Genomic DNA, 203,142 nt, shown 5'->3' with positions numbered 1-203,142 from the left:
TTCCACCTGCTTCAGACCTGCATGTGTCCTCCCGGCCCTAACAACGTGCCCAAGGTGAAGGTAACACTAGAGCAAACAGCCCTTGGGCTGGGGTCAAATCAAGCTAAGTCCTTTTCCTATGTGATCCTTCTTTACTAAGAGATTTTATGTAAATTTGAACACTATCTCACTCCTCAGATTTAACAGAATTCCAGGGCTGTGTAGGGCAAATTTAAAGCAACAGCCCTCCAGTTTCCAGGTATTAGGATATTCCTGGGGGCATGAGGTGTGGAGAGGATTTCATAGTGCCAACAAGATTACTAAGCTTCTCATCTCAGTGTATCCTTCAATGGACAGGATGGAAACAACAACAACAAAATAGAGATCTAGATCTCCTTTGAAAGAAGAAAAAGCTGCAACTCAAGACAGGAAGTGACCTGTCTAAGGCAATGGATATGGGAAGGAAAACATCCCAGGGTCACAGATGTAGAAGTGGAAGGGACCTCACAGCCATTTAATCTGATCTCCTCATTTTAAAGATGAGGAGACTGAGGCCCAGAGAGGTAAGTGACTTGCTGAAGGCCACATAGAGTGTCCTTAGACTCCAGAACCGATGTTCTTTCCATTATACCATACAGATTCCCTAGAATCCTTTGAGTAGTTCCTCCCTTGCCCCATTTTCAGGGTTGTGTTGAGTATCAAATATGACTGTGAAGGTAAAAAAAAAGTACTTTTTTATTTTCATCCTAATAATCTCAATGAATATATAAGCCAACAGCCCATCATAATAAAGGGGAAACCCTTAATGTAGCAATATAATCAGAACTATTGACATTAGAATGCACAATTTAACAAAATAATAATAGTTTGCTTTGCATCTCCTCTCGAAGTCTGTGAACTCTATAGATTTGTTTTTATGTAATAGCTCATGTATATGTTGTTCTGATTCTGTTTTCTTCCCTCTGCCTCATTTGGCATGTCTTTCCAGCTTTCTTTATAGTACTCAGTTTGAATGGACAAATATTCCATTACATGGAACATTATCTCTTCAATGAAATCCACAACCTTCAAAAGACATTGGCCTAGTCATACAAACTACAAAAAAAGAAGAGAATGAAGAATGTTATAAGACTGCCTCTTGTCCCAACTGTGATATGCAGTTGGATAGTTGAGTTAGTACTTTGGGACACATATCTTGGATATCCTGTAGATGGGCAAGAAACTGAGGGCCATCTCCAGTTGTCCTGATCTATATCTGGCCACTGGACCCAGATGGCTCCAGAAGAGAAAGTAAGGCTAGTGACTTTGCACAGCCCTCCCTCACTTAAATCCAATTCACCTGCATGTCATGCCATTACCTCCCTGATGTCATAGTTCTTTTCTAGAAAGGACAAACAAGAAGAAGAAACTAAACTCTGATTTGAATAGGAGGAGGAAGCAGTGGGATATAATAAAAAACAAAACAAAACCCTGGATTGATGCAGGGTGTGTGTGTGTTGGTGGGGGAGGGTCAGAGGATCTGGGTTCAAATTCTTCTTTTGACTTTTCCTATCTGTGTGACTACCTTGTACAGGTCACTTAACTTCCTTGGGCTTCAGTTCCTTATTTGTGTAATGAGGTAGAGTTGGACAAATGGAGCTAAGTAATGTACCAAGATAACAAAAAGGTGGGGTTCTTTACCTTTCTGTGTGTATGTCATGGAATTCTTTGGCAGTCTGGGGAAGCCTATGGACTCCTCAGAATAATGCTTTATTTGCCTACATGTATAACAGAAGGAAATATTTAAGTTGAATTAGAGGTTAGCAAAAACAAAGATGTAATTTTCCCCCCATCTAATTACACCGATCCCCTGAAATCTCTTTATAGATATCTTGGAGGTCTGAAAAGCCTAGGTTAACAACCCTTGATCTAGATTGAGTGATAACAGGTAAGACAACCTGAGTATTGGATTAGTATGCTCAAAATCTGAAAAGGGCAGAGAGAAGCCCTTCAAGGCTTTAGAAGGGACATGGACAGAAACTGCAGAGGACAAGAAGGCAGGCATGGTTATAACTGCCAGAGGAGACAGCGCCTATATCAGGGATATCAAAGATCTAAAAAAGGATTGAATATACTGCAATTTGTTCAGCCCTTCCCCAATCTTTATTTATTTATTTATTTATTATTGCTTCGGCAATCAGGGTTAAGTGACTAGTAAGCTAGTAAGTTTCTGAGACTGGATTTGAACTCAGGTCCTCCTGACTCCAAGGCTGGAACTCTATCCACTGCACCACCGACCTATCCCCCCACCCCAATTTTTAGACATTTAGAGGTAGCCTGCTAGTGGAAGGTGTTGGATTGAGAATCAGGAGCCTTGAGTTCAAGTTCCTATTCTGACACTTAGGAGTTTGGTGACTGGACAAGTTGTTTTGCATTTCTGAATCTCAGTTTCTTCATCTGTAAAATGGGAACAAAAACACCTGCACTGCTTTCTCTGTAGGGATAAAGCAGTAAGGAAAGCCTTTTATAAACCCACTATGGAAATCTAAGTTGTTACAAGGGCTCTATAAAGACTTGCGAATTGAGTAACCATGGATTTTCTCCTTTATTTTAATGCCTTAGCTCCTATTTTTCTGGGTAGTAACTGTAGTCCTTCACTCTTGTGCATAAAAGCAGAAGTTAGGGAAGCCTAATGAAGCCTAGTTTTTCTTTTTCCCTTGCTGGTGAAATCTGTTCTCCTGGGGCCTAGTGGGATGAGTAGGAGAACAAGAGATACACATGAAAGAAAGAGAAGGGACAGCTGTTGTTCTCCTACTGACATCATGGCAACTTCTGATTTCTCCCAGACACCTGTGAGCAGCCGAGTTTTCTTAACAAAATGAATCCCTGTGCTGGAATGGTTGGCCCTGGCGCCAGTCTGGTGGCCAGAGCAGGTGGTATTTTAAGAGCACGTCATCCCTCAGAAGTGACACTATTTTTCTATCCAAGGCTTTGGATCAGGAGAGAGCCCTATTCCAGTATTTGAAAGTCATTGCTCCATTTGCATGAACTTGGCACTGAGGATAGGCAGCAGGTGGCTGAAGACCAGAATCCCCTCATCATACCACAAACCCCTCCCTGGAAGCCTTTGTTACCTTTTCTTTAATCATATCTGATTGGCTAAGTTACCTAAGATTCCTGGTTATAGAAGCAAAGGGCAATACCACCAAAAAGACCTCCTATTATAGGAATGATAGTTTACACAGTACTTCCTATGCTTTATTTCACTTGATCCTTACAATAACTCTGGGAAGAGGGGCTATTTTTATCTTCCATTTTACAGAAGAGGAACCTGAGGCTGAGAGAGGTTAAGTAACTTTTCCAGGGTCATATAATTAGTAAGTGACTGAGGCAGGAGTTCAACTCAGGGCTTCCTTACTCCAAGTCAAATGTTCTATCCATTACAGCATGTGGCTGCCTTTAAGTCCTAGAATGATGGAGCAGGAAGAAACTTTACACTGAAAATCACAGAAAGTCAGCTCTAGAAGGGACCTTATTAGGGGAAAGGAAGGGGAAAAAGAGAATAAGCACTTATATAGTACCTACTATGTGCCTGGCACTTTAAAATATTATCTCATTTGATCCTCACACCGACCCTTGGAGGTAGGTGCTGTTATTATCTCCATTTTACAATTGAGGAAACCAAGGCAAACAAATTCAATGACTTGCCCAGGGTCACACAACTAGTGTCTGAGGCTGGATTTGAACTCAGATCTTTCTGACTCCAAGTCCAGCATGATATTCACTGTGCCACCTGGCTGCTTCTTTAAATCACATTCTTTCCAAAGGTGCACAGGAAGCCCCTCTGGGGCTCAGTCTCCCAACCTACACTCAGACTACCAGGCTGGACCTCAGAGCACTGCTGTTACTACCTTCGGATTAACCCTAAGTGGTTGAGGTGGTTTTGTAGTCTTATAGCTCATGAGTCCTCATCTGGTATGGGTTCTCCAGTATCAATAATCAATTGATAGCTCCCTATTACCAGTTTTAATAAATTGATATCCAAGTAGCTTTTACAAAGGGAAGTTATAGCAAGGACTAATATATGAAAACATTCCAAACTGGGAGCCCACTCTCCCTTCTGTATACCTCAGGCCCTGGGAGGAGTAGGCTCAAACTTTAAGTCGTTTTTACAGAGCATCCCACCTCCTACTCTGAGGGGAGTATTTCCAGTCCTTTCCTCCCTTCTTAGAGCCCCCACCAATTTTAGTTTTGGGTAACATATAGTCTTGCTTGTAAGCCATAAAGTCATGACTGCCGAGTTAATTCACTTCTGGGCTGGGGCAAACAGCTTGTTCCCCAGGGCTGGCTCCTTATTGAGCTTGACTACCGCTGGTGCACTTCCACCGGGGCTGGCAGACTCAGCTAGCTTTTGGATCTCCGAGGGTTCTTCTATTCCATCTCAGATATTCAGTCACTGAAGATCGGTAAAGAATAAACAGTGGAGGCAGAAGCAACAGAACCACCATGTGTTCACAGACATATGGTCAGGCTGCTTTATCTGCCAAGTGTGATCATGACTGCCATAACTTTAGGTGGGTTGGTACCAGCCAGGAGATATTGCGAAAGTTCTGAGGACCAGACTCTCATTGACCAGTCTGCCTGTTACACAAAACTATTCCTTCCCTTTCTCTAATCATCCCTTGAAAGAAAGTAAAAAGGAAAGAGGGAGGAATAAAGCAGTTCAGCAAAACTAAATAACACCTAAAACACCTAAAAACTTAAATGACAAAAAATAGCAAATGAAGCTGACAGTGTAATATAATGTTCCCTACTAAACTCCTCCAACTTCCCAAAGAAGGGAAGGAAATACATTTTCTTATATTTTCTACAAGGTCAGTCTTGGTCATTATAGTTACACAGTTGTCACGGATTTTGTTTGTTGTTGTTTTTTCCATTTGCGTTATAATCTTGGAGCAGAACCTCAGAGAGTTGAGCTTGTGTGTAATTCATCTGCCGAAGTTGAATTTATACTGCTTTACTGTGGGTCCCTTTCTTTCTGCAAGTGTCAGTCTGATAGCAATGCTTCCTGGGGATGCTAGTATCTGTGTTGATAGGTACAGGCAGGTGCTTATGGTGATGTATGTTCTGTTCTATTCTAGGTCCTTTTTACCTTCTGCCTGGATTCTTGTAATAGCCTTCTAATTGGTTTCACTTCATTTGGTATCTCTTTTCTCACCTATAGAGCATGTTAACACAAGTCTTCTTAACATCCCTGTCATCATTTCCCTCCCCTGCTTTGAAAATCTTCCTTTTTATTATTATTATTTTTTTTAATCTTCCTATTTTTTATAGGATAAAGCACAAACTCCTAAGCATTCAATGCTTTCTAAGATCTGGCCACATTCCATTAGCCAACCTTACTTTCCCTTCCTTTTTTCTAACACAAGCTACTTACCTATCAAGAGCAATCCCCTCATGGGTCCCTAAAAATTCCACCTTTATTCTGTTTGTAAGTTTTGTGTCATGTCATCCCTGCCTGATGTGCCCTATCTCTTACCTTTCACTTATTCAAAGCCTGCTCATCTTTATTTTTCTTTTTTTTTCAATGAACAAAAATCTATTTTTGCTCCTTTCCTCCCTTCTTCTCCCCACAATACAGAGAATGAGGGGGAAGGGAGAGAGGAGAAAAAAACCCAAACCTTTATAAACAAATATACGTAGTCAAGCAAAACAAATTTCTACATTGGTTATGTCAAAAAAGTAGATGTCTCATTCTTCTTACTGAGTCCATCACTTCTCTGTTAGGAGAATGTTTCATTATCAGTCCGCTGGAAAATGGTTGTTACATTGACCAGAATTCTGAAGCCATTCAAAGCCATTTTTATAGTGTTGTTATTGTTGTATAAATTCTCCTGGTTCTGCTCACCTCACTTTACATCAGTTTATATAAATTTTCCCAGTTTTTTTTAACGGCACAATAATGTTTTATTATATGTCATATACCATAATATATTTAGCCATTGCCAAATACATGGCCATCCCTTTAGTTTCTGATTGCTACTACAAAAAGTTGCTGTAAATATTTTTATACATTTTTTTTGTCTTTCTCTTATGTCTTTGGGGTATAGGCCTATGGGTACCTTGTCTTTAAGGCTGCTCACATCTCATCTCTTCCAGTAACACTTTGTAAATCACTCGAGCCAGAAGTTTACAAAATGCTTTTCTTACCAAAATGCAGTAGGGTAGGTAGTGTAGGGATTACTATCCTCATTTTCTTTAATACTTCGAAAAGTCCATGGTCTCATCAGTCTAGATATTCCCTCTCTTTGGGTATGTAGATGCTTTAGTAAGTGGTTTCACAGGATCATAGAAATATTGGATCTTATGTTGGAAGGAACTTCAACACTTGGAGCTAAATATTCATCACCGGATGGCCAATATCCAGGAGGGGGGAGGGGTAAGGTTCTCTGCCTTTTGATTGGCTAAATAGACAGTCTGAGAGAGCGCGCGCGCGCGTGCACACACACACACATATACACACACACACCCAGATTGTCAGTTCATACTGGCCTTTTTAGCTTGGTTGGACTTGCCAGAGCTTGAAATCTGTTGGCAAAACCTTCAAGAACTCAGTTATTTCTTTACTTCAATGAGAAATAGAAGGGAGATTTGAGTGGAGAAGCCCTATTTTATAGATCAGGAGACTGAGGTTCAAAAAGATAAATAGGATACCCAATGTCACACAGTTAATAAATGTCAATGCTGAGAATTGGATCCAGGGCTTTTTGATTCCAATCCCTATCAGACACTGTAATGTAGCACAAGTGGACAAAGGTAGGGACACTGAGACCTCTGTAGAAGACGTATAACAGAGGTAGGTCAGAATTATTAGGGTGTACTTCTATAGATTTTCATTTCAGAATTGCATATTTTTGCCCAGATTCATTCAATAAACTTTCCTTATATGCTTCCTGTTGCAGGGCAGTGAGCTAGGCCTTCAAGACTAGGTGATGTAGTAGCTAGAGTGGTAGACTTTGAGTGAGAAAGATCGGAGTTTGAATCTTCCCCTAAACACCCTGGGAGTGATCCTGGACAGGTCATTTAATCTCTCTCAGCCTCAGTTTCCTCTTCTATAAAATAAGGATGATAATAGCATCTATCTCATAGCATTGGTGTGAGGATAAAATGAAATAATAGCTATAAAGCGCTTTGCAAACTTTAAAGCATCATATAAATATTAGCTATTATGAAATGACAATCTCTGCTTTCAGTTGTTTTTCAAATCTTGCTGTTTCTACTTTCAACATCTTCTGACTTCTTTTGGCTCACAGAGCCACCCCTTAGTTCAAACCCTCATCACTTCTTTCTGTACTATGGCAATTAATTGCTCTCCCTAAGTCTTCTCTCCTATTCCAGTCCAGCCCACATAACTGCTGCCAAACTGATTTTCCTGAGTGCAAATCTGGTAGTCTTACTCCCCTGTTCCATCACTCCAGCAGCTATAACAATTAAATATAAACTTTCTTTGCTTTTTAATGCCCTTCACAACCTGGCCCTAACCTTTCTTTACAGTCTCCTTGGTCATTACTCCCTTTCTCACTTTTCTTTTCTTTTCTTTTCTTTTCTTTTCTTTTCTTTTCTTTTCTTTTCTTTTCTTTTCTTTTCTTTTCTTTTCTTTTCTTTTCTTTTCTTTTCTTTTCTTTTTTTGGTGAGGCAATTGGGGTTAAGTGAGCTAGTGAGTGTTATGTGTCTGAGGCTGGATTTGAACTGAGGTCCTCTTGACTCCAGGGCTCATGCTCTATCCACTTTGTCACCTAGCTGCCCCATGTCTCACACTTTTAAATCCAGATAAAATGGTCTTTCTGTTCCTCACAAATGACACTCATCTCTCTTGCTTTTGCACTAGCCACACACACACACACCTCTCTCCTTCTCTGCCTCATACAGTCCCTATCTTCCTTTGAGATGCAGTTTAGGCACCATCTTCTGCTTGAGGCCTGTCCTCATTCCCTCAACTGCTATGGCCATCCCTTCCAAATTTGGTGCCCAGTCATTCAGTCCTGTTCAACTCTTTGTGACCCCATGGACCAACTCTCTAGTTTTATACAGGCAGGGGTTAAGTGACTTGTCCAGGATCACACAACTAGTAAGTTTCTGAGGTCACATTTGAACTCTGGTCTTTCTGACTCCAGGCCCAGTGATCTATCCACTGAGTCACTTAGCTGCCCAGACATTTATATGTAAATATTTGTTGTTCAATCTTGTCCAATTCTTTGTGACCCTGTGAACCATAATAGCATGCCAATACAGTCCAATACTGTCCATATTGTCCTTGGCAAAAACACTGGAATGGTTTGCCATTTCCTTCTCCAGTGGATTAAGGCAAACAGAGGTTAAGTGACTTGCCCAGCTATTAAGTGTCCAAGTCCAAATTTGAACTCAGGTTTTGCTCACCCCAATGTTCTACCCACTGAGCTACTTAGCTACCTCTTTCCCTTCCAAATTACCTTATATTTAACTACTTTGTATATATTTATTCATTTTATATTTATGCTGTATAGATGTACTGCATGCATGTATAATACACATACATGTATATGTGTATGTTTAAACACATTGTATATCTACATACACTTTTGTTTCCCCTATCAGCTTGTAAGGTCCTTTTGAGTAGGGAATATTCCATTCTTTGTACTTTCATTCCCAGATTGGCTCAGAGTAGGCAATCAATATAAATCTTGATTGATTTAAGGAATTAAAAGTCTAGTTACAATCTAGGACAGCAACACTGCTAACTATATTACACAATATTGCATGCTAAGTGCCTGAGAAAAGCATAGTATGCAACATGGGGTCCAAATGTAAAGAAAGTTTTTGAGACTGGAGTGTTTCTTGCCCTGTTTAATTCTAAGAGCAGCCTACCAAAGTGATAAAGCCTGGGAAAACATCTCTCTCTTTCCTCAGCAAGCCTGTTAATGCTGATGCTGACAGCAACAAATAAAGATGACCAAATTTCCTGGAGGTCATTGACATTTGTTGAGCAAGCCTGGCTTGTACTATGGGAAGCCTCCAGAAATGCAGTGAGCATAGTGTCACTGGTCTGGAGAGCAAAGAGAGGCTGAGTCCATAGAATGTCATTAGAACAGGAAGGGCCTTTAGAATACAGACCACAGAATGCTAGAATTGACAGGAACTTTAGAAAATGTGTGTAGGAAGGAAGTTAAGACACAGAATATCAGGGCTGGACTGGTCCTTAGGATACAGAACATTAAACCTGAAATGAACCTTAGAACAATGAATGCCAGAGTTGGAAGAGCCCTTAATGATAATTTAATACGACATTCTCCTATTATAGATAGGGAAACTAATCCAGGTTCAGATAGAAAGTTTCTTGTGTAAGATGACTCAATGAGGCAATGACAATTAGAATTTCCAATTACACCACACTGTCCCTTCTGTCCTTCTGATGTTTCTCCTCTGACTAAGTTATTCCACTGCCTGGGAGGCCAAGTGGTTCAGGGAAACTGTTCCCTATCAGATCACAGTAGTTTCATTTTAGTTTATTCATCTGTCAAGTAAGCATAATAATACCTGCCTTACCTGCTTCTCAGGGTCGTTTTAAGGATCTAATAAGATTATGAACATGAAAGTGTTTTGAGAAAATATAAAGTACTTTATAGTAATGGTGCCTCTCATTTGTATGGCATTTTGAACTTACAAAGTGCTTTTTTGTACATTATCTCATGTTACCTACACAACATGACCTGAGGAAAATGTTGAATTATCTTTCCTCATTTTATAGGTAAAGCAGTGATGATGAAGTAACTTGCCCAAGACCCTGGTAGCTAGTAAAGTGACTTGGAAGTCAGCCCTGGACTTCTGCCTTACAAAACAATGCTCTAGTGCCTTCCCTCTGTTTCATTTCCACTTGATCTTGCATATAGCTTATTTGTACAGTTATTTTCACGTTTCTGCCTCCCATTAGACTGTGAGCTCCTTGATAGCTGAGATTGTCTTTTACACAAAAGACGAGTGTCTTTTACACTTGGCACATAGTAGTTGCTTAATAAATACTTATTGATTGACCTTTGAACGTTTTCTATTTATAATCTGATTTTTCAAGTGGGGTCATTAACCTATTATGGAATGAACAAATGTGTTTGAAAACATCTAGGGCATTGGTTATCGGCACATTTTAAACAACATGGATTGCAAAAGTTATAATTTAAAACCATGCTTATCATGAAACTCTGCTATTCATTGTAGTTAAAGAAAACGGCTAATAGCCTTCAATAAATACTTTTTCATTGGTAGCCATTATCGGTCTTTCCCTTCCTGATAGCTCACTGCACTGTTTAATCCAGCTCTACATTTGAGTCTATGCTTCTACTTTATGGTTCTATACTGTCACGCTTTGGTCGGGAGGTATTGTCATCCCAGATAAATTGTAAGCTCCGTGAGGGCTTAGCTGGAGCCAGCGGGACCACACTTTAGGCGGGCAGAGTAGGGTCGTCAGGATCTGGTAATTTGGTGACGTTCCCTGACTGCTCACCAGCGCCCCCCCCCCCCCCCCCCGCCCAAGACAGCGCAAAGGGAAGAGGTAGTGGGAAAGACCCGGGGAAGATTCATAATAAGCTTACAGCTTTTCAGTCACTTTCTGGTTAGAAGACCCCATCTCCCGCCACTTCCACCCCACCACCCCCAGGTCTCCGGGCTCAGAGAATGGGCACTGAAGGAAACCTCCGTGGGTTAGGCTGGGAGGCCAACTCGCCCCTAGCCCCGTGTGCCGCAGTGGACGAGGAGCAGGAATGAACTTTGCAGACGGCCCCTTGGTTGCGGGGTGGGGTGGGGGGCGCCCAGCTCTAGAAGAGCGTTTGAGCGACACTCCCTGGATCCCGACGGTGGGGTGGAGGGGGTTAGGAGGAAGGAGGGGGAAGGAGGAGGAGTGGAGGAGGAGGAGAGGAGGAGGAGGGAGTGGAGGGCCGGAAGGGAGGGTGAGTAATCGCCAGGGACGGCCCCTGCGTGCCGCAGTCGGGGGTTTGAGCCGGAGAAGAGGCGAAGGGGAATTTGGTGACAGTGCCTCCGGGGACCTGCCCCCGGCCCGCCCCAGCCCCGCCCTCGCCACTGCGCTCGCTCCGGGGCGGCTCGGGCCCCCGCCCCGTTCATGTGGCCCGGCCCGCGGCGGCCGGCGGCGGGGGCACGGAGCGGCCAGGAGGCGGCGGCGGCGGCTGAGGCGGCGGCTGAGGCGGAGGGAGCGGAGGCGGCCCCGATGTGAGCAGCGGCGCGGTCGGTCCGCCCTCACCCGCCGTCCGGCTCGGCCCCGGCCCCTGCCCCCCTCAGGCCGGCTGCACCATGCGGAGCCGGCGGGGGCTGCGGCTCCCGCGCCGCTCGCTGCTGGCCGCGCTCTTCTTCTTCTCGCTGTCTACAACCTTCCTCTACTTCGTGTATGTGGCGCCCGGTATAGGTAAGGCCCAGAGGCGGCTCCGCGCGTCTCCTTGGTAACCCCCCCCCCAAGCCGCGGCCCCTGCGCACCTCCTCCGCCGGCCGGCCCTCCGGGGCTGACGCGCCAAAGGGCTCCCTCCCACCCAGCGCTCGAACCCCGCACTCCGCGTGGGTCCCCACTCTCCGCCTCGCTCGGCCCCCCACATCCAATCTCCCACTCGTCTTTTCTAAAGCCCTCTTCTCTGACCCCCCATCTCTTCCCTCTGCTTTTCTCACTCCCCCTCTGTCCCCCTTCTCCTTTTCCGACCCCTGCAATCTTTTCTGTCTCCTGACTCCCCATCCCTTCCCTCCTTTTCTGACCCCTTCATCTTTTCCCTCTCCTTTTCTGACCCCCCTTCTTTTCCGTCTCCTGATCTATCCTTTCCCTCTCTTCTTATGAACCCCCATTCCTTTCCTCTTTTTTCTGACTCCCCTCATCTCTTTTCTCTTCTGAACCTCCATTTTCCCTCTTCCTGACCCCCCCATCCCTTGCCTCTTTTCTCTTACACTCGTCCTCCTCTCTTATTCTCCCTCTTCTGAGTCTCCCATTCTAACGCAATCCTGCTACTTCATTCTCCCCCAGTCCTTTCCTCCTTACACTCCAGTCTTCTTAGCTCCCTTCTTCCCTGATCACTCCTTTCCTTTTTCCTCATCTCCCAACTCTCCTGTCTCTTTCTCTCTCTTTCTCTTTCTTCTCCCCCCCCCTTTTCAACCGTCATTTCCTTTGCTGTGGTCCCTTTTCTCACCTGCATCCCTTTTTCTCCTTTCTTCCAACCATTACCTTGCCTAAGGCTGGCTCTTTTCCTGAACCCCTAGCAATTACCACCTCCTACCAACCTCCTCTATTTTCTTAACCTCATTCTCCCACTTCTCTTCTATCACTCCCTCCTTTCCTATCTGTTTTGAGCCTTCTTTCATTTCTTTTCCTCTTATGGCTTCCTTATTATCCCTTTCTACTTCTGACCTCTTCTTTCTAACAGACTATTACCTAGCTTCTGCCTGGTCCGCTCTCCTCCCCACATTTCTCTATCCATGCGCATTTGACTATCCTGCAAACACACGGAGGGATGCTGGGTCTTGGCCGGACTCCAAAATCCTTTCTTCCACTTTTGGAATACCCCAGGCACCTTGCCTTGGATTTCCCGCTTGTCTTTTCGCTTCCATCCTGTGTCTACTGCCCTATATTTCTTAGTGCTGTCAGTTCTGCCCTCCCACAAGGGCACACATTTTTCCCCACCCTCGCTTCCCCTTCCTTTCCGCAGAGGCCTTGGCTTGTCCAGTTTCCTCTTGGGGAGTCATACTTCCAGCCACATGGAGAGATGACTGGTTCTGGGCAATAATATCTTCCTATAATCTATAGTCCCCCTATTGCTTACCCTTGAGACTAAGTTTAGGGGTGCTGCATCAGTATCTGCTAGGGTAGTGGAGGTGGGGCCTGGACATATGAGATGAGTTTGCTCTTGGGCTTGGAGAAAAGCCTAGGGTGAACTGAAGGTGAGAAGGGTATTCATTTTGTCCTGCTGGTTTTTGGAAATTTTTCTAGGCAGAAAACTTTAATTGTGTTTAAGTAGGGTTAGGTAGATCTGGACAGACTTTTTAAGTCATGCCCCTTAAGCCAGAAGCAAATTTACTAGAAAAGAATGAGAGCCTTTTGTTGGAAGCAAAACTTGTCCTTGAGAAAAGACTTAGACTCTCTCCTCCCCCCAAATAGGCACTTTTTAGGAGGAGTAGTGAACTTGGAGGCACTGAGAGATTAATTTGTGAACTCTGAGGAAAGGTTAGATCTGACTTTCTTAACTACTGATTGAAAGCTACTGTGGAAGCTTTAAGATAATTTGGTTTAGGGTGGGAGGAAAGTAGTGTTTGGGGCAAAGGAAGGGGACCAGGGACTGGTTGGGAATTAAGATGGGCAAACCTTTTAGCTATAGAGACATGCTTTTTTAGTACTATGGTATTTGGTACTATCCTCTGTTGAATTATCAAACACTGAACTAGCTGAATAGAGACATTTCCAGCAAAGCAGGAGGTTCTCCCCTACTCACTTTTGAATAAAATAAGCATATTTCACCTTATGGTTAATATTAGTGTTTCATATTATCAACTGGGGATTATGTAAGGGGTGTGTGTGTGTGTGTGTGTGTGTGTGTGTGTGTGTGTTGTGTGTGTATGTGTATGTGTGTGTGTGTGTGTGTGTTTAAGCTCTTGTGCTTTTAGAGAACCCTTTGATGATGTTCTAGAGGAATGGATGACATTAATTTGCTTTAGCAGGATCAAAAATGCTTTTTTTTAATGGAAAAGTACCCCACTTTGTGTGTTTGGGAAGAGGGAGGGAGGGAAAGGAAAAAGTGATAAGAATGTTTGCTGAACAGAAATTGCTGAGTAATTAGTGATACTACTTGAGAGTAGGTATCAGTCAGTATCCTGTTTGACACCATTCACTAATAATCATTTGAAATTTATTACAAAGGGAAATATGCAGCACTTCATTCCTTCAACTTTTGTGTACAATGTGACATGTATTTCAGGTTGTGGTATTTGGATCAACCATATTAAAAAAAGTTGATTGGAATCCCTATTTTATTTTAAAAGGTTGGAAACTAAATTCTTTGACAGAAATGTGACTTAAAATTTACTTAAATTCCTTAACACCACATTTTTGAGTTAGGAGAATTAGAGTGGTTCTTTTTATAAAGCTATGCATTTTAAAATTGTTCCTGAATTTTCCTATATTGCTTTTAACTGAGAAAAGATGCAAGTGTTGGATTCTTAAAAAAATCTTAACCTTAGAAGACAGAATTTTAATTTTGTTCAGAAGGGAACACTAAAAAAGGTATGCAAAGGCCTTTTTGTTTAAATCTAGTTAAATTTAGTTACTACATTGGGATTTCTCATCAAGGACTTAAGGCCTCAAATGTCCATTTTTAGCATTATTGAGCTGCTCTCTAGTAATAAGAGACATATTTTTTAAAAAAGGATAAGATAACCTTATCCTTTGGGATTGAAAGGAGAGAATGGTAAACATTTTGGAGGTAAATGCCTTAATTGAACTGCCCTTTAAAATGGATTTATGATGTATTAAATTTACAAGTAATTATAATTGAGTTTTGTGGTATGGAAGAAAGTGTCAAACTTATAGATTTATTTTTTTACTGGATTTTTGTTTTGCTGTTTCTTGTTTTTTCTTCCATTAACACTTTTTTGGTTTTGTAGCCAATTCAAATATGTTTAAGGGATAAAGACTATTTATCTTTTCAGATGTGTGGTTCACGTGTTCAGAATGGGCAAACAAAGAATCATGTCAAACTATTGATGCTGATGCCTTCGTGTAGGAATATGGTTGGTAAGCAGTACACCGTTAACATGGAAGCTCTGAGGTCTAATGCCAACACTGTTAGATGTGGCGCTGGGTCATACAGTCATTAGAGACTTTCTGGGAATAAGGAGATCTGCTCCCCTCCCAAACTTTTGTTGGGATGTAACCTATTAAACGTGATCATGAAACACCAGGTTTATGATGGTGCCCAGCACAGCATATTCAGGCATTTTTAGTCCTAAATCTAGTTGAGTGTGATTTCATTAGTCAGCATGGTCTCATTGGAAGTTAAGGATATTTTTGGTTATTAAAAAAGAACTCATGTATAATGGTTTCAGACTGGTCAATGTGACTCTGAAAGAAGATAATGCTTAGAATATGGAAGCTAAGTGGGGAGTATGTTCCTCTTATATACAGTGAGATAAAAGGAGTGCTATAGTTGCACATTTTTTCTATATGGATATTTGACTATTTTAAAAGGTTAAACATTTTTGTGTTTATAGACAGTAGATCATGAACAAGGGGGTTTTTGGAGGGAAAAGGGGAGTTTTTGGTTTAAAATTTTTTTTTAACTGGGCTGGGAGCCATACACATTGATATTTAAATAGCACTTTTTGCCTCACTTAGTTTGACTCTTGGGCCCCCTGAGACCTAAGGAAGTATTGCGTATGTATAGTAAAGATACTTTGCACTTTTAAAATGAGACCTACCCTTAACAGAAATTTTGCTGGAGTCAAAATTCCTTACTCCTGTTTGGCAGTGCCTTTTAAAAGGTTATAATTCCTAGGAAGAAAACTTTTTTATAGCAATATGTGGTCTAATAGAGTGAAAGCTTCTTAATCCAAGTGTTGGGACATAATATTGTGTGATGTTGTGTGTTGAGGTTACAGATTTTGAAAACTGCTAAAAGCAGAAAATCACATTTTAAAATCACTTGCAGTGCTGCAATTCAGTGAACAGTTTAGTTTAACAAACATTTAAGTGCTTACTACGTACAAGGCACATAGTATCCATCTGAGATACTGATATTATGATACAAATACAAAACAGAATACAGTAGGAGATAAGATGTGTACAAGTAACTACTATGTAAAGTCTGAGAGAGATATTTAAGAAGGCTCTGTGTGGTAATGAAGGAGTAATATAGATGGACTATTCAGCTAATAGGAATTCTGCATATGGTCTGTTAGGAAGCTGAAAATTCCTTGGGTTGAACTTGGCCTGCTGTTTGGACAAAGGTGAAATCAATGAACTTGAGAGTCATGATTCTATAATTCACTGGGTCTTCCTGGTACAGATTCAAAATATGAATAATAAAGTGCATTGGAAAAGATTAGGAGAGAGTTAGTTGGGGCATGGATCCTATGGGATCAGTAATACTATGTGTCCCATAGTTTTGGAGTTTTAAGCTATTAAGGTATAGTTCCAAAATGAGATCTATCTAGACTAACCCTTCCTTCCCCCTCCACTCCATATAATTTACTCTTATGTCATCTGCTTGAAAGAAAGAAAAGTTAAATGGTTTTCCTCTAGAGAAAGGTTATCTTTTGAGAATATAGTGGTTGGAAAGAAGGCAGTGTTAATTGGAGTCTTGCTTCCTCCAACTCACTGTGACTGGATGATTTTGAGCCGGTCTTTTGACTTTGTTGTGTCTCCTCATTTGAGGCAAAAAGCCTCTAGAATAGTTGGACTTTCCACCTTCGGTAAACTTTTCCAGTGAAATATAGTCAGTTATGAAATGTATATCTTATATTTTTAAATAATTCTAGATAAGGTATAATATATACATGTATGACTGTCTGTAGACATTTAACTTAATCATGTAACAGCGTCTGATAGCTAGCCAGACTGTAAGACTTCATTAACTGTAAAGTATGGAAACAGAAAAAAAAATTTTGGGGGGAGGTGAAAAAATATGACCTTGAAAGCCTCAGTGGTTTAGTTTATAAACTTTTTTTTTTGGTGGGGGGAGAAGAATGAATTTTTGCATCAAAAATTTTTTCCCTGCCAACTTTATTTCAGTCATGCCTATGCAGAATCACTTTAGGTTGTAAAATCAAGTTGATGCTTTTTGTTTTACCGGGAGATGTTACCTATTTCATGAATAGCTATTTTCAAAATGATGTGCTTGGGTTTGGGGTTGAAATTCCTTTCCTAGTCAAATTGTGCTAGAGTTGGATGATCTGTAAAAGTAGGTTTCCAAATAGTATATCAATTTCAGTTCTGGACTTCATGGATTAGTTAGTATAGCATTTGCTCCAGTTCTCATCTTAAAATTTGGAGGTGGGATTAAATAGCTGATCTCTGAAGTCTCTTCTAGCTCTAAATCTGTGAATTTAGATTTTGTTCATAAGTATGAGGGTGGTGAGGGAATTAGGAAGAAAGGTTCCTTCCTTTCTAGGCTCTGTGCTAATTTCTGGGAGAGTGGAAATTCCTTAGAGGTCTCAAGACAAATTGCTAAATTCCTGATTACTTGCTTATGAAAAGCTTTTTTTATTTTTATACTAAGAAAAGTGGGTTGGACACACCTTGCCCCAAGGGATAAACACTCTATAACTGAAAATTAGTAAGGGAGGCAAATCTATGAGGGTAGGTCAAGGAAGCACTTAAAAGTGGTTGATAAGGTTGGAGCAAAGTTAAAGCATGATTTGAAGCCAACACGTAAGGTGTTTGCTTTAGGGAAGTTAATAACACTTACAGCTACCCTGTGAACAAGGCATGCTTGCAGATGACCACAAACCTTATGTAGACTGTGTGGTTCAATGGGCAGAGTTATCCATTGCTAAGTGATGATGCTTCCATACATGGCAGGTGTGTCTTGATGTATGGGGGGCAGCTAGGTCCCTGGAAAGTTATAGGTGAATCATTTAGATAAATAAAAGTAGGTGAGCTTTTTCTGTAAAGGAATTCTAGAGTAGGTGCCTGTTCCTTGCCTTGCTAATTGCTGCCAGGGATATAAGAAGCACCTAACCTTATTACAGCTGGAACAAATAGTGGATTTGTTACTTCTTCTTTTCTTTACTTAAGAATAAGAAAATTGAAGTCTGAAGGACTTAAGTAACTTGCTCAGAATAGAGAAGTATAAATACTTATAATCAAGTTGGGGAAACAAGATTTACCTCAGGAAAATTAATGATACAAACTTAAATACTAAATTGTGTCATAGATTGTAATGGCCGTGGGATTTGAGAAAAGAAAAAAAAAAGATGGCACCTAGAGTAGGCTTCCTAAAGGAGAGTGGGAGCTAGGTCTTGAGGGATACAAAACATGGGTGATTCCTTTTGTAAAACAATTATCTCATAATTTTTTGGTAAATTTAGATTTTTCATATATTAAGTTTGCTTAAATTGGTTGGCATGCCTGTGACATCAGCAGCGGCAGCATATTCAAACTCTGGACATAATCATTTGGACTTAGCAGCCTTTCTTTGAGATGAATGGAAAAATTACACTTAGCCATATAATTTTTCCTGTTTTAGACCTTTGAGGTGAGATGTCAAAACTGCAAGCTATTTCTGCTCTAAAGTGCATCTTTTTGATCATGTGAGCTAGAAATTGAAAAGAAATCTGTTTTGGCTACTGCCAAGAAAGAACACCTTAAGTCTTTGGAATGTCCACCCTTTGAGCTTTGGGTGGGTGGATCCCTTTAGTTTTGCCAGAGCAACTCTTTTCACTTCTGTTCTTCCTTTTTGCTCAGCCTTAGAGAGATTGTACTTTAACTCATGCCTTACCCTCAGTCCTTCAGCTAAAGCTGTATGTTAAAATCAAATTAATTTTACCTTTTGACCTGAATACTGCTTTGTACAACAGTGCTTTTATTCCAGAAAGCCTGAGGAGCTGGAAAGAACTTTTGTTTATAGTCTAACCCCCTGCTGATCCTGTGAATTCATTGTTTGCCCAAGCCTGGGAATCACATTGAATAATTTAGAGTGCTGCCTCTTCTTGGATTTCCCTTTCTATTCCTTTATTGTTAGCTTGGGTAAGCAGTTATTAGAGACAGGGTGCTGCCACCATCTTCTCACCTGGTTACTAGAGCTAACAGGTAATTTCAAGAGGCTAAAAGACTGTCTGGTCATTGTTTGGGAGGAGATCCCTGAAACACATTTCTCAATTATGAAGAAAACTACTATCAGACTATTAATGGCCCAATTGTCATCTTCAGCCTTACCTAGCGGCACTTTTTTATACGTTTTGCAGAAATGAGTGCCTTTTCATTCTAATACTTCCCTCTGTTGATAATTTCTTATCGTACGTATAGCTTGTTGGTACATAGTTGTTTATATTACTATTTTACCTTTCTTTGTTATCTCTGGCACTTAGCATAGTGCCTGGCACATAGTTGTGGTGTTTTTGTCCTTTTTTTTGAAGAGGACCAGTGACATCACAGGGTCATGTCTCGATGCCTGAGTAAATTGAATTTAAGTGAGACAGAGTTGCACAAAGTCATCAGCCTCACTCTGTCTTCTAGAGTCATTGAAGTCCAGTGGCAAGACAACAGTCAGGACAACTGTCAGTGGATGACCTTGGCATCTTTGATGTCTGACCAAATTATAAGCATGCTACAGTGCCCGATTCAGCCTCCTTCATGGCCTTTAGAACAAAATGTTCTCATCCACCCATTCCGTGGGGGTGGGGGAGTAGAGAAGTCTTCACATGCTTGGGGTAGACATCCCCCTAAATCAGTGACAGATTTGATGCCTGTCATTTACCCTCAATGTGGTTTAGCCTGTCTGCCAAGACAGAGGTGTGGCTGATATGAGTGCTACAGCTTCTTGGGGCCACAGGTGAGAATTGAGTGCTAGTAGACACTAATGTTGGATGAACAGCCCTGAAGAGACCTTGGCTAATGTGGTGGTCCACCTTGAACACCCCATACACCCTGGCACTTAGTAAACATGTGATAAAAGATTACATATTGCCTAATATAGTTACAGTTTATAAAGTGGTTTTCTCACAGTAACTCTATGATCTAAGTAGGATAAATGTCATCCTCATTTGACAGATGGGGAAGTTAAGGTCCCTCCACGTGAAGTGTTACTGAGCTAAACTAACAAGTAGTATTGTTCTACCTCACCTCCCCCATTTTCACAGCACTTTCCCTTACCTCACTCTTGCCTTAAGGCAAGCAAGCAAAAATGGTAAGATAACTTTCTCATTAATCAGCAAGTAGTAGTAGAAGAGGAGGCTTGGTTAAATTTTCAAATCATCCTCATTTTTTTCCCTTTGGCTGTGGTTGAGAAATGGGTTTTCCTGGTCCTGTTCAAGAATTAAAGACATTTATTTAAAATAGATCAAGAATGACGTATAAGACTATAAAATGACATACATTTTGGGTCTGATAGTTTGACCTTTTTGAGTTGAGAGAGCTACTACGCTCCCCTCCCAATGATTTTTTAAAATTCCTTTTTTTTAAACAAAAGATAAAACATAGGTACAATCATTTTTGAAAATTCTTTGTACCACACTTCAGTTAAATTCATTGAACATATAACACACATTGGTTAAATGCTTGTATGCTCTGTGCTTTTTGTGGTACCTCAGTTTTATTGTGAAGAATCGTAGGATCATAAATTTATAGCTGGAAGGGACCTTAGAAAGCATGGAGTCCAATCTCACTCATTTTACAGAGGAGAAAACTGAAGCACAGAGAGGTTAAATTAAATTACTTGCCCTGGGTCACACAGCTAGGAAGTATTAGAGATGGGATTTCTGTCTTCATGAGTTCAGTGCTCTATATAAGCAATATAGAAACTGCAAAACAGCATGTAAACGTGAGTTGCTTTTATTATGTAACTCATGCTCCTTTCAGTACAATTTGTAAAAAACTGTTGGTCAAAGTTGCTACAACAGGAACCTATTACCAGTAGTGTGGAAAGAGTTCCAGACTTGGAGCCATAAGGCAGAAATTCACGGCTTAACTTTGATGCTGAGTGAACCTAGCTAACTAAGCAAGTCGCTTAACAGTAAGTACCTCAGTTTCCTTTTCTGTCAAATGGAAATATTAATAATTGGGCTACCTACCTCACACAGTTATTGTGAGGATAGTACTTTGCAAAATCTTAAGTACTGTGTATCAGTTGTTATTTCCTAGAGTGGGGATTCTTAACCTAGGGTCCATGGACTCTAAAGAAATCTGTGAATTTAAGTGGGGGAAAACATTATGTCTTTATTTTCACTAATCTCTAACTGAAATTTAGCATTTTTTAAAAAGTTTGAATGTAGACAACAAAAATGAGGGGGCGTAGTGGATAGAGCACTGGCCCTGGAGTTATGGAGGATCGGAGTTCAAGTCCTGCCTCAGACACTTGACACTTAGTAGCTATGTGACCCTGGGCAAGTCACTTAAACCCCATTTGCCTCACCAAAAAGCAAAAAAAAGGGAAAAAAAAAGAAGGGATCCGTAGGCTTCACCAGACTTCCAAAGGGGTCCATGATTTAAAAAAAAATCCTCTATTTTACAGTATCCTGTAATGAAGAAGCAGATAGGAATACAAATTTTAAAGTTTTAAAACTTTAAAATAATTTTAATTCCAGTTTCCTGGTAATGACTACAGGTGTGCCTAATATTAATAATAAAATGCCACTGTCACTTATTTTTAAAAATGTAAGTTTAATTGATATCTTTTGTTTTTACATTGCAGTTATTTCTGGGAATACCTTCTCCCTCAATCCCTAGTGTTCAAGTTGAACCCTCCCTTGTAATAAAGAAAAACAGTTAAAAGAAAACACCTCAGCAGTGACCTGACAGTCTAGATGGCATTCTGCCGTAGTAGTCCATGGCTTCTCTTCTTAGAGGAGAGAGAGGTAGGTTTCTTTATCCAATTCTTGGAGTTAGTGATTTTTCATTTGCCCAGAGTTCCCTTTTACTTGCTTCTTGTAGTGATCCTTCCATTTATATGGTTGTATTCTTTCAGTGCGTTCTTCTGGTTCAGATTATTGCACTTCACATCAGTCATACAGATCTTCCCATGTTTCTCCAACTTCCTATTATTTATTTCTTACTACTCAATAATATTTTAGTACATTTATATACTACAGTTTTTTTTCAGCCATTCTTTAATTGATAATCACCTTCCCCCCCCCCCGGTTTTTTTGCTGCCATAAAAAAGCGCTGCTGTGATGTATTTGATATATTTGACCTTTACTTGCCGTCAGCTGCCTTGGAGTATATGCACAGGATGGAATTGCTGGGTCAAAGGGTGACAATTTAGTCACTTTTCTTTCTTTCATAATGCTGTCTCCTGAACTATTTCACAGCCCACTCACTGTGTATAGTGCCCCCTTTCTCCGCGTAATACCCAACATTGACAGTTTTCAGTTTTTGTCATTTTTACTAGATTGTAACTATTAATGATTTGGAACATATTTTCATATGGTCATTTCCAGTTTGTAATTATTTTGAAATCCATTTTTTTTCATATCCTTTGACCACATCTACTGGGGAAAGGCTTATAGTTGTGTTTCTTTTTATTCTGTATAATATCAATAAACATGCATTTATTGAGCTCTTACTGAGTTCTGCGTGCTGTGCTTTGTGCTGGAATGCAAAGAGAAAAATGGAACAGTCTCTTCTACTACAAACTTTACATTCTGTTGAGGGAAGCACTGGATACATAAATGAGTACAGAATATATGCACAATAATTTTGGAAGGGCCTGGTGGCTGGGATTGATCTGGAAATGCCTTTTATAAGCAGTAGCATGTGAGTTGAGCTTTGATGGAAGCTAGGGATTCTCAGAGGCAAAGGGGAGTTGAGCCTGTTCTAAGTGTATCCTAAGCGTGGGGAGCAGACAATGCAAAGCCCTGTGTGGGAGGTAAATAGGCCAGCTTACTTGGACCATGTGAGGGAGAGTTATGTGTAAGTAAGTCAGGAAGATAATCTGGAGATACACTGTTTTAGATTGATCTTACATATCAGTCTTTTTTTAGTGATCCCTGTTAAAATTTGATTCTGTTTGCTGAAGTCTTAGTTAAAAGCTCTTAGCTTGGTATCCTGATGCCCCAGCAAGGTCTTTTTCTCTAAACATGTCTTTGTATATAGAGGTTAGCTAATACTACCTTTAAAAAAGTGACAACTTATTCTATTTTCTACTTAAATTATTGATCTCATTTTGAGGCAATGTGCTTTAGTTGGAACAAGGGATTACTTTTAGTTTTTTTTTTTTTGCTTTTCTTCCAAATGCTTGAATAAGTTTCATTGCTGATGTATGTTTCTCTACCTTTCAAATGGTAACTATATTTGCTATTTAAAAATACCTTCCTTATAGAGCCAGTGAATACTATGAATGCTTTAAAGGAATGGTTCCAGTATCACCAACTGAAAGGTGTTAGTGAAACCCATGGCTTTTCTACACAACACATTGGTTGATGATGTTCATTTTGTTCAGCATGACTGATAGAATAGCAACCAAAGTCTTAATGTTTTCTGTTTCCAAATGTGCATCTTTGTGCTTTGACATCTACGTGAAAGCTGGAGAGAAGTGTTGGAAAATCAGATTGCAAGTGTGGATGAAAGTGCTTCCTAGTTGATTATGACTTACAAGAGTAATTTGGGAAAGGTTATTTTAGCTAAGTAAGTTGGAGGCTGCCTGGTATAATAGATTTGGACTCAGAAGACCTGGGTTTGAGCTGCTTTCTACCTTCTGGTAGCTTTGTGACAATAATAGACAAGACGCTTAACTTTTGGAGGCTGTTTTGTCTTATGTCAAACAAGGATAATATTGCACTATTATTACTAATAGTAGAAGTACCTCCTCAAGGTATGGAAGTGACCTTGGATTTTCAAATTAGTAATGTATGGGTGAAAGCTCTGGCACATCTTGATAGGTTGGAAAGGTCTTTGCATATAATCTGTCTGGGGAATCAGAGTGAGTAAGTGTGGAAGATTCATCAATAACCAGAAGTCTTGATACCAGATGATAATTTTTTGGAGGTACAGAAGCTTAGGAAAGCTATGTGTAAGGGGGTGGAGGTGGTTTTAGTTTTCATGGGGAGAGGTCAACATTCATGAAACTAGGATTTTGTGAAGTGTTGAAAAACTTCCTTTATGAAAGGAAGGGAGACCCAATGAGGCTGAATGGGAGGTGTTGGGAGGGGAGAAGAATAAAGTTTTAACTGAGATCTGTCAATCAGAAAGCTCTATTAACTAACACTTCTAAGTTTTATCATACCCTGAATGATGATCTGAAACATGATCCTGAATTTTAGTATTAAATATATTCTATTCTCATTACTTGAAAAGATGGTAATCCATGTAGGATATGGTAATTCTTTGTTAACTAAGAATATTTAACAGATCTTTCTGTTACCTTCCCTTACCTCTGCACAGTTCCCCTGTGACAAAGACAGACTCGTTTTTAGATGATAAGTAAAGGCAGGCTGTGGGCCTAGCCTTGGGAGACCTGGAGGATCAAGGAGGGTATTGGTTTTTGATTGTGACAAATTTTTTAGTTGATATTGTCTTCAGGAAATGAAAAGAGAGCTAAAGAATGAGGAAATATAAATGATAGAGCATGTAAAACCTGTTAAGCTTTTACTCAGACATGGTGAATTATAGCCCTTTGCCTCTTTTTGGGAGGGAAGGACTGTACTGTCTTGACTGCAAATTCACTTAATCTGATTTATCTGTATGTGTGGATGACACTGAATTTTTATTTATTTTTTTATTGTACAGTCATCTTTGGTAGAGAGGGACCTGTGATTGTTAGACAACTGGCATTCACAAGGTTTTATATTGTAGAATCTCTTGTAAAGAAAAAAGAAACCTGTCTTATTTACCTGATTTTACTTTTCTTTCAATGGGAAATTGAAACTTTCTAACTCAGTTTAGGGAAACTAAAATCATTTTAGGAAACTTTTTGTTATGGACTAGGAAAACTTATAAGCCTGGATACCTTCATTGATTTTGTCTCTAATCATGACCGAAGTTAGTGGTTGTGGTTAGTTATATAAATCTGAAGCTGAGGATAATCACTTAAAAAATAAATTAAACACGTACTGTGTGCAGTCACTTGGTAATCCTAGGGCCTATTCTTAGATAAGGCGCAATCTCTGGTCTCCTCTTCTGCAATGCAGGCTTTAATTAGGAAGGTAAATCACAAACAAGCTGTAATCTAAGATTACAGGAGAGAGGTGTGGAACAAAGAGCTGTGTGAGTTGGGGGAGGGAGGAAGAGTCATTCATTACCACCTGGGAATCAGGCAACTCCTTCATGTCGAATTGAAGTTGGCATTTGTTAGGCTTTAGAGGGTGGACTTGAGCTGATGAAGAGGTATAATAAGGAGAACATTTCAGGCCTAGGGAATAGGGTAATGTGAGCAAAGGTTGAAAGTTGGTAAAACCCAGGGCTTGTTTGGAGAACTGAGAGAAGTTTGGCTGGAGGGTAGAGTATGAAGAGGACAATAAGAAAGAATAGAAGTTAGAGATTCTCCTCTTGAAATCTCTCTTGGAAGAGATTCCACTTACTACTTGTGTGACCCTGAGCAAATTACTTGTCCTCTCCTAGCTTAGTTTCTTATGTAAAATGAAGGGGTTGGACTGATCTCTCCAGTCTGTTCTAGGTCTAAAGCTGTATCCAGCTCAAGTGTAATTTCTTCTTCTTAAATATTTCTCTAACCACTTATTAATTCAGAAATTCCTTTCTCCAGCCTCACATAGATTATTTTATACCTTTTTAATGTTCTCATTCTGCTCTGCAGGATGGCAATTGAGTTTGTTGTATAGTAGTTTGTGTTGTTTATGTCTTGTCTTCTTTTGTTAAGTTTAAACATCTGGGACATCTCCTGGAACATTGAATGTCTTATACACGTAGATACTTGTTAAATGAGTGAATGAGGTGAGGTCTAAGAAAGAAAGGTGGGATGGGGGTGGGAGTGGGGAGAGTAACTTTTGTCTGGGCCTTTCCAGGCTAACTTGTATAGAGTAGAGGGTGCCTTTACCCTGCATGTCTTAGGATCTTTTAGCTACGGTGAGCACTACCATTGATACTCTGCTGTAAGATGAGGGAAAGGATGACTATGGTTATCTATTGGCCATATAAGGAGGAAGGAGGGTTTATAGATTTCAAGGCCATCTCTCCTTCCCCTTTACACTTCATTCAGTGGAGGGCTTTTACTTGAGAACCTGTCCCTTCAACATTTCATTTCAGTTCAGCAAGCCAGTACTAAGCTCATCTGTGCTAGGCACTAGAAATAACAAAGATGAAAAATGACAGACTTTTTTCAAGTTGCTTATGCTCTATTGGGGTTGATGAAATGTGTCTATCACTAAGTATGATACAAAGTAGACTGATAAGTACAAAGATGAATGTGATAAGTGCTGTGCTGTATATGAAGCTGTGAGAAATCAGCTAGCAGGGTTCAGAGCAGGCTTTATGGAAGAAGTGCCACGGTACCTGTGCTCTGAAGGTGGACAAGGTTCTTAAGGAGTGTTCCTGGCTTAAGGCTCCTGCTGGGACAGAGAAATAGGAGAGATCAGCACCAGGATCAGAGAACGATATGGAAGGAGCAGTGGTCCTGAATGTGACAGCCAATTCCCAGCTTATTTGCATGTTTTAAAGTTCTGTGCAAATCATTATGGATTCATAGGATTAGTACCTGCCAGGAGGATATAAAGTCAACCCTGAAAAGCTATGTGAATATACAAATGCTAATTAAAATTGAAGGATGACTTATAGTACTGCCAGGTCACTAATGCCCAATGCAGTTATATGAATGATTCCTTTGACACTGGAATAAGGGATAGATCTTAAGTGTTTTGAGAGTTGGTGGAAGTGTGGGTGAATGAAGCATAAGTTTGCGGCATGTTTCTCTGGGTGTGCATTGATAGACTTTTCTCCTGCCCATCTCATGGTCACAAGTAAAATTTTAGTACCAAATGCAAGTTCTTTTGGGCAAAAAACTTGATGCAATCAAGAGTATTATACTTTCTGAGGGAGAATGGGAGGTGTGGCATTTTTTTCATATTTTAGGAAACTTTCTTTTAGACTTTTCATTAGAGAAGTCTCTAGGTTAGTAGAACAGCCTCTGACATTATCATTTTGAATTTTTAATAGGGTTTTGTGAGCCTTTTGATTTTTAGTATGTCTGGTGACTTCTATCTAGGCCATTACAAAAGAAGTTTTCTTGGCCTTTTATATCTTCCAAGTAAAGATGAGGAAAGGGAGCTTCTTGAACCTCAGAATCCACCTGGGTGTAATGTGGGAGGTACATACATACCTTGTTAATAAAGAGCTAAATTTCTCTCTTTTAAAAATGAATTTATTTTGGTTTATCAACAATCACTTCCATATGCTTTTGAGTTTAAAAATTTTCTCCCCCTTCCTGCCCACCACCCTCCCCAAGATGGTGCACAATCTGATATAGGCTATACATACACATTCCTCTTAAACATATTTTCACATTAGTGATCTTGTAAGTAAGAATTAGAACCAATAGCAGGAACCACCAGAAAGAGAAAACAAAACTCAACAGAAGAAAAAAAATAGCAAATAGTATGCTTCGATCTGCATTCAGACTCCATAGTTCTTTCTTTGGATGTGGATAGCATTTTCCATCATGAGGCCTTTGGAGATGTCTTAGATGCTTGTAATGCTGGGAAGGGTCAAGTCTGTTAATATTAGTCATGTACAGTGTGGCTGTTATCGTGTACAACGTTCTCTTGGTTCTGCGCACTTCACTCACCAACAGACCATACAAGTCTTTTCAGGTTTTTCTGAAGTCAGCCTGTTCATTGTTTCTTACAGCACAACAGTATTCCATTACATTCATATACCACAACTTGCTCAGCCATTCCCCAATTGATGGGCATCCTCTCAATTTCCAATTCTTTGCCACCACAAAAAGAGCTGCTATATTTTGGTACATGTGGGTCCTTTTCCCATTTGTATGATCTCTTTGGGATGTAGCTCTGGAAGTGCTATTGCTGGGTCAAAGGGTATGCACATTTTATAGCCCTTTGGGCATAGTTCCGAATGGCTCTCCAGAATGGTTGGATCATTTTGCAACTCCAGCAACAATGCGTTAGTGTTCCAATTTTCCCACATCTTCTCCAACATTTATCATTTTCTTGTTTTGTCATCATGGCCAATCTGATAGGTGTGATGTCGTACCTCAGAGTTGTTTTGATTTGCACTAAATTTCTCTTTTTAAGCTTTCAGTAGAGGGGATGAGACAATTTCATTTTAATTATTTTTCTTTTCCCACCAAAGATCAGCTTTGTTGTAAAAACTTTTATCAGAAAGAAAGGAATGCTGGCTGCTGTTGTGGCAGTATTCATCAGTTTCACGGTCTTCGAGGGGCTTACAGGATTTTCCTTCATTTTGCAAATTTTTTCTTGTGGGAATAGGAGGAAGTGGTATGATTTTGTTACGGGTTTGCTTTCTTATTTCATTGTTTGGTGGCTGGCTTGAAATTCCGGGGTTTTTAGGCTTGGTGGTATTAACAGTATTCAGAGGCACAGTGATTTGGGTGTGTGTACTTAAAATTGGTTCTGTCATCTCTTACAAAGATGAGTGCAGATGTTTTGACTCCCAGAATCAAAGATTCCATGTTCATCATTTCTATCTCTAATTTCCTACTAGACTCATCCCACCAAAATTTTGGCCTCTCAGCCTGTCATTTGTGACTGCATGAATTTAGATTGTTAGTTGGATGTTGTACCTATTTTCTGTAGTCTTCCCTCATCATCTTTTCCCAGGACATCTTTAATATATTTCCAATTTGACCACTGACTTTGGGTATCATAGAGATAATTGGACTTTTTTTCCCCCCTTGAAGTGCATTTAGATTCCAGATACACTTGGTATCAACAGCAAGCCTCAATCTCTGGGGGACCCAGGGGTTCTAAGAAGTGGAGGTAAAGAGGAGGAACATTTTAGGCATGAGGAGCCAGACCAGCATGTTCTAAAGCATGGAGGCTGGAAATGGAACATTGTCTATCGGCACCAAATAGACCAGTTTGGCTGTAACAGAGTTTGTGAGAGGGAGTAATGTGTAATCAGCTTGGGAATATAGTCTGGAGCCAAATTGTAAAGGGCCAAATAGATTTTTTTCTTAAAGGCAATGAAGAGCCACTGAAGGGGTCAGGGTAGTAAAATGGTCAGATCTGCACTTTAGGAACATTAGTTTGACTACTTTGTGGAGGGTGGATTGGAGGAGGAGGAGATTCTGTTGGGATACTATTGCAGTAGATCAGGTGAATGGTGATCAAATGAGGGCCTGAACTAGGGGTGATTGTGGTATAAACAGAAAAGGGAGTAGACAGGAGAAATATTGGTGGAATTAACAAGATTTGGTGACTAGATGTGGAGGGGTGAGTGAGAGTGAAGGGTTGAGGAAGATGCCAAGGTTTGGAATCTGGGTAACTGGAAGAATGGTGATATCCTTGACAAAAATAGGAAAGTTAGGAGAAGGGGATAGCCTTGAGAGTAAGGTAATGAGTTAGTTCTGTTTTGTATGTATTGAGTTTGAGATGTGCTTGGGATATCAAAGTGGAAATGTCAGCAAGCAGTTGGAAATATGGAGTCAGTGCTTAGAGTTATTTGATCCCATAGAAACTAGGTGAGATAAAGTGGGAAAGGGAGGGAGAATGCAAACACCTTTGTATTTTCAGCTCCTCCTATCTAGCCAGGTCCATAGTAGGTATTTTGATGAATTCTTGATTAATAGAGCAGAGAAGAGCCCGGAATAGAGCACAAATAGGAATAGGGGAGCATAGTTACAAAGGAATTTGGGGGAATGAGTTCTGGATAATAGATTGCCACTTTTTAGGTTGGCTTCATGGTCAGTAGTTCTGTTGTGATGGGTATATCTATCTGAATTAATGCAAGCACTGGCCTACCAATTGTTAGCCACCAAGCAACACCAAGTTATATCAAGTCTTGCTGTAACCCTTTAGCTAACTTGAAAATTATATGACCGGTTCTTGGGTAATTGAAAGTTGATTGTAGATCAGTTTATGTCTATGCAAGTTTCCTGCTGATCTCTAGGATAATTTTCTTACTCAAGGAAACCTCTTATCAGAGAATAAGCAGGGGAAAGGAAAGGTAGAAATATTTTATTAACAATTTTTATGAAAAAATAGAATGGGAGAGGAAGTTGAAATAAAAGAAGAAAAGCAATTTTTTTAAAAAAACAAAATTTATAAAGGATTTTAGCTATCCTTGTCACTTCTACTCTTAATTAGAATCCTGAGCTTTTAGACCTGGAAGACTGGATAAGAATGGGAAGAGGGGATTCCTCTGGGGACTTCTGCTCTGGACTTTTGGTGTTTTCTAGCAGCAGGGCCAGCACTGATGAGTCAGAGGCCACAGGTGCTTATGGCTTCCGTATACTCAAATCTCTAGACACTCAAAGAGTGGGCTCTTGTGTCCCTGAGCTGTGACTTAGTTTTACAGTTGTTTTCATTAGCCGAAGCTGAGACAATTCCAAACCCAAATGCCACCTTTGAGAACTGAGAACCTGTGTCAACCTCTGATGACGTGGTTTGTTTATAACAATGTTTCTCAACAATAATAAATAGCAAACCTCTAAACAGAGACATATAGCTGATCTAATCTGAGATATTGTTTATTTGCTTGTGATTGGGTTTGTGTATATCCAGAATATATATTTTTGTATATTGTGTGAGTTTACAACAATCTTTATTAGTATAATATTTATGCAGGCTTTGTAGTGGAAAGCATTTCAGAATTAGTCACCGTCAGTAAGGACAGAAAAATGTTAACTAGTCTTACTCTGTGGACACTTCTGCTTCGAACCACATAGAATGAGGGAAGTGACTTTCCTGAGATAGGAGCAGTTTGTTAAGTGGTTTGTGTATATGCTAGAATAATCTGGTGATCAATATGCTGTAAAATCTTTACATGGGGGTCCTCTCCTCATTGTCAGTAAATACAGTGGTTTATTGTGGGGATTATTCTTGGCAATGTTTCTCTTGTCCTTGGAATGAGAGTTTTGAGGCGTGCAAACATGACAACTTTTACTAATGTGTAGACAACTCAGGTGGGACCTGCCAGGGCTTAGAGTGTTAAGTCTTTACTCGCATGCCTGAAAATTATTAATTAAAATCAAGTATCTGAAGTTTTTATTAAATAACACTATGTAACAGTTGTCTTAATTTGGTTATGAACATCTTCCCTGTGATTGGAAAAGCCCTTATCTTTGTCATATCAGACCCTGGCATACCATCCTATTTTCTGGCCATCTCCAAGTTATGTTCCTGGCTTCTTCCTTGGTATATTCCCAATCCTGAAACCCTAGGTATTGTTCGGGAAACTTTTGCCTTATCTTACTCCCAGGTCCTGCCGTGTCACGTCAGGCCATGCTGCCTCGCTCTCCTCACTGCCATCTCTTGCCCCCCTATTTATGTTGCTTTCCCCATTAGAATCTAGGTTCCTGTCTTTTGGGACCAAACAGAACAAAGCTATTTCCCTTTCATTGTAAGCTTTAAAAGCTTGCAAGGTCTCTCTTCTGCAGGCTAAACATCTCCAGTTCCTTCAGTGTATCCTCCTTTGGCATAATTTTTTAAAAATTAATTTTATTTTTCAATGAACAAAAATCTATTTTCTCTCCCACCCCTCTCCTTTATTATAGGGGGAGGCAGCAGAAAAATAAAATCCTTGTAGCAGATGCATAGTCCGGAAAAACATTCCTGCATTAGTCATATAAAAAAAATCTTTCTCATTCTGCATCCTGAGTCCATCATCTTTTTGTTTGGAGGTCCTTAGCAGGCTTCATCGTTTTTCAGTGTGTAATTGTGGTTGGTTGTTGCATTGATCAGAGTTAAGTCTTTCAAAATTGTCGTTACAATGTTGTTGTATAAGCAGTCACAATGTATTCACAATTATAAATTGTACTGACTAGATAAAATATAGTTCTCCTTTTCCTCCAAAGAAGAATACTGCTTCAGTACTGTTTTGCTGTATATCCCAATCAATATCTCCCTTCATAGAAGGCTCAGAATTTTCTAGCCTACTTTTCCATTTCCCTAATAGCCTTTCCCAGGTACCCTCTGTTCCATCCTCTTCAGCTTTCTCTTGTGTATTGTCTTCCCCAATTAGACTAAGTTGAGGGTAGGGACTGCCTTTTTCTTATTTGTATCCTTATCATTAAGCACCATGGCTGGCATATAGTAGTCTTAATAAATGTTTATTGAGTGTCTTGAATATTTACACTTTCCTTGTTACTACTTGTCTTATTCAACTTCATCTTTCAAGGGTCAGCATAATCTGTTGTCATTTGGGCACACCTTACCATCAGCTAATTGGCCTCAAGCTGGCTCCCCAATTCACCTCAGTGATTTTAAAAATTACATTGTTGTTTTCAATGAACAAAAATCTCTTTTCTCTTCCATCCTTCCCCAATTTTAAAAAAGAAAGAAAAACCATACCATTGTAACAAAATAGGAATGATCAAGTGAAAAAATGAATTGTTCTTCTCTAAAAATATCTGCATTCTGTCAGGAAGTAGGGCAGCATACTTCATCATTGATATTCTGGACTTGTGGCAGAGTTCCCAAGTCTTTCAAAAATTGTTTTGTCTTAATGGTGTTATTCTTTAAATTGTTCTCCTGGTTTTGCTCTCTTCATTATGTATCAGTTCATATAAGTCTTTCTGAAGCCATTCCTTTTGTAATTTTTTTAATAGCACAATAGCATTCCATTTCATTCATATACCATATTTTGTTCAATCATTCCCCAATTAATGAGGAATTTCTTAATTTCCTGGTGTTTTTTTGTTTGGCCAAGGTTATACAGCCTTGAACTGCTATGTCTATGTATCTATGTATCTATCTATCTATCTATCTATCTATCTATCTATCTATCTATCTATCTATCTATCTAGTTTTACATATGGGTCGTTTCACATGACTTTGAGACACCTCTCTATCCTGGTCAGCCTTCTGGATTTCAAGCCCAAATCTGTTTACTTAGCCAAATTGTGGGATGATTCGGAAGGTTTGCAGATTTTTTACCCTGCATACCTCCCAGAGTTGCTGTAAGAATCAAATGAGAATGTTTTGTGTGTGGAAGCTTTGTAAAAGATAAAAAAAAATAATAAATTTAAGCTATTAAAAAACAAAACAGAGGGTGGATTGGGTTGATCTGGCTATGTCTCTTATAGCTATTGCTACTGTCATCTCCTTTGTTTTTTCAACCATAGAAATATGACACACCTTGCTTTACCCTTTATACATTTAGATTAAAAACAAAAAAGATGCTTCCCTGCTCATCAGAGTGCTCTACCAGGAGCCTGTAGTGAGATCTCACTGCATGTCTCTTTGCTTCTAACTTAACAGACAGTGTTCAAGTCAAGAAAACAGGATTCAAGTTTCAGATCTGCCCCTCACTAGCTGTATGACCTTAGCAAGTCATTTCCACCCTCTGGACCTCTTTTTTCCTCTTTATAAAATGAAGGGTTGGATTAAATGGTTGATCTCTTCTTTGGTTCTAAAACATGATTTGGATTAGGAAATTGTGCAGTGTTTTTTTTTTTAAATCCCATTTTTGTTTTGAGAAATCCATAAGAAAATTGTTTTCATTGAAAGCTGTTTCCTGTGTTTCTGGATCATATGCAAGTTATTTCTTGATTTTTCCTGTTTTCTGAGCAGTTTCCCAGTGACCTTACCCCACAGAAAAACAGAATTAAAAACTTGGCCCCTGGATGTGTTTGAAGAACTGGGACTAAGGAAAGGAACTCCCAAGTTTTGATCTTGGCTTTGATAATTTAAAAAGTTTTCCCAGTCTTAAGGGGAATACATTCAAATAACCTTATTCATTAAAGGTTTTGATTAAACTCTTTGAGATTTGTATGGACAGTTGATATGATGTTTATTGTTACCTATTTTTTGAACCCCTTTCATTTCATCTTTCGTAATGCTGCCATATTAGTACTTTCCCTCACGAATAGATCTGGTTATGTCACTGCCATTGAAATTTTCGCCCATTAAATAGTTCTCTGTTATGTGCAAAGTTAAAACTTTTTAGTGTATGATTCAAGGCCTTGTATAATCTGATGCCACTGTACCTTTCCAGTCCATTATCATACTGCTAATCTCCCCAAATTTTCCACTATTTTTTTTTTGCACTCTAATGCCCTAGCTCAAGTTATATCTTAGATTGAAGCACTAATGCATTGTTGGGGGAGTTGTGAACTGATCCAACCATTCTGGAGAGAAATTTGGAACTCTGTCCAAAGGGCTATAAAATTGTACATACCCTCTGACCCAGCAATACCACTACTAGGTCTGTATCCCAAAGAGATCATAAAAAAGGGAAAGGGACCCAGATGTACAAAAATATTTATACCAGCTCTTCTTGTGATGACAAAGAATTAGAAATTGAGCAGATGCCCATCAGTTGGAGGATGGCTGAACAAATTCTGGTATATGAATTATATTTATTTGTGTGTGTATGTATGTGTGTATATATATATGTATGTGTGTATATATATATGTATGTGTGTATATATATATGTATGTGTGTGTATATATATATATATATATATATATAGAGAGAGAGAGAGAGAGAGAGAGAGAGAGAGAGAGAGAGAGAGAGAGAGAGAGAGAGAGAGAGATTATGTGCAGGTGGATTTCAGAAAAACCTGGACTTACATGAACTGATGCTGAGTGAAATGAGTGAACTAGAACATTGTACACAGTAACAGCAATGTTGTGCAGTGACCAGCTTTGATAGACTTAGCTCTTCCTAGTGATGCAATGATCTAAGACAATTCTAAAGGACTTATGATGGAAAATGCTATCCACATCCTGAGAAAGAACTGTAGAGTGTGAAGGCAGATAGAAGCATACTATTTGCTTTCTTTTATTCCCCTCTTTCTGTGATTTTTCCCTTTTGTTCTGATTCTTCTTTCACAACATGACTAATGTAGAAATATGTTTAATATGATTGTACATGTATAATGTAAACATGTACATGAATACAGATTGCATGCTGTCTTGGGGAGGGGAAAACTCAATCTTATGAAAGTGAATGTTGAAAACTAAAAATAAACAATTAAAAAAAAGTTATACCTTAGATCTGAAGTATACCCCTTTGATTCCTGTTTGATTCCAGCTCTGCTGTCAGTCACTTCCTTCAGAATCCTTCTTTGATTTCCTCTCTCCCCCGTATAGTGCCTTTCTTACACTTCTCTCATGCAGTTAATATGTTATTTTGTATTACAGTAATGTGTTTGTGTTTACCCAAGTTCCCCCTATTTGATTGTTTGCTTGAAGAAGGCAGGGACAGTGTTTAGTAATTGTATCTCCTTGAGAGACTGGTATAATCTAAGTGCTTCGCAGATGTTTGTTGAATGTACTTTGTTACCTGGGTCTCATTATCTCATCCCTCTTGGTTAAGCTTAATTGGACTAGATATCCTCTAAAGTACCTTTGCAGCTCAAAATCTTAATGAGCCTTTATGATCTGTTAGTCTCCCCATTTTGATTGCAAGCTTCTTATGGAAAGGAACTGTTGTCTTCAGTAATATTTTGATTTTCCATAGTACTAGGCACAGTAGTACTTAGGAATTTAAGTACTTGATTTGTCATACACTATGTTGTCCCTAGAAAACTTTAAGTTTCTTATGTTTTCAGGGAATGGCTTAATGAACTTCTAAAATACTTTTGAGAGTGGTAATTGGGAAAAAGGAAAGTAAAATGTCATTTCCCATTAGAGATGTCCCCAGAGACATTGCCACATGTATTATTATATTACTGGAACTGTGTCTGAAGCATTATAACTCACCTGGGTAACACAGACCTAGAAGAAAATATCTGGGCTTGGGGAGCAATTATCATTTTTTATATATAGCAATATAGGACTTCACATGAAGAACCATTGTCTGCCTTCTCTGAAAATTTGCATTGAAAACTTTTTTAGATAAATGTGAAATCCAAAAGGTACCACTTATAAAATTTTGGTTCTGAAGGAACCTTAGACTTAGAGAGCAGGTGGCTTGCCATCCAGGGAGTCATAAAAAGGGTTTTGGAACTCAGGTGTTCTGACTGCTAGTCCACCCACACAAGCAGTGTACCACACTGTACCTCAGCTGCCTTCCTTCCAATGTGCTCAAGGTCCTTACTTATTACAAAGCTTTTAGTGATGTTTTGCTTCCAAAGGAAGGGAGTGACTTTAATTTATGCTCATTAACACTTGGTAGAATGGGAAAGATTTAAGGATGAGCTAGGACTTTTGACTGATGAGAGCTTTTGAATGGGGTAGAAAGTATGGTTTCCTTGTGAAAAGGACCCATTATACCCAAAATTCTTTATAGCTTTGGATTTTTTTTTTAAGGGAAGGGGTTCCTAATGCTTGACTTTTTGAGGCAGCGCTGTGGATGGACTATTCTTTTTTAATGTGACTAATGAATCAAGCCATCAAATTAAAACTAATTTGACTACAGAATACTTTTGAACATGAAAAACATAGTTAGAAACCTATATATTGGTTTTGGTTTGGTGGTATGCAGTACCCTTTTACCTCAGAGGAGGGGTTTATGAAATTTTGGAGCAGAATAGGCCTCTTTTCATTTTGGAAAATTACAGCCCATAAGTGGTTTTCATAACCCTAAGTGATAGTCTGGGGGTATAGAATCTACCCTAGATAAAGGGTGGTGGCTATTTTTTTTTTCAAAAATAGAGGAATAAGCATATCGTGTTGTAATAGCCATCATTAGTATTTTGGATATATACATAATCTCATTTTAGAGGTAAAGTCTTAATAGCACATGAATTTTCTCACAATTATGAATTCTATAGAAAACCGTTTAGGAAATCCTAGGTTAGGCTAACGATATAGGCCTCATGTAGGAGGCCTTCCTGATTCCTCCAGTTTTTAGCACTCTTTCACCCTTGAAATTACTTTATATATACTTTATGCTTATGAATGTAAGATCATTGGGGGTAGGGACTATTTTTTTTTAAATCTTTCAGCATCTAGCACAGTGCCTTGCTTAATACATGGTTTTGTTACATTGATTTTTGAGGAGTGTTAGAAGCTTCCATAGCTGAAACAAATTGACTAATGATGGCTAAAAACAGTAGGCTTTATTTGGTATTATAACTCACACAATGGAAGCTTTCCTCAGAAACTTAAGAGCATGAGTTAAAAGATAAGGATCCCAGTGATACAACCATGTATAGCAGTGGCAAGATAGCAGGAGCACCAGGATAGTAGCCTGAAGGATCGATAATTCTTTGAGAAGTGATTGATCCACATTGTGATTTAGTGCCCATATTATGCCAGATCCTTATAGGTCCCAGTTCAGTGCAGGCACACTTAGGAAGGCTCACAGATTTGGGCTGCTCAGGAATGTGGAGGGCTAGTAGTTTTATGTGAAAGAGAAGGGCTTCCTTCACCCATGCCAATCTGATTGGCAATCACAGGTAGATAGGTGCCAATTATCAAGGCTGGAAGTTTTTTTTAATCATGAAAATATCCTTATGGTGAGGATTCTAGGAAAAGGGAAGGTACCAGGCAGGAGGAGGTAATGTGTCTAGAACTGCCTTCCCTATAATAGTTTCATCTCAGAAAAACCATAGGTCTTTGGATTACCACACTGAGTTTCTGACTCCTAAGGTCAGTGTTCCTGCCAGAAAAAACGCACTGCTTCTCTCCCATAAAGGTTACTGATTGTACTATGTTCTTGTGACTAAGGATCAAAAACATTGCTTGGGAGATGCCTGTCAAGGCTTAGGGAATTCTGAGTGTTTTTATTTCTTTATTCGAAGTTTCTGGTCCATATTGTAATCAAATGTACACTTTCACCCTTTCACCTTAGTAGTATTTAGTTGAACAAGCCTTTCTTGGTCATTAAATTAAGTATAGGTCAGTAGCTGTGCCTTTATAAAAGAAGACTGGCTAAGTCAGTCAGCACTAAGTAATATTGACTACTAATTACAAATGATACTGTGCTAGGTGCTGTGAAGTAAAAAAAGAATGAGTTGACATTTATATAGTGCTTTATGTATATGTTGTTTCCTTTGAGTCTTAAAATGACACCAGATGACCCTTTTAGAGAAGCAGTGTCTTATCCTCATTTTCCATATGGGGAAACTATGCCTCAGAATGGGGCAGTGATTTAGCCAGGATAACATAGCTAGTATAATGATCGTTAGGTGTGTGTTAGAGAGGATTCTTTCTTGTTCAAGCATGGGTTGGATTGATAGCCTCTGAGGACCCTTCTGACTTTAGTTCTGGGACATGGCTTTGCATTTTGTGCTCTCTCCATTATGCCACAGCTGTTATTATTAAATTTTTTTTAGCAAAAGGGTTTGGTCTTCTTTTCCATTAGCACCATTTTGTAAGAGATTTCTCAGTCTCCTTTAAGTTCACAGGTAGCGTAATAATAGAAGCAAATATGATCTTATGGCCCCTCCCTAACTTAGCCAGATGACTATATAATGCTGAACTAGTATGCAAAAAACTCCTAGGATTTGAGATGAAAGTGATCAGATAACAAGGTCATTGCTTTTACATTCTAGGATACTTTTCAGTCAAATTTTAGTTGAAGGTAGTTTGAAAAGATCTGTCTTGTTAGTATGTTAAAATTGTTCATGAGACCTACTATGTAATTTATTGTGCTCGTGGCCTTTACCTCTCTACAGCAAAGTAGAGGAAAAATAAAAAGTTAATCCAGTTTTACTACAGGATGTATACAAGTTTATGCAAGTAGTATAAATGATTTGGATTTAACATATAGAGCCCCATATGGTAAATAATTTAAAGCATTTATTAAGCACTTAATTTCACATGGCATTGTACTACTATTTACAAGGAGACCAGTATTTGACAATTGTATAATAGAATATTATTGACCTGAAAGAAATGATGAATCGGAGAAATGAAAAGAAGGATGAGAAGGAAGACTTTATGAACTTATACAAAGTGAAGCAGGCAGAACCGGGAAAAAAATATTTACAATGGGAAAAATAATAACAAAACAGTCTCTATGGAACTCTCTGCAATTATAGTGTTTGGAGATATGAATATATATCTCCCTTTTTTCAGAGATGAAGTACTTTAGGTGTGGAACACTATAAGGATTGGCTTTTTCTGAGGGAGCCATGTTGGAAACTGTAGGCAATTCAAAAACAAAAGTTATCAATACAAAATTTAAAAATAGTTGACCTTTATAGAATAGTTAAGATAAGTTTATTTTTTTTTCTTAAAACATTCTTGTAAGGTAGATACTATAAATATTATCTGCATTTTACAGATAAGGAAACTGAAACTCAGAAGTTTAAGTGATGCATCAAGGTCACATAGCTAATAGTTATGACTAGCTATTCTTGGGAAGATTTTGATTCCATGTAAAATGTTTTTGGTTAGACAGGCTTTGCTTTCATGGACTAGTTACATTTCAGGAAAGTCTAGTACAAAATGAATTCCAGTCATCTAAATCCCAATTTCATACTGTCTTCCATTATGAAATTGGAGGTATTTTTCTTTTTCTTTTTTTAAAGCTAGTATGTGTCCCTGGATGTATTAAGGTCATAATAATGGCAATAAAACAAAACTTTTAAAATTACATTTTAAAAGAAAAAGTAATACTGTGAATAAGACAAAACATTGACATTTTATAATATGTTGTACTTCCATAACCATATCAAATGAAACATTTATGAAATATCTCATCTGTGTAAGTTATCTGTGTTGGAATACTGAGGTGAGCAGCAGTCCTTTGTTTGAAGAGTTGGAAATCTAGTAAGGAAGATTTATATACAAGTGTGGTGATACAAAGTAGAACAGTGCACAGGGCAAGAAACCTGAGTTTGGAGAAGAGAGATCACTTCTGGTGAGGGAAAATTTTAAAGAAAAGTCAGCGAAACAGGAATGTTCAGGAATGGATAAGATTGTACCCACTGTGGTTTGTTTGACTCACATTGAATTGCAAAGGTTCAGCATATTAGAGTCAGAAGAGAGGAGGGGGAAGTATCTTAGACATCACCTGTTTCAGTGAATGAATTTTATAGATAAGGAAACCAGCTCAGACATTTGATTGAAAGGACTTGCCAAAGGTCACATAGTGAGTTAGTGGTAGAGCCAGGTTTCCTGATACCAAGTACATCATTCTTTTTCTGACACCCTTGTCTCCTGACTATTTAAATAACAATCCCTAAAATCTTACAAGTATTCTCAAAACACTTTAATGTTTCTAATGTAATAATAATAATGGCTGTCACTTATATAGTTCTTTAGGATTTGCAAAGAAGTTTTCAAATATTATCTCATTTTATCCTTGCAACAACCCTAGGAGGAAAATGCTATTATTATCCTCTTTTTACAGATGAGGAACCTGAAGGAGATTGGGGGTTAAATGATTGCCTAGGTTCATACAGTTAGTAAATGTCTGAAATCAAATTTGTACTCAGATCTTCCTCACTTCAGACTCAGCACTTTATCTACTGTGTCCCCTACCTTCCTCCTTCCCTTCTCCCCCTTTTCCTCCTTTCCCATGCTTCTCTTCCTTCCTCTTATATATAAGGCTACCTTTATATCCAAGGTAATTAATTCTGTTTTGGTTCCCAGCCCCTCACCACCTGCAAAAAACCCCACACAGCCAAAAATCCTTTTTCCATCACTTGAAATGTAACAAAAAAAAATTTTTTTTGCAAGCTTAAGAAATATTTTGCTATTTCTCTGTAAGACCTTTACCTGATGAAGATTTCTGTTAGCTAAATAAACTGTTAAATTAGGAATAGAACATAGGGACAATCCACTTGTTTCCTGATAAGCCTTTGAAGTTATCTGATAGATAATGCTACAGATAATGGTGACCCAGTTGTTAGCCAAATTTGGAAGTTTCAGTAGAGTTACACAATGCCAAATATTATTACAAGTGACAGTAACAGTAGTGACAGGATGACTGCACAAGATCCCTTTTTCTCTAACCAAAAGGATGTTCTTCTATAGGGTAAATTGGTGATTTTATAAATTCTTTAAGTTTTATGAAACAAATTTTTATAAAATTCCTGAATTATGAAGACTATCTAATTTTAAACATCAAAATTTCCAGTGTTACAAAATTTGATTTCATTGGGAAAAAATGGCATACATTGCTGTCAGATGCTATAGTTTTCAATCATTTTAAGACATGATAATTTTTGCATCTGTAATTTTTTTTCTAAAAAAAACATATTTGATATAACAATTTCAGGTATGTACTTTAAAGATTGTGGAACAAAGTAATTCTCTTATCAATAGTAATATTCAAAGGTTGTCTTTTCACCAAAGTCCCCGTGATTGCCGAAAATACTGGCTGTGCAGATTGTAGGTTAGAAAATGGTATGTTTCCTGTTGGGCAAAAAATGTCTCAAAGGAGATATTTCAAAGCCCCAGATGATATAATGAAAAAATGGAGCAGTGTATGTCTGACCACAGCTTTGTTCATTGTTCATTTTTGTTTTGAAATCGAAAGTGTGTGTGTGGGAAACATTATTGAGTGTTGTTTCTTAAAATGTCTTTCAGTGAACCTGAAGATAAAATAAGCCCAATCCTGTAAGTGATCAAATAACCTGTCTTTGTATGAGGCTTGTAAGGAACAATGCCTTTATTTCTGTAGCAGTAGGGGCCCATATTGTTTTTTATGCCTTGGTTGATCATGTAATAGGAATATCTTACATGTATCTTCTTGTGTTTCTTGGGATGGTAGTTTTAGCCTGCCTACTATTTAGCAAGAAGCAAATTTGAAAACCAGATCTGCTTTTAAAAGTGAACTGGTTAATATAAATTTTTATACTTTTGCTTTTATTGAGGATTTCATATTTTTATATGTGTGTGTATATGTATATAAATATCCCAAATATGCAGAGATTTTCACCGATGTTCCCCAAAGTCACAGGAAGAATTTTCTGAATTTAATTTATAACTAGAATATGGAGTTGAATTCTGAGATTTCAGCTCATCCATCATTTGGATCACATTTTATGCTTTATCTTTGTCCAGTGACTCTTGGCCTTAGAGGCAGCCAGAGGTTTCCAACACTGTCATTTTACAGATGAGAAAATGGAGACCCAGATGGGGGGAACGTGACTTGCCAACTAGAGACTAACATTCAGGTCTCTTCTTAAGCCATAATTGCAGAGTCAGAAAGGACTTCAGAGGCCATCTATGCAGTCCATTTCTTCCATAAATGAGAATTCTCTCTCATATTCAATATGTGTTCCTTCAGACTTGCTTAAAGAATCCCAGTGAAGAGCATTCCTTGAGGCAGCCCAGTTGCTATAATGGTAAGAAAGTTAAGCCTAAATATGTCTCTGCATTTTTTACCCATTGCTCCTAGTTCTGCCCTCTGGGGCCATGCAGAACAAGGCTAATACCCCTTTAAAGGAGGTTTGCCTTTGAATTACTTCAGAGATGCCCAAAATTATTTGGCCTACTGCCCCCTTAAAAAAAAATTACTCAGCACCTCCCTGGAAATCTTTTTTTCTTTGTTTTTGTTTGTTTGTTTTGAAATTTGCATCGTTTCAGAAAATATTTTCGTAATGATCTTAATTTAATAATTTATTGTAAATTTGTGGGGGAGGGGGAGTTTCCTGCATTGAAATTTTGGTTGGCAGTAGTGTGTCATGTAACTTTATAGTATCATATTGTAAACAACTCGTCATTACAAGTACTTATTCCTACTGATGTATGCTGGACTTATGGACAGTGTGCAACACACTTGCTTGTTAGACCTGGCAGACTTGACCACTGATTGGTTATAACTTGCATTTTGTGTGTGTATTTGGCAAATAATGTAATTGCTATGGCTCTAACTCTGTTACAAAACAGATGAAACATGTATGAATGGTTTTTCAAAATTTTTTTGTCTTCTTTCTTTATGCTTCCATCACCCCTTTATTTTTATTCATTGTGCCTCTCCCCCAATTGCACCCATGGCTACTACCGTCCCTCCCTCCCATCTGTCCACCGCCTTCCCTAGGGGAACCTGTAAACTACTTGAAGAAAGCCTGTACAGCAATCCTCTCCTCCCTGCAGTGATCTTTTCTTCTGGCTAAACGTTTTTAGTTCCTTCACCAGTTAATCATGTGGCATGATGAAGCTTAGGCCCATCATTTTCAAGGTTGCTGTCCTTAGAACACTCCAGATTATTAATGTCCTTTCTATGATATGGTTTCTAGAATTGAACTTATTGTTCCAATATGCCATGTTTAAGCATGAGGATTAAAAAATAGTTTTTGCTTATAGAGAGGTATAATATATATATAGCAAGGTATAATGGATGGGAAGCTGGCCAGAAGCCGGGCTCAGAGTCAGGAAGACCTGGTTTCAAGTGCTGCCATTGAAACATACTGGCTGTGTGACCCTGGGCAAGTCACTCAATGTCTTAGTGCTCTAGGCACTCCAATACTGCAAGTTACAGAGAAAGTACCCAACTGTCTTTTGGACAAGAAAATTTCCTCACCTATACTGTAATGAAATCACAAGTCCAGTCCTTGTAGGTAAGCTAGTCAGATCATTATAACACAAAGCAAGTGTAAAGAACTAGTGGTGAGTAGAAGGAAACAACTGAAATAGAAAAATAAATGAAAAAGGATTGAAAAAGATAGGCTGGATTAAAGAGGCAAAAGGGAAGTAGAAGAAAAATGGTTCTGGGTAAGAGTTTTGGGACTGTGTAATTATTTAAGCTGCCATTCTTCTACGCTGCAGACATTTTTTTTTTACTGTTTTCCAACTCATGTTGCTTCAGTGCCAGAGTTCTTATTAATAATGCACGACTTTTCCTTTTTTTTTTTTAATGTGATACTTCCCTTCCCATCATTCCTCTTAGGTGCTGAGTCAGAGAAGGTTGTTACAGCTGCAGCCTCAGAAGCAGCAAAGTGGAGAAATCCTCTGCAGTGCTCAAGTGCTAGCATTCATCATCCACAGCAAGCCCCTCCCCTGAAGTAATTTGGCGGCAGCTGCAAATTCAAAAGGATGCTTGCTTTCCCCTTAACCTTATTCTTTAAAGGATCTTTGATTAGCTGGAAAAGTCCTTTTAAAATTTAGCATTTGGTTATTGACATCAAATTTTATTAGATCTTGAATTTCTCTTGAAATTTGTGAGGCTTGCTTTTGGAATGACAGCTGTCAGGTATCCCAGGGCAAGCCTAAGGCCCTAATACTTCTGTAGATGCTTTACAAATGTTGATGGCATTGAATTAAATCTTTTCACCTTTTTCTGCCAGTTGTTCTGCCTGACTTTCAGTTCTGATTTTGATCTTTTGGAGTTTAGTGATGTTTTCCCTTTTTATAGGAAGTTGGGAGGGGAATCAGTCTGGGATTTGCTCATTGAATACTGGCATTCTAGCCCAGTCCTCATGATGTCTCATCTTTATCTTTCCTTGGTCAATATGATGTAGTTCACAGCATTGACTCTGGAATGAAGAGTCAGACTCTTACATGTTAAACTGAGCCCACATGTAGTAACATTTCACAGACTCACAGGATTTATAGCCAGGTGAGAGCTCAGATATTTCTAGATTAATACTCTAATTTTATACTTCATTCCATAACCATTTCAACCATTTATTAAGTGCTGTGTTTCAGGTACGGGGGTGTGGGGGGGAAGGATATGAAGATAAGTAAGAGAATCTGTAGGAACTTCCTGTTTTGGAAGGGGATGTGACATACATAACATTACCTTCCGTAATGAAGAATAGAATGTGATGAATGGTGCAAAGGATAGTCTTGTAGAAAGAAACTTAGTCAAAACTCAGGTCTTCTGCCGTACTCCTTGTGGAAACAACTGTCCACCAGAGCTCATTTGTAAAACAAAGGGGTTGAACTAGGGTTACTTCTAAGGAACCTGCCAGCTCTAAGTCTATAAGTTATGTAAATATTATTTCTAATAGATCATTAAACACAGTGCTGAATGATTCAGTTTATTTGTTTCAACATTATCTTTGTTACCTTAAGAAAGTCAGCTCCCCTCCCTGGATTGTGTGCTCCTGTAAAATAAAGGGGCTGGACTAGAGAATCTAGATTGTTCCTCAGATCCATTTCAGTTTTAAATCCTTTGAGCCTCCATGTAGATACTAGAAAGAGAAAAAATCACTTCTTTCTGAGCTCAGTTTCCTCATTTGTGAAATGAGTTAAGCATCTCCTTCATGATTCCTAATGTTCCCTTCCGGTGATAACATTTTGGAAGCCCAGCTAATAATGAGTTCTGCTGCTGCTACAACTGGGTTTCCAGTCAAGACAACAGAGAGAGAGCTTGCAAGCAAACCAGGCTCCTTACATTTCCTACAAGGGAAAAAAAACGGGGGGGGGGGAGAAAAACCCCAAGGAGCACAAGGGCTTTAAAAAACAGGCAAGAAATATACTATACCAGATAATGAGCAAAGTAAAGAGGAGAATTGATAAGATACTAAAAGAAAAAACCAAACCACTTATATAGGCCCATAGATGCACTGCTGAAAGGGACCTCAGAGGCCCTGTAGTCCAATGTCCTCATTTTGCAGTGGAGGGTACTGAGGTCCAGGGAGATAAGTTGACCTCCTCAAGGTTACAGAGGTAATTAGTATCAAGAGGTATAATTTGAATCCAGGCCACCCAATTCCGGAGCCAGGGTTCCTTAGGAGCAATGTAAATGAAATAAGAAATAAACACAATATAATGCAAATTTTTTGGGAGAGTGTTCTGAGGCGTAGAGATATCAGACACACACCAACAAAACTCTTGAGTGTAGCTGAAACCAAATTAAAATGTAGTTCCTCTCTGATGTTGATATGTTGATGTATTAATTGGAATATACATATATATATGGAGATAGATAGGTAGATACATACATACATACATACATACATGCATGCATGCATGCATACACACACACACACACACACACACACACACGCACACATATATATACAATGGCCCCAGTTTCTGTTTGCATTTGACACCCCTGACCTAATGGGAAGAGTGCTGGCCTCAAAGTCAGTAGAGACTTGGGTTAGAATCCTGCTGACTCTTGGCACTCATTTTCTCCCATGCCTGGAATGTTCCATCTCCTTACTTTCACCTCTTAGCTTCCCTGTATTTCTTCAAGGCTCAGCTAAAATCCCACCTTCTGCAAGAAGGAAAATGATGATTCCTTCCCCTCCCGCCATTCCCAGAGCTCAGCATAATGTATGACAGTTAGTACCCAATAAATGCTTTTTGACTGACTGTTGACATTATGTTAACCTTGCAATGAAAAGAACTCTGAAGTCAGAGGACCTGGGTTCACATCCTATCTCTGATGCTTACTAGTTCTGTGACCTTGGATAAGTTGCCCTCCCTGGGCTTCAGTTTCCTTATATTACAGAATTGGGTGGTGGGTGGAATGGTTGTGCTAGATGACATTTGAGGTCTCTTGCAACTCTAGATGTATGATCTGATGCTTCATCTTCAAAGAGTATAGATGCTCTAAGATGAGTTTGCCATGGCCAGAAATATTCATTAACTGGTGGCCAACCTTCTGATGACGAGCCTCTCCTAATTTAGCTAGGCTCTTAGACGTGCAGTTCAGCAAAAGTCTTAACAGCGTGGGAAGACTAGAAAGGAATGTGTATTTCTCTGGTATAGATTGCAATAATTTACAATGATGAAGTCATAGTTCATAGATTTAGAGTCCAAAGGAACCTACCTTAGTGTTGATCTAGTCCAACCTTCTCATTTTACCAACTGAGGCCCAGAAAGGTTGAGCATGGTGGTAGGGCTTTAGTGGAGAATCTAGAACATAGATTCGGAAAACTCTGTAAATGATCAAATTATAACTATGAAAGATGTACTAAGGTTTTGAAAAAATGCATATATAATTTCTACACTTTGAGTCAAAATTAATTTCATGTCTTTTGATCTTTGCTTTTTATTGTTCACTACTCCATAGTTGGCTTTATTTCACTTATAGATTGCTGCTTAATGCCAAAATTATATTTGTCTAAATGCAATGCAGATATCCAAATGCAAATTGCCTATGACCTTATTTGACCACTTTTGTAAGAACTCAGCATACCATTTTAGCCTTTCAGATTTCCTTGATGTTCTCTATGGGGTCTAGAGTCTTCATCTTTTTCTTCATCTATGGCTTTTCTCAACTGATATAAAAGCACAGTGTTTGGTATTTTTTCTAAGAAACTCCATTGTTTGGGAGAGAGGTTTAGGGGTTTCAGACCTTTGATTTCATTAGTGTAGTGACCTCCTCTGGTGTGTTGCATCTGGGCAACTGTAGCTTATAGTCTTGGAGAATTACCTGAGCAATTAAATGACTTGCTGTGGTCACACAGTATGTGCTAGAGGCAGGGCTTGAATCTGGGTATTGTTGATTTTAGCACTAGGCCTTTATCCACTAACCCATGATACCTCTCTCCATTGTTCCATATGATAACAGTATCTCACGTGTATATAGTGTTTTACAGTTTACATTTTATCTTTGTTAGAACAGGGCAGTTAGATATGTTGCCAGCTTATACCTCACCTTAGTTCAGTACTCCAAAATAAGAGATGCTCTCAAATTATGGCCAAGTTATTTCAGCGAGTTCTTTGGGGAGGGTGAAATATTCAGTATTTTAAAGTGGCACACTATACTGATAACCTGCAAGAGATTTATTTCTAAATTGGTTCCCTTGTGATCTTCCTTTTTAAAAAATTATTTTTGTTTTTGCATTTGTTTAGGAGTCAAGAGATTTAGGTACTAAATACTTTTCTGTCATTAGCTGTGTGATCTTGGGCACATCATTTAACTTCTGGTTTTCATTTTCCTCAATTGTAAAATGAATGACCCCCAAGACCTTTCTACCCCTTACATTCTAGGTTTCAAGGTCATATTCCTTCCACTGTTGTATTGTGTAGTATCCACTTTTTTACTGAGAACTTTTGAGATTCTCTCGGTACTTAAGCTCAGAATTTATTTCTCTGCTTCCTTTAGAGCAACATTTATGTCTTTCTTGTCTTTGTTATTCTCAATGCCTAACCACATAGTAGGTGTTAAATGTTTGTTGAATTGAATATGGTGCTTTTAGATTTTTCAAATCCTGGGTTGCACAATAGATAGTGTGCTCAGCATGATATTAGGAAAAAAAGAGTTCAAATCCTGCCTCAGACCCTTACTGCCTGTGAGACCTGGGAAAGTCACTTCCTCATCTATATAAAATGGGGATAATAAAATAGTATCTACCCTACAGGTAGTTGTAAGGATCAAATTTATATCTGTATCTACTTATCTGTGGATATAGATGTGTGTGTGTGTGTGTGTATTTATCCTTTTGCAGACCTGAAAGTGCTATATAAAAATTAATTATTACTATTTTCATAGTAAATGTCTCATTTTTAAAAGCTTCCCTGTAAAGTAGGCATATGAAAGGACTTTGTATGTACCCCTCCCACCCATTTTTTTTGAAAATTTGAAGAGTAATCATAAGTTGTATTTGTGGTAACTACTTTATAAAGGGACACTGTTATTTCTCAATTTTGGTATCTATATAGCCATTTCTTGGAAACTAAGAGAATACGATCGCATAAGTTGAAGAAATGAGAATCCAAACAGTCTTTAAATAGTCATCCCTTACTTTCATCCTTTAGCTAGCTTTTTTTCAGTTGTCTTCAGTAACTATTTTCTACTTTTTTGGTCATGTTTTTAAAAAACTTGTCCTTTCTATAGACTTTTTTTACTTTTAAAGAAGATGATTCTCTGACGGTGTGGTAGAATGGAGAAGGCAAGGACTAGGATTCAGGAGGCCTTTATTCAAGTCCTGACTCTCTTGCCTATTCTCTGTATGATCTTAGGAAAATTGTTTCATCTTCCTGAACTTCAGTTTCTTCATCTGTCAGTTGGGTATATTTGCATTACCTACTTCAGAGGATTATTGTGAAGAAAGCATTGTTAAACCATAAAGCACTGTATAGATATGATCCTTTTTCTTTATTTTAGCCAAGTTCTTATTTCTCTTTCTCTGTTCCAGCAATCATGACCCTAACCGTTTCTCTATATGATTCATTTAGTCTAGCCCTTTCATCTTACAGAGGAGGAAACAAGCCCAGAGAGATTGTCTTGTCTATGGGATACAAATAGTAAAATTCTCCTTTTGCTTTTTTTTTTTTTAGTCCGTTAGGCAACTTTATTTCTCTTTTGCTAATGAAAGAAAGCACCATTGATAGTAAATAGTTAAATGGTTTGCTTCCCAGCTAACAAGATTTTCATGGATTATATGATGCTAAAGGATGTGTTTAATCAAGGGATAAGCTTATTGCCTAATTTAAAATGGATAGATAGGAATGCTAAGCTAGCTGTCTAATCAGAATAGAGCCTTCCAGAAAAGAGGTAAAGTGCTGTGTATAGGGAGAGGCATTTTAGTGAAAATTATTACAGCCTGCACATTTAATGAGCATCTTTGCATGTTGTAATTCTGCTGATCACTTCTAGGCAAGTGTGGTAGAAGATTTTTTTTTAAACTGGGTGGTACAGTGGATAGAGTTCTGACCTCAGACCAGGGCTCAAATCATACCTCATATACTTAGTAGCTGTGGGAACCTAGGTGAGTCAGTTGACTTATCTTAGCTTCAGCTTCCTCATTTGTAAAATGAGGATAATAATAGAACCAATTTTACTCTGTTTTCGGTGAGGATCAAATGAGATAGCACATGTAAGGCATTTTGCAAACCTTAAAGGAATATATGAATGTTGTTTTTTATTATTAATAAATGCTATCTTCATTTTTTTAGGTATGGTAATGAGCTAGAGCAATAATGTGCTTTGGGTGAAGTCATCTAATAGGTCACAAGGTTTAGAACTTAAATCTTGTACAGTAAAGGTGAAAGTGAAGTCTCAGATGGTGGATAAAATAACTTCCAGACATAACTAAATTCCTTTGGCTGTTGAGGTGACAGGCTCTGAACTTAGTGCTGGCTTTTCTTTCAGCTCTCAGAATGGAGGATTGATATTACAATGGTAAATAAATTTAACTGGTGAACATAAGATAGCTCTTGTAGAAGTAGCTAGTTGCCCTCTCAAAAAAAAGATTTTTGGGTGAAAACATTGAGGCAAAAAGGTTATCTGTTATCAAGATAGAGCCCCTGTATTTAAATAGAATAACTACCATAGCCTTTATCCATTGTACATGGAATAGTGCTGAAAATAACCCCTGTGGAATAAAACTATTGACTCCATTTTAATACAAGTTGAAAAAGGAAGACTAGAAACGATGTACTGCTGTTGTCATATCCCAGGCTACTGATAATGGGAACCCCAGAAATACGGATCAGTAAGCAGAAAGAATAGATTTGTGTGTGTGTGTATGTGCAGTAATGGTGATGGTGGTGATTTCAAAAAGGAAGCATATTTTAGTAGTAAAAATCTGATAGATTGTCAAAAGAGTTTCTCTTTTCCTATGATAGTTTGTGAACTCATTGTTGGGAAGCATTGAGATACACATCTGCTCTAAAGAATAAGCAGTAAATGAAGATTATGATATGTGAAATAGTTGAAAAAGACTGTTTAAATTAGGTGTCAGTATTCTGCATTGTACTTTGCCTGTAGAAGGTACTTAAAGCTCGTATGCATGAATGGAATTCATCTGTACAAGATGTCCCAAGAGCCATAGTGTAGTTTTAAGCTATTAAAACTCCATGAAGATAAGAAACATATATACAGTTTCCATTGTTAGGTCTTTGAAGCACAGAAATTGGAAATATATTAAATTGAAGCAAATTCTCCATTTTTACATTTGTTATTAATGACTTTGGAACATGCCTTTAATCACCATCAGTCATCATTTGAGTAACTGCTATATGTCATGTGATTGGGAATGCAAAAAGGCGAGCTTTACAATGGAGATAGAACCTATGTAAAAAGAGAAGTAACAATGCCAAGTACTACAAGGAATAAATGCTGGGTAGTCCTTAGAATGTTAGGTCCTTTTCAACTCCAAGGTGAAAAGAAGAGGAGGAACTGTTCATTATAGATGAGAGAAGATGATAAAGGATTTTTGTTGGATTTATTTGTTTTGGCTAGGCAATGGGGTTAAGTGACTTGCCCAGGGTCGCACAGCTAGTAAGTGGTATGTGTCTGAGGCTAGATTTGAACTCAGGTCCTCTGAAATCCAGGGCTGGTGCTCTATCCACTGCGCCACCTAGTTGCCCCCAGCTAATAATTGTAATAGAATAATTGTAATAGAATGATCTGTCATGTTCATAGCAGGAAATTCATGTTGTTGTAACCAGTGCTGCAGTTGTTTATTTCATCAAACTTTTAAATTAGGGCTACAAAGATGCTAGGACTACAGAGAGAGATGACAGACCCTTTTCTCCAAGTACTTTAGTTGAATCCTGTAACCTATTTAATATTTCATAGCTATCAGTGTGACACTTGGGCTGTCCATCTGTTTTCCTGTACTTTCAAAACTATATAACCTGCCACGCTGTTCATGTGTGTCCTTTCATGCTATTTCTCTTGTATAAAACTTAACATGTCTTTGAAAGATGTCTCATTACATAAATAACTTGTTTAAGGGAGGTTGTAAGCGATGCAAAGAAGCAGATGTTTAGGTTAGATTCTGTGCTGTGATGTATTTGGGGAGGGATACTTTTGTTGTAAATTTCATTCTCTTTTGGCAAAGTCTAAGTTGCCCTACAGTGTTAACCAAAGTAAAGCACATTATTTGCAGTATAGCAGGCATTTAATTGTTTCCTTGCTTGTTTGCTTCCTTCCTTCCAACCTGCCCTGAAAAGGCAAAGCAAACCAGTGCTGATTTAATTTATTTTAGTTCTTTTTCTTATTGCCACATTGACAGGAAAATGACCCACTTCAGTGAAATGGGCAGACCAGCGCATTATTAAAAGTAGAAGAGCACTGGAACCAGTAAAATTAGCAATACGTCACAGAGGCTGTTTTCATTCTTCCAGACCAACCATCTTTATTAATTTAGATAGATTTACAGAATGTCAGAGCTAGGAGGAATCTGCTGAAAATAAAGTCCTTTCATTTTACAGATCAGAGAATTAGGGCCTAGAAAAAAAGGGGGAATCACAGTAACAAGCATTTGTTAACTATGTGCGCAGCAAAAATTAAAAACAGCTCCTGCCCTCAAAAAACTTGTGTTCTAATGGGGAAAGACAATATATAAAAGGGGTTTGAAAAGGTAGAAGACAGGGTACTCTCAAAGGGGTATAGTGTTGAAGTCCAGAGAATGAATGATTGTTGGACTCAGCCCTTCCTCATTAAGAATTTCAGGGAACTCATCAATGGAAGAGGCCAAAGGGATACAGGAAGAAGGTAGCTGTTACAGGTGATGTCCTGTGGATATAGATCAGAGAATGAAGGATATCTGGCCTGAGCCTTCTGGAGGCCTGGCCCTTCCGAAGGCCCTACCCTTCTGCTGGACATGGTGGTAAAGATGGAAAGGGACTTGCACATGGCTACAAAGTGAATTTGTGCCAAACTAGGACTAGAATTCAGGGCTTCTTCAAAGCCCTTCTGAGGCTTGGGTCCTTGTGGCAGCCTAGTGAACTATGGACACCCTTCTCAGAAGAACAGGTTTAAATGCGTAAAACCAAATGGTTAGATTTGCAAAGGAAACTAATTATTTGAAAATAAAGTTGTCAGGATATTTCTTTAAAGTTTGAAGACCCATATTAAGAATTCCTGTTCTCTATCTTGCTGTGGCCACTTAAAAAGCTTTTTCTCCCCTTTTTTTTTTCAAAAGAAGAATCATGAAAATTGCTCTCATTTTATAACTTTTTTTTCCCTCTTTCAAAGGGTTTGGTTTCAGGGAAAGAGTAGGAAATTGAACATATGCTGCCTTCTATCCTGATTGTAGCCTATCCTGTAATTTAAGTATTTATCGAACTTCTCCTGTGTTCCTGGCTCTCTTTTGAACATGGTATATACAAAGGCCAAGATACCACCTGATACTCTGGAAAGAACACTGGATTTGGAGTCAACTGACCTGGGTTCAAATGTAGCTTTATTTCTTAATCTCTTTGTGACCACACTTGAACATGTCATAGAACCTTCCCTTGAGCCTATTTAGGGGTTGAGGCAATCATATATACAATGATTGCAGCAGAAAGAAAAGAACCAGAAAAGGAAAGTGAATTCTGTTTAATGACTAAGGTAGGCCCTGGAGAAATGTTGAGAAAATGCACCTCCAGAGCACATAGGACCTAAGAAATCCTTGTTGATTGACCCCATGGCAAAAGTAGAGGACTGTGGATATGAAGTGTTGTATGTATTCTCAGACTTGGTGGATAAGTTAGTTGGTTTTACTGAGCTGTTTTTAATATATACTATAAGGGAAGGCCTACTAGATAGACATCAGTAAAACAAATCCATTTTTTTAATTGATAAAATGAGGTTAGACTAGATTTTTTTTTTGTTTTTAGAACATTTATTGATAAATTTTGTTTTAAAACATTTTATAAACTTCTAGTATATTTCTTATTGGATCTTCTACAATGCACAAATTTATGAGATCACATAATTAAGTGAGAATATATACTGGGTGGAGGTGGGGTGGAGGCCCAAGACAGAGCTTTAGGAGACGTCCCAGTTATTGGGTGTGATGAGTGAAGGAAGAACTAGCCAACAAGCAGTTAGACAGATAGGAAAACTGAGAGAACAGTGTCAAGAAAGCCCACAAAGGCGAGTATCCAAGAGGAGAAGGTGCCCAGTGCTGTGGAGAGATCCACAAAGACAGGATTGAGAAAATACCATTAGATTTGGCAATTAAGAGACTTTCTTTCAGTTTACCAAATAACTGAGCACACAGTGTATTTCCTGGTGTGGTTTTTTTTTTTTGCTATTACAAATAATGCTGCTATGAATATTTTTTTGTACATTTTGGTCATGTTACCTTTTTAGGGTATAGCTTAGTAATTGCATTGCTGAGTCAAAGGGCATGAACATTTTTGGTACCCTTTTTTGGAGTGGGGGGCATAATTTCAAATTTTTTTCCATGATAGTTGGACCACAGAACTACTCATCAGCAACTTTCCTAAGTGCCACTGACATTGAATTTTTCCACTTCTTTATTTTCTTTGATAGTATAATGATGCACATACACATGGACTTGAAGGTAGAAGGTTCTGGCTTGGTCACATTATTAGCTTTGTGTTCTTTAAGGCAAATCATTTACCCTTTCAGAGCTTCAGTAGCTTCATCTAGGATTAATAATAGTTGATGTTGCTGTAAGGAAAAGCATTATATATGTGAGCTGATGATCATTATTTATTATTATTACTGTCATCATCCTCATTATTCTGGTAAGCATTTCAGTAGAGATATTTGTTGTTGTATCTTCAGAGTCACATAGCAACAGAACTTGGGAGTAGGAGACTTCTGGGCATAGCAGTAGGCAGTTAATTGGACTCCAGGCGGACCAGAAGGTACAGCTAGGATTTGTATCCCTTGATAAACTTACTCCCTCTGGCAACCTTGTTAATAATTTAAAATAAAATGCTAAATCTATTAGCATATTGTAATTAAATTCTCATTACATATCTTTGCACATAACTGCCAGTTCTAAATCAGTAGCATGGTATTTTTGGCTTAACTGCATATTTTGGTTCTTAGCCCTGTGGGGTCAGGCTATATGGTAACCAGGGGAATTGATTGTTTCCTGGAGTGACTCTTAGCCTAGAACATTATAACTTTTCCCCTTTGGTGAGCCAATTAGGGATGTCACAACTCGAACCAATTCTAAGGTTCTAGTTGGAAAAGGATCAGGATAAGAACTAGATCTGTGATTTCATTGGCATTGGGAATTCCCTGCTGGGGAAACTCTCATTTAGCCATTATACTAGGCTGCCCCTAGATAGGAAGTAAAGTGTAGAAATTTGAGTTTGGGCTCAAGTGAATTTAAGTTTAAGGCCTTTCAGCTCCATTTAGTAATAACTGGTTTAGAGTAAATGCAATCTCTCTCTTTTTTTTTTTCTTAGTTCCTAGCACTGCTTTGCCATAAGTTATTATTGATTACATTCACAGTTTATTGTGAAGATTAAGACAGTTATTCTTCTGTAACAATTGTCAGTTGACAAAGATAATTCTGATGACTAGAAGATATCTTCATCAAACAATTCGGTCTCTTTGGGACTGAGTTTTCCCTATGTGAATAACAAAGGGGTTGAACTAGATGTTCTATAAAGGAACTCCCAGTCAAAATCCTCTGGTACTAATAAGATCTATCATTTACTCAATTCAGGTTTTCCGTCAACTGATATATATTTGAAGCCTTTCATGCCTTAGTGTAGATATCTTGGTGTAGAGGAAAAAACACAGGATTTGGAATCAGAGGACTTCAGGTCGAAGCCTAGTTTTGCTGCTCATGGTCAAGTCATGCCTTTGGTCAAGTGGTTTTCCCGCTGGATCTGGGTCAAATGAAGGTCCTTTCCCTCAAATCTGTGATCATAGGATCCTTTGAGTTACTGTGGCCCAAAGAATTTATCTCAGTGGCCAACTTTGTGATGACAGATCTCTCCATGTTTAGCTAGGCTGGTCCTCAAATTATAGACAGTCTCTATACCCAGGCCTCTATCTGAAGCCTGGTAAGGACTTTCAAGGATTTGAGACTTCACTGGCATAGCTCTTAAAACCCAGTGCCATAAGGAAGCTTTGGAGAAGTCAGTGGATCCACTAGAGATACTTTGCTTTTATCTTTTGGTTAAAGTTTTGTCCAACAGTTCATTAACTAGATCTCACAAAATGTGTAAAAAGTAAACTGGTAATTAATGTTCCATACATAGCATAGGCTGTTCAGCCTGATCAGTCTTTGCATCTTTTAGACATTTCCTTTCAGAACATTTTGGCTTTCTTATTTTTCTGTACTAGAAATGTGGACCTATATTACTTGAATATTTACATCTCATTTGGCCAAATAATTTAATCAAACTTGGATCCTGTCTCAGTGGCAGGAAGCAAAATAATAGTCCAGTGTTTTTTGTGGTGCAATTGACCTATCTCTGGACATTAATTTGACTTTTCTTTAGATTGAATCTACCTGTGCACTTCTAAAGCTGAGCATCAGAGCCATTTGTAGGCAATGAGAGGGAAGGCTTTTCTAGGAAGTACTCTAGATAGTGAAGGCATTGGGTGTAATTGCCAGAGGAGTTTTAGGTGGCCCGCTGTAGGGGAATCCTAGATTTTAGAGTGTTACATTTTGGAGGCAGGGGATTTTGGTTTAGATAATTTTAGAGCCATTAAGTCCTTGTGTTGGGCAAATCACTTCACTTCTCTGGGCTTCAGTTCCCCCATCTGTAAAACTAAGGGGTCAGAACAGATGGTTCCTTATATGTATTTTAATTCTGTACTTAAACACCAACTGAGCACTTCATTGTACACAATTGAACATAAAAGAAGATTGTATATGAAACTTCCAATTCCATTATATGCATCTTGCTTTTTCATTAAAATGAATTCAACATGTGATTTTCAAAGCTATCTTGCTTACCGTGATTCCTTGTGGCTTTTTTTTATCTTCTGTGAATTTTCAAAAACCAACCAAAGTTTTAATGACCTTCCTTCCCCTTCTCTTCTTTCTTTTGGGGAGAGGAGCAACCTTTTTCCTATCTCCTGTCCTTCACATCTGTTCCCATTGAAAAAAAAAGAAAAACAAAATGCTTGTAACAAGTATGCATAGTTAAGCAAAACAAATTTCTGTTTTGCCTGTATTTTAAAAATGTGCCTGATTCAATAACTTGAATCCATCTGTTAGGAGATTGGTAGCATGCTTCATCATTGGTCCTTTGAAATCAGTCCTCAAGAATTGTAGTTGGTCATTGCATTGATCTGATCTGAGTTCTTAAATCATTCTTCCTACGTATCTCTGAAACCATCTCTTTTAACATTTTTTACAGTGCAGTACTCTATTACATTCATATACTTTAATTTGTCCAACTGTTCCCCAGTTGATGAACACTCCTTTTGTTAAAAAAAAAACTTTTTTTTTTGCTATTAAAAATGCTGCTATAAATGTTTTAGTATATATGGGAATCTTTTCTCTTTGATCTCTTTGGGGTATAGAGGACTAATAGTGGTGTCTCTGGGTCAAATTTAATTTTATTTCATAATTTGGTAAGGGGGGCAGTTTCAAATTGCTTTCCAGAATGGCCCTCCTAACAGTGCATTAGAATATAAAAGGAATGGAGTCAAATTTATAAGAATAAGAGCCACTTGCTAATTGATAAAATGGTTAAAAGATATAAATAGGCAAATTTTCAGAAGAAACCCAACCCATCAATAGTCACATAAAAAAATGCATTAAATTACTAATCAGATTAAAACAACATTAAGGTACTACTTTAAACCCGTCAGATTGGCTACTTTGACAGAAAAGGAAAATGACAAATGCTAGAGGTGTTGTGGGTAGACAGGTACAGTAATACAGTATTGGTGGAGTTGTGAACTGCTCTAGTCATTCTGGAATGAAATTTGGAACTGTGCCCAAAAAGCTATTAAACCATGATCTTTGATCCAGCAATATCTCTACTAGGTCTATACACCAAAGAAAACAAAGAGGAAAAGCAGTCATAGGTACAAAAATATTTATGGCATCTTTTTTTGTGGTAGCAAAGAATTGGAAACTGAAGGGATGCCTATCAGGGAATGGCTGAACAAGTTATGGTATATGAATGTGATAGAATATTATTGTGCTGTAAGAAATGATGATGGTTGATTTCAGAAAACTTTGAGAAGACTTGTGAACTGATCCAAAGTGAAGTGAGCAGAACCAGGAGAACAATTTATACAACAACAATATGGTAAAGCTGAGCAAGTCTTAGTAACTGATCATCACAGTGATCAACTTCAATTCCAGAAGACTTCTGATGACGCATGCTATCTACTTCCAGAAAGAGAAATGATATGCTCAGAATGCAGATGGAAGTATATCTTCCTTCCTTCATTGCAGGAATTTGCTTGGCATGACTATATACATTTCTTTTTCTTGCCTTTTCAGTGAGTGGGGGCGGGGAGATGGAGAGACTTTGGAACTAAAATAAAATTGAATTTTAAAAGATTGCATTGGTGGTCCAGTTTTACTGAAGCCTCTCTAAAAATTGTCATTTTCCTTTTTTGTCGTCTTTGCTACTAGGATAGGTGCGGTAAAATCTCAAGGTTGTTATAATTTGCATTTCTCTAATCATTAGTGATTTGGAAAATTTTTTCAGTATTGGTAGCTTAGATTTTTTTTCCTTTGAAAACTGCCTGTTTCTGTATCCTTTGACTTTATGTACTGGCAAATGGCTCTTTTTATTAATTTGAATGAGTTCCTTATATATTAATAGAGTGGAATTTCATGGCATTTAAGATTATGTACTTTAATAAGGATCCTTCCCTGTGCATTTTTCCCTAGATTGTTGACCCATAGTCCTAGAAGGGACCATCTCAGAGATCGTAGTCCATACTCCTCATATTATAGATGAGGCGTGGTGAGCCAAAGTGACTTTGAATCCTTCTATTACTGTGATTTCTGCTAGGTCCACAATGTAGGTATTAATGTCAAGAAGCTGGTATTTGGTCTTTTGGAGACTTTAATTCCTACAAACTAGATAAATTAATCTCTTAAAATCTTGTAGACTAAGAGCTGATCATGTGTAATCTGCTCTTCTTTTCCATTAGGTATTAACAACTAGACTGAAGTAAATGCTGAAGTAAGTGCCTAGAGTATTTTATTGGGATTTCAGGCTGGGTAGGAGAAACTTCAAATGTCAGTACTCAAGGAAACAATGAAGATTACAATGTCTTCTACCTTTTGGGCATTATATTAAGACTGACCAAATGCCAGAGTTTTGGAATTAAATTCCTTGACACCTTTTTTTGGAGGATGGGATGACTGTGGGGGTGTGAAGGGAGTAGCTACCTGGAAGAATGTGTTTGAAGGTATGGAGAAGATGGGGAAGAAGGGAGTACATTAGGGTTTTAATTCCTTTACATTTTAGAGAGATAAATTTAGCATTTCTTGAAGTCTTGCATATACATAAGAAAGAGGGACAAAAGTGGCTGGGTGGCAATTCGCAGTATAACCCACCCATTGAAATTGCATGTGGTTACATCCTTAATGTGACAGATCAGAAAGAAGGCATATTTATACTACTTGGGAGAAAAGAAAGAGGCAAAACTTGTCAGATATTCTCCGATTTGACTGTGTATGATAGGGAGAAGGAGATATGTATATATGCTTATCTAATTCAAATATACACCAAAAAAGTCTCATGGGGAAACGGCCTCTCTCTGTTGTTTTGAACAAGAAAGCTACTATGTGCTTGTGGCTCAGGGTGGTGGAGTTCCTCAGAGACAGGAGAAAACCAAGAAGGAATACTTGAATTTGAAGTCTGAGCAGGCCAATTTCTTCTAAACTGAAAGTAAAAAAGGAGAATGTTGGAACTGGAAAAGCACTTAGAGTTCATTTAGTGCAAAAGAGAATTGATAATTAATGTATGAAGTTATGAAATGGGGCAGACATGCCTGCTTCTTTGGGTACTGGTTGGAAAAGACCTTGATGGCAGGGAGAAGTGAAGTGGCAGTCATACTTTAATAAAGCCCAGAGGGTATAGAGACAATACAGACACAAGGGATGAAAAGGGGTACAGAGGCAGATGGCCTGGGGACAGGGGATGGAGTGGTGAAGGAAGGCAGGCAGTGGTGGGGGAAGAGGCACAGAATATCACTTATGTAACCATGGATTAGCATTGAGAGCATTCATTGGCCAGTAAAGATATTAGTGATTGATTTTTTTTCTTGGAAGGCTGCTCATTCTTAGGCCTTAAGAACTTTTGCTATGGATACCAAAGATACTGTGCATTTGAAGGGATCTCATCTAGCATCAGTAATTCTTCTAGATGGTATGTTGATATCAGTCAATAAGCATTACTTACATGCATACTACTATGTGCCAGGCATTGGAGATATAAAGACAAAAATGAAACACCACTTCCCTGTCCTTTCAAGGACCTTTTATACTCTAGGAAGAACTATAGAGAGAGCAACTAGGTATGGTAGCCATTATGCTTAGGCTTTTTGCTCCCCTCAATGCAGGAAAGCAAAAGGACTTGGGAGAAAATTTGGGAGATTTTTCTTAACAGTGTAGAAAATAGCATATTGGGTAAACCCCAGATGGCTGTCAGAATCTTTGTCTCATGAGTTAACAGAAACATCCAACATATCTCTCAAATGAAACCGAAGAAGCACTGCATAAGTGAATTAGAAGGGGGCAGCACAGTTCAGTGGATGAAAAGAACTCGAAATCCCCCCATTGTTTCATTCATTTAAAAAATGTTGCTCTCATTTTTCAGTGACCCCTTCTTCCCTAATGTCATGCCTACACAAAGAAGTGTAATTAATAAAGCAAACCTACCTACACTGCTTATGTCTCATGCTGCACCTATAATCTGCTTAGAGGAAGAAGGTATGTTTCACCACTGGTAGTCTGAAGTTAAGATTCATCACTGCATTAATCAAAGTTCTGATGTTTTTCAATGTTTGTTTTTTCCTTGTAAGCATTGTTTAAATTCTCTCGGTTCTGCTTACTTCACTCTACCTCAGTTTATAATGTCTCGAATTCTTTATTTTCATAGTTTTTTATGGTGCAGTAATATTGCATTTTATTCAGCCACTCCCCAAACCACTACAAATAGTGGTATATTTTTGTATATGTGGGACATTTCCCTTTGTCCTTGACTTTCTCTGCATTATATTCCTGGTTGGGGCATCATTGGGTCAAAAGATTTGTACAATTTAGTAACTTTTCTAACATTTCCAAATTGTTTTCCAGGAAAGCAGGATCAGTTCACAGCTGTACCAGTAGTACATCAGTGGGTCATTGACTATCTGCATAAACTTGGACAAGTCACTTTTCTACTCTTCATTTTTTCATCTGTGAAATAGGGGAAACAGGTTGGATTAGACATGGGGCCTACAGCTCTCTGAACTCTATCCTTAGGATGCAGGTTCCTAGAGGATCAGCAAGTCTTGTGTTTTTGATGCAGTACTTGGGCAGTTGAGTCTATGAAAGCATATAACATCACGAAAGCAGCTTAAGGTTTTTGGTAACTGACCAGGTCTGTGACTTAGTTGCCTAGTGTGATAAAATGTGTGAATCAGCAGTTGCTGCCAGTTGGGACACAGTGGGTATGGGTGTTCAGCCTTTCCAAAGGAGAGGAAGCATTGACACACAAGGAGATTGGCTTTTCAGTATCTGGAATAGCCCCAGCAAATGGAGGCCCAGAGAAGTAGAAGTGTATGTGGGGCCCCTGTAGCTATTTATTTTTATCCCATATTTGATTTCTAAACAGATCAGTCAAGAATAACAAGTTGAGGGAGTTAGGATGTAATCATATGTAAGATAGTTTTGGTTACCTTTGTGAATATAAAAACAGGTGAGATCTAAAAAACTGATGGCTTGACAGATGATTTTCTTTCCCCAAGAACTTCTTAGAATTTTTTGAGAATCGTGAACTGTCTTCTCTTGTAACTCACCCCCTTGATTATTCCTTCTTCCTCATCTTCAGTATTTCCTAATATACTGGGTCCATCATGGTCTATAAACATACCCAGTATTCCTCTCCTTAGAACAAACAACAGCCCCCCCTCCATAACTTTCACTTGACCCCTAACATTTCCTCATATATCCTCATGTAGTTATCCTCTTTTTCACAGCCAAAACCCTAGAAAGCATTACCTCTACTTGTTGTCCCTCATACACTTCTTTGTGCCTTGCAGTCCTGTTTCAACCACACCATTGCACTGAAACTACTGTAGACTACTCCTTGAGCTCTGATGAGTGAGCTTTTGCCTTATCTTGTGCAGCATTAGACCTCTACCTCACTTCTTATCCACTATTTCCAAACCATAACGTTGCAGGTGTAGTACCCTTTCTAGCTTCACTTATTTATTTTCTTCCTTCTATTAGAAAGTAAGCTCCTTGAGGGCAAGAATTGTGTTGCTTGCATTTGTATCCTCAAAGCTTAACAGTGCTTCTCACAAGTAAATGCTTAATGAATGGTTTATCTGTCTATCTGCCTGTCATTTCTGTTTTTCAGCTCCCCAGGGCTTTCTAGAAATGGTTGTGATATAGATGCTAATCAAACTTCATAAAAGTGATATCAAGATTGGTAGCATTTGCTGGGTTGTTGTACAGGGGATTACTACCTAGGTACAATTGGACTAGATGATCTCAGCAGTCCCTTCTATCTTTTGAGATTCTTTGTTGTTTGAATCCTAGAAACTTAGACTTGGAAAAGCAATGGGAAGAGCCTCAACTCTTTCGACATCTCAGAATCTGAGTTTAGGTTCTGCCACTAAAGATAGAATCTTTTAATTTCCTTTCCCTGAGCCTCAGTTTTTTCCCTTTTCTTCACAAGGAGGTTGAACCAAATGATCTCAAAACATGCTTATTATACTAAAATGTCTTTGAATTTATTTGAACTATGAATATCTTACTTGATGTTGTGACAACATAATCTCTTGACTGTTAAAAATTTAACTAGTTTAGTTTTTGTTCACTCATTCATCAAATACTCTGCACCTACTATGTATCAGATACTGCCAGATACAAAGACAAAAATGAAATAATTCTTTCCTTCAGTGCACATACATTCTAGTAGGGGAGGGGAAGGGAGAAACCACATGTATATAGAAAGTAAAATATAACACAAATACAAAAGAGACATCACTGAATTTCTGTGAAGAGAGCACTAGTAAATAAGGTTGGTTACGATAGGAAACTCCTGCAGGAGATGTCATGTTTATGCTGCAGAATTGAAGAGTGTGCATTCCAGGCATGAGTGAGACAGCCTGTGCAAGGCATCCATATAGGAGATGGAATATTGGGTATTGGCAACAGTTTGGCTAATGTGGGGAATCTGAAGGGGAGTAATGTATGTAATAAGCCTGAAAAGATAGTCTTGAACATTTAACCTGCAGGAAACCACTTGAGGTTTTTGAATGAGAGAGTCAGAACTGTACCATATGGAGGATAGATTGGAGATAGCAGATACTTAAGATAGGGATACCAGTTAGGAGACTACTGCTGAAGTAAGTCCAAGTGAGGGGTTATAAGAACGTGAACTAGAGGGGCAATTGTATGAATGAATGGAAAGCGGTGGACATAAGAGATGCTATGAAAGTAGAATCCATGAGACTTAGCCACAGGTTGGACATATGGAATGAATGAGAGATTGAGTGTGACCCGAAGGTTATGAACCTGGGTAACTAGAGGGATGATAGTGCCCTCAAAAGAAACAGGGACATAAGGGAGAGGGCTAGTTTTGGGATAAAGATAATAAATTATATTTTGGATATATCAAGATTGAGATACCTGTGGGACATCTAGTTGGGAATGTCCAGTGGATAGTTGGAGGTCCTTGGTTGGAGATAGAGAGACTAGGGCTTAGATGTAAATTGTGAGTCGTTGGCATAGGGATGATAGTTGAACCCATAGGAGCTGATGAGATTGGCAAGCAAGAATGTAGGGAGAGAAGAGTATCCACTACTGAGCCTTGGGGTACTTCCATCCACAGTTAGGGGGGCAGGACATGAATGATCAATGAATAAAGGAAACTGAGTAGCAGAAGCCAGATAGTTAGAACAAGGTCCAAGTGAAAGAAATGTGATTAAAACTCAGAGAAAAGAGAGTATCTAGAAGAAGGTGAGCAGGAGACTCCTACAGAGAAGTCAAAAAGGATGATACCTGATAAAAGGTTGTTCATTGGATTTGGTAACTTTGGAAAGAGTAGTTTCAGTTGCTGGTTAATTTGTTGATTGGAAACTATGTTGCATTATGTGTTAACAGCTCTTTCTAGGTTGTTTGGTGATGATAGGGAGGAAAGATAATAGGAAGATCTCTTGAGATGGTTAGATCAAGAGAAGGTTTTAAAGAATGGGGACGTGGGTGTATGTATGTAGGCAAGAGTGAAATAGAAACAGTTCTTAAAACATGTATATGGCCAAAATTATAGAGCTTAAAATTGTCCCAGAATGTAGTATTGGTACATTATGTTTTAAGTAAAAGATACCAGAAGCATTTATTTTGTATAACTTGTAGCCTCAATCATAGTTTCAGGTGGGTGCTAAACATGTGTTGGATATTGGCACCAGTGGTGAAGCATGATGTATCGGACTTTATAAAATATTTGAAATACACAAACACTAAGAAAAGTTCTTAGAGATGAAAACATAGAACCATGAGCTTTTAGAGATGGGAGGGATGATTTTGATCTGAGTGGAGAGTACATAGAGAAGGAAGAAGTTCTAGTCAGGAAACTTCTGCACAGCATTGTATTTTAACCTTTTTCTGATCTGAACCCAAGCCAGGCTTATGCAGGTTTGGTAGTTCAGTCTCAGGTTTGGAATGAAATGAGATATTCTTAACCATATGACATTTTTAACAGAAGGAAATTTACTCAGCGACAGCATGGAAAAGATATGCTACAAACATGGAGCCTTGGCAGATGCAGATGGGTAAAGCTTCTTGCTTCTATATTTTGTCTGCTTTTTTTTTTTTGGTGAGGCAGTCAGGGTGAAGTGACTTGCCCAGGGTCACATAGCTAGTAAGCGTCAAGTGTCTGACGCCAGATGTGAACTCAGGTCCTCCTGATTCCAAGGCCAGAGCTCTATCCATTGCACCACCTAGCTGCTCCCTTGCTTGTATATTTGCCACAGTGTTGAGCTGGTCAGAAGGGTATGTGTGTGGGACCCTGAGAAGACTATCAAGGCTGAAGTCACCACACACCATCTGTACCTAAGCCCCTGAAGATTCATGCTTTAAGTGACCCAGAAGCTAGTTGGGATAGGAGGGCAGAAGGAATGAGACGGTGGCAAAGACCTTCCAATTTCTTCGTCCATCCATAGCTGGTGAATTTCTAGTTCCACAACAGGGGCCTACTGCTAACAATATTAGTAAATATTGCTCCTATCACACTAGTCAAGAGTTTACAATTCAGTATTTATCTGTTTTTTCCCCCTGTGCGAACTTGTCTTTGGTTTTGTAATTGCATTTGCTTTACAGCCATCTTTAGTGTAAGAAATCTGTTTTGTAAAGTGAGCACTAGCCCTAGTACATATATATGTTTCCTGGGTAGAGCTCCTGTGTCATGGTTTGGTTATTTTTCAGAGCTCAGATTATTCCTAAAAAGACTTGTCTCACAAAGAGCAAAGACTATAAATTTTATGGCATAGTAAAATTCTTCTCTGGGGTAGACTATGGGCCTAAAACTAGTGTACATTTTCAGATGAGGTCACTACTTTGTTTTTGTTTTTTTCTTAATGGTTTTGCTTTATTACAAGGGAAGATGGGGGTAAGAAGAGATATTAAAAGATGACTGATGTGAAATAAAAAAGCATCAATAAATGGTGTGTTTAGAGCAAAGATTTTGGTGTGATGTGACTAAATTTCAAGAATATGAACTTTAACAAAAGGGCCTCTCTCACCAATTTTGCTATGTTAATTACACACCTTTCCTCTGGCACTTTCTGGATGTTTTAAAGTAATTTTTTAGTCTCTTGGTGTAGCCAATCTGTCATTTACTAACTCCTTCAGGTGCTTGGGAGACTGAAGATCCTTCTCAGTCTTTCCTGTTTTCTTTCTGTTAAGACCTTTATGTAACTGCTGGGTTGAGATTGTCCTACATTTTGTATTGTGTTGACGAACATTCAGAAACCTCATTTAAATCAGATGAATTGCTATCTTGTTTACTAGGTATGGATAGAAAAATAGTATAGAAAAATATTTATCTTTTGTCTTGAAATAGCAATCTCATGATGAGCTCTTTTTGATTTCATTTCATCCCCAGAGCCTTATAATTGTCAGAGGGAATGGAGATGGCGGCTGCCTAAGTTATGAAGCAGGAGGATGAGTGCTTACTGGGTCCATCTTGCTTAGACCTCCCCTTGTGTTATGATGCCAGTGGTGCCCAGGATTTGATCAAAATTTGTAAATTGTGAACTTGTGGCCTACCCATCATCTAAAAGGATAGTATACCAAGAATGTGGTCATTCTGTCCAGTATATGGAAAATTGGTTATGTTGGATGCAATTTTAAGATTTTAGGATTTAGAACTTAAAGGGACCTTAGAACTCATCTAATCCAACCCACTCATGTCACATAAGTAGTAAGAAGCAGAGCTGGAATTTAAACCTAGGTTGTTTGACTCATAAATTCAATGTTCTTTCCACTTTACCATGTCTTGCTTTGTTCAACAGTTCACCATTTCTCAGAAGTTCTGTGGAAACTTAGTATTCTATGTGACAGAAATAAGGGTGTGTGAGACGATTCTGAACTAGCATTATTTTTCTTTAAGAAAGATAAATATGGGGGCAGCTAGGTGGTGCAGTGGATAGAGCTCTGGCCTTGGAGTCAAGGAGGACCTGAGTTCAAATGTGGCCTTCAGACACTTGACACTTACTAGCTGGGCAAGTCACTTAACCCCAATTGCCTCACCAAAAAAAAAAGGGGAGGGGGTCTGCTAGGTGGCACAGTGGATAGAGAACTAGCCCTGGAGCTAGGAGGACCTGAGTTCAAATGAGGCCTCAGACACATAACACTTACTAGCTATGTGACTCTGGGCAAGTCACTTAACCCCAATTGGCTAGCCAAAAACAAACCAACCAACCAAAAAGGAAAAAAAAAAAGATAAATATGCCCAAAACACTTAGTATGGGTGGCAATTTTGGGGGTATTAAAAATAGGCTTAGTTTTCTTTGTCAAACTTTGTACAGGTCACTGTAGAACTTAATTTTAAAGTAGTGATCAGAAATCGGCCTTTTAGGTGGTATATGGCTTCCTATGTTAGTAAGATTATATTGGGGAGAGAGATGGTTCTTTTCAGTTCTTTGGATTCTGCAGAATAACTTTTCTGCTTTGATTTCTGTGATGGTGCTATTGCAAGTACGACTTATTATGTATTATATTTTTCTGTTAACCAAAACTTAAAAGTTGTTTACATATACTAAGTGGGTGCTTACTACTGATATACCTTAAAGTAGGCCCTATTTTGGGTTATTTCTTCAAGAGTGAGTTTTAATAGAAAGAGCTCAAGATTTAGAAATGGGTTTAAGTTCTGGTTCTAACATTTCCCAATTGTGTGGCCATAAACAATATATTTAACTTCTCTGTGAAGCTGTTTCCTCATCTGTAAAATAGGAAGTCATACTCTTAATGTATCCATCACAAAGTTGTTTTGAGAAAAGCAGTTTATAAACTAGCTGAGCATTATACAGATGTTAGCATTATTATTAGAGGCAGCTGATGATCCAGTGGATAGAGTGCTGGGCGTGGAGTCAGGGAGACCCAAGTTAAAATCTGACGTTAGACATTTAGTAGTTATGTGATCCTGGGTAAGTCATTCCCCCTTTTCATGCCTCAGTTTTCTCAACTGTAAAATAGGCATAATAATAGTACCTATTTCCCAGGTTTGTTATGAAGATACAGAAAGATAATATTTGTACTTAAAAATTTAAGGGTTGTACTTTGCAACCCTTAAAGCACTACATAAATGTTAGTTACTGTTGTCATCATCATTGTTTACCATGGCCACACTGATTTAAACCTGAATTAATTATTCAAATGCCTTAAACCATATTGATCTGAATATAGATCACTCCCCACAATAATTTGTACCCCTAAAATATCTTTGAAAGGAAAAAATGTACATATAGACATATGCTAGAAAATAATATTAATTATAGGCCCCACTCAAGTTGTATGCAAACTAGTTTTGGGGAAACAGCTTAAATATGTGTTTATCATGGGCCAAGTTCAATCTGCATTATTAATATTTTCTCTATCACTTTCTTAAATCTAAATAATCAACAAAACAATACATCAAGACCTCATTTGTAGCATTTGCCAATTTCTGAGGCACAAGTGCTCACACTGAAAATTTTAACAGTTGCCTCTGGAGTCAGTGTAATCTGACTCCAGCACCCCTGGCGGGAGTGAATAGAGGACTGAAATATTTTCATGGACTTTACCTTGAGTCTTTTCTCAGAGCTCTAATATGTGTCTCAAAGTATTCATGGCCAATTTTATGGAATGACTTGCTGAATCAGTGCAAGGACTTATAAAACTTTTTTTTGAAATAGGTTAGCACTGTTAGGTATCTGGTTAGGTTATATTGTAGGTTTTTTGAGGAAAAGTGGGGACCAACACAATACTCCCATCTCTTTTTGAATTAAAGAGAAAAAGCTGTATAATCTTGGTCAAGTTTTCTGCTTTCTGTGCCTCAATTTCTCCATCTCTAAAATGAGGTTGAACTAGATGATCTTGAAGTTTCCTTCTAAAGTCTAGTCTAATCTAACTTTCTATGATCCTGTGAAACTAATTCTAAGGTAATAATTAATGCAGTGCCTACTTTTAACATTTCTTGGGCCTCAAAACTGAGCTTAAAGGAAACTGTTTTACCTCTGACCTAGCAGAGTCTTAGCATATCCTACTTCCTATTTATCAACAACCCTTGATTACTTTCCAGATAGCTTATAAATATAACTAATGTTAGTGACATGCATTTGTACTTTTTTCCTTTGGTTTCAATTTTTTTCCACTTAATAGCATTTCCCCCACCCCCCAATTTCATGTACAGATAGTTTTCAACATTCACTTTTATAAGATTTTGAGTTAAAATTTTTTCTCCCTCCCCTCTCCCCAAGATAGCAAGCAATCTGATATAGGTTATACATATACAATCATATTAATCACATTTTCAGATTAGTCATGTTGTGAAGAAGAATCAGAACCAAAGGGAAAAACCACAAGAAAGAAAAAATAAAAGTGAAAGTGGTATTCTTCCATCTGCATTTAGCCTCTATAGTTCTTTCTCTGGATGTGGATGGCATTTTCTGTTGTGGGTCTTTTGAAGTTGTCTTATTAAGATCCTTGCACTGCTGAAAAGAGCCAAGTCTATCAAAGTCAGTCATTGCACAGTGTGGCTGTTACTGTGTACAGTGTTCTGGTTCTGTTCATTTCACTCAGCATCAGTTCATACAAATCTTTGTAGATTTTTATGAAGTCTTTCTGCTCATCATTTCTTATGGAACAGTAATATTCCATTACATTCATATACTACAACTTGTTCAGCCATTCTCCAATTGATGGACATCCCCTCAACCTCTAATTCTTTGCTATTTGGTTTCAATTCAAAGATCGTTTTCCTCCTTATACTAAATACCAGATTTTGTCATCTGTATTTAGATTTTTGAAGAATTCTTATGGTGTTTTTTTTTAGATGAGGCAGTTGGGGTTAAGTGACTTGCCCAGGGCCACAAAGCTAGTAAGTGTCAAGTATCTGGTCTGAGGCCAGATTTGAAGTCAGGTCCTCCTGACTCCAGTGTTCTATCCACTGTACCACCCTAGCTGGCCCCTAAAGAATTCTTATGAGTCATAAGTATTTGTTGATGTATTCCAGTGAAAGTTGTATCACCTAATTGTGCAGAGACACAGGACTCTTCGAATGGAAAAGGAGTGTGTACTTGCGGATGAAGCCCAATATAAGGGGGTGTGTTGTTAGTGTTGCCAGGGAATACCTGAAGGGATTGTCCTTAGGCTCAGTGCCCTGCTCCAGGAAGCATTCCAGGCTTGGACACATTCCCTAAGACCACCTACATTTGGCCACGGGATGGAACTTTTCTGTTTATGAAAGTGTGAACCTGTGTCTGTATTGTTCTCATTTGATTTATAGTGGTAAATGACAACCTTCAAACTAGATATTGGATTTGTGAAAAATAATTTCATGTTTCTTAGGAAAATATTAAAGTGCAGGTCTATTATAAAATGGCTAACATGCTTTGATGTTTATGGCACTGAACCTCACAAGTGTGGATCATTCAGAAGTTCTTAAATATCTTAATTGACTTTTCCGAGTTTTGGCATTATCCTGAAAGTGTTTTTTTTTTTAAACGCTCAGTTTCAGATGACTATTTCTGGCTTATGCAAAAATCTTTTTACGTCTTTAATTCTTTTTTTAATTAAACAATTTATTTATTAATTTTTAGTTTTCAGCATCTACTTCTATAAGATTTTGAGTTTCAAATTTTTCCTTCTCCCTCTCGTTCCCCCTCCCTATGATGGCGTGCAATCTGATATAGGCTCTACTTATATGTTCATATTAAGCATATTTTCACATTAGTCATGATGAATTAGAACCAATGGGAGGAACCACGAGAAAGAAGAATGAAAACAACAAAAGAAAAGTAGAGCAAATTGTATGCTTCCATTTCCATTCAAATTCCATAGTTCTTTCTCTGGATTGGATAGCTTTCTATCATGAGTCTTTTGGAGTTGTCTTAGATCCTTGTGTTGCTGAGAAGAGCTAAGTCTGTCAAAGTCAGTCATCCCATGATATGGGTGTTACTGTGTACGATGTTCTCATGGTTCTGCTCACTTCACTCAGCATCAGTTCATACAAGTCTTTCCAGGTTTTTCTGAAATCTGCCAGCTATCATTTTTTATAGCACAATAGTATTCCATTACATTTATATACCACAGCTTTTTCAGTCATTCCCCAGTTGATGGGAATCCCCTCAATTTCCAGTTCTTTACCACCACAAAAAGAGCTTCTATAAATATTTTTGTACATATGGGTCCTTTTTCTGTTTTTATGATCTCTTTGGGACACAGACCTAGAAATGCTGTTGCTGGGTCAAAGGGTATGCACAGTTTTATAGCCCTTTGGGCATAGTTCCAAATTGGTCTCTAGAATGGTTGGATCAGTTCACAACTCCACCAGCAATGCATTAGTGTTCCAATTTTCCCACATCTTCTCCAACATACATTTTAAACTCTTTTTTAAAAATTTATTTTAGTTTTCAACATTCACTTCCACAAGATTTTGAGTTCCAAATTTTCTCCCCCATCTCATCCCTCCCCCCACCCCAAGATGGCATATATTCTGTCTAATCTGTCCTCCCTTCTATCTCCCCCCCCATCCCCCTTTTGTTTTCCTGTAGGGCATACATTTCCTGTGTTTCTTATTTCCCAGTTGTATGTGAAAACAATTTTTCTTTAACATGTATTTTTAAAACTTTGGGTTACAGATTTTCTCCCTTCCTCCCTCCCCACCCACTGTCATTGAAAAGGCAAGCATACATTTTTAATTCTTAAAAGAGTCATAGAGTGGCAGAACCAGAAGAGACCTTAGAGACAAATCCATTTTAAAATTAATTTATTTTTAGTTTTCAACAATCACTTCCAAACATTTTTGAGTTTTAGATTTTTCTCCCCTCCCTCCCCATTAAACATTTTCACATTAGTCATGTTGTAAGGAAGAATCAGAACCAATAGGAGGAACCACAAGGAAGAGGAAACAAAACCATTTAAGATACTATTATCTGTCTGTGTAGGACCCAGATCCAAATCCTACCTCAGATACTTATCTTTTGGATATTCCAAACTAAATGTCCCAGAGACATTGAATTCATCATGTCCAGACATTTCTTCCCCAATCCAGCCCTCTCACAAACTTCTTTATTCTGTACCACCATTTTGTACCATGTGTTTATAACCTCAGCATTCTTTCTCAACTCCACTCTTCTCTTGTCTCCCCCTCCCCCCCAATATCTAGTCAGTTGCCACATCTTTCCATTACTACTGTCATAAGCGTCTGTTGCCTCAGGCCAGCTATTGCTTTAGTTCAGGTCCTTATTGCTTCTCACCTAAATTATTGTAAGGACCTCCTGATTGTTCTCCCTGCATCAGGTCTCTCTCCCCATTCCGGCTTATCCTGTCTGTCATACAGCTGCCAAAGTGATTTTTCTTAAGTTTAGCACTGACTATGTGGCATTCCAGTGGCTTCTATTGCCACTAAAATATTCAACTACTGTTTGCCTTTTTAAGACTTTCACAACCTTGCCTCAAACTATATTTTATATCCTTATTGAAAATTACTCCCCTTCTTACACTGTGTTCCAGGCAAACCAGCCTTTTATATGCTCATTACATCAGATCCAGAACAACCTCCCTTCTCTGTTAACTTTGCACTGACTGCCTGAAATACACTCCCTTCCCACATCTGCCTTATTCAATTCTTCTCTTCCTTCAATATGCAGCTCAGAAATCTACATGAAGGCTTTCTGCCTCCCCTTTTCCCCCAGCTAGTTCCTTCTTTCCCAAGCTACCTTGTATTTAATAACTATTTTGTATTTGTTTGCACATTTTTTATTACATTGTTTTGTGTATGTTTATGTGTACTTGTTTCCCCTTTTAGAGTATTAGCTCCTTGACAGTATGGATTGTTTCATTCTTTGTCTTTGTATCACACACATGCCAGACACTTAAATTAAATATGTCAAATCAGTCAACAAAATCATTTATTATGTGACCTTGGGCAAGTCATATAACCTCTCCAAGCCTCCATTTCTTCATCTACAAAATGAGATTATATTTGATGACCTCTAATGTATTATCTGCTTCCTCCAAAGTTGTCCAGTCATTACATTGATCAAAGTTCTGATATCTTTTATCATCATTTTCCTTTATGTTATTGCAGTTATGCTATACATTTCCTTAGTTCTACTTAACTTTGCATCTGTTCATATTAATCTTCGCAAGTTCTCTGAATTCTTCATATTCACAGCTCCTTATGGTACAATAATATTCTCTTTCATTTACACACTCTAATTGTCTGGTACTTACCCACTTTGCTTCCTGCTCTTTCCTACCACAGAAACTGCTGCTATAATTTTGCATATCTGAGGCCTTTCATACCTCTTTGACCTCCTTGAGTGTACCCAGTTATGGTATTGTGAGGATCAAAGGATATGTACAGTTTAATGTTGTTGTTTTGTTTTCAAAAAATAGTTCTCACATTGCTATTGGGAATGTTTGGACCAACAGTGTATTAGTGTGTCTGTCTTCCTTCTCATAATCCCTTTAACATTTACCACATTTGTCTTTTATTATCCTTCCAATTTGATGTAAAGTGAAACTTCAGAGTTGTTTTAATTTGCTTCTCTTTTGAAAACTGGTAATATTTACATCTTTGACCACTTCTGCATTAGGTAAATCATATCAATCTTAACATTCTCCTTAACATTCCTTAACCAGAAGGAAAAAGGAAGCAATGTAAATGTGAAGAATGGTATACAAGTTCTCCAAGGAGAAGCAAATGAAGGCGTTTGGGAAGTTGCTTTTATTATGTATCCAAAACCAACAACATAATTTCATGGCATCATTGTTAATTTTGTGTTGCAGTGATTGTGATTATATGTAAAATGGTCACCAGTTAGATTGACGTATATGTGCCAACATCTATTGCAGAATATGAAGGGATATACAAGTTCAATGAAGAACTACCAGGGCCCTCCAAAATAAAGTAATATATCCTTTAATACTTGGTAACATTAGTGCAAAGGGAGGAAACATTTTTGGGGAGTAAGAAATGAGACACAGTCTAGTAGAAAGATAGGGCATGGTCTTGGTTGTCTGTTAGACCTGAACTCAAATCCTTCCTCTGACTTTTACTGGTTTTATGACCACTAGCAAGACATTCAACCACTCTGAATCTTAGGCACTTCTTTCTAGACTTGTAAGTTTATAGATGAGTTGTTATTTATATGGAGAGAGGGAGTTCCTCCCCAGCTATAAAGGCTTATAGACCATGTAGAAGCCTCATAACTATACATCTTGAATACTTCTCAGGAAGAGAGTTAAAGCACTGGACATGGTGAGCATCGTGTAGCATCACACACACACACAAAATGAAGACATTACTTGTATCTATGTGGGAATTATTTGCAGATCAGCTGCCTGTCAGCTGTTAGTCAGATCACCAACTTCTTAGAACAAAGATCAAAATCAGTACCACATTAAAGAAAGGATAAAAATGAGAAAGCTATGCTATGTAGCTGAGGCAGTTTGAGCCTGAATTATTTAAAAAAGCTGATGATTCTCCCAAATGGGAAATGAATTTGAGTACAACTATGGATCATCATAACCATGTTCTGAGAGAGTTTAACTGCTATAAACTGTCATTAGAGTGAGACCAAAAGATTCCCCCAAACCACCTTAAGCTAGCAAACATTTGATTTTCTTACTAAGTAGATGGCAGCAAAGGGGAGTGTTCAGACCTGAATTCAAATCTTAGAGACTGGCTATGTGACTCTGGACAAGTCACTTGACCTCTATTTGCCCCAGTTTCCTCATCTATAAAATGAGATAATAAAACCATCTACCTCGAAGGGTTGTTGTGAGGACCAAATGAAATAATAATTGTAAAGGGCTTGGTATAGTGCCCGGCACATTAGTAAATGCTATGCAAATGTTAATACTGTTATTGTTTTAAAATTGCCTATAAAGCCTTTTGGCAGTGGATGAAAAATAATCATTTATCCCCTTATGAGGCAGTATTGTATAGTGATTAGAGAGTTTACCCCAAAGCTAGGAACCTTTCACGTATAGTGGCACTGTGATACTGGGTAGGTTACTTAACTTCTCAGTGCCCTAGGCAACTCTCCCTGTGTATATCTGATTACTGTAATCTAAACTCTTTGACATGTAGGTGTTTTCTTGTAATAGTTATAGTCAGCTTCTTGGAACCTCTATATGCCAGGCATTGTGCAATTGGAACAGACTATTAGCAACCAGGGTACTTTTATAATCTAGGCAGAAATGGAGAAAATCCAATGATTGTTGCTGTTCCTCTTGCTTAAAGACATATTTTCTTCATTTCCTCCTATGTTCTTTCAGGGCAAGTCATCCTTCCTTTCTGGCACTGCTGCTATAGCCACTATATTAGCTGTATGACTATATGGCAAGTCATTTCCATTCTCTTCACCTCAGTTTCTTTGTCTATAAAAATCAGAAGGTTGGACTAGTGCATTTTTGCGGTTCCTTCTACTGGCATTTCTTTGAGTCTTTTGAAAGCTCTTTGCATTTGAAAGATCTCATTCTTTTCAATTCAGCAAATATTTATTAATCATCTACTATGGGCAAGGCAACTTACTGGGTCCCTGAAACAGCAGCCTAGGTATAGAATGAGGTAGACATTTTTTGGATATAGTCAATGTGGATTTTTTTGCTTGACTATTCATATTTGTTGTGTGGGCTTTAAAAAAAATTACGTGGGAGAGGGATTGGGAGGAAAGAGGAATTAGCAATAGTATTGTAAAAAGGAAGAAAAGGGTTGTTGAAGAACTTTTTATGATTATACTTTATTTTTCTTAATCAGGCCATATCTAATTAGACTCCCTCTATGACCCCTAATGATGATAGAGTTCAGAGGGGACACACATATATAAAATCTCCCCATATTTGAATAAGCAGTTGTACTTGCTTAGTCTTTTTATCATTTTTACATTTTTATTTTTCTCTTTACTTCTGTGTTTGAAAATTAGGTTTTCTTCACAGCTCCAGTCTTTTCATCAGGAATACGTGAAAGTCTTGTATTTCATTAATGGTCTGTTTTTCCCCTGGTGGTAGTATACTCAGTTTACTAAGTGTTATTCTTGGTTGTAAGCCCATATCCTTTGCCTTCTGGGATATTGTATTCCAAGATCTCTGCTCTTTTATGGTGCTGGCTGCTAAATCATCTATGATCATGACTGTGGCCCATGCCTGTAGTGTTTTTTCCTCTGACCTAGAAGCTCTGGATTTTGGCTATAATGTTCCTGAGAGTTTTAAGAGATTCAAGTAGTTTTCTTTTATGATTTCTTAAACTATGATAATTCAGATAGTCTATCTAGTTAGTGATTCTTAAGGTTTTTCTCCTCAGTCTGTTTTCCAGATCGGTGTTTTTGCTATGAGATATCATACATTTTCTTCTTTTTTTTAGTCTTTTGATATTTCTTGTTTTCTCATGGAGTCATTGTTTTCTGTTTGTTCTATTCTAATTTCTAGGGACTGGGGACAAAGTTTTGTACATGTTGTGCCAAGCTGTTGATGCCCTTTCCAGTTCTTTCTTCTGTATTTCTTATTTCTTTTCTGATTTTTTCCTCAAGCTTTCTCATTTTGTTACTAAAAATAATTTTAACTTTTTATTTTAAAATTCTTGCTTTATGTTGGGAATGCTAGTTGAGTTTGTGCCTAAGCTCTGAGGCTTTGCTTGTTATTTTCTAGTCATTCTAAATCTTTTTGTGAGTTTTTGCCTTGAGTGTCCCTGTCACCATAAGAGCTTTTTATGATAGTATTTTGTTTTGGTTTCTCCTTCTTCCAACCTACTTTCTGACTTCAGACTTGATGTCCAAGGCTGAACTCTGTAGTATTTCCAGAGTGAAGGTCTGGGTTGTTCCTCCTACTTTCTCCAGGATCTTAGGGGACAGGCTGAAGACTTGCAAACTTTAGTGCTCCCAAGGTGGTCTGATCCAGGGCAAAGTGATTGCTGGTTCCCTGGTCTGAGCTCAGAAATGTCTGACCTAGTTTTCTGTTTGAATGGCAATAAACCACTGCTGAACGTAGCCCCTATCAATAAGCTGGAAAACTCTGCTGACTCAGTGACAGAATTGTAGGCTTACCTTTGGTCTGGAATTCTTGCTCTGCTTATTGCTGTGCAGGCTGGACTTGCTGCTGGAACTGACCCTGCTGCCGTCCTGAGGGCTGAGCGATGTTGCTCTGCTTACTTCTGAACTTTCTTTCTTGCTATACCACTCCAAGCCTCCCAAACACAACTACCACCCCTCCCTCCTCCTTCTCAGTCTACTCTGGATCTATGACCTAGAGCTCAGTAGTGGGCAACAAAGCTGCCAGTTAGCACCTCTCCCCATTTTGGCGTCCCAGTGTGTGTTTGGGGGGGGTGGAGTGCTCTGGGGTGGGTCTGAGATCACCTCTTGCCTTTCTGCACAGTATCTCCCTGGTAAATGGAGTACTCCGAGGGTGATGTGCTCCTGACCTAACCTGACCTGACCCATCCCTGATTTCCACAGAGGCTGACCTGGGCTGAACAAATGACTCACTGATTTTTTTTTTCTGGATTCCTTCATCAGGATTTGGTCTGGTACATTTTCTAGGTTTGTTTGGAGGAACTTTGTGGGGGCAGGGAGCTCAGTTGTGCTGCTTCCTACCACTTCTGCTGTCTTGGCTCTGCCCTGTTAAAGCATTTTTTGAAATGCATAGAAGCAAATAGCAAGTTGGATATAACAAAGAATTGCAGTTAACAATCTGTGTTATCTATTTTACTTTGAAGAGTGGAAATGCTTGTTTTAAGTTGAATACATTTTTCAACTATTAAAAAAAAGAAATACATTGACATATATTTTGAACAGATAGAACTGTAATGCCTAGGGGACAGCAGAAGTGGAGGTGTTCAGCAGGCAGTTGGTAATGTAGGGCCAGAATTTAGGAGAGAGGTTAGGTCTTTTTATAATGTGTATGATAATTAAATCCATGGGAGCTGGTAAGATTCCTACAGAGCACAGTGTAAAGAGAAAAGAGCTCAAGGCAAAATCTTTGGAGATATGTCCATAGTAGTAGTAATAGTCAAGAGAAGGATGATGGTCCAGTAAAGAAGCTTGAGAAGATTATATAGGGAGAAGGAAAAAAATCATTTGAAATTGTGATTGATAAAGAAAGAGCCTAGCAGTCTAAAATGTCATGAATAATTAAATTGGCTCAGACTAAGAAAAAAGTTTGGTAATCAAATATTAATATATGGGATGTGGTACTTCAGAACATTGTATGTGATCTTCTGGTTGATCAAGATTTAGAAAAATAGGATATTTGATTGCTTTACTAAAGAAGAGCAATTCTTTGAATCAGTCAACAAGTATCATACGCCTAGCACTCTGTCTACACTAGAGAACAGGGCCAGAGCAGGATGGTGAATACAAAAACAAAAATGAGCCCATCCTTGCCTTGTGGGAAAGACATATACACATGTGTGTGTGCACACAATAGAAATACAAATATTATCTATACTGTAAATACAAAGTAACTTTGGGAAGGTGCGAACTAGCCCCTGGGTAGAATTGGGACAGGCTTCAGGTAAAAGGTAGCTGGTGCTTGAGCTGATTCTTGAAGGAAATGAAGTAAAGAGGCAGAGATGAAGAGAGAGTACAGTACATTCCTGGTGTGGAGGACAGTCTGGGTAGAGACTAGATACTAGAAATGAAATATTCTTTGTGAGGAACAGTAAGAAAGCCAGTTTAGCTGGACCATAGAAGGCAAGAAAGGAGAATCTCTCTCTCTCTCTCTCTCTCTCTCTCTCTCTCTCTCACTCTCTCTCTCTCTCTCTCACACACACACACACACACACACACACACACACGTCTTAATGATGTACTGGATTTTGAAGTGCTCTAAATGCCAACAAACTATTTCTATTATGTGTAAGGCTCTGTGTTCAAGTTCAGTCAAGCCAACAAATTTATTAAGCATGTACTGTGTGCTAAGCACTGCGAATACAGAGAAAAGCAAAAGTCAATTCCTACTGTTATGGAGCTCGCTGTCTAATGGGGAAGATAGTGTGCAAACAACTATGTATGAACAAAATACAGACAGGATGAATTGGAGCTAAATCTCAGAGAGAAGGCACTAAGATTATGGAGGACTGGGAAAGCCCTTTTGCAAAAGGTTGACTTTAGCTGAGACTTGAAGAAATCCACGGAAGCCAGGAGGTGTTGATGAGGGAGACAGAGAATTCCAAGCTGAGGAATAGCCAGTGAACACTGTTTGGAGTCTGGAGAATCAAGACCCACGTATAGGAAAGAGTCAAGTCAAGTCAAAAAGCATTTATTTAGTGCCTACTACTTGTGTGACATTGTGCTAAGCCCTGGGAATACAAAGAAAGATAAAAAACCATCCCTGCTTTTAAGAAACATGCAGCCATTAGGCTGCATTAGTGGGAGACAACATGCCTGCAACTTTGTACAAACAAAATGTATATAGGATTAATTATACATAATCAAGAGAGAGAAGACATTAAGTTGTTAAGGAGGACTGGACTGGGCTCCTTGCAGAAGATGAGACTTTAGGGAAGTCAGGAGACAGATGAAGAGGGAGCAAGTTCCAGACACTGGGAACAGCTGGTGAAAATGGCCACTCATGACATAATGTTATGATGTGTGAAGAACAGAAAGGAAGCCACTAACATCACAGAGTTATGTAGAGGGTAGGGGAATAAGATGTGAGAAAATTGGAAAAGTGGTGAAGGGCCAGATTATGAAGGATTTAAAAAGGCTGAATAGAAGATTTTCTGTTTGATCCTGAAGGTAATGAGAAGCCACTAGAGTTTAATAACTGGGAGGTTGGGAGGAATGGTGATATGGTCAGCAGATCTGTGATTTAGGACATCACTTTAATATTTGAGTGGAAGATGCGCTGGAATGGAGACAGACTTGAGCAGGGATTCCAACCAGCAGGCTATTACAATAGTCCGGATGTGAAACGGTGATGGCCTTTACCGAAATGGTGCAAATGTCAGCAAAGGGAAAGAGTCATGAACTACAAAGGTTGAAATGACAGGACTTGACAACCTGGAAAGTGAAGAGTCAAGGATGATACCTAGTTCAGAAGCCTGAGTAACTGGGAGGGTGGTGGTGCCCTTGACATATTTGGGAAGTTTGGGAGAGGGGAGGGCATAGGGGAAAGATAATGTTATAAAAACCCCAGACTCAATTCAGAATTCAACCCGAGACTGGGCTCAGCGAACTCCCTGAACAAGAGTTAGCTGGGTTATAACAAAATCACAGTAGTGGAGAGAGAGAAGATATACCTTTATTATCAATTCTTGAGAGAATTGGGTGTGTTCCCTCACAGGAATCACATACCTATACAGGAGCAGAGTAAGTGTTTATATAGGATTACTTGGCTTTAACCCCCAATTTGTCCCAACATTCCTGCATGTCCCATTTAACATAGGTGTTTGCAGTGCAATATCTATTGTTTCTATAGAGTCTGTAAAAACCAATCTCCCCCTCATCTTGTTTACATATTTGTGTAAACCAGTAGATTACTGCCCCCCCCAATTTTCTTATCAATTCTTTGGGAACCAAACCGTTAGCATTTCTCACAATAATGAGTTCAGTTTTGGACAAGTTGTGTTCAATACGTATGAGACAATCCAGCTCAAGATGTCCAGAAAGCAGTTGGAGCTGTGAGACTGGAGTTCAGGAGAGAGGTGAGGGCTGGACAAGTAGATTTGTGAGTCATCTGCATAGAATAATAGAAACCGTGGGAGATAAAAAAAACACCAAAAAACATCACCAACTGAAGTAGGGTGCCCAGGACAGAGCTTTGGGGGGCCCTACTGTTAATGTCCTGGATGAAGATACAGCGAAGGAGACATAGAACGGGCTATCAGGTAGATGAAAAACCAGGAGAGCGCACTGTCATGAACACATAGAGAAGAGCGTTTCAAGAAAGGTGTATTGACAGTGTCAAAGGCTGCAGAGAGGTCACAGCAGATGAGGATTAGATTTGGTCATTGAGATACCATTGGTAACTTTACAGAGAGCAGTTTCAGTTAAAATGAGCTTGTAAGCCAGAGTATAGAGAATTAAGAAGAGAGAGAGAGAGGAAAGGAGGTGGAGGCACTGATTATAGCTGCTATTCTATACTACAGAACAGAAGAGAACTCAATTGGGTATAGAAATGAAGGGGATAAGAGAGGGGGGGATAATAGAAGGGAGGGCAGATTGGGGGAGGGGGTGGGCTAATCAGAAGCAAACACTTTTGAGGAGGGATAAGGTCAAAGGAGGGAATAGAGTAAATGGTGTGCAGGGTAGGATGGAGGGAAATATAGTTAGTCTTTCACAACATGACTATTATGGAAGCGTTTTGCATGACTACACATGTATAACCTATATCGAATTGCTTGCCTTCTCAGTGAAGGTGGATGGGGAGGGAGAAAGGGAGAGAATTTGAAACTCAAAGTTTAAAAAAAAAAGAATGTTAAAATTTGATTTTACGTGCAACTAGGAAATAAGATATATAGCCAAAGGGGTATAGAAACCTATTCTGCCCTACAGGAAAATGGAAGGGGAAGTGGATCATAGAAGGGGTCCGGTGATAGAAGGGAGAGCAAATTGGAGGAAAGGGTATTCAGAATGCATACCATCTTGGGGTGGGGGAGGGGAGAGATGGGGAGAAAATTTGGAACTCAAAATCTTGTGGAAGAGAATGTTGAAAACTAAAAATAAATTAAGAAAAAGAAAGAAAGAAAAATAAAGAAGCTGAAACAATTTGTCAGAAAAGTCCCCTCACCACAAAGATTGCCACAAGATACAGTGGATCCAAGAGGGCAGATGAAAGAGATGTAAAGAAAGTTAAGTGGTGTTTAAAAATGGCTATGCTTCTTTTGAAAGTAGCCAAGAATTGGAAATAAAGTAGATGACCAACAACTGGAGAACAGCTAAACAGATTGTAATTCAAGAAGGCAATGGAATATTATTGCTTTAAGAGACAATGAATATAGAGAATATGTGAGGAGGTAAAGGAAGCTTTCTATGGATTGATGAAGAGTGAAGTAAGCCTAATGAGGAAAACAATGCAATGACACAAAGATGTTAATGGAAAGAGAAAAATAAAACTCAACTAAATACTATGTAACTATAATGATCAATTGCTTGTTGTCATACAGCCATTTTTCAATCATGTGCAACTTTTTGTGACACCATTTGGGATTTTCTTGGCAAAGATACTGGAGTGGTTTGCTGTTTCCTTCTCCAGCGCATTTTTTACAGATGAGGAAACTGAGGCAAACACGGTTAAGTGACTTGCCTAGGATCACACAGCTAGTAAGTGTCTGAGGTCAGATTTGAACTCAGAAAGGAAAGAAGAGAGATTTTGAAAATGAAAGTGATATAAAAAGAAAAGGTATCAATAAAGTTTTTAAAAACAGCAACAAAAAGAACAGAAGAGAAGAGGGAGGTTGTGGTGAATGGCCTCCTTTTTTTTTTTTTTTCAGTGATTCCATATATGGGCTTGCCCTGTTGCTGAATTGTCCCATGAAAGCTCCTGGAAACTGGTCTTATGCTCCCTCAACAGGTGACACAGAGATGGCTGGGTGTGGAGATGGAACTCAATGTACATGTGTGTTGAATGAGAAAACTACAATGTTATCAGTGTTAGACTACCCTGAAATATAGGTTACTTGTCTAATATGAGATATCTCTGAAAAGGTGGGGATGGTAAGAGCTATATATGTGAAAATTAGACCAATTATATGTTACATTTAAGTTTTATATAAGTCAGAATGGAGGCAAGGGAGGAGTAATATAGGATATACCAGTATGGTAACTATAAACATTTGGCCCTCTCTCAGTCCCTGTAACACAAGCAGCAGTCTGATAACCTTGAGAAGCAAGTCCTTGAACTAGTCTTCAAACCTCCTTCCTCTGTGAAACTTCCCCATCTTTTTGTTTCCCCAACACTGCTGCTCCCACTAATCATTTTCAAGGTTAATGCACTTTAAAAACCTGTGCTGACATGCTATTAGCAACGGGACATTCTAGGCTTATGTGCAGATTTTAGATTTATTATGAAAGGCAGGAACATCAGCTTAAGAAATCAAAGCACAGTCATTTCCGATAAGCTGTGCCTGAGAATCCTTTCATGTTGAAAGCAATCTCCCCTCTTGCCCCCCCCCAAAAGAAACCCCAAACCACTCCCAAACCAAAAACTACCCAAGCCATGATAAAAGCTGGGATGAATCTGTAAATGCTGAAAATCTAAAACTAAATATGGTGATTTTACTGTTACTTAGCCCTGGAGGGCTGCAGAGGATAGAAGAAAAGAATGAATCTCGAAGACTTACGGCTAGAAAAAAAACTGAAATTTTTTTCGATTTGCCATGTGTATCTGAAGGGCACGTGTAGTAGGCAAAAGTGTCTGAGAGACAGATTTCTCCTCTAACTCTGTAAGGTCCTTGAGGGCAAAAACCTAGTCATGTATCTCTTTGTATTTCTGGTATCAGCTATTTCCCTAATGCCTACAAACAAGCCCATGTTTCCCTCACTCTCAGAAAACTCTTACTGGATTCGTTCATTCTTGGTAGAGATCATCCTGGCTAAAATCTTTGGGAAGGTCTCTGTAACTGGTGCCTCCACTTCCTTTCCTCTCATTCCCTACTGAATTCTGCAGTCTGACATCCTATCTCTTTGTTCCACTGAAACTGTTATCTCCAAAGCTACCTAGAATCTCTTAATTACCAAATCTAATGAATGATTTCTTCACCTCTCTGCAGCCTGCGGCATTGTCAATTATCCTCTGTAGATCACCTTATAACTCCAAATACTCTTCTTTGTCATCACATCAACCTCCAGTCCCTCCACCCCTCAGCTCTTTTCCAGGCCATCAGCCCTACAATGGCTAGTGTCTCTTCCTTTTCCATCTTGACTCCTTGGTAAGTAAGTTCAACTCCGGCTGCGCTCTTTCCACGAGTCCTTTGCCTCTCTATCTGATCAAGATTTGCCCTGTCAAACCCCATCCTTGGATTATTCCCACCATTCTCTGCCTTCACTCCCACTCACGTGCTTCTGGAAAAAGCTGGAGAAAATCCCAAGTAGGGTTGACTGAGTCCACTACAAATTTATGTTACAGAATTTCAGCTAGACCTAAGGCAGTCTTTTTACGTCTCCCTAATCAATTTACTATCCCATTCCAGTATAACTGATCAATATAGCAAAAAAAGTCTGAAAATTTGTATAATGTGCAACACTTGTAGTCTTTTTGAATTTGCAAAAGAGATGGGATGGAAGTGATTTTTCCTGTCTCTTTTAAGACATGCTTATTCTTCATAATTTTGCAACATTGACTTTTATAGTTGTTCTTTCCATTCTCATTGTTGTAATCATTATATTTATATATGTATATTTTGTTTTCTTAGTTCTGCTTCTTTTATTCTACATCAGTTCAGATAGCTCTTTCCACGTTTGTCTGTCATCACATTGGTTATTTCTTACAAGGCAGTAATATACCATGGTATTCTACTCGTTGCTGTCTGTTCTGCCTTCTGAAGCCAAGATAATCCCTCTTCATGTGAAAACTCATGTGAATACTTGGCAAGAATTATCAGGTCTTCCCTAAGTCTTCTCTTTCTGCTTTATCATACTGTTGTTGACCCATTTAGCTTGTAGGCCATTAGAAATACCCTATCTTTTTCAGATGAGCTACTTTTTATGTGTATCTTCTACATTTTATGCTTTTGGAATTCTTGAACCTATGTGATTTTGCTTTTATCTGTGTTAGATTTCATCTTATTAGATTCAGCCAGGTGTTCAAATATTTTTGGATCCTGTTTCTGTTCTGTTAGCTGTCCATCCTAGATTTGTGTCATCTAAAAGATAGGTAGGATGAACCTCAAGAGAAAGCAGGTTCATGAAAACCCAGAAAGGAGACAGTGCCTAGGAGAGATTGGTTAGCTGCGTCAGATGCTGCAGAGGGGTCAACAATAAGGATTGAGAAAAGGTCATCAGAGTTGGTGATTAAGACTTCATTATTAATTTTGGAGGGAGTAGTTTCAGTTGAGTGAGGTCAAAGAACTGAGAAGTGAATGAGACAAGAGGAAGTAGAGGCAGTAGTTGCCTTTTTTAGGAGTTGAACATGTGGTATGATGAAGGAATAGTTTTTTTTAGAAAGGGGGAGATATGAGATATGTGGCAGCAGGAGGCAGTGAATGAGCCGTTGAAAGGGGGAGGTTAACCATACTTTCTTCTAGATTTTCACGAATTATTCCTTTAATTATATATTCTTGAATTTTTCCATTAATTGAATGCAAGCTTAATGGCTGATAATTTGCAGATTCCAACACTATTCCCTTTTTTGAACATAGGGATATTTGTTCTTCTCTGATCCTGTGGCACCTCCTTCATTATCCACAGTTCTCACAGAGCTTGCTCACTTGACGGTGACTCTCAGCAGTCACATCTGCCTATTCTTCCAGAACCTGAGGATGCAGTTCATCTGAGCCTGTTGACGCTAACTGGGTGTTCTTTTACTCTTATGTACTTGGGGTATCAACTCCCCATTAGCCATTTTCTCCTTAGTCTTTCCAAAAAACAAAAGTGAAATGAAAGTTGAGATCTCTGCATCTTTAGATATCATCATCCTGTCTAGCAACTGTTAAAAATTGTTTTTTGTCTTTCATTGTCTCTTCTCTCCCCACCCCCCCAACTACCCAAATCCCTTTTGTTTTCCTTACCTTCCATTCAGTTCAACATTTATTTAAGTATCTGTGTGTTCAAAGTACCGTGCTAAGTATACAAAGGCAAAACCAAAATAGTTCCCACCCTTAAGAAGCTTATGTTTTGCTAGGGAGGGGTGGGTAGGAGTGGAGATTCAAGATGTACACACACGTATTACAAATTAACTTCCGCAGGATTGAATGCCAGCAGTTGTGAGGGCCATTGGCAAAGTCTATAAATAGCTCTGGCACGCCAGAGTTGAGTGTTGCATGAAGCTAGGGATTCACTGAGGCAGAAGTTAGGAAGGAGTGTATTCCAGGCATGGAGGACAGCGTGTGAAAATTCACAGAGACAGGAGGTGGATGCTGAGGTCAGGGAACAGCTCGTTGGCCAGTTTGACCAGAATATAGAGTGTGCGAATGAAAGTAACATGAAATAAATCTGGATAAATAGGTGGGAGCCACATTGTGGAGAGATTTAAAAATCAGGCTAAGGTTTGATATTGTTTCTCTGTTTGTTTTGTTTTTGTTTTTTCTTGGTTGTTTCTTGAAGAGGATTTTTTTTGGGGGGGGAACAATAGGGAGCCAAGAATGTTTGGAGCAAAGGAGTAATGAGGTTAGATGCCAAGCATCTTTATACTTAGAAGGCATATACAGAGTAGATCTAAAGTAATCTTGCAAGGCAAGAGATATAAAGTGTTTCAACTAAGTTATTAGTAGTTACATGAATAGAAGGAAGGGGCCAGATGTCAGATATGTGAAAGTAGGATTGCTGAGACTTTAAACTTGAGACTTGAACAGCCCTTTGGATATGGGGCATTAGGGAGAGGAAAGAGTCGAAAACTTGTTTGCAGACCTGGGTTACTGGAAGGATGGTGGCATGATGCCCTCAGTAGTAACGCAAACATTTAGAGAAGACATTCAGTTTGGAGGTTGCTATGGCCAAAAAAATGAAAAATCCCACAGTCACCCTGATCAAGAGCTTCCTTCAGCAGCCTCAGCTCATTCCAAACTTTGTGTCATTGCTTACTCAGATCATCAAAATGTTAAAATCAGACATAGTGGACATAGTTATTTTAAAGGCAGAATGGAACATATTTTCAGAGATCTGTGGTTTTCAGATATTTTCAGAACTTCCTCAGAACCCAGACAGCAGCCCAGTGATGGCTGATATCCTATAAACCTTGGCCCCAGCACACAGACTCAGAATTTTAGAGAGGTGGAAAAGGAACTTATTGCTTATTGAAATGAAACTAAAAGTGAAGTTTTAGTGTCTGCCCTTGAACTAACTTCTTTTTTTCTTTATTTTTCTCTGTTTTCTACAGTGAACACCTACCTCTTCATGATGCAAGCGCAAGGTATCCTGATCCGAGATAACATGAGAACAATAGGTGCTCAGGTGTATGAGCAGGTGGTTCGGAGTGCGTATGCCAGGAGGAATAGCAGTGTAAATGACTCAGGTACATTTTCAGTAAGAAGCTCATATGTTTAGAAATTCTCTTCCTAGCAAAGGTAAATTTGGTTTAAATAATTAACCTTTGCAGGAAAAAGGCATAGGGTGAAGAGGAGGATTTGGAAGAACTTATAATAAAAGTGGCTCTTGAAGGGAGCTTGTGATTTGCCTGCAATCCTGCAGTAGTGCTAGATGGCCCCACAGGCATCATCCCATTTCCAGGGATATGAGGGGTGTCTTTTAAGACCATTGCAAGGATGGTTTCCTAAGCACTGAGGGGCTCTTGATGCCTATGGGTGACTAATTGAACATATTTCCTGAAATGTTCTCCTTTCTCTCTCCGGTGCCTCTTGCAATCTCTAACACCCTTTCAGGCCTCAACTCAAGTACAGCCTCCAAGACAAGGCCTGTCCTAACATCCTCAGTTGTTAGGTATTCCCCCCTACCCTACCCAATTACTTGGTTTTTACTTTAGATTTAGATCTATTTTGTATTACTTCTCTATGTACAAGTTGTCCCTTTTTTTGCAGAAACTGTTTTTTTGTCTTTGTATTTCCAACAGTTAGTTCAGTAGAGAGAGAGAGAGAGAGAGAGAGTGTGTGTGTGTGTGTGTGTGTGTGTGTGTGTGTGGAATGAGAGGGAGACAGACTGTGTATTTAATAAATGCTTGGGGTAGCTAAATGGCACAGCGGATAGAGTGCCAGGCCTAGAGTCAGAAAGACTCATCTGTCTGAGTTCAAATCTGGTCTCATGTCAGACACTTACTAGCTGTGCGATCCTAGGCAAGTCACTTAACTCTATTTGCCTCAGTTTCCTCATCTGTAAGAAATGAGCTGGAGAAGGAAATGGCAAACCACTCTAGTATTTCTGCCAAGAGAACCCCAAATGAGGTCACAGAGAGTCAGACAGGCCTGGAAAACAACTGAACAGCAAATAAATGCTTGTTGAATTGAATGTTTATTCTGGACTGTTTACCCTTGTGCCCATGAAGGTTGCAGCTGAGCTTCTTGGCAGTTTCGATAGCCTTGTAATCTCGAGACAGTATCCTCAATCAGTATCCTAAATACTTCTTGGGGAGAAACCTTCTATCTGGAGTCCACATTCCCCCCTCATATGTGAGATTTCCCCCTATGGTTCAGGTTCAGTTAATCAAAACAGTCCTTTACTAATACTTTGCTGAGTTTGGTACTTGTCGTCACTGTCTTGAAAAGCCTTTTCTGACTTTCCAGCCAAACAGCCGTGTCCAACATTTCTGTCTCATACCTTAAAACCTTTGTGTTGTTCGTTCTCTTAGAAACACTTCAGAAACTAATGCAAAGAGACATTAAATATTAGTCATTGTAAGTCAGTGATGAAACCTATGAGGCTTGTCTTCCAGGTTTCCTATATAGTAAATATAGTGAAACAGGCTGTTTTCTCGGGGAATATTATAAACTGAAGTGTGTAGCTTTGGGGACCAGTGCATATGGGGACATGGTGAATGATAATCTAGAGGGTTTGCAGGGCAGCCACATGTTATTTGCAGATATCGTTGTTACCACCAAGTGGAGGAGACTAGGAACAAAGAGGCCGGCAGTGTAAGGGATGAACCTAGAGTTACTGGGAGCCAAAATATATACCACTTAACATAATGAGGTGTTGGGCACATTATAGGTGCTCGATAAATAATTGTTCATTTATTGAATTGGTCTGAAGTTCTAGGAACAGCAAAAACAACAACAATAACAACAACAAAAACCCATGTGTTAGAAATAGGAACCGTTGAACAAGAAAACTCCATTCACGCCGGACACATTGCTTACTGAGTCTCTGAAGTGTCTCTACTCTGGCTTTTGGCTGTGGTAAAGTGTGGAGCATGGAAAGAATGCTGCTCTTGTGGATTGTCCCCATTGTTGTTCCTACTCTTTCTTTCTCTAATCTTTAATCTTTCCCTACTTACTGGCTTCCTTCTCTGCTACCTACATATATATCCTCATCCTCAAAAATTTCACTTGATGTTATCTTCCCTGCTAGCTGTTGTGCTATATCTCTCCTTTCCTGTTCTGCCAGACTCCTTAAAAAAGTCATCTTTACTCAGTGTCCTCCACTTTATTTCTTCTCACCCTTTTCGAAGACCCTCTTATTCTAGCATCCCGTCTCATCATTCAACTGAAATTGCTCCTTCCAAAGTTATTTATATCTTTGGTGGTGATGGTGGGTTTTTTTGGAGGCAGTTGTGGTTAAGTAACTAGCCCAGGGTCACACAGCTAGTAAGTGTCTGAGGCCAAATTTGAACCCGTGTCTTCCTGACTCCTGGTGTGTTATCCACTGGGCCACCTAGGTGCCTCAGTGCTACCTTAATTGTTAACCTAATGGCATTTTCCCAGTCCTCATGCTTTTTGACTTCTCTTCTTATGTCATTTGATACTCTTGATTACCTTCCTCTTTTAGATACTTTCTCCTCTCTGGGTTTTTGTGATGCTCCTCTCTTTTCCAACTTGTTTTGACTTTTTTTTTCCTCATTCATCTTTATCCTTATCTCTCTCCCTAAGTATCCCCCAAAGCTGTGTCACAGCCTCTTTTTTGTTTTTCTTGTTCCATATACTATCTCCCTCAGTGATCTCATGGGTTCAGTTAACATCTCTATGGCAGTGATTCTCAGATCTATATAGGCAGTCCTATTTTCCCTTCTGAGCATATCCAGTTGCCTACTAGACATCTGAACTGGATATCATGTCAGTATCTCAAACTCGCCATGTCCAAAACAGTCCTTATTATATTTCCCTTAAAACTTTCCCCTCTTTTGAACTTCTGTTGTAGAAGACACCACCATCCTCCTAATATCCCAGGTTTACGGTCTGTGTCCTCCTTGACACTTCTCTTTCACTTGCCCTCAGTTGCGAAATCTTCTCATTTATGCTTTTCTGATATCTTGTTACTGTAAATATCTTTGCCCTACTCAGATAGCTACTACCTCCTGCCTCAGACAGCCTTTATCATTTTCTGCCTAGACTATTACGATAGCCTTATAAGTGGTCTCCCTGTTTCAAGTTTCTTCATTCCAATGTATCCCTCATGCATAGGTTTAATCATATTACTCCCTTGCTCTATAAACTTCAGTGGCTCCCTAATATCTTTGGAATAAAATATAAAGTCACTGCTGTAAGACTTTGTACAACTTGTCCCTTCCTACCTTTCCAGTCTTCTAGCACTCTACTATCCTTCACTTCTATAGTCGAACAATCTTGGATCACTTGCTGTAATGACACATCTCTGACGTGTCTCTGGTCTCTATGGCTTTTGTATTGGCCATACCCCAAGCATACAGTGCTCTTTCTCTTTGTCTCTTCCTCTTGATACTGCCAAGTTCTTTCAAGTTTCAGTTCAGTGGTACCTATTGGGGGGTCCCCTAGCCACTGGGGCCTTCCTCTGTAAGGTTACCTTTCTATTCTGTATGTGTCATGTATGTATTTATTTACATATGGTCTCCTCCTGTTAGGTGAGGGACTGTTTTTGTGCTTTTTACTTTCTTTGTGTCCTCAACACTTGGCACAGTACCTGGCATCTAGTAGAGCTTGAATAAATACTTGTCTATTAATTGATTGGCTCGTGTCCTAGCTCTGCCCTTAGTAGCTGTATAACTTCCTTAATATCCTCTTCTGTAAAATGGGGATGATAATCCTTGCCTTGTTTCCTTCAAAGAATGTCAGAAGGTTCAGAAAAGAAATAGTGATGCCAGAGTGCTCTGAGCAGTGTTAAAAGTGCCACAGAATATAAGAGATTAGTAGGAATAGGAAACATCAATAAAAGAAATAACAATAAAAGAAACATCCAGTTTTTTCTCATGATAATCTTAAGTGAAAGGACCTCTTATCGGTATGACCTATAGTTTTTTGGGGAAAAAAAACCAAATATTATCCAACTAAAAGTTGGGTTTCTTGTGTTTCACAAGCATCAAGAATGTTGGTTTCAAAAGTGTATCCATTTAGGGACAGGTAGGTGGCGCAGTGGATAGAGCACTGGCCCTGAAGTCAGGAGGACCTGAGTTCAAATCTAGCCTCAGACCAAACACTTGATACTTACTAGCTGTGTGACCCTGGGCAAGTCACTTAGCCCCAATTGCCTTTTAAAAAAAAAGTGTATTCATTTGCTAAACATTCTTACCAAGAAAAAAATGTGTCATATTAACTTGCCTACTATTTTTGGGTTTGGGAATAGGGTGAATAGAATCAGTGAATTAGGGTTCAGTAAATTCAGCTGGCCCTGAAAGCAAATAAGCAAATCAGTTATTGAGCACTTGAGAGCATTCTCTCTCTCTCTCTCTCTCTCTCTCTCTCTCTCTCTCCCTCCCTCTCCCTCCCTCTCCCTCTCTCTCTCTCTCTCTCTCTCTCTCTCTCTCTCTCTCTCTCTCTCTCTCTCTCTCTCTCTCTCTCTCTGTCTCTGTCTCTGTCTCTGTCTCTCTCTCTCTCTCACACACACACACACACACACACACAGAGACTCACAGATATATACACACATTTTGTCCTTTGTATAATTTTTCTTTTCATCATGTAGTTGAAATAACAATATAGCCAATAATAATAGCATTTATATAGTGGTTTAAGGTTGTAAAGTGTTGTGCATGTTTTCTAATTTAAGAAATTTTAAGTTATTCAGCAGTCAGAATCTGATAATCTTACAAGATTTGAGGAGAATGGGGGGGGTGTTGGGTGTGGTGGTGCAGTTGGATATACTTAAAACAACAAATCAAAATTCTAAGCTCTTATAAAACCGATGCAGGTTATTAAGAAGGTACTTCTTCCATTAAGCACTCTTAAAAGATGATCTGCAAGTCCAGGCTATCACACAAAAATGAAAATAAGGAGGCAGCTGAAGACATTTAACCTGACTACTTATACATACATATAGGATGTGGGAAAGTCCTAGTTCTGAAAGTTGAGCCTTTTGTTTTTAGATGCTCTGAGTAACCTATTATTACTACAATTTTCCTGGTTTACTAGATTTAGAGATCCTGATATGAAAGGTACCTTTCATTCCAAATTGTTGAAAACCAATGTTAGGGGGTCTCTTTGTTTAGAAAACTTATAGTTCATTCCATGCCTACATAATAAGCTACATTAAATAGAGCTTTTTTAATATTTCCTTGCCAAACATTTCTCAGAGATTAATGGTCTTCTGTTAATAGACGCAGAGTAGGAAGCCAAGGGATATAACATTTTATAACTATGATTGCTAGTATCCCTTCTCAGTATCCACCACCCTTTTTCCTCTTGCTACAACAACTCACTGAATGCTGGGTGCCATTAGGCAGACAGGGAACCTTGGACATAGGATAGCCCTGGAAAGGAGCAAGTAGGAGTGAAGTTACAGCCAATGGATGGTCTTGACTTTCTCGGTAAAGTAGAAGGAGAAAAGTGAGTGCAGGTCCAGGGTTAGGGGCTTGAGAATAGAAGAGGTTTGAAATAGCTCTTGTGGGGCCTGAGAAGAGCTGAGCAACAGTGAAGTGTCCAGCTGAGGGGAGATAGCATATATTAAATTTGGAACAATCACCATGGTTTTGTATCTTTCCCCAGCCGTACTTGCTTATGTGGATAATAGTTTTCTTCTGCTGACATTAAGAAAATGAAATTTCAAGCATATTCTTCTTGTTGTCTTTACTTACCAATTGCTTTTTATTGTTCCTAATAATTTTTTATTGTCTTCCATTAACTTATTTTTAGATTATCAGGCTGTCTTTTTTAAAGGTCATTAGGGAAGTTAAATATCTGCTAATGGAAAGAGCAGTGAATTAAGGATCAGGAGCCCTGGGTTCTAGGTGCAGTTCTGGAGGCACTAATGGACTACTTAACCTTGGCCAAGTCACTTTCCCCACTTTCTATGGCTAAATTTCCTCATTTTTCCCTTTGAAAATAAGGGATTTGAGCTAGATGCTCTCAAGTTCCTGCCAGCTCTGACATTTTATGATTCTTAATCTTTTGGCATTTTATTCTGAAATGAAATCATTTGCTTTTGGATGAAGAGGTTCTTTGAATGAATTAATTAATAAATTGGTAATTTGTTAAGCACTTACAAGTGTGAAGTACTGTGCTAAATACTGAGGATACAGAAAGGGAAATCGCACACACCCAAAAGACATCCGAATAGGGGAGACAGTACATCCAGAAGGTTTGAGCTGCAAGTTAAACAGAAAGGATCTATGTTCCATAGGATACAGCAGCAAAGCAGATGTTAATGCTTCTATAATGTCATTTCCTCTGATAAAATCATAACACTTTATGATGGTGGACCATTTGACAGTGCCAAGGACTTTGGTGGTGTGAACTTTCTCTTCTGGGTCTTCAGTAGATGTGGCTATAGCAGCTACCTGTAGGAGCAATTACCAGGTTGCATTTCCATAGGGATTGCATCCCAAGATGATGGCTGCAGACACTGGGCTGGAAGCATTGCCTTTCCAAAGTCTTTTGGGTACAGGATCTTGGGTTATCTCCATCATAGTCCAAAGGGAGATTGGTGGTTAAGATGTTGGTGGTAGTTGGACTTGCCTGGCACATGCTGCCTCCTCTCTGTCCCTCCAGATGCCTTCCTAGCTTCAGATGGTTTGCCAGCCTGTGAAGGACAGCTGGTTGGAAGTTGGTGAGAATGACTGGTCTCTTCTTCACAGGAGTTGCTTTCCCAAATTATGGCTGTGGGTATAGATCTGGAAGCAGGACCAGTGGTCTGAGGGGAAGGGGTGCTACTATACCTAGGGCTCTTGTGCCTATCTGTTTGTTGATGGCAGTTGGTCATCAGTTGGTGGTGGTGGTGGTGGTGGTTATAAGAAAGGTAGGCTCCTCCACAATGATTTCTTTCCTCAGTGATGGCAAGTAAATCTGATAGTTTAGGGGACAGTGCTATTCTCAAGGCTCTTGGGTCAGGGCCTTGGTCTCTCTCTGTTGGGGTCCGAGGAGTGGTGGTGGTCTTTGAATCATCATTTGCCATAAGCCATTGATCTCTGTCTCTTGTTTTAAGTAAGATACTAGAAGGAATAGTTGCCGAAGCAGATTTATTTCATGGTATCCTGGGAGGAAGTAAATTCGAGAAAGGCAGAGTCTTTGACGTATAATGGGGTTGAATATTAGCCACATGGTGTTAATATCTGTGTGGTTCTTTAGGTAAGGATTCATCTTACGCATCTTCTCAATACTTTATAAGTTCAGAAACAACTACCTTTTGCCTTTCTAGGGGGGATTCATGTCATGTTTTGAAAGGAGTTAGATTTGGTGGAAAAAGAAGAACCCAGCCTAGAAATTCAGATATCTTATCCTCTTTCAGAAGGTTGCCCATGTAGTAAATTCAAGATGCTTCCAAAGAGAAGTAGAGAGCAGATTTAAAAAAGTCATCCTCAGATAATTTATTAAGGTCTTACTGTGTTCCAGGTAACATGCTGGGCCTGCAAATACAAAGATAAGTGCTACTTTGTTTGAGGATATGCAACTGAATTCTCATTTTTAATTCCCTGACACTTTTTTGCTGCTGGAGTGGGAGGTGTGTAGGCCTGCCACCGATTAACTATGTACTTTACTGTGCAATCAATGAACACTTAATTCTTCCTCCCCCTCAATCCTTTAGAAAAGTTGAGTAGCCCGTGGGAAGGATTCATATGGAGGATTTAGATGAGAGTGAAGTTAGCCTTGTTCTTCTTTGTCTTAGTGAGGTGAGCCTTGGACCAGTAAGGGTTTCAGGAAGGCAGATGTTACCTCAACATAAGGACCTTCTTAGCTATTAGTGCCGCTTACCAATTCACATGCCACTTCGGGGAGAGAGTCTGCAACTGGTGGGCTTGAAGCAGAGCCCGGACAGCTGTCTAAGGATGCAGCTGCACAGTAGAAGGGCTTCGTGGATTAGCTGTCCTCAAAGGGCTCCTTCCAACACGAAAGTAGACTTTTAATGCAGGGGTTTTTATCTAAAACCCACCCCCAAAGCTGTAGGTGCATTAACTGCTGGTAAGTTCTTGAGAAAAATTGTGGCAGTTTTTCTACTTCCTGTAGGTTATAGCTCTAAAGCTTAGAAACCACTGTCTTCTCTTGATTAATTTGTTCAATGGGAATGTTCGCCACTTTGGTTTTTAGTGTTAGATGTTTTGTTTGTCTAATATAAGCAAAATGTACTTATAGCAATTTTATTTCCTTCTGAATAAAACTACCTCTGAAGTGTATTAAATCCATAAAGACTTCTCTGTTCACTCTGATCTCTCCCGCACATGGTTGCCTTGCACTTTGTACTCTTCTCACTTACCATATTTGTATTCTCTTTATCTTTGTTTTGTTTTCCCTAATTTTTTTTGGCTAAGCAGTCAGTAAACATTAAGCTCCTACTGTGTGCCAGGTACTGTGCTGAGTGCTGGGGGGAAAAACACAAAAAAGGAAAACAGTCTCTGCCCTCAAGGAACTCACCTTGAAACTGGGGAAGACAGCACACCAAAGGAAGGCTGGGGTGTGTGTGTGTGTGTGTGTGTGTGTGTGTGTGTGTGTGTGTGTGTGTGTGTGTGTGTGTGTGTGTGTGTGTGTGTGTCTGTCTGTGTGTGTCTGTGTGTGTCTGTGTGTGTCTGTGTACACGTACTTTAGTTACTGATGAGGCTGATGCAATCCTGTAGGCCTGAGGCCCACACCTGTGGCCTCATCTTTTGTTGTAGACAACTCCCCAGTGAGGAAATTTGCCCTATCGAAGCACATCCAGACCTGTTGTGCAATATTTTATAGTTTTGGGGAGTTGCCTGGGGCACTGAGAGGTTCTGGCTTGCCCTGAGCTAAATAGTCAATGTGGATAGGAGCAGTCGCCCTGATTCCTGAGGCTGACTCTCTTTCTCCCCTGTCTTGCTGCACATCACCTCACTCCCTGCTCAGTTGGGAGGCAGTATTACGGTGTAGTGAAGTCAGGAGAGACCTGGGCTAGGATTCCAACTGGGCGGCCTTAGCCAAGTCACTTCACCTTTCTCTGAGTTAGTTTCTGCTCAGTAAAATAGGGATGACAATAATAATAACTTATACTATATACTTTACTGAGATAAGTAGGAAGAAAGGAAACTCTGATAGAAATGTGAATTATTTTACGGTCCTTGGAGGAAGAGATTAAGGATCTTTATTTTTTTTCCTCTCTTAATTTAAGAGCTTAATGTTTGAATAGAATAGAATTTTAAAAAATAAATGTTTTGAGCATGAATCACAAAATCAATTAACGCGTCTGTTTTTGCTTATTCTTTTATCTAATCTATTGAAGTAGTAGTTGCGGTTGGGAGTTTATTATGTGGACTGTGAACTTTATGACCTAGGACTCTAGAATATGATGACTAAAGATTGTTGAGAGGATGGTGTGCAAGCAGTCCTTCCTTCCCTTTCAGTCTTGCTTGCTACTTTGTATGGTAATTATCTGTTAGATTTGGAATGAATGCTTATCTCTGAGCCAGGTGCTGCTTTGCTGTCCCAGGAAAGTTTGTTGAATGTAATAAGGGGTGTAGAGTTCTAACTTGTCCCTACTAAAATTCTCCACAAGTAGGTTCTCCTTTAAATTTCCCCATCCCAGGTCGCTGGCGTTTGGTGGTGGCCAGGCCAGGGAGCAACACAGGGGCAAAGATGCCGAGGGCGCTCCTGTGGGGCCCTGAGCTCAGGCCCCAGCCTTGGCCTGAGGGCCGTCGGCCAGAATAACCGTGGGGCCTCTGTGCACCCTGTGACCTCCGGGAAATGGCTTCCTCCTCCTGGCAGCCTGAGCCAATGCAGATAAGAAACCAGTGACCCAGTCCAGCCAGATGGATGACCTGCCTTCCTCCATGCTGCTGAAAGATTACTAAAACATCCCAGGAATTGACAGGGTCGATGATGTTGTGAAAAGACTCTTGTTTCTGGAAATGGCCAGCCAGAAGGAGAAAATGAGGATAAAGACAGAGCAGTTGCTAACCCAGATCACCCTAAACCCAGAAGATACCACATCCCTGGAAGCTCAAATTATAAAACTGACAGTCAAGATCTGAAACTATGAAGAACACGTGAAGAAGTGTCGCAAGGACAAGGCTCACAAGCGATCCCTGCTTATGGCCATTGACCAGAGAAAGAAGCTACTGAAAAAACTTCAGCAGAACAACTTTGAGGTGTTTGAGAAGATATGTAAAGAGCTAGACATTGAATACACGTTTCCCTCTCTGTATTACCAACCTGCGCACAGTCGTTGGGTGGCTAAAAAGGCTTTTTTATGTTAAGGTTTCCAGGAGGCACAGAAGCTGAAGTAGCAAAGAGGCCAAAGAGTCAGGACACACTTCACTCTCCTAGCCCAGGCTCCACCAATCCTGTAGCCCTTTGTCTAATAGAAAAAATGAATTAAGCTAACCCCCCCCCCCAACAAACAAAGAAATAAGTAAATTTCCCCTTCCCCCCTCAGCAGTTGTGAAGTAGCTAGTGGTGAGTTGAAATAAACTGGTACCCTTTTGTCGGAATTAACAAATGCTTTTAAAGCGCCTCACTGTTCAGGCCCTGTGCTGGAGCTGGCCAGGGAGTACCGGGATAAGTAAGACACAGTATATAACCTAGCGAGAGAACTGTACCTTAAACCTATATCTGTAATGCAAAATAAGAAGTAAGAATTTAAGAGAGAAACCAAAGAATGTCATGCAAAGAGGGAAAAAAGGTATTTCTGCTGGAGACTGTCAGTGTAGGCTTCACAAAGAAGGTAGCCTTTAGGCCTAGTGAGTGAGTGAATGAATGAATCAAAATTTATTACAGGCTTATCACATGTGAAGTACTTTGCTGAATGCTGGGGATACAAATAGAAAAAAACAAGACAGTGCCTATTCTCAAGGAGCTCCCAGTCAGATTGGGTAACACAGCACATTTATTGGGGTGGGAGTGGGAGTTGCAGGTCAGATGCTTAATGGTGAGGCTTTCTTCCTTGCACTTCTCATCACATCTATGTTGTATTGTAAGTATGGTACTAGAATTATAGGACTAAAAGGAAAGTCAGGCAGCCATTTATTTTTCACGTAATGATACGGTTCAGAATTCCAAAGAAATTAAGCTGAATCTTCAAAAACAAAACAAAATAACAGCCTGTGGGCAAGAGACACTTTAAGAAATAAATGGAAAATAGTGGCTGGCAGGATTGGTGTTATCCTGTCCTATAGGTGACTGGCATTTGTTGCTATACAAGTGGTGAGTATGTTTAAAACTGCTTCAAGCATTACTAGCTAACTAACAGCTTGCTTTTGGTTGGTATGAAAAAGCCACAAGATAACTAATGTTTCTCATCTGAATTTGCTTTTTTTTTCCCCCAATCCTCCTTCCCCCCACAGATTATCCTCTTGACTTGAATCATAGTGAAACCTTCCTGCAAACCACAACTTTTCTTCCTGAAGACTTTACATATTTTGCAAACCATACCTGCCCTGAAAGACTCCCTTCTATGAGTGAGTAATGCCCCGTCTCATCTTCCTTGCTTCTGCAAGTGATAGTCTTCCTTACACTTGATTTCTTTAAACAAACTTCTTGGGAAAAAAAAGTCATATCAATTCCTTTTTTTTTTTTTACATCACAGTTAATTCCCAATACCCACTTATGTCTATAGAACGCTCTGTTGTAGCAAAGAAAAGTGGTTGAGCAAAACCAATTGATTGAGTGACTGACAGATGTTATGATGATCTGCACTTGTCCCCTCTCTTTCTGATAGAATGAAAGTACATTTCCTGATGAATCCCAGAACCAAGATTGTTCATGATATTTAATCTATATGTAGCTGTTAGTATTGTTTTCATTTACATGTTTTAGTTATTGTACATATTGTTCCCTAGGTTTTAAGCTCTCCATCCTCCAAAGCTCCTCATATAAAATTCCTTCTCTAAAGTCTTTATGGCATGAAGGTGTCTCTAGATTATTCAGGATTATTCAGGGTTATGCTGGCAGAGCACAGTCTAGGTGGAAGTACTGAAAAAGATGAAATAGTAAATTGGTGTTTTGGTTTTGGGTTTTTTTTGGGCCTTAGTAGATGGTTACATGAGTTACTTGGGTTAGAAAAGAAATCTCATGATGACTGCCTGAATGATGATTAACCTTTCATAGGCTTACTCTAAGCCTTTCTACTTTGGTTGAAACTGCCAGAGCCTACACTATGCCTCTGAAAAATCAAGATTTACTTCTCTGCCATAATGAAGCATTGCCCTGTAGTGGAAGATTTATATGGGTGGTTAAGCAAAGTGTGGGTGTTTATGATCTTGGCATTATTAGGGATAGAGACTTAGGTAAAGCATTATTTGAATGCGCTTTTTAGCCTTTCAGCATGGATACACATGAGGTTTCAGGATATTCCCTTTTGATTTTTGGGATTTGTCCCTTTTGTGGCTTGTCCAGGTGAGTAAAACAAAGAGGCTAGGCAGTTTTGTCTAAAAACTGCTACCAGAATTTGTTTGCCATCTTAATTATTTTCAGCCTAAGCCTCACAAGTGTCATTCACTGGACTCCACACCTGTGTCAACCACCAGGTTATTCCTTTCTTCTAGGCAGGGTATTAGGTTGGGTTGTTTCTTATTTTTGGCGGGGGGGAGGTGCACCAACGGGGGGGGGGGGGGTTGGTGGTATTATTTATATCATGAATTCTATAAAGCCATTGTTGAATCAGGAAGAAGCTTTATTAACGACTTGGGAACCCCACATGTGTGAGAGTATGCATGTGAAAGCACATGTGTCAACAGATGCACACCTTTTTATTCCCTATTCTCCATTCGAATTTCTTTCCCCTGTTTCCCCTTTGGCTGGGTATTATAGAGGTCACAGCCTATCCAAAGTACCTAATTTTACCACGTGAGTCTCCACGTCTAATTACATCTTCCACTCTCTACAATTCAGGGACCCTGGCCCATACTTAGGAACACTCCTTTTGATGTTAATCTATACCTCACCTCAGAACTGGTTTTCCCCCTATTGGTCTATTCACCTACCAACAGTGTTTTCTTGTGCTAATTTATGGCTTCCCTTATTCAGCTTCCACCTAGCCCCTAGACTGCACTTTTGCATTCCCTCCCCGTTTAAACTGACTCCAAAGCTGTCATAGGGTTTAACCCCTGATTAAGTGATGTGCAGAAGCACCATCCCCAACCACATTTTCCACAGTGGGGAGATTCATGATTTCATAGCCAGCTTAAGTGCTAGAATCATATTGTAGTCTTCATTCTTCTTCCCGTTTGCCAGATAACCCTGCTTTTTCACAGAAAAAACTAATATAGTGAGCCCAGATGTGAGTCTTGGTGCCTTGAGCTCAGGACTCACTGGAGCATGACACCAGAAACTCTGCACCTACACTTTCTTTTGGAGTATAACTTTGTCTTCATTAGATAGGCAGGACTTTTGTTTCAACTGTTAAGAGTACTGTTTTATTTCTCACTACCTTTTGAGCTGATAGTCTTAATTGGATGATTCTGTGTCGGGTTCCTAGCAATTCTCCATGAATGAGAAAAGTTGGTTGCCTGGTTGTAGGAAAAAGAGAACTGAGCAATCATTTTCAGCTGCTGCATTCGTTTGTCTCAGTCATGACCCTGTGGGAGATGTAGCCAGAGGTTAAGCTGACACATGATGAGCTGAAAATGAGAGGATGGGATTTCCAGCACTTTCTAAGCTATTGGAAAACTTTTGGACCTCTGCAGAGTAGCAAACTAGTATGTGGATTTTCTGGATTCTCAGTTTTTTCTTTTTCTATATTCAGAGGGCCCGGTAGATATAAACATGAGTGAAATCAGAATGGATGACATCCACGAATTCTTCTCTAGAGACTCTACCATCAAACTTGGAGGTCATTGGAAGCCCAGTGATTGCATGCCTCGTTGGAAGGTAAACTAGAGTCCAGTTTACCAGAAGGTAAACCAGTCCAGGGGACTCACTTATATTATGAGTACTCCTGATAGTAGTAATACATTTCTCATTTCTTGGTGCTTTAAAGTTATATTTTCCTTGCAATAACCATTTGAAGTAGGTACTGAGTATTATTATCCCCATTTTTTAGGTAAAGAAACTGACTCAGAGATGTTCACACGGTTGATACATGTCAGAGATGGATTTTGAACTCAGTTTTCCCAAGTCCAACACTTCCTGCCACACCAAACTACAACTACTTTTGTTAATTCACTTAATTGCAAATGATCAGGAACAAACATTTAGTGGTTTTGTTAGGATAGTTAGTTCTAGGGCAAGGAGTTTTTGACCAGTGACCTTGGTCACAAAGAAATTTGACTTACTTAGACTTTGCCTCACTTTTGGTGTAAGACAAGTATCAGGATTCCTATGAAGACATTACCTTATGGTCATAGGGTAATATACCTTATATAATAGACCTTATTATAAGGTAATAGACCTTATGCCCTAAGCTCAGTAGTCTTTTGGCTTCTTCCCAGAGATTCAGGAAGTGTTATGATGATCGCTTCTTTCAAACAGGATACTAGTAATGGGAAAGCTATAGGTAGTCTGAAGAACAGTAAGTGGATGTGTCTTGTTCACAAACAGAAATTTGTTTGGTGACTTTGCACTAAAATTTTGGGATTTTTTTCCCCATCATTTTTAAAAAGGATAATTGTCAGTGGGACTCTGTGTTCCAGTCCTAGTCATAGGTTGCAAGACAGGTGCCAGAGAAAAATTAGTATATTGTTTCAACCTAGACAAAGAAATGGCCGGTGGAGAGTCCTAGAAACTTAAAGGACAAGATTGTACTAAGCTGGGTTATATCAAACTGAGTGAAACCAGTTTAAGGTCTAGAGCTGATTTACCAGTATTGAAATTTACTTAAAAGTCTAGAAAAGGTTCAAGTCCTTATCTCAGGGATTATTACCTCTTTTTCTCTTCTTTCTCCTGCATTTCACCAGATAAAAATTATCCTTTCCCTTCTGCCATAAATTTTATAAAATACCTTGGATCCTCCCTTTATACCTAGGCCAATTTCCCCTTGCCTTTCAGCAGATAAAAATTAGCCTTTCTGGACAGCTAGGTGGTGCAGTGGATAGAGCACAGGCCCTGGAGTCAGGAGGACCTGAGATCAAATGTGGCCTCAGACACTTGATACATACTAGCTGTGTGACCCTGGGCAAATCACTTAACCCCAATTGCCTCACCAAAAACAAAACAAAAAAAATTAGCCTTTCTTTCTCCTTTATATTTTATAAAACACTTTGGATGTTTATGCTTGTCACCATGCACTTTGCATCATACTTATTTGTATACCTGTAATTCCTTCTCTCCACCCCCCCGCCCATCTTTTTTTTTTTTAAAGTTTATCAGCTTTATAGAGTCAGGAACTTGTTTTATTTCCACTTTCATATCTCTAGCACCAAGTGTGGAGGAGACCCTTTGTAAGTGTTTGAACTGAGTTAAGCCTACTATGGGCAGGTCACTGATTCCCACCCTTTTTCTAAGCAGAGCTGGCAAATGAGTTGTGGATTAACTGTGTGGGATCCTATCTTGGTCTCTTTACAGGTGGCAATCCTTATTCCATTCCGAAACCGTTATGAGCATCTGCCTGTTCTTTTCCGCCACTTGATTCCTATGTTACAACGCCAGCGTTTGCAGTTTGCATTCTATGTTATTGAACAAGTAAGTGGGTTCTGCTTTTGTCAGTGGACTGTGCCACTCTCTTCCCCCAGGTGAAGACGCAAGAGAACCTGAGCCTTACCAGTGAACAGTCGCAGGAGTGCTGGGGGAAGCAAGGACTTCCATGGCTCTAACTGGTTTCTGTTGCTCGTTGGTGATTGTAAATCTCTGAGTAGGAGACAGATGCCTTGTTTGCCTAGTTTGCCTAGCATCATGAAACTATGACCCAGGAACAAAGGCTCCTTGTGTGATGTTTGGGCTAAGGACTGTGTGTCTAAATACATATTTCTGGGAGCTGCTTTAAGATGATGGGAGTGTGCTCAGAGCCAGGTCAGCTGGTTCTAGATGTAGCTTTGGGACCTTTGTTTAAGTCTCTTCATTCTGGGCCTCATTTTTCTTCATCTGTAAAATGAAGCCTTTAGACAACATCTCTAAAGTAATTTAGTGTTCTGGAATCTGTAAATGGAATGAAAGGTTTGCATGTATCTTAGGAGATGTTCAAGGTCTATGTAATAATAAACCACTGGGAGCCTGGGGGTTCAGATAAACACTTACTTGACTAAGCAGAGATATAAATGAGGACAGCTCCCCTCTGTCTTCCATAAAACATACTCAGTGACCCCCAGGTTGGTCCCAAAAGGAGGTTCCCTGGGACTAGGAAACCTCCTGCTTCCTTGTACATATTTTCCTTGTTCAGATGTTACTCAGCTGAGTTTCAGGTCAGTCTGTTTAATGGCAAAGTGACCTCAACCTACCCTGGCTCTGCATTTTTGCTCCCCGACTCATAATGGGTGGTGCTAACATTAGAGACATCTTGAAGAAAGAAGCAGTCAGAAGGAAATTCATGCCTTCGCTATTAACCATTTATTAATTAAAACTGCCTTCCCCTATTCAGTTAAGGCTCTGTCTCTGTGCTGTTGAGGCATAAAACTTACCATTTTTATTGATGACATTCACAGGTTTTCTTGTGAAAAAGGATGAAGCAAACTCTTGCAGGGCTGCCATTTGTAGTGTACTCTGCCCTCTTATATCCATCCTCCCCCATTAGACTTATCCTGAAGAGAATGAATGCTAAGTGCCATATGATAATTAGGGGATAAAGTGGAAGCAGGACCCACGTGGAGCATAAATAATAGTTGTAATTTATATTTGTATAGTATTCTGTACTTTTCAAAATATTTGCCCATCACATCATTTGATTTTTGCAGTAGACTTGTGAGGTAGGTAGAACAGGTACTGTTATCCTTAATTTGTGCCTTAGAAAATTGAGAAACTTAAGTCAAGTGACTTGTCCTAGGTGACCCAGTGAATAAGTTGGGGAGCAACAAGACCAGAGCCAGACCTTATGCTGTGGCATGCTTTTCCTTGTGCAAAACTGAGGCAGCAGTGTGTGTTTTGAGAGTCTACTGAAAACTAAAACTTTATTTCGCAGGCTGGTACTCAGCCCTTCAATCGTGCCATGCTTTTTAATGTTGGCTTTCGTGAAGCGATGAGAGACTTGAATTGGGATTGTTTGATTTTTCACGATGTGGATCATATACCAGAAAATGATCGTAACTATTATGGATGTGGGCAAATGCCAAGGCACTTTGCAACCAAGCTGGATAAATATATGTATCTGTGAGTATCCGTTTAAATACACCTACTGTGCTTTAGCAGTGAAGGGAGGGGAGAATTCCACAAATGATAATTCGGATCTGATTCCTGCCCTAATGGAGGTCACAGTTAGGCACAAATACATATGACTGTAACATACAACAACACATAGAAAATGCATTAGAAAGACCACATTATTTGTTAGGTCCAAGGCTAAAGGTTGTTACCAGTGGAGGATGAGAAAAGGTTTCATGAAGGAGTTGGCATTTGAGTCAGTCTTCAAAGGATGGAATTTAAGATACGTGGAGAGGGCATTCTAAACACGGGAACAGTGTGAGCAGAGGGTGTAGGATATATTCACAGGAAAAGAGAGTAGTCTGATTTGGCTGGCATGTAGAGTGCTTTTGAGGTAGTTATATGAAAATAAGGCTGGTGCTTTTATTATAGAAGCTTTTGAATGCCAAGAAAGGCCCTTTTACTTTACTCTAGAGGTGAGAGGTTTTTGAGCAGTGGAGTGATGACCCTGTTGGCAGCAGTGTGAGGGATGGTTTGGAAGTAGGATGATACATTTGGAGGCTTTTGCAATAATCTAGGCAGGTGGTAATGAGAGCTTAGGTTAGAGTGGTGGCAGCGGCATTGAGAATGGAGAAGAGAGAGAATAAGTATGAACAGTATTGTGGAGATGGGATCACTAGGAACTTGGTTACTGGCTGTGGGGCAGGATTGGGGAAGAAACCTAGGGTCAACAGTAACCACATGGCATCAAACTTTCTCTTAGTTTAATAGGAAAAGTTCAGGGGAAGAAAGGAGGTAACAGGTGGCATAAGAGAAAAATTGACATGGCCCCTCACTATGTAGCTCAAGAGAGCACAGCCCAAGAAATATTGTTGTAGTTAGAACCAGAGGGATACCTGAGAACATTCCTGCTCTGGAAAAAAGTAACTGATTAAATAAAAATGCATATGATTAATGATATGATTTCTCTTTTAGGCTTCCTTATAATGAGTTTTTTGGTGGAGTAAGCGGCTTAACAGTAGAGCAGTTTCAGAAAATTAATGGCTTTCCTAATGCATTCTGGGGCTGGGGAGGAGAAGATGATGACCTCTGGAACAGGTATTGTTTTTTTGGTGACTGTCAAAGATCCCTATCTTGTTCAGTTATATGGTCCTTGAAGCCTAGCTCCCTGTCTCTGGCTAAATGATTATTTACCTCTTTGGATACAAGCTTTGGAAATATTTTGTTTTTACCAAAAAGTAGCAAATGTATATCATTAGACACCTGCTTTTATTTCTCTTGCTCTCAGTACTGGGAGAAGTATAAAGTGTAAATAATGTACCTGCCCTCATGGAGCTCACAGTGTGGACCTAAACATAGATATCTGTAATATAGAATGCTATATGGAAAATGCATGAGAGATGTAAAATGAAAAACATTTATTTCATAAGATGAACTTATTCATAGACAGTAAGCTTTTGTGGCAATCTAGGGCTTTATATAAATCAGCTCAGATGGCTATTCCAGAGAAGATTAAATGTTTACCTTAAGCATCCTTACATTATACCTAATGACCCAGAGGAGACAGTGTGGTGTGAAGAGAATGCTGGACATCAAGAGACCTGGGTTCAAATACTGGCTTTAATTTTTTTATTCCTTTCTGTATATATCCCTGGGCAAGTCATTTAATCTCTCTAAGCTTGGTTTCCTTATCTGTATACAAATAAATATATTATTTCATTAGCTTAGGGAGCTCTCTAAAGTGAAAACACAAAGCAATAGCCTTGCAGATCTTTCTTGGGAAAGTACCTGAGGTATATTGGAGGTTAACTTGCCCAGGCTGATAGAACTATTAAGAGAGAGAATTTGAACCCAGGTCTTCCTGTCTGCAACTCAGAACTATATCCCCTGTGTCACACTACCTCTTCCTTACTTGTAAAATGAGTAATTCATGTTAAGCTTATTAATAAACTTGTTAATTAGCTCAAAGGACTATTAGGAATTCACTTTGTAAATTGTAAAACCCCATATAAACATAAGCTGCTAGTGTTATCTGCTAGATCATTTATCTTGTGAGTGTGTGAATGGCTGTTTATGTTTGATTCTGCAACTCCGAATCAGGCTGACTCAGGCCAGGGAAGTTTATCATCTAAGATTAAGAGGTCCCTTCCAACTCTAAATCCTAGGAAACTGTGCAATGCCATAAATGTTGATTGATTCATCCCAGCAAAAGAGTAAAAGTCTTCATGTTACCAAGATCCTTAGAAATAGACACCCAAAGGGGAAAGACCAGTCACTCTCTAGGGAGTTCTGGAGGCATGGCCTCTGGCTGGGAGCTGGATGTCATAAAAATCATTGGGAAATCTTTGTGTTAGCCTAATCAATACATCAAGGATGAGATGTGCTGTGTTACTTATTATAGATATGCATTATTGTTCCTTTCATGCTGATGAGTGGTCTTTAACCATGAATTAAAGTTTAGTGCCAGGGATTTTGAGTTTCTTTGGGATTTACAGAACCTTAAACCTTGAATTGGTCAAAGTTGAAATAGGCAGTGGGACTTTTTTATCCACTTAACTATGATTTGAACTCTGTTAAAAGCTCTCTCTTCTCTTTCTTTGTGTCTCTTCCCCTCTTCCTCTCCCTCTTTCTTTTCTATCCTCTCTTTCCACATTCTCTCCAAAATCTCTATTGTAATCTAAAATCCAGTCCTCTTTGTCTTTCAGAGTACAGAATGCAGGCTACTCAGTGAGCCGGCCAGAAGGTGACACTGGGAAGTATAAATCTATCCCTCACCACCATCGAGGAGAAGTGCAGTTTCTAGGGAGGTTAGTGTAATTTCTTTGTTCATCACAAAGCTATCCTCAATACTATCCAACTCTAAGGGCCTCAATTCACTTCTGCATCTAAGATCTGTTTGATGACAGCTGCCCCACAATGCTCTAATTCTACCTGCATTTTTTTAAGTAGATGGCTGCTGGAAACGCATGAATCATATGATTCATGGTTCAAATTCTCTCTCTTACTAGTTGTATCAGCCTGGGCAAGTCAACCTCTAATGTACCTCAGGTACTTTCCCAAAACAAACTGAAATGGTGCCCTCATTTGTATCCCTTTCCTGAGTCTTCTGTTACATGTTCTACTGTCTTCTCCATTCCCCTTCTGCAGTGACATATGCATATGTAGAGAGAGGTATCAGACCTAACTCTAGAGCTGAGCATGTTGGTGTTTTGTCCTTGAACAGGTATGCGTTACTGAGGAAGTCAAAGGAAAGACAAGCTCTGGATGGTCTCAATAACTTGAACTACTTTGCAAACATCACATATGACGCCTTGTATAAAAATATAACTGTAAACTTGACACCAGAGCTGGCTCAGGTGAATGAATATTAAGAGGAGAGAAGATAGGTTTGCTTTACCCATCACCAAGACAACCTGGTGAGATATTTTGTGAATCTGCACGGGAAGAGAACAGGAATACATGGGCTAATGAAGGATCACAGGGTTTGAAGAATACTATTGCAAATGCACGCACAAAATGTCTTCGCTCTCCAGGCCCAGTTTGATTGTGTAGCAAGTTTGGGAGCCTCACTCATCAGGACTTGCTTTCTCTTTTCCAATGATGGCGGTCTGTCCTGCTGCTCTCCTCTCCACCTCTCCAGTCCCTGTGTCCTGTCTCAGCCACAGTCTCCAGGACCAGAACTGTGACCAGACATGGCCGACGTCCTGCCACGGAGCTTGTTCTTCTGAATGACATCTTCATCTTCTTTGCTTTTGGAGGTGAAGAACCAATCCCACTACAAGGGCAGCTGCCTTTATGGAAGAGCAAATGAACCACTCCTCATCCATCCTGCTACATTTGTGGTGTTTTTGTTTTGTTTTTTAATTACTTGGGGGGGGAGGGTACATAGAGATATATAACTATCGCTTCTTGAAGAAGCGAAAGTGTAAATAAGCCATGTAAATTGCTTCTTTTTTTTTAATTTAATTTTACTGTTGACTCAGATTCAAGAAGAGAGTTTACATATTCAGTCACTTATTTAGTTGACAGGTGCCAGGCTTAGTTTCAATGTAGTTGCAGTGTATCTTTTATCACTGAAATTCTGGCTCTTTGGGGAGACATTTCGAAAAGGAACAAAATATCTGATTTGTCTGTTTCATATCTTTTGTAGCTGATGTCTCCTCTGTTTCCCCTTCCAGGCCCTGACTTTTGATGTTGACTCTTATTCTGGCCCCTTTTTCTTAATCACTTCTCCCGCCCCTGGAGGGTGTGAAACATGACTGTGCCTGCCCAGAGCCAGATTCCTCACAAAAACTTGTGCACGTGCCCCAGACTCTCTTTGACCCAATTCCCCATATTTGCTCTATCAGGGAATTTGGGGTCTCCAGAAATCAACTAGTCATCCAAATTTATTCCTAAATTACCAGTGGCTTCAGTGGTTCCTCTTCACTTTGCTCTTTTTTCTTTTCAGAAGAGTTGCTTTGGTTATTTTATCATTAACAAAGATTTGAAGTCTTTAAAATTCAGCCAGGGAGTGGATGACACAGATATGTGAGTGAACAAAGCACAGCTAAAAGGAGGATATTGACCAACAGTCAGAGAAAGCTTTTACAGTATGAGAATGAAAGTACTCTCTTCATATCTCCTGTTTTTTGAGACCTGATTCCAAATTGCATTTTGGTTGATGCTGCTTAAATGTTCTTTGTGTACGACTCACTGATTTCTATAGGACCTGAAAAGAATCTCCCAAAATGTCTGTTCTGGAAAGCATCAGATTTATTATTTTTTTTAACATAAAGTATATTTATATATTGTGATTGGGAATCCTCTCTGAAGAGTACTTCATGTTTTCCTTTTTCTTCATTTGCCTTAGTTTGCTTTCTATTTCCATAGCTTTCATGGTTTACCTAAGTATGTATGTATGTATGTATGTATGTATGTATGTATGTATGTATGTGGGAATTCTTTTTTTCCATTGTTGCATGTGTTTGGTTCCATGGACAGATGATCCCCACACCTGTGGGCTGTGGGTGTGATTGGCCAAGTTTGGTTGTTTTTGTTTCTTTGTCTCTTGGGGACTCAATTGGTATCTAGAAAATGTGGTATTATAGCTTGTCATACTTATCAGCTCGTATGAGAGTGCAGGAAACTGTTCTTGACAAAGCTGGTAAGTTGTCATGTTTTTTAAAAGTATTTTGAACACACGTGCTTTACAACAACTTTATGAGGGAACGTTATACACAGGATTTTTGTTCGTAGAGCATATAGCAATAAAGATTTGATTTTGTTCCCTTCCCTTCCACCCCTCCCCCTCAAGAAATTCAAAGACCCCTTTCAGTTTGACTCTACTTCTCCCTTTTTAGGATTGGAAGTGTAAGCACTGTATCTGATGTGATGGTCAGGATATTTTGGATTGATTTGCTCTTCAGCTTTTTAACTTAAATATCCTCTGTGTGGTGGGTGATGTATGTGTATATGCCAAGATTTTAAACTAATTTCTTTAGTAACAAAGCTCTTTTTTGAGAATATTTATCATCTGGGAAAGATAGCACTGGCCCAAAAGTTTCACCTGATTGAGGGGAGGGGTTGAAGGAAAAGATTGAAACACAACCTGAAAAGGTCCGTTTCATTGCATAAAACAGAATCACTTGTATTCATTTGCAGTCACGGATTTCTTTCTTTTCCTTTTTGTAAAGGTGGAATCTCTTAATGTTGCACTGTTTAGTCGTTTATCCCATAAGTCAAATGTTAGTAAGAATGAATGTGATTGTTAAAAACAAACAAACAAAAACATACAGGCAAATGCATGTTTTGTTAATGGTGTAAAAGAAAGGCTCATTTTAAAAATGCAGATAGCCAACCAACACCATCTCATAGAGGTTTTGGCAGCTGGAATTCTACCTGGTCAATGCTGAGCCCCTCTTTCAGGAGACTGGAGAGGAGGGGATAGATGAAAAATGGAAGTCACTTCTCTACCCCAACCTACCTAAGCTTTGCCCCATTACAGATTTATATGGGGATTCAATTGGCTAAAAACTATTTGGTTCTGAGTTGGTTTAGAATCCTTGCCAAAGGTTCTTCCACTGATTGCAGCTGAGCAAGAGCTCCAAATGTGGCTTATCTGTAGTCACATTTCATATGGCATCAAAATGTAGGTCACTTTTGTCCATCACTAGGATTTTTGAACTTGTCCTTTATGTTTTTAAGAGGTGCCAGGGGTACATTTTTGCACTGAACTATAAAGATGTTTTAAAAAAAAAACAGCAGACCACACACTTTTCACAAAAGTAGTCCTTTGTCATTATCTTATTTACTCATGTGTTTGTACATTTTTGTATGTTATTAATTTATGAATGATTTTTTCAGTAAAAAAATACATATTCAAGAATGAGACTTTGGTGTCATCACTTTCTGTTCAGCTCTGGCTGTTTGTCTAGTATCATTTTCTTTGCAGATTTCCATCTCACTCTGCTCTTTGGGGTCCCTGAAACCAGTTTTGTCTCCATTGTGCAGTCCACACAACATTCATCCTGTCTCCTGTTGTTGGAGCTGGTACCACGGCATCCAGAACACAATTAAGATGGAGTGAGAAGTACACCTGACTAGTACAGTCGCCATACATTTTAGTGCTTATTATGAAGCGGGCACTGATCTGCATGGGGACAGTACTAGAATCAGGCTGCTTCCTAGTCAGGGGCAAGATGGAAGTCCATGAGAGAGGTGGGCCGTTTGCTGACTACAGAGGCAGCCTGCTGTAGTGGAAAGAAACCTGAACTGGAAGGCTGGAGACTCTTTTCCTAGCCCTGGTGTTGCCACTGACGGACAGGTATCATCTTGGGAAAGTTCCTTTCTCTGGGTCTGCATTCTGTTTTCTGAAAAATGAGAGGAATTGAACAAAATGGTCTTCAAAAGTTTCTTCTAGAGAATCAACAGATTCAAGGCGCAGAATGAGAAGCATTTTTTTAATGCATACAGCCAGTTTGTTTTGCATGTTTGCCACTAGGATTTTGGTTTTCCTTTTTTCATTTGGGGAGGTTAGGAGAGAGAAGGGGAACTAGCTGATTTAGGGTTGACTAACAAGAAGAATTCTTATATTTGGGGGCTTTATAATAATAAAAACAGAAAAATAGCATTTTATGTAATGCTTTATGTATGTTGTTTCATCTGATCCTCACAACAGCCTGTTGTCTCCACTTTATAAATGGGGAAGTTGAGGTTGAGAGAGGCTAAGGGAATTTGCTCAGGGCCACACAGCTGTGTCTGAGGCAGGATTTGAACTCTGGTCTTCCAAACTCCAGGTTCTGTACTCTTTCCACCTAGATGTCTGACATTGTTAGTGGGATGATCTGTCCTAGGGTAGGGTATTTGCATTTTCTTTTCTGGGTCAATCAGGAGATTTTAATCAGCCCTAAGAAGCTTGCTCCTGTGTAGATAACAGAACCACTGGTTCAAATATAACAGGACTTGTTTTCAGAGCTGAAGGGGTATGATATTATTGTTTGCCAGTGAGAGAAAGATGGTTTAGAATAAAGGAACTGGGAATTCCAGTCTTCCTGCATTGGGAGTCGGGAGACTTGGATACTAGTCTGGGCTCTCTTATTAATTTGCTGGGTGGCCTTGGGCCTGTTGTTCCCTTCTACTTCCCCTGAAGTTTCCTTCTCTACAAAATAAGGAGAAAGGACTAAGATTTCATCCAGCCCAGTTGTTATGTAATTAATTTAATCTTTTTAGAATTTCTCTTAGTTTTTGGCACAGTTAGTTAAGTTTTAAGAAATTCAGTTCTGCCATTCCTCCACACATAGTGAAAAAATATTTTCACAAATATTAACTTAGTATTTAGGGCCTTGAAGTGATTTTTGCTTTCCAGTTGGCCTATCTCATAGAAAGATTCGTCTGCCCGTGGATTTTTGTCAATCCCCTCTATTTGCAGACTCAGAAACTGAGTAAACTGAGGCTGGCTGGTGGGTAGGGGAGAGGGAGGTGATAGCTTGCCCAAAGTCACACATGCAGCAATGGTAGACCAGCTGACTCTGGAACTTGGGGCTTATACCAGTAAAACACATTATCTCTGCCTGACTGTAAAATCTGTGCTTCTTGGAGAGCCCTGCCCTTCTCCCTTCCTTCTCCTTTGGCCACCTGGTAATTCTGCTGCTGCCTCATTTTTGTAAGGCCACCTACACTCTTCCCTTGGCAGAAGCCCAAGCTTTACTGTAGGAATGAGGAGGCGGAAAGAGGAAAGACCTTTCTGCCTTAGGGCTACAGGAAATAAATTTGAGGGTGTGATTCAAGAAAGAATTAAAGAATGCTAGAGAAAGCAGTCTGCCCTTAGCTGCTCCAAGAAATTGCGCAAATGGTATAACCTTTCCTTTATGGTTTGCCCTTGCTTCTGGCACTCCCTGTGAAGATAAATAGGAGGCAAATATGAATCATAAAATGTGTTTTGGTTTAGGAAGGGAACTTAACCACCTGCCCTTCCTCCATAGGATAGGAGAAAGAAACACTATAATACTAGAAAACAGGAGACTTGGATCTTGCCCAACTGCTCAATCTGTGCAACCTTGGGCAAGTGGAACACTCTGTTGTGTGACCTTGGACAGGTCACTTCACCTCTCTCATTCCTCAGTTTCCTTATCTATATTTCCTTATCCAATACTGATCATCTGGACCATGGAGATAGAGAGTTAGAGATGTATCATAGGAGACAATAGTCATGAAATGGCAGAAGTACAAAGGGATGTCTAGCATGACTCTTTAAAAAGTTTTAATTATTTCCATTGTCTTCATCTGCTTCTGTAGACCTAACTCTTTAAAGTATACAGGGTTGAACAAAATACCAAGATTTTTTGGCTCCTTTGTATTGTTCTTTTTATTTTTTTTGTCTTTTTTTTAATTCTAAACTTAATAAACCCAAAACCAGATTGTTTCTATATGCAAAGCAGAACAGAAAGAAAGTATTTCTAAGTATACCACGTTTTGTTTGCTTCTCCATCTAAGTATAAAATAAATTCAACATGTTATTTTCAAAGTTGTCCTTCTTGGCTGTTTCCTACTGACCTTCTTTCTCTTTTGTGCCTTTATTTTAAATGTTTCAGTTTCCTTTTTTCTTTAACTTTTCACAAACACATATGTATAGTCAAGCAAAACCAACTCCCACTATAATCACATCGAAAACCAAAAATGTCTCAATTGGCATTCTGTGTCCATCCTATCTGTCTCTGGAGACTGGCATGTTTCATCACAGGTCCTCCAGAATTGTGGTTAGTCATTGTGCTGATCAGTTCCTAAGTCTTTCAAAGTTGTCTTTACAAGATTGTTGTTACTGTATGGATTGTTCTACTTACTTCACTTTACATCACTTCATACAAGTTTTCCCAGATTTCTTTGAAATCATCCCCTTCACAATGGTATACCGTCACATTTATATACCACAGCTTTTCACCCATACACCAATTTATGACTATCCCCTTAGTTTTCAACCCCTTGCTATCGCAAAAAGGACCAAATAGCTCTCTTTTCTTACTAGCTTTTTTTCCCCCCATTTGGTAAGCTTCTTTCTAGACCCTCTCCTCCCTGAGTCATCCCCCTTCACCACAATTAGAAAAAAGAATAAAACAAAACTCTTATGTTAGCTATGCATTGGTCATGTCCAAAATGGTACATATCTTACGCTGCATGTTGATTTTATCATCTCATTATCAGGAAGTGGTTAGGGGGCTTCATTCTTGGTAGTCTGGAAATTGTGGCTAGCCTAATCATTGGTTACAATTTTTAAGTCTTTCTTGGTTGTTTTTCTTTACAATGTTGTTATTACATCGTCTTTTGGATTCTGTGGTTCTTCTCACTTTGTTCTGTCTCAGTACATATGTCTTCCCAGGTTTGTCTGAAGCTGCCCCTCATCATTTCTTAGGGTGCAGTATCAACTCAACATGCCCTAATTTGTTCAGCCATTCCTCTAAGGATGGTCACAGCCGCTTAATTTCTAGTTCCTTGTCACTACAAAAAGAGCTGCTATGAATATTTTTTGTATGTATGAGCTCCTCCTATCTCTGGGGAACAGACCCAGTAGCGGTGTCACCGGGGCACAGGTTCCTTACGTTTTTTGAGTATAATTCTAAATTACTTTCCAGAATGACTGGACCAGTTCGTAGCACCACTACCATCCTTGTACAATTCTTAAGCCTCTATCACTTAGGTTGTAGAAATGATTTATATTGGAGTTAAGCGACAAATTGCATTTCTTTTCTCTGGAGTAATGGAGGTTAGTTTGGTCAGATTTGGGAACAGTCAACCTTCTTGCCTAAGGTAGACTTTTGTTGTCGTCATTATCAGATGATCTAAAAAAAAGCTAATGTTATTTGTAATGGAGTTGTCCAAATTAATTTGTTTCCAAATACCATTTGCTGATTGTTTATTTCTCTGTAGCTACAATATTAGCTATTAGCACTTGGGGAAATGCCAGATATTAACAGAGCTTACAAATTCACAAATAACTCAAATATACAGGGTATCCCAGAAGTTTTGATGGAGGTTTAAGCTTTAATGTATGAAGATACAAGGTATCCCAAAAATCCCAGTGCAGGTTTAAGCTATTAAAGCACTGATAATGAAGCACTTTAAGTTTTTATATACTTTTTACTTTAAGGTTTTTAAAATGGCTTTTCTCACAATTCTGTGAAGTAGATTATACAAGCATTATTGTTCCCATTTCACATATCAGAAAACAGAGGCTCAGGCAGGTTTAATGACTTGCCCATTGCATAGCTGGTGTGAGTCAGGATTTAAAACTCCCCTTTCATCATTCTTCCTCCTGCTCCAAATAAGAACAGGGAGAGATAATTTTGCTAAAGTGTACAACACAGTGGCCTGGGAGTCAAGAGGCCTGGCTTTTACTCCGAGCTCCACTACTGGCCACTTGTGTGATCTTGGTTATCATTTCTCATGGCTGGGCCTCAGTTTCATCAACAGTAAAATGAGTTTGGGCTAGATGATCTCAAAAGTGAGTTACTGTGAAAGTAGGGAGTGTCCTCCCCACTGTACAGATGAGGGAACTGAGACTGAGAGGTGAAGTGATCCAAGTCAGAGTTGTCTCCACCATTCTGCCTCCCCTCTCAGGTGGCATAGGCTTTGGAGGAATTTCTGTGCTTATGGGGCTCTCCAGGTCTGTACTCCTCATGCTTTCAAATAGGAGGACTTGTCTGTACCATCCCAGAGGAGCAGCCGCCCACTAGCGTGGTAATCAGGCAATGAGCAAGCTTTTATTAAGCCCCTGCTGTACTTTGCTCTGTGACAGATGTTGGGGATTCAGAAAGAAAAATGAAGCAATCCCTGTTCTTAAGGCGCTTGCATTCTGTAGGTAGCTGGGGCTGGGATTCGGGAGAAGCTGCTTTGGTGACAGCTGTACCACGTGCTAGCTCAGTGCCATGGGGGTAGGTCCTTTGAGCCTCAGTTTCCTTTCTCAGTAGAGGCGGGAATAACAAAATCTTTGCCTATCTCGTGAGGGTATCAAAGAATAGAGGGTGAAATAATATATAAGCACTTTGAATTTTTGAAGTGCTATCCAAATGTGAGTGAATAATAATGATAATAGCTTTTATAGCATTTTTATAGTGCTTGCTGTGTTCTAGGAACTGTGCTAAGAGCTTTACAAATATCTCATTTGATCTTCACAACAACCCCGTGAGGTAGGTGCTATGATTATCCCCATTTTACAGATGAGGAAACTGAGGCAAACAGGTTAAGTGACTTGCCCGGGGTTACACAGGTAATAGGTACCTGAGGCCAAATTTGAACTCAGGTCTTCCTGACTCCAGGGCAGGTGATTTATTCACTGTGCCACCTAGCTGCCCCTCTGTTCTCATGATCTTGGAGGCATGGTAGTTCCTCCATCTACTACCAGCGGTTCCTACCTGGCTTCTAAATTCAAGCTTTTTTCAGGCAATTACCAGCCAACTGTCCCTTAATCATTGATTCAATCATTTATTAGTGTCCTATTGGATGCAGAGTACTCACAGCTCTCTATGCAACATGTTTGACTGAAAAAGACTCAGAGAAGGTGTCTGTGGCATTTACTGAAGCACAGTAAGCAGATGCCTGGACAGCTAGGTGGCTCAATGGATGGAGTGCTGAGCCTAGAGCCAGGAAGACCTGAATTCAAATCCAGCCTCAGACACTGGCTGTGTGATCCTGGGCAAGTTCCTTAACCCTGTTTGCCTCAGTTTCTTCATCTGTAAATGAGCTGGAGAAGGAAATGGCAAACCACTCCAGCATCTTTGCCAAGAAAACCCCAAATGGAGTCACAAAGAGTCAGATACGAGTTAAATGATAACAACAAGAAAGGAGATGCTACTGACCTAATTTAGTAAGATCTACTTGAAACTCTCCATGCTGTGGTATAAGCCACATTGTCTCCACACTTTCATTTATAGTCAGATAGACCTTTCATGGGGCAGCCTGCTGTATTAGAGAAGTGAATTTAAAGTCTTCCTTTGAATCCCTTCTCTGCTATTTACTGGCTATTGAACTTAGGCCAGTCTCTTGATCCTTTCTGGAGCACTACAAAATGAGAGGGAGGGCTGGACTCAGTGATCTCTCAGATCTCTTCCAGCTCTGAATCCTAGAGTCCCGTGATTCCTTTGAGGGCTATTGGCAAGTTCAGAGCTGTGGAAAGTGTCAAAGAACCTAGGTTCAAATCCCAGTTCTGCCACTGACTTACCCGTGAGAGCTTGGCATCTCTGGGTTTCTGTTTCTTCATCTGTAAAATGAGGATGTTTGGGCTGGGTTAAAATCCCTTTTAGCTCTAAATTTCCGTGGAATTTCTTCAGCATCTTGTCTACTTGCTGAAGCAAGATGGTATGTTGCAGGGGGTGGGACTGGTAGAGCCCTGAACTTGGATTTGTCAATTATTAGCTATGCAACTGAGTCATTGTCTAAGCCTGAGTGCCCTTGTCTATAAAATAAGGATAAAAATAAGCTACGTAATTTATAGAGTTGTGAAGAAAAGTGCTTTGTAAGTTATCAAGTGCTATAGGAAGGTGAGCTGCTGCTCACTTATCATGGGGAGTTGTACCAGTTCTTGCCTGCCCCTGCCCAACTGATGTAAAGCTCTGTGGTGTGAGGCCCAAGTCTTGATGTTCTCTACCTCCTGTGCCCCTGGCTGGAAGTGGGCCTCTCTGGAGGTTTACGATACTTTCTTATCAGTAAAGTCTAAAAGCCCTTGGTGACAATGGTCCTTGGGTCTCTTCCCAGGCAGTATTAATCAGAGCTCAATACTTTGAATGTCCTACATGGTTACCATTCGGTATTGAGTCAGGATCTTTGCTGGAATGGAGAATCAACAGAAGCAGGGTGGGGGCCTGGTGGGTTGATCCAAACCACGGAAGTATTAAGTCTAATACTTGGTGATTGACATTTAAATCATGGGAGTTGAGTCTCATTTAGCAAGTAGGGATGTGTCTTGGGGCCCAGCCCAGAAGTTTTCTCTTTGGGTCAATTAGAACTTATTGAGAACTGGCTAGAGGCTTAGTTCCCAGGCACAGTTGGTGAATATAACCACCAGTAAGATCTTGCTTAAAGCACCACAGCTACTGTAGTTGTGATCCAGTCAAAACAGTGTGAGAGTGAATACGATTTCAATTCTTTAAGGAATCAGGTTGGAAGGACATTTGGTCTATATTATACAGTAGCTTGTGATCAGGCAAGCATTCATGAAGCACTTACTATGTGCCAAGCCCCCTGAGAAGGATACTAAGACAAAAAAAAAATCTGCCCTCTAGAATTTTGTCCAACCAGAGTTGAGTCACGAAGAATGAGTAAAAATAATGGTGACTCATAAATCAATCCACGGTACCACAATGTTTACAGAGCAACTCCTTGGGTATGGTCACTTTCTTACGGAGTTTAAGAGAAGGGCTAAGTATTAGGTGAAATCTGAAGAGCAAAGAGGGTGTGGAAATCAAAGAAGGTTTCTTGGAAGAGGATTGGACTTTAAAGGATGCATAGACATTCAAACAGAAAGGGTTGGGGAGGACATGGTAGGGAGAGAGAATAGCTAATGCTTGGCTAGCCCAATAAGATTGGTAACTTATAAGCCTGATCATCCTTCTTTTTCAGATGATTAAACAGGCTCAGAAAGGAAGACTTGACTTGTCTAAAGTCACACTAGATCAAGATCTGAACCTATGCCTAATACTCTGCATTCTGCTCTGCTGCTTCTCCAAGTACTGCCCAAGAGATCATAGGATTCCCATAGTTAACTAAGGATTAAGAAGCCACTGAGCCTGAGACGCCCCCACCCTTACCCCCTTTAGTGTCTGCCTCCTGGGAGTTTATATTTTACTAAGCAGATTAATATTCATTTTAGGTAGTCTTTTAGTTACACAGTGATACACATACACACACTTTTTTTCTCACAATAGTCCTAAGATGTAAGTGGGGCAAATATAATTATACCCATTTTATAGATGATAACACAAGTTCGAAGAGATTATGATTTACCTGAGTTTGCACAGCTAGTTAGGGTAAGAGCTAGACCCCAAATTCAGGCCTCTGACTACAATGTAGAAATGACAGCTCTATTAATAAGAATTAAGGTTTGGTGAAGAGAGGAGGGAAGAAGGGAATGTGGATCCTGTGGCCACTGGGTGCGGACTTCCTGGTCAAAATGATGTTCACTGAAGGCTGGTGTCCCCACCCTAGACTCCATGCCATCCCTCTTCTAGTAACCCAGGAAACCAGTCCTTTTGTGGTTTCCACCCCTCAGTAACAAATAAGCTAGGTGTGCCTGCGTATACAGGGGGCTGGGGCTTGTATTCAAACTTGCAGTTTTGGCTCAGGGCCAAAGGTGGTTTCATCTTTCCTTCAGAGCCCTGGTGCCAGGTCTCATTGCTTCCCTGTTAACCTCACCTAGGTGTGACAACTTGCTTTTCATTTCCCGCATCTGGAACTGTTGTCATTGAACTCAGTGGAATAAAATCCCTTTTGCTGCACTCATTTCCTCCATCCCTCTTTAGCATCCTCCCTCCACCTCCTTGTGACTTTTTTTTTTGCAAGAAAACAGTGCAATAGAACCAAAGATAGCTGTTAAATCCAAGCCCTAGGTGCTTGTTGATAAGCAATAATTAGAAAAGGGACTGCAGAGCAGAAACACAATGGACCAGGTAATAGGAACTTGAGAGGGGCCTGAGGAGCGTGACTGGGAGAGACTTGGAGCTCTTACAAGGTGTGGGACCATGTCTTATCAAACTTTATTATCTCTCCAAATAGGTCTAATACAGTGCCCTGCACATCCCAAGCACCTGATGACCCATGAACTTCTAAGTGCTGAATTGATTATGATATCAGTGAATCTCCTGTCGCCATGCCCCCCATGGCATAGAATGTTCTCCCTCCTCCCCTCAGCCCCTTGAAATCTCTGGCTCCCTTCCAGATGCAAGTAAAATGCCCCATTCCACAGGTTTTCCTTGATCTTTCAGAAACAGGTATCTTCCCATGCAAGATTACTTGAGTCTGCTATGTTTGTATCTTTTATATACATATATGTACATGTTGTCTCCCCCAGTAAAATGTAAGCTACTAGAGGACAGATTTCATTTTTGCCTTTGACTCCCTATCCCTGCTAGCCTATAATACAATGCTGGGTACACAGTATATGCTTAACACATGCCTATTGATTGATTCATTCTGAGGCGTATTATTCTTTCCCCTACTTTCCTCTGCTTTATGAGATTCCTCATTGTTCTTAAGCAGCCAACATTCTTTGTAAGTTTTTGCAAGTGAGTTGAGTTTATATTGTGAACGAGGGTTGCCTTCATCTCCTGCCATTCGGGGCAAGCCAGTTGTATTTGCTGACTAAGGTGTTTTTTGGTCTCCTTGTTGTATCAATTAATTTACATCAGTTCCACTTTTGTATAAAATTACTATAATTGGTGTTGATACTGTTTCTGCAGTCCATTCATCACCCATTTAAATTTTTTCAATAATTTGCTTAATTAGTTCAGAATTGGTTGTTTCAATAATATCTTTTCCAGTTGTCGTATCTTTTCTATTGTTCTTTGGGGTTTTCATTATTTCTATTCTTTGCTCCAGTAAGGTGGTGTGAGTCCCACATCAAAAATTAGTCTCTTTCTATATCTTTAAGTAGAAGCAATTTCATTTTCTTTATTGTTATTTGATGCTCACAATGCCCTTGACTTACCAACTCTTTTCTTAAAGAAAGTGTTTTTTAGGTTGGTATTATAGCATCTATTAAAATAATGCTATAGGTTAATAGAAACATCAAAGAACCAAATAATTAAAATGCAAGCTATGTAAAATCCCAACTAAAACCCAAATGTATCTAATGTATTCATTCAGTAGCTAACTAAAAGCGCAAGAAAATCAACACTCTCAATATAATAACATATTGCAAAACAGTTGCAATTTTCTATTATCAAAATTGTGGGTTTTGCATTTTGTATCCTTTTCTCAATCAGGAGAAAAATTCTTTTTGAATAGAAAGTATTTCTGATACCTCTACGAAGTCCTTCTCAGATGCCTCATCGTGGCTCAAAGGTGATCCTGAATTCTTGGACACCCCAACAGCAGAACATATACTTTGCCAGGTTTTACAATACTAGAAAAGGCTTTGAGTGTGACCCCAGCAATAGTCAGTGTGCTTTCTGAGGACGGTCAGAGCTAAGTAGGGAGAGACTCATCACCACTATAGACTAGCCAGTTAGGGGTGAATTCTTTGACCACCAGGGCCCATGAAACATAGAAAACTATAAAATGACTCTTAGTCCTATGCAGCCCCTTCCATTTCCATAGTGATGGTTGCAGACTAGTGGGAAAGAGGGCACAAGATGCTCAGAGTCACACCATTTTTAGACTATAAAGCTTTATTTTGAAAATATAAATTGTATTGAATATCTTTTTTTTTTTACATTACCTAAATTTTCCCCTGGATCCTTTCCCTTCCCCTTCCCAGAGAACTATTCTATATGACAGATTTTTTTTAAGTTAAAAAAAAGGAAAAAAAAGTGGCAGAACTGATCATTAAATTTAAAAAATCTAAAAATATATATGCAGTATCCCATCCGTAATACATCTTGGTTTGACTTTGGGTACTCTAAAATGTCCAGTGACCATGGAGGGGCCATCCTTCTGCAAGACTTGAATCATTTCAGTCTTGAAATTAGAGGTAAAAAATCTCAGCTAAATGCAAAGATGGCTTACAATTACTACTTGGACAGGCAAAGAAATTAGTTAACAAGAGTTGGGTTTATTGCGTGCCTAAAGGTAACAAAAAACATTATTTCATGGGACGTTTGGTCGTTGACATATTGTAGTGCTTGTGACAAACATTTGCAAAAAGACCACCCTGAAAAAAATTGCAGCTTAAGCACCCACATTGGTTGGGGAGGGTGGAGAGGTAGAGAAATTCCACAAAGAACTCAATAAGACCCTCAAAATTAAAGCCACATAACATTTTGACAATCAATGGATTCATGGCTTCACAATGAAGAATTATGTAATGAAATTCACAAGAGAGTTTACATCTTTTGATTCAATGACATTAATAGCCTTTTACCTAAGGAAGTTGTTTTTTTTTTTACAAGAAGATCTATGTATACAAAACTAGTATTTTAAAATAACAGTAGTAATAATAGTAACAATAATAAATTTTATGTAGCGTTTCAAAATTAGAAAGGTGCCTTACATTTATTGTCCCAGAAAGTTTGGGGTGGGGAGGATTATGAGCACACTATAAACCCTTGGAGGGCTGAGATTGTTTTATTTTTGTCTGTGTATCCCCGGTGATGAATCAATCACCCCAAAGAAGGTGATTAATCAATATCTGTTGACCTGAACTGAGCTGATTGTGGAGTGATGGGACAAGCTGTAGTCTTTAAATATAATGGAATATTGTTGCACCATAAAAAACAATCAATACAAAATAAATTTTTTAAAAAGCATGGAAAGACGGTTAAGAAAGCCAAGTCAAAGAACATTTCCACTCACCACCCCCACATACATGAAATCAACATGAAACAGCAACAAAACTTAGGTTAAATACTTGGTCATGAGTAGCACCACTTTTTAAAAGCTAATACAAATAGCCTTTCTTTGCCCAACCACATCCAGAGGCGCCCCTTTATGTAATTTTATTGGACTGTATTTGACTTTTGTCCTGCTGCTGGACTCCAGTGACCCTGGAGGAGACAGTGAGGCTGATGAGTCTGCACAGCTCTGCCTCATTTAAATCTAATTCATTTGTATGTCAAGACATCATGCTGCTAATGTCATTGATCCTCTTTGAGAATGAAGGACAAACAACAACAAAAGGGTTTTTTTTCTTTGTTAAAACAGAATTTACCAATAAAAAAGAAAAATTTGCTTCAATTATGAAAAGGAAGAATATTTTTATCAAATAAATGAAAAAGTGTCAGAGACAAAATTGTTGAGTTTATCAGATAAAATTAATTTGCACAGCAAAAAACAGTACCTCTAAAATTAAAAGAAACAGATTGGGAAAATATTTTTGGTAAATCTGTTAGATAAAATATCTAATATCCAGAGGAGGGAGTGTGAAGTAGTAAAGTGCTGCACTTGAAGTAAGGAAAACTTGGATTCAAATTCTGTCTTAGACACTAGCTATGGAAGCCTTAGCAAGTCTCTTGGTCCTTATGTGCCCAGTTCTAAGTATAGGCAATGCAGCAGTCCTGCCCCCTGGTGCCAGCAAAGGGACCCCTGTAAATCTCCTTCTGATCCACAGTTTGATCCCATTACAATCTGTGGGCTGGGATGTCTGGAAACCACCACAGCTGCCACTGATTCAGTCACTGCAAAACCTGTTCCCGGTTTGCTGGGGCCCGGTCTGAGCTGCGCTGCCTGCGCTGGACTGTGCTTCTCTCTCACCCTAGTGCAACAGACTTTTCCTGCTGACCTTCTAAGTTGTCTTCGGCTGGAAAATTGTTTTATTCCATCTTGTTGTGTGTTCTGCCACTCTAGAATTTGTTTAGAGTCATTATTTAAAGGTATTTGGAGGGGTTTAGAGGGAGAGCTCAGATGAGTCCTTACCTTTATTCTTCCATCTTGGCTCTGCCTCTTAACATTCATTTTTTTAAAAAAAATTTTGAGTTTCAAATTTTCTCCCTCCCCCCCTCCCTAGGATGGTAAGCAATTTGCTACAGGTTATATATGTGCAATCATGTAAAACCTATTTCCATTTTAGTCATGTTGTGAAAAAAGAAACAGTTTGCAAAAAAATTATAGTTTGCAAAGGGAAAAGGGCACCAAAAAGGTGAAAATAGTATGCTTTCATCTGCATTATGAACAAGCAATTTTTGAAGGAGAAAATACAAAAATATAATAACCACATAAAAGTGCTCAAATTCCCTAAAACTCTGAGAAATTTGAACTAAGGTAACTTTAAGATACTACCTTATTCATGCCAGAATGGTAGGAATAGCAAAAAAAAAAAAAAGGTAAAATTCAATGTTGGCAGAATTGTGGAGGAAAAGAAACATTGTTGGGGAAGAGGTGGAAGGAGACAGTGACTGCAGCCTGATGGTGCAGTCAGTTTGTAGAGCAATATATAATAAGTGACAAAACTGATTATACCATTTGACCTGGGGATTTCTTTGCTACAACTTTATCCTAAAAACATCTCTAAAAGGATTTATCTGTTGAAAAATATGAATATGTGCTTTATTTGTAATAGTTAACTGCTAGAAATTCTGGACTCAACTTATGTCTTATGACTGGAAAATGGCTGAATGTTGTTGTTAAGTCATTTTTTAGTTATGTCCAACTTTTCATGACCCCGTTTGGGATTTTCTTGGTAGAGATACTGGAGTGGTTTGCCATTTTCCTTCTCCAGCTCATTTTTTATAGAGGAGGAAACTGAGGCAAACAGGGTTAAGTGACTTGCCCAGGGTCACACAGTTAGTAGGTGTCTGAGGCTAGATTTGAGCTCAAGAAGATGAGTCTTTCTGGTTCCAAGCCCAGTGCTCTATCCATACCGTGCCACCTAACTGCCCTAAATGGCTGAATAAATTATAAATAATAATTGTTAATAATATATTAATATACTGTATTTTGGTGCCATAAAACAAATATCAAAATTACAAGGAAATATGAAAAGACCAATTTAGCCACCAATTGGCCCCAAGATCCTATCCAACAGAGACCCTGAAGCCAAGTGGCCCAGAGGGAGTGCTGAACGCTCTATGATTCCCAGGGCAGCTAGGTGGCGCCATAGTGCATAGAGTGCCAGGCTTGGAGTCAGGAAGACTTCCCGAGTTCAAATCTGCGCTCAGACACTAGCTGAGTGACCCTGGGCAAGTCACTTAACTTTTGCCTCACTTACCTCATCTGTAAAATGAGCTGGAGAAGGAAATGACAAACCGCTCCAGTAGATTTGCCAAGAAAATGGGGTCACACAGAGTCAGAGATGACTGAAAACTACTGAACACTAACAAATGATTCTCAGAAAGATAGAGACTTTCTATCCTCCACTTCTTTCAGGGAGTACTAATGAACTATCTAGGGGATTTAATCTATCAGAATCTAACTCTTGCACTCCTACCTCTTCCCTGAATTTGGCTTTGTTCCCTGAGCTTTAATCATAAAACCTTGGCATAATGGAGTCAACTGCCCATTGGAACAGATAAAACATGCTTAATTGTATATAACATTTCACCTTTGTTATTGAATCAATAAACGTAAATAAAAACAACATAATGTTGCTTAATAAAAAAGTCAATTGTAGAGCTAATGCCCTTCATTCTCCTAGAACCTAGTGGTTTGTACCCAATATGTAGGGAGCTGTGATTCAAGAGTTACAGGAAATGGCTAGATCAAGACTGCGTTCCTCCTGAAAGTGGACAAGTGTCTTTGAAGACAGCACAACTCAGTTTGAAAGTGAGGTTTGATTTGCACATCTAGCAGGCTAGGGACTTTGGCTGGTTGCTGACTCAGCTAACTCCTTGGGGAACATAGAGAAGGGGCTATATGGCCATTCCTGGTGAGGAAGCCTACTGCTGCCATAACACCGGAGTGTGTCTCTTTGACCTTCAGACCTTAACTCCACAAGGTCTCACCTGCACATCGAGGGGGAGGAACTGCACAAGAGAGTTAATCACTCTCCATTTCTGTGCAGGCTGACCCTCCTGACTCTGTGGACTTTTTCTGCCATGTGCCTCACCCCCACCTTCTCTTTACCACCTCCTTTTCAGTGTTTTCTCCTATTAGATGTAGTAAACTCCTTGAGGACAGGCACTGTTTTTCCACTTTTATTTGTATTCGCATAGTAAGTGCTTAAATGCTTGTTGAATGTTTGATACACCTATATGAAATGAGGCAAAGTGAGTTTAGCAGAACTGGAGTTGTAAATATAAAATAATTACTACTATATTTAAAAAAACAAATTAACACAATAATAGCATTTATATAGTGCTTTAAGGGCTGCGAAGCACTTGTATGTTATTGGTCACAATAACCTCTTTAAATAGGTACTGTCAATCTGAATTAAAAAGAAGCCAGGCAATATAACAAAAATTAAGATCCTGAATTGGAGCAAGTGAGTTGCAGCTCGGGGTGACGCACAGCAGGGGTGTGTCGGGTTATTATCGGGCAGTAAGCGGGGGGAGGGGTGTGTATGTGTACAATTCTCAGAAAGGCCAGGCTACAGGTGCCAGGGTATTGGACATCTCACAGTTTCACTGTTTGCATAGCAACCGAAAGTACAAAGAGAAAGCTAGGGTATCCCCAGAGGAGAGAGTTTGGGACATCTACAAAATAATCAGAGGCTGGAGCAACGAAGTCTGGTCAGCCGTGGGCAATTCATGGGTCTGGGAATGGGGGCAAGGTCAGCTTCAGTCCGGGTTCATCAGTATTATTATTATCCCCATTTTAGAGGTGAGGAAACTGTTAAATGAATTGCCCAAGGTCTCACAACTGGCAGATATCTGAGTTAAGGATTGAACGCAGATATTTCCGACTCTGAAAGGCAACATTCTGTCCTCTGCCTCCCACCAGCTGCCTTAGGGCACCTAGGCAGAGATTATAGGGAGAAAAAGAAGGGTTCCAAACAGAGCTTTAGGGGCTGGACGTGGACAATTTGACAATGAAGACTGACGAGGTGCAGTTGTTGAAAATCCAGGTTCGGATCTTGCCCCGGACGATAAAAGGCAAACTTAGAAAATAAGATGAAAGGGAGTTTACTAGCACTGCAAAAGATCAAGCATTTGGAGTGGAGCCAACCACCCAATCCAAGCGCCAGCCTGTTTTTATTGACGGCAGAAGAATAATTTTTATAGAAGGCTAAAACCGCACTGGTAGACATTTTAATGAGGAAGGATAAATGTCATCTCGCCTCCTCCTCCTGTCACGGCATCATTGGGAGATAAGGTTAGTTGTTCGGTGATAGGAGTAGTCCTCAGGTAACTATTATTGGTCTATTGATGATGGCGAAGTGAATCTTGCCCTCTTCCGCAATCCTGCTGAGCACAAACCCAAAGGCTGAGCAAAGGTGAAATATGGGGGTCACTCAGACTATATTTTGACCAGTGCCTTGACTTTGCACAGCATCACATAGGTAGGACAATCAAAAGAATGTCTTTATGGAAGCCAAAGAAGCAGATAATATGGAGAAGGAGGGAGAGGAAGAAGGGAAGGAAAAGGAGGAGAGAGGGAGAAAAGAGAGAAAAAGGAGGAGGGGGGAAGAGAAAGGAGAGAGAGGAGGAGGAGAAAGGAACAGGAGAGAGTAATTGACACTGTCAGTATTTGTTGAGAGGTCAAAAAGGATGAATTCGAAGTAAAGGCAGATTTAGCAGGTTTAGTTAAGATTTAACAGTTAAGAGATCATTAGCAGCCCCGGAGAGAGCAGTTTCACTGAAGTGGTAGAAGCCATATTGCTAGGGGTTGAGAAGTGAGTGGGTTGGTTAGAGAATGGGGGTTGGGGGTGTAGACAACACTCCAGAAGAGGAGTTTAACTGTGAAAGGGAAACGCTGTAGGATGAAAGCTTGCGGGGATGAGAGGATGAAGTAAAGATTTTTTTTTTAAGGAGAGTGTACTTTATCATTTTTGTAGAAAGGAGCTGGTAGATGAGGGACAACAGAAGGAGAGAACAGTTGACCTAGTTGTGTATCTTTTTTCTGATGTGTTTGTTTAGCTGCTTGGAATAGGAAGGAAGAAAGCAAATGATCAGGGTGTCTCAGGGTCAAAGACTGGCAAATATTCATATATATGGATGTTATTTATATATATATATATGTATGTATGTACACACACATATACATATATGTGTATGTGCGGGCACAGATCTAAACCCTCATCTACATGGGCAAATCAAGTATACAGGGTGGGTAACTGCCTGCTCCCTCATAGTTCTAGGGCATTCTGAGGGTTTGGGAGGTGGTTTTCTAATGCTCACAAACCCTCATACTCCACGATTATCAGTTGATATCAATGAGCCAGCCAGATTTTATTAGCTTTTGGGAATGAGTATTTACTAAGGTAAGAATAGCTGGTATAGAGCATTCTCTCCCAACCCAAGGCCTGTGACAAAATCTCCCACGAATGCATACAGGATCCTGGGAAAGTGGCCTCATGCTTAGGGAGCTTATGTGGCAAAGGGATAATTTCTGATTATTGGATTTATTGGAGGTCCTTTTTTCCCTTCTTGGAATTCTCCCAGAATTCCCCTTAGGTGTAGTATAGCCTTCTTCGGGCTGCTTGTAGGGTCCCAAAGCTGCTTTTTCTGTTTGTCCTCAGTTCCTGATGCAGACCCTTTAGCCAGTCACTGCTATTCCAAGGACTCTGGGATAGGACACCAATGAGAAGTGCCATCATGACACCCAGAAGAAACTTCTATCCCAGGTCCCTGATGTTCTGATTAGTGACAGACTGTCCAGGACTACCATACTTCATTTCACCCTTCCATTTCTTACTCTCAGGACATCTCCCCCAAAGCCTTGTCAACCATCCTGTCCCTGGTCTTCTTCCATCCTACCCCTCTTTATTTCTCTAGTCATGAATACTGATTAAATCAACTTTGTCATTGGAGAGTGTCAATCTGCTCCCTGATGGCACCCCTCACCCATCCCCTATGGCTCATCTCATCCCAGTAATATTCCAGACCAAAGTACCTTCCCTAACCACTATTCCCCCTTATGGGGCCTCTCCTGCATTAGAATGTAAGTTCCCTGAGAGCGAAGATTGTCTTTGCTTTTTTTATGTGTGTCTCCAGTTCAGCCTGGAACTTAGTAAGCTAAACTTTTTTTTATTCATTCATTCATTCAAGCAAGCAACCCACCCACCCACCCTAGGTACCAGACTGTGAAGAAAGGAAATTAAGGCCAGAGCGAGAGTGAATGAATGGAAGACTAGGAGGGGTGGATACAGGGGCTGAAGTTCTACTTTGTTGAATGCTCAGGGCTTATGTAAGGATTTATTGCTTATTTTGTGTGTATATTTGACTCTTTATTGATGAGCCTTTATAATAAGTTTGTGACCTTCAGTTCTTGGGACCTTCATACCATGGAACATTCCTCTGCCCCTACATCCCCTTCTCCCAGTGGTGAGTTCCTCCCAGAACCTCCATTTTGAGGTAGGCAAGTGCCCAGTCGAACCTTTCCTCTCCTTACCCCAACCTCTGAGCCTCTGGACTTCTCCACCATCTCTGGCTCCACAGATTTTCAGTTTCTTTTTTTACATATTGTCTGCCTCCATTAGAATGTAAGCTCCTTGAGAGCAGGGACTTTCCTTTTTATTGTATTTATACCCCCAGCTCTTAGTACCAGTGCCTGGCACATAGTAAGCACCTAATAAACGATTGTTAAAGGCATGGGGCTGGAGAAGTCCAAAGCAGAATACAGAGAATGGTATGACTGATGCGAAGGGTCCATATAGAATATAGTGGAAAGGGTCAAACAATGGGGAGCCTTGAATGCCAGAAAAAGAGCCTTCCCTGTTTCAGAAGGCAGTGGGGAAGAAGTGCAGTTGTACCACATGATCTTAGACTGCATTAATATGTGTTTGGGAAAAATTGATCTCATGGATAGATTAGGGGGAGCCTAGAGGCAGGGAGACAGAAACAGTTTGCTTTTCCAGAAGAAATTATTTTTTCCAACCAAGTCCTTATACTCTAATCTTATTCTTACTCCACCCCCAATTTTCCACTGCCTAGCCCTAGCACATGATTTGTTTCTGTCCTGAGGTCCCACTCCTGATCAGAGGTCTGAGGGCTGAGGATGACAGCCTTCTGGCCCCTTTCTGTAAGGCCTTCCTTCCTTCCTTCCTTTCTTGCCTTGTGTTCTCCTTTCCTCCTTCCCCTCCCCCATTCCATCAATGGGGCTTTGTGTGGTCAGAGTTCCTACCTCATACACTGAATGTCCATGACTCTCTTCAAAGGGGACTATGACCTCGTGGAAATAGCATTGATGTCAGGCTCCCAGCCTGATGTTTGTCAGGAACAGTTGGCCCCTAAAGCCAAGAGAAGAGCAGAGATGAACAAAGCCTTCTCAAGGACATCTACCTCTTTGCTAATCAGCTGGAGGCCCCCTCTCCCCCCCCCCCGCCCCAAGAATTGCTGCTTTTCCCTAGCCGTCAAGCAGATGCCTACTTCTAGAGGCAGGGCATGAGAGCTAAGGCAAAGGGGCCAGCCCGTTAAGAGACTTTAAGATCCCTTATAAGATGGACCACTAATCTATACATAAGGATCCCTATTGGCTGCAAATTGACTTAGTTTTAAAATGTAACGTGATCTATGTTTTATTGTATTTTTATGTATTTTGTGAAATATTTTCCAATTACATTTTAGTCTTGCTTTGGGCTTTACTTGGAAGTGTTAGATGCCACATGCAGCTTCAGGCTGTGAGTCTGATCTGACCAATACTTTCATTTCACAAATAAGGGAAGTGAATAAAAATATGTCTTGTCCAAAATGCTTTAAAAAGGTTTTTAGAGAAAAAAGGTCTAACCCAAAGGATGGGTTGTTTGTGGTAGAATTTCAGGAACTGGGTGGGTAGGTCATTTGAGGGTGAGGTCCTTCCTCCTACATTTGTATTACCCCCTCCTAGGTTACCATTTAACCTTCTGTTGGGAATAGGAAACTAGGTATCTTGTGGTGGCTTTAAGTCATCCAGGAAATGAATACGATAGATGGGCTAAATTTCCCTCTGTCATTTCCTGGGTTGTGGAATCTCGAGGTCTTTTAGAGCTGATACAGGGAGAGCCACTGAGTGTGAATGATGGATCAGGATAACCTCCCCCAGGTCCAGGTAGCTCACTGGCAAGCCATCTTAATCTCCTGGGGTTGACGAAAAGGAATTAAATCTTGTGATGTGGATTTCCAGTAAATTCTAGAATACATATAGACACACACACACACATACATACACACGTGTGCATATGCATATATGTATATGTACACACACACATTTGTATATTGAAAGGCTAAGGAAGTTGTAAGGACCAGCATGGCTTCATAAAAACAGGTTATCTCAGCGTAACCTCATTGGTAGCTCAGAAGAATACTGTTGGGTTCTTTTCTGCCTGGATTACAGCAAAGAATTAAGCAGTGTCTCATGATATTCTTTTGAATTAGTTGGAGACATGTTGTGTAGACAATAGGTCAGTCAGAGAGTTTAGACATGATTGAATGACTAGATTCAAAGAGTGGGCAGTCATTAGTCATCCCTGGAATGGAGTGAGGTAGAAGGATATATGCTTGTAATTCTTGGCTATCTAAAATCTTAGTTTAACCTTGAATAAAACCAGAGATAGCAAGCTTATCAAAATTACAGAGGACACAAAGCCAGGGATGATGGCTTTGGTTTTGGATAGCAGATTCAGGATCTGAAAAAAGGTGTCAACGGAATAGAATATTTGATCAAATCTAGTGAGGTGAAGTACAATAAGGATAAATGTAAACTCTCACAAAGTTTTTAAAAAAATCAATGTCATAGGTGCAAGATGGGGAAGACATGGCTAGACAGCATTTTTCATTTTTAGGCAATTGGGGTTAAGTGACTTGCCCAGGGTCACACAGCTAGTAAGTGGCTGAGGTCAGATTTGAACTCAGGTCCTCCTGACTCTAGGGCTGGTGCTCTATCCACTGCACCACCTAGATGCCCCCTAGACAGCATTTTTTTAAAAAAGATCTGGAGGTTAATGGATTGCAAGCTAAATAGGAGCCAACGGTATGATATGGCAGTCAAAAAAAGATGATACAATCTTAGACTCATGTAAGAGAGACATTACTGTATAAAACCAGGGAAGTGAGGGTCCTGATGTCTTCTGCTCTGGTCAGAACACATCTGAAGTATCTCATTCTTTTCTGAATGGGCAAGATAGTGAAGAGGCGTGAGTTAATGGCAAATCAGCATTGTTTAAAAGAACTGGGGAATGTTTAGCCTAGAGAAGAGAAGCTTGTGGGGTAGAGTGGGACATGATAACAATATACAATTATTTGAAAGGATGTTAAATGGAAAAGGGATGGATTTCTTTCCTGCTTGGCTCCAGCTGGGTAAAAGTAGAAACGATGGATGGAAAGCTTAAAATATGCGTGTTCCTAACTATTAGATCCACCCCCAAAGTGAGATGGGCTGCCTCTGGAAGCAGAGACTGGGGGACAACCTTTCAGAGATGACATAGAGGAAATTTTTGTACCGCTTACATCAGATGGCCTCTGAGATTCTTTCTAGCACTGAGATTTTTGACTCTGTGACTTTCCAAGCCCCGGTTTGCTCCTCAGGGGTGGATGGAGGTTAACTACCAGGGCTGCTTAACCTAGAGTTTGTGAACTTGGTTTTTGAATTTTTGAATGTAATCCTTGTCCCAACGCCCATTAGTATGGGACTCCTTCTGGGTGGAGATGAAAGAATTTCAGCCGTCTTCAGTCCTCTTCTGGAACTCTTCAGACTTCAAGTCTTTGAGATTCTTCAAGTGTCCAGTTGCTTTGCTTCAGGTGCTTCTGGTTTCCAGATTGGAGAGAGAAGATGGAAGAAGCTGGAGAAGGAAAAGACTCTGGGAAGACAAGAACAGATCCAGCAATGGTCTCCATCAGGTCCCTATTCCCAGCTAGCTATGCTAGAGACTTTGGGGGAGTTTCCCCCTGGATGGGACTTACCCAATGGGAGAGCTCCTTCACTCTGCATTTTCTGATTGATGTATGCTCTCCTATATACCTTCTCTTATTTCTATTTTGCTACAATGTGGATAAATGGGTTTTCTTTGTTATTTCCTATGTGTGTTCATCGTGAAACTGGTATTTGGTGGGAAAGGGGTCAAGTCTTGGATATGGAGCCTAGGGTCTTCCTTCCTCCCCTTAATAATGACAAAGTCATCAGAAGTTAGATCAGACCTGATCATATCCCCTAGACTAATAATGCTTAAAGTAGCAAATAGATATAATTCTTCTAGCCTATTCCTCCCTCTCTCTGAGGAGAGCAGAATGGTGGCCTCTGGCTCCAACCTCCTGCTTCCCCTCTTGGTAGAATTAAAGTCTTCCTTGGATAAGGGGAGGGAATGGGGCACAAAGCAAAGGCTTGAGATGTTTATTCTGCCTCCCTTTGAGCTGTACAATGACAGCTCTTACCACAGGTGGGCCTCTCTACACTTGAGACCTATATCAATAAACTGTATTTTAATAGAACTGGTTTCCTTTGTAATCCTATGTGGTATATTTTGTGCATTTAAATATTATTGTGGTAAAGGGTCTTTAAGCTTCACCAGACTGCCACTGCAGGAGTCCATGACCCTTCAAACTACATTAAGAACCTTTGTACTAGATCAGGGCTTCTTAAACTTTTTCCACTTGCAACCCCTTTTTGGCTGAGAAATTTTTATGCTACCCTGGGCATATAGGTATATAAAACAGGTATACAAATCAAATCAAACATTTACTGATAATAAATCATAAAGAAATTTACTTTAAAACAATTCTTTGGTATACATACAATTTTACCATTTATTAAAGACAAAAGCAAATTTGCATACTAATGAGATGAATGTGCTTGTTTATTTTTACATAAAGAATTAAATCTTGGTAGAATATTTGATACTACAGGACATAGAACATTTTCGATGTTTTCCAGAATTGATCGATATTTTGATTTTATAATCATCAATGCTGAGAATGCCACTTTGGATAAACACATAGTACAAAACGGCAGAAGTACGTTTAGGGCCATTTCAGAAATTGCTGGAAATTCTGTTCTAATCCGAAGCCAAAATTCATTTAACAATTTTTTGGGAAACTCAAGTTTTAAACCTGTGTCACTTGATAACTCAGCAAATTCTTCTTGAATTTTTAATGACAGACGATTGATGGTTTTTATTTCCATTGAGTATGATTTATGAACCCAACTTAGTTTTTTCAAATCAAAATTTGAAGGGAAGTAGTTCTGAAACTGTGTCTCTAGGTACTTCAGATAATCAATTATAACTCTTACAACTAAATCTTTGGGAAGGTTATTTTCAATTATGAAATCATTTGTAGCCATAAACATTTCTAAAGAACCATTTTCTACCTTATTCTTTCATATGTTAACTTTTTTAGCAAAACTTTCAATTTTATCTTTTAACATAAACATGTTACATTTTTTCCTTGAAGTGACATGTTTAAATCATTGAGTTTTTTTAAATATCTGACAAATAACAGTTTTGAAAGCCATAAGTCATCATGAAAAAAATTAACAAAATTGGATTTCTGCTCAGTCACAAATATAACAACTTCATCTTTCAATTTCAATAATCTCTTTAAACTTCACTCTCTTGAGAGCCACCTTTCCTCTGCGTGTAGTAATAAGCTTTTGTAATCAGAATCCATATCTTTCCAAAAGTTTGAAAATTAATGACTATGATCCTGGTGGATCATGCAGTGAGTAAAAGTGATATGTTCATTGCCACCAGCTTTAACTTTTGCTATAAATCCGACGTTCTCACCCGTCATTGCTCCAGCACCATCTGTACAGATGCCAACACAATTTTTCTACTGTAAACCTTCACTTGTGAAAAATTAATTGAATTTAAGATATATATCTTCCCCTCTTATGTGCCCTTCCAAAGGGCAACAAAACAATAATTCCTCATGTATGCTTCCTTCATAAACATATCTTACATAAAGTAACAACTGTGCCATGTTGGAAATATCAGTTGTTTCATCTAACTGAATTGCAAACTTTGGGCTGCCCTTAAGCCTGGTAATAAGCTGCTGGAATTGGTCATTATTAATTTCAGAAATTCTTTTGAAAACAGTATCATTCAATAAAGGAATTTTATGAATTTCATCCCTATACTTTTTCCCATGAACTATTTCTGACATTTTAATAGCAGCAGTGGTAACACTAGATCTTCTATCATATAGGGCTTTTTAGTTTTTGCAATTAAATGAGGAGTCTCATAAGATGCAGGAACTTTTTGTTGACAGCAACAAATTTCTCAAAATGTTGTTTTTCTTTATTTGAAGATTTTAAAAGTCATTCAAAATATTCCTTTGGTTTATTGCAGTATGCTGCATGCTTGGTATTAAGATGCCATTTTAGTTTGGCTGTTTCATGCTTTCCATAGCCAAAAATTCTTTAAAAATTAAGCAAAGAGGTTTTTCCACACCATCATCATTATTAGAAGTAAATCCATATTACAATAATGATTTGACATATTTTCTTTTTCTTGTCAATTTAGGTGCACTACAACCTGGTAGTGAAGACTCTGCTACATTGTCTTCAGTATTTTTACCTCTTCTGTCTAAATTTAGCCACTTATCTATAACTGAAAAATATTTTTGTCCTAAAATATAAATGTTGCTAATAATTTCTCAAATAAATACTAACTTTGGTGTATGAAACTACATTTGAACTTAATTTAAAAAATTGATGTTCACACTTACACATATAGTGGTGATGGTGGAGAAATATTATTAAAAGGTTTTTTTCTTTACTTGCTACAATTAAACACTTATGTTTCTGTAAAAGAAGGAGATAACAGCAATTTTAAAAATCAAACATTCTAACACAACACAATCCAAAGATACACTAATCTGATACTTACATGCTGAGGAGTTATGGTAGGAAAATATTAAAAGTCTTTATTTTCCCTAATTAAACTATTATTTCTTTTTTTTTCTTTTTATTCTTTTTAGGCAATTGGGGTTAAGTGACTTGCCCAGGGTCACACAGCTAAGTGTTAAGTGTTTGGTCTGAGGTCGGATTTGAACTCAGGTCCTCCTAACTTCAGGGCCAGTGCTCTATCTACTATGCCACCTAGCTGCCCCATAAACTATTGTTTCTTTAGGAGCAGAAAACTTTGTATGTACAGTAAAAACACTGCAATTCACAGCATATAATAGTCTCGAGTCCGAGCTGAGATGTTCTAACAGCTTTCATTGGTATTGCATGGTGAGATGGTATGTGCAGTGCAAAGTGCACATGCTTTATGTTCAAAACCAAGGCTGCAGTGAAGTTGCGTGATGCAACATGGGCAAACGCTGCCATAAACACCTCAGATTCATTATGTGTTTGATTTTGAATTAAATTTTGGTTGTTATGTGTTCAGAAACCTTTTACTATTGCCAAATTTTTCACAACCCCCACATTCAGTTACGCAACCCCATATGGGGTCATGACCCACAATTTAAGAAGTGCTAGATTAGATGATCTCAAAATTCTTTACAATTCTTTCAGAAACAAGATAAGGAACCTAGGTTTCCTGGCTTCCAGGCATTACCACCACCCTGTTCATCATATACGCCTAGGCTTCAGCTGCATAAATAATCAGAGCTATCTGATAATGATCTTAATAACTTAAATTTATATGTGGTTGAAGGTTTACAAAAGTTGAAAATGCCTACTTCCAGTGGAAGCTTCTTTAGGAAGGAGGCTCTGGGGTAGTGATCTGTGATTAATAAGTCATTATTATGTCATTAGGAAGTCCTCTGATGGGCCCCAAGACCTGTTCTTCTTCCCTCAGGCCATCAAGCCAAGGCAATTCCAGAAGGGTTTACCTAGTGCTTGTTGTGGAGGACACACAGAGAAAGAAATCTAAGTCCTTGACCTGGGAAGATAGAGGTCTTGTTCAGTTAAACAACAAATATTAACTATTTACTGTGTACCAGGTACTAGGATAGTGTGGGGATACAAAGAAAATAAAAAACATGGTCTCTGCCCTCAAGGAACTCACATTCTAATGAGAGAGACAAGATGCAAAAAAAATCTATACATAAAAGATATATCTAAATCTATATCTGTAGAGGGCTGGCTTTGGGGAGTTGGAGGGCTTAGGCCAGCCCGGGTCTTACCTGTAGTTTGTACTAAGCCTGATAGCTGTGAAACTCAGGATGTCGGTTCACCACCCCCCCGTTGTGTCTCTTGAGAACAGGATGCAGGAAGGGAGGAAACGGATGGGGTACAGGACAGGACGCCGGAAAGAATGTGACAGACAAGGTGCAAGGAAGTAAGGAAATCACTTAATTAGATTTGTACTTTTCATGAATAACAATGTTACTATTGCTTGATCCAGTACTATATAAGCCTGAGCCCTCAGATCAATAAACAGAGTTTGTTCTTCACTGCTCTCCCCTGGCCCGTGATGCTTTCTCTCTTCACACTCTGCCGGCATCAGACCACAGCCAGGGATGCAGGTGCTCCCGGCATATATCCATATCTATGTATCTATCTATCTCTCTAGGTGTATGGGGTGTTCAGGGAGCACCTCTGGTGTTTTCGAGGCTGCTCATCCACCTTTGGTGTCCCCCTGTCACCCTGCTCTCACCAGTGGCTCCAAGAGGCTGTAGCATGCACAGCAGCCACACCCCAGTAAAACATCTCAGCAGGTTGAGGGTAACCAACAAGCGTGAAACCTGTTAATGAGTTAGGGGGATGTCTACCTCAAGCTTGTGAAGACTTCCCCCAGTGGAATGGGCAGATGTTGTTCCAATGGCCATGAAGGTGACTGAAGCAGGTGCTTTGGAGTGCTTAGAACTTGGTGAGACACTGAAGACTCCAAGGTCATCTCCTGCACCCTAGGCCACTGGCAGTCTTGACTTTTGCCTTACCACTGGACTTTGATGAGTCTGGAAGAGAGAGTGAGGCTGATGACTTCACGTAGCTCTGCTTCACTTAAATCCAACTCATGCACATATCAAGACGTCACCCTGTAACATCATTGGCCCTCTTCAAAATGTAGGACAAATAATATCTCTCTATCTATTTATCTATCTATCTAATAAATGGGAGGCGGTTTCAGAGGGAAGGCACTGGCAGTAGGGAAGACTGGAAAGACCTATTTACTGAAAGTAGGATTTGAGCTGAGTCTGATAGGAACCCAAAGAATCCAGGGGATGGAAGTGAGGAGGGAGAACATTCCAGAGATGGGAGACACACATTGAAAATGTGGCTGGGGGCTGGAGTTGAGTGGTACATGTGTACCAGCGCTAGGTGAAGACCCCTTAGAACACAAGCCCCCTCAGAACACAAGACCCCCTCCCCTTTCCTTCTCCCTCCCCTTCTCTTAGATAATGTTAGCAGAAATTCCTGAGCAGTAAGAACATCCTGTCTATCTCATCATCTAGCTAGTTTTATGACCTTGGGTAAGAGATTGCCAAACTTGTAATTTCTATACCTCTTTGTCCTCTCTGTTGCTGGGGTAGTTTTTACGTGAATAGATTGTACCCCTGAGGCTCAGCCAATAAGCCAACAGGAAAGGGGTTAGGATGGGCTGCTGCATTAGCGTCTATATATCCTTGCTTTAAACAAAGAGCAACCGAACTCTTGGGCTGACGCCAGCTCAGGCGGCACAGGAGTGCCCTTTCTCAAGAAAGTCAGTAAAGAAAACTTGACCTTTTTGCAAACTTTTGTCAAAACTCTGGTTTTAATTTGGGTAGGTGGTCTCTCTGTCCCACCTTCTTTGCATTGTGTAGTCTAGGAGCATGGTCCGGGGCCACCGAGGTTTGAAGCAACTTATCTAGGGTCCCTTGGCTAGTATTTGTCAGAGCAAGTCCCCAGGTCTTCCAGACCCCAGGGAAAGCTCTCTCACCACAGCACGTTGCCTCTCATGCAACACACGAGATTATCAAATGCTGGAGTCTATGGCTCAAGGAGATTCAGGGCAGGGAGAAATCATGAAGGTTGACTTCAGCGGGTGGTGGTGGCTGGGGCTTCCTGGAGGAGGTGGTGGGACCTTGAATGATGGTTATTGAGATTTGGCTCCATGGAGATGGACAGGTGGTGTTTCTGAAGGGAATGAACACCTATCCCATCCCCAGATTCTTTTCTCACAAGATCACCCAGCTGACTCCTGGTCATTTCAAGAGCCTCTGGATAAACTCCCCATTCCTTGGTTGATTGATAATGCATCTGGGGCCAAAAAAAAAAAAAAAGTTCCAGCTCCTGAGATATGGAGAGGCATCGCCATCTGCTGGCCACCTTTAGCCTTTTGCACTTCAAGGGCCAAAGCTTAGGGATCACAGGTTCCCTAGAACTGGTATCTTTAAAAGGGTGCTTTGATATCATTGAGTCCAACTTCTTCACTTCATATTTGATTTGGTTTTTTTGTTTGTTTTTGGCTAGGCAATGGGGTTAAATGACTTGCCCAGGGTCACACAGCTAGTGTTATGTGTCTGAGGCCGGATTTGAACTCAGGTCCTCCTGAATCCAGGGCCAGTGCTCTATCACTTAGGGCCAGTGCTCTATCCACTTAGCCACCTAGCTGCCCCCCTTCACTTCATATTTGAAAGGAAGCCCAGAAAGCTTAACTTGATTAGGAACAGGTTAGCTAGGTGGCAGAATGGATAGAACACTTGGACGTTGAATCAGGAAGACTTGTGTTTAAATTCTGCTTCAGATACATACCATCTACGTGACCCTGGACAAGGCACTTAAGTACTCTGTGCCTCACTCAATCAATAACCATTTATTAAATACCTACTATGTGCCAGGCACTGTGTTAAATGCTGAGGATAAAAAAAGAGGCAAAAGATGCTCTCTGCCCTCAAGGAGCTTACAATCTAAAGGGGAAGACAGCATACAAATAAATATGTACAAAGAAAGCTATATACAGGATAATTAGGAAATAATTAATAGAGGGAAGGCACTGGAATTAAGAGGTTCTTCAGAAGACTTCTTGTAGAAGGTGAGATTTTAGTAGGTACTTAAAGGAAGTCAGAGAGATCAGTAGTGGGAGTGAAGAAGGGAGAGCATTCCAGGCATTGGGACCAGCCAGAGGGAATGCCTGGAATGGAGAGATGGGGAGTGTTTTGCTCATGGAACCCCCAGGAGGCCTGTGTCGGTGGGTTGAAGAGTATGCCTTGGGGAATAAGATGTAAGCAGACTGGAAAGGTAGTAGAGGGCTAAGTTATGAAGGGTTTCAGTGCCAAGCAGAGCGTTTTGTATTTGATCTTGGAGGCGGTAGGAGTCCACTGGACTTTGTTGAATAGGGGGATGATATGGTCAGACCTGCACTTTAGGAAAATCACTTTGGTGACTGAATGGAGGATGGATTGAAATGTGGAGGGAACTGAGACAGGATGAACCACCAGCAGGCTATTGCAAAAGGGCCAGTGTGAGATGATGAGGACCTGCATCAGAGTAGGGGCAGTGTCGGGAGAGAAGAGGGCATATTCGAGAGATTGTTCCCTCATCTGTAAAATGGGGATAATAATAGCACCTACTTCCCTGAATTATTGTGAGAATAAGAAGAAATACCATTTGTAAAGCATTATGCAAATGTTAAAGAGCCATATAAATGCTAGCTATCGTAATTATTATTATTATTGGTAAGGATATGTTTTCCTGGGGTCTTGAAAATCTAATCAAACATACTTTAAACCTGAAAAGGAAGTTGTTTACATGTGTTTATGTAAAAAATGCTTATATATATTCACCAAGCTAGATATCGTAAAGAGTAGTTGTATTTTAAGAAGAATTTCCCAGTTGAGCTACCCAGAAATCCATTGGAGGCAATTGTTTTTAAAGGCACTGTGCTAATTGATCAATGAAGCCCATGAACTCAGATGTTTGTATGCAAATATACAAAGTATGGTTAACAAACTTAAATTGAAATCTTGATGCAAGAAGGTAAATTTGGTCTTGTACAGTATCACTGGGATTTGGGAGAATAGGACTGGAATTCATTCAGCCATCTATTTATGCACCAAGTGTTTATTGAAAGTCTACTATGTGCCAAGTACTGTGTTAGATGCAGGAGTTAGAAAAACCAAACAAAACAGATCTGGTTCTCTAAGGAGCTTATGACTGGGGAGAAACCGAAACTACGCAAACAGGGATGTGTAAATACGAAGTCCATACATAGTAAATACTTGGGTGGGGAGAGCAATTTGCCACTCCAGATTAGGGTAGGTCTTGCGTGAAAACAAAAGATACCAGCAGCAGTTGAATTGGCCCTTTAAGGAAGGTAGGCTGAGATTAAGAGGGAAGAATGCCTTTTAGTTATGAGGAACAGGACAGTCTGTGCAAAGACAGGAAGATGGACAGTGGAAGGAATGTCATGTATGAGGAGCAGCAAGCCGGGAAATTGGGTTGGAATGTGGAGTCCATGAAGCAGCGTCATAGGCAATAATAAGCTTGAAAAAGTAGGCTGGAGCCAGATTATTTAAGGTTTTAGGCAAACAAATTCACTTATTTTAGAGGCAGTTGGGAGAAATGTTTATTCAGAAGAAACTGCTTAGAGAAAAGGTGGGATGGGTAGAGTAACTTTGCCCATTAAGAAACTGAAACACTAGGTACATAAAAATAGATGGTTGAATGAGGAAATTCAGAAACAAGGAAACTAGAACCAGGAAATCCTGCAGCCTGAAGTATAATGGACAGAATTTGGGTGTAAATGAATGGAGGCTGAAACCAAAGTGATCCTGTCATGGGAGTATATTGCAGACAACCTAGACAGAAAGAGGGTGGCAATGAGGAGTATGGGAATCATCACAAACCTAGAACAGAAGTCTGAGGCACATCACTGATCTGGACGGCTGCTGGAAATTATTTGCCAAAAGTAGAGCAGTTCATATTTTCTTGACTTATCTGAATGATAATCTCATCCTTCAAAGAGTGAAGGAGCCAACAAGGGGAATTTCTATTCTGGGATGGATTCACACCAATATGGAAGAACTGGCTGTTGTGGTGAACATTATAAGGGAGTGACTGTTCTATCTTAGAATTTGTACTAAAGGAAGAGCAGAAAACTAAACATACTGGTCATGCACCCCAGATTTTGGTAGAACAGATTTCAAAGGTTTCAGAGAAAAGATTCATAGGATTCCATGGCCTAAAATTCTGCAGAAATCAACCCAAGAGGGATGGGAAAGTCTCAAGAACGGAATTCTGAGGATACAAAAATAAACGGTTCTGATATGAAAGAAAAGGGGGAGCTGTCTAAAGAAACTGACATAGATGTGTGGGGAATTTACAAACTGACTTAAAAAAAATTAAAATATATGTTTGATGCTCCTTGTTTTTGAGTCCTGCATTGGTAAAAGAAAAAGTTTGTTGTTGTTTTTTTTAATATAAATTTATTTATTTTTAGTTTCCAACATTCACTTCCACAAGTTTTTGAGTTCCAAATTTTCACCCCATCTCCCCTCTCCCCCACCCCAAGATGTCATGCATTCTGAATATCCGTTCCCCTACTCTGTCCTCTCTTCTATCTCTCTTCCCTTCTCTTATCCCCTTCCCCTTCTATTTTCCTGTAGGGCAGGATACACTTCTGTACCCCATTTCCTATATTTATTTCCCAGTAGCATGTGAAAACATTTTTTTAAAACATATATTTTTAAAACTTTAGGTTTCAAATTTTCTCTCTTCCTCCCTCCCCACCCACCCTCATTGAAAAGGCAAGCAACTCAATATAAGTTGTACATGTGCAGTTATGCAAAACACGTCCATAGTAGACATGTTGTGAAAAACTAACTCTATTTCCCTTAATCCTATCCTGCCCTCCCATTTATTCTATTCTTTCTTTTGACCCTGTCGCTCCTCAGAAGTATATACTTCTGATTAACCCCTTTCCCAATTTGCCCTCCTCTCTATCATCCCCCTGCTCTCTTGTCCTCTTCCTCCCCTATTTTCCTGTAGGGTAAGACAGATTTCCATACCCAACTGAATGTGTATGTTATTCCCTCCTTAAGCCAAATCCTATGAGAATAAGATTCACTCATTCCCTCTCACCTTCCCCGCTTTTCCCTCCACTGTAAGAGACTTTTCTGTTTTTTTTTGTGAGATAATTTACCCCATTCTACCTCTCCCTTTCTTCTTCTCTGAGTATAATCCTCTCCCATCCCTTAATTTTATTCTCCAGATATGACCCCTTAATCTTCAGCTCACCCTGTGCCCTCTATCTATCTATCTACATATACATACATATAATTTTTTCCCCCCAACTACCCTGATACTGACAAAGGTCTCATGAGTTATAAATATCATCTTTCCATGCAGGAATGTAAACAGTTCAACCTTAATAAGTCTCTCATGATTTCTCTTTCCTGTTTACATCTTCATGTTCCACTTGAGTCCTGTATTTGAAAGTCAAATTTTCTATTCAGCTCTGGTCTTTTTATCAAGAATGCTCGAAAGTCCTCTATTTCACTGAATGACCATTTTTTTCCCTGAAGGATTATACTCAGTTTTGCTGGGTAGGTGATTCTTGGTTGTAATCCTATCTCCTTTGCCCTCCAGAATATTATATTCCATGCCCTGCAGTCCTTTAATGTAGAAGCTGCTAAATCTTGTGTTATCCTGATTGTATTCCCACAGTACTTTAACTCTTTCCTTCTGGCAGCTTGTAATGTTTTCTCCTTGACCTGGGAACTCTGGAATTTGGCTATAATATTCCTAGGAGTTTTCCTTTGGGGATCTCTTTCAGGAGGAGATCTGTGGATTCTGTAAAAGAAAAAGTTTGACAAATCCCAACTAATATAGTGACTGTTTCTAATTCTATGCAGATGTATATATACACATATATGTGTATATATGTGTGTACACACACACACACACACACACACACACACACACATGCACACATGCACACATACACATATTTTGTAGCCAGAATCCCCTACCTCTCTTTCCAGAAGAGGGAAGTATGTTTTGTTATCTAGTCTTTGACACTGAGATTACTCATTATAATTACTTTAAATTCATCTAGTCTTTGACACTGAGATTACTCATTATAATTACTTTAAATTCAGTTTCCTTTTACTATTGTAGCCATTGTGTATATTGTCCCTGCTTACTTCACTCTGCATCAATTCATACAAGTTCTCCAATACTTCTCTGAATTCTTCGCAATCCTCAGATCTTCCTGCTATAACTAGATGGTGGTGCTGCTGGGTAGTGTTGGCTATATGAGGTGAAAGACTACTGGGTAGTCACCACCACTGGAATGTGGGGATCTAAAAAACTTTATTGGAGAAAAATAAGTGCTAGGACTGCTGTGTGTGCTGACTGGAAAGACGATTACTGCTGTTGTTGCTGTTGTCCTTCTTTCTGGAAGAGGACCATGACATGAAGAAGATGATGCCAAGACATGCAAGTGAATTGGATTTAAGTGAGGCAGGGCTGTGCAAAGTCACCAGCCTCACTTTCTCCTCCAGAGCCATCTGGGTCCTGTGGCAAGATAGAGATCAGAATGATGGGAGATGGTCCTGCTTGACACATAATGTGTGCTATATAAATGATAACTGATGACAGAGAAGACCTACTCAACTTTTATTTGTTTTTCTTTTGTTTTCTCTGACAAGGAGAATGATCTTTGGACTGGAAAGGTTGGAACATAAATGGATAATAAAGAGTTGAACCCCAAGATAAGAAAGCTCTTAGCTATCCTAGATATGTGCAAATCATCAGTCTAGATGGACTATACTCCAAGATGCAAAAAGAAGTGGTGAATGTGATTGTTGAGCCATTGATCTTAGGGAAATTGTGGAGAAAGAGAAAAAGGCCTCAGGTTTTTAGGAGGGCCTCAGTTTTTAATGAAGGAAAGAGAGTGGATTCTGCAAAGTGTATGTTAGCCAGTTTGACTTCATTTTCTGGGAAAATCCTATTATTGAAGGCATGATTAGTGACCACTTAGAAAAGGAGGTGATGAGCACAAATAGTCATTATGTCTGTTACATCATTCTAGGCTCATTTCATTATATGACAGTTTAATACTTCTGGCAGATTAAGGGAATGTTGTAGATTTAGTTTGCCGAGATGGTAGAAAAACATTTGTCAGTCTCTCATGCTATTTTTAGAGACAAGGTGGAAAGATGTGGGATAGGCAATAGTACATTAAGCTTGATCTAAGAAAAAAACTTCCTAATAAAGTTATCTTAGAGTGGAATGGACTGTGTTGGGAGAGGGAGAGAGGCAGAGACAGATAGAGAAAAAAAGAGACAGAGACAGAGAGATAATTGGAGGAGAGAGAGAGGCAGAGACAGAAAGAGAGAAAGATGGGAGGGTGACAGAGAGACAGAGACAGAGAGAAATAGAGATAGAAAGACAGACAGACACACGTATGAAGCGAGGGATAGAGAGAGAAAGAGAGAGAGAAACAGAGAGAGAAATTGACAGAGAGGCAGAGAGAGACAGAGGGAGAGAGAGAGAAAGAGAAATAAAGAGAGATAGAGAGACAGAGAGAGACAGAGAGAGAAAAGGGAATCCACCTTGTCTACCCTAAGGTCAGCAGGACCTTGAACTCTTCAACTTTTAGAATTCCTCATGGTACTTTGTATACTATCAATGACATTATGGAGGAGGCTGGCCCAATAATCTAGGTGTGAAATGACAAGGACCAAGGTGAGCACAGCTGGGAGGAACAGAAAGGCAGGGACAGCGTTGTACTATAATTTAACAATCAATTCTGACCTCATGGAAATGGCCTCTCTGCCTTAGGTAGGCAACTCCTTCTCTGCCCTCAGAGTGATGCCCATTAATAAGAGGCCTCTCTGGGGTCCAGCCTTCTAGGGCCTCCCCAGTCTGGCTACATGGCCTGAAGGGAGAGAATTTTAAAGTCCTGGTAGGTGACTTCTCACTGGGAAAGCTGTTGTTTTGCACATTAATCAGTGGGGGGAGACAAAAGACTGAGCTAGATGGGTTCAAACAATCACTCTCATTGGTCATAGGATTTTAGAATCCTAGATTTAGAGTGGAAAGGGAACTTAGAGATCATTTGGTTCAACCTTGTCCTTAATAGATGAGGAAACTGAGACCTATAGAGGTCAAGTGACGTGGTAAGGTCACGCAAATAGTAAAAGTCAGAAGTTCAAACCCAAATTCTCTGATTTCAAATACCCCAGCCTTTCAGCTACACCTATGGCTTTGTCAGTAAATGTTTAACAGGCAGCTCTCTGGGAAAAAACATGTACACACAACACATTTTTAAAATTTAATCTGCATTATTAACATTTTCTCCATCACTTTCTTAAGTCTAGCCAACCAGCAAAACAGTAATTAATATATAGATATATGTGTATTTACATACATGCATACACATATGTGTATATCAAGTCCTGATTGAACTGGCATTTGCCAATTTCCAGGGTATAAATGCACACACTGAAAATTTAACAATCCTCTCTTGTGAGCTAGTTCAAACTGGCTCCCGCACCACCTTGGCTATGCTGCTCAGACTCTAGAATCTCCAAAAACAGGCGTGTAGATCTATGAAATCCTAGTTATCTCAGATGGAAAGCATCAGAGTTGAAAGGGACCTTTGGATATGGAACATGGGACCATAAGAGCTAAGAAGTCACCTTAGGGATCATCTAGTTTAACGCCCTCATTTAATTGATAAGGAAACTGAGGCCAGGGGAGGTTGTGACCAAGATCTTTTCTTTCTTTCATAAAAGGAAACTGAGACTGTAGAAAAAAGCAACAACTCTGGAGTAAGAGGACATAAATATAAAACCTCTCTCTGACAGCTTACTACTTAGGCGAACTTGGGCCTGCCCCTTAACTTTTCTGTGCCTTAGTTTCCTCAGAAATAAGGATGTTGGATTAGCTGTCTAGACAGGTCTAGATCTAGATTTTCTGGCTCTAGATCTATAATCCTATTGATATCTGAACATAAGTGAGGATGGGACTCAACTAAAGTCTTATAGTGGCCTAGGGGCAGAACTCCAAATGAAAGCCCATTCCCATGGATTTCTGCCGAAGTCGTCTCTCTTTTCTGGTACACTTGTGAAGATAGCTTTACACTTGGACCCAGGAAACCTGGGGTCAGGATGTGGTTCAGTGGTTAGCACAGTGCCTGGCACATAGTAGGTGCTTAATAAATGTTTATTGAATGATTAATGTTCTGCCACTTATTAACTATGTGTGCTTGGGCAAGTACCTTCATCCCTCTGTGCTTCAGTTATCTCTTCTGTGAGATGGGAATAATAATATTTGCACTACCTTGAAATAATAATTCATACATGTTTTGTGTATCCAAAACCTGATTGAATTTAATCCTGCCCTTCAGTTGACAGTCTACTGGATACAGAGTATTTTTTTTTTACTCATATTTATGCTACTTACTTCCTGTGTGGCTTTGTGCACTTCTGACCATGTTACTCAAGAAACTTCAGTGGCTCCCTATTGCCCCCCAGGATAAAATATAAATCTCTCTCCATTAAGTTTTTTAAAATTTTTTTTTAGGCAATTGGGGTTAAGTGACTTGCCCAGGGTCACACGGCTAGTTAAGTGTCAAGTGTTTGGTCTGAGGCCGGATTTGAACTCAGGTACTCCTGACTTCAGGGCTGGTACTCTGTCCCCTGTGCCACCTAGCTGCCCTCTCCATTAAGTTTTTAGAGGCATTTGAAACCTGGACTTAAACTACTTTTCTAACCTTCTTATATTTTATTGCATTTCCTGCCCTCTATGGCTCCTCATTTCCAACATTCCATCCCCTGTGACAGTCCTCTGCACAGACTATCTTCCACCTGTGAAATACGTTCCTTTCTCACCTCTGCCTTGTTAAATCTCTTATTTCCTTCAAGACTCCACTCAGGTATCACCTTCAATGTGAAACCTTTCCTCATGCTCCTAACTGTTTCCTCCCTAAGCTACCTCATATTTAGATGTGTCTATGTCTTTGTAAATATATATACCCAACACATATATACACATACACACATATATATTTACATATACATATATATTCTTATAGATATTGTCTCTCCCACAGAATGTAAGTTTCTTGAGCATAGGTGCCATTTAATTTCTGTTTCATGTATGGAATTAGAGGAGAGCCCTTATCTCTTGAAGAAATTGCAACTCATCCTACTTGCATGTTTGGGAGAAAGTAAAACATAGATCCAATTTTTTTTTCTGTTTGTAAATAAGCCCCTGTTCTCTTATTCTTCCATCCTCCCTGTCTCTTCTTTGTTGCATCTGTCTATCATTGCCATGGGTGTGAGAGGTGCTACTTAGCCATGCTGTAGTGCTTGCTCCTCCCACCTGTCCTCCTCCCCCAGATGGATGACGTGCCATGCATGCATTGTGGACTTGAGTCTGGGTGGGATAGTAGAGATGTAGATTAGGGGGGAGGTAGGACTTGTGGACAGGGATGACAGAAACATGGACCCAACTCCATTCAACAACCAATCACAGATAGCCTCATCTAGGGCCTCAAACTTAGCTTTGTATTTAGAACTGCTCTGGCTAAAGCCAACAGAGCCAAAGCCTAGTGTAGAAGTAAGCACATAGTAGGTGCTTAATAAAACTCTTCCTCTCTGTGCCTCATTTTCCCTATCTATAAAGTGAGGGAGTTGGACTAGATTAGGGTTTTTTTTTCTTTTTTTCTTTTTTGTGAGGCAATCAGGATTAAGTGACTTGCCCAGGGTCATACAAGTTATTAAGTGTCAAGTGTCTGGGGTCGAATTTGAATTCAGGTCCTCCTGACTCCAAGGCTGGAGCTCTAGCCACTGTGCCACCTAGCTGCCCCTAGATCAGGGATTCTTAATCTGGGGTCTGTGAACTTGCTTTTAAAAAAATATAGATAGATAGATAGATAGATAGATGGATAGATAGATAGATAGATAATGGTACTTCAATAAAATTAGTTTCCTTTGTAATCTTCTGTATAATGCATTTAAAACCATTAGTCGGAGAAGGGACCCATAGGCTCCCCTAAATGGCCAAAGGAGTCCATGAAATAAAAAAGACCAGGAATCCCTATATTTGAGGACCCTTAAAGGTTTCTTTCAGTGTGGCCTTTGCTTCAAATGTCTGTGGCACAGAAGTTGTAGAAAAATGTTACTATCTGTTTAAGAGCTCCAATGGCATATTGAGGAAAAGACAGTCTGGTGGATAGAGGTTATAATTAAGAAATGGCTTGCCGGCAATGATCTTTTCCTATGGAGTCAATGAGAACGTGTATGTCTTATCTATGACTCACGAGGAAATAACAGAGAATTCGTACATGTATACTTTTCTTTACGGAGTCAAGAAGAAGGAATAAGATCATCTGTACTCAATGAGCATCTCTGCAGAGTCAATGCAAACAGAGAGGGAGTGGAAATGGATTTCTAATGGCAAGGGTCAAGTGTTATTGTTTGAAGAAATCCTATGAAGAGGACTTTCTGAAGGATCTGTGAGGGGCCAGATGTGCCGTTCATTTTGGGAAAGACTATTTCCTGTGATTATTGAAGGGAAAACAAAGAGAAGGGACTAAGCCTGAAGAGAGCTGTGAAGAAGATGCTTTGAGAGACTCGAATCATAATCTGTAGTGATTTGAATGATTTAAGATTGAGTTTTGGACAAGTGGAGAAGAGCCTACTATTATTTTAAGGATTTATGGTGATTTTGGGTATAGATGTTGGTCTTAGTTAAACTATTATAAATATATAAATCTTCATATATTTATTATTGCTCTCATTTGTTAATGAATTATGTATTTTATAACTGTACTATGTATTTAAATATAAATAAGAATAATATTACTAATGGGAAATGATGCTTTTCTATTCCATTGAATAATTAATATTTAATGAATTGGAGTAGATGTTTAAGCTAATTCATTAATGAGGAAATATTACAAATTTATTAATGAAAAATAAATCATCCAACATACCCTTAACTCTCTAGAAAGTTTGGGATTAATGGACTTGATACATAGCAAAGAATCAAGTGGCAGACTGAGGTTGGGTAACCTACCAGTGAATGTGATTAGACACTGGGCCCCTACAACCTAATACATATGGGGGTCACATGGGCCATATCCTTCTCACACCTGTTATACTTGGTTCATAAACAAATACATTAATTAATAAATGAAAAAAAGTATATATACATACACATACATAGGTATATATACGCATGTGTGTGTATTTAAAAACACACATATATTTACTTGCTGTTCAGTCATTTTTTGATTGTGTCCAACTGTTTGTGACTTTCTTTGGGGTTTTTAAATTTTTATTTTTAGTTTATGGAATAAAACAGGCATTTCCATAACAATACAATAAAAAACATGATTATACATGAAACTGCTAATCTACCATGCACAACTTGCTATTCCTTTCAAATATACAGGGTTTTCTTGTCAGATACTAGAGTGGTTCACCATTTCCTTCTCCAGCTCATTTTACAGATGAGGAAACTGAAGCAAACAGGGTTAAGCGACTTGCCCAGGGTCATAGAGCTAGTAAGTGTCTGAGGCCAGATTTGAACTCAGGAAGATGAGTCTTCCTGATGCCAGGCCCTGGAGCTCTATCTACTGCGCCACCTAGCTGTCCATATATTTACAGCTGTCCCTCAGATACACTTTAAGTTTAACACAGGAGAATCAACATTGCCTTGCTTTTTGTGTGTCTTTATAAAATAGAAATTCAAGTGTAGCTGAGTCAATGGTGAGGCACAGTTTAGTGGCTTTGGGGATATAGTTTCAAAATTATTCCTTTTAAAATTGCTTTCTAATGTGAAGAAGTTTTCTCTAGTGAGGGGGTGGGTAGAGGACATATTCAGATTAACAGAAATGATAGAAATCAGGTATGTCCAAAGTTGTCCTTTATTTTTTTTTTCAATTAAGTGCTTCTTTTTTTAGTATGTATTTTTTATTATGAACTTGATGGTCATCAAAAACATGGACATTTACAAAGTGGAAAGGGAAAGAAAAGAGGACAAGCATTTATAAATTGTGTACTATGTGCCAGGCACTGTGCTAAGCACATTTCAATTAGTCGATCATTAAACATTTATTAAGCATCTGCTATGTACCAGGTACTGTGGTAAGTGCTAGGGATACAAAAATAGGCAAAAAACCAAAAACAAACAAACAAACAAAAAAAGACAGTTCCTGCCCTCAAGGAACTTATAATTGAATGGGGGAGAAAAAATGGGGGAAAAAAAGCAAACAAATGTATATGAAGCAAGTTACACATAGGATAAATAGAAAATAATTAATAGAGGGAAGGCACTAGAATTAAGAGGAGTTAGGGAAGACTTCCTGTAGAAGGTGAGATTTTAGTTGGGACTTAAAGAAAGCAGGGAAGCCAGTGGTTGGAGTGAAGGAAGGAGAGGGAGCATTTTAGCTATAGGAAACAGAGCATGCCCAGAGCTGAGAGATACAGCATGTTATTTGTGGAACAACCAGGAGGCCAGTGTCACCAGACTGAAGAGTATATCTTGGGGAGCGAGATGTAAGAAGACTGGAAAGGTGGGAGGAGGCTAGGTTGTGGACGTTTTGAATGCCAAGCAGAATATTTTGTAATTGATCCTGGAGGCAGTAGGAGACCAGTGGGGTTTATGGAATAGGGGAGTGACATGATCAGAATTGCTCCTTAGGAAAATCATTTTAGTGGCTGAATGGAGGAAGGATTGGAGTGGGGAGAGACAGAGGCACACAGGCTCAGCAACAGGCTATTGCAGTAGTCCAGGCATGAAGTCATGAGTGGTGGCAGTGTTGGAGAAGAGAAGGGGCATGTTGGAGAGATGTAAAGGTGAAATCAATAGGCCTTGACTACAGATTGGATATGGGAAGTGAGAGATAGTGAGGAGTTAAGAATGACTTCTAGTTTGAGAACCTGAGGGTCTGAGAGAATGTCATTGTCCTCTACAATAATGGGGAAAGTAGGTTTAGGGGAAAAAGATAATGAGTTCAGTTTTAGACATACTGAGTTTAAGCTATTCACTAGAAATCCAACTCGAGATATCTGAAAGGCAGCTGGAGATGGGATATTGGAAGTCAGTAGAGAAGTCGGGACAGAATAGGTAAATTTGGGAATCATTAGCATAGAGATGGTAATTAAATTCATGAGAGCTGATGAGATCACCAAATGAGGTGGCTTAGAGGGAGAAGAGAAGGCCGAGGATAGAACCTTAGGGAAACCTGTGGTTACAGGGCATGGTCTTGAAAAGGAGGAGACAGAGGAGTGGTCAGACAGGTAGGAGGAGAACCAGGAGAGAGTGGTGTCCTGAAAACCTAGAGAGAAGAGGATATCAAGGAGGAGAGAGTGGTCAGCAGTGTCAAAGGCTACAGAGAGGTCAGGGAGAATGAAGACTGAGGAAAGGCCATTGGATTTGGCAGCTGAGAGATCATTAGTAACTCTGGAGCTACTTTGGAGTACCCTGCACAGGGGGCGTGATTAACAAGACCACAGAGGAAGCTGGATGTTCCAGGATGAAAAGGCCCTAGGAGCAGAAAGAAGTTCCAGGATAAGAGAGCCACAGAGGCATGGTTTTAAAGTCCAGAATTCAGGACCAAGGTGGGTAGGTGAATGAAGATTGGCTTGGGCCCCTCTGCAAAATGGAGGCCCCAGGAAGGGGGGGTATCTCAAAAATGCTTTATTAATAAGATAGCGGGTACATACGAATTAAGCGTATTTGTCAAAGTGTGGTTAGATCAGTCTAGGGGACTCCATGGTTCTCATGCAAGCTGAAAGACCAAAGTGCTGTTGCAATGAGGAAAGGTGAGGAGTTGACGATGATTCTGAGGCTGTGAACCTGGGTGACTGGTAGGAGGGTGAAGCCTTCCACAGAAATATGGAAGGTCAGAAGAGAAGAGGGTTTTGGAGGGGAGATAATGAATTCTATTATGAAGAAGCTGACTTTGAGATGTGTATGGGACATCTAGGTGGAAACGTCCAATAGGCAGGTTGTTGATATGAAACTATAACTCAAGAGAGAGATTGGAGTTCAATAGATAGGCCTGGGGATCATCCTTCTTGAGATGGTAATTGAATTCATGGGAACTGATATAATCACCCAGTGAGTGAACAGAGTTGGGAGTCAAGCTCACTTCTTCTGAATCCTGGGCTCATGCTATTTCCACTATGCCGTGATTCCCTCTTTCCCTGGCTGCTCATTACCATATGCTTGGACTATTGCTGGTGTATCCTCATGGAACATGCTGCTTCTAGTTTTCCGTCCCTCTGCTCCATCATCCACAAACCTGTCAGTTATTTTCCTTATTTGAAGATCTGTTGTCCATGTCATTTCTCCTGATAATAAAGCTCTCATGGCTCCCCATCGCTTTCAAGATAAAGTCCAGACTTCCTAGCTTGGCAGTTAGGGCCCTCCCCCATCTTGCCCCGGTTTTCTTATGCATCCTTGTCTCATGGGCTCATGGACTTTTAGAGCTGGAAGGGCCCATAGAATTTAGAATGTCAGAGCCGGAAGGGAACTTTTTATTGTTGTTCAGTTATTTTTCAGTTGTGTCCGACCCATTTGGGGTTTTCTTGGCAAAGATATTGGAGTGGTTTGTCATTTCCTTCTCCAGCTCATTTTACAAATGAGGAAACTGAGGTAAACAGGGTTCAGTGACTTGCCCAGGGTCACACAGCTAGTAAGTTATCTGAGGTTGGATTTGAACCCAGGTCTTCCTGACTCCAGGCCCTGCACTCTATCCATTGCAACCCCTAGCGGTGAGGAAGGGATCTTAGAGATCACTTAACCAAACCCCCTCATTTTACAGAAGGGACAACTGAGACTTGGAGATGAGCACTAACTTACCCAACATCTCCTACCTAGGAGGTGGCAAAATCAGTTCACTAATCAAGGTTTCTTGATTTGCAGCCCAATGTCCTTTCATCATAGCACACTGACATTACCTGGTTCTAAGTCATTAATAGAACCATAACCAGGATAACTTGCTTTTTCCCAAACACAGCTTGTACCTTTCCCCTTCTATCCCTTTGCTCACTCTTCTCCTCACCTGGAGGGTCCTCCCACAGTGCTCAGCCTCTACAAGTCCCAGCCAGCCTTTTGAGGACAAACTTTGGAATCACCTCCTCCAGGAAGACCTTCCTGTCCAGATCAGCTCCCAGTAACCTCCTCACTGTTCTCACTCTTGATTTCTTCCAGCACTTACTGTCTAGACTCTTCCTTGGGCCAATAGCATAGATTGTTAGGGATTTCAAGTTCCCATTCTCTGTGTGTACCTCTTCTCATCATTAGCTCTTGGAGGGCAGGGATGAGGTCTCCCCCTGCCTCTTCCAAAGGGTTAAGCACTGGGCCAGGCCCTCAGGAGGTGCCCAAGATAGACTTGTTTAATGAATTTGTGACCCACCTTGCACCTGGGGCTTTAGTTACATCTGCTATTTTTTTGACAGAAAAATCTCAAAATTCAAAGCTATTTCCTGCTGGAAAATAACTTTAGAAAAGAGAAAAAACTAAAAATAAAAGGTGGCCTATCCCTCAGATATTGTGGCATAGTGGAAGAAACACTGAATTGTGGGAGTAAGGAGACCTGAGATAGAGTTCCAGCTCTGCCTCTTTGGACAAATTAATTAATGTGAATCTCAATTTCCCTTTCTGAAATGGGTTGTTGGGGCAGCCAAGTGGTGCAGTGGATAGAGCACGGGCTCAGAAGTCAGGAGGACCTGAGTTCAAATCCGACCTCAGATCAAAACACTTGACACTTACTAGCTGTGTGACCCTGGGCAAGTCACTTAACCCCAATTGCCTAAAAAACAACAACAACAACAAAAAAGCAAAACAAACAAAAAAAAACCCTAAAACTGAAATGGGTTGTTTTTGTTGTTTTTGACTAGATCTCTAAGTATGGAATTTTGTGGAAGGCAATGAGTACAGTAGAAAGAATACTAGTTCTAGAGTCAGAGCAGAGAAGAGTTGGGAGAGACCTTGGTTTATGGAATATTAGGACTAGAAATGACTTTAAACCTAGAACACAGAAGGTTAGTCCTAGAAAGGACCTTAGAGATCATTTAGAGATCAATGTGCTTATTAAAATATTTTTAGAATTTATATATATGTACACACACGTATATATTTATTGATAGCGTTTAATTTTATATCACCTTTATTTCACAATATATCCCTCCACCTTCCCAAACCCAGTGAACCACTCTTGTAATAAAGAATAAAAAAAAGAGAGAAAAAAAACAGTGAAACTAACATGTACTATAGAACATGCAATGTTTAACTCCCAGAGGCCTTCACCATTTTGAAGAAAGGGAAGTTCAATGCTCGCATTTTACAGAACAGGAAACCAAGGCTCAGAGAGGAACCAGAAATTTTATTGCCACGCTGAGACTGGACCCTCTTTTTCTGACTCCCATCCAAGGTTTCCTAACTGTTGAGTTGGCCATATCCTGTTTTCTCTTGAGCTGTGTAGATCTATGTGGTCACATTGGCCTCTGGGGGAGTTGGGAATTTTGTTTCTCTTTCTGTTCTGAATTGTCAGCTCTTTCGTGGACCCCTGTGTTTTGGGAAAGTTTTCTTGCTTGTGACAAGACCAGTTCTCCTGGAACCCTGTCCCATCTCAGAGATACGGTCAAATCTTCTGGGCTGGTTGTCATCAGATAGGGACATTTTTGCAGCTAGGTGGCTTGCTGGCCATGGCCAAAGGACAGTCCATTCTGTTCTCTACCTTGATGTTTCCTCATTTCTATGTGTGGCATCACTATTCCAGTTTTCACAGTTCCTTAATCCTCTCTAGGGAGAAGCTGAGCACAATTAGACTCATTTTGCAGAATGGGAAACTGAGGCACAAGAATAAAGATATGAATGAAGCCACCTGGAACATGAATAAGTGCCTAAGAGTCTAGACTTCTCCATTCACTCTATAACCATGCCTTCAACAGAGCATTTGGGAAAAGGGCTCTTGACCATCATTTGCCTTCTGTAGTCATCATCCTCTGGTTTTTAATAATAGTAATAACTCACATTCATATAGTGCTTTAAGTTAAAAAAAAACAACCCTTTTTCCTGTCAGTAATTCTGTGAAGGTTTGACAACCATTATTTTACTGATGAAAAAATTCAGAGATTTCATGTGACTCGACTAAAGTAAAACAATTTATTGGATTAGAGGATCTAGAACTTGAGACAAACTTAGAGACCCTCGAGGCCAACCTCCTCATTTTATAAGTGAGAAAACTGGGCCTAGAGAGTAAGAGTGACCTGCCCAATGTTGTAAAGTCAATGAGTGGCAGAGCCAGGACTGAAGCTTGGACCATCTGGACCACAGTTCAGTGTTTCTTCTACAACACGATGCCCACATGGATGACACGAACTATTCATTTCTAGAGTTGGAATGAATGCCTTGTAGCCCAGACACGTTGGACTCCTTGTGCTCTGAACACTGCTTTCCCACCTCTGGACTTTTGAGCATGCAATTTCTTCCCTTCACCTGAAATACCTACTCTTATCATTCCAACTTTAACCTTTCAGTGTCCTCATCCTTCAAGGCTTGGTCCAAAAAGATGCTCACTATCACCTCTCCTTCCTACCCCTAGCTGGAAGGAATCCCTCCTTCCTCTGGTTTCTTGTCGTGTTTCCTACTGTTCCATTCCCATGGTACCTAGTGCCTTTTGTCAGAGTTTGTCCCTATGGGCCTGCTTGTCTTGTCTCCCCTTAATAAAATTGAAAGGTCCTGGAGGTTGAGGACAATGTCTTTCACAACTTGGTGCCACCCCCTCCCCCTGCAACCCACCCCTGTCCTATGCTTGACAAAGAGTCCTAGACATCATTGACATTACTGTAGTTCTGATGAAATAATATAAGGAAACTATTGGCCACAGACCCACCCAGGCTAAAATGAAATCAGAGTGACTGAGTAGCCTAATTCAACTTTTGTGCCAGGGTCATCTGCTTTTCGTTAGAAAGAATCTAGCAATGGGAAGGAATAGTAAGCAGAGTTAGGAGCTAGGTAGAGACAGATTTAGGAGCAGAGTGCTTCCTAAATAGAACTGTACATGAGCTGCCTCAGTGGGTGGTGGGTCCCTCACTCTCAACCGGTGGGTCTCAGAGCAGAAACTTTACGGACATTTGTCTGGGATATTGTAGAAGGGACTCCTGTTCAATGTTTTGCATATAGTAGGCAATTAATAAATATTTGTTCATTGAATTGAATTCAGGTCCAGAGTGGATCAAATAAACTTTAAGGCCTGTTTTTAAAAAATAGTATTTATTTTTCCCCAATTACATGTAAAAACACTTTTTAACATTCATTTAAAAAAAAATTTGAGTTCCAAATTTTCTCTTTCCCTCACCTCCCCCTCTCTAAGATGGTAAGTAATTTGATATAGGTTTCATATGTGCAATCATATAAAACATATTTTCATATTAGTGATGCTATGAAAGAAGAAACAGACCAAAAGAAAAAAAACACTAAAAAATAAAGTGAAAAATATTTTGCTTTGGTCTGCACTCAGACTCCATCAGTTATTTTTCTGGATGTGGCTAGTATTTTTCATCATGAGTCCTTAGGATTTGTCTTAGTTCGTTGTATTGCTGAAAATAGCTAAGTCATTTTAAGTTGATCATCATACAATATGGCTGTTGCTGTGTACAATGTTCTCCTGGTTCTGCTCACTTCACTTTGCATCAGTTCATGTAAGTTTTTCCAGGTTTTTCTGAAATCGGCCGGCTTGTCATTCTTTTAAATAGTATTTTATTTTTTCCCAATCATGTCAAGACAATTTTTAGCATTCATTTTTACCAGATTTTGAGTTCCAACTTTTTTCTCCCTCTCTCCCTTCTTTTCTTCCTAAAATGGTAGACAACTTGATATAGATTATATATATAAAATTATGTAAAACACATTTCCATATTAGTCACAGTTGTGAAAGAAGAAACAGATCAAAAGGAAAAAAAAGCCATGAAAAAAATAAAGTAAGTGAAAAAAATATGCTTCAATCTGCATTCAGAATCTATCAGTTCTTTCTCTGGATGTGGATAACATTTTCTATCATAAGTCTTTTGTACTTGGATCATTGCATTGCTGAGAAGAGCTGAATCATTCATAGGTGATCATCACACAATGTTGCTGATATTGTGTATGTTTTCCTGGTTCAGCTCATTTCACTTTGCATCAGTTTGTACAAGTCTTTCCAGGTTTTTCTGAAATCTGCCAGCTCATCATTTCTTATAGCACAATAATATTTCATCACAGTCATGTAGCACAATTTATTCAGCCATTCCCCAACTGATGGGCACCTCCTCAATTTCCAATTCTTTGCCACCATGAAAAGAGCTTCTATAAATGTTTTTGTACAAATAGGTCCTCCCCATGTGGCCCCCCCCCCTTTTAAATCTCTTCAAAATACAGACCTAGTGGTAATATTGCTGGATCAAAGAGTATATGCAGTTTGATTTACCTTTAGTCTCCAGAGTGGTTGAATCGGTTCACATCTCCACCAACAGTGCATTAGTGTCCCAATTTCTCATATCTCCTCCAACATTTATCATTTTCCTTTTCCTATTAGCCAATCTGATAGATGTGAAGTTGTACCTCAGAATAGTTTTAATTTGTATTTCTCTGATCAATAATGATTTAGAGCATTTTTTCATGTGACTATAGATAGTTTTGATTTCTTCATCTCAAAACTGTGAGGCCTCTTTTAACTCAGATTCTATGATTCTTGGATCTCTCAGGTAAAATTGCAGGTTCTCACAAAACCTCATTCATTCATTCAAAAGGTATTTATAATTGTCTTATAAATTCAATTTTATTTTATTTTCAGCTCGAATTCTCTCCCTTCAACCTTCCCCCTTGTCTTCCATGGATAAAACAAGGAAAACAAAACCCATTACAAACAGATACAATCAAGGAAAACAAATGACCACATTAGCCACATCTAATATATATATGTGTGTGTGTGTGTGTGTGTGTGTGTGTGTGTGTGTGTGCATATATATTTGTATATATATGTACATACACATGTATATATACAAATACACACATACACATTTATACACACATACACATTTATACACACATACATATATACAACATGTATATATGTATATATACATATACAATATTCAGAATGTGTGTGTGTCTGAGTCTGTACTCTGAGTCCATCACCTTTCTGTCAGGAGTTGAATAGCATGTTTCATCTGAGTTTATCAGGAATTGTGTTGTTTGGAGTTCCTAAGTCTTCAGAGTCATTTGTCTTTACAATGTTGTTGTTATTGTATAAATTGTTCTCCTGGTTCTGGTCACTTCACTTTACATCCGTCCATGCATGTCTTTCCAGGTTTCTCTGAACGATCTCCTTCATCATTTCTTACAGCATATTCACTAAACATAAATAACTCAGCCATTCCCCAGTTGATGGGCACCCCTCAGTTTCTAAGTCTTTGCCACCATCAGAAAGGTGCTGTAAATATTATTGCATAAATGGGTCCAGCTGATACCACCTTTTCTCTTCAAAGCAGAGCTCAAGACAGGGTTGTTAGAAGACTTTGATACATGACACACAGTGAGAAGGCTGGGTTGTGAGCTCATACCATCACATCATATCATCATAATCTCAGAGCTGGGAGGCAATTCAGGAATGATCCAGTCTAGCCCCAACTGAAGCAGGAAGCCCCCCTACAATATCCCTAACAAACTGTCTTCCTAAATGTGACATAAAGACCTCTGGTGGGAAAAAACTCACTACTCTCTAAGGCAGCCAATTCTACTTTTGAACAGCTTTAATTGTATTTCCTGATACTGAACCAACATCTGCCTCTGTCAAGTTTTGACCTCCTCTGGGGCCAGGTCTAATCCATTTTCCATACAGCAGTTCTTCCAATCAGAGGAAATGTAGTGCAGTGGAAAGAGCTCTGGATTTGTAATCAGAGGAGGTGGACTCAGCTCTTGGCTCTGGCAGTGCCTACGGATGGAAAGTCACTTTTACTTTTCTTTCCCTCAATTTCCTCAACAATAAAATTAGGGGATTGGTCTGGATGATCTCTAACGTCCCCTCCAGCTCCAAATCTATGAACCTATGAAGCACTTGTAAACACCTATCATCTAAACCTTCCCCCTGCCTCAGGTTCTATTAAGTTATCTCATTAAGCCTCACAAAAACCCTATAAGGTAGTTCCTATGCAGAGGAAGAAACCGAGGCTGAAAAAGGCCAAGATTTGTCCACAGTCACATAGAATGCTGGAGCTTGAGTTTGATCCCAGGTCTCCCTGACTCCAAGGCCAACGCTCTTCTCACTACCATGCTGCCACTAGAAGGTTACAAGGGTCCAGAGACAAATCCTTTCTAAGAATTTTACTCCCAGGTCCCCCCAGTGACTTAACTATCTCCCGGCATCTGGTTCATTCCAGATCCATTTAATTAGCCACAAGTCTCTAAGATGGGGTTTTATCCGTGTCATGGACCCCTTCAGCTGTCTGATGAAGCCTTTGGACTCCTCAGAATGATGTTTTTAAAAAAAATTTTATTAATTTATTTTAATTTATCAACAATCACTTCCATATGCTTTTGAGTTGAAAATTTTTCTCCCCCTTCCTCCCCTCCACCCTCCCCAAGACAGCTCACAATCTGATATAGGCTTTACATTTACATACTCATTAAACATATTTTCACATTAGTGAAGTTATAAGTAAAAATTAAAACCAATAGGAGGAACCATCAGAAAGATGAAACAAAACTCAACAGAAGGTAAAAATAAGTGATAGCGATTCGACTTCCATAGTTCTTTCTTTGGATGTGGACAGCATTTTCCATCCGGAGGCCTCTGGAGATGTCTTAGATCCTCGTAATGCTGAGAAGAGTTCAGTGTAACAATCTTAGTCATTCCATGACGTGGCTGTTATTGTGTACAAAGTCCTCTTGGTTCTGCTCACTTCACTCAGCATCAGACCATCCAAGTCTTTCCAGACTTTTTGGAAGTCAGCCTGTTCATCATTTCTTATAGCACAATAGTATTCCATTACATTCATATACCACAACTTGCTCAGCCATTCCCCAATTGATGGGCATCCTTTCAATTTCCAATTCTTTGCCACCACAAAAAGAGCTGCTATAAACATTTTTGTACATGTGGGTCCTTTTCCCATTTGTTTGATCTCTTTGGGATATAGCCCTAGAAGTGCTATTGCTGGATCAAAGGGTATGCACATTTTTGTAGTCCTTTGGGCATAGTTCCAAATTGTTCTCCAAAATGGTTGGATCATTTCACAACTCCACCAACAATGTATTAGTGTTCAAAATTTTCCCACATCTTCTCCAACATTTATCATTTTCCTGTTTTGTCATGTTGGCCAATCTGATAGGTGTGATGTGGTACCTCAGAGTTGTTTTGATTTGCATTTCTCTAATCAATAACGATTTAGAGCATTTTTTCATATGACTACAGATGGCTTTAATTTCCCTCATCTGAGAACTGTCTGTTCATATCCTTTGACCATTTATCAATTGGGGAATGGCTTGTGTTCTTAAATTTGTCTTAATTCTCTATATATTTAAGAAATGAGGCCTTTATCAGAGAGATTGGTTATAAAAATTCTTTCCCAATTTTCTACCTTCCTACTAATCTTAGTTGCATTGGCTTTGTTTCTGCAAAAACTTTTCAATTTAATGTAATCAAAATTATCCATTTTGCTTTTCATAATGTTCTCTATCTCCTGTTTGGTCATGAATTCTTCTGTTCTCCACAGATCTGATAGGTAAACTATTCCTTGTTCTCCCAGTTTACCAAAATGATGTTTTTAAATGCATACAATAAAATACGTAGGATTACTAAGGAAACCAATTATATTGAAATACAATTATCAGGTTTTTAAAGAAACAGGTTCAAGGACCTTTGATCCTCTCTTCTCTCTAGATTTTTTCATGGCACTGCTATATCCTAGTTCTCCTCCTACTACCTAACTGCTCCTTCTCTATCTCTTTTGTTGGGTATTTATCCATGTCACACATGCTAACAACCATAGAGGGGTCCCCCAAGGCTCTTCCTGGTCCCTTTTTCTCTTCTCCTTCTATACTCTTTTTCTTGGTGGTCTCATTAGCTCCCACAGTTTCAATTATCATCTCTGTACAGATGACTCCCAGAGCTACTTGTCCAGCCCTAACTTTTCTTCTGGCTTCCAGTCTCAAATCTCCAACTTCTTATTAGACATCTTGAATCAGATGTCCCAAAGACATCTTAAACTTGGCATGTCTAAAACTGAACTCATTATCTTCCCCCACCCAAAAAAACCCCAACTTCCCCTCTTCCTAACTTCCCTATAACTGACTGGGATATCATCATCCTTCCAGTCACTGATGCTTGAAACCTAGATTTGATCCTTGACTCCTCATTCTCATCCTCATATTCAATTAATTGTCAAGTCCTATCATTTTTGTTTTTGTAAAGTCTTTGGGGGCATATGCCTCCACCTTTCCTCTGATGCTGAAATCATCCTGGTGTGGGCCCTCATTGCCGCATGCCTGGACTATTGAATATCCCCCTGGCAGTACCCTGCCTCAAGTTCCTCCCTATTGCAATCCATCCCTCCGTTCACTTGTCAAATCGATCTTGACCATTTCAACCCCTACACCCCCCAATCAACTCCAGTAGCTCCCTGTACTTCCAGGATCAAATATAAAATCTTCTGCTTAGCTTTTTTTTTTAACATTTAATACTATTTATTTCTAATTACATGTAAAAATAGTTTTCAGCATTCCTTTTTGTAAGATTTCGAGTTCCAATTTTTCTCCCTCCCTCCTTTCCTTCTCCCCTTCCCAAGACAGCAAGCAATCTGATGTAGGTTATACATGTATAATCATGTTCAACATATTTCCACATGTTGTGAAAGAAGAATCAGAACAAAAGGGAAAAACCACAAGAAAGAAAAAAATGAGAATAGTATGCTTCAAATCTGCGTTCAGACTCCATAGTTCTTTCTCTGGATGTGTTTAGCATTTTCCATCATGAGTCTTTTGGAATTGTCTTGGATCATTGTATTGCTGAGAAGAGCTAAGTCTATCACAGTTGATCATCACACAATGTCTGCTTAGCTTTTAAAGCCTTTCAGAACCTGGCTCCTTCCTACTTTTCTAGTCTTACATTGTTTTCCCCTTCCGTGCACTCTGGGACCTGGTGACATTAGCCTCCTTACTGTGCCTCCCATAGGACACTTCATCTCTGTTGAGGGCCGATCTTAAGAGTCTGATAAGGGTTTAAGATCCAAGGCAGAGTTTGACCTCTGCTCAGGCTTTCACCCCAAAGGGCTCAGGGATTAAGTGGTACGGCTCCCCAATTCCTTCCTGATAAAGAGGTCTCTGAGACATCCCTTCTCTCTCTTTGAACCTTAGGTTTACATATTTACTCCTCTATGCAGGTGGCGCCTAGGCGCCTGGGAAAACCTTGGAATCTACAGCCCAATCTAGGAACCCTGATAAGGAGGAAATTCATGATTGTTACATCCTCAGCAGATGTTCTGGGGAGTATCTCATGGGGAGGACTCTTTGAAGTTAGGCTAGATCTTCCCTATATATTCTGTGCCCTCAGATGAATAAACTGAGTCAGTAATTCTACTCCGCCTGGCCCATGTCATAAGTTATTTCACGCCTCTCCGTTCGGTGTACAATCTGGTTGCAGGCGACACATCTCCAGCCTTTGAGCATTTTCTCTGCCTGTCCCCATGCCTGGAGTGCTCTCCCTCATCTCCACCTACAGGCTTCCTGGCTTTTCTCAGGTATCAGCTAAAGGCCCACCTTCTGCAAGAGGCTTTTCCAATTCTGCTTAATCTTAGTGCCTTGTCTCTGAGACCAGCTCCGATTTATGTATGTTTGGTTTGTATGTAGTTTTTGTGTGTGTGGTATCTCCTTAATAGACTGGGGGCTTCTTGAGATCTGTAATTATTATTATTATTACTTTTTGCTTTCCTTTGCATCCCCAGAGCTTAGTACAGTGCCTGGCGAGTATTAGGCACTTAACAAATGCTAACCAATTCACTGACTGACTCCAGGTTAAGCACTCTTGCTCTGAGGGGATGACATTCCTGAGCCATGTTTGTAAGATGGGGAAATTGAGGCAAGGAAGCAGATTGGCCTGACCAAAGAGGGAGCTGGTGTGTCACTGCAGGAATGGGAGGCCAGAAATGATCATCTCATGCCTAGCCTCCTCCTGGGAGGCTGGAAAAAGCTTTCCCAGTTTTTCCATCTGATTCTCATTTGTTCTAATTTCTAGATGCCTCACTATTCCCGAGGAAACGTCTCTGGTCCTGCGCTAGCTAGTCTGTCAACGTTCCTCCTAATGCACTGAATTGAAGCCAGTCCTCAAGCTGATGTCGGACCAGGGCGGTTCTGAGGGAACAGCCAAAGCGTATGCGCCTGGGCTGGGCAGAGGTCCTGTCTCTGTTCCAGGGCATTACAGACAGTGCAAAGGCAAGAAGAAAGCAGGATAAACTTGAAGACACAGCTAGGAAGTGATGGTGCTGGTGCTTGGATCACAGAGGCTCAGGGCAGGGATCCAGCTTTTAGGCCTCAGGCATTAACTTTGGGAGGTGCCCTTGCTCATGACTGAATTCTCCGTGCTTTTGCAGTCATTCCCACCCCATCTCCAGAGGATTCCCAAAGCCTTCATCCAAAGCCAGCCTTAAGTGAATCTTTTATAGCTCCCTATCCTCTGTAACTCTAGCGTAACACTTCTTTCACTCACCAAGACAACAAGAAATTTACATTTTATCCTACTTACCCCCAGAGATGTTGGGAGGATCAATCAATTCAACAAACCACTATCCAATGAGAGAATAGATTTCAAAGCTCCTTATCAAGAATAGAATGCCATGCACAGGTAAGAGACTGTCAAATTGGTAATAGCCTCTTAATATAGTGGAGAGATAGCTGACCTCAGAGTCAGGAAGATCTGGGTCCAGTTTTGGCCAGAAACCCTGAGAGTCTTCCTTCCCAGATCAGATTTTTTTTTTTTTGGACTAGATAAAGGGGCCGTTCTTTGCCTCGTTTTTATTAAGCCTTAGTAACTGAATGGCCATTGCTTCAGTCAACGTGAGACCTGTTAAAGACCTTTGCTTGAAAAGGCCAAGCTCTTCCACTGTATCCACTAGACCCAGATGGCTCAAGAGGAGAAAGTGAGGCTAGTGACCTTGCACAACCTTCCCTCACTTAAATCCAATTCACTTGCATGTCATGGCATCACGCCCCTGATGTCGTGGTCCTCTTTGAGAATGAAGGACAAACAACAATAATATCTCTGACATACACGGGCTGTGTGAATTGTGACAAATCCCCATTCACTGGCCTCCAAGAAACTCTGCATGGGTGTGTCACAAAGCAGGTGCCACTCTCTTAGTAGGCGTATCCTCACTGGGAATTCCCTACACTCATAAACTCCCAGGTTTGGTCTCCATCGACAAGCTCATGGGCCATGCGCTTTTTTTTTTCCAATTGATTTCTTTGCATTTCATCCTCACAATATCAATGGGAGAGTTCCTGGAGTCTGAAAATGTTAGATGTAGTATTTGTGATCACTGAGTTCAATCACATCATTCTGCAGAAGAGGAAGTTGAGGCCCACGGGTATGTGAATATCTGTAAATCGTTCAAAATCACAGAGCAACCTTAGCAGCTGAACTGGTGCCTGATCCTAGGTTTTCCACCACTTGGTTCAGTGTACTTTCAGCTGGTCAGTCAATAAACATTTATTAAGCTCCTGTTAGTCCATGTGCAGCTAGGTGATCCCAGTGGATAGGGCACTGGGCCTGGAGTCAGGAAGATCTGAGTTCAAATCTGGCCTCAGATACTTACTGTCTGAGTGACCCTAGGCAAGTCACTTACCCCCATTTGCCTCAGTTTCTCATCTGTAAAATGGAGACACACTGGAGCAGGAAACAGCAAACCACTCCAGTGTCTTTGCCAAGAAAACCCCATGTAGCATAGGACACGACTGAACAGCAACCTCTGACAGTCATTGTGCCAAGTACTGTGGATAAAAAGAAAGGCAAAAGACGGTTTCTGCCCTCTTGGAGCTCACTGTCTAATGGAGGAGCTGACAGGCAAATGAATATATAGGTGATCCTGAGGACCAAAGGGAGAAAATGACTTGTCTGAAAGTCACACACTGACGTACTGTTAGAGACAGGATGTAATTGTGTCCTTTAGCGCTGAGGGAAAAGGAGAACCTGTCATTTCATGCACCATTTTTGACTAAGAGAAAGGTTCTGATGTGTTCCAGCCACAAGGAAGCCCAGGAGAGAATCCAACTGTTTGAAGTCCCCAAAGAAATTCAGTCTGTCACAGAAAGGACAGTAGCTATTTTGTGGCTAAGTCTAAGGCCTGCCGGCTCGTATTCCACCCACCAGCTCTGTCTACAGATAATCGCCTGTACCATGCATTTCTCCTCTCCCCCCTCCCCCAACCTCTCACCAAGCTGTTTACCCTTTATGAGGTAAAAAGGACTTCACGAAGGGATCTCTCACATGGTGAGAGGGCCAGGGCTGGGGCCCTCAGCACCCAGTCTCTGGCGTAATCTCTGTGTTTTTGTTCAGTGCCTGCTCACACCATCGTCTGGAAATCACCACCCACAGAACGATAGCTCTCCCACAGATCATTCCAGGCAGGGAAGAGATAAGGCAGGCCCCTCTGAGCTGAGTCCAACTCCCTGGTTTCCCATAGAAACAACGTGTCAAGTAATGGCTGGTGGGTGCAGCAGCCCCGGGAGGAGGCTGATGGTGATGTTATTCTAGTGGAATCTGAAAAATCAGAGGTCAGAACTGGGAGGTTCCTTAGAACACGCAGGTCATGGGCTTTAGAGCTGGAAGGGGCCTTTGAGATCATTTTACAGTGGAGGGAATCAAGGCCCAGAGAAATCAAGTGACTCACCCCAGGTCACCCAGGCCCTAAGGTCTGACCTGAGCTTGGAATACAGACCCTCTGACTCCAGTTCCTGTGATCTCACCCCTATGCCATACTCTGTAAGGACATGGAATGGCTGAATACGTGCCTAGAACCCTCTCCTTTTACAGAGAAGGAAACTGGGGCACAGAGAAGTCCAAAGTCACATAGCTTTGTAAACTGTAGAGTATATTACAAATATAAGTTTTGTTATTATTATTGTTATCTGGGAGGAGAAACTCATTAGTCAGTTGTAGCTATGAATACATATTAATAATAACTACAAATGTTATAGATCTGTGTGACCTCGGAGGAAGTCACTCCTTCCTTCTAGACCTTGGGTTTTTTCATTGATGAAATGAGTAAGTTGAATTAAATGATCACCAAGAACCCTTCCAGCTCTGGCATCAGGCGATCTGTGCCCTCCGGTCCCTTCTAGCTCCAATATTCTAGCACTCCGAGATTCTAACAGGAGGAAGGAGGTCCAGAAAGGCTCATGATGGGGGCAGGGGATGAGCAGATGCCAAGGGTACATCTTACCTATTTCACAATGCCCAGCCTCATCCTAATTCTCGTCCTTCCTGTTCCTCCATCAGTTTCCTCCTCTATATAGTAGAGATCACAATTGTACCACCTACCTTGTGAAGATCAAATGGCATAGTGTATTTAAAGTGCTTTTTACTATATACAATTTTTTTTTTTACTATATACATCCTGAGAGGCAGTATGGGTAGTGAAAAGACGGAGTTGGAATCAGGAATATCTAGGTTCAAATCCTGCCTTGGTTACTTGCATTACCTTGGGTAAGCCATTAACCAATGAGGCTTACTCAGCCTCAGTTTCCTTATCTGTAAAATGGGCATAATAATAGCACCTACTATGAAAACCCCCTACAACTTGCCTCTAGATTCCCTTTCCAGACTTACTACACATTTCTCTCCTTCACGAACTCAGGTGGTGTGTGTTTTCCTAGTGGTCACAACTCAAAAGCAGTTCCTGGCCCAGGCTGCACCCAAGCTCCTTGTTTCCAGATCATGGGATTATAAAATTTAGACTGGAAAGAACCTTAGAGATTATCTAGGATGATTTTAAATAATAACAACTGAAAAAAGCCCCCAGCCGTGGTCTTCATCCTCCAAGTTCTTGGCAGCTAAATACTTTCTCCTTCAAATGGGGCACTGGGGGTTCAAGGCCTGTTCCTGGCTCCAAGATAGAATCTTCCAGTTCCAGGTGAGCGAGGGGTAGTAAATAAATCCCCTGGGTGTTCCTCCTCAGTTCTGGCCCTTGTTACTCTCAGGAAGGGCAGACCCAGTAATCGCAGCCATATCAGGCACGGAAATCAATAGAATTATTTCAGACACTGCCCATCTGGCAGAGGCTCTGGGCTGCTAGAAACTGCCTCAGTTGGCTTTAAAAAAGTATCAACCTGTTCTCCATTTCCTGTTCCCTGAGAATTATTCTGCCAATAACTTGCTGTGTGACCCTGGATGGGTCATTTCCTTCTGTAGGTCTTGGTTTTTTTCTCTATAAAAGGAGAAGGTTCAATCCAAAGACACCTATGTTTCAATCCTATGTTCCCCACATTGGCTCTGGCTCTGATCTTGTCGAAGAGAGCTACAAAAGCAATGACAAAAATAGGACAACTCCTATTTCTTTAGTGTCTTAAGCTTGGCAAAGCCTCTTTATAGATCATCTCATTTTATCCTCACAACAACCCTGTGATGGCTCAATCCATCACTCACCAAACATTCATTGAGTACTATGTACCAGGCACTGTGCTGGACACTGGGGTTGCAAAGACAAAAAGGTAACAATCCCTGCCCTTAAGGAGCTTACATTCTATTGGAAGAAACAACACACAGAAAAGTTTATCATACATGAGATATATAAAAGAGGGCAGCTAGGAGGCACAGTAGATAGAGTGCTAGGCCTAGAGTCAAGAAAACCTGAGTTCAAATCCAGCGTCAGACACTAACTGTGGGACCCTGGGCATTTAGCCCTGTTTGCCTCAGTTTCCTCATCTGTAAAATGAACTGGAGAAGGAAATGGCAAACCACTCCAATATCTCTTCCAAGGAAACCCCAAAAGGGGTCACGAAGAGTCAGATATGACTGAAATGACCAAACAGCAACAAAGATATATAAAAATTAAACACAAAGTAGTTGCTAGGGGGCAGGGGAAGCACTGGCATCTGGGGGAAATCAGGGAAAGCTTCCTAGAGGAAGTGGCATTTGAACTGAGCTCTGAAGGAGGCTGGGGAGTATAAGAGGCAGAGGTAAAAGAGGGAGAGCATTCCAGGCGTGGGGAATGGCCCACTTGACTGAACTCTATAGAGTATGTCAAGGGGAGAAGGAAAAGTAGTCATAGAACTAGGTGGTGAGGAGCTTTAAAAAGAGCAATAATAATGGTTGACATTTACCCAGAACTTCAAGGCTTACAAAATACTTTACATATATATCAACTCATTTGATCCTCACATCAATCCTGCAGGTGCTACTATTATTCCTGTTTCAGAGAGGAGCAAACTGAGGCTGAACCAGAGACACTCAGCTAGTCAGCATCTGAGGCAGGATTTGAACCTAGGTTTTCCTGATGCCATGTCCAGCTTTCACTTCATTGGCCACATGACCTCTCTGTGGCTGACATTTACGTAACATCATTTCAAATATGTTATCTCATTTAATCTTCGTGAAAACCTAGCAAGGTATGTGGTACACATTATTATGCCCATTTTATTATGCCTAAAGCCCTAGCTGTTACTCGCTGGGCCCATGCATTCCTAGAGGGCAGTCAGCCACACCCAACCTCTACTTTCTGCTTGGCCCTGAGAGAAAAAGAGTGGGAGGGAGGGAAGTGGGAACCATGGTTTCCCATTCTCATGCAGTTTGCCCAGCCTACAGTGCTGGGTGTTACCCAGAACACTTCCCTATAATAACAGCAGCTCTCTGAGAATTGCGATGGGGTCATAGGATTGGAGATTATAGAGATGGACGGGACCTTGAAGGGTATACTGTACAGAGGATGACCTGAGGCTGAGAAGGTAAACAACTTGTCTAAGTGGTGGGGTTGGGACCTGGGCCCCAGAAAGGAAAAACCCTGGACTTTTCCATGTGGCCAAATCTCTGACATTTGCCTGAGGATCCCAACCCCATCATAAGGTGACACATGTAGGAAGTAACAGGTAGGATTTGAACCCTGGTCTTCTGAGGTCAAGTGTTCTTTCCATTGTACTGAGTCTACCTGTTCCTCTATATGGTCCAACATAGGATTGTAAAAATAGTAGTAACTCAGTACTTCTTTCTTTTTTGTTTTTTAAATAATAAATAATGAATCATATTACCAATATGCTTTATGGTGACAAAACACTATACCAGGCTGGGTGTGGAACCTGAGGTCTGGAGGCCACATGTGGTCCTCTAGGTCCTCAAAGGAGGTCCTTCGACTGAATCCAAACTTCACAGAACAAATCCCCTCAATAAAAGGATTTGCTCTGTAAAACTTGGACTCAGTTAAAAGGCCTGAACTTGAGGACCTAGAAGGCCATATGTGGCCTCAAGGCTCCAGGTTCCCCATTCTTGTACTATACACGTGTGTATGTGTATAAATATATATGTACATATACATATATACACATGCACACACATGCACACATACACACACACCCATACATGTATGTGTGTGCATGTGTATATGTATATATATGTATATATATGTGTGTGTGTGTGTGTGTATATATATATATATATATATATATATAATTTTATCCCCTATCATAACCTTGTAAGGTAGGCAGTCTAGGTATAATTGTATCCATTTTACAGACGTGGAAATTGAGGCTCAGAGTGTTTAAATGACTTTCAGTACTTCTTTCTTATGTGAATGAAAGGACTTTATTATGAGCTGAAAGGAGACTGACAGATCTGGGACCCATAAGAGTGCACAGGGTCCTATGAAGAAAATGGATTCCCTTCCCCTCCCCAGGCATTGCCCCCTGTCTCCCCACCCCACCAGCATTGCTCACACACAAGAAGCCCTTGCTTACACATACCTGGCTTCTTGTAGACGCACATTGCCTTTCTTACACGTGTACTTTCTCGGTTTCCTGTATGCACTCATGCCTGTGCCAAGCATACACAGTGACTCTTCCTAGCACAGGAATGCTCAGTGGAAATGTTTTTCTCCTAAGCCACTTTTTAATGAGTTCTAAGAGTCTGGCTACAGCCAAGGTTTCCCTGCCAGGGGTAGGAATGGAATGGAAACCACAGAAGTTCACTTTTTCCATGAGTCCCTGAGTTACTGCCATGAGACGACTGGCTGGAATTACAGCTGTGAGTCTTAAAACCTACTGGGCCCTCCAGGGTCCTGTTCCCTGTAGAAGATGTGAAAGGAGAAGGCCATTCCAAAAGGAGATATGGTATCCATGGTGGGACTGAAAGTAGGATAGAAACCCACCTACTTGTGTGGCCTTGAGGCCACATGTGGCCCTCTAGGTCTTCAAGTGGGGCCCTTTGACTGAATCCAAACTTTCCATAGTAAATCCCCTCAATAAAAGGATTTGTTCTGTAAAACTTGGATTCAGTCCAAAGGCCGCACCTGAGCAGGTTCTCCATGCCTGGAGGCTCAGTTCTGGCCAGAAGCAGGATCTGGCTGAGTTGACCTCAGCAGCGGCCTTCCAGGCCTGGAGGATCTATGGCTCAGGTTCTTAACCTAAAGTACATGGATGTATGTCAGGGATGTGTGAATTTGGATGGGGAAAAAGTACATATCTTTTCATTAACCTCTAACTGAAATTTAGCACTTTCTTCAATTATTTAAAAGCCATTATTCTGAGAAGGGGTCCATAGACTTGTCAGAATGGTCTGTTACACAAACAAGGTAAAGAACCACTGGACTACAGGGATGGAAAGAAGGCTGGAGAGCTCACTAGAAAATCATCCACAGTTCCTAGATGATTCTCCCAGGCCTTTGACTCCCTCTCTTTTCCCTAGTCTGACTTCTTACAGTCTCATCCTCCTGACCTCCTCAGCATTACATATGTCATCCTGTTGGGCAGCATGGCTTCTGGTCCTGTTCAATTAGAGCTGGTTTTGCCAGGACAGGTCAGGATGCCGGCGTCTTTGAACCAGACTTGGAGTGCTCTGGAGATTGGGGAGAGCAGAGCAGGGAGATAGAGGAGACTAGTCAGGGGCAGGAAGGAGGGACGTGTAGTCATGAAAGAGGGAATGACCTTCCCCGGGCCAAAGATCCCCAGGCAGCACAAGGGGGCCAATCCAAACCAAAACCAGGCTGAGAAAAGAATAAAATAAAAACAAAACAAAAACACCACAGAGAAAAAACCCAACACATTCCAATTTCCCAGAAAGGCAGAGGAAAAGTCAAGATAGTGGCCTTATCTGAAAAGCTAACAAGTCATCCAGAAAGTTTTAGGAAGTCTGAGACTTTTCTCGATTCTCTCTACCCTTCCCCCAGGCTCACAGAGCTCTCTTGCTTTTTGTCCTCTATGGAAATTTACTCTCAGAAAGGGCCTAAAACTCACTCATTCTCCTTTGTGGATGACCAATAACCCCCTCCCCCAACACACACATGAGTACATGCACACACCACATGCACACAAGAAAATTATTGCTATCTTTTGTTTTTCTGTCACCTTCATTTCCAAATCTATTCCTCCCACTTCCCTATCCAGGGAACCATCCCTAAAAATTTTAGAAAGAAAGCAGCTCAGAAAAATCAACCAAACACATGTACTGTGTCTGACAGTGAAAAGTTTGAGGGGCACCCTAAAATGTTGAAGTGCAAGGCTGTTTTGAAAGAATTTGATCAGGCTGTCTCCAAATTAAGTAAAGGCATTTATTTTGGATAACACAACACACCAAGCAGGCTCCTCTGCCTCTTAAGGGAAACGAAGCTCAAGGAGGGGTGGCAGCCCTCAAGGGAGAGGAGGCAGCCCCCAAGGGAGCCGGCTGCTTAACGGGGACACCTCCCACTAAAGGGAGACTCCTATCAAGGGAGACCCCAGCTTAAGGGAGACACTAGCTTGAGGGAGATGTCCGCTAAGGGAGATTTCCCGTAAGGGGGACACTGTCCGATTAAGGAAGCTGCCCAGTAGCCAGGAGAGGCTAGGGATTCTTATAGAGGAAAACCTACTATGGGCAGGGAGATGAGGTAACCAGGGACAGTGGTTTAGAGTTTTGGCCATTATCTATTATTATGATTATTCCACTGTTCTGCCCAGGGGGCTGGAGGACCCCAGTTAGTTTCAGTATTTCATTGACCAGCCTACTTGAATCTTCTTGTCTCCTAAAGTGGCTTTAAGTGGTCTAATGGGTTTCTCATCGACCACTCTTTAAATCTTGTCAATAGCATGGGCTGTATTCTAAGCCCATAGTTCCTCATCCCTACAAAGAGGAAAAGGAGGTACATTTTCTTATCTTTAAAAGTGTTAAAGGAATGATGGTAAGTGGGAGCATTACAAGGCAGTCCAATCAGGGTGACAGGTTTCAAAACCATGTGTATTCCATGTGGAGATAACAGCAACAGCAAAGGCATAGAGGCGGGAAGGGAGAGTTCTAGAGTTCTAGGGAACATCCAGGGAACTGATATGGATGATTTCCAATTTACCCTGTATGTAGCTTATTTGTACATAGCTGCTTTCATGTTATCTCCCCCATTAGATTGTAAGCTCTTTAAGGAGCAGGCACTGTCTTTTATCTTTCTGTCTCCAACACAGCACAGAACCTGGGTTGGGTGGTGCTTAATAATTTAATAATTTTTCTTTGGGTGAAATTTAGTTGAGGTTGGATTAAAAAACATCAAGAAATCCTGAGTCTACATGAGTCTGCATGCTGTGATTTTAGAATTCTGTGACTATAAGAGAATATGATGGACCTTATGGCATTAATGGTTAGCCTGCTAGCCTTGGAGCCAGGAAGACAAATTCAAGCCCTTACTCTGGCATGTACTAGCTGTGTAATTGTGGGCAAGTCACATGACCTCTCAGTGTTCTAGGTACCTCTCTGATACTGGAAGTTGTGGACCACGTGCTGCTATGTTTAAGTGGAGTGCGTATCTTCACCTGGGAGTCCCCTATACTAATAAAATCCCAGTCCCAGTCCCTATCCTTATCTCTGATAGCCAGCCTGACAGGGTAGATGAAGGACTTGTAATAATTATCTTGGGCTAATAATCCTTGCTCTATCCACCTCACAGGGTCACTCAAGGAAAAACACTTTGCCAGCTTTAAAGGGCTTAATCAAAGGTAAGGAGAGAAGATCCTAAGATTCTAAATAGAGGATATAGAGATATTTAGATGGTTAATTCAAAGGTTTGTTTCTTCTAGGGAAGTGTTGAAAGGCATGTCTGGAAATAGGCCTTCAATTTCCCAAACAAGGCTAATACAAGACTTGAGACTGGTGCTTTGGGTGGGGACCATGTCCTGATTTCTAACATAGTCCTCTTTCTGCCTCCCACTACCTCATAATGGCTTCTTGTTTAGATGGTAGTGGCCCAAGGCTGATTCGCATAAGGCCATGTGAGATTTATGAGAGGGCCAGGGAAGGCCAGCTGGTGTCCAGAAATCCATTAAGCTCTCCTGCTCTTCCTCCTTCAGATGTTGAGTCAGGTCGGGGAGGAGGGAAACACATCTAGAAGGAAGTTTTGCCTCAGTGAAACACAATCTGGGCTCTGCTGTTGGGTTTGTGTGCTTTGGGGAACTTAGCCCCAGCACTAGGTCAGGATCTGATGCAGGTCTCATGTATCACCACTGGCTTCCAGCTGTCCTGCTTCTCTGCTCCGGGATTTGCAAAGTTTAATGTCTTTCTTGGAGAGTTTATTGTTGGCCACTTAGGAGGAGGCAGGAAGGTTGCCAAAAGGTTTAGAGTATGGGGCCTGAAAAACCCAGCCATCCTAAGCCCCCAGCATCTTGGGGGGAAAGAGGGGGAGTGGAAGCAGGACTTCCTGCTCCTTTAGTTTCAATGAAACTTTGATGGGCTCCATTATTCCTCTCTGTGGGGACTGTGAATCCTGACACCATTGTGCTCTGGGAAAAGCCTTTCCCTGGACACCAAGACAGTGGGCTGAAGTCATTGGCCAGGTAAGGCTTGCATGATGACTGCACAGCCCTGAATTTATGCCTTGGATGGGCAGGTCACTCAGTCAACTAAGAAATCCAAACATCTGATGTTAATGTCTCTTTGCTGGTATCATGTCTCTCTGCTCTACTACATGTATCTCTACATTCTGATCAAACTAGTTAGTTGTATAGTAGAAAGAGCCCTGAGCTTGAGGTCAGAAGACTTGGGTTGGAGTCTAGGCTCTGCCATTCACTACCTGGGTGACTTTGGGCAATTAACTGAAACTCTTTTTCTACCCAATCTACAAATTGAGGCTGGATTAGATGCTCTCATTCTCCCTCTATATGCTATGAACCTACTCCCCCTTCATTTTTCATAGGATTTAAAGGTATAAGGGACCTTAGAACCCACCTCAATTGAAAGTTAAGGAAATCAAGAACCAAAGAAATGAAACAATTTGTTCAAAACAACACAGATAAAAAGTTAACAGGGTCAGGTTGTGAATTTAATTCATCTGACTCCAAATATAGTAATTCTTTCTACTGTAGCCTTCCTTTTCCTCAAACATGCCTTCAAGCCTTTGTATACTGTTTCCTCTTCCCAGGATACCCTCTCTCTTTCCTCAGCCTACCTTTGAGACCAGATTAAGCTTTATAACCCTGTGAAGACCTCCCAGACCACTCCCACATCTCCCTATCTGAATTATAGCACTCTAGCATCATAGGTTCATAGAGTCTGAGCTTAGCAGAACCTTGGATATAATTGTGTCCAATTGCCTCACCTTACTGGAGAGGAAGCTTAGCCCAGAAGGAGAAATGACTCTTCTCTGGTCACAGAGCTAGTAAATATCAGAGCTGGGATTTGTTCTTTCTTTTTTTTTTTTTTAGATAATCGGAGTTAAGTGACTTGCCCAGGGTCACACAGCAGAGCTCAGATTTGAACAAAGGTTCTCCAATTCCAAATGCACTTGGGATGAGGCCTAATAGTATCTTTGTGAAATTTTTGAGTATATCTCTATGGGTGATAAGTGACTGGGCAAGAATTGGAAACAAGCGACTTATAGGTCAGTGGGCACCTGGAGGAGGGGTCAACCTTACACAGCATGATTGGTGGGAATAGTGATGTGCTCTTTGAAAACTCATCAGTAGGAAAAGCTTTGAGAGCTGGAAGCTGAGGTTGGCCTATGGCTCCCCACAAGACCTAGGAGAGGGCTGAGCTCACTGGAAGAGTTTAGTAAAGCCTTGCAGTGGGACAAATAAATGAAAGATGGAATGAAAAAGTGAGTGAATGATTAATGCATGAATGAATAAGTGAATGAATGAGCAAGTGAATCATTGACTAGTGGATTCCAATTCTGTATATAGACACATGGCCATGGAGGAGGCCAAAGCTGCCTCTGGCCTGCCTGATGCAGGAGCAGGCAGTGAGGGAACTGCTGGAAACTCCAGCATTTTTTGGTTATGTTTTGTCTTGTTTATTAAGCCTTTATCTTCACAAGTTAACACCATGGGTTTGGGGGGAGAGGGGGGAAGAACCAGCAGTGCTGCTTCTGAAGAATTATTGTGGACAGATAGAGAAATAGATGGTGACCAAGAGGAGTCAGTGGAGAGAAGATGGGACACTGAGAGGCAGGAGAAAGAAAACAATGTGGCACATGTGGTCAGCAGACAGAAGGTGAAAGGAACTCTCTGACCAGAGGCTTGGGACACGTCCAGTACACGGCAACCCCTCCTCCATACTGGCCTGGGACTGACCCTAGAGATGTTTCTTAATCTGCTTCTCTCTTTCAAATGCTCCTTTTTTTTTTTATTTTAGCTGCTTCCAAGTCATATTCTCTGTCTTGGCCTCAGTTTCCCCATATTTAAAATGAAGGTACTAGACTCCATGATCTCTAAGGTCCCTCCCCAATTCTGAGGGTCTGTGTTTTATAGTTTATATTCTGAAATCCTATATTCCTCCTCCTTCTTTCTTTCTTTCTTTTTTTAAAAACCTAATGCTTTTAATAATGACCGGACTCACTTGTTCGAAGGAATAGCCACTGTTTAGGGGAACTTGGAAGTTTTGGGATTTCATGGAAGTCCAGGAAGCCTCAGGTTTGGGATAGGAAAAATCATCATCAGAGAACTCCAGGGCCAAGCCTACAAAGAGGAAAGGTGAATCAGTCTGACCTGCTCCTTACACTGAGGCCCTGGTATGAATACAGATATCTATCCTCCCATTCTACTGAACTAGGAACACGACATTTACCCAACAAATGAACTCAAATCACAGGAGCCATCACAGATGGATGGGGACAGACTTCCTCCAGTAACCATTCTGCACGCTCAGACGGTAGCCTGCTGTTCAGTGAAACTCCTGGCCCCACTGCCCTAGAAAGTGCTGGTGAAGATGGTGAGACATCTTCCAGTATAGATCCCCAACCCAATGGCGAGAAAGTGAGAGAGCAGCAGGGACGGGAGACAAACCTTCAAGAACTCTGCCGAGAAGATGCCCCCCTTCTTCATGACACTCGTGTTTCTCATGCTGAGAGTGGCAGAGTGCTTTGGGTGCTTAAAAAGAAAGTCCTCTGGGGGGACGTTTTTAGGCTGCTGGACCCAGATCCAGCCTGAGTTCTTCTTCAGGATGCTCTCCACTTCTTTCCATCTCTCCACACAATCTTCTTCAGACTGGGAGCTGTTCTTTTCTCCAATGCTGAGTAGCCATTTCTGAAGTTCTGTTAATATCTTGAGGTGTCTGTGAATGAGGTGGGCTGTCGCAGTGAGAGCTCTTGGAGCTGCTCCATCCAGTCTTGTGCTTCGCATCCAAAAAATGCTTCACGAATTTGTGTGTCATCCTTGTGCAGGGGCCATGCTAATCTTCTCTGTATAGTTCCAATTTTATTGGAATATATGTGCTGCCGAAGCAAGCACCCTCCTCATTTCTATAACATTTTTTGATTTTCCCTATGATTTGATGAGTAACAATGCAGTTTTGTGGCCACAAATACAGTACCTCCAATCCTCAACCCCACAGAGGCTTGGTCTTTGAGTTGTTTTATCAGAAGCAAGAATAAGAATCATGGGTTTTGTGTGGGACAGAGACCACTTACTCAAAAATAAAAACAAAGACTTAGATACCTTGAAAGTAGAAAGGAGTTTATTGCTTTCTCATGAGAAAGGGTACCCCCTTAGTTGCCATTGTGGGCCAGGAGAGTACAAGTTCCTTACAGAAGTAAAGGCTTATTTATACCCTAACTCGAGCTCCTCCCTAACCCCATTCCTCTTATCCCATTGGCTGGGCTTTCAGGGGGCGCAATCTTTTCACGGAAATCTAGAACAAAGGTAGTTACACAAGTTTGCCCAGAGACAAGAAAGGACGGGAAGTTTTCGCAAGGGCAAACAGTTCAGGTTGGGGGCAGGGGTTATTCTTTCTGCTAAGCATTTAAAAAAACAGGGGTCTGGGTTTTGAAAGCAACAATCAAGAAATATTAACAAGAACCATTGATTCCCTGAGGAGGCTTCACTTCTGAGAGGTCATCTCTCACAGTTTGGAGCTGGAAAGGACCTTAGAAGGCCATCACAACTACCTCTCATTTTATAGATGAGAAAACTGAGGCAAAGCGAGTTGAAGTGCCTTTCCAGGAAGATACAACCAGGAAGTGCCTACGACAGAATTTGAACCCAGCTGTTTCTGACTCTAATTCCAGTGCTCTGTTCCCTATGCCATATTTTGTTCCATTTAAGGAGGAACCCCAGACCAGCCAACTCTTCATTTTTTACCTGGCTCTGCACTGTTTTGGGCTTTCTTATACTTCTCCATCAAGCTTCTTCACTGGCTGCCTTCTCCCTCTTACTCCCTGTTATGCTTCCTTTTGTGTATCTCCCCCTTATGGATTGTAAGCTCCTTGAGGGCAGGGATCATTTTTCTTTTTCTGCTTGTACTTGTATCTCCAGGGCTTAACACAGAGTCTGGCATTTAAAAGGTGCTTAATAAATGTTTATTGACCCAATGATGCTTGCCCCTTTGTACATTCCTCTTTGTAGTCTGCATTGACGCAGATGGCTAGGTGTGGGTAAAGGGGAAAGTGTATTGATTAATAAACCGACTAATGGGTATTGGTCACCTGTTGTGTACAGAGGCCTGGGCCTGGCATGTGGGAGCATAAAGACATAGAGTTCTTACAGCAATTTAGATAGGATGATGATACTCATACACTTGAATATATGCCCCAAAGTGCCAAACAGCATATGATAAGTATTAGATGAATTTAGTGGAAAGAGCCCCACATGTTCAGAGGCTTGAATCATATAGGCTCCACCCAGGGATTCAGTTCTGCTGCTTACTGGCTTTGTTACCATGGGCGAGTCACTTAAACTCTTAATCTCAGTTTCTTTTGCTGTCAAATAAAGGTGGGAGAGATGATGGTAAAAAAAAAAAAAAAACTAAAACGAAGCTAAACTGATTATTTATTTGTTTAGTATTTTATTTTCCCCCAACTACAAGTAAAAATAATTTTCAACATTCGTTTTTTGAAAACGAGTTCCAAATTCTCTCACCCTCCCCCACCCCCCTCATTGAGAAGGCAAGCAATTTGATATAGATGATACATGTGTAGTCATGCAAAACATATTTCCATATTAGTCATGTTATAAATGAAACATAAACCAAAGTTAAAAAACACACACAAAAAAAGTATGCTTCAATCTGTATTCAGAGTCCATCATTTCTTTCTCTGGGGATGGATAGAATTTCTCATCAGAAATCCTTTGAAATTGTCTTGCATCATTATATTGCTGAGAATAGCTAAGTCATTCACTAAACTGATTATAATGACCAATATTGGATGCAGAGAGAAGATGCTTATGGGAGGGGAATGTGGTCAGCTTCTATCTATTTGAATACTGCCTCATTCTATCACTATGTTGGTAGGTGGGCAGCTAAGTGACACAGGGGATAGGGTGCTGGGCCTGGCATCAGAAAGACAAAATTAAATTCAGCTTCAGTAACTTACTAACTATGTGACCATGGTGTGTGGGATAGGGACCCATACTCAAAATGACTCAAAATTAAAAACAAAGACTTAGATATCTTGAAAGCAGATAGGAGTTTATTGCTTTCTCATGAGAAAGGGTACTGCCCCTGGTCGCCATTGCTGGCCAGGAGAGTAGGAGTTTGGTACAGAGTAACTCCAGCTCCTCCTGCCTAACCCCTTTCCCCTTATCCCATTGGCTGGGCTTTCAGGGGGTACAATCTATTCATGGAGATGCAAGTTTGCCCAGAGGCAAGAAAAGATGGGAAGCTTTTCAAGGGCAAGCAGTTCAGGTTGGGGGCAGAGCTATTCTTTCCACTAAGTACTTAAAAACAGGGTCTGAGCAGGGGAGATTTTTGAAAGCAACAATCAAGAACTATTAACAAGAACCATTGATCCCCTGAGGAGGCTTCACTTCTGAGAGATCATCTCTCCCTCAGTTTCCTCAACTGTAAAATGGGGATAATAATAGCACCTACTTTGCAAGATTGCTGTGAGGATCAAATGAGATAATATCTGTAAAGCACTTAGCGCAGTGCCTGGCACATAGCAGGTGATTAAAACACGCTTATTTCTTCCTCCTCCCTCCGCCCCAGCCCCCTTTACAAAAAGTGTTCAGTGATGGAGGAATGGCATATTGGGAGACAATTACAGCATAAAAACAAAAGGCATCAGTACAACTTTTCAAAAACTAACATAAAATGGGAGGGGCTGGACTAGACTATCTCAAAGATCCCTTCCAGCATTGACTTTCTATGCCAGTCTTACCCATGACAAGCCCCCAATAACATCCAAAAAAAAAAAAGAAATTGATATTCTAACAGATAGGAAAAACAGGAAATAGCTTGGTTACTGAAGTAGGAGTTCACATATTAATCAACTATCTATTATTCATAGTCAAACTATCAGCTTGTGAAAGCAAAGGTTAAAATCAGTACTTCCTGGTGAAAATGAAAAGATATGGAAATGAGAAGGTATGGTATGCAACTGAAATACCTCCAGCTTGACTGATTTAAATAAACTATTGAAGTCAAAAAATAAGAAATGGATAAAAGTATAGACATTGACATTGACTACAAATATTTCTTAGAGAGACCACCTTAAGCAGCTTAATATCTTTGCCAAATGGAGAAAGATGACAGCCAATACCAACACTGAGTTTAGAACATACACTTGTTAATAAAATCATATAGAGGAGGATAGTAGAAGAGCAGTAGTGCCTCATAAAACAGCAAAAAGGAGGAGAGAGAAAGAGAGTTTATACAGAGCTTGGCAACATGCGCAGTGGAGTTAGATCATTCTAAAAACATTTAAGGATGATACTGGAATAAGGACAAAAAAAATGTAAAAGATCTGTCAAAATTTCCATGACAAACTCTTTTCTCCATCAGTGACTATGGACTTCAACATCATAATTATAATGTGCTGCTTGAAGAAATAGAAATGCCTAAGTAAGCAAAATGTCCAAGTAAACAAAGATGGGAAGAATGCTGCTCAAGTATAGACAGAGAAGGTTTACACTGGAAGTGATTTTGAGGATGTTGAGGAACTGGTTCTTAAGATATCTGAAAGAGGTAGGTTACTAGATGCTTGGGATGGGGAGGAAATCACAAGCAATTGAGAAATTACCAATAATTAACCAACTCATATGCCTGTTTTCCCATTCAACTTTCCTTATTTCCAAGGGTATAAGTAGTTATCGCAAATGTCTGCAAGACATCTTTTTAGATGGACAATATTGACTGAGGGGGCATAGCATACAAGATTTCAGTATGCTTACTGTTTGTTGACTATACAAAAGCATTTTAGTTGGCAAAGCAAAATGCTAATTTAAAAGCTCTTCTCCAACAAGGTGTTTCACATATGTTAAAATTATACAAGACAATAATAATAACAATAGCTACCATCTCTGCAGTGCTTTAAGGATTGCTGAGTGTTTTCCATATATTATCTCATTTAATGCTCCCAACCACCCTGTGAGGCAGGTACCATAATGATCCTTATTTTACAGCTGAGGAAACTGAGGCTGAGAGAGGTTAAGCAACTTGTCCATGGTCACACAGCGTGTATTTGTCAGGATTCTATCTCGGGTCTTCCCAATTCCAAGTCCAACACTCTTTATTTACTACTCCACCACAAAGACAACTTTTTTTTTTCAAATTCTTTCTGATTATCAGTATCAAGTAAGAAATAAAACAGGGAATTGTACGCTTATTAAAGGGCAGCTAGGTGGCACAATGGATAGAGCACCAGGCCTGGAGTCAGGAAAATTCATCTTCATGAGTTCAAATCCAGCCTCAGACACTTACCAAAGAGCCAGATACGACAATGCTCATCTAAAGTATTTATCACTGTCTTGGAGGAAGTTCAGTGAAGAATCCAGATGGATTTCATACACACAGGGAAACCCTCCAGATGCTCTCATTTGCAAATGATATTGTGCTGATTGCATCAAGCTCAGAACATTGCAAACATTAGAGAGTGTCCTAAATGAAATCCATAATTAGAAGGAGTTATTTCAAAGAATAGAAGTGGATTGGGTAGAGCTTTTTAAGGGCAAAGCAGGAAAGTCCAAGTGTCTTGAAGCTTAAATCCTGCTTACCAATAGTGCTCATTCTTCTGGTTAAGTATTGCCTTCTCCAGGCCTTTCTGTTAAGATATAAATCCTCTTTAAACAGAGAGCTCAGTTGCCACACCTAATTCATGCTCAGATTTTGGGAAATCCATTTTATCAACTTTCTCCTGGCTCGTAGGTTGGGACATTGGGTACCCAGACAGGAAGGAGAAAGAAGCATAAAAGAGGGTAGTTATGCCAAAGACAAATGTCCAAAACTATGCCACGAACTTCCAAAAAGAGGGAGAAGGACAGAGAGGCAGAGAGAGAAAGACAGAGACAGAGACAGGGGCGGCAGGGAGAGAGAGGGAAAGAGGGAAAGAGTAAGGTTATCTTTGATTTACCATTGACCAAAGCAACATTTTTCTGTTTTATTCTCAAATGACTAATTCATAATATTTAGATTGCTGACTGGAAGATAGAAAAGCTCCTTAATTTCCTAGGATCAAATGCACAAAGTACTACTGATCATAGAATGTAACAGCAGTGGAGCAGCAGAACATCTGTTCACTGGGTGTAGGATTTCTTTCTATTTCATGTAGGATAAATATTGCCCGTTCCTCCCTAAGAAGGAATGTCATACCCATTTTATAATGGAGAAACAGAGTCTCAAGAAAATGAAATGATTTTCTGTTTCACAGATAGTAAGTACTATAGGAGTTCAGTGAAGGGATGTTTCTGTGGGTGGAAGTGGTTCCTGGAAGTCTTTACAGAGGTGTCAGGATTTAAGTGTTGATGGGTTCAACCTAACCAGGTGAAGAGGAAGGGTCTCAGTTGAATGTGAGGTAACTGGAATGGTAATGAAAAGAGCATGAGAGTAAAGGGTTAGGAGACCTGACTTCAAACCCTGGTTCCAACACTTCTTAGCTATATGACCATGGGTAAGCCTGAGCTTCACTCTCCTATCGGGTAAAACAGAGATTAGTACTTGTATTTCCTACCTCACAGATTTGTTTTGAGGAAAGTGCTTTTCAAAACTTAAAATGCTGTAGAGACATGAGTTAATGCTATTATTATTAATAAGAGCAGGAGGCAGATATAAGACTGGTATGGGGTGGATGTTACAGGAGTAGGACAATTTATTGGCATGGAGGGTATGTGAAAGAATAGTAGGAGATAAAACTAGAGGAGTAGTTTGAGTTGGGTAATGAGAAAGGACTGACCTAGAGCAATGACTATGTGAATGAGGACACAATGATTTATTACATGGGAAAGATGGAGGAGGAGGAGTCTGAGATGTCCTGGGGTTTGAAGTCTGGCTGATTGGGAGGATGGCTGGACTATTAAGGAAATTGGGGGAGGGGATGGTTTGGAAGGGAGGTGAAGAGTTTGATTTTTGACATGCTGAGAATGACACGGTGAAAAGTCTAGCAGGCAGTTGGACATGTGGGATCAAATCTCAGAAAAAGATGCCTTCCAACTGCCCTAATAATGAGAAAGTTCTTAAGAGTTACAGGTTTCATCTTCCCATGTAGGAATGCAAACAGTTTATCCCTATTTAATTCCTTTTGGTTTCTCGTTCCTGTTTATGGTTTTATGCTTCTTTTGAGTCTTGTATTTGAAAGTCAAATTTTCTATTCAGCTCTGGTCTTTTCATCAGGAATGCTTGAAAGTCCTCTGTTTCATTACATGTCCATTTTTCCCCCGAAGGTTTATACTCAGTTTTGCAGGGTAGGTGATTCTTGGTTGTAATCCTAACTCCTTTGCCCTCTGAAATAATCATATTCTAAGCCCTCTGATTATTTAATGTAGAAGCTATTAAACCTTGTGTTATCCTGACTGGTTCCATGATATTTGAATCATTTCTTTCTGGCTGCATGTAATATTTTCTCCTTGACCTGGGAGTTCTGGAACTTGGCTATAATATTCCTGGGAGTTTTCATTTTAGAATCTCTTTCAGGAGGTGATTAGTGGATTCTTTCTATTTCTATTTTACCCTTTGGTTCTAGGATATCTAGGCAGTTTTCCTTGAAATTTCTTGAAAGACAATGTTTAGTTCTTTTTTTTTTATCATGGCTTTCAGGTAGCCCAATAATTCTTAAATTATCTCTCCTGGATCTATTTCCCAGGTCGGTTGTTTTTCCAATGAGATATTTCACATTTTCTTCTATTTTTTCATTCTTTTGATTTTGTTTTATTGCTTCTTGATGTCTCATGGAGTCATTAACTCCCACTTGCCCAATTCTAATTTTTAAAGAATTATTTTCTTCATTAAGCTTTTGTATCTCCTTTTCCATTTGTTTGTCTACTTTTTAAGGAGTTCTTTTCTTCAATGAATTTTTGTACATCTCTTTCCATTTGACCAGTTCCGCTTTTTAAGGAATTCTTCTCTTCAATGAGTTTTTGTATATATTTCTTCCATTTGGCCAATTCTGCTTTTTAAGGCCTACTTCTTTTCATTGGATTTTTGTGCCTCTTTTACCATTTAGCCTATTCTATTTTTTTCAGGTGTTATTTTCTTCAGTATTTTTTGTGCCTCCTGTACCAAGCTGTTGATTCTATTCTCATGATTTTCCTGTATTGCTGTCACTTCTTTTCTTAGTTTTTCCTCAACTTTTCTTATTTGATTTTTCTTTTTGTTTTGTTTTTTGCTAGGCAATGGGGTTAAGTGACTTGCCCAGGGTCACACAGCTAGTAAGTGCTATGTGTCTGAGGTCAGATTTGAACTCAGGTCCTCCTGACTGCAGGGCTGGTGCTCTATCCACTGCCCCACCTAGCTGCCCCCTCTTATTTGATTTTTCAAATCCTTTTTGAGCTCTTCCAGGAAGTCTTTTTGGCCTGAAACCAATTCACATTCTTCTTCGAGGCTTTGAATGTAGCAGTTTTTACTTTGTTGTTTCTTTTCTGAATTTGTGTTTTGATCTTCCCTGTCACCATAGTAACTTTTTGCTGTTAGGATCTTTTTTTCATTGTTTGCTTATTATTCCAGCCTATTTCTTAACTTTTAGTTTTATATCAAGCTTGGGCTCTGCTCCTCAGGTGGAGGTGGCACTGTCCTAAGCTTCAGGTTTTTTTTACAGCTGTTTTCAGAGCTAGTTCTAGGGGTCTGTAAACTTTCAGCTCTTCCAAGTTGACACGATCTGAAGAGAAGTGTGTTTATTACTTTCTTGGCCTGTGCTCTGGTCTACAAGCTGCCACAAGCATTCTTTTCAGCCCTGGGACTGTGACCAGTATCCTCACCCCCCTGAGGCTGCAACTTGTGGCATATTAATGCTGCCCCTCACCCTGGGCCTACGACCTGTGACCCAGATCCAAGGATAAGCAATGTAACAGAGTACTGCCCCCAGTGCCAGCAAAGGGACCCCTGTAGTCTCCTTCTGACCAGTTGTCCAACCCCCTTCCCATCTGTGGGCTGAGAGCTCTGGAAGCTGCTGCTGCAGATTCAGTTACTACCCCAAGGCCTGCTGCTAGTTTCCTTTGGTGTGGCCTATGCTGGCTCAGCCTATGCTGAAGTGAACTCCACTGTCAACCCAATGTGGTTGACCTTTACTGCCCACCTTCTAAGTTGTCTTGGGTTGGAAAATTGTCTCACCCTGTCCTTTTGTGGGTTCTGCCACTCCAGCATTTGTTTTGAGGTGTTATTTAAAGTTGTTTGGAAGGGGATTGTGGAGAGATCTGGTGAGTCCTGTCCCTGCCTTTTCTGTGCCATCTTGACTCTGCCCCCCTAGATGTTATTTGTACATGGTCATTTTATATGATGTCTCCCCCATTAGACTGTGAGCTCCTTGAGAGCAGAGACTGTTTGGGGTCTTTCTTTGTACTGAGCTTAGCACAGTACTTGGTAGGTACTCAGGAAATGCTCCTTGACTTGACTTGCCTGAGAGTTCAGTGAGATCCTGCCATATGTGGGGAGTAAAAAAGGTATAAGAAAAGGGTAGAAAAAAGAGGTGTGAGAAGCAACCTTCCTCACTTGTTGTTCAAGGACTAAAATACAGAATCATGACATTTTGGAACGTCCGAGCACGGTCCTAGGAATGAAGAGTCCTAGGACCTGAGTCCTAGTCCAACCCCATATCTAAATGCCAGAATCTTTTTCTTCACTATCCCTGATGGCTGGCCACCTAGCACCTATTTGCAAATCTACAGACAAAGAATGCTTACTACCTGCCAAGGCAGCTAATTCCACTGTTAGGTCAAACTGTCCTTATGTAAAAGCCTCTCTGGGCCACCTCCCAAACTTGACACTCATGAATTTGCAGGGTCTCTGGGGGGTGACTACTTTCAGTGATTCAAAGCAGTGCCTTGGGGGTCTGTTTGTACTCCTAAAATTATAACTCATTAGCATCCCCCAGTGCACTTCTTATTAATAGTCAGCAAATACATACAATTAGCACAAGGCAAAGACAGTTATTAAACTGGCATATGAAAAATAAGGGAAGGGAAAGGAATAAACATTATATAGTGCCTAATTTATGCCCGGCATTGTGCTAAACATTTCACAAATATTATATCTCATCTGACAACTCTTAGAGAGAGGTGCTATTATTATCTCAATTTTATAGTTGAGGAACCTAAGGCAGGCAGAGGTTAAGTGACTTTACCCAGGATCACACAGGTAGGCAGTGTCTCAGGTTAAATTTGAACTCAGATCTTCTTGGCTCCAGGCCCAACATTATCCACTTCTCCACCTAGCTGTCCAACAATAGCTACAAACCAGTCTCCTCATAAACCTAAAGTGCACTCTCCAACAAATACAGTGTCCATGGGAAGAATGGGTATAGATTACGAGTAGTAACTGTAGTGAGGCATATGCAGAGGGATTACATGTGGTCAAAGTGACTTCAGTACTATTTAGTACTATATAATATCTTTTCTCTTCTTATGGAGAACTTGCAGTGTGCTCTCTGGGCACCACATCTATGCTCTGTGGGTTGCTCAGCTGGGATCCTTGAGTCTGCTTCTCTCTGCAGGTAAGTTCCTATGTTATTGTTATTTTCAGTTGGGTCCAACTCTGTGACTCTTTTTGTGAGAGTTTTCTTGGCAAAGGTACTGGAGTGGTTCACCATTTCCTTCTCCAGCTCATTTTATAGATGAGGAAACTGAGGCAGACAGGATTAAATGACTTGCCCAGGATCACACATATAGTGTCTAAGGCCAGTTTTGGACTCAGGTCTTCCTGACGCCAGGCTCAGCACTCTATCCACTGTACCACCTAGCTCGCGTGTGCTAGGCTCTATAATTCTCTCTTGAATCCATAGTTAGCTCTCTTGTCTGTTGCCAAAGGTTGTGGTCCTTGAAACTGTTTCCTCCTCTTGAGTCTTTGCCTCTCCATGCCTGTGTCTGACTGCACTGTGTGTGCCTCTACTGCCTCAGCTGTGCCTCAAACTGACAAACTCTTGAAGTGCTGGATTGGTACCTCCTTCTGGGGGATGAGTTGCAGGTGCTAGATGCCACAGCTGATAGGGGAGAGCAAAGAAAGTCTCCTTCCTCTCTTCCTCTCCCTCTCCCTCTCCCTTTCCTCCCTCTCCCTCTCCCTCTCCCTCCCTCTCTCTCTCTCTCTCTCTCTCTCTCTCTCTCTCTCTCTCTCTCTCTCTCTCTCTCTCTCTTTCTCTTTCTATTCTCTCTCTCTCTCTCTCTTTCTCTCTCTCTCTTTCTATTCTCTCTCTCTCTTTCTCTCTCTCTCTCTCTCTTTCTATTCTCTCTCTCTCTCTCTCTCTTTCTATTCTCTCTCTTTCTCTCTCTCTCTCTTTCTCTTTCTATTCTCTCTCTCTCTTTCTCTTTCTATTCTCTCTATTCTCTCTCTCTCTCTTTCTCTTTCTATTCTCTCTCTCTCTCTTTCTCTTTCTATTCTCTCTCTCTTTCTCTTTCTATTCTCTCTCTCTCTTTCTCTTTCTATTCTCTCTCTCTCTCTTTCTCTTTCTATTCTCTCTCTCTCTCTATTCTCTCTATTCTCTCTCTCTCTCTCTCTTTCTATTCTCTCTCTCTCTCTTTCTATTCTCTCTCTCTCTTTCTCTTTCTATTCTCTCTCTCTCTCTTTCTATTCTCTCTCTCTCTTTCTCTTTCTATTCTCTCTCTCTCTTTCTCTTTCTATTCCCTCTATTCTCTCTCTCTCTCTCTCTCGCTCTCTCTCTCTCTCTCTCCCTCTCTCTCTCTTTCTCTTTCTATTCTCTCTCTCTCTCTCTTTCTCTTTCTATTCTCTCTCTCTCTCTTTCTCTTTCTATTCTCTCTCTCTCTTTCTCTCTCTCTCTTTCTATTCTCTCTTTCTCTCTCTCTCTTTCTCTCTCTCTCTTTCTTTCTCTCTATTCTCTCTCTCTCTCTCTCTCTCTCTCTCTCTCTCTCTCTTCTCTCTTCTCTTTCTATTCTCTCTCTCTCTCTCTTCTCTCTCTCTCTCTCTCTCTCTCTCTCTCTCTCTCTCTCTCTCTCTCATCCATTGCCACTCTCTGGTCTAGGGACCTGGGTCACACTCCACCCAGATGCTCTCCAACCTGGATGCCAGAACTCACTGGAACTAATTTATTATGAATGTGTTTGGACTGCCCTTTAGAGGCCATTCTGGGTCACGGCCAATATTTTTCCCAGTCAATGGTCCTTCTAATTCAATCAAAGAACTTGTTTCCCCTTTGTAAAGGAATTGTCCACATCTTTACAATTCATTTAACATTTTTATTTTCTGTGATTACATTCTGGGCTGGGGAGTGGAGAGAGGGTTGTTAATTAAAGACTGTTGTTCTTCCTTTTTGAGGAGGACCAATGACATCATGGGGTGATGTCTTGATTTGATTGTCAATTGGGTTTAAGTGAGGCAGAGCTGCACAAAGTTGTCAGCCTTACTCTCTCTTCTAGAGAGTGGCTGGACAAAATCCAGTGGCAGTACAAAAGACAGGATGACTGGCAATGGCCTGGGGTGCAGTGGCTGACCTTGGCACCTTCAATGTCTGACCAAGCTCTAAGCACTCCATAGCACCTGCTTCAACTGCCTTCTTGGCCACTGGAACAAATTGTTCTCATCTGCTCATTCTGCTGGGGCAAGTCTTCACTTTCTTGGGGTAAACACCCCAACACTCACCAACTCACCAACAGGTTTGAGGCCTTTTGGTTACCCTTAACCTGGTTGATCCTGTCTGCTGAGACTCCTGGGGTGAGGTTGCTGTCCATGCTATAGCTTCTCAGAGCCACAGATGAGAGCTGGGTGACTGGTGGACACCAAAGGGGATGAGTAGCCCTGAAAAGGGCTAGGCAAGCACTAGTACTCCCTGAACACCCCATACACTCCTGATTAAAGGCCACACATATAGAGAGCCAAACTAAAATCTCCCTCCCCCATCCCCCATCCTTGGCTCTGGTTTTGCCCTCTGGGGCCACATGGAACAAGGCTATTTCCTCTTTTCAGGGAATAGTCTTCCTTCTAGAGTAGGAGCTGGTTTCTTGTAGCACCACAGTTTATTACAGGACAGGAATTTATTCTTTTGCTTCTGGTAGAAATGAAAAATTTCTCTATGATGAGGAAATAGGAACCAGACATCACGTCCCATGTCTTCTGGAAGATAGATTCCATCTGCCTATCATTTCAGAGAATTATAGAGGTGAGACAGGAGGGAGGAGAGTTCTTTTTTCTAAACCCCTCTCCCTAGGCTTCATTAACTTTGTGTGACCTTGGGAAGTCACTTATCTGGTCCTCAATTTTCTCATCCTTAAAATGAAGGACATAAATGATCTCTGATGTTTAATCTAGCTTTAAATCTTATGGTGGGGCAGCTAGGTGGCAAAGTGGATAGAGGACCAGTGCTGGAGTCAGGAAGACCTGAGTTCAAATCCATCCTCAGACACTCACTAGCTGTGTGACCCTGGGCAAGTCACTTAACACTGTTTGCCTCAGTTTCCTCATCTGTAAAATGAACTAGAGAAGGAAATGGCAAACAACTTCAGTGTCTCTGCCAAGAAAACCTGAAATGGAGTCACGAAGAGTCAGACACAAGTGAAACAACTGAAAAGCAACAATGAAAATCCTATGATACTGACCTTTCCCTTCATTTTCTTCTTCCCACCTCCATGAGCTTTTCATTCTCAAACTAGGGTGGGTATGATCCTGGGTTCTCTAAGGCTTTTGCCAGCCTCTGGCAGATCAATCAATCAATTAACAAGCATTTATTAAATTCCTACTATATGCCACGCACTGCAATAAGATCTTGGAATACAAAGAGAAATCAAAAGAGTTCTTGCCCTCAAGGAGCTTACATTCTAATGGAAGAGAAAAATGTCCTCATATGTAAGTACATACAATATTGGCAAAAGGAAGCCTTGTAGGGGTGGCTAGGGGGACCAGGAACAGCCTCATGAAGCAGGTGATGCTTGAATTGAGTTTTGAAGGAAACCTGGAATTCTAAGAAGTGGAGGTAAGAAGGAAATGTATGAGGCTGTCAGTGCAAAGAGATAAGAGATAAGAGAGGGAGGGTTGTGTGAGGAATGAGAAGGTTAGTTTACCATATGGATCACTCCATGGACCACCATGTGGAAGGTCCACTCCATGCACCACAAAGTGTGTGAAGGAGTGTGATAAGGTTGGAAAGGTGGGTTGAAGCCAAACCAGGTAGTTTTGAGTACAGGCCCAGTAAGTAACAGATCTGGGCCTTTTAGGCCCAGCCTAGCTAAGTATGGAGATTCATTACCAAGGTTCATTACCCAGGGGTTGGCCATCAGGAAATTAGTGTTTTGGGTCGTAGTCACTCACAAATAATAACTCCCATTTCTCAATAGTTTTAAGGTTTATAAAACACTTTCCTTATACAATGGGGTGACTAGCCAGTGAGTGTCCAGTCCTTGGGCCACGCTCAGATTTGCCCTTCATGGTGGGTTACATAAAGCACGCAGATATCCTTTGCCTGGTTCTAATCCAGCTCTTGGAGGCTTTGTGAGTCAGAGAGGGGTGCCACACTTCCAAGAACCCAGTGACACAGGTAGTGCACGTATTATTATCCTCTTTTTATAGATAAGGACACAGCAGCTCACAGAGAAGTAAGTCACACAGATAATAAGAGGCTGGATTTGAATCTGAATTTGAACCCAGGGTTTTCTGCTTCCCAGACCAGCACCCTGTTTACTACATTGTACTGCCTCTGCTTTGTGGAAGATGGTCTGCTAAAGTGGGATGTGGGGAGGGGTTGGGAATCAGTATTGGTGAAGGGACCACCCATACCAATGAAAGCATGGATTTTTTGAAGATTAAAGTCTTTGTAGGTACAGAGAGCTATGAAATCAAAGAAAATAAGGGCTCCTAATCAATAGTGCTGAGGCCATCACAGATTTAGGGCTGGAAAGGCCCTTAGGAGGCACCTGGCCTAAATGAATCATTTTACAGAGGAGTAAACCAAGGCCCAAAGAGGTCAAATAACTTGGCAGCTGGGTGGTACAGTGCATGGAGTGCTGGGCCTGGAGTCAGGAAGATCTGAGTTCAAATTAGGCTTCAGATACTTCCTAGCTGTATGACCCTGGGCAAGTCATTTAACCCTCATTTGCCTCAGTTCCTTGTTTGTAAAATGGGGACATACTGGAGAAGGAAATGGTAAACCACTCCAGTATCTTTGTCAAGAAAACCCCAAATGGGGTGACAAAGAGTCAGACACAGCTGAAAAACAATTGAATAACAACAAGAAATAAATATATGTATGTTTTTATCCACACTGAGAGAAATGCTAGGATGAGCCGATAGCAGAGGAGGCAGGATTTTGAAGTTCAGAGTGTCAGAAGGGGCTGGGTGGGGAATTATAAATTCGTTAGAGCAGTGTGAGGAGAAAGGTCATTGTTAAGCAGAGGAATCAGAAGAGGCTTCTCAGAAGTGGCATCTTTTTGTTGAAATGAGAATCATCTGGTGTCATAATGACAGGCGCAAGCAGAAATTCCGGTGGAAAATTCATGGGATCATCGATTTGGAGCTGGAAAGGACTTTACACACCATCTAGTCCATGACCATTTATTGAGTGCCTGTTGCGTGCCAGGCTCGGTGCTAGTACTGGGGATAGAAAAAAGAAAGATGATCCCTGCCCTCCAGGAGTTTACAGTCTATGGGGAAAGACAATAGACAAAAGGAAGCTGAAAAAAGATGGGGAAGGTGCAGAGGTCGCCCTGCTGGGGCATGATGTTTCTGGAGTCCAAACTGAGCAAAGCAGTTGATGAGAAGTGAAGAGTTACTGGGCACGTTCCGAGCCCTCTCTGAAGGGAGGCTTTGGAGGAGTTGTTTACCTCCTCCTCTATCCCTCTAATCAGAGGAGAGAGGCAATGGAGGGTGCTGAAGCAGCATAGGATACTAAAGCTCAATCAGTCTCCTTTAGTATGAGATTTCAGGTGATAAGCATATCCCAGGGGGAAGCATGATCTTGAAATCAAGCTGAGTAGCTGATGGGAAATGAAATGCAGCTTCTTCATTTGACAGATGAGGAAACTGGAGCTCAAAGAGGTTACCAATGACGAGCCCACAGTCATGCATTAAGTGTCAGAAGCAGTATTCGAGCCCAGATCTTCCTGAGTCCAGGCCAGTACTTCAACCACTATACCACAAAGCTCCTCAGGAACACTGGTATCCTGGAGGGAAGAAATTAGATAGAGTCCAGGGAAGAGGGTGTCTAACTTGTTGATGTGAGTATTTCTTATTCGTGGGAGGCGAGTGGGGTTAAGTGACTTGCCCAGGGTCACACAGCTAGTGAGTGTCTGGAGCCGGATTTGAACTCAGGTCCTCTGGACTCTAGGGTTGGTGCTCTATCCATCAAACCACCTAACTGCCCCTGATGTATTTTTCATTTGCTTTTGAGGAACATATATTCCTGTGCTATTTCATCACTCTCCACGACTTTGCATAAGTCACTTAACTCCTCAACTAAAACAGGTCAAACAGGACATTAGAGCTGGATGGGAGCTTGGAGATCATCTAACAACCCCCTCATAAGACAGAGGAGAAAATTAAAGACAAAAAAGGGGAAGTGACTTATCTAAAATCAGCTGCCCATGAGGCAGGCAACTGTTGGCACAGTGGATAGAGTCTGGGCTTGGAGTCAGGAGGACCTGAGTTCAAATCTGACCTCAGACATTTGACACTAGCTGTGTGACCATGGGCAAGTCACTTAACCCTGATTGCCTAAGCAAAAAACAAAAGATGAATGACTCTGGGAAAGTCACTTCATCCCTGTTTGCCTCAGTTTCCTCAACTGTAAAACGGAGATCATAAAGTGGTTTGCCATTTCTTCTCCAACTCATTTTATAGATGAGGAAACTGAGGCAAACAGGATTGAGCGACTTGCCCAGAGTCACACAGCTATTAAATGTCTGAGGCCGGATTTGAACTTAGGAAGATGATCTTTCTGATTCCAGTGTTTTTGTAAGGGTTGAATGAGATAATATTTGCAAAAATTCTTGGCACATAGAAGGTACTCTTATAAATGCTTATTCCCTTCCCAAAGTCACAGAATAAGTTTTTTTTTCCCCCTTGGTAAGGCAGTCAGGGTTAAGTGACTTACCCAAAGTCACACAGCTAGAAAGTATCAAGTATCTGAGGCTGGATTTGAATTCAGGTCCTCCTGACTCCAAGGCGGGAACTGTATCCACAGTGCCCCCTAGTTGCCCCCCACAGAACAAGTTTAAGAAAGCCTATGGTTCTCTCAAAGCTGGAGCTGGATATGAGACCTGAAATTGAGTTTAGAACAGAATCTCAGGGCTCAACAACCTTGGAGGATGTTCACTCCAATCCTCTCATTTTGCAGAAGAAGCTAGCTGAAGTCCAGAGAAAGGAAGCTATCTGCCTAAGGTTGCACAGCCTCCTCTTGGGAGACCAAGATTTCCTGACTGTTGGGTCAGTGCTTTGTCCACCATACCACCTGTCTGGATCCTGTCTCTGCCATTTACTAACAACCTGACATTTGTAGAGTACTTGAAGGTTTCTTTTCTTTTTCCTTTTTTTTTTTAGGCAATTGGGATTAAGTGACTTGCCCAGGGTCACACAGCTAGTAAGTGTCAAGTGTTTGGTATGAGGCTGGATTTGAACTCAGGTCCTCTTGACTTCAGGGCCGGTGCTCTATCTACCACTTGAAGGTTTCTAAAGTGCTTTATGTACATTTGATCTCATTTGATCCTGGTAACCGCATCGTGACTTATTGTTATCTCCATTTTACAAATGATGAAACTGAGGTAGAGAGAAGCCAAGTGACTTTTTCCGATATCATACAGCTATTATGTATGAGAGGCAGGATTAAAAACTCAGACCTTCCTGACTTCAAGCCCAGGACTCCTTTCATTATGCTACAAAGATGACAAATAGGAAAATCATTTTATGTCTCTAGTCCTCAGTTTCCTTATCTATAAAATGGGGGAGGAAGGAGAAGGGAGGTGGTGGAAGGAAGTTTAGACTAAATGATCTCTAAGGTTCATTTCTGCCCTGAATAAGTGCTGTTTAATGTTCCTTCTGTGAGTCTGATTTTTTTGGGAAATTTCCAGAAGGAAAGTTACCAGCAGCTACGGGAGAGGCAAAGGATGCACGGTGACCTCTATCCCCAGTGTGTACTATCAGGCAAGGCCACCTCTCACTTAACCCTCCCTCCCTGGCAGGGCAGCCAACAGCCTGTCCTGGAACAGAGATGCCTAAGGGCCTACATCACTCTTTCCATCCCAAGGCGCCAAGGCTGCCGTCATGGGGCTGCTGGGGTCCGCTGTGCTCAGAGACTACGGATGAGAAGGAGCTGAGCTGAGGATACTGAGATGTGGCCATCTCCCTCCTCTGGGCCCTTCAGCTCAGGCAGACTACAGTTGTGAGGGGAAAGGGCAAAGGTTAGGGACTGAAGACTGGCTGACCAGGGGCTGACCAGGTCAATCCTGGCTACTAGAGTCAAGACAGTTATAATACTGTACATTCTAGAGATGGAAGAGACATCAGACACCATCCAGACCAACCCCCTCATTTTACAGACGAGTCAACTAGGACCCAAGAAGAGGAAATGATTTCCCAAGATTAGTTAAGCAAGCAAAAAGCATTTATTAAGTGACTACTATTTGCAAAGTACTGTACTACCTGCTGGGGCATGTAGGTAAAACATTGAACAGAGGGCTAGGCCTGGAGTCATAAGACTCATCTTCCTGAGCTCAAATCTGTCCTCAGACACTGACTAGCTGTGGGATGCGGGGCAAGTCACTTAACCCTGTTGGCCTCAGTTTCCTCATCTGTAAAATGAGCTGGAGAAGGAAATGACAAACTACTTCAGTATCTCTGCCAAGAGAATCCCAAATGGGGTCATGAAGAGTCGGATATGACTGAAATTGAATGCTAGGCGCTGGGGATAAAAGTATAAAGAATGAAGCAATCCCTATCTTCTGGGAATTTATATTCTAATGGGGGAGATGACAAGTACATATAAATATACACACAGACATAGATATATAAAATAAATGTAAAGTAAATAAATACATATATATATAGATAGAGGTTTGCTGTTGTTCAGCTGGTTCAGTTGTATCTGATTCTTTTTTTTGGCAATGGGGGTTAAGTGACTTGCCCAGGGCCACACAGTCTAAGGCTGGATTTGAACTCAGGTCCTCCTGACTTCAGGGCCAGTGTTCTATCCATTGCACCACCTAGCTGTCCCCAGTTGAATCTGATTCTTAGACACCCCATTTGGGTTGTTTTCTTGCCAAGGAGCGGTTTGCCATTTCCTTCTTGCACTCATTTTACAGATGAGGAAACTGAAGCAAACAGGGTTAAGTGACTTGCCCAGAGTCACACAGCTAGTAAGTGTATGAGGCCAGATTGGAACTTATGAAGATGAGCCTTCCTGACTCCAGACCCATCACTCCATCCCCTGCACCAGATAGACAGATACATGGACAGACAGATAGATACATACATAGATGAACATACAGATGGATATATGGATAGACAAACAGATATATGGACAGATGGATACATACATGCATACAGACATACAAAGTAGTGTAATACCAGGCAGTTTGGGAGGAAGTACACTAATCTGGGGGATTCAGAAAAACTTCATGGAGCAAACTGCATCTTAAAGGGAAAGAGACTTTGAGGCAGGTGGGACAGCGGCTACAGCCCTGGACCTGGAGTTAGGAAGACCTCAGTTCGAGAGTCTCTTCAGATCCTAGTTGTGTAATCCTGGGTAACTTAACTTCTGCTTGCCTCAGTTTCCTCAGCTATAAAATGGGGATAATAACAGCAACTATCACCCAGGTATGAGAGTTGTTTTGAGGATAAAATGAGATAATATCTGTAAAAATGCACTGAAAACCTTAAAGTGCTATGTAAATGCTAGCTATTATTATTATAGGTAAGGAGAGTGTGTCCTAGGGAGGGGGTATGGCCACTACAAGGGCGTGGAGATGGGGGATGGAGTGTCACATGTGAAGATCAGAGAGAGGGATAGTTTGGCTGGATCAAAGAGTGTGAGAAAAAGAGTAATGTCCAGTGAGGCTGAAAAGATAGGCTGGGGCCAGGTTATGCAGGAATTTAAAAGCTAAACAGAGGAGCTGATATTTTATCCTACGGGTATGGATAATAAGTAGGAAGTTGGGATATGAACCAGGCCTTCAAACTCCAAAACCATTGCTTTTGCACTATGATTCTTTCTCCAGGGAAAGTAGAAATCTGCTCCAAGTGTATAAGCCCATGCACGGGAAGAAGACATGCACAAGGCTGAAGAGTTGAAAAGCTGGGCGGGGTGCTTTGTTGACAATAGAAAAGCTAGCCGAAAGCTGTGTTCCTCACAGAGCAACCATCTCCCCCAGGAGGTTGGTCACCTGCCTCTCCTGATTAACCTGGGAGTTAGAGCCTAGGGAACTGCTTTATGGGCTGATGGATTGTTTAATGGATTTGGGAAATTGGAGCCAGCAGTATCCCAAGGAGACTGCAGCTAAGACACAGGAAATGCCATTAGAAAATCACCCTTCAGGATCCAGCTGCTCAAGGGGAAATGCTCAGGTCCGAAGGTATGTCCAAGGTCACCTCATCTATTCCCCGGTCTCCAAGGACAATGGCCTTCTTCCTGTGCCTCACATACCACACTCCCTCCATCCTGCCTCTGTGTCTCTGCACTGGCTTGAGGGAAGTCACATCGGCTCTCTGGCCCTCAGTTTTTTCCTTTGTAGTATGAGGGGTTTCCTAGATGATCTCCAAGGGCCCATCCAGCTCTACTGTTTTATCTGAGAGGCTAGGTGACTTGTGCCATCCCATGCCTGGAATGTGCTCCCTACTTACCTCCAGGCCTCCGAGACCCTAGTTTTGTTCAAGGCTCAGCTCTGGCACCACTTTCTACATGAAGCCTTTCCTGACTCCTACAGCTATTAGTGCTTCTCCACCAAAACTACCTTGTATTTATGTTGTATGCATTTTGCATGTAGTGATGTCCCAAGGTGTCCCAAAAGTCTTAGTGCATTAGAAGCTTACTAAAGCTTAAAACTGCACAAAGACTTTTGGTACTATACATACACATAATATATATGGACACATACACATATATGTATTATATGTATACATACATGTTGTCTTCCTCCATAGAATAGAAATTCTTTGAAGGTAGGCACTATTTTATTATCGTCTTTTTATTTCCAACCAGGCACATAGTAGGTGCTTCATATATACTTGCTGATGGATCAGCTGATTACTGGAAAGTATTTTTTTAAATTATTTTTTACATATATCTTGTATCCACAATGAAGCTGTGAGCTCCTTGAGGGTCCGTGTATGTATTTTCTAGGAGGCAGCATGGTGTAATTCAAGGGTTCTTAACTTGGGTCTGTGAATTTTTTTTAATATCCTGGTAACTGTATTTCAGTATAATTGGTTTCCTTTGTAATCTTTTATTTTATTTTTTAAAAATTTTATTTCATTGTTGAAGATGTGACAAAATTGGAACACTAATGCATGGTTGATGGAGTTGTGAACTGATCCAACTATTGTGGAGAACAGTTTTGAGCTATGCCCAAAGGGCTATAAAACTATGTATTCCCTTTGACCCAGCAATAGCACTAGTAGGTCTGCATCCCAAAGAGATCATAAAAAAAGGGAAAAGGACCCTATGTACAAAAATATTTATAGCAGCTCTTTTTGTGGTGGCAAAGAATTGGAAATTGAGGGGATGTCTTGTTCTCCTTGGTTCCCAGAAAATAGAACCAGTAAAAACTGGTGGAAGTTATAAAGAAGCAGATTCAGGCACTGTGAAAGATATATTTACTAGCAATTATTTTTTGTTGTTATTCAGTCATGTTCAACTCTTTGTGATCTCATTTGGAGTCTTCTTGGCAAAGATGCTGGAGTGGTTTGCCTTGCCTCTTCCAGCTCTGAGGCAAACAGGCTTAAGTGACTTGCCCAGAGTCACAGTTAGTAAGTGTCTGAGGCCAGATTTGAACTCAGGAAGATAAGTCTTCCTGACTCCAGGCCCAGTGCTCTATGCACTATGGCGCCACCTAGCTGCCCAACAATTAAAGCTTTGCAAAAGTGGAATGGCCTGCCTGGGAAAACAAGTGGGCTTCTCCTCTGTGGAGGTCTTTAAGCAAAGATTGTATGAGTGTTCCCCATCATCTAACGGCGTCCACTTGACCCTGCCTCCACCCCCTTCAAGCTATCATCCTGGATCTGTCTCGCATTTTTGCAAATTCTTTTTTTTTTTTTAATTTCTTTTTTCAACCAAATTCTTAGGGAAAAAAAGCTGCTTATTTTTGCTATCTCTACTTTCTTTCTATGAGTTCAGGACACTCACTGTATATCATAAGTGGCATTAGTGGAGAATTGGACACGGAGAAAAGAAGACCTGAATTCAAATCCTACCTCAGATACTTTATTAGCTGTGTGACCCCAAGTAAGTAATTTCTTCCAGCCTGTTTCCTCATCTGTAAAATGGGGAAAATAATAGTCCCTTCCTTACAGTGTTGTTGTGAGATTTGAGATATCGCAAATAAAGCATTTTGCAAATATTAAAGCACAATTCAAATGCTAGCTGTCATCATGGTTATTGTTATTATGGTGGAGAGAAGATTCTTCTTCAGGCCTGGTTGGGTTAGATGGTTTCTGAGGTCCCTTCCAGCTCTGAAATTCTGTGAACCTGCACAGGCAGTGACCATATGGATGAAATTACAGATCTTTTGAAAGTATTCAAGTTAAAAGTGACTAAATTTTGAGCTAAATTGTGGCCATAAAAGTTCAGAGAAGGAAGAACAAGGGAGATTGGAGTGATCAGGGAAGGCTTCGTGGAGTAAGTGGGACTGGATGCACAACGAGCAGCTTGTTCTTTCAGAATTTTGCTAGCAATGGTGGGGTGGTGGGTGTGGTTTAATGGCCAGAGTGCCAAGCCTATGATCAGGACTTCCCATCACCACCACCAGATGGTTGGAATCCTGCCTCAGAAACGCAATAGACATGGGATCCGTGGGTGAGTGACTTAGCTTGTCAAAACCACAGTTTTTGTAATCTATCAAATGGGAATGACGATGATCATACTTTCATTGTCTACCTTACGGCTTGTTGTGAGGAACGTCCTTTTCAAACCTCAAAGCACCATATACCTAGGAGTTAGTATAGTCCCCTGCTCGGGTTTTAAAGGGCCTCGTGGTGAGTTCTGTTTCATGCTTCAGGTAGGGCTTGGGCCAGGTGAACCTCTAAGGTGTTTTATACCTCTGAAGTTAGGTGATTCTTTTTCTGTAACTGAACTGAATCCCTTTCAGGGCGAGGAGTGCTCTGTAATCTTTTATAGATGTAAATCTACTACAGATGTAATGTAAATCTTTTACAGATGTAATCCTCTCCTTTGGAGAAGGAAATGGCAGACCTCTCCTATGTCTTTGCCAAGAAAACCCCATGGACAGTATGCTCTACTGGGTTACAAAGAATTGCACACAGCTGAAGAAATCTTTTAAAAGTCTTTTTTTTTTATTCTGAACCTAAAAACACCAAATAAAGTGTACATTTTCATAAAAAGTAGAACAGAATTAGAGGCTTCTACATGAAACTGTGATCCTCTATCACATACGGCTTACTTTTCCTTTTCAGTATATAATAAATTCAATGTATCTTTCAAAGTTGTTCTACTTTGTCTTGTGTTTCTTTCTGGCCTCTCTTCTGTTCTCTTCTGTGCATTCAGGAAAATGCTTCAGTGATACTATTTCATTTTATTCCTTTCTTTCGTTCTTTAATATATCCCCTTTCCATTGGAAAAAGAAGTCTTTTAACAGGTATGCATAGTGCATCAAAACAGATTCTCACATTGCCCATATCTGAAAATGTATGTCTGATTGTATACTTTATGGCTCTCACTTCTCTTGTCAGGAGATAAAGAGATGTATAATCAAACGGGGGGGGGAACCAGTCACATAGCAAGATGGAAGGATAACCAATCAACAGCCCTTGTGCTCCATAGGTATCCTTGAAATATTGAAAAAAATGCAAGGTGGGTGGGCACTCTGTGGCAAGTTTTTCAAGACAAATTTTTATTTATATTATATACATGTGTGTATGTATTTGTGTGTGTGTGTATTTACGCCACCTAGATTTCCTCCTGCATCCCTTTCCTTTCCAAAGAATCATAACAAATATTTTTTAAAAGATGAAAAGAAAAAATTCTTTAAAATTTATCAATGCATCAGGAAAAAAAAATGACGTTATAGGTAATGTCCCACAATCATGGACCTCCATTCTCTACAAAGGAGAAGTGTCCTCTCATACCTCTTCTTTGAGGACAAGCTTGTTATTTATAATTTCACAACATTTACATTTACATTGTTATAATCATTGTGTATATTGTTTTCTTGGCTCTGATTACTTCACTGTGCAACAGTTCATATAAGTCTTTCCATGCTTCATTATTATTATATTCATCACTTTCATTGTTTCTCACAGAACAATAATATTCTATTATATATGTATATGTATATATATGACTAAACAAATAGTACATATTATATATGTATATATATGACTAAACAAATTGTGATTACATACGTGCTTATATACATATATGGCCAAACGAATTATGATATATATGCATGTGTGTATATATGTGTACATATGTATGTATATGTGTGTCTATATATATGTATGTGTATATACCCCCACACACAGAACTTCAGAATGGATTTATATAACATATACATAGTTATATAACCTAGATTTCCTCCTGTATCCCTTTTCCTCCCAGGGACTCATCTGTTATAACAAATAAATTTTAAAAATATAAAGAGAAGGGGCAGTGAGGTGGCGCAGTGGATAGATCACTGGCCCTGGAGTCAGGAGGATCTGAGTTCAAATCTGGCCTCACTTGACACTTCCTAGCTATGTGACCTTGGGCAAGTCACTTAGCCCCAATTGCCTCACCAAAAAACAAAAAACCAACCAAACAAAAAGAGATGAAGAGGGAAAAAACTCAGTAAAACTGATCAGTGCATTGAAAAAAATTACATTATATGTTATGTTCCACCACCATTCCACCACCATGGGCCTCCCCATGGAATATTATTCAACTTTTGAAATCCTTCACTTTACTGCTGTACCTGGTTCCAATCCCACAGAACAAGATGCCCCTGTACCTTTATCTTCTGATGTTCTCTCCCCACCTGTTTCCTGCCTCCTCTGGTGCGCTGCCCCCTCCTTTAGATTGTAATCTCCTTAAAGGCAAGGACTATCTTTATTAATTGTATCTCTAGCATGTAGCACAGTGACTAGAACACAGTAGGTGCTTAGTAAATATTTATTGGATTGGATTGAATATATGTCTCTCTGTGTGTGCATGTATACACCACAGTTTGTTTACCATTCCTTAATCAATGAACATCTACTTTGTTTCCAGTTTTTGCTACTACAAAAAGTGTTGTTATAAACATTTTGATATATGTAGAGCCTCTTTTTTTGTCAGTGACCTTGTGGGATATATGCCTGGAAGTGGAATCCCTGAGTTAAAGGGTATGGATATTTTAGTCATTTTTATTTCCAGAATTCCAAATTGCTTGCCAGAATGGCGGGACTAATTCACAGGTCCACCAACAATGCATCAGTGTGCTGTGGCAAACTTATGGGTGGACACGGATCAGTTGTACTCGACACAGTCTCCACCTATGGAGAGAATACTCACATGGGTGAGATCCCAGATCCATTGGAATACTGGAGTCCATAACCTTTTGCTATTTCTTGATTGTTCGTCCCATATACAAACATGTGTCTACCGACAAATGTAATGGTCCCCACACCACCCTCATGTACGTGATCTTCTGGACATTCCTTTCTGGTTATGTAATATGGATTTGTTGGTGCCATCAAATCTTAGGATCATAGATCTAGACATGGAAAGGAGCTCAGAGGTCATTTAGTCCAACTCTCTCATCCTACAGACGCAGAAACTCAGACCCAGTAAGTAAGTGACTTGTCTAAGGTCACACAGGTAATCTCAGAGACAGGATTTGAACCCAGGTCCTCTCGTAGTTGTTTTTAATTAAATAGTGGCAGTCAATGTGTGCATTGTTCTTTTGGATTTGTTCACTTCCCTTATTCTTTGCAGTCTTCATATTTGTTTTTGTTTTTTGTTTTGGCGAGGCAATTGGGATTAAGTGACTTGCCCAGGGTCACACAGCCAGTAAGTGTCAAGTGTCTGGTTTGAGATGGAATTTGAACTCAGGTCCTCCTGACTCCAAGGCCAGAGCTTTATCCATTGTGCCACCTAGCTGCCCCTGTTGTTTCTCATAATGAAGTAATTTTCGGTCACATTAATATGTATCATAATCAGTTTGACCATTCCCCAGCACTGCCACTCAGTTTGATTTCAGATTTTTGCTATTTTGAATAGTAGTGCCAAGAATATTTCTGGCTTTATATTTCCTTTGCACTAATTACAAAACAGACCTACTCTGTGCAGGTCCTGCACTCCAGTGAATAAGAAGCAATCCCAGTCCTCAAGGAGCTTATGATCTAGTAGGAGAAGCTGGGTATATACATATAGTAAGACGCAGGTTGGTCCAATGGAAAGAACACTGCACTTGGAGCTGCGGTATCCACTTATAAGTACCATTTATCCTCTGTGTGACCTCGCATTAACCACTCTGGGCCTCATTTCCTCATCTGGGCTAGCTGATCTGCAAGGTCTATGACTCTGTGATCCAAGATAGCAGAAATAACTGGTAATAGCAGGCGGTGCCAACTTGGTGGCACAGAATGTCAGACAGGTCAGAGGAAAGAGATTCCTGTCAGCTGTGGCAATCAGGGCAGGCTTCCTGAACAAAATAGGACTTAAGCTGGGACTGAAAACATGAGCCGGGGTTGGTGAGGCAGACAGAAGGTGGAGGGAAGGGAGCCAATTTTCAGGCAGAGCAAATAGTGTGAGGACCCAAATAGAGGCCAGAATGATAGACACAGAGACAGAGGACAGTCAGAGAGGAGGTCAGTCTGGTGAGTCAGTCAGTCAACAAACATTTGTTAATCACCTACTGTTGGCCAGGCGCTGTGCCAAATGCTGGAGGTACAAAGAAACGCTCTCAAGGAACTCACGGTCTTGTGAGTTGGGGGAATTGAGGGAAAGGTCTTGTGGGAGGGAAGAGAGATAAAGTCACATTTCTGTTCTAATTGTCCCCAAGAGCCTAGAGGCAGTTTATATGACTTGGAGAAAAAATTAGATTGGGATCCTTTAGCAAAGTGGGCCGGATCCCAGTTCAAACAACCAGCCCTTCCAAATTCCTTGGTGAACTTAGGAAGATTAGTTCTTGGAAGCCAGAATCCATGCTCATAGGGTTGTTTATGGGGGCCATGTCTTGACAGTGTCCATATGATATCAAGGCAGCCAGATGAAAGAGTGGAGAAAAAAAAAAAAGAAAAGGATCAGACAGTTGCTTCGGCTGTTGGTTTCTATGGAGCAACAAATATCTTGATATTTGGAATCTGCTTGGGAAACATCTGGATGTTTGGAATTGGGCAACACAAATTGGAATTGGGAAACTGAAATGGAAGCTGAAATTTCCCATTTTTCCATCCAGGTTTTTTGGTGTTGTTTTTTTTTTTTGAGGGGGGAGTGGGGTGGGTCTTGTAGACATTATAGAGTCAAATCTTAAGCTTGTTTAAATTATATACATACATACATACATGCATGAATTTTTTTGGGGGGGTAAGGCAATCAGGGTTAAGTGACTTACCCAGGGTCACACAGCTAGTAAGTGTCATATGTCTGAGGCTGGTCTTAAACT

General features: G+C 40.2%; 1 protein-coding gene, 1 non-coding gene and 1 pseudogene across 5 annotated transcripts; 2 read left to right on the top strand and 1 right to left on the bottom strand.

The window, feature by feature from the left end:
• Window positions 1-337: 337 nt before the first annotated feature.
• Window positions 338-109,723, top strand: B4GALT5 (beta-1,4-galactosyltransferase 5). Of its 4 annotated transcripts, XM_078149869.1 has the most exons (10): window positions 11,326-11,404; window positions 81,508-81,587; window positions 86,049-86,183; window positions 97,473-97,586; window positions 99,872-99,996; window positions 101,629-101,745; window positions 103,175-103,362; window positions 104,329-104,451; window positions 106,059-106,160; window positions 106,577-109,723. In XM_078149869.1, exons 2-10 carry the CDS (start codon window positions 81,548-81,550, stop codon window positions 106,722-106,724), a joined length of 1,092 nt encoding a protein of 363 aa, XP_078005995.1. In that variant the 5' UTR covers window positions 11,326-11,404; window positions 81,508-81,547; the 3' UTR covers window positions 106,725-109,723. The 4 variants fall into 4 exon arrangements, with proteins under 4 accessions (XP_078005996.1, XP_020839847.1, XP_078005995.1 ...); XM_078149870.1 differs by lacking the exons at window positions 11,326-11,404; window positions 81,508-81,587 and adding an exon at window positions 338-542; XM_020984188.2 differs by lacking the exon at window positions 81,508-81,587 and having other exon boundaries at window positions 11,122-11,404.
• Window positions 86,190-96,479, top strand: LOC144455436 (small ribosomal subunit protein uS15m-like; annotated as a pseudogene).
• Window positions 109,724-176,183: 66,460 nt separating the features above from the next.
• LOC144456120 (U6 spliceosomal RNA) lies at window positions 176,184-176,289 on the bottom strand. The gene has a single exon (XR_013485021.1). It is a non-coding gene; the product is annotated as a U6 spliceosomal RNA (small nuclear RNA).
• Between the last annotated feature and the right edge of the window lie 26,853 nt (window positions 176,290-203,142).

The sequence above is a fragment of the Phascolarctos cinereus genome, unplaced genomic scaffold (genome assembly GCF_003287225.1).
Source record: "Phascolarctos cinereus isolate Bilbo 61053 unplaced genomic scaffold, phaCin_HiC Scaffold_2;HRSCAF=192, whole genome shotgun sequence".
Lineage (NCBI taxonomy): Eukaryota > Metazoa > Chordata > Mammalia > Diprotodontia > Phascolarctidae > Phascolarctos > Phascolarctos cinereus.
The sequence above is the reverse complement of the archived record's forward strand: the minus strand, read 5'-3'. Positions and strand labels throughout refer to the sequence as shown.

What these genes read in the sequence shown, in the direction of transcription:
- B4GALT5 (XM_020984188.2), top strand. Translation starts at nt 11,293, where the DNA reads ATGCGGAGCCGGCGGGGGCTGCGGCTCCCGCGCCGCTCGCTGCTGGCC. An exon ending in TAGCAGTGTAAATGACTCAG is followed by an intron (nt 86,184 to 97,472) that starts GTACATTTTCAG and finishes TTCCCCCCACAG; the next exon opens with ATTATCCTCTTGACTTGAAT. An exon ending in CATTCTATGTTATTGAACAA is followed by an intron (nt 101,746 to 103,174) that starts GTAAGTGGGTTC and finishes TTTATTTCGCAG; the next exon opens with GCTGGTACTCAGCCCTTCAA.